The 240,000-nt window shown below is 45.7% G+C and overlaps 15 protein-coding genes across 17 annotated transcripts; 6 read left to right on the plus strand and 9 right to left on the minus strand.

Moving 5' to 3' along the window:
• Positions 1 to 20,178: 20,178 nt before the first annotated feature.
• Positions 20,179 to 30,763, minus strand: ppef2a (protein phosphatase with EF-hand domain 2a; the record flags this gene model as incomplete). Its single annotated transcript, XM_080003774.1, has 15 exons — positions 30,638 to 30,763; positions 30,487 to 30,541; positions 30,189 to 30,364; positions 29,356 to 29,470; positions 28,938 to 28,984; positions 28,666 to 28,832; positions 28,509 to 28,545; positions 27,740 to 27,889; positions 27,097 to 27,444; positions 25,029 to 25,214; positions 24,472 to 24,614; positions 23,433 to 23,539; positions 22,978 to 23,144; positions 22,372 to 22,459; positions 20,179 to 20,432 (listed from the first exon to the last, which is right to left on the minus strand). The coding sequence occupies exons 1-15, from the start codon at positions 30,704 to 30,706 to the stop codon at positions 20,179 to 20,181; spliced, it is 2,109 nt and encodes a 702-aa protein (XP_079859900.1). The 5' UTR covers positions 30,707 to 30,763.
• A 2,903-nt stretch (positions 30,764 to 33,666) lies between these two features.
• Positions 33,667 to 41,374, plus strand: LOC307233162 (flavin reductase (NADPH)-like). The gene is made up of 5 exons (XM_080004384.1): positions 33,667 to 33,891; positions 36,422 to 36,565; positions 36,904 to 37,105; positions 39,862 to 40,026; positions 40,982 to 41,374. Exons 1-5 carry the CDS (start codon positions 33,853 to 33,855, stop codon positions 41,137 to 41,139), a joined length of 708 nt encoding a protein of 235 aa, XP_079860510.1. The 5' UTR covers positions 33,667 to 33,852; the 3' UTR covers positions 41,140 to 41,374.
• Positions 41,375 to 44,694: 3,320 nt separating this feature from the next.
• On the minus strand, positions 44,695 to 55,288 carry LOC307232916 (long-chain-fatty-acid--CoA ligase ACSBG2-like; the record flags this gene model as incomplete). Its single annotated transcript, XM_080004125.1, has 12 exons — positions 44,695 to 44,837; positions 45,560 to 45,803; positions 45,882 to 46,021; positions 46,709 to 46,926; positions 47,494 to 47,727; positions 48,116 to 48,297; positions 48,971 to 49,138; positions 49,933 to 50,082; positions 50,204 to 50,284; positions 52,648 to 52,768; positions 54,214 to 54,302; positions 54,974 to 55,288. The coding sequence occupies 12 exons, from the start codon at positions 55,286 to 55,288 to the stop codon at positions 44,728 to 44,730; spliced, it is 2,052 nt and encodes a 683-aa protein (XP_079860251.1). The 3' UTR covers positions 44,695 to 44,727.
• Positions 55,289 to 62,632: 7,344 nt separating this feature from the next.
• LOC307232312 (putative HIT-like protein) lies at positions 62,633 to 66,177 on the minus strand. Its single transcript, XM_080003271.1, has 5 exons — positions 66,042 to 66,177; positions 65,022 to 65,159; positions 64,745 to 64,849; positions 63,121 to 63,193; positions 62,633 to 62,986 (listed from the first exon to the last, which is right to left on the minus strand). The coding sequence occupies exons 1-5, from the start codon at positions 66,126 to 66,128 to the stop codon at positions 62,895 to 62,897; spliced, it is 495 nt and encodes a 164-aa protein (XP_079859397.1). The 5' UTR covers positions 66,129 to 66,177; the 3' UTR covers positions 62,633 to 62,894.
• A 1,076-nt stretch (positions 66,178 to 67,253) lies between these two features.
• Positions 67,254 to 69,487, plus strand: mrps30 (mitochondrial ribosomal protein S30). Its single transcript, XM_080003391.1, has 5 exons — positions 67,254 to 67,979; positions 68,142 to 68,287; positions 68,386 to 68,491; positions 68,597 to 68,773; positions 68,955 to 69,487. Exons 1-5 carry the CDS (start codon positions 67,280 to 67,282, stop codon positions 69,212 to 69,214), a joined length of 1,389 nt encoding a protein of 462 aa, XP_079859517.1. The 5' UTR covers positions 67,254 to 67,279; the 3' UTR covers positions 69,215 to 69,487.
• Positions 69,488 to 71,002: 1,515 nt separating this feature from the next.
• emb (embigin) lies at positions 71,003 to 75,629 on the minus strand (the record flags this gene model as incomplete). Its single annotated transcript, XM_080003775.1, has 5 exons — positions 71,003 to 71,320; positions 71,936 to 72,072; positions 72,235 to 72,317; positions 72,628 to 72,808; positions 75,557 to 75,629. The coding sequence occupies 5 exons, from the start codon at positions 75,627 to 75,629 to the stop codon at positions 71,003 to 71,005; spliced, it is 792 nt and encodes a 263-aa protein (XP_079859901.1).
• Positions 75,630 to 76,851: 1,222 nt separating this feature from the next.
• Positions 76,852 to 78,928, plus strand: cplx4b (complexin 4b; the record flags this gene model as incomplete). The annotated part of the gene is made up of 3 exons (XM_080003984.1): positions 76,852 to 76,916; positions 77,579 to 77,666; positions 78,701 to 78,928. 3 exons carry the CDS (start codon positions 76,852 to 76,854, stop codon positions 78,926 to 78,928), a joined length of 381 nt encoding a protein of 126 aa, XP_079860110.1.
• A 638-nt stretch (positions 78,929 to 79,566) lies between these two features.
• malt1 (MALT paracaspase 1) lies at positions 79,567 to 93,859 on the minus strand. Of its 2 annotated transcripts, XM_080004652.1 has the most exons (17): positions 93,403 to 93,859; positions 92,257 to 92,423; positions 91,596 to 91,717; positions 88,710 to 88,857; positions 87,328 to 87,506; positions 86,670 to 86,766; positions 86,473 to 86,520; positions 86,019 to 86,042; positions 85,886 to 85,930; positions 84,902 to 85,105; positions 84,232 to 84,409; positions 83,631 to 83,702; positions 83,358 to 83,485; positions 82,615 to 82,764; positions 82,352 to 82,509; positions 81,984 to 82,109; positions 79,567 to 81,358 (listed from the first exon to the last, which is right to left on the minus strand). In XM_080004652.1, exons 1-17 carry the CDS (start codon positions 93,549 to 93,551, stop codon positions 80,852 to 80,854), a joined length of 2,502 nt encoding a protein of 833 aa, XP_079860778.1. In that variant the 5' UTR covers positions 93,552 to 93,859; the 3' UTR covers positions 79,567 to 80,851. The 2 variants fall into 2 exon arrangements, with proteins under 2 accessions (XP_079860778.1, XP_079860779.1); XM_080004653.1 differs by lacking the exon at positions 86,473 to 86,520.
• A 1,944-nt stretch (positions 93,860 to 95,803) lies between these two features.
• prlrb (prolactin receptor b) lies at positions 95,804 to 106,504 on the plus strand (the record flags this gene model as incomplete). The annotated part of the gene is made up of 8 exons (XM_080003777.1): positions 95,804 to 95,987; positions 96,093 to 96,225; positions 96,911 to 97,080; positions 103,695 to 103,861; positions 105,347 to 105,488; positions 105,574 to 105,670; positions 105,750 to 105,819; positions 105,911 to 106,504. The coding sequence occupies exons 1-8, from the start codon at positions 95,912 to 95,914 to the stop codon at positions 106,502 to 106,504; spliced, it is 1,449 nt and encodes a 482-aa protein (XP_079859903.1). The 5' UTR covers positions 95,804 to 95,911.
• Positions 106,505 to 107,454: 950 nt separating this feature from the next.
• Positions 107,455 to 118,001, minus strand: LOC307232580 (selenocysteine insertion sequence-binding protein 2-like). Its single transcript, XM_080003665.1, has 18 exons — positions 117,868 to 118,001; positions 115,099 to 115,223; positions 114,796 to 114,976; positions 114,154 to 114,229; positions 113,785 to 113,960; positions 113,605 to 113,695; positions 113,028 to 113,152; positions 112,777 to 112,890; positions 112,502 to 112,591; positions 112,217 to 112,306; positions 111,789 to 111,921; positions 111,352 to 111,518; positions 110,648 to 110,765; positions 110,308 to 110,536; positions 109,600 to 109,820; positions 109,329 to 109,483; positions 108,880 to 109,072; positions 107,455 to 108,791 (listed from the first exon to the last, which is right to left on the minus strand). The coding sequence occupies exons 1-18, from the start codon at positions 117,874 to 117,876 to the stop codon at positions 108,664 to 108,666; spliced, it is 2,421 nt and encodes an 806-aa protein (XP_079859791.1). The 5' UTR covers positions 117,877 to 118,001; the 3' UTR covers positions 107,455 to 108,663.
• Positions 118,002 to 118,224: 223 nt separating this feature from the next.
• On the minus strand, positions 118,225 to 129,136 carry LOC307232936 (major facilitator superfamily domain-containing protein 10-like). The gene is made up of 13 exons (XM_080004150.1): positions 129,055 to 129,136; positions 127,978 to 128,157; positions 126,429 to 126,525; positions 124,882 to 124,985; positions 123,749 to 123,907; positions 122,714 to 122,902; positions 122,040 to 122,139; positions 120,913 to 121,024; positions 120,219 to 120,327; positions 120,036 to 120,126; positions 119,460 to 119,507; positions 119,237 to 119,326; positions 118,225 to 119,022 (listed from the first exon to the last, which is right to left on the minus strand). The coding sequence occupies exons 2-13, from the start codon at positions 128,128 to 128,130 to the stop codon at positions 118,919 to 118,921; spliced, it is 1,356 nt and encodes a 451-aa protein (XP_079860276.1). The 5' UTR covers positions 128,131 to 128,157; positions 129,055 to 129,136; the 3' UTR covers positions 118,225 to 118,918.
• A 1,074-nt stretch (positions 129,137 to 130,210) lies between these two features.
• On the minus strand, positions 130,211 to 142,674 carry LOC307232678 (zinc finger protein 462-like; the record flags this gene model as incomplete). Its single annotated transcript, XM_080003778.1, has 12 exons — positions 130,211 to 130,470; positions 131,102 to 132,116; positions 133,644 to 133,867; positions 134,567 to 134,709; positions 135,273 to 135,540; positions 135,868 to 136,056; positions 136,416 to 136,534; positions 136,859 to 137,139; positions 137,668 to 139,531; positions 140,999 to 141,144; positions 141,688 to 142,211; positions 142,665 to 142,674. The coding sequence occupies 12 exons, from the start codon at positions 142,672 to 142,674 to the stop codon at positions 130,364 to 130,366; spliced, it is 4,890 nt and encodes a 1,629-aa protein (XP_079859904.1). The 3' UTR covers positions 130,211 to 130,363.
• Positions 142,675 to 145,355: 2,681 nt separating this feature from the next.
• On the plus strand, positions 145,356 to 151,933 carry coq2 (coenzyme Q2 4-hydroxybenzoate polyprenyltransferase). Its single transcript, XM_080004370.1, has 8 exons — positions 145,356 to 145,443; positions 145,754 to 146,085; positions 146,555 to 146,721; positions 146,882 to 147,003; positions 147,191 to 147,276; positions 147,870 to 148,003; positions 148,345 to 148,533; positions 148,733 to 151,933. Exons 2-8 carry the CDS (start codon positions 145,800 to 145,802, stop codon positions 148,892 to 148,894), a joined length of 1,146 nt encoding a protein of 381 aa, XP_079860496.1. The 5' UTR covers positions 145,356 to 145,443; positions 145,754 to 145,799; the 3' UTR covers positions 148,895 to 151,933.
• Positions 151,934 to 153,759: 1,826 nt separating this feature from the next.
• Positions 153,760 to 174,098, plus strand: gldc (glycine dehydrogenase (decarboxylating)). The gene is made up of 25 exons (XM_080003458.1): positions 153,760 to 154,138; positions 154,524 to 154,602; positions 157,123 to 157,258; positions 157,770 to 157,934; positions 159,324 to 159,401; positions 159,485 to 159,632; positions 160,678 to 160,874; positions 161,093 to 161,189; positions 162,114 to 162,219; positions 162,508 to 162,647; positions 163,363 to 163,443; positions 163,913 to 164,010; positions 164,977 to 165,061; positions 165,319 to 165,360; positions 165,506 to 165,648; positions 166,701 to 166,776; positions 168,555 to 168,680; positions 168,825 to 168,974; positions 169,607 to 169,719; positions 170,417 to 170,558; positions 171,043 to 171,154; positions 171,249 to 171,344; positions 171,962 to 172,134; positions 172,582 to 172,662; positions 173,516 to 174,098. Exons 1-25 carry the CDS (start codon positions 153,869 to 153,871, stop codon positions 173,654 to 173,656), a joined length of 3,075 nt encoding a protein of 1,024 aa, XP_079859584.1. The 5' UTR covers positions 153,760 to 153,868; the 3' UTR covers positions 173,657 to 174,098.
• A 3,216-nt stretch (positions 174,099 to 177,314) lies between these two features.
• Positions 177,315 to 212,129, minus strand: jak2b (Janus kinase 2b). Of its 2 annotated transcripts, none has more exons than XM_080003591.1 (24): positions 211,957 to 212,129; positions 207,176 to 207,382; positions 205,900 to 206,023; positions 205,046 to 205,163; positions 203,210 to 203,355; positions 202,440 to 202,731; positions 198,873 to 198,989; positions 198,551 to 198,708; positions 195,469 to 195,580; positions 194,555 to 194,741; positions 192,240 to 192,364; positions 191,987 to 192,121; positions 187,387 to 187,474; positions 185,400 to 185,527; positions 185,030 to 185,156; positions 184,452 to 184,603; positions 184,116 to 184,266; positions 182,807 to 182,943; positions 182,202 to 182,391; positions 181,983 to 182,107; positions 180,460 to 180,632; positions 179,802 to 179,919; positions 178,891 to 179,004; positions 177,315 to 178,000 (listed from the first exon to the last, which is right to left on the minus strand). In XM_080003591.1, the coding sequence occupies exons 2-24, from the start codon at positions 207,378 to 207,380 to the stop codon at positions 177,893 to 177,895; spliced, it is 3,330 nt and encodes a 1,109-aa protein (XP_079859717.1). In that variant the 5' UTR covers positions 207,381 to 207,382; positions 211,957 to 212,129; the 3' UTR covers positions 177,315 to 177,892. The 2 variants fall into 2 exon arrangements, with proteins under 2 accessions (XP_079859717.1, XP_079859716.1); XM_080003590.1 differs by having other exon boundaries at positions 207,176 to 207,412.
• Positions 212,130 to 240,000: the final 27,871 nt, after the last annotated feature.

The following is a 240,000-nucleotide window of genomic DNA, read 5'->3' on the forward strand; positions in this document are numbered from 1 at the left end:
TTTTTTCCAGAACACTAGACAAGTAGATGTTAAACAACGCCAGTGACTACATTTCAAAGTCCTTCACTCTGGGTGGAACCATTTCTTCTGGGTCCGTCCCCGTGTTCTTGACAGCTTTCAAACGTCAAACATTCAAAACGGTTTTTTGGGGGGTGGTGGGGGGGTGGTAAAAAAGAATAAAAAATTTAAAATTTCAAAAAATCCAACGCACGCCTACAAAACTTACAAGGGAGACTTGAACCCACTTTCTGCCTTAAGTTTCAGTGTGTTGTTTTATGTTGCGACACTGTTTGAATAAGCTGGACCTGTGTACATAATGTCAAAGGGGAAGCGTCCGGCTTCCTCCGACCAAATCCAGTCCGTAGTCCTCCTGGCTGCACCGGCCGCCACAGAACCTGGGACGGGTGCCGACCACTTGTGCGGATCCACACCTTCACTTAAGAGAAAGCACAATTTGGTTCAAGGGAACATTTACGGTCCTTAAACCAGGTTTTTTTTTTGTTTTTTTTTTGTTGTTTTTTTCCTGTAAACTCATCCCGAGCACCAGGCCACCGCCGTGCATGCCGGGCCCCAGCGGCTCCAGGTCCAGTCCCTTCCGCTGCGGACGTCCATGCCAAGTGCGGCGCTTGAATCGCTCGCGTTGTCTCGTGGTGTTGGATCTTGTGTCTTTGTGTTTGTTTGTTTTTTTTGTTTGTTTTTTTTAAGTTTCTTCCTCGTCACATGTCAAAGAGAAGCCTTTGGCAGTTTTCTATGGAATTGGAATTAAGACCGTGATACTGTCGACTTGGAAAAATTGTGATCCCGATGCACTTTTTTCTCGGAAACTGTGCCCTTGTTGTTGTTGTCGTCCCTCCGGTCATTTCAATGCGGATGGTCCTCGCGTCTATTTCACTGTTTTGTTTTGTTTTTCTTTTTTTTGGTTTGTTTTTTGTTTTCTCCCAGCGCGAAGTTCAGGCTCCGCTGGGCGGCGTTGGACAACTACGCCTTCTTGTTACTTGCGTTATTTTTGTTTTCGTCTCTTTGGACAGTTTTGTATTCCTTATTGCTGCTAATAATTGCCATAACCTCATGGACTTGTATTTTGACCATGGATATTATATACCGTAACGTGCTCCTTTTCAGATGGAGGTTGCTCCACAGGAGGATTAGAGTTTTGCTTTCTGTGGCGCTGGCCCTTGACACCTGGGGAAATTTGAGCACGCGATACAAAACCCAAAGCTTGCTGCCATTTACCGGTATTAGCAGTTAACAATAGCTATTGCGCCACCTCATGTTATTCCCGATTGTCACGCTTAATCATCACGCACTCGCCGAAGATAATCCGATTCATAATTGGTTGCTGTGGCTTATACCATGAGAAGTCAACCGGTCAGTTGGCTCCGAGCTCTGATGGGGGATTAAAAACGAAAAAGAAAAATGAGCCACTATAGCATTTTTTTGTTGTTGTTGTTGTTGTTGTTGTTGTTCGCCATTTAGGATTGGTGCCAGAGGTCAATCAGTCAGGCAAAGGATTCTGGGTAGTTTTTCTGACCCCCCCCCCCCGACCCAATTCACAGCAGGCCTTCTATCTGTAACACCTTTTCACCCGAGCAATCATGGCCTTGTGCAAATTGTGCTGTACTTGTGTAATCACAGTTTATCATTAACCATCCTTATTGACTTGAATTTGAGAAGACCTTAATCCCTGTGTGTGTGTGTGTGTGTGTGTGTGTGTGTGCGTGCGTGTGTGTGTGTGTGCGTGCGTGTGCGCGCGCGCTTGCCCAAGTCGTGTCTGTTTAAACACACACACCTGAGCCGTTGCTCATTTTGTCTGACTCCTACTTCACTGACCTTTGTGTCCAATCATCCAAGCCTCCGCCCCCCTCTGGCTCGACCAAAGATAAAGCCCCCGTCGGCCATGTTGCCGCCGCACCTGTGTGTGCGTGCGTGTGCGTGCAATTTTTCAATGGGGCGACCGAGGTCTGGCAACTGGGTGTGACATCACAAACTATTATCATTTTTTCGTGCTGCGAGAACGTGGAGGGGGGAGGGGGAAAAAAAGAGAATATTGAACAGCGGCTCTTCACGGGCAAAAGATCTCAGTGTTATGTATTGACAAAGCAATACAAAGTTGTGTAAAATACATTTCAAAAGAAAATGTGGATGTTTTGTAATCAGCCACGGTATTTATGTTTTTGTTTTTTTTCTGGGGGGGGGGGGGATCCTTTTTCTCAATTTGTATTTTTGTTTCGTGGTCCTGTATCATTTCCCTGTTGGTACATTTTTAAGTCATTTTGTCATGTTCAACCGGGTTCCAAGAACATTTCAGTTTGTTTCATCTTATTGCCCCCCACCTCCGCCCCATTTTTTTGTATAAAGGTGCAAAGTTAAAATGACGGGACCAGTATCTCAAAAAGTACCAGAGTCTCGGCCCCTTCACATGTCTGCGAGAGAGTTTAAGGTCGGGGCAGCGATGTATTTGTATGTGACGGCCGTGTGTGTGTGCGCGGTTGCGGGCGTGACCGCCGACGCGCCGTTCGCGACAAAACTGGAGCTATTTGTTGGACGGCTGATTATCTTTGCAGAAGCCTTGTCACGGTGTAAGACGATTCAACGTGCTAACCCCTCTAGATGAATGAAGCCCTCCTTCAGGGACGAGTGCTAGTGCCATGCCACCCTTTCTTTTTTTGCTTTTGTCCCTAAACTGGCTCTCCAGTCTGTTCTGGCGGCGTAGACACAAACACTCTTATAAGTCGCCAACTAACCCGACTTTACTCTTTGAGATACTAATTTTTTTTTTTTTCTTTTTTTTTTGCTGCTGGAAATGATGGTGCAAAATTATTTCAAAGTAATATCCATTTTTAGTTTTGATAATTTACACTGCACAGATGTTTCTAAAGTGCTTTTGTAAACATTTTTAGTGTATTTGCAAAAAAAAATGTTGCAATAAATGCAAAGTCTACACACCCTCGTCTCTTGTGTTCCGTCAATAATTTGGAATGTGCAATATGTGCTCGAATGGTAGTGATCAGATACAGCCTGTCACTTAATCCATTGATACGGTTTTAAGTGTTTTGTTATTATCCATTAAAATGTGGGTTTTTTTTTTTTTTTTTTTTTTTTTTTTTTTTTTTAAACGCTTCAACATGCAAGCAACACAGATGTACACACCGATCAGCCACAACATTGAAAGCAGTGACAGGTGAAGTGAATAACACTGATCATCTGGTTCCAGTGGCACCTGTCAAGATGTGGGATATATGAGGCAGCAAGTGAACAGTCAGTTGTTGAAGTTGAAGCAGGAAAAATGGTCAAGCGTAAGGATCTGAGCCACTTTGACAAGGAGCACATTGTGATGCTGGACGACTGGGTCAGAGCATCTTCAAAAACACAGGTTTGGTCGGGTGTTTCAACTATGCAGTGGTTACTACCTACCAAAAGTGGTCCAGGGAAGGACAACTGGTGAACTGGCGACAGGGTCATGGGCACCCATGTGCTCATTGATACACGTAGGGAGGGAAGTCTAGCCCGTCTGGTTCGATCCCACAGAAGAGCTACTGTTGCACAAATTGTTGATAAAGTTAATGCTGCTATGATAGAAAGGTGTCAGAACACACAGTGCATCACAGCTTGCTGCGTATGGGAGCGGTCACAGTGTCCATGCTGACCCCTGTCCACCCCTGAAAGCTCCTACAATGGACACGTCAGCGTCATAACTGGACCATGGAGCAATGGAAGAAGGTGGCCTGGTCTGATGAATCACGTTTTTTTTCTTCTACATCATGTGGATGGGTGGGGTTAGGGTTCAATCCGATGGAGCATCTGTAGGATGTGCTGGAACAACAAGCCCGATCCATGGGGGCCCCACCACACGACTTCCAGGACTTAAAAGGATCTGCTGCTAACGTCTTGGTGCCAGATGCCACAGGACACCTTCACCTCCACCTTCAGAGGTCCATGCCTACACGGGTCAGAGCTGTTTTGGTGGCACAAGGGGGAGCTACACAATATTAGTGGTTATAAGTGATGTTTTTAATGTTGTGGCTGATTGGTGTACTTCACTTGTAAAGCATGTGATGGACAAATTAGTAAATAACTCCTCAATTACTATCATTTAATGGATATTGAATTTGGAAAGTTTTATTCAACACCCGACGTCATGCAGATTTATGAGGAGAGAATCAAAGCTTTAAAGGATTATAAGTCAAATATGTGCTACATCGCCATCATCAAGAACTGGAAGAATATACCTTTAAATATTGTTTATTTTCCTCCAGATTTTCCATCATCTTTAAATGTTCACGCTGTAGCACAACCTCGCTGGAAACTTCACTGCTGAGAAACTCACCACTCTGCTGCAGCCTCCCTCTGCTGAAATGCAGCCCCATCACCTTCGTCGCCGAGTTCGAGCACAAAGGACGAGGAATTTGTCTCGGTGTTAAGTGCATGGCAATAGTAGGAGATAATAAGGAAGTAAAACGCAAGAAACATGAAAGTAAAACAGAACAATAAGAAAACAATATGTGAAATATCTGAGAATATGTCAAACGCGGCTGTTTTTAAAAATAAAGGCTGCACATTTTGCAGGAATGTGTAAGTGTTCGCAGTACGAAGTGTAACAATATGCACGGATGAGCGTCCAGAAGGATGCAGAATGATGACAATGTGACGCATTGACGGGCGTGGGGGGTGGGGGGAGGGAGGGGTGTTTGTGTCAATGTAATGTGCAGTGTCTCGAGGGGGGGGGCGGTTGAGAGCCCGTGTCGGGGGGCAGCTGCTGACGGGTAGAAACAAAACGGTTCCCATGGCCTGAGGTTTTCGGTGCTGACGGAGCGCAGCCTGAGCGAGGGGAGTGACTCCAAAAGCTCGGGGGAACCGGATGCCAACGGAGGAGGTGAGGATGGGCTCAGTGGCGGCGGCGGAGAAGTGCACCATCAACTTCCCTCTGGCAGTCTACGGCCGGGCATGTTGTTTTGGTTGAGGGAGCGCCCTCACCCAAGGCGTTTGGCGTTTGCCGTTTGTTTGGGGTCTCGAACAAATGTCAAATCACGTCACAACGGAAATTCAAATTACAGACAGAGGTGTCCGAGCGTAAGTATGTATTTATTTTATTTTTTACCATTGCGAAAAAAGTGGTTTTAACGCACGTTCAAGGCATTCAACGTTTGCCCCGTCCGACCGCATCAAAGCACAGTGAGAGGTTGCCGCAGAGGGGTAAGTGACACGGCGGACCCGCCCTTCAACCCGCGTCGGGCTGCGAGGTCTCGTGCGAAACAAGGCGCCGGGCGTTTTCGGCCGCCCCGCTCCAACCGCCCACTCCAGCCGCGTCCGCGGGCCCGGGCCGCGCGTCGAGACGTTTTCTTCCACTCGACTGACAACCCTCCAGTCGACAAAGCCCCTAATGAGGGCCGGGCCCCAGCAGCTCCAGCCGGCCGACCCCCTGTCGATCCGGGAACAAAGGAAGTAGGTCTCACCGCCGCCCCGCCCCCCCGTGTCTTTGTTGACGGGTGAGGGGGGTTCGGGGGCATTACCCTGGCTAAATTGGGTAAACACCCCCCCCCCCCATGTTCTGCACGGGGGGGGGTGCCGCAAAGTGGAGCAGGGGATTCCTACCAAACTGCACAACGCGACTTTTTGACTTTCAGAACGGACCGTGTCAGCGATTCGACTTGGACACTGTGGACAGACGCGCTGTTGCCGGTGGTTGACGTCAACTTCCAGTGCAAGGTTTACCGCTTAGTCCACACGAGGGCCTGATGACGTGCCACTGGTTTTGGAACCTACCATGCTCTTAATTGACAGTTTGCCAGAACTTCGCCCTCAAAACACGATGACAACATAGGCCCTTACAGTATGGAATTTGAAATTCGGTCGGTTTTAGAGTTTAATTTATGTTGAATTGATGGTTGGATGGCTGGATGGATGGATGGTTGGATGGATGGATGGATGGGTGGATGGTTGGATATATGGATGGTTGGTTGGTTGGTTGGATGGATTGCTGGTTGGATGTATGGCTGGATGTATGGATGGTTGGATGTTTGGATGGTTGGTTGGTTGGGTGGATGGATGGTTGGAGGGGTTGTTGGTTGGTCTGATGGATGTTTGGATGGTTGGTTGGATGGATGGTTGGATGTATGGATGGTTGGTTGGCTGGATGGATTGCTGGTTTGATGTATGGTTGGATGTATGGATTTATGGATGTACAGTATGGAATTTGAAATTCGGTCGATTTTAGAGTTCAAGTTATGTTGAATTGATGGATGGATGGTTGGATGGATGGGTGGATGGTTGGATATATGGATGGTTGGTTGGTCGGATGGATTGCTGGTTGGATGTAGGGCTGGATGTATGGATGTTTGGATGGTTGGTTGGATGGATGGATGGATGGTTGGAGGGGTTGCTGGTTGGTCTGATGGATGGTTGGATGGATGGTTGGATGTGTAGATGGTTGGTTGGTTGGATGGATTGCTGGCTGGATGGATGGATGGTTGGAGGGGTGGTTGGTTGGTTGGATGGAAGGCTGGATGGTTGGATGGACAGATGGTTGGATGGATGGCTGGATGGACAGATGGTTGGATTTATAGGTGGATGGTTGGATGGATATTATATGGTTGGATGGATGGATGGATGGATGTAGGGCTGGATGTATGGATGTTTGGATGTTTGGATGGTTGGTTGGATGGATGGATGGATGGTTGGAGGGGTTGCTGGTTGGTCTGATGGATGGTTGGATGGTTGGTTGGATGGTTGGTTGGATGTGTAGATGGTTGGTTGGCTGGATGGATTGCTGGTTTGATGTATGGTTGGATGTATGGATTTATGGATGTACAGTATGGAATTTGAAATTCGGTCGATTTTAGAGTTCAAGTTATGTTGAATTGATGGATGGATGGTTGGATGGATGGGTGGATGGTTGGATATATGGATGGTTGGTTGGTCGGATGGATTGCTGGTTGGATGTAGGGCTGGATGTATGGATGTTTGGATGGTTGGTTGGATGGATGGATGGATGGTTGGAGGGGTTGCTGGTTGGTCTGATGGATGGTTGGATGGATGGTTGGATGTGTAGATGGTTGGTTGGTTGGATGGATTGCTGGCTGGATGGATGGATGGTTGGAGGGGTGGTTGGTTGGTTGGATGGAAGGCTGGATGGTTGGATGGACAGATGGTTGGATGGATGGCTGGATGGACAGATGGTTGGATTTATAGGTGGATGGTTGGATGGATATTATATGGTTGGATGGATGGATGGATGGATGTAGGGCTGGATGTATGGATGTTTGGATGTTTGGATGGTTGGTTGGATGGATGGATGGATGGTTGGAGGGGTTGCTGGTTGGTCTGATGGATGGTTGGATGGTTGGTTGGATGGTTGGTTGGATGTGTAGATGGTTGGTTGGCTGGATGGATTGCTGGTTTGACGTATGGTTGGATGTATGGATGTTTGGTTGGTTGGATGGATTGCTGGCTGGATGGATGGTTGGAGGGGTGGTTGGATGGACAGGTGGTTGGATGGATGGCTGGATGGACAGATGGTTGGATTTATGGGTGGATGGTTGGATGGATATTATATGGTTGGATGGATGGATGGGTGGATGGATGGATGTAGGGCTGGATGTATGGATGTTTGGATGGTTGGTTGGATGGATGGATGGTTGGAGGGGTTGCTGGTTGGTCTGATGGATGGTTGGATGGTTGGATGGATGGATGGTTGGATGTGTAGATGGTTGGTTGGCTGGATGGATTGCTGGTTTGACGTATGGTTGGATGTATGGATGTTTGGTTGGTTGGATGGATTGCTGGCTGATGGATGGTTGGAGGGGTGGTTGGTTGGTTGGTTGGATGGAAGGCTGGATGGTTGGATGGACAGATGGTTGGATTTATGGGTGGATGGTTGGATGGATATTATATGGTTGGATGGATGGATGGGTGGATGGATGGATAGTTGGATGGATGGTTGGATGATTGGATGGATGGTTGGATATATGGTTGGATGGATGGATGGATGGATGGTTGGTTGGTTTGATGAATGGTTGGATGGATGGTTGGACACTCATTCAGGCATTATGTTTTCGGGTTGTCCGTCCGTCCGTCCCACCCTCGTAAGCGTGCTATCTCAGGAACGCCTTGGGGGCAACTTCACTGCATCCGGCCCAAACGTTCACCTGGACGCGAGGATGAGCCGGTCAGCGCTGGGGGGTCAAAGGTCAAGCTCCCCGTGGCCATTACTCAAGAATTCATACGGTAACCAGGACAACATTTCGCACAAACGTGTAGCAGGATAAAGTGACGAAGCGCGGTTGGCGTTTTTTTTTTTGTTTTTTTCAAAAGGTCAAAGGTCGACTTCACTTTGACATCATGATGTTCCTCAAAAAAAACAAAAAAAAAACACACTTTTCCGGGGCATTATTCGATAACCGTGGACATTTTCGTGGGAGACCGATGATTGGTGATGCCAGTCTTGGGCGCCCACCGCGAAACCTTGAAGGTGTCCATGTTTTACCACCTGGAGCTTGGTCTCCACCGTGAGAGGGCCCGGTGGCTGGGCGAGCCGACCGGCGTCCGTCGCTGTCGGTCCTCTGTGCTGCTCGGTGAAAACAGTCTCTCGGTGAAGACGGCGTGTTTGATACCTGGTGAGGACTTCCATCTCGCCAAAGAATCCACGTTATTGCTTTTTTTTTTTTAAACTAAAATTCCTTTAAAGTCTTCACCACCTACTGCGTGTTACATGAGTCTGGACGGACACGGACGCAAACTTGCAACCCCACTGTTCGGGGGCGGAGGCGTACAACCGCGACGCCGTAATTCCAGCACGTATATACAGATACGGGGGGCGGTAGCTCAGGAGATGTAAGCGGTAGGTTATCGGTTCGATCCCCGGCTCCTCCCTGTTGCGTGCCGATGTGTCCTTGAGCAAGACACTTAACGCCCTAACTGCGCCTCTGTATGGCAGCCCACTGCTCCTAGATATGTCGGCTGCTAAGATTGGTAAATGCAGAGGGATCGCGAATTTGCGCTGTTGTGGGGCCGATGAGGGTCTCTAAAAAAATTCAGAGAAAACTCCAAAAAGTTTGTTCTTTTTTTTTTTTTTTTTTTTTTACGTCCACTTATTTACGCTTCTAACCGTGGAATGTCCCGCCGCCCGAATTCCCTACGTCGCAAATTGCCGGAGGTCGGACGTCGAGCACCCCTGACCCCCCCCCCTCACCCCGGAATTAGGGGGCACGTCCTCGCAGGACGGAGGCTCAGAGCCGCCTCCCAAAAAAAAAAAAAAAAAATGGCTTTAATGGCCTTGTTTGTGCATTAGTGAGTCACGCACAAGCCCGGAGGTGCCGGGAGGGGAGAGCAGAAATAACAAGCGGTGTTGTTACATTCGGAATGTTTGTTTTGTTTGTGTGTTCTGTGGCAAACACTTAAGTTAAAGTTTAACACGTTGCATCGGAAAGTATAACCGTCGAGGGATAAAGGTCGCGTTTAATCAGCGTTTATGATATATAAAATGCGGCGTCATTTGCATTTAAAGTCTTCGGAAGTGGAAGATTGTGACCGAGCTGGTGTCATGAAGATGTCGGAAACAAACAAAAAAGTTCCCGTTCGGACAGTTTGCCCGCGTCTTCACGGTAAAATCTGTTTATTTTAGGTACCGCTCCCATTACCGCCGAAACGTGCTCTTTTAGTTAAAAAAATAAAAAATAAGTTTAAAAAAGAGTAAATACAATAATTCTTTTAAAATGGATCAATCTGTGAGTTTAATCAGAGCTTTCCATCAGATTATTTTTCGCACAATATTTGCATTTCTTTTGTTTTTGTTTTTTTGAGGATTATCTAACGACAGAGGCTCTGCACAGACAGTCAATAGACACTGGATGAGAATTAAAGGAGGGAGACTTGTGACCAGGGCTTTGACAATCACACAGACAGTCCCTGAATGGTCAAAGCCCCGTCGCCCTACATTCTCGTCAGCGGAACGTTGCCAACTAGGGCACTTGTAGCCTAGTTTAACAAAATTAAACATAATAAAAAAATAAAATAAAAAAAAGGAACAAATAAACAGGAGGGGGGGTTATGTCAATGAGGGGACAGCGTCTAAGGTTCAAAATCCAAAAAGTCCACCCGTCAGGCCCCTGACATGCAAGCGGCGGCGTCGCTGTATTTCCTTTTTTTTTTTTTATACGGGGGGAAGTTATAAAACGGGGGCGACGATGCAACTTGAATAACTAAAATAAAATAAAATAAATAAAAACAACCGTGATAATCATTCGCATCTGAGAAAGAGAGTGCCCACGGCCGCGCCGCTCTATTTCCAGTACAGGGTATATTATTCCGGGACATCCACACACCATCAAATCACTTTGTTTTTCACGCTGCGCTTCACTTCAGATAAGGGCGCGGGAATCTACCGCTCACCTTCCTGAAACTCAAAGGAACTGCAGTTGAGTTCTGAGGGTGTGTGTCCGCCACACTGCCCCTTCTCCCCCTGTCAAATATGGAATATGAAACCGTGAATGGTGAACAAGGTGTTTCTGCCGTAAAGTTACTTTTTGTTTATTTTGGTTTTCTCCCTGTGGCTGATCTGGCTGAGAACCAGGAGAAAACCAATTACTAGAATATATGTATATATGTACACATATATACATAATACCATACAGATGGATGGATGAAAGATTGATAAATAGATAGACAGACAGATAGATAGACAGATAGATAGACAGACAGATAGACAGACAGATAGATAGACAGATAGATAGACAGATAGATAGACAGATAGATAGACGGATAGACAGATAGATAGACAGATAGATAGACAGATAGATAGATAGACAGATAGATAGATAGATAGATAGATAGATAGACAGATAGATAGACAGACAGACAGACAGACAGACAGATAGATAGACAGACAGATAGACAGACAGACAGACAGACAGACAGACATAGATAGATAGATAGATAGACAGACAGATAGATAGATAGATACGTTTCGAAACGCCTCTAGCAGGTAATTGACAGGTGTGGGGGCGGGATGGAATCCGCAACGAACCAATCAGAAGCATTCATGTATTAAAAAAACAACCCAAAAACTACAACAATGATCTTTTTGAAAAACAAAGTCTGTTATGAACCATTGAGTGTGAATTATCTAATGATTCACTTGTCGTTACTGGTTTTCTATCTAGCAATGTTGAGATAGAGAATTGAATGTCTGGATGCGGTTCATTTCCTGGGTCTGTCTCATCAAAACACAGAAAAAGTTACTAAGTTACTATTTTCATTATAGTTTGACTCGAATGTCTCTATTGTTTGTCATTAAACTGCCCTGGGTGTTTTAATATGAATTGTTAATAAATAACGACATAAATTATCAATGAATAAACAATAATAATAATATTAATAATAGTAATAATAAATATAGCTCCAGGCAGCAACACACAGGGTCCAGCCCATTTCTTTTTAGGTAAGTATTACAGTTTTCTTTGTTTTATGTGAAATGCATCAAAATATACTAAACGTACAAACATCAAACATTGTGTTGTTACGTCCATAGAATTTTTTTTTTTTTTAATTTTGTGACTGATCTTCAGACTGACATGGACATGTTAATATGATGTAGTTACGGCCATGTAATTTCAGGAATCTAACCGTCATGGCATTACATATGAAGCATTTCCATTTCGACCTGACGTCAGACATTGATTTGAAGTTATTATTTTGTATGAGATCAGGTGAGGTCAGTTCTAAATAATTGCTCTAAATAGCTGAGCTACAGTTTTAATATTGTTTGTAAGTTCCAATGTACATAAATTACTAAACTAGGACAAGATGCCGAATATTTTTTGGCATCTATAACAATAATTGAAACACATTTTGTAATTCCACTTGAAAGAAACATCTCCTGGATGCACTGGGACGCATCTTCAGTGATGTATCCTGCGATCATTGGGTGTTTTGGGTCTCGCAACATCAGACACCCTCTCCCAGGTGACCCAGCCGGGGTTGATCATGCCCCAGCTTGCGTCCCAGTAGCAACCCACGGATCTGCCCTTTTGAGCCACAGCCACCTCGTGGCTTTCTCTGCGGCTTCGCTTACGGATTTAATGGCCCTCTTCTTGGCCGCCCCTGTCATGCCCAAACGGCCTAGGACTTTGCAGAGAGAGCGTCCTCCAAAGCCTCTGCAGCCAATTTCTATTGGCTCGTAGAATGTCCTCCAGCCCCTGCCCCTGCACTCCTCTACCAGTTCCTGATATTTGGCACGTTTCCTTTCGTTGGCTTCCTCAATGCGCTCTTCCCAGGGCACTGTAAGTTCCAGCATGATCAGGTGTTTTGAAGCCTCAGAGGTGATGATCATGTCTGGCCGGAGAGATGTTGATGCAATGTGCTGGGGGAACCTCAGCTGTTTTCCCAGGTCAACATGCAACTGCCAATCAGGGGCTGTGTGGAGGAGTCCTGTTGTTGTCTGTGGACATGCCCGGGGTCTCTCTCCAGCTTTGAGGAAGGGGGCTGCCTTCTTCGGAGCATGATGGTGTTTGCTGATGCTGATGGCCGAGGCTATGCTCTCAGCAACTGCTTTCAGAACCTGGTCATGGCGCCAACGGTACCGACCATCAGCCAGGGACTTTGGGCAGCTGCTGAGGAGATGTTCCAAGGAGCCTCTTCCGGAGCACAGGGGACAGGAAGGTGTCTCGCTCTTCCCCCACACATGGAGGTTCGCTGGACTCGGAAGGGCATCATAGACTGCCTGCACAAGGAACCGGACGCAGTGGAAGTCTGCCTGCATGATGTTTGACCAAGTGACTTTGCGCTGCAACGCGCTCTCCCATCTTGTCCATGCCCCCTGCTGCCGGAGTCCCTCTGCCCTACTCACTCGCTCCTCCTCCACACCTGCTCGAACCTCTTCCTGGAGTAGATGGTGTCTCTCCTTTCCCCAAGCCTGACTCGCTTGGGTCTTTGGGAAATAGCCCAGGCCTGCTCTCCCTGTCGCCAAGACCCCTACCAGTGCTTTTTGCCTTAGGCGTGACTCTGCCACCTCCACTGCCTTCTCAGCCTTCCACTTCCTTCCTGTCCTCACTTCAATCCCAGCTGATGACACCTTGCTGTCCCTGGAATCCCTGTACTGTAGGGCTTCTCTTGTACGTGCCACCTTGAATTCTTCAGTGAGCCCACTGAAGGGTAGCTGGAGGGTGTTACTTGTCCCGTACAGGGCAGCGCTGTTAAGGCTGCAGGGAAGGCCCAGCCACTTCCGACAAAAGCCACTGCTCTTCCTTTCGAGGGATTCCACAGTTGTTACAGGGACTGCTTTGACGAGGAGAGGCCACAAGACTCTGTGCAGAATGGAGTGCTGGTAGATCCAGGCTTTAAATCTACCAGGCAGGCCGGACTTGTCCACCTTGGTGAGCCACGCTCCTAGTTGTACACCAAACTCCTGGATGGCAGCAGAGTCTTTCAGGCTTGAGTCAAAGAGCTTACCCAAGCTCTTGACTGGTTGCTCCGTGATGGATGGGATTGCAGTTCCAGAGATCGAAAACCGGAACTTGTCCATCGCCTTCCCCCTCTTCGGTACCATGGACCTCGACTTGGAGGGCTTGAAACTCATCCTAGCCCATGTGATGAGTCTCTCCAATCCCTGCAAGAGCCACATGCTCCCTGGGACCGATGTTGTTGTGATGGTAAGGTCGTCCATGTAGGCTCTTATAGGGGGCTGGTGAACACCTGATCTGGATAGGGGCCCTCTGCATTCCACCTCTGCAGCCTTGACCACCACGTTCATCGCCAACGCGAAAAGGGTAACGGAGATTGTACAACCTGTTATTATTCCTTTCCCTAGGCGATGCCAGTCTGATGTTACTGACCCAGAAGTGAACCTGAGCCTGAAGTTGGCATAATAATCCAGGATCAGGTGCTTGATCTTGCTGGGAACATGGTGGAGGTGTAGCGCAAGCTCAACCAGTTTGTGTGGGATGGACCCGTAGGCGTTAGTCAGGTCCAACCACAACACAGCAAGGTCACCTCTGTTCTCATGGGCCTCTCTGATGAGCTGTGTCTACACCAGTGTGCTCTAGGCAGCCGGGAGCTCCAGGAATCCCACCCTTCTATACCGACGTGTCGATGTAGTTGTTCTTGAGGAGAAACTCGGTCAGTCTTCGGGAGACGATGCTGAAGAACACCTTCCCTTCCACACTCAGTAGTGAAATTGTCCGAAACTGGTTGATGTTTTTCGAGTCCTCCTCCTTGGGAATCCAAACTCCCTCTGCGCACCTCCACTGGTCGGCCACTCTCCCCCTTCGCCAGATCACCTTCAGGGTCTTCCACAGGTGCCGGAGAAGCTCTGGGCAGCGCTTGTAGACGAGGTAGGGTACATCACTGGGGCCTGGGGAAGATGCTGAGCGGGCTGCCTTGATGACCTCTTCAACCTCCTTCAGGCTAGGCCATCAACTTGAACTCTGCTGTTGGTGGGGCAGGTGATGAGAGCTTTGTTGGGACCTGGATCTTGTTCCCTCAGTGGGTCGCTCATAGTGTTCTGGAGGAAGTGGTTCACTTCTTCTCTTGAGCACTCAAGCCGGCCACTGCGTTTATCCCCAAGCAGCTGTTTAGCAAAACGGAAGGGATTGGCAATGAAGGCCGCTCGCTTCCTGGCTCTCTCTCTTCCCCGCCTCCTGTGCCACTCTGCTCTCTGGAGGGTTATTAGCTTCTTCCGCAAGATGTTATGCAGTTCAGCCAATGGTTGCTTCTCCTCCTTAGTAGCTCCCTTGAACTGTTTCTTGAGGGTTCGAAGCTCCTGGCGCAGTTGGTGTATCTTAGTGGCCCTGCGGTTCATGGTGTAGGAGGTGGTCTTGGTGTTGCCCTTCTCAGTCCAACCAAATGTTTCTGAGCCATAGCTGACGATGATGATGGTCATCGCTTGGAGTCTGCTGTCAACGTCTCCTTTGGCTGTGGCTCGAATGATGTTGGACACGTCCTCGTCAAACTGCAGCCACTCGCTCTGTCTGCTTGCTGGGGGCCATTTAATCCGCTGCTGTGGAACTACTCTGCTGGGGTTGGGAGACTCTGGTACGTGGAGGGACTGGGATCTGTTTGTTGCCTCCTGTCCGGGCTCCTCCTGCGTCTCACCAGGTCCAGGACCTGTGCGTTGTACCTCGCTCTCCCGCTCCAAACATTTCATTCTGACCTGATGGATTTTTTGGCCACGTTTGTTTTTGCATAGCTTGCCGCAGATACTGCATGTCATACTCGTGGTCGGTTCGTTTGCGGGGGTCATTAACCTTTGGTCCGTCCGATTGGAGATCTCATCCTCCCCCCCTCTCGGGATCTCCTGGGGTATTTCTCTTTAGGGCTTCCCGGAGCTTGTTGGGGTTCTTTCTCACGAAAGATACAGGCTGGGGTGCTAACCCATACTGTCCCGGGTGCCGTCTTTCCGGGCTGTCAACTGTCTCTCCAGTAGTCGACCAAACTGTTCTTGGTTGCCACCTAGTCTCTTCCTAGGAGTCACTGGCTTTGCCAGCTTGTAACTTGAAAGAAACATCTCCTGGATGCACTGGGACGCATCTTCAGTGATGTATCCTGCGATCATTGGGTGTTTTGGGTCTCGCAACATCAGACACCCTCCCCCAGGTGACCCAGCCGGGGTTGATCATGCCCCAGCTTGCGTCCCAGTAGCAACCCACGGATCTGCCCTTTTGAGCCACAGCCACCTTGTTGCTTTCTCTGCGGCTTCGCTTGCGGATTTAACATAACACACATAACATAACAATAAATATATTTCATTTAAAAAATATATAAATACCTTAGTTGTAATTACTACTTTGTTGTAATTTTTCTGTTAATAACAAACAATTGTTAAATTCAGTTTAATAGATTACTTATTAATTTATGTAACTTTAATATAAATTTGTCATCAGAATTATTATGGAATAATTTGTCAATATCACAAACACTTTCTGCCTTTTCATGTACATTTGTTCAGTTTAGGTGTAGAAAATGTTCACTGTGGTGCGCGCCAATCTCACCTTTTGGCCGACACAAAGCTTTGGTACCATCAGGGCCGACTCGCGCCATCTTGCCACTCTAGGCGAATTGTCGACGGGCACGGTTTCCTTCCATAACGCTCCATGCATCGTCCCCAGCCCCATTTTTATCTAGTTTCATTTTTGCATTTATAGATATTATTCATGTGATTTGCACGCTAAATAGGTCCACCCAACCAGCGGACAACACATTCAACCCGCGGCAACACTTCAAAAGTTGCCCAGCTCCGTGGGTAAACGTGGACCGGGCAACACTGGGTCTGAGCGTGATCCAGGGCTGAATCCGTGATTGTTTTTATCGCCGTAAATTTTCAAAATTGAACTTTGAGTTGAAATGAGTTGAGTTGAAGTTGAAGAAAATCAGCCCCTTGTGTGTTTTCTCTAATGTCAATCATAGTGACGTTTACGTGTGAAACGAGGATTGTGCATTTAATTTATCGAGTTCCACGCACAAAGGAATTAGGGTTAACCGGATTAACTACCTGAAACATGGTGTGCTTCGGGCGACGGCGCATGAACACGGCGAGGCTGGTCATCTTGACTCGTACACCTCAACCTACGTGCGTTCTAACAAGTCAAAACCTTGTTCTCGCCTCGCACCAGATGCAAATATTGAAAGTGCCGTGAGGAATCTGGAGAAGAAGAAGCACTTTGGAAAACGCCGGAATCCCGCATTCTTTTCCCAGGGTGTCAGGCGTGTCGCGGCAAGAAGTTCCTCTGATGTTTGGCCGTCTGCCCCGTGGACTGGTGCGGTGGTTCACGACGTGGGGTCCGGGGAGCCCCCGGAGGTCCTTCAGGAGGGGGATCCCAGGCCAAATGATGAACAGCGAAACGTCACTGTTATTTCATTTGGAAGACGTTAACACCGTTGGGGGATGTACGATAATGACGGATATGATCCTAGTGTCGCTGTTGTCTCCCTAACCAGGGGAAAGTAACGGGACGGTTCTTCCCGGAGTCGGGGCTCCCAGAGGCTCTCAGTCTTTGTGGCCGCTCAAATGGGGTAAGTGGCCCCAGCGTGCATCAAGGGGCCTTGAGGGTCCTTGGTACGAAGACGTTTGAGAGTAACTGCACCAACGGGGTCCGCTGAGCCTGTAGCGAGGCCGAGAGCCTTTTAGGAACAGATGCAGAGGGACTCCAGTCGGCATCTTTGTGTGAAAGTAACAGCAAACCAGCTCATGTCGCAATTACAAGATGAACAAATACAAGTTGAGTGAGTGCAGTGTTTTCTCCCTACGGGCCGTTTACCTTGATTTAGTGTAATATGTTACTTGGCTTAAATTAAATTCTTCAAAGTCATGAGGAAATACCTCCAGGGGACATGCCTAACATACAGCACTCTGGATGTTCTTGTTTAACTTTGTTCTGGTAAAAAAAAAAAAAAGGGAATGATCGACTTGGAAAGAGACACCATGTTCTTGCTTGGGACAGAAAGGAAAGTTAACAATACTTTGAGGGATTTAACCCTTGTGTTAGGTTTCTGTTAACCAATGAATACTCAAAATACCTCAAAATATTCAGATGCGCATATTTAACCTCCTTAAAAAAGTCATGATTTCAAATGATCATAATGTCACCGGCCATCATTACAAAGTTGACCGGATGTTTTCATGTTTTTTTTGTCCACCGGTTTCCCTTGATATCACGCCACAAAACTTCATAACAAAGCACACAATGTGCACTAATATGCACAATGCACAATACGCACTAAGTATTCGTTAAACTCGCCATGATGGTCATAATGTGCATGTATTTTTTTTTTTATTCGCTGCCGTGTTTTTAGTGTCTCACACATGTGATGTGTTGTCAAACACAAACACATGTTTGTCCTGCATTTGACGGCAGGGCAGGTTCGGCACGAAAACATTCATTATATTCAACGTAACCCACATCAAAACTGTCATATGAATAATTGAATTTTAATTATTATTTTTTTAATAACAAGACAGCACATTTTAATGAATACATAAAGCACCATAAAGCACCGGGTTTGTTTTTGTACGGAATAATCCCCTCCACTGACGGTGCAAACAGTTCAAAGGCAGATTTGATGTGGCGAGCCGGTGTGGCTGCAGATCCGGTGCAGCGTGGGGCCCCCGGGGCCCCTCGGATGTTTCCACCTGACGGTCTCCCCTGAGGCGTCGCGACCACGCCGTGTTTCCATTCCTCAATCTCACCCCCGTGCATTTTTCTTCTTCCTCATCGGTGGGTGGTTCATTGCTTCGCTCTGAATCGCGTTCACCAGCGTCCTCGGCTCGCTTGCTTCAGTTGCAGTTTTTTCAGACACTTCCTCCTCTGTCGCTGTCGCCGTCACCGTCTACGGCTCGGAGCGGGGGCCCCGTCCACGGAGAACCTTCCGCTCGTCTTCCTCCTTCTGACGACCGCTTCTGAGTGACTGTGACCTTTTTTTTTTATTGTGACACGGCTGCAGAGCCCATTCCCACGACGTAGATCTGCACCCGTCTCACGTCTACGAGGCATCGAGCTTTTCGAATACATACAGTCCTACCGTTGGTTCAGATAAAAGGGGATGCATGGTGTTTATGTTTGCCGTGAGATCAGTGTGTGTGCTTGTCTGCGTGTGTGTGTGTGTGTGTGTGTGTGTGAGAGAGAGACTCTTATACAAGCTGCTAGTTCACAGAGGCCTCTTCTCCTTTGTGACCAAAACTGGCCGAAAGCATCAGCAGGGGGTGCAAAGGGCGTATGGACACAGACAGAAACATCAAGATGTCAATATCGCCCAAGATTGGGCAAAAGTCACCCAGCCTCAGGCTGAAACAAGTACGTGAACCAGCCCGTCGGTGATGATAAACACTTTGAAATCTGTCCAACATGGTACGAAGGTTAAATGAGGGCGAACAAATGAACAAACTACTAGATCCACACAGGAGCAGGGAGTAACACTAATGAAGGGGGGCTAAAGAGAACCACGGACGCCATCTACTGGACAAACTAAAAACTACACTGGGCCCAGCAGAGCGTGTGTGTGTTTGTGTGTGTGTTTTGTGTGTGTGTGTGTGTGTGTGTGTGTGTGTGTGTGTGTGTGTGTGTGTGTGTGTGTGTGTGTGTGTGTGTGCGCGTGCGTGCGTGCGTGCGTGCGTGCTTAAAAACTACTACAACATCACTCAGTATTCCTCACATGCTAACTCTAATGTTCTTTTCATACCCATGGGCCTTATTGGTTGACACTGTTCTCGGTACGGTGCGTTCTCAAGCCGCCCCTCTGCGTTCAAATCATTCACGAGGAAACGTACGCACGAGTCTGACATAGAATACCCGCGGCGCGGAGGCAGTAACACGTCTTCGAAGGTGGGCCCTTCCATTTGAAATGCACCTCTCAATGCGCTGCCGCACCTGGCGCTGACGCAAAACGTGATCAGTTCAGCTCCCTAAGGCACCGGTATATTTCCGTTTGACGAGGTATAATTTTAACCACAATGCGGCTCTCACCGTTATGACGTTACTGTGTATAGGAGTTAACTCCGGTAACAGCCTAACAAACCCGTTTGATCTATGTGAGAATGAGTAGAATTCAATTTTTAATTATTATTTTTTTTTATTCAAAAATTTTTTTTTTTAATTCTCTCTGACCTCCGTGTTTAAACTGGGAATTGAAAGCCCGCCCCGCCCCCCCGCGTCGAAAAGCGGAAACAAACGCTCCCCGCGCCCCGTTCCCTCTCACTAACCCGTGACCTGCCCCAATCCACTTACTCAGCGAGCCGCTGCGTCGCGACATGCGTCACCCAAAGCAGCTTGACTCGGTGACGATCCCTCGCCATCACCAAGGCACGCACGCACACACACACACACACACCCCTTCCCTCCGAGGCTACTATCAGTCATCGACATCCACGGCAGCAGAGAGAGGAAGGTCTTCTCCCTCCGCGCCCCGGGTGAGTCAGGGCAACGCGCAGTGCAAGTTCCTCGAAAGCCTCGCACCCCTGACTCACCACGCCCGAGTTCCGCTAAACCACTAAAGCAGTGGCCCCTCTGTCAACCTTCTGTCTTAACAGGTAGTTAACCGAACCCCCCCCCCCCCCCCCCCCCCCCCGGTGTCCCACCCCCGAATCAGTCCTCGACTTCACGGCTAGAGGGGAGAAACCGGCGGCGGTCCGCTCCCGATCCCCCCTGCCCCCGTCGTGGTCGTCCGCGCCCCGGCCTCCTCCGCCCTCCTCCGCCCTCATATGCCGGGGTCCCCCTCCAGCTTGGTGAGGTCGGTGGCGGTGCCCATGAACATGCTGCGGCCGCGCTCCAGGCGGCTCTTCTTGTCGGTGAGGCGGAAGGCCTCCATGAACTCGTCGATGTCGATGCTGCCGTCGTGGTTGCTGTCGATGGTCACCGCCAGGTCGGAGATGGCGTCGTCCGTGATCTCCATCTTCAGGTAGACGCTCAGCAGCTTCCACGTCTGCCTGAAGTCCTCCATGGTGATGACGCCTGCGGGGCGGGCGTGGACACGTAGGGTGCGGCGGTGCGTGGGTACGGGGGGAGAGAGAGAGAGAGAGAGAGAGAGAGAGAGAGAGAGAGAGAGAGAGAAATGTATACCTTAATTGATCAATTTTAAATTAAACGGATTTGGCGCTATTATTCTAAGTTCACCCTGTGACTCATTTTCTTTCGGTGGTTTTACGGTCGGAGGAGCGAGGGGGCGGTGACCGGAAGGAGGGGAGGCGGAGGAAAGAAATGAGGAACCGAGCAAATTGTGTTTGGGGAAATAAGGGGGGGGGGGGTGTATGAGGGGGGAGAGGGGAGCAGGGGTGGGGGCACGAGGTCAGAAGGAAACAAATGCCAGGGGAGAGGAGCTGCGGGTGGGGGTTGGAGGAGAGGATGGAGGAGGGACAGGAGTAGGGTGCTGGCGGTGGACACAGGGATGGATTGTAAAGAGCAGGGTTTACCTGGATGGAGGTGGGTGGAGGCGGAGAGGGGAAGGCAGTGGATCATTGGGTTAATCCCTATTTTAGCTGGTGGGAGGCAGCCGGCCGCCACCTGCTGAAGGCTCTGGGGCCGGGATTAACCGAGGCGGGTTGTAAATAGACATATGGCCACAGATCCCCGGCGCAGGTCTGCTCGTCTGGACCGCCGCAATACCGGCCCAACGCTGGCCACACGTGCCGGCTTAAAAAAAAAAAAAAAAAAAAAAAATCAAATCCGAAAAAGTATAGGAATCGGAAATTGCTCGCGAGGCGTCGTGAGCGGCCGGTCGGCCCAGAGATGGGAAGATTATTACTCAGACGGTCCCGCGATAACGTCCCACGCGCCGTCGAGACGGCGAAGCCACTCGCGGGAAAAACACACTGAGAAAAACCGGATTTGAAGTCACTCTGGTGTCATTGGCGGCCTTGAAGCGGCCTCCGTCGCTCTCCTGGGCTCGTCGCCGGCCTCCCACCTCTGGAGCGGCCGGACACCAATACAGTCACAAGATTCACGGTTCCAAATTCCCGGCACCGCCACGGCGGAACAAGCCCTCCGTTGCTATGGCTCTATTCACCGTGGGAGCGGCTCCACAATCACAGCCCACCTTTCGCAGGAGACCCCCCCCCCCCGTCTCCAGGTCACAGCTGGACTCCCCCTGACCGCACTGACCGCTCCACCGGGGACGGATCTTAAACTCCTTTCTTGAGTTTGCCGTGCCCCTGCCCCGCACCTCGACCCCCGTTTTAATCCCCCTCCGGCTTGTTACTGGGAGTCAAAAACTTCCCTGCGACGGCATTAATTAATTTTTTTTTTCCGGCGACTGCCATCAAATGTAATTAGAGTAAGTGGCTTTGGATGAAAGCGTCCACTTAACGACGTAATGTGGAGTCATATAAAAGCCTCGTAAATTGAACACAGCGGACCGCCCGGGTCTATCCGTTTTATTGGTCAGTGGCCCGTTGGTGGCTGCGTTTACCCAATAACAACTTCTCGGAGCCAAACAGCCGACCCTGCCTCCACGGACCAGCCCGACGGTTATGAGGTAGATCCGTCAAACAGATGGTGTTTGATACTATATATACCACACTGTACCAAAGTGTTTTTGTATGGATGGTTTTAAGTCTTGGAGTCGATGCTCTGTTTATGACAAACAGGTCCGTCCCTGTCTAAAACAGGGCGGGTTACCTTGACAAGACACAGCACCGACCACCACAACCAAAACCCATCATCTCTTCTGCCAGTAATTCCTCTGCAAACTATTCCAGTACTTCTACTCCCACTAAACCTTGTGATGTAACGCTGCAGAGGCAGGAGAGTGTTTGCTTAACCCACATTCAACATCCAAGTCTTTGTCAAACAGTGCGTGTTGCCGTAGAGACAGGGCTTCCCGGTGGACCTCAAGGAATGTGAACCTGAGGAATGTGGCTTTGTTTGATTGTTGCGCATCGACTGCCCCTCGCACCTGAGTTGTCCGTGTCCACGATCCTGAAGATGGTCTCCACGGTGGAGCGATGGCGGTACAGGGTCTCCAGTAAACTCTGTTCAATGTGCTGAGCGGGAGGCAAAAGGAAAACAAAAAAAGTGATGAACGTTGCTGGGCATGAATATTTCTGTATTGTGTGTTTATGTGTATTGTGTATATTATGGACTTTATAATAATTTCACACGGCTGAGTGGTCACACGGCTCTGTGGATGCAGTTATGTGCAATTACGATCGGTCGATAGTGCCCATCAGCGGTCAGTTATTTCTGAATAATGACCGCTGTCTGTAAATAATAATGGTTACATGGGCAACCACGTCACTGCACCACTTGAATGCGGATTTTTCAAATTTTCACATTAATTACAGTACATACTTAAGTCGTATGGAGGGCAGAGGGTTTTTTTTTTTTGTGAGTTCGCTACGTTGTTAAAATCTGTTGTGCTTTTGTTTCGTAAGCAGCCGTGCAATAAGCAGGATGAAGTAGAGCCAGCCGGTCGTTATCGCAAAATAACCCCCCCTTCTTCTATCCGCTGTACTTCTTTCAGATTGCTTTTTTTTTTTCCCTCGCAATGCCGTTTCCTTACGTCCATATTGGGCTCCTTGATGGCCAGCTCCTTGAACCACTCCTGGTAGTCCACCGTGGTCTTGTCGGGTTTGCACGACACCAGCTGGAAGTGCAGCATCCTCCAGGGGAGGCCGAGGTGCATCACGCCCTCCACAGCGCTGGCCCAGTCGCACAGAGACACCAGGCCTTCGGCCGGGACGGGGGAGGGAACGGGAAAAAAAAAAAAAACACACTTCATTGGCCGGTACGTTGGCTTGACGACGGCTGGGTCTGAATTATTTTTTTCTCTCCCACCCGCTCAATGTGGGAACACCGTAGAACGCATAGGGCGGGAGATCACGTGACGCCGTGTGTGTGTGCGTGTTTTGAAGGAGGCTGCGGTGTGTTTTGAGGCCCTGTTGTGCTTCGCCGACACGGAACCCGTCCGAGGCGGAGCGGGGGGCGGAGCGGCGGGGGGGACGGCGGACGACGCACCTGTGTTTTCTTTGTCCAGCTCGTGGAAGGCACAGATGAGGTCCGACTTGTGCGCGAACAGCTGCTCCCGCAGGACCCTGAGGGCCGAGTGCTCGGTCCTCCCGACGCTGGGGAACAGCGGGGGGGGGGGGGACAGCGTCAAACACACACCAGCCCCCCCCCCCCCCCCCCGGCCCGCAAGCGGGTTTTTTAGGATCATCACCCGAGGGCCTTTCCCTTTTATTTGAAACCCAAGCCCTCGAACGGTGTAACTTTCCAAAGCCTTCTTTTTTTGGGGGGTTTTTAATTGAGTGGCCGGGTTTCTGCCGCGCCAACCGAACGGGCAGAGGAGGTTCCCTGGGCAGGGGTTTCATAAGAGTGAGATTTCCAGCTTCCTAGCGGCTCAGCCCGCTGCTCCGTGCTGCTGTCTTTGGTTTGTTTTTGAGAAGCTGAATTTGAGATTTGTATCTTATTTCGTTGCGATACAACCCAATGCCCAGGACTCCTATATTTAACTTGTCAACGTCTTAAAGGGTTAAAAAACACGAGGTTTGTGTGCAAAGCTTCACACTTGCATATTAGACATTACAGACATTTGGCTCAAAATCCAAGGAAGCTAACGCTCTCTTTAACAACGGCATCCATATGCTTAGATTAATGTCAATCAGATGAATTACAAATGACCAATAGAGCAAAGGGCTGGAAAACCAATCCCTACAAAAGTTAAATAAATGATGAATAAATACTATCGCTGGTTCAGACATCAAAGCCAGCACTGACACAGATGTACTATAGACAGAATATTGACCCCAGCATTGTATCTCTAAAAAAGTACTATTATTATTATTATTATTATTATTATTATTATGATTATTATGATGATAATCATTATTATGATGATGATGATGATGATGATGATTATTATTATTATTATTATTATTATTATTATTGTTATTATTATTATTATTATTATCATTATTATTATTATCATTATTATCATTATTATCATCATTATTATTATTATTATTATTATTATTATTATTATTATTATTATTATTACCTTTGTCTCACAGTCAGCTCCCTGGTCATGCTCGTGGCCTGGTACTGAACCACGTAAGGCACAAGGTCTGGTCCCAGTTTGACGTACGCCCCCCTGTTGCTGCCCACGTCGTAGTAGTTGGAGGCCGAAAACAGAGTCAGCACCTAAATGAGAGACAGCAGGAGCAAATAAACATTTAGAGTCAAATTTGTCCTAAAATATCTGGGTGACTTTGTCGTAAAATACCTTTCTGTCCTAAGAAACCATGACGTACTGGATTCCCAACTTGCCAGCCCCAGATGAGTCGTAGAGATTATTGTTTATGTTTATTTAAGGATTATTTATTATTGTTTAGTATTACTTCTTGGGCTTATTTTCTTGTTTATTGTGAGGTTTCTTTTTATTGTTATTTTTTTGTTCATTTTAACAATTGTATAGTGCCAAGTCATTTATTTATTGATGTTATTGTATGAATCTAGTTTAAAAAGGGCCTAAGGAGGCCTTTTTCTTTCTTTTCTTTTTTTTTTACCACCCGCTGTTCCCCGGCTCATTAAAAACTTTCTGCTTTCCGTGCTCACTTTGCGGTTGTGGCAGAACTCGTATCCGTCCTGTTTGCACTCGTGGGAGCGGATGATGAGCTGGAGGTTGTGTTTGCCCAGGAAGTCCTCTGTGACGTCCGGGCCCCAGTAGCAGCCCCCGCCCCGCACCTCGTTGGGCACGCAGCCCTCCTGGGTCATGGGGTCGCTCCACAGCAGGTCCAGGATCTGCACAACCACAGAGATTTGGGGATTAGCAAACCCTCCCACCCCAGAATTGCATGGGTGTTGAAACTCTGGTCAAGGGGAGTTTATTTGTTTAACACATTTCATAGAGGAGATCTATTCAAAGTGCATACTGTATATTGATGTATATAATGTAATATATTTAAAGAATGGCTTTAAATATTTGGAAGGGATCCACATCTTAAGCTCCAAGAAGGAGATACTGTAAGTGGCACTAAAGGGTCCAAATCCCAAATGTGACACAAATTCCAAAGGGCCTACTTCCAGTTTGAAATGTTTTTCAAGATATGACCACCATGACCTGATTTTCTATTATTTATTATATTATTTGAAAAATATATACTTATTCTTTCTACTCTGTATAAACTGTGACAATAATTGGTTTAATATGGTAAATACCAATATTACGGAAATAACTATATTTCTGTTGCATAAGTGTAGAACGCCTCGACTTGTGGTTTGTTAGCAGCCAGTTTGGAGACCAGATTAAGATGAAGCTAACAGGATTAGTGGTGGTGGTGGTGGTGGGGGTGAGAAAACACCTATAAACACCTACCACAGGGTGACTTCTGCACCCTGGAGCGGTGCCTGTATTTTCGGGGATGGATGTGGAACCATATGTTCACATATTAGGTTCTTCATTATCGTTGTCAATTAAACACAATGTTATGAGCATGCAATCTGCATTGAAAGTCACACTCATATTATGAGATGGCGCATGGGCAAATGGTTGAAATAAATGCCATCTTCATATGCGTTAAGAAATATGATTTATAATATATTTGCAAATTATTGCTGACTATATCAATTGTTTATCATTTTAATATACTGTGAAACCATACATTTTACAAACAATACACATTATTCAGTCATATATTTTAAATATTTCTATAGCGATTACAGCAAACAAGGTTGTGTTCAGTCAGTATATTTTGTAATATATTGCTAAAGAAAAGCAACAATATAATACCAGGTATAGCAAAACCTCCACATGTGTAACAAGGGCAACTCCGACTAGTCAAAAAAAAACGTATTTCCTGCTTGTAATGTATTCAACTTGAAGGAAGGGGACTCTTTTTTAATTTTTTTTATCTTTCCATTTCATGCAATAAAACTACCCATAGGAAAGTAGTACCCCCCCCCCCCCCCCCTTCCGCTGTTCCAATAAAGAGTGGGTGTGGGCCGGGTCTAGATATCTCACTGATCCTTTAAATAGAAAGGACAGTCGTTTCTGGGTAAAACACAGGAAATGTGCATGAGATACATCAGTACTATTGCGCAATTAACTGACAGTCACCAAGCAATTCAGCGCAGGTCAGCAAAGTGAAGGCCGTTATACCACATTTTCACACGTTCCCCCTGTATATCGCCACACAGGAAATGACAGCGTGATAAACAACCAAAACCTCCGCGATTAAAATCTAGCAGTAATCAGACAGGGAAACACAGGATGCCGGGAAGATACAGATCAGCCATTGTCTGCCTTAAAACATGCCGACACATATCAAGGTAAAACTAGTGGGGTTGAAACAGCTCCACCTGCCGGCCCGTGAAGGGAAGGGAACCGTGAAGCCCCTTTAGGGTCCTGATGATGGCGGCTCCGCCACGTGACCGGTGTGGGGAAGGGAACCCCTTTAAGCCGTCATGTCACGTATGGGATCAGAACCGCTTATCTTTTGATTTAAGGGAAACTCGGCTTTTAGCTCAGCTCTGGCCGCGTGGGTGCTGCGTAAGATCGCCGCGGAGACCGGAAATCCCCCACAGCGACGCTCTCGCCGGTGTGTTTAATTCGCTGAGCTAACCAGAGGCCAACGGGCCACAGCTGTCAAAGTCGAGTTGGAGTCGCGCGTTTGGCCCCGATCACCTGTCTCCACTCCTCGTCGGGGTTGTCGGCGGCCTCGGCGAGCTCCTGGGACGATTTCGGGGAGGCGGGCGGTTTGAACTGCTTTTGCGACTGGCTGAAGCCCAGGCTCTGGATTCCCGCCTGCCGCCGGCGAACCTCCCGCTCCTCCTCCAGGCTCAGCTTGACCCGCTCCGAGAAGTCCTGCAGCGAGCGGTTCTGGAAGCCTTCGCGGGCCAGGGGTTTGGGGAAGGCGAGCGACGCCCGCCGCCGGCCGTAGTGGTTCGCGGACCAGACGTCGTCGTCCATGTCGACGGACGTGCTGACCGTGCTCGGGTGTCTCTTTTTGGGCGGCCTCAGGGCCGACACGTACTGGAAGAGGAGAGAGGGGTGGAGCGTTTACAGATCTTTGCGACTCAACATCTGCTTGATGAAAGCCCTGCACAGTACAAGGAATTGGTCTCATAACAGAATATAAATTTTTATCGTCTGACCTCGTTTTTGTTTTTGCGTCTGTGCTATCAAAATTCTTCATCGTGCAGGTGTTAACATTTTCCATATCCCATAGCATCGCATACCAATCCAACTTCTAATCCAATTTACCACATGGCAATAGTCTGAATGATCCTTGGTCTACGCTTCCAGGACGTGGTGAGGTTTCACACACCTTGCGCCTGTCCACTCTGGCCAGGATGCCGAGGTCGGTGGTGTCCGAGATGCCCCCGTGAAGAACCAGCACCTTCTGGTCGATTACCGTCGCCAAGGGCAACCAGCTGAAGATCTTCTGCAGCAGCTTCAGGATCCGCTTGCCGTGCATCTGGGGGAGACACGTCAACGGGAAGTGGCCTCGCAGCCTCGCCTTGTCGTGTACATGGTTGCGCGCATTGCTTAGGTTTTTACCCTGTGGGACGTAGAACTAAAGGTGCACCCTTCAAAATCGTTGTTCCCCGAAAGGGTCGACTGATGGATGTTTAGGCTGAATCAGAAAAGATCTAAGCCATCGAACAACCAAGGCGCTGGGCCCGAATGGGGCTGCGCTGACATCGACCCCTTCTCTAATGGACGGACGCAGACTTCCTGTGTGGGCTCCCGGACCACCGTGATCTTTCTGAATGACTGAAAAGCTAAGTGGGTCAGATGTCCCGAAAGTCTCCTCTCCCGGCGGCTGTAAATCCTCTTAGCGGCGAGGAACGATTGCACGGGGAAATGGCCCATTGAGATGACCGAGCGGAATCCTTAAGGCCTTAAGCCCTAGCTGCCGACGTGTGGGTGATGTTGATCGAGGCAGCTTACAGCGAGGGCAGGGACGGTAGAAAACAGTTTCGCTGCGAGCACCGCTTTCATAACCAGGATAAGGGGATATTCATTAAGGGTAAATTAAGTAAAGTTAAAAAAAGAAACAAGGTTTTCCTAATCAAGGCACTGGGTGAACCTACCTTGTATTTTGTCAACACCTCCTTCGTAAAACCGTACCTACGGTGAAATAAAAAGACATCTTAGGCACTGACGCCTTGCACAGTGCGCTCTGTTGTGTTGTTGTTTTTGGGGGGGGGGGGGGGGCTTTTTTTGTTGTTGTTTTTTTTCACCGCTCACCTCAGGTTGACGATGTGATCCTCGTGGTTGCCTCGGTTGAGGTGAACGTCGCTGGGGTAGAGCAACAGGAAGGAGAACAGGATGAGCAGGATCTCGATGGAGTCTTTGCCTCGGTCCACAAAGTCGCCGTTGAACACGTAGGGCTTCTCCAAGGAGGGCATGCCGTTCTGCAGGGCCGCCAGAGGGAGGGAGCGGGGGGGGAGCGAAATAATTGAATTGAACCGCCTGCGTGTTTCAGAATTATTTGATGGTCAACGTGGCAAGAAATGCACCTTGTAAAATATCAGCAGGAGGTCCTCCAGCTGTCCGTGCAAATCACCTGGAGGAGACATAAGCATAGGGGTGCTCCAACACGGTTTTGCGACGCAACAGCACTACGCAGAGGCGGTGTCTCCTGTTGTGCTCCCGGCATGTCTGCAAACGCCAACACTCTTCCTGGTGCAATTTCACTCTGCGGCATGAGAGGGCTGCGGCCTCCCGTAGACACAACAGGATCGCCGTGGCTGATTCTGATCCTAAGTGTAGATCCCCTCCGCGTCCCATCTTAATCCAGCATCTAACGGCACAGGATGTGTATGGCCATCGCTTTTCTTTCTTTTTTTTTTTGTTTTTAATTGCCAAGGTTTTGATCCATTCCTCCGCTTCCCGCATTAAGTATTATCGCCCACCGACCGCCGGTTTCATTCTCACCGCAGATGGTTATTTCCTTGCTCTGGCAGGTGGAGATCCGGCTGATGTTTGGCATCTTCCGCAGCTGCTTCCAGGCGCCAAGCAGAAGCTGGAGCACGTAGCGTGAATGCAGCTGCTACTGAGAGAAAGACTTAGTTCAGGATGACAGGTTTTACAGGGCCACAGACGTTTTTACCGATCGGGTCATTTAATGGTGCGACATGCCGCTGAATTCTCCCATTTCCGTCTTGATGCTTCGGAAAGCGTCAAGTTCGTTTCAGTGTACCTCAATGGTCAAAGGTCACATGTTGGTCGGCGTGTGTAAAATTCAGTTTTTAGACGATCTTATCGAAAGGCCTATCGATAAGATCGTCTAAAAAGTGAATTTGGGTTACAACTGTGTTTATAATCTTAGATAATAATCTCTATTTTTTTTTTAAATAATCTCTATAATCTCTATAAATTTTTATTTATTTGTATTTTTTACCTGTGCTGTCCAAACACAGGGTATTTGTATGCAATTGCAGCCAAGACAGTCATAGATGTTTTAAATGCAGCCACATTCTGAATTATTTTCCATTTCCCACACGCTGGATGCAGAGCTTAGTCCATCCAAATAAAGCTGACTGAGCTGGCAACCCTGCATCACCTACCAACAATAGGAAGGTGTATTTCCCTCATTTCACTGGAGCTAGGCTAGTTGATCCCCTCTGCAGCCATGCATTGCGCTAACGCAGTTAGCAACGCAGCCCGCCTACTGTATATCTGGGCTCTGGACACACTGGAACGGATCTTCTCGTCCGAATCTGGCTACGACAGACAATGATGGGGTTGTGGAACTGAGCAGCACGCACTCTCTTGTTCCTGAAGGCGTCCACCAGGCCGGCCACCTGCTCCACAGTGAGTGGGAAGGTGAGGTGAGGTCCCGAGTAGATCTCCGGAATGTTGATGCTCTTGTAGCAGAAGAACCTCTCCCACTCGGCGTCCCGGCACACCTCGTTCTCCCTGAAGATGTGGGAGATCAGGTTCCCTGCGAGGGCCCAAAGCCAAGAGGCTGGATCAGCACAGGAAGCTGGCAAAAATCAAAGACGAAACAAGGCACCCCGCCACAACGAGGATACCCCGCCACGGCGGCTGTGGCGCCGGTCTTACGTTCATTGCTGGACGGTGTGAAATTGTCCATGAGGTAGCCCAGGAAGTTGTACAGCTGCATTGGGGAGAGTGGGATGATGCGTGGGGTTATTTGTTTTTTATTTTTATTTTTTTATTTGAGTTTTTGTTGATGTTGTCGTGGGTTTCTCACCTTTATCTGAGCCTGCTCGCCCGAGTACTCGATGGACTGGAAGATGTGCCAGGTGTACCTGCGCCTCATCTCCGTGCGGGCGACGTACTGACGGTACCAGCGCTGGATCAGCACGGCGGCCTTTATGGCTGGGGAGCGGAGAAGGCAGGGCAGACCTTCACTTTCTCATGTCGACGTTTATCAATGCACTTCATTTATTTATTTATTTATTTTCTATCAACCAGTCTACGTTCAATAATTTGTAGCGGTGGTTCTCAACGCGAGGTCCGGGGACCGCCGGGGGGGTCCTCGGAGTGGTTCCAGGGGGTCCGCGGCAAAAAGATTAATCGTTGAAAATGCAGGACGTTTAGAGACCGTTAGTGGGACTCAAATGGAGGTGGTGGAGAAACACTGCTCTATCACTACGTCTGCGTTGATGCGCACAGTATGCGATGATGACATGGACAAGCAGCTTCAACTACCACCAGACGGGGCACAAGACAAGTGAGGGACGGCGGTCGGAGGGGGACTTACTTGTGACAGCTACGCGCGGTAAAAGAAAAAAGACAAGGTGATAAATGTCGTTGTTAAAAAGTCCTTCATCAGTGTGTTGGGAAAAAGTTTTTGCTGTCACAAAATACGGTCCAATGACGCCACGGGGAAAGCAGGGAAGCGTTCACCTGGGACTACATTGGCTTTTGAAGCACATTTCAGGGGAAGGTGGAAAATAAACATCGCGGCTCAAGACTACGCAGGCGAGAAAGCCGTCGTCTTCAGATAGACGAGCACAAATCTTTGTCGCCACGTGGTCTAACAGCCGATATCTATAAAGCGATCAGCGTAATACAGGGGTGGGAATCCTGGTTTACCTCTTCCTTGTTTTTGGAACTGGTTGGATTTTGAACTGGAGACGCCACATCCCATGACTATTCCTGAGCAAAAGCACACAAACACACACGACATCAGTTGGCCACCGAGGCCACTTTTAGGGTTTTTCCATGAAACGTTTAAGATAGAGTGCACTTAAAACACACGCTCACAGCGCCATGTTAAAAAATAAAAATAAATACAAGCCATATCTGGGGAAATAGTTTCATTTCATATACTTCACGTAATGTAAAAATCCAGATTTGAGAACAACTGGATTATATTTTAAAAAAAGGCTTTTTATCAATGAATGAAACTTTTTCACATGTAGCTCATAGGTCCTGGCAGGACGCCGGGCAGGGAGGAGCCGCAGCGATGACCCCCGCGCTGTCGTAATCCTGTCAACCTCCCTGATTGTTCTCAATCCTGTAGTTTCCTCAGCATTTCCAAGAAAGCCTTCAGCTTTGTCGAGCTCCGTGAAATGGATTACGAGGAAACATTTCCACTTCCGCTTTCACAATCGATGGGCCATGACCTCTCGGAAACAAACCATGAGAAACAGACCACCAGACGCAAACAGACGCCATCGGCGTCGCAGGCGGTTCTGTTGTCTCGACCGAGTCGATTGCGGTTTATCGCCGTGAAAATTAAATGTTTCCATGAGCGGAGACGGCGCCTTGAGGTTCCAAAGCAAAACAGTTGATAAGCGTCACGAGATGTGGGCCTAAGTGCATTATTCATTGAAACGGTTAAATCATAGAATGTTTATTTTTGTTATTTATCTCAGCCACCCACCCGCCCACCCGTCCACTCCTTTGATCATAGTCACTTTCTCGTCATCATGGTTTGGGAAACCTCTGAGGCGTCATCCTACTTACGTGGTCACTTTTTCGATCCAGTCAACAAGTTCCCCAGTGGCTCGGTTCTGTCTCAGTGAGTATTTGACTCGCATTGGCTCCGTCGCATCCCTCCGCCCGTCCTAAAGTCCCCCGCCGTCAGGTCAGGATCGGTAGATCGCAGGTGGGATGACTCATTCTGAATGGGTGGACGACGAAAAAAAACACCTGATGGAGTCACCCGCCCGGGCTCGAGCGCCGCTGCTCCTCCGTTGCTCCGTGCTGGGGATTGTTTAGCCTTTTGGTACCTAAGTGCCGTGGAATAATCGAGGCGCCGTGCCTCAAGTGGATTAGTTGGACACTAATGACTTGATGCGGTTAGACCGGCCTTTATATAGGATGATGGCACAGTCATGGTATAAACACGACGCTATGGGGACATGCTTTTGATTACAGTTTCTAGTTTTGGAAAGTCTGCTGGCCGTGTGTGTGTGTGTGTGTGTGTGTGTGTGTGTGTGTTCGTGTGTTTTCGACTTGTCTTTTTGACATCTGTTTTGGACCTGGACTACAGGACTTCTTAACGTCAGATTATGGATCACGCTGGCACCGTACCCCCTCGTATCAGCTGCTGTGTATAACCAACCCCTCCCACGAATGATGTCCAAGCTCAAATTGGCCTGTGCAACTGTTTTGGTTTGGATTCTTGTAAATATAAAATGATATGATGAAAACCCTTTAGATTTTATTTGATGTCAAAAAATGTTCCACAGAGGGATTTTGTTTTTTAAAATAGTGCAGTATATGCCCCCCCCCCCACACACACGCACACGCACACACACACACACACACACACACACACACAAACATAATAAAATAAACACAAATATTGAAATAGACCTGGGTTATCTATACCTATCGTGTATTTTTATATTTGTTATTGCTGATTTTAAAGGTTGAATTAGTCAAATGACTAACCTCCCTTATTGTCGATGATGGAAAACCAATTTAGCTTGAATTTGTTTTTAATTTTGTGAAATGCGATTTTTTGTATGATAATTATTATTTATTCTGAAACAGACAGTTTGACAAGGATTCACGATCTGTTGCATCAGGCGTATACTTCCATTTGTACACTCGAATAAACAAGCCCAGTACTTTTATCAATATCGCTTGTGTGTGTAACTTTCTTTTAGATGGTATTGTTGTTATTATTATTATTATTATTATTATTATTATTATTATTTTTGTGTTTTTCTCCACATTTTAAAACATTCTAAACAGCTCGCAGCAAAACTGAGCACGCCGCTTCCGGTGGGCGGACCCGGAAGTAGAAGCTGAGCAGCAAAATAAAATGGCGGCCCAGTGCTGCCGCCGCCGTGTTGTTCGTGGACAGATGGGAACTTTGTCGTCCACCCGCTACGGAAATTTCCCTTGGTTCTGCCATGATTGTGTAAACTGTCATTGAATGCACACAACGTTAAAGCCGCAAACAAGCCATACAGTACATCCGGCACAGGGTGAGGCCAAGCCCGAATGGAAAGCACGACCCCAAGCCAGACAGACGCTCAGGAGGTAAGTCCTCAGGACACGAGAGGCCTATCGTGGAAACCAACGACTACAAAAAAAAATAAAATGAAGTGGACTCCGTCAACGGGTGCGTTCACATCTTTACGGGCATTGCAACGAATCTGGGGTGTGCAGATCACAACTGTGAATATGAACGAATGCAAGACACACTGGGACTCTGATCCCCAGAAGATCAGGGAGATATATATATACACACACACACACACCGCCATTTATTTCTGGCACTTTAGGGGAAGACACAATAAAAATGAAGACGAACATATCGTTTTTCGTATTTTCACTGCAGGTGGCGCAAGAGGACAAGGAAGAGCAAGTGGTGGTTTTAATGAAAGCAGGAGAAACGCCCTCTAGTCAGTGCCGGGCGGTTTGAATCTTTTTCTCGATTCGTTGCTTTTCAGTCATAGTCAGTTGAGCTGATCATGTGACACTTATCACACACTTATCTTACCGACTCCTCCTTATCTGTTAACACGGGGACCGTTCAATCATGCAAGGTGGTTTCGTTTTACTTTTTTTTACTATATTCAGTGCACTTGTGTATTCTATATGGTGAGAGTAGCAGACAGAAATTGTAAATAACTGGTAAAAAGATTTTTACAAAGTGTATTTGGTATTTGGCCTAATTAGAATCCTGACTAACAACCAAGCTGAAAATTGCAGCGGTGTTCCAGTTCCAGTCTCAAGCGTTGGGTAGGCGGCCACTGCCATGTTGAATCAAGTCTTTTTTATTTTGAGTCAATAGTACATCAGTATGCGTGTTTCTGCAAATACGTGTTTATTACAGTACATTCATTACGTACTAACTTGTTGGGAAGAGCTTTTGAGAGACTTTGGAGGCTGAGGTTTGTGTTAGATTCTTAAATGTGAATTCCACGCTAATGTTCCCATTGGGGGTACGAGCCCTATACACTTTAAACCCATCCATTAATGAAAGAATCACCAAGAATCACTTCGTATGCAGAACAATACATACATGCGTGTTAAAAAATATACATTGCAGTGCATGGGAACATCAAGGAAACCAATCAGTAAGTCAAGGCAAAATCAGCTGTTTTTGCCAAGGGTTGTTTTGAATTACATCTCTGTTCTCCCGGTGGTGAAGGACCAAACATGCAGAATTATACAGCAACAATTAGAAGCTGGGACAACCCGTACTAACTAAATGTCAAGAGAACATAGACGATAAAAGTGTGTGGTCAACTTTTCTCTTTCTCAGAAGCCTTTGGACTCGTACAAGTCTTGGTCTAGTTTCTTCACTGAGCATCTGACCACTTCCCTTTGAGCTGCAGGGAAGTGTCTGGATCTACAACAAAGAGAGGCTGTGTTGTTTGAACAATGCCTAATAAATGAAGAATTTGTTTCTTCTACTGGGTCCTTTTGATCACCAGCAATCATGAGAATCGGTTGTTGAGGAAATGATTGGCCCAATAATGTCAGATGCAGTTGAAATTATGTGATAAACGTACAAGGAAGGTACAATGGCTGCATTAATGAATTTCCTTCAAAAGTTGACATGTATAAAAGAAAATCAACATTGCGCAGTTTGAGTTTGAAAGTATATTAAAAATAACCATAGAATATTAGCCATAACATTAAAACCACCCCCTCGTGCCGCCAAAACAGCTGTGACCCGTGGAGGCATGCACTCCACCAGACCTCTGAAGGTGTCCTGTGGTATCTGGCACCAAGACGTTAGCAGCAGATCCTCTAAGTCCTGGAAGTTAAGAGGTGGTGCCCGCATGGATCGGGCTTGTTGTTCCAGCAAATCCCACAGATGCTCCATCGGGTCGGACCCTAACCCCACCCATCCACATGATGTAGAAGAAAAAGTGATTCATCAGACCAGGCCACCTTCTTCAATTGCTCCATGGTCCAGTTCTGACGTTCACATTTCCATTGCTGGCACCTTCGTGGTGGACATGGGTCAACATGGACACTGTGACTGGTCTGCAGCTACACAGCCCCATACAGAGCAAGCTGTGATGCACTGTGTGTTCTGACACCTTTCTATCATAGAGCAACGAGATGAGCAATGTTATTCACTTCACCTGTCAGTGGTTTTAATGTTGTGGCTAATCTGTGTATAATGGTGAATACTGATAACTGTTCCTAAATGAAATCACACATTTGTTCTGATAGTTTTATTGGTTATAATAAATAACAAATATATGTGGTCTCACCCAGAGGCATGACTCTGCCTACGGGTTCTTTTAGCATGAACAATTTATTTCACACTATTCTAAATTTGGTAAATTCGTCTAAATGTGTTCATAGCAACAGCTGATCTCTGCTGTGCTGAACAGAATGGGTTAAGTGGAGAGTCTCAAGTCAAAATAGAAAGAAAGGCCTTTCTTTATTGCACCATCATAAATTTTATTTTCACACTTGTCCTTTGGGAAACAGGGTGGGAGCTGCTTCACATTTTGTGAAAGCAAACACATTTATTAGACTCGCGCTGCCGGCCCGACCGGAATCTCCGACTGGAATCCTGACCATTATTTTGATTTATTTTCAGAGTCTGAAGATGAAGATCGTGGTGCTGGGAGCCACGGGGCAGACGGGACAGTACTTGGTCAGCCAGGCTCTGGAGCACGGACACACGGTCACCGCCATCGTCAGAAACCCCGGGAAAATCACCATCAGAAACGACAAACTGAAGGTACAGCGCTGCGTGCGGAGGGACGTGAGTCAGCTGAGTTGAGTGTGCAGAGATTACAGCTGTCTCTCATCTGCTAACATCCAATAATATTTAAAAGTTAGCAAACAGGATTGTTAATAATTACTATATTTTTTCACAACGATGAGATGATTGTGACACAGAAAACGTGATTGTGGCCAATTTGAATTCCTTCCAACGTGGTTTTGCTGACAAAACAATCTGGACTTTGGCACAAGGGCTCGTGTACTGCACCTGAACGGGTACCATGAGGGGCCTCGGCCAGAGAACTTTGAGCGTTGTAATATACGCCGTCCTTCTCCCTCTCTGCCGTCTGTCAGGTGGTGGAGGCTGACATTTTCGCGGCGGACAGTTTGAAGGTCCACTTCAAGGGTCAGGACGTGATCGTGTCCTGTCTGGGCTTTCCCGCCTCCTTCATATCAGGGGTGACGGGCTACACCACGTCCATGAGTGCAGTGGTCAGCGCCATGCGGGAGGTCAGGGTCAACCGGGTGATCACCATGACCTCCTGGTACACTGAGCGTAAGTCCAGGGTGAAAGGTGAAGGTGCATATTTAAGCATGTTAGAATAGAAAGCCGTTGTCATTGTATAGAACACAGTGAAATTAGGAGCACTACTCCTGATCATTGCATTAAAAGACAGAGAAACAAAACATAACAGAGCAAAACAACCTCAACACAGGTTCTAAAATAGTAAGTGGATTACAATATAATATAATTTAATTTTGCACTGAAATAAATGTGCTTGTTGCACGAGAATAAATGTAATTATCTCACGAATATGCATGTAATTATTAAAAATAAACATAATGTTTACACTAATATGAATCTAATAATTACATTTGAATATATGTAATTATTGCATTAGATCCAGTACAGAAGGTTTGCCTTAGAAGGACAGACATCATATTACATGTGGAGGGGTCATTCAATGATGGACCTGTAGCACCTGCCAGAGGGCAACAGGTCCAACAGGTGGTGTCCAGGATGAGAAGACTCCTTTAAAACGTTTTCGGCTCTGCCGAGGCAGTGGGAGCTAGAGATAATTTTCTGTGCATTGTTGATGACCCTCTGAAGGGCTCTCCTGTCTGCTGCTGAGAAGCCGCCGTACCACACTGAGATACAGCACGGCAGTAGGCTCTCGATGGAGGAGCAGTACGGGCCACCTGCCGCTTTTCTCCTGGCCTGTTTTTCCCCGAGCCCTCTCAGGAAGTGTAGCCGCTGCTGTGCCTTCTTGACGACCTGGTGTTTGCAGACCAGGAAAGGTCCCCAGAGATGTGCCCCCCCCAGTAATTTGAAGGTGGGAACCCTTCCCGCACAGTCCCACATTGATGTAAATTGCGGCAGGGTCCACTCTGTGCTCGGTCCTTTGCTTTTGTGGTGTTCGGTGTCAGGCTGTTTGCTGAGCACCACACTGTCAATTTCTTACTATAATAGTGTCATCCGTGAATTTGATGATGGTGTTGATGGGGTGCCCTCGTAGGTGTATAGAACATAAGAGTAATGGACTCAGCACACAGCCTCGTGGAGAGCCGGTGCTGAGTGTGAGGATGGAGGAGAGGTGGAAGTCCTTTATCCAGGTGCAGGCAGGGAGGGGGGGTGTCTTGAGTCGGACGGTTTGCCGACTAGTATGTCCTGAATGATTGTATTGAATGCTGAGCTGAGCTATGGCGATAGCGCCTTCTGGGCCCATTTGCTCTGTAGGCAAACTGATGTGGGTCGAAGGCGGGAGGGAGGCTTTGACGTGCTGGGAGACCAGTCTCTCAAAACACTTCATGACTACTCGGCCTGTAGTCGGGAAGACTGTCGATGGCTGGCTTTTCGGGATGATGATGATGGCTGACTTGACGCAGGGTGGGACGACGGCTTGTGTGAGGGGAAGGTTAAAGATCTTCGTGAATACCTCTGAGAGCTGATCAGCACACGCTTGAAGTACTTTCCTGGGTACTCCGTCAGGATCAGCAGCCTTCCTCGGGTTCACTGACCTGAGCGCACGTCTCTCAGAATACTTAGAATTCCTGCAGAGTGAGTACCTGGGTCCCCGAGGCTGGTGGAGGCGCTGAGACGGGTCCTAGATTTTTCTGTGATTGGGGTCCTTGGTATCTTTGACGCCTGCTCCACGGGTGGGCTCCAGCAGTGCTGTATGGGGCCCCATCGCCTGACCCGAAGGCAGCGTGTCGGTCTCTTAGAAGAGTCTGGACTGTGCTTGTCATCCAGGGTTTCCGATCCTTCTGTCAACAGTGACATCGTCAGTGCGGTCCTTGATGTAGAACAGCGCAGTTTCTGTGTATTTAATTCCTGTTGTTGGAAGACATTCCATTCGGTTTGTTTAAAGCGGTCCTGGAGCTGAGAGAGTGCTCCGCAGGCCAGGTTTTTATGGCGTTTGTGTTTGGCTTTGTTTTCCTCCTGAAGGGAGCATATGCTGGTATAAGGAGCGATGAGAGGTGGTCTGACCGGCCTCGGCGTGGGAGAGGTGCGGATCTCTACGCATATTTAACGTTGGAACACACATGGCCGAGTGTACTTTTTTGTCCTAGTAGAACAAATCGGGGAGCCACGAGCCGCTGCGACGGTGCTCGCTGCAATGTTGATGTTGATCACAATAAAATGTCTTCCTAAATTTGAAAGGATAGGTTAACTATTTTTCAACCCAGGCCTTGTTAAAATGTTGGCTCCCATTGTGTATAACAGTTCATAGCAACAACGTCTCTGCTTTACTATTGTGAAATTTACCACTCTGCTGCAGCTTCTCACTGTGCTTAAATGCAGTCCAGTGGGGCAAACGTTTAAAGCCTTCATTTAAACCTTAAAGGGTAAATGTTGAGTCTCCTTTTCTTAGTTTATATTTGATCATATTTTGAATAACGATGCTGTCACATTTTATTTAGAACTACCTTTTTGCAATTGGCGCAGTACATCCAAAGCATTTGTCACTCTGGGAGGCAAAAAAAATGAAGCGGCACAACTTACCATTTCTAGTGTTTTACGAGTCAAGTCCAGGAGGGTTAATAAAACCCAGAAAAACTTAATGAGATACACGGTTAGTGACAAATTTCTCAAAGGACTGGCTGACTCAATTGGGAGCTTCCCGCTTTCAAAAATTAGATTTGTGATGAGGTGAGTTTTTTAAGGTTGAAAGTTTTGCCCCAATTGTTGGTTTCACTGTGTTGTGAGGAAGAAGGCGTTCACTTTCTCTTTTCCTTAAAGAGTCTTTGAGTCTGTGTATGTCTCAGTGCCGATGGAGTCCGATGGGTTACGCCGCGCTTTTACTTTCTCAGCTGATTCAGGAACTCAGGCGTCGTACCTCATCCGCTTCCTCCTGCTGCCAATGATCAGGAGCGTTCTCTCCAACATGTACGAGATGGAGACCTTCCTGAAGAACAACAATGACATCAGCTGGACCGTGGTTCGTCCACCCGGCCTCAAGAACCAGCCAGCCTCAGGTAAAACAAGAGCTAACCCGAACCCAGAGGAGATGGAGAGGGTTCCAGTACATGTGCAGATTAGGACTAGCTCACATATGTCATACAGATGCCTGGATGGTTTTTGGCATTGGTTGCTAAACAAAACTTGTTTTCTTTTGTGAGTAATATGATGTGATTGCAAAATAAAACCTCTGCCTAGCTTTCAAACTAATCCCATTTATTAAACAGTAAAAGAATGTTGACCCATTGACACTGGGTTGTAGAAACTTTATACAACTTTCAAGGTTTTGAAGTTTGGCATCTAATGTATCAGAATATTAATACCCATGATATTATTTAATTGTGTTATATTTTCTAATAATGTAAACGGTAAATAGACTTCATATGATACAGGGACACAAAGGCTCCTTTACAATTTCCGCCTCATATCGGGAGCAGTTAGGGGGCTCGGTGTCTTGCTCGAGGACGCTTTGACATCCTCCCATTACGACCCACCTCTGTCCCCGAGTGTCGAAGCAATTCTCTCGAAACCAAAACAGTCGTGAGTTTTGTTGGCCGGCCCTGCCGCACGTGCTCTGTACGGCTGCTGCAGAACGGGTCGCCCCGGGGAGCCGTTTTGTCACAGTGAAGCCGAACACACCCACGTCCTTTCACTTGTGTTGACGTTTCCACCAGTGAAAGGGTTCTTCTCGTGCTCGGGGACAAGCCGGGCTTTTTCCTTTTTAGTCTTGGAACATACCAGTTGGTTCCAGTGTTGCCTCCTGTAAACCAACAAATCTGCCGGCACCAGGACAGGCAGGAACATAAAAAGGTTCCTGAGCGGCCGTCGCGCCTGCAAGGATGAATCGGGTTCATCTGATCTAAGACGAAAAATAGTTTTGTCTCGCTAGAGGAGCTGAAAACGAAATGATAATATTTGAAGCCAATTTATAATTTTTTTTTTTCCCCCCTTTGTCTCCGTGTCCCCCCACAGCGAAGGAGTTCCTGACACACAGGGGCTACTTTGTGTCCGACTCCAGCGGGAACCCGACCGGCAGCACCATGGGCCGGGGCGACGTGGCGCGCTTCATGCTCACTCTCCTCAACAGCAACACTTGGGTCAAGAAAGGCGTCGCCATAACGACCATATAGACAGCCGCCTCCAAGGTTGCCATGGTGCGCCGGCCATCGCGATGTGCCAACGGTTTAATCGGGCCGATACGACTTGTTTTTTTTACACCTTGCTAAATGTGACTCTGACGGCCCAAGTGATTGTGCAAAGTGACTTTTCTACCACCAGAGGGCGGTGTTCCATTGTCATTGTCTCATCCTGTGTCCCCAAAAAAAAAAAAAAAACTGCAATTCGTGAAGTAAAATAAAGTATGAACTTTGAGCTGCGTGAAGTAAGTCGTATATTGTTGATGTACACAATATAAACTCGTTAAATAGATGTCCATATTATAAGCTCTGCTTCAAAGCGTCTTAGAAATGCTGGACTTTTCCGCACTTTTAGAATTCCTGCCCGTTAACCGTTTTATCCACGGTGTCCGTGACCAATTATCTCCACCAGATGGGTGTTAAAACGTCCCCCAGCCCCAGGCCATGTCACGCAGTCAAATCCCACCCAGTTCAATGCATGAGAGGGCAGGGGTGGCCCCGTGAAACCGCTCAGACGTAGTAGCAGATTGACCGGTTGAGTGCTCCACTTGGAAACCGATGCCACAAAAATGCGGTGGAGCCGGTTGGATCTGATCGGTGGGTGTTGACGATAGCTCCATCCCATCAGACGAGAGGACGCTGCGGTCTGGTCTCAGATGCCGACGGGTTGACAAGCCAGGTACGTAGTTGATAAGATCAATCTGCTTCCCTACCTTATAGGGCAGGGCCAGATCAGACACCCGTCGCAGGGAATGCGTGAACTTTCCCGATCTAGAGATTGCAGAGCGACCTCTGTTGGAGCTCAGTGTGATGCCTGTCATCTTACCATGTCGTTTACGGGCTCTTTGCTCCCGTCACAATGCGTTGCCGCCCGCATCCCGAAAACGTCAGATAAGTCCAACACGCCCCTGTCATGTCAACGAGAGCAATCAGGAGTCGGAGGCCGGCGTTGTACAGGTCTTTTGAGACTGATAAGGAGGATCATATGCTTCTATTGTGCTACGATCTTTTTGCTCTTTTGGGATGGAACATAAGAAACAGCCATCCAATGTACTTTCATCGTGCACGTGCGTCCCGATGTGCCGTTTCCGTTGTTGGTGGCGGGGTACTTTCCTGGCCAGAACACACTGATCATGGCATGAGGAAGAAGTGAAAGGCAGCTGGGGTGAATTCCTTTCATGACACCTGTCTGCTGATAGTGCACTCCTCAGACAGGATCTTATCTTGTCTTGTATAGTGAATGACGCAAGACACGTACATTAAACTGCCCATTACTGTTTTACAACCACAATACAACCACATCTTTCTGCTTTATTAAATGAATCGTGTCCTGCGGTCGCAATGTTATTTAATTGTTTCTCCCCCCTGTCCCATTTCACAACTCTCTTTGATGTGTTTTTCGTGCAGCCTAAAGCACATGAACTCTCCAATCCATGTCGGCCAATATAAACCTTGTCGTAGAACACGTATGACATGTCTTGGTGCTCACACGTCTTTGCTGGACAGTTGTTGATCTCCCGGCCTATAGCCTGGCTTCCAGAATAAATTAAATCGAAAGTCTTTATAGAGATCAGCGGTAAGCAGTAGAATGATCACATAATTCAAATGGCTGTGTGTGGTATAGATTCATGGGGACTGTTTGGAGGCTACATGCTTCTTGCCTAAAAGGGTTAAGCTGAAGGCCAAAAGAGAACGCTGCAGCGATACACCGATCAGCCTCAACATTAAAACCACCACTTATTACCACCAATATTGTGTAGGTCCCCTACATGGAGGCAGACTCCACCTCTGAAGGTGTCCTGTGGTATCTGGCACCAAGACGTGAGCAGCAGATCCTTTAGGTCCTGGAAGTTGTGAGGTGGGGCCCCCATGGATCAGGCTTGTTGTTACAGCACATCCTACAGATGCTACATCGGATCGGACCCTAACCCCACCCATCCACATGATGTAGAAGAAAAAGTGATTCATCAGACCAGGCCACCTTCTTCCATTGCTCCATGGTCCAGTTCTGATGCTCACGTGTCCATTGTAGGAGCTTTCAGTGGTGGACATGGGTCAGCATGGGCACTCTTGACAGCTCTGCAGCTACACAGCCCTATACGCAGCAAGCTGTGATGTTCTGTGTGTTCTGACACCTTTCTATCATTGCACCATTAACTTTTTCACCAATTTGTGCAACAGTAGCTCTTCTGTGGGATCGAACCAGACGGGCTAGACTTCACTCACCACGTGCATCAATGAGCACATGGGCGCCCATGAGCCCTTCGCCGGTTCACCAGTTGTCCTACCTCGGACCACTTTTGGTAGGTAGTAACCACTGCTTAGCAGGAACACCCCACAAGACCTGTGTTTTTGGAGATGCTCTGACCCAGTCGTCCAGCATCACAATGTGCTCCTTGTCAAAGTGGCTCAGATTCTTACGCTTGACCATTTTTCCTGCTGCCAACTCATCAACTTCAAGAACTGACTGTTCACTTGCTGCCTCATATATCCCACCCCTTGACAGGTGCCACTGGAACCAGATGATCAGTGTTATTCACTTCACCTGTCACTGCTTTCAATGTTGTGACTGACCGGTGAAAGTCATGGAGTAAAAAGTGAAACGACCTGTAATACTTGCTCCAACGCTTCCTCTCCAGGAACACAAAACTACTTCAAATAGACTGACGTCTGTGACGCACACTTTAACAAACAGGCTTTGGCTTCTTTTCTGCTTAATCATTTCACTTTTATTGACCTTACATCGACAGTTCATTTATCTTGAAATAACATGCCAACATTTTTTTTTCAGTGTACATAGAGGTAATAAATGAAAATGTCACCTTACGTCTCGCCAATGCTCTTATCAAATGATTGCTCAACGTATTATTTTATTTTGAATATAACTTCTTGTCTTTAGAAGCAACATAATTAAGCATCATCTGAATTTGGTTGGTACTCGATGTTTGCTTCAAAACTGGCTCCTCACAGAGGGATATTATTTTCAATGCGAAGTCTTCAAAAACCAACCCTAAGCTCATTGAACCAGAAAAAAAAGACTTGTTGGATCTTGACCAACGGCTACCTTTTTATTTATTATTAATAATAATGAAATTATAATAATTTGAAAAACAAAAAAACGGAACTAAAACATTGGACTAGCTTCCAACCAGACTAGTGAAGTAGACAAAGCAGCAGTTTAGCACCAACAAATTATCTGCAGGCATGAGAGATCAGGAATGCTTATGATCTGGTGTTTTATTTTCAAAAAGTGCATTGTTGCTGAGAATTCCTATGTACAGCTTAAATAGAGTTTCGGAGCAAATACCAAAATGACTTCCTCTCCATTTCCTGGTTAAAAATGAACACATTTAAATCACATTATAAAATACAAAGCTGTTCAAAAGCCCTGGGGTGTTTTCCTTGATCGGAAGGCCTCAATAATTATATATCTGTTTTTGTTGACTTTCGCGGGAAAATCTTAAAACATTTAATAATAGTTTGTGCAAGTTTTAGACACGTGGACGTTCAAAATGCGACAAACTTAAACCGGAGTTTCCTGCGCTCCCATTTCCTTATTTGCTCCGTCTCCTTTAGATGTATTTATCCTTGCGGGGTTCCTTCCGCTGCCGTCTGAGCCACCGCGTACAGCTGGTTGATTTTCTCCTGGTACATCTTCACCACAACGGCCCTCCTCAGCTTCATGGTGGGTCCTGCCGAAAACAACAACAACAACAATCCAATTCATATTGGCGCATTCAAAACACATTTCATCGACAAACCGAAACTGGAAGGGCACACAAAAAAAAAAACCTGTTAAATAACGAGACTAAAAATACATCAGTTAGGACTATTTGATTTAAATGAACATAAGTGCTAGAAATTATATTTATGTTGGTGTTACAGACTATAATGTGCTGAAATTAGATAAATGCCATATGGGATATAGGAGTGAGCAGGGTACATGCAATAGAAATATTGCACATTTATCCACAGAAAGCACAACTACTAGACACGCTTTTAAGAAAATATGAGTGTATAATTGGAGACTAGTATAACACTGCGTACCTATAAAATATTCATAAATCCCAGTGCAATGTGTTGGATCAGGGTGACTTTTACAGACTAGATGCCAGCCCACAGTGCACGTGATGTGCATCATGTAAAGCAAAAAGTCAATGGTGTCATTTTTCCAGATTGATGAAAACCACCAAGTAGTGAATGCTTGACCGACAAATGATCAATAGAACACACGCAGGAGAGATTTAATCAGCGAGGTCAAAGCAACGACTTTAACATGAGACGTAAACGGCGCGCGAGCGTCCCCGGCCAGATTAAACATATCGAAGGTGCATGATTTGCAGCACGGCGGTTTGTTTCCTTGTCCAACTCCCTTCCCTCTCGCTCGCCCCACGCATTTCACCCGACGACTCACCCAGCTCTCCGCCCGACACGGAGAAGTCCCGCTCCAGGATCACCCACTTCTGGATCTTCTGGGCGTTGGACGTGGCCCTGGCGTTGACCCGCTCCACGCCCTCCTGGATGGCCTTGTAGATCGCCGGCTCCTTGTTGGCCACCACCTGGGAGACGGTGGTTGCCGTGACGCCCAGCCGCTGGCAGTAGGCCAGCGCCTCGGGGCTCAGCTCGTCTGTCGGCTCGCCGTTGTCGTCGGCGGCGCACTGCGGAAGGGGAGAAGGTGTCGTTTCCCGGGGGCCCGAGCCTCCTGACTTATTCAGCAGCTGCCGCCCCTTACTTACCTTGAGCGTGAGAAGCATGGAGAGGAACTTGAGCTTGTCGCCGATCAGCATGGCGTTGCTGATGACGGGCGCCTCCGCCTTGACGGCGTCCTCGATGGGGACCGGGGGGATGTTCTCCCCGCCGGCCGTGATGATCAGCTCTGTGAGGGGAGGAGACGGAACTCTCAAAACCCGGCGCTCAAGCTGTCCCATCGATAGACTCTGGGAAGCGGTGTTGATGCGAGGCGTCCGAATCTAAACTCCGTTGGGAACCAAACACTAAACTGATCTTTTTTTTGGGCTTGAATTCATCCCTGGGTGAAGGGTCAATTATGTATAGATTCGCCGGGATCCCCGCCCCCAGGGATTAATCATGTGTGATCTCATCTTACACCATTTTTCCCCCCCACCATAGACTTAATGTCACATTACTGATAGACAAACAAAATTAAAAAAAGAATTAAAAAATATTATAATAAAATAAAAGAGCATTTTCAGCTGAACTACAAGTGCCGTCACTTACAGCTCAATTCATTCTACTGATGCATTTGTTTGTCATTCGTCAGTTAAACCTTTACTATCAAGAAAAATCTAAAAACCTCACTGTTCAACATCGGAATCTTTCCATTCTACCGAAGAAGGTTTTTTTCCCCAACCTCAATCCATAGACTTCAGTGGGGGGTGGTCAATTCCGGTTCAGAGGGTAAAAGTCCTGCCACGTTTCTGCCCTAGCCGAGCATCAAACCGGTGGAGTTCCTGCATAAACTGGTCCTATGCATTGAGTTTAACTGAACCCACTTGGTTCAGTCGAAGCTGGAAGTCCCCGTCCGTGATCCCTCAACCCCCACCTTTGATCCTTCCGGTGATGAAGAGGAAGTCCCTGTCGTCGTGCTTGCCCAGGTCCCCGGAGTGCAGCCAGCCGTCCTGGTCCAGGGCCTCGTCCGTCTTGTCGGGCATGTTGAGGTAGCCCATGAAGACGTGGCGCCCCCAGAAGCAGATCTCTCCGTTCCCGTCCGCGTCCGGCTTGTCCAGCTTGGTCTTGCAGCCGGGCATCTCCTTCCCACAGCTGGACGGAGGCAGAAGACGGAGGCGATGCGTTCCATCACGGGGTTTACATGCGGGGGGCGTCGACGTGGGTCGGGTGGTGTTTTTTGAGCGTGTGGAAAAACATGTTTATCCCAATATCTGTGTGTGAATTCAACGTCCCGTTTTACGTAAAATAAGGTGTCAAATAAAAAAAAAAAAAAAGGACCAAACTGTTCAGGCATTAAATTCAGTTTTAGCCCTTATAACTAATTAAAGTACCACACACACGCATTTTACATGACCTGACGATAGCTCCGATTTTAAAATAGTCTAATTTTGTCAAAGTAACTTAATTTCCCCCCCATTTTGTAATTGCCAATTCTCTTTAAAAAGGTAGAAGCGCCATAGGTCTAACATGGGAAATTTATGATTTTACAGAGATATGGTCCTTCCACAATACAACATGTCAATGTAAAAATACCAAATAAAAAATTCCAAATAAAAACTACAAAATATTCACATTATGACACATTTGAGGTCACATCTGTTTAGAAAAAAAAAAAAAACAATTATGACTACACCGTCTCTAGAATCCCTTGTGGCTGACCTCATGATGCGGAAGTTGTTGGTGAAGGAGATGGTGTGCGGGCCCGTGCTCTCGCTCATGCCGTACAGCTCGTACAGCGGGATGTTGAGGCTCATGAAGTACTCCAGCGTCTCCTTGGTGATGGGGGCGGCGCCCGTTAAGCACAACCTGCAGCGGTCCAGACCCAGCGCCAGACGAACCTTCTTGAACACCAGGTTGTTGGCCAGCATGAAGCCCCAGGGCACCTGGTGCTCCCTGGAGCCCAAAAGAACAAACAAAAAAAACAAAAACCAATCTAGTAAGACGAGGGGACCGGAGGGGCCACATTTTTACAGATTATGGGGATAAGATGCAATCAGCTGAAGGTCAAAACTGAATACCACCAAGTCGCAACGGCGCCACCGTTGATAAGCGACTGTCTCGCTCTGATGAACAGCGAGACAGTCGCTGAGGAATTCCACTCCGGGGATGAACACTCACCAGTGTCCTAATTACTATATTTTGACAAATTGGCTCACGGTGGCAGTTCAGGTGACAACTGAAGACGGCGGATGGAGTAATGGGTAATCTATACACACCGTCCTTAAAACACAGAATGGTTATAATTAATAAATGATGGGCCCCCGTCCCCAGCGGAACTCACCCGTTCATGGCGCTGTAGTTGTACTGCAGGCCGATGGCCTTGGCCCAGTCCGCCACCCTCTTCCTGAGCGGCGATGCCTTGGCGCCGATGGCCTTCATCTTCTCGTGCATCTTCTCCCAGACGCGGGGAACGCCGAGGAACGACGTGGGCCGCACCTCCTTCAGGGTGGTGCCCAGTGAACCCTGGGAAATGAGTGACGCACCAAGTTAGTCAAAAGGTGACATGAGAGATTGACTTGTGTACTGTATTACAGAAAATGTAAATATAACAGTAAGCCATTCCCCAAACAATGACCAAGGCAAAACCTTGTGTGAGCGCCTGCATTCATGTTATTTCATTTTTATATTTTTGCTTTCAATACACAACTGTTCGATACCTTGTATTTTGATTTTCTTGACTCTGCAGTGCTCCTGTTCAGCTTGTCCCCCCCGTCCCCCCTTTTTATTTTGATCATTTTTTACCCCTTGTATGTGCACTCAACTTTGATTTTAGTGTCTTCTTGAACACAGTTATTCACACAAAAACTTTGTTTTATTTTTGTGGTTAAAATACATATTTTTTCCTCCTCCTGACAAATACACACAGAGCCCTCGTACACCAGCAAAACTGTCCAATAAACTAGAGCAAAATTAAGAGACATGATCTACCACCATATGAGCATTACAATGTACACATTCTGTAGAACAATAAACTGCCATTATTTGTTGCCAAGTCAAAGTCTGTGTGATCTTATTGTTCATCTCTCAATAATCAAAAATTAAGTGCATATTTATTTTTAACCCAGTATTATATGGATTGAGCCCCTAACCCCTTGACCGTTTTGAAACATTATGCAACGGTTCCAGCCGCTCCCACCTTGAGTGCGTCTGGATCTGCGAAGTACGTCGCCCCTGCGTACTTCATGCAGATCCACATGTCGTATCCCTGGGCGGCGATGTGGCTGAGGGGCAGGTAGCTGACCACCACCTCCTCCCCGTACGCCAGCTTTACCGTCACGCCGGCTGTGGTCATGGTCCAAGTGATCTGAAGCGCAGGGGAGGAGGAGGAGAAGTCACGCAACTGAAGTAAAGGTCATTGCGGTCAGACGTTGACGACTCTGATTTGCTGTTCAGCTCCTTGTTCTCCGCTGTTGCAAGTCCTGACTTAACACTATGCCAACTCTTTAAAGTGGTAACCCCTAAGATTATTTTGTTTATTTATCCGATATTGTATACCTTATTTAGCTGGTGCTTAATAACAAACAGACATTCAATGCATTTGCATTATGTATATGCTCCTCTGTATGCCGTTTCCATTGGAAACGGCATACGCATTTTTAATGCTTCACATAACGAACGGTTTCAATTTCCTTCTCACTCGCACAAAATCAAAGCAGGATGCTGCTTCCGCTTGTTCTCTGAATGGTCTTTTAAATTAAAGTTTTGCGTGAATATGGAAATATATGGTCATACTCACAGTATGAATTTCATTCATAACAATTTAACTGGATACACTGTAAATATCAGTGTTTGCGTGCCTGTGTACCCATCAGCCAGTGCGGTAAACATTTCCATAGATTTCCACTTTAAAGAAAGGGAAGGAAGTCATGGTGGTGTGGTCCAATTGGACCGGAGTGGTCCTGATTTTACACTTTGTCTTTATTGTAGTGATTCTCTCCGGCCCGCTGCTCATTGTAGAGAAAAACAAACGTCTGGTTGAATACGTGTTTCTTTTATAAACCCAAATAAATTTATGTCAAGTCGCATGACATTACAGAACTAACCCCTCGCTGCTCCACTGACTTGCTTGCGCTAGAGGAAGCATTGAGGGGAACTCACGTTGTCGTGGCTCAGCATGACTCCCTTGGGGTTCCCTGTGGTTCCCGAGGTGTAGATGAGGGTGCAGCACTCGTTGGCCCTCTGGGCGTCGATCACAGCGTCCAGCTGCTCGTCGGGAACCTCCTCCCCCAGTTTCATGAACTGGGCCCACTGACGAGGAGCCACACAGAGGTCAAAGGTGACTATGGCACAGTTCCCATCACAGGTGCTAGGTTCCGTTCCCTTCATCGGTTTCATCGTCACATATTTGCCTTTCACGCTGCAAACTCACAGTGTAGACGTCCGGAAGCCTCTGCTGGAGCTCGTCCTTGTACTGGACGATGGCTTTTAGATGAGGGAGCTGGTCCTTTATCTGGGGGAGCAGCAAGGAAAGTTTGATTATACGGGGATCATCATCACCACCACCACCACCACCACCACCACCAGGGGAGGCCGTTGATTTCTCTGTGAAATGTGGGCTCGTGAAGCCCTCGGAGACTGTATCGTGATTAAGGGATATATAAATGAATTTGACTCGGCGTGGTCTTCGGATGGGAGCGGGGCGGGAGGAGGGTTGTCAGGGAACAGACCTTTCTTTCAGCGGAATCGTGTCACTATGAAATTAAGATACGACGTCATCTCATGACGCACAATCGAATGACGATGGGGAGAGGAGAGCAAAACATTCCTCAATGACATCAGTTGCAGAGGAAGATTGTGCACTTCATGGAATTGCGTGAAATTAATTATCATGTTATAAGAACAAAAATGACGCTGTTTGAGGAAATGTTTTTCTTGACACAATTTTCAGACGCTTCATTGCGATAAATTGAAGTACATTTTTAGGGGAAACCAGATATTAAGAAGTTTCTTGCAAGGATATACTTCAGTCTGATATCATACCGTCATTAAATTACCGCAGCTCAATGTAATGAACAGCATTTGGATTATTTCACATAAATTCAGCAATTTAAATTCATGATTAGCAATCAACCAATCATACTGATTTCAAGCGTAAATTTCCCCATGATAAATCATTCCATATGGCCAAGCCGCAGGAGCAAGTTAGTATTTAGTTGGCGGGCATCGAAACAGACATGAAAATTGCTCAAGCTGTTCCTTTTTGGCAGATCTGTGCAAATGCCGCAACTCGCTTTTACCAGTAATGCTGCACTGGTACAAACGTCTGCTTTGGGCTGTGAATTCATTTACTGTACAGTCACACAATGTGTCCCGTGACGTGTGAACACTGCGTGCGACGCGTGGACACGGCGTGCGACGCCTGAACATGGCGTCTAACTGTGATAGGGCCACGGAACCAGGTCAAAATCCAGCAGATTTACCAATGTTACTGATTCTGGATTTGAGTAATGTGTCCTTGGCATCGGTGGAAAGTGCTTTATAACCAAATATTGTACTTGGCAGTATATGTCCTTAACTTGAGTTGAGAATTACACGGGGACTTGATACTTAATCATTCCAGAGCAGATATCTTACACTTGTTACTACATTTATATACAAAGACTACTAGGTTTTTTTAATATACAAGTAATGCAATCACTTGGCCCAAATTTGACAGAAAGGAATACACACACAGCACTTTATTAGGTACACCTACTGTACTTATTCATGCATTTATCTAATCAGCCAATCGTGTGGCAGCAGTGCAATCCATAATATCCTGCAGATATGGATCAGCAGCTTCAGTTAATGTTCACATCAACCATGGGAATGGCGAAAAAATGTGATCTCAGAGTTTGACCGTGACATGATTGTTGGTGCCAGACGGGCTGGTTTGAGTATTTCTGTAACTGCTGATCTCCTGGGATTTTCACGCACAACAGTCTTCAGAGGTTGCTCAGAATGGTGCGAAAAACAAAATACATCCAGTGAGCGGCAGTTCTGCGGACGGAAACGACTTGTTGCTGAGCGAGGTCAACGGAGAACGGCCGGAGCGGTTGGAGCCGAAAGAAAGGCTACGGTCACTCAGATAACCACGCCGTGCAATAGAGGTGAGCAGAACAACATCCCAGAATGCACAACACGTGGAACCTTGAGGCGGATGGGCTACAACAGCAGAAGACCACGTCGGGTTCCACTTCTGTCAGCCAAGAACAGAAAGCTGAGGCCGCAGTGGGCACAGGCTCACCAGAACTGGACAGTTGAAGACCGGACAAAAACGTGGCCTGGTCCGATGAATCTGCATTTCCACTGAGGCACACAGACGTAGGGTCAGAATTTGGCACCAACAGCATGAATCCATGGACCCAACCTGCCTTGAGTCAACAGTCCAGGCTGGTGGTGGCGGCGGTGGTGTAATTGTTTGGGGAATTTTCTTAGCACACTTTGGGCCGTTAATACCAATCAATCATGGCTTGAATGCCACAGACTATTTGAATATTGTTACAGACCATGTGCATCCCTTCATGGCCACAATTTACCATCTTCTAACGACTTCTTCCAGCCTGATAATGCACCGTGTCACATAGCAAAAGCCGTCTCAAACTGGTTTCATGAACATGACAAAGAGTCGAATGTTCTTCAACGGCCTCTCCCGTCACGGGATGTGGTGGAACGGAAGCATGCATGAATGTGCAGCTGACAAATCTGCAGGAATCGTGTGATGCAATCATGTCAACATGGAGCACAATCTCAAAGGAATGTTACACACTTACAAAATGTTCTACAAAAGGGATTATTATAATTTTTTTTTAAATAGTGCACACACACACACACCTGTAGGATTTTGACGAGCTGCTTGTGGTTTTCTACGACCAGGACGTTGGCCTCGCAGTTGGCAGCGACGTACTGACAGGCTTCTGCAGAGTTTGTGGTGTAGATGCCTGCTGCCAGCCCCCTGCCATCAACGCCAAAAAATTTAAATCAGCTGGAAAATTCGGGCTTCCGTACCAAATCTGTAAAATTGTCAACACACTACACCAGGAAGAAAAAAAAAAAAAAAGTTAATATGAAACTGACCCGTAAATTATTCTACAATTAGCTGACATGTCTCTCCCTCATAACAATAAGGTGTGTGGGCTCCTGCTATTACATTACATTATCCTACTTATGTGAAGGACCACTGATTGAAATACTGCAATGACAGATTTTTAACATACATGTCTGCCATTCATGTGTATTAGACGTACTAGAAGGGAGCGCGCAAAGCTGGAAACACTGAGCATATGAAATTTGTAGTCTAGCCACGATCCAAGTGTTTTAAGACATCTTAATGAAAATGAATACATAACGCAGGCCAAACAAGAGGTCTGGAAAGAGACAAAAAACAAACAAAAAAAAAACAATCCTCGCAATTCCTTCAAATCAATAAAAATGTATACTTGTGTGGAAGGGACACACACACACACACACACACACACACACACACACACACACACACACACACACACACACACACACACACACACACACACACACACACACACACACACACACACACACACACACACACACACACACACACACACCTCAAAAGCCCTCTCGTTCCTGACATTGTTTCTGTGTGTTGCTTTAATTGAAAATGCTGCCGCTCCCCACGCCGGATCTGTTTGTATGTAAACTTTCACTGGTTTCACCTCACCAGTCCACCAGGATCTCTTTCTGTACAAATGTGAGGCGAGAAAAATATGCAGTCCAGTTGCTGAATCTTCACTTATAATAGATCTACACAGCCTCATTTAACAGTTTTAAAGACTAAAGGCTGTGCGGTGAACTGCATACACCTTTATTATTATTATTTTTTTTTTAAAGGAAAAAAAAAAAAAGTTTTTTCACACAATTTTTAAAATACTTTATATAGTACTAGTACTTATATTTTATTTTTTATTTTAATCCCTCCTCTTCAGTTTTAAGTTGGTATTAATTCCTCTTTCTTAAGCCAACAGATCAGTTCCTGTGTTATTTCTCTAGCCACGGGTGGAGTTACTCGGATGGGGTGCGGTTCTAATTCTACTGAGGCCACATGTGACATAGGAAGGGGGTCGCAAATCTGAACGACTTGTTGAATCACATGTTTTCTGAAATAGGGACCCCACAAAAAACTGACAAACTGAGTTTGTCTTATTTCACAGTTTGTGTGTCAGTAGTTCCATCAGAGACCCAAATGTATGTGAACGAGCCCTGAAAGTGAGTAAAAAAATAAATAAATAAAAAATAGAATGTAATTGGTTTCTCAAAATATCGTAAAAAGTTCAACCAGATCAAATGTAAAAAATATCCCACGACATTCCGGCCTCACGGCCCAGCCCTAATGGTTCAGTGTGAAAGGGTCTGTAATCTTACCCGGCCAAAATGCCGCCAACATTGGAGATGAACCACTCGGGGGAGTTGAATCCCAGGATGCCGACACCATGGTAACGCTCCAGTCCCACCTAAAAAGGAAAGGGGAAAATGACGACAAATATTATCAACTCCGAACTGGTATCCTCATTGTTTTGGAATATGCATCTCTCATGAAACCCTAACCTCATTTACTTTTGACCTACATGTTTGGAAAGCTACCCCGGCCTCGCAGTGAAAGAAGAGAAGTAACACAAGCCCTGAATCTCACACACACACACACACACACACACATACTATGTAAACAGTTTAGACCAGGGGTTGTATATATATATATATTCTATATAATATTATATGAAGACCCACTTGGGAGACCAAGACCTGGCTCAGGACCCCGTTCCCTCCCCCTCAAAAAAATAGAAAGTTGTACACACTTTATTTGCTCTAATATACTGCTGTGCAGTTTGCGTGGAGTGCAAAATTAGGCTACACAAACATACCACCTATAACAAATAACATGTAAATTAAACCACGCCCTTAACAAAGGCAGGTATTTATACTAAAATATATATCAAAGAAAAAAATAATAATAATCCTGCTGCGGACCCCAGTTTAGCAACCCCCGGTTTACACCGCTCCTCACACACTATGAATTACACCCATGTGGGTGGTAAAATTACTCTAATGAATTAAATAATATAAAACAAACCCCGCAATTCTCACACACACACACACACACACACACACACACACACACACACACCTTGAGGAAGCTCTTGGCAGCCGCCCTGCACTGCTGGTAGTATTGCCTCCAGGTCACGGTATGCCACTGGCCCTCCTGCTTGTAACCCAGGGCCACATGGTCCCCGAAGCCCTCCACCGTCTCCATGAACAACTGGTGTACGGTGATGGGGGTCTCGGACCCGGGCCCGGAGCTCTCCATCCGCAGTTGGACGGCCTCGTCCCTGGCGGTGGTCCACAGGTGCCTGGCCGGTGTCAGCACGGTGGCCGTGGGCAGCGCGACTGGCTTGGGCTCTGGGGCGTGGGGACAACAGGGGCAGTTGTATTTACCCGCCATTACTACTACCTACACCGGCTCAGATCCCGCGAGCGAGGAGACGAGACCCAGGCGACGGAGAGACGGTTCCACAGAGGGAGAGAGACGGCGTCAGGCGTGCAGGCTGTATGAACCAATGTGGATGAGTCCCCCCCCCGCGGTGGGTCGGTGTTTGTGTGTGCTTCTCTGCGCCACGCTGTGCAGGATCTTTACATAAGGAGGAGGGCTGAGGCTGGGAGGGCGGGTCGGACCTGCAGGATGGAATTACCTGAGACTGCTGAATGGGACGCAGCGGAATGTCTCTGCATACCCACCAATCAGGTTTGGTCAGGTACACCGTCTCTCTCTCTCTCTCTCTCTCTCTCTCTCTCTCTCTCTCTCTTCTCTCTCACACACACACACACAGGAGGAAAGGGGTGGGGTCTAATCACCACGGCAGCACCTGAGCCAAATCAAGTATCATGCAAGCCATGCGTTTAAAATGCATTCGACGGGTCAAACGTGAATTCAGATTGCGTTCCCTGGAAGGAATCACACCTGCTTGTCGTCTTCAAAACTGGATTTCATATGATTTTGTTCTGCAGTCTGCAGGTTTTTATGCACCAAAATGATGATTCCCCTGGTTTTTTGTTATCTTAGGAACTGAATCAACAGTTAAACCGAAATAAAAAATAAAAACAAAGAAATCAACCAAAATAATTGAAGAAATGGGTTCTATATATGGTGACTGGGTTTTAGATATAAATAAGGCGCTGGATGGAGAGAGATTAATTAATTCCATCACACTCTGTCTGACATGTGATCTAATCACCCTAATTAGATCTACAATATGTGTATATATATATTTATTAACATGGAAAATGTTTACTTTTAAGCAGTCTAAACTGATTTACTTATTATTTACTCTTTATTTGTTCTGCCAAACCTAAAAGCAACTAGTTTTAGTTGTTTTCTATTTGTCGGGCACGTGATCCAATCAAAGAGAAGAAGAGAGGACGATGAGGAAGGATAAACTACAGAACCTCGAAAAAGGCCTTTTATTATTATCCAACCCCCAAAGGCCCCTGTTGTTTTTGTTCATAAAAAATGTCAGTGGGGTACGGATCTCACGGAACCGACGAACCCACGGGCACGATGACTAAAATTTGTATTCGGCGCAGTTCCGACATGCTGTTGTCCAAGTTTGATCCAGATCGGTCCATTTTTGTGGAATAAGTTGGTGATATCACTGTGCGCATGTGTAAGATGGCAGCGTGCACAGGCGGCTAGCACTGCAGTCTACTGATTGGTCATAGACAGGGCGACCTCCGCAAGATGGCGGCGCGTACAGATGCAGCAACTCCGCTGGCTCGATATTAGACCTGGCATTTGTAAGTACCTCAGATGTTCAATCCACCCAATGGATTATTTGATTGGAAATCAACTAAAGGAATATAAGACAAACTCTGACAGACTGTTCATACACAGATGTGCAGCGATAACAGCCGTTAAACACGAGGTAGGTGTTACATTTGCAACGTAACATGCAACATATTTTTTCTTTATTAATTTATTACCAAATTACACAGTGATTTACACAGTATTACTTTATTACTATTATCCTTTATCATGTTTAAAAATAATTATAAGGGATAACCTGAAGAACAATTGGGCTAAACAAAAGGCAGTGCAATAAACATCATAAACATATCCACTTCTGAGACGCACCGTGGTAAGGTCTAAAGAAACTAAAGAGCCAATAACGTCACAGTCAGAATTTATAGACATTCCAGAGATATCAATGTATAAAATCTTCCCGAATTGTAGTTAGTTGTAACGATAACCAAAAGCAATCACACAGTGCTAGGAACATTTATTTGTTGTGTCTGTGTTATGAAATAATTAAATTATTTTGGTATTTGTTTTAGGTTCCAGAGCCTCAAAGAAGCTGAAATTCCAAGGCAGCAAAGAAGCGGTCGGCAGAACGTGCTGCTTTACAGGTCAGCTACTCTGAACCTGCAGATACCCCCACACATCTCGGTGTTAAGAGGCTCATTTCATATTTGATACAGTAATAACAAAAAATGTGTATTCCATTACAGACAATTTGTTTGCTTGTATGTCATCTTGAATTGTCGTTAGTTATAACATTAAACTAGAAAAAATCGGCAGCCTTGCAAATAGGCCTTGAACATCATGGTGTCACAGACATCAAACCAGCTAACCTTGTGTATTTCTGCCTGGAGCTAGAGCTATTATTATTATTATGCGTTTCATTTTTAAAGCACTTTTCATACATGTAATGTATCTCTAAAAATTGACAGTTTTATACTTATTATTATGTATATTTATTAATGCATGTACATAGTAATCAATTTTGTCACTAAGCTCTTAATGCATATATTATAATTGAATTCATACACAATCTAATAATGAAATGTCATGTTTTAATAATTGTATTAATTCAGTTTTGAATCTAAATAAAACCCAATAATGAAAGAGGACAATTCCTCTTTTATTACATTCGACGTTTAACCCCTTACCTCCTGCAACTCCGGCAGACGTCTCCGCCCGGTCAGGGGACCTGGTGTTCATTGCGGGTGGTTCACTGGTCTCACTGGATGTGACTGAGATCACGGCTGCCTCTGCAGGGTTCTGCTCCTGGGTCTCTGAAGATGACCCTGCGCCGGGCCCACGGCTGCTTCTGGCCTCTGCGGTTCTGGTCCCTGTGGAGCAGGGCGCTGCGGTGCTGGTCGGCGGACCTGTGCTTTCTGTGGTTCTGGTCAGTGGAGCTTCAGACTCTGTTCTGTCAGGTTCAGGGTCTGAGACTTTGAGACTTTTATTGACAAGAGGATAGGAGACAGAATCGGTCTGTGGCTGGTCCAGCTCCAGGGCCGTCTGTGTCTTTAGAGGACGGCTGCTGTAGAGGATTGAGAATAAATTATTATTGTCATCATCATCATTATTATTATTATTCTTCTTATTATTATTATTATATTTATAAAACAAAGTTACAAAATCCTTCCCTGCCAAAAGAGACCAAAGGAAACACAAATAAGTAAGGCAGAAACCAACAGTTGAGTAAATTCTAGGTCATATGAAAATTAAGTTACCAGCGGTGAAGTTTGACTTCATTTTTAAGGGAAAATTGGACAAAAAGAAAAGCTGTTGACGCTGCAGACGTGTAGAGCTGCGTCGTTCCCGCACGCAGCCAGAATATTTTGATTGTATATTATTTCCTCTAATAGTGTGTTCATTCTATCGGACAAAACATGAATTAACTCCCTCTCTCTCCCTCTCATCTCACTTACCTCTCAGTATCGTCCTCCATGATAGAGATCCCGTTGCTGATTACCGCCTCCACTTGATCAGACATGTTGGATGTGCTTGAACGAGAGGAAGCAAATTAAACGGGTGCACAGTGGAGTGGATTTGTGGGCTTTCTGCACTGAAACACGGAGGGAGCCCATCGGTCCCTTTATACAAGGCAGACATTCACAAAGGTCACTGCAACGACATGCACAATTGTGTTCTGGATGTCGAAACCATCTGGATGTGATGCCACAGCCAGTGGGCATTTTGCCATCTGAAGGGACTTAAAACCAGTTGCCTCACAACGTCAGAGAAGCACTGAAATAACTTGCTGAGCTAATTTAACTTATTTTATGACTTGTGCAAACAGGAACGTGTTGATATTGTACATATTGCCTGAATTAAATATGGACTTTAATCTTCATATAACTATGAACTGTAGCTTCTGCCTGTGTTTAAAGTAGTCAAATCATGCCATCTAGTGGGAAATGCTCCAACTGTGACATCACTAGTGGCCTTAGAGGGTGCTCCCAAATTGAGCATTTAAAGGTGGAGCGTGTAGAATTCGGTGGCATCTAGTGGTGATGTTGCAGATCGCAACCAACTGAATACCCCTCCCTTCGGCGGTGCAACATGGAGGCCTCCAAGGAAGAGACGGCGGCCGCCAAATTCGCGGAAAATGCAAAAGTCTTCTCAAGCAGTGTTTTATTTGTCTGTTCTGGGCCGCTGTAGAAGAAACATGGCGGCCTCCATTAAGCGTACCCGCTCCCTATGTAGATAAAAACGGCTCATTCTAAGGTAACGAAAACACAACGATTTTTATGTTCATGGGATTCTACACAAATGAAAACATACTTTATGGAATATTATATTCCATTTCTGCCAAGTCCGCTCCATAAATTCTACACACTGCACCTTTAAACTAAATACATGCAATGAATTTTAAAGAAATGCTGTATTTTTATATTTATATATATATAAATATATATATCTATTTTTTTGTTGTTGTAACTATCTAATAATACTATTTGGAAGACATAACTATGCAGTTTTTAAAAAAATAACATTTTTTAAATGAAACAATTGAAATAATGTCGTTTTTAAATAGATCAACCACCGAGTTAGAACTCCAGAGATAATCAGACCAGATATATCTAATCTCTGGTGAATAAGATAACTTTGGTCAAGATTTCTCTCTCAGGCAAAGGTCACATTTATTACAAAACTACACTGAGTGGAGCAATATAGAGCGACAGTCAGTATTTCCTAAGCGTTATGCAAACATATTTGTAAGCACCTTCCCAATTACGTTCAATAAAACAAAAAAAAAAATGCATTTGATCCCAAATCATAATTGTGATTGGTCCAGAGGCAGAGAGCACTGAGCACCAAATATTCCATCATGTAGAGTCAAGATGGGAAGCTCCATTTCCCATGGGGGGGGTTTGTGGCTTCCAGATGACAGTCAAGGAGCCTGTTGCATGTGCTTGAGCTTTTTCGGTGGATCTCTAACCTCCTGAATAGGGTGGTGTGGGTGGGGTGTCTGAGGAACGGAGACTCTGTTGACCAAACAGTAAAACACTGGAAAACCTACTCACATCAAACAAGGGCAGGAGTCCTATCTGCAGATCTCTTTATTTTGCCGCCTTTGTTTCAGATGTATTGACATTTGAACGGCCCCTCCGTTTAGCTCAGATGATTCACACCATCCCATCGTTTCGAGTGAGCTTCCGTCTCTTGGATTTGGAAATGGTCCGCCCGGGGTGGGAAAGCTAAAGCGTGTGAACAGACGTGTACATACGGCCCTCGGTGTGTCCACGGTGACATGGGAACGTGCACGTGTGAGTGAGACAAGGACGCATGCAGCAGCTGAAGAAGTAACTCCTTCCCTCCCTTTCAATCAAAGGTTCAATACCCTGACAATAAATGACTCCAGTAACAGAACCACATGGACATTCCTCGTGAAGTAAAAGTGCACAAGTACTTTCTCTTAAATTTTGCTTAAAAGTATTAAAAGTAAAAGTACTTGTCATATCCAGTGCCTTGATATAGAAGCGCTTATAATGCAACATATAATGCAGCATATACTGCCTACTGTACCTTTTTTTCTGCGGATAAGGGCCCAAAATAAATAAATGGATAATAGTATTGATGTCCTCAAAGAAAGTCCAAATATACAGTATTGATACACAAATATATGTGATCTAAATATATGCACAAAATTAATTTAGTGTGTTAGAAATGTAGTGGAATAAAAGCTAAAATCGTGAGTATGAGTATAGAGTTTAAGTATAAGTAAGTAAAGATACTTGAAAAAAGTACTTAAGTACAGTAGCCAAGTACTTGTAGTTACTTTCCACCACTGCATCTCAACCCATTCCTGTTAAGGAAACAGATTGTTGTTTTTATTTTGTTTTTGTGAACAAGCAGTATTTAATGAGGGCAAAACATCACCTTCAAAAAACCAAAAAACCAAAACAGAGAGAGAACTCACCTTGTTTCAGCCACAGAGCGCAAGCAGCTTGACAAGAGCAGTCAAGTGCAGAGGAGAGTGGAGCGCCAAGCCGCCGGGGGACCTGTGTGGGTCGAGAACATTAAACCTCCACCCTCCTCCTCCACCCTCCTCCACCCGGCTGTGGAAATTTACATAATCCTACATACACCTCGTGAGCGGTCGAGCCCACCGGTTAACTATCCGATACCAAAGGTTAACCCTCCAAGGTGCAAGGCACCGGCAGCTGCTGCAGACAAGTCTTTGAATATCTGAAGTAAAGACATGTATTTTGTGAGTGGACAGAAAATACCTCCATCGCTCTCTACCTTGTTCCTTGTTTACCTTTCCTTAGTGAGCTATTAACTCATTTAACCCTGCACGTCACAGCTGTTAAAATAGCTGTGGAAGTGTGTGTGTGGTTTTTTTTTTTACTCCGACCAAACATGTGTTTTCACAAACCTTTCCAAAAAGTTTAATTATTTATTTATTTATTTTTACGGCAAAGGCATTCGGTTTGTGTGACGGGGCTGTCCAGGAAGTGACATTCACGGGATTAAATGGGTTCGTTGTGAGTTATTTCAGTGGTTTACTAACTACGGCGCGGTCAGGGGTTGAAGTGGACGGAACTGGCTTCTCTAAAATACTTTTTTCAAACTTATTTCTCACAAATAGTCCAAACGAACTCTCGTCCCGCTCTTATCCTCACTTCTCTAAAGCCGCACAACAACAACAGCAGAGATAGCCGTTGATTGGTGTCACGACCAATTCCAATAAAAAAAACAAGATAAAAGAGAGATAAGTGCTTCAGTCCTGGGAGGGAAGAGGGAACTTTGAGCCATAAAGTGATTTATTTATTTATTTTTATCAACTGGAAGAATATTTAGCAACCTCCGCCTCCAAGAGGTGTCATCCTCGGGCGAAGGGCCGTCGCCTCTTTCCGTTGTTTTTAAACGCGGTTCTCTCTCTCTCTCTCTCTCTCTCTCTCTCTCTCTCTCTCTCTCCCCCCCCCCGTTGGGCGGGTTTATTCGCCGCGGCCAGATCTGATGGCGTCTGCGTGAGGGCCGAGGTGGTGAACATTGTGTTTTAAGTAAATACAGGTGAGAGTTCAGCCCGGGTCTCGGATGACACGGGGTGACCCAGAGCAGCGGCACCAAGGTCGTTTGGTCGCACCACCGCTCCCGTGCTCAGCTCTGGAACGCCGCCGAGGCTGCTGATAAATAATTAACCACAATTAATACTAATCTGAGAAGAGAAAAAAAAAAACCCCACCGGCGACTTCCAAAGTTTAAACACAAATACACAACGCTGTATTCATAAACAAGCACACAATACGACCTCGTTAAAGTGAATGAAACAACTGTGTCTCCGTGGCGGCTGATTTTCTTTTCCACTTCAATTCGTTACATCTACATGCAGCGCCGCCTTTCTAGACCCAAATACGTGACGTAGCTACCAGGTGTCGTGGTGGAGGGCTGTGGGGCTGATTGGTGGAGGCTTCCACGGGTGTCTCCACCCTGTTCACCGTCACTTAAAATAAAAGTGCAAAAGAGGAGTAAAAAAAGAACGCCGTCTGATTCATTGTTGAAAATAACTGTTTATTTACAGTTACGTGAGGCATTGAGCACATCTACGCATCTGACAATATTTCATCTCATACATATTATTTACACAAAGGTGTCATTCCAATTCCAATCAGGGCTTCGTCCTTTAATTTTTTAAGATTTTCGGAAAGAATTTCAGTCGTCATATCCTGAAAGTCATCACTCCGCCATCATTTAGGTAGTGATAGGAGAATGAACACACACACACACACACACACACACACACACACACACACACACTCTATCCTGGAGGCCATGTCATCTGTCTTCCTCCCATGACGTGGAGGTGAAGGTGGTACACAGACTGAGCTCCATGCTTCCCGTCATTGATCACTGCAGATCATGTCAAAAAAATAATCAATAAATAGAAAAAAAACAACCCAAAAAAAAAACAGCTTGTGAATTAATTTTCCGCTCATCGATCCAGGTCAATAACCATTAACCAGCGATCACACAGAGACACTCACCCACTCGGTAACCCTCGTCTAGATTTTCTTTCCTTGCCACGTTTTTGGCGACGACCAGGAGATGTCCCAGGAGCTTCGCAGTGGGAGGTGGAATAGAAAAGTAAATAAAAACAGGAGTTTAACACGCACTGCGCGTCACATTTCCCCCACATCGCTTTGGTCGCTGCTCATTTCAAATCGAGCCTCCGCCTCCTCCTTCTCCTTCCTCCTCTTCCTCCTCCCCTATCTGGGTCGAGTTGTGTTTTGTGCCTTGTTTCACAACGAGCCCCATCCGTCCGTCTGCCACTTCCTCCCGTCAACGTTTGTTTCCGACGCCCTTCTTTTAAAGGGAGCGGCGAGTAGCGAAGGTCACTTTCGACGCATCATCGGCCTGACAATGAAATCAAATACATAGCACCCACACGCCTCCCAAAACACAGGTTTCTACCGACGGAGTGGAAATGGGAATTTCCAGGGACCTTCCAATGTCATAAACACTGACCACTCCATTCATTCATTCATTCTGAATGAATGAATGAATGGAATGTCTATTGAGATTCTTTTCGCATTGTGATTTTCTTTTTCCCAACAATGCAGTTCAATATTACAATGTCCGTAAATTTTCACAGATCTCTAAAAGCTTGAACAAGCTCATGTACCTCATGTTTTCCCGATTGCTGATTTCCGGGTGATGATGCGTCAAAGCAGAAAATTCCCAACAGCACCATTTTAAATCCCTGGTGCCCCTGGTTATAAACCTTCTCAAACAAGTCTTTAATCCAATGATAAACAGAATTAAAGCTGCGAGCAGCGATGAGCGGGTCCTCGACGGGCAAGCGTTGGCGGGACGCAAGTTTGAAGCCGATCGGACCGATGGGCGAGGAGGAGCCCACTCAGGAGTACGGAGCGTGAGAACAGCCAAAAAAGGGACAAAAAAACAAAACAAAAACAAAACAAAAAACTCACGTAAACACCGACTTTTTTCGAACATGAAATCCAACGCTTTGTCACGCCCACACCGTGCGACGAAAACTCAATCTTTTCACAACTTTCAATCGTGAAGGTGTCTTGTAGACGCTCCCCGAGTTGGAAGCCGATCCGATAAATCCGCTAGCAGGAGTTTGCGACAGTACGGAGCATGAAAACGACCAAAAGGTGACTCAAGTGGCACCTTTCATTAAATATGGCCGACTTCCTGTTGGGCTCATGTCGTAGCGGCAATATGATTTTTTTTTTTTTAAGTCTAGTGATGTTACATTTGTGCACCGAATTTTGTGCGTTTTCGTGGGGAAAAAAGCGAGTAGGTATTAAGTTTTAAAATCTTTTAAATAGCGAGCCATTCTGCCACGCCCACGCATGTGTGCAAAGTGGGCAAAGCTTTGCGAGGTTGAGTATCTTGAGGCCCCCAAAAAAAAGCCGATTCAAAAAGGCGGAAAAGGAAGAAGAAGAATAAACAGAGCAATAACAACAGGCTCCTCATGCTACATTCTGTAGATGAGGAGCCTGATTACGGGGGCTCGGACCCTAACAACCTGGTGGAGACGCTTTAAAACCGTAGTTTCATGACAGACGAGCGACAGTGGCGCCCGACTCCCGGCTTCGCGGAGTATTCCGGCGCCAAAGAGACACGAGGCGAGCGACCGACCTCTGCGTCTTCATCGGCGGCCGCGCTGATCCTTGGGACGGGGACCTTCGGTATCACCAGGAAGTGGACGGGGGCCTGCGGGGCCACATCTCTGAAAGCCAAACACTGATAAACAAGACGAACAAACAAACAAACACGTCAGGCATGGAGCTTGTACGGTGAATTGGTGATTTCAATCTCCGGCATCGTGGTCGTGAAGTTTGATCCGACCGCCCGGGGGGCCCCGCGTGGGATAAACAACCGGTGGGGGCGGGGGGGGACGCGCCGGCGTGTTTACCCTCTCGTCCTCGTAGATGATGTCGGCGGGGAGGCTTTTATCGATCACCCTGGAGAAGACGGTCGGGGCCGGGGGCCCGCGCCCCTCGCTCGCCTCCCCCGCCAGGCGCACCTCGTCGCGCTTCGTGCACAGGCGCCTCTGGGAATCGAAACAACACAGCCGGGTCAGAAGAGTGTCCGGCTGCCGTCCGCCGGCGGAGGCCGCCATGACAGTGGCCGGTTGAAATTTCGGACACGCGAACACGGACCAGGAAGCTTGTTAAAGAGACGGTACACTGTTACTGTGGCTCATCTATGGTATGAACAATAATTTGGCGTCGACTCATTCCTGAAGTTTCAACTCAAAGGATTAGACGACCTACACTGGTAAACAGAGACATAAATAGTTGTATGCAGACATAAACAGATACATAACTAAATAAAGGTAAATAAACAACTGAATAGTCCTCTGACATAGACTTGGCTCCAACAGCTGTGAGCAAAACACTGATTACACTGTCAACAGGATGAAGATTAATTGTTCCAGTATGAAACATTCCCGCATGAAATCAAGTCCCCAAAACATAGTTGAAGTGGTAATCCTTAACGATTCCATTCAATTCAAAACGACAAAGTTGGCCTTCTTCCGATCATTGATGGGATCTTCTTTTAAATTCTTGTTTACTTGAGGTGGAGGGGATACTGTTGTGTCTTTTTGTGAACGCATAATTCATATTGAGTTTGCTGACAACAGATTTTGCCGCATCATCAAATCCACTGCGACCACCCTTCAGTCCTTTGCACATGCTGTACCCAATCAGCGAAAGGCGGACCCCGCCACCAAGACTGGGAACCAACACACTGAGGAGCAAATGTGAATGTGAGATTTAAAAACTTTATATAACGACTCGATAATCGTACGGATTACCACTTTAATGTCCGTGAGGCAGTATTGAACCAGACCCCTGGGTCAAAGGGCTCCGCGGCAGTCCCCGAAGACAAGGGGCTTTATGAAGATAACAGCCACACAAAAACAAGATACCTCTAAACAAAATGCCGATGGAAACGGGTCTGAACGACGAGCGAGCGCCGAGGAGAAACATCTGCGCAAAACCTGACGGGACAACATGTCCGAACGCGGAGACCTCCCGACGAGAGCGCTCCAGCCGGGCTTACGGTCGGGGTCACAGTTAACACTTGGTTTGTCGCACGGAGCGCACCGTCGCGGCGGGGCCCCACACAAGCTCCGACCGTTACGCTTAGCGTTGCCATAGGCCCCGCCCGTCAAATAACCTGAGGGGATACGCTGACGAGCGCTCCCCGAGTGAACCGGAAACGCGCGGCAGCCTCAAGAGCGGATGCGCCGTGAAGTCATCTTCACGGCGCGAATTATCCCGCTTTGCAAAACATCAATTTACATTTTGAACTTACAATGTCGTTTGTTATAATATGTCATCTGAAATTTAAACGCGGCGGTTACATTTTTTTTTTTTAAATATTGGTTACGTTTTTTTTGATTCATAAACGTCCCCTCCTAAATTGTGGATATTGGGCGATTGATTTCCTTGTTAAATCCTTAAAAACCTTTTGAAGTTTAATTATTGGATGATTATGAAACAAACTTGACTGGTATTTATATTTATATTTATATATATATAAATAAAATATGTAGTTATTAATGGTGTTTCAAATCAAATCAATATATATACACAAATTATATTTATTTGAATATATATACAGTGTGGGTGTGTGTGTGTATATACATACACATATGTATTATATATATTGTATATATATATATATATTTATTTAATATGTATATAATATAATATAAAACATGTGTATAATATAATATATAATAGGTGTTTCAAGTCAAATACATTTTTGTTATCTTTAGCTAGGCGCTGTCATGAAGGATCATATATATATATATAATTATTTTTATATAAGATGTATATAAAATAATAATATTTATTATAATAATATATAATATGATAATATAATATGTTACTATCCATTTTTTTTAATCTTTCGCTAGGGGGGGGGGCGCTGTTGTGAGGAATCTAATATTTATATTAATATAAATGTATATTTTAAAAGAATAATCATATGATATAATATAATAAATAATATGTATATATTATAACATACGCCGTGAATGTACAGTATGTACAGCGATAGGCGCTTGAACCGCATGTGTTCGTAAGCTCCGCTTGGCGGCGCCGTCGGGGAGGAACCAGCAGAGCGACGCCGGGAAGAAGACGCGTCACGTCACTCAACATGGCGGCCCGCGCACCGCTGCCCTTGCGGCGCCTCCTCCACAGAAGCGCGTCTCTGCTCCGCAGCGGGAGGGCCGTTCACACCGGGGCGGCGGCGGCGGCGGTGGCGGTGGTCCGAGAGCCGCGGTACCCTCCGGTGGTCCCTTCCCTCACCGCCAAAAGCAAATCCGCGCGCCGCCGCCAGGTCGAGGAGTATCACGGGAGAGTCCGCGCCGCCGACGCGGAGGAGAAGCTGCGGCTGTTGACCAAGATCCAGCGGCGGAAGTACGTGCTGCACCCGCAGACCTCCGCTCGCAACGCGGACCGGTGGTACCAGAGCTTCACCAAGACGGCCTACGTCCCGGGGCTGCCCGGCAAGTTCACGCAACCCTGCGTGGCCCGGTCCGTCCCGGCGGGGGAGCAGGGGGAGTCGCCGCTCGCAGCAGCAGCAGCAGCAGCAGCCCGGGATGCAGCGCCCGCCGCCGGGGAGCAGCGGGCTGCGGAGGCGGCGGCGGCGGCGGCGGAGGAGGAGGAGGCCCTGGCCGAGGTCCGCTCCTTGGCGGTCCAGGCGACTCTGCAGGAGCACTGGTTCATGAGGAAGCGCAAAGCCTTCCTGTACAGGGAGCAGGAGCACCTGATGGCCCCCTTCCTGAGGAACCTGGTGGCGGGCGTCACCCAGGGTGTGGTCAGACACAACCCACTGCTGCTGCGCTCCAGCCTCGGTAGGACGGCACGTTAGCCACAGCTGTCACGGTCGTTACGTAATTGCGTAATCTGTGAGTTATTAGAATACAATCAGGAAGCTTTGGCATTGTGCAGTAAACCTGGGAAAAAAAAAACGAAGGGATTTGTCCATTTTGTTGATTGCTGACCACTCTCCCCAGATGTCAGCCCCCAGGTGTGTTTTTACTGGGCGAGAGGCTCCAGGACCATCCCACGTGGGCACCGCAGTGGTCGGAAGGAGCCGATCAGGTTCCAGATTGATGACAAGCCCCACAGTCAAATTAGGATCCCTCAGCAACTGCCACAGGTAAAAAAACAACAACAACGCACCGTGCTTGAGATAAGCGAGAGTCAGCGATGAGTGTCTCACCTCCGCCCCATTTCCACCGCCCCGTCTCCTCACAGTTCGCCCCCATGGAGTCGTCGTACGCAGCCGAAATTCCCGAGGTGAAAGAATCCCCGGACATGATGCCCCTGTTTAAAAGGCAGTATGAAAACAACGTATTCACAGGTAACACGGCGCCCCGCCCCGGTCTCCATGTCAGAAATGCGCCCCGTCGGCGAGGAGGCTTGAACCCCAAAATCGGTTTCTTTCTCTCCCTCTGTCGCGTCTCAGGCGCCAAGCTGCCCGACCCGGCCTGCTACGGCCACACCCAGTTCCACCTGGTCCCGGACTTCTCCCGCCGGGACCGGATGGCCAAGCGGCAGGCGGAGGATCACGTGGAGGTCTTCCTCCGGGCCAACGCCGTCGGCAGCCTCTTCTGCTGGACAGCGGCGCAGGCCATGTACCAAGGTAGCGCTGGAGCGCCCGGCGCCTTCCGTTTTTAGTGTTGTCCTCAAATGCAAATGTCGTCCCGGTTCCCCTGCTTAGGCGTTTGAAAGCGCGGCCTCAATGTCTTGTTGCCGACGGCAGAGCTTGGGTTCCGCACCGAAATGTTTTTGTTGTTGTTTTTTTTCCCCCCGCTGCCTCCCAGGCTTCTGGAGCGGCGAGGACGTGACGAGGCCGTTTGCGTCGCAGGCGGTGATCACAGACGGACAGTTCTTCTCCTTCTTCTGCTACCAGCTCAACACCCTGGCGCTGTCGGCCGACGCCGACGCCGACAACCCCAGGAAGAACGTCCTGTGGGGCACGGAGAGCCTGCGCCTGTACGAGGGGGTCCGCGACGGGGAGGTGGTGGGCCTGGACGACGGCGTCCTCAGGCTCCTGTTCCGGTTCCTCATGAACCGGCCCTAGATGTCGGGAGCGTCCGGGCTCTTCTCTCCTGTTCCATCGCTGCTTCCTTCCCTCCCTCCCTCCCTCTTTTAAACACAAATGTGTTTGTTTATTTCAAAGAGGGAAGTGATCAGCAAAGACATTTAACGTGGAGTCGCTGTTCTCCGGTCATGACACGACAGTTGGTTGTCTGAGGGTAAAACTGAAAGGACACTGCACTGTATGCAGTGTTTATCCTTGAAATGATCATGCAGATTGTATTTAAGCTGATATAAAGCAACGCTTTTCAAATGATCGTTTTGTATCTCGCTGATTAATTGGCTGACTATGACAACGGAAATATAAATATATATCATGTTTATTCAGGGTTTAGATGTAGGTGATAGAGATGTGTAGGATTTTACACTCAGCAAATATTTACACCCTCTCTCCACTAGAGGGCGCACAGTCAATATAATGTTGCTGTAGTTTTGGTCTCAAAAGTAGAAAAAAGAGAGAGACAGTGGTTTGTGCATTTTTAATTGACATATACCTCAACAAAGTGAACATTTCAAATGGAAGGGTCAAAGCTGGAGGGAAGAAAATGAAAGACAAGGCTGTATGGCTGCCTACACAGGCATACTCATAAAATACTGAAGATTCAGGTGACGCTTGATAACTTGAAATGTATTATTTAAAGCACAAGTTGCATAATATGGCAGGATCATTTCTGGATGCAGAATGTGAGTAGAGCATGGACAGTGAGTTGGTTCCTTTCGGACAGTTAACGGCACTGCACATAAGTCATGACGTAACACATATTTGAATGTGTAAAAAAAAAAAGACTGAACCCAACAGAAAGAATGTGATTTGGCAATGAAACAGGAAGATTTCCTGGTACAGAAATTACAAAAAAAAGTGGAGTGTATTTCAAGAACTTTAGTTGTATGATGGATGCTACTGTTAAAAAAAAAAAAAAAAAAAAAAGCAGTAGCTGTTATTAGGCATTTCTGGAAGAAAAGGAGGCAATGCATAGGACATTTAATTTGCTCAAGAGCCCGACAACCCATCAGCTGCATTCTGTTGCTCGGGCAGTTTTTCACACACGAAGAAACATGTTGTGATGGTGGTAGACGGGTACAAATTCAATATTCTAGATATATATTGCTGTTTCTGAATAATTTAAATGGCAGACAGTTCACAATGTTCCCCAGACAGTGTGTTCTAGTTACCCTGCTGCCTCTCGGTCAGACCTTCCGCTGTCTCACCGCAGACCTGCCCTCCATTCCCCCGCTTCCCCCGTTCTCCTCTTGAGTCCTGGACAGAGAGATGGAGGCACAGTCTCATGGCACGGGTTCCCAAATTTCTTCTCTTTATTTATTTTTTAAATTTTTTTGTAAGGCCTCGGTGGCAGACCAAGCTCCTACCAAGGGTCCATTTCCACCCATATACACAACGAAAAGCAAAAAAAAAAGATTCACGCTTGATCTGCCTATATGAAAACTACGGCTTCATGCAAAATTTGCCTATTTTACTTCAACCTTTCATTCAAAAAGTGCAAACATCCCAACAAAAACTGAAAAACTGATCCGTCAAGTTTTGTATATATACAGTTAGTGTCAATACAAAATGCTCTAGACTCTTTTGGGGCGACCTGATCTAAGACACCTGAAGACGGATTATGAAGCCAGTATCTGCGTTCATAAGACAGAGAAAAATAAATGGAGACCCATACTCACAATGTATTTGTTTGGTCACTACTTGGTGGATTGCCTGAGAACAAGGTAGACCCAAGTTACACAACACAAAAATTAAATATATAAAGTTACGTTATGCCTCTATCTGCTGAGCCGTCTGTTTTTCTCCACCTGTGTCCGAGCCTGTCCGGGACCTCCGCCTCTCGTAGAGCAGTATGGCGGCCACCAACACCACCACCTCGGCCACGATGGCCAGGAAGGGCTTGAGCGGCTCCATGAAGGTGATGACCCGCAGCTCCACGGGGCCCAGGCTGGTGCTGATGTTGTACACGGCGCCGCAAAAGTAGGAGCCCGAGTCGGCCTCCGTCAGGTTCCGCACCGTCAGCTTGGTCTCCCCCCCGGCGTTCCGGATTCGGTACCGCCGGGGCTCCTGGTCGGCGTCGATGGGCACCTGGAGGGGACGGACGGACGGAGAGAGAGGGGTGGAAAAGCCTTTCTCGTCAGGTGAGCTGATGATTAAACGTGCATCTTGATACGGGAGAGATTCATATCAGAAAAACGTTTTTACATTGTACCCCATGAATACAAACACGTTTTGGTCAATCTCCAAGCTCCGTAAATGACTGTGGAACTCCCAGAATTCCTCACTAGGGCTTTTCTCCCCTCACACGTTACGCTTTCGGCGGCCTGTTTGAAAGCTGTCATCGTTGGAGTCGGAGGGTTGAGACCGGGGGAGGCCGTCGGTTTCTCTGTGAAATGTGGGTCTGCGAAGCCCTTCCAGACTGTATTGTGATTATGGGACGTATACGTCAATAAACTTGACCAGAGTTGTACCCAGATTGGAACGCCGTTATTTTAACGTCGTCATTTATTATTTCACTCCTCACGCAGTTTTGTTCCGTTTCTGCCCTTTTGAAAAAGAAAGGGGGTTGAAAAAAAAAGGGTAGAAACGGTTTAAAGAGCCCTCCACAGTTCGCCCTCCTCCCATTCGTCCACGCGCCCTCCCCGCACAAAATGGGGGGGGAAACCGCGGAGCCAGGGGCGCCCCCCCCCCCTCCCCACGCACCTTCTCCGTCCCGTTGGCCCTGTACCAGTTCCACGCGCCGGGCTTGGCCTCGGACTCCCCCGCCTTACATTCCAGGACCACCGAGTCTCCCACGTAGCTCACGATGGGCTTGTCCCTCAGCCCGCTCAGCTCCGGGACTGAAAGCGGAGGAGACGGGTTGTAGCAGCAGCAGCAGCAACAACGGTATACACATTATGCCGTGGAGAGCTATTGTTTAGGATTTACATATTTTGCCCCTTTTTCCCGGTGGGAAAGGCGTAAATAGGACATTGGTGCAGGGAGGGAGGGGGGAACGGTACCTGCCAGGATGAAGTCTGCCTGCGCCTGATCCCCGAACACACAGGAGTAATTTCCGAGGCCTTCCTCGCCGACGATGCCGAACCTGCGGAAAACAACGAAAGAGACTCCACGCTCAACACAGACGTCTATGCTTTACATAGCAACAAAAAAAACAAAACAGTCTATTTGACTATTAAAAAGATTAAAGTGCTAGGAATCAAACGAGTAGGTTTATAAGAAGTGTCACCGTATAGAAGTGTTGGAAACAACGTTCATTTTACAACTCAAAGTCAAAATCCTGTCGTGGATCGTTCTGGGCGTACCCGAGACAGAGACGCACGGTATATCGGCAGTGAGTGTTGCGGGGCACAGGTCCAGTTGTTCCCGACGGAACAACGAACACGCACACTCACACTCTCCTGAGATGGTACTGCTCGTTGTCCGGCTGCAGCGGGGCGTGGCTGTTTTCGATCTCGTACCCGTCTTTCCTCCAGTGGCCGCTCAGGTTGGCCGGTTTGTTGTCGGCGCCCCAGGTGCACTGCAGCTCCAAACTGACGGGTTTCAACACCGCAACCTTCTCAACGTGGCTCTGACCTGCGTCGGGAACCGTGGAGGGATTTCAAACACAGACACGAGCTGCAGTCAGACGGATGATGAAGATGATGATGATGATGATGGGGATGATGATGATGGGGATGATGATGATGATGGGGATGATCCCAGGTAAACAATAATCTGTTTGTGTGTGGTGGAAAACTGACAATTAAACTCACCATCATAATATAAATTAAAAAAAAAAATAATAATAATATATATATATATATATATATATATATATATATATATATATGTATATGTACAGTGGGGCAAAAAAGTATTTAGTCAGCCACCAATTGTGCAAGTTCTCCCACTTAAAAAGATGAGAGAGGCCTGTAATTTTCATCATAGGTACACTTCGACTATGAGAGACAGAATGGGGGGAAAGAATCCAGGAAATCACATTGTAGGATTTTTAATGAATTAATTGGTAAATTCCTCGGTAAAATAAGTATTTGGTCACCTACAAACAAGCAAGATTTCTGGCTTTCACAGACCTGTAACTTTTTCTTTAAGAGGCTGCTCTGTCCTCCACTCGTTGCCCGTATTAATGCACCTGTTTGAACTCGTTATCAGTATAAAAGACATCTGTCCACAACCTCAAACAGTCACACTCCAAACTCCACTATGGCCAAGACCAAAGAGCTGTCAAAGGACACCAGAAACAAAATTGTAGACCTGCACCAGGCTGGGGAGACTGAATCTGCAATAGGTCAGCAGCTTGTTGTGAAGAAATCAACGGTGGGAGCAATTATTAGAAAATGGAAGACATACAAGACCACTGATAATCTCCCTCCATCTGGGGCTCCACGCAAGATCTCACCCCCTGGGGTCAAAATGATCACAAAAAGGCTGAGCAAACATCCCAGAACCACACGGGGGGGACCTAGTGAATGACCTGCAGAGAGCTGGGACCAAAGTAACAAAGGCTACCATCAGTAACACACTACGCCGCCAGGGACTCAAATCCTGCAGTGCCAGACGTGTCCCCCTGCTTAAGCCAGTACATGTCCAGGCCCGTCTGAAGTTTGCTGGAGAGCATTTGGATGATCCAGAAGAAGATTGGGAGAATGTCATATGGTCAGATGAAACCAAAATATAACTTTTTGGTAAAAACTCAACTTGTCGGGTTTGGAGGAGAAAGAAAGCTGAGTTGCATCCAAACAACACCATACCTACTGTGAAGCATGGGGGTGGAAACATCATGCTTTGGGGCTGTTTTTCTGCAAAGGGACCAGGACGACTGATCCGTGTAAAGGAAAGAATGATTGGGGCCATGTATCGTGAGATTTTGAGTGAAAACCTCCTTCCATCAGCAAGGGCATTGAAGATGAAACGTGGCTGGGTCTTTCAGCATGACAATGATCCCAAACACCGCCCAGGCAACGAAGGAGTGGCTTCGTAAGAAGCATTTCAAGGTCCTGGAGTGGCCTAGCCGGTCTCCAGATTTCAACCCCATAGAAAATCTTTGGAGGGAGTTGAAAGTCCGTGTTGCCCAGCGACAGCCCCAAAACATCACTGCTCTAGAGGAGATATGCATGGAGGAATGGGCCAAAATACCAGCAACAGTGTGACCTCTGTCATTGCAAACAAAGGGTATATAACAAAGTATTGAGATGAACTTTTGTTATTGACCAAATACTTATTTTCCACCATAATTTGCAAATAAATTCTTTAAAAATCAGACAATGTGATTTTCTGGATTTTTTTTCTCATTTTGTCTCTCATAGTTGAGGTTTACCTATGATGAATATATAATAAATAAATACCAAATATAAATAAATAACAGGCCTCTCTCATCTTTTTAAGTGGGAGAACTTGCACAATTGGTGGCTGACTAAATACTTTTCTTCCCCACTGTATATATATATAAATAATTATATAATCTCACCTTTGAAGATCACTCTTTTTACATCTGGTTGTAGGGGCTGGATAGAAACTGACGGAGGTGGTGTGGAGCCAGGTTCCTCTGCTTTGCAGAAAACAAAAAGAGGAACGCTAGTTAGATATACAGTAAACATTGTTACACGAATGTTGTTGTTACACTTTTCTCTGTCGCAATGTAGCTTGAATGTTATTCTCCCTTGTAAGTCGCTTTGGATAAAAGCGTCTGCTAAATGACTAAATGTAAATGTAAATGTAAACAGTAGGGACCCCAGTACAGACGCGTGTGGGACGCCTTTAGGGATCTTTTTTTGGGGTTGATTTAATGCTGTTTGCGAAAATGCTTTTTCACAGGAACAAGTTGAAATAAGTTACGAACATTTTAACTAAACGGTACAAGCAACGTTGTCAAACACGTAGACAAAATACATCATGTGAGGGGCGCGGCGACACCAGAAGGCATCGCTCCAAAGTGTCTTCCCCTGCAACACGTCTCATGCTCAGCACTATCAATGCATTATCATCCTGAGTGCTGTATCATCTTGACAGATACATCAGGATGCCTAAAACGTTCATCATAAAAATATACGACACTACGAATGGTTGTGTAGCAGCGAACGGCAACGCTCACTCACTGCATCCCCCCAAAAGCATAACATCACCTGATACTGTTTCCACACACATACACACACACACACACACACACACTACTCCGATTACCCAGCACAGTACATTCATACACTGATGCAGCACGGAAACTGTGACCTTCACTCCAGACAAGGTCAAACATCCCTCTAGAACCACAGAGAGAGAGAAATAGAGTGAGAGAGAGAGAGAGAGAGAACCCAAACAGCCATTTACTTGCATGGACGTCTCTGCGGGAGGTGTAAAGCAGGAGCATCTGACAGGAGAGCAGTGTCCAGGAAACTGACATGATGTCTTTTTGTCTCAGTCCGTCAGACTGCCCGCCCGCCTGCCTGCCTGCCTGCCTGCCTGCCTGCCTGCCTGCCTGCCTGCCTGCCTGCCTGCCTGTCTGTCTGCCCTTACTCCTCCTCAGAGTTAGTGTGAAGGTGGCTCTCTACCCTCCCTGCCCCTCTCTCTCTGGGTTGGGAGGCAGCTCTGTCATTGGTCTGCTGTTGCATTGTGGGCTACGTGCCGCACATCCCTCCTGCTCTGCACCTCCAACGCAGCAGCAGCAGCAGCTGCAGCGGTGACGTAGTCCAGCTCTCTGCTTTCCGGTCGCACCTTACGCAGCTGCAACTATTCATTATTCAGAGAGACCTGCACGCAGTTCGTGTGCGGCTGCAGTGTTGTTTTCTCGGGAGATGAGACTCAGGCGCCGTATTATCATCGCGCGCGTTGAAACCACCCGGCGCTCTGAGCGCGGCAAGGTGCACTCATGCAAACCGTTATGTCAGAGGTCATCTGAGCCGAGGGTCATGTTGAAAGCGGCTAATAATATAAAGAGTAAGGACTTAAAAACATGATGCATATCATATATCGCGTCAAAGCACAATCTAGGAAATCTAACTGATGAGTCATCTTAAGTGACTCGATCTCGTGAGAATTAAGTTTGGTCCGCCGTGATTCACCCTGCACGCCGCGGATACAATGATGGCTGTCTGGGACATTCCACCGGCGCGCTCAAAACCCTCCCTTATGTAAGGGGATTAATGCCAAATTCTCACATGCCAGAATTGTAAAGAGGTGCGTGTGGCGTCGTCGCCTCGCAGTGAGGGCTGTGCTCACCGGCCCGCGGCAAATTACCCGGGCCACGTGGGACCCTCCGCTCCGGCAGCATTAGTCAAATTGTGCCGAGTAGCGCCGGCTTACGGCAGATTAAGACGCGCGGCTCAAACTGCTTTGGTTTAGGGATGAAAATCTTCATCGCAGAGCGCCGACGCGCCACGCCACACCTCCCCTCCCGCCTGACGCCGCCGCGACTCCTCCCGACCTCCGGGGCCAATGACAAAGCAGCAGCATCAACTGGTGCGGGGCGAGAGGAGGGATGATTAAAAAAAAATAATAATAAATAAATAATAACAAAAAAAAAGTTCCGCAAATCCCGCGGTGCTGTAGGACGGAGACCGGGTGGAGGTTGGGACAGTTTTCCCCCGGGAGCAGAGGGAAGAGGAACGACCAGCGCCGCCGAGACCATGGCAACCGAGGGCATGTCGCAAGAGGATGCCGAGGAGTACCAGAAGCAGCTGGTGGAGGAGAAGTGAGTCCTGACGACCGGATGGGGGTCACATCCACCCAGCACCGTGTGGGTGGAGCGTCAGTTTGAGGGAGAAAAACTTATTTATGTCATCATGTATCATAATACATGATGAGGAGCTGTACATCATATGATGCGTAGTTTTGTAGTATTTATGACCAAATATGCTATTACATATTTACGGTGATATTATTTGAAAAGCAGTTTTTGTTTGATAACAATTTGAACGTGAAATATTTATCACAACACTAAAATGAGGGTTGTGATAAATGTGCCGACTTCCACCTGAGACGTGCGACGGTACTCCCCGGCGGCGACACGTTTTTTTTTCTTTTCTTTGTGTCGTGGCCGAGGAGGAAGCGCTCCCGTTGATAATCTAGTTAGATAACCTCGCATACACATTAATGTGGGACGATCGTGAGGCATTGAACCCTAACCGTAATCCAAAGGAATTTGGAAACAGCGGAGTCGGATGACAGGGACCTCTGACAAATGCTCGAAATCCCAATGTCAGTGATTTGCATTGTTGAAAATGATGAGAGGTTCCCCGCGCTCTTACGACAGACTGTGACCAGATCAAAACATTTCCCGAGTGGTTTGACATTTTGACGGATGATTTCTTGCCGTGTTGACGACGGTGTTTCTTTGCGGTCGCCCGCATCCAGGATGGAGAGGGACGGAGAGTTCCTGGTGAAAAAGGCTGAACGGGCGACGCTGCGATCGTGTTTGAGGGATAAATACAGATTACCCAAGGTGAGGTCACCTCTCTCCCAGCGGTCGATCAGAAAGTCAACCACAACCTGTTAGTCCTTTCATCAAAATGCCCCCCCCCCCCAAAAAAAGAGACGAGAAAAAAAAAAAACCAAAAAAACAACAACCCATCGACAAACTGTTTTTCTGTCTTTACGTGATTTCCCCGGGAGCACAAATGCAGCAGCGGGAGTGAAGTGATGCAACCCAGTCTGACCCCCCCACTGTGTGTGTGTGTGGTGGTTTTGTGTCCGCCTGTCTGTCTGTCTGAGCCCACGCTGTGTGTGCGCGTGTGTGTGTGTGTGTGTGTGTCTGCCCTGAGATTTGCATGGTCACCCGCCAGCTAAAGAGTAAAGCCACTGAATTACAGCGTCCTGAAAAAGACTTAGTGTCCCTGCGTGTTCTCGTGGCCTTCTGCTGGCTTCTTTTTGGGCTGCGTCTTTTGTTTGTTCCCCCCCCCCCCTCATTTTTCCTTTTTTTTTTTTTTTTTTTTTATTGTGACGGGTGTCCAGACAAACGGATTGAGAAATATATATGAAAAAGAAAGAAATATATATCTCACTTTAGTCGAAAGTAGCTGGTGTGATAATGCACTTTAAATTCTAACTCTAATTGACTAATATGCATACAGAGTATGTAAAAGGCATGAGCTTGAAATACCATCCCCACCCTGCAAACATTATCTAGAGTTACTATTTGGGTCAAGGTGGAATATTTCAGTGACATTTCATGATCCTATCGTTATATATTAGGTCGATTATATAGATTATGAAAAAAAAAAAAAAAAAAAGGTGTAAAAAGTAGTGCAGTGGCCGTCCTGCATAACTGCAGCACTCAGTCTGAAACGTCGACAACTACAGATAAAACAACTTGTCATGCAAATAGCATTGCAGTTGACAATATTGACAACAAATCGATCAATTTCATTTTGTGTCTTTACGTCAGTATGTCCTCGGTTTAGTGTGCAAATTGCAAATTATAGTTTTCGGGAAAAAAAAAAAAATCACAATGAACGTTCCTTCCCCCGCCCCCCACAGAGCGAGCGGGACGAGAGCATGATCGAGATGGCGGGCGACGACGTTGATGTCCCCGAGGAGCTGCTCAAGATGGTGGACGAGGACACGACGGAGGAGGAGCAGAAGGACTCCCTCCTGGGACAGATGCAGAACCTGCAGAACATGGACATGGACCAGATCAAGGAGAAGGCGTCAGCCACCATGACCGAGCTCAAGTCCAAGGCCGGGGAGAAGTGCTCCGTCATGTGAGGGGAACGACGGCCCGCGGCCGCCGAGCGGAAAGCTTTGTCCTGTTCGAGTCAAAAAGGGATTTCTAGATGATTCATAGACAATAGTCACTTTATACGAGTCGCAACAGCCAATTTTAGGGCGTGGTCCATGGATTTTCTATTTCGGGACTTAACAACTCCAAATAGATCAAGGCACCCTGCTTCCACCTCGTGCACATTTCAAAGTATTTCAGTCGATAGGATACAAAGCAGAGGTGTTGTCAGTACGTCTAAACATGCAAAATGTCCCCTTCAGTTCATAATATATTTTTAGAGCCAAAGCCGGTCTTTCTCAGAAAGCTTAATAATAATAATAATAGTAATAATAATAATAATAATAATAATAGTTGGAGAGTCAGGACAAGTGAAGTTATGGGATTTTGTTCAATTTCAGTGCATTCAAGTGTCTGTGTATTGAGTGCAGATAATGGTCAGAGGTTGCAGTGAGTGTTCCTGGGCCTTGGAAAAGGGGCCGAATACAACTGGATATTGTACCTGTGCCTGTTATTTTTTGTGATGACTTCACTCAACCTTTCTTACCCCGATATTAAACTCTTTCATCGTAATACGCAAACGTCTCATTGTGATGAAGAAATGGTTATTTATTGAAATGCACGGTTGACTACAGCTGTAGCAGAAGTACAAAAATACATTAAAAGAGCAAAAAAACATTACCTTCAATTTGACTCATAATATAAAAGACAATAATATTTACCAAAACATTTTCATCACGTTTTTTATAAGGCTATGTATGAGGGGTGTCACGATTCTCCCCAAATCCGGGATTTGATTTGACTTTTGATTTGAAGGTCACGATTCAATTGGATTTGAACATATATTTTTCAGCACTGAGGGCTATGCCGCTGTTAGACAATCGAGTCTTGATTTGTAAAGAATAAAAAAACCACTTGTTTCTCAATAAGTAACTTTTATTTTAATATTAAAAATTCTAATACAAAAAATATGAAAATATTTATAAAAACATGTCTCAACAGTTAAGAGCTTTAGCAAAACTAGACTTTAGAATAAACAATAAGTTACTTCCTACACTACTTTTAAGTTACTCTCAAAATAAGCTCAGAAAGACAGATGCAATTTTTGTCAGAGTGGAACGCTGGTAGTAAAAGGCAAATTACTACCTGCAGCTCCGCTGCTCCGTTTGAGATCTTTCCTCCAAACAAAGAAAATAAAAACTCTACATGAATTAAATGCGGCTCCGCATGGTTCGCGAGCCGGTTGCGTCAGTGATGGTTGGGTTTATTTCCCGCTTTCATCGCCACATCTGTGGAATTACTGGACATTCAGGTCAGAGGCTCAGCACTCTCCCCTGTACACACAGTGAAACGCAGGAGGAGAGGGAGGGGCCGCCGACGCCGACTTGGCACCGTTACCGGGAATATTTCTCTCTAATGTGTGTTCGCTGTGCAACAAACTGGATGAACTTATATTGAACTTTATTGTTATTTTATTTGTATTATTCAAATTCTATTCAAATGTATTTCCTTCAGCCCTAGTGCCTGGTGGGCGGGTGCAGTGTGCGTTGAGGGATGCGGCGCAGCGGATCCCTCCGGAGCCGACCGCAGCTCTCCAAACTCCAAGTGGGTTCGGGGTCGGGAGCCGCAGTCGACTCCGCAGAGGGCCCCCCTCCCCCCAGCGCACGCCGCATTTGTTTCCCCGTGGATCTTGACCGCCCAAATATGGCGACCATGTCGGACAATATTACTCACAAAAATACTGGGAGAATCATAAACCCGATCGTAATTTTGAAGTTCAATATCGATTGAGTTAATTTTGATTGATTTTCGATTTCGATTCGGAATCGCGACACCCCTACTATGTATATACACCAGTGATATTCCACATAAGGACGCATCGCCAACCCTGTCCTGGCAAACCTCCAACGTCAGGGTTGCTGAAGCTGCAGACTGTTAATAAACACTGCCTGCAGTTCATCAATGTCGTCAGAGGTTTCTATGGGGATGCTCGGCCTGGCTGGAGAACCAGGAGGCCCGGCGGCAGAATCACAGCGGGGGTTCTGGTCCCAAGGTTCCACGTTGTCGTAATAGGAGTCCACCTGGCCCCCGGCGGCCCCCCGCGGGGGCTCGTAGGCGTCCCAGTAGGGGCTGAGGCAGTGGGGGGACAGGCGGCCGTGGCTCCGGTCCTGGTGCCCCTGGTAGAGGTGGAGGTGGCGCTTGGCCCCGGGGCTATGGGACGGGCTGTGGGTGGGGCTGTGGGACGGGCTGTGGGGCATGGAGCAGGTCTGGAGGCAGCTGTTCCTCCTCATGGCCCGGTGCAGGTCCAGCCGGGCGATCAGCGGCTTGCCGATGTTGACGCTCTTGGCCCAGTGGACGGGATCATCGCCCAGACCGGAGAAGGTGCCTTGAAGACACACGGTGAAGACCAGCTCCTCCTGCATTACGGAGAGCACAGGGACATTTAACTTCTATATTACGTCCGCCATTCTTTGTAAATTCATGTATTATTTTATGTTTATTAGTGTTTTTCCATTTAATCCACGGCCAACTGATTCAAATTCCTTGCAAGTGCACATGTATTTTGTAAATAACATTGATTCTAATGCACATTTAAAGCAACTTATATCGCTAGAAAAATTAAAGTCCCTAATCGATTGATTACATCCACTGATCTCAAATGAAATGGGATTGTCCAATTATTGTTTGGTACCAACGGCTGTTAGAAGAAGACGCGCCACCACAGGATGGCGGCAGAGAGCAGCGGTCAAGCAAAGTGAAACCAAAACACAGTCCCTCCAGGAGTGGAAATTAATTATAAATATATAGACTCATCCTCTGCGATGGGGAGTTATACATTTTCTTTAATTGCATTACTCTGTAAAAATCAATGGTAGATAACTGCCACAGCTAAAGATTAAAAAATAAATAAATAAAGCAATGCATTTTTGCTACTAGTAGAATTTTTGTGCAAAATAACACAGAAAAAATCTTCATATAATAATAAATAAAAACCGGTGAGTTGGTCTGGAGGAACTGCTTAGGTTAGTAATCAGATTTTACCTGGAGCTTCTGCAGAGAGCTGAGTCTGGTGTAGAGACAGTGCTGTGGCAGACTGTGGGACACCAGGTAGATCCCAGTCTCCTCGGGAGTCTCTCGGTTCATCTCTTTAGGATCAACATCCAGCTCCTGGACCAAAGCAAAGGACACAGCTGTGATCTCTGCTTACGACACGCTCATGAGCAAGGCAGTGAACTAACTGTCAGTGCGCTGCAGTGGTGTTAAAACTCAAGTAGTGCACGTGTGGACACCTGGAAATCGGCATTGCTTACGAAAAAGGCAAAATGTTAAAATGAATAATCGTCAAAAGTAATAAATGTACAAACATAAGTGGACACTGAAAACATAAAAAAATTAATTAAACAGAAAACCTGGGAGAAGTTGGTGACGTGCGCCTGGCAGAAGGACATGTCGCTCGGCTTTTTAACGATGTGCGTGTAAATAACGAGCACGTTGGAGAACTCGGCAGCGAATCCCATCTTGATCTGAGCTCCGCAGTCAAAATCCAGACACATGCTCTCTGGAAGCTCTGCGGGGAGGAACAAGAAATAATCTCATTTGAAGATCAGTGAAAAAAAAAAAACCCTAAAAATCTTTCGGACCTTTAATTTTTTAATCACTGCGGAGGCCTCACCATGAGCCTTGGCCCACTGCCGGTTTTGTGCCAGGGCCAGGTCAGCGCTGTCGCCGGGCAGAATGGAGTCGGTGAGGGCCCTCCTCTCCGATAGGCTACTGCGGATCTCCAACGCCTGCTTCCCTCTGGTGGCATCAAACTGCCCCATGTCTGTGCATCCCATAATTCAAAAATGCGAAACAATTCTACTATACAGTCAAAAACAAAACCGCATCATTTATTTGCATTATTAGGGGTTATTACACAGCTCTCTGAAATACTCCATTCTGATTGGTCAATAGCGGCAGACAACGGTCAGCTATTTCTGAATAATGACCGCTGAACTGTCAAAAACGACCGTTGCCGCGGGAACCAGCTTCTCACGTTTCCCCTGCCTACAACGCTCTCGCTGGTGGCGCCACCCTGTGACGTAATGAAGAAACTACGATGGAAGACCCCCAGAGATGAAAGCCGATGACGTCAGTATCAAAGTCCGCAATGTTCGGCGTCTCAATGCAAACGTCCAATTCAACATCAGAAACAGCTGATAGGTTCATCTGTTTCAACTGGATATACTCGTTATAAAACTATTTCAAATCAATATTCAATGACAATCCATTTATTTATAGCGGCGCGATAAGCAGATAACGTGCGCCAGAAATCCCGCTCGGAGTGACGCAAGAGGCCTCGGCCGCAGACCAACCCCTAAAAAAATGATTTGGCTTGATGATGTTTAGTATCTATACGTTTATTTGATGTTTTACCCTCGGCCACCCTGTCCAGCACCACCGTTATCTTCTCGTCGTCGAGGAGACGCTTCTTCAGAAACTTGATGAACACGCCGTTGGTGAACCCGCTGGAGTTGAGCTCGAAGGCCTCGGCGTCTTGGCACCTTCACAAGATCCGGGGGGGGGGGGGGGCGCACGGGGGGCGCAGAATTCAAATTTGGAATCGGGGGGGGGGGGGGAATTTGAATATAAATAAAAGGAACCGAGAATTTGAGAAACTCTGAGCGACGGTCGGGCGCCCGGACTCACGTGGCGTAACCAAAGACGATGTTGGCGGTGACTCTCAGCACGATGTTTGGAGTGGTGTCGTCGTGGATGTTCCTGACATTTAAGAGGAGGGCAAAGCAAAACCGTGTCAAAGACGTTCATTGAAACATTAAGAACAGTTAAAAAGTGAAACGTTTCCGTTCAGTCGCTGCATGAGAGGGTCGCCCCCGTCTTTGGGGGTTCTCCTGCTTTTGCCGTCTGAGGAACCGTGCCCACCTTGTCTGACAAGCAAATGTTAAGGAATTCTCCATTTTTTGGGGGGGAATTTGCTTTGTGTCACTATTACACATGTTCATCAGGTTTTTTAGGGTTTTTTTTCTACTGTATTACTGCAATAACTCGAGCTTTTGACCCTGCCGGAAGGTGTATGTTCCTAATTTCACGGGAGCTAGGCTAGTTGATCCCCCCCTGCAGCCATGCATCGTGCTGACACAGTTAGCATGCGGCCCGTCGCTGCGTCTGCGCTGGACACGGGCGTGAAACTGCACTTCTCGTCCGGCTCCGGGCAAGAGGGACGAGAAGCTCATTTCCCACCGGGAACCAGGTCAACGCTCTCAAGCCAGAAATCACGTGTCATCTGGACCTTTTTCTGCACATGTCCAGCAGGAAGACGTTGAGGCCCGTCTGCTTCTCCTGCATAAGCTTGAGGACGCTCTGCACGCACAGGCAGTTTGCCGAGTGGTACGGGTTGGGGGCGTCGACCGGAACCATGAAGCTGTTGCCGTAGTTTTCGTAGCCGTGGCCGGCGTAGTACAGCAGACCTGGCGGCGGAGGAGAGGGCAAATTGGGTATTCATTTTTTGAGGAGTTGGGAAACGGAAGGAGCTTGGGAAAAGTCTCAGAGTGAGAGCGTCAGCTTTTTGGAAACGGGACCAAGACACTCCCCCTTTTCAAGAGAAATATAACGACTTTCTGGTTGTCAGGTGGGAGAAAACCTAGGGCTGGGCATTGTTAAAAAAAATGTTGAAGGCCATACAGATGACTTGATACTGGTTCATTTTTCCAATACCAATGACCTTTTCTTGTACGTCTCGAGAGTGTTTTGGAAAATGAAAATGTTTCTGACTAGATAAAAAAATTAAAATAAATACAAGACACATTCACTCCTCTTCACCGCTACAAAACCTTTTGTTTGACTTTTCACAGATTGACGCTGACTTGTTGAACACTGAAATTTTCCACCGAAAATTTTTCCTGAAATGTCCCGAGGGCCCGGATGAAACGGGCTCGGGGTGGATGGCCCCCACCACGCACCGTAGACTCCCTTGTGCAGCAGCAGCAGGAACTCGTCTACGGCGTTCCTCATCTCCGACTCCGTCAGGTCCAGCAGCGACACCACCTTGAAGTTGAGCTGCCGCAGCAGGTTGGTCAGGTCGTAGACGTCCACCATGGGGGCTTTGAGCGGCGGGTGGTTGAGGTACGACAGGTTCCCGATCAGCAGGGCCACCTTGTCCGTCGCTGGGACGCGGGGAGGAAGGCGGAGGATGGGAAGGGGGGAAACGGCAGAGAAGAGACAACCGACGGGGCCGCGGGCGCTGAGCGACGCCCCGGGAGGAGGTAACGCGCCTCAGGCGCGTAGATCTATGCGTCTCGCGAACGGATTTGGCGGGTTTTAAAAATAGCAACGGTCGCAGAGGGTGTGGTCGATGTTTGCAAATAAATATACAACACAACTTGCGAGAACAAGCGAGGAGCAGCGTGTAAAGTTGTCTTTGCCGGCCTTTTTGGACCGACAAAAACACAATCTATCATGAAGAGCGATTATATGAGTATAACCTCAGATACAATTTAAAAATGTACATCCCTGTCTACCTTATACCTAGAACTGCTTGTTTACAACTTCCGATTACACACATACGGTATATTTACATCTACAGATCGCTATTAATATTTGCACATCGCCACGTGCTTCTGCAAAACAAGGCCTGAACGTGAAAGGTTTCGGTTTCCGCCGCCTCCGTACACCCGCGCCCTTTATGAGGGAAGTAAAAATAAATAAATAAATAAATAGAATCTCTTAGAAACCCGACGAGAACGGGGAGAGCAGTTTCACATCGTCGCTGTGGTTCGTTCTCACGCTGCACGACGAGGCGCCGCTCGCTGCGCGGAGAGGAAGCTGAAATAACCGCTAAGAACGCCACGCAGGCACAGGGTTTAACCCTTTTAACCCTTGCCCGTGATTTGACTGCACTCAGAATAAAATTTGAAATACATATATATATATTTTTTTTAACTTACCGTAGAGTTCTTCCGCGCCCTCGTTCGTGTCGATTTCACCGGCACCTGAGATGAGAACGGCGATCAACCAACGCAAGATGCCGCCCGCGGGATTTTTAATCCGTTTAACAAACAGGAGATAAATCTCGCTTACCTGCTCCGATGCCGTAAAAGTCATCTAGAAAGACCAAGACAACGACATATCAGCCTACCTAGTGAGAGGTTTTTTTGTGTGTGTCACGTCTCAACTAAACGACTGGACGGGTGAAAACACCGGGGGTCCCCCGCGCAGGTCACCTCGTCCTCAAAGCGACTATCATTCCACATTCAGTAGGTTAACGGACAGAACCAGGGGAGAATTAGAGAAACCGGACTAGTAACACGCAAACACCCAAAGATTTCGGAGCTGGTTAGTCGTGATTTGATCTTCCGGCTGAATCCCACAAGCAGCTCCGCGGCTAAATTAGTGTGCGTTACGTTGAGCGAGGTTAAAAACACTCCCGTTAACCTTTGCATGCCGGCGGATTTGAGACGCGCTCTTTCATCCGAGCCCCCTGAGAATTTGTGCCAGGCATCAGGCCTTTTCTTTTTTTTTTTTTGAACTCTACCTTCAGAGCACTCCATAGCCTCTGAAAACTCGACCGATATCCTTGGTCCTTTCAGTTGAGAACAGAGTCGGTTAACCACACAAACATGATTTCTCAATTAAAAAAATAAAAAAATAAAAAAATAAATATTAATAACAAATCTGTGCAACTTTTACCGGAGCCGGCATTCATCACAACAGAGTGGCATCATGACGCACCTATCCCCACGTCCACCTCGTTGGTCCAGGTCCTCTCGCTGCTGCTGCTGATCTCACAGCGATATTTCCCGCATTGGTCCTGCATGACGTGGGAGATCTGTGGAGGGAGGAGAAGAGCTCAGGCCGACGGCGGCGGCAAGCGCTTACGCCGGGGCTGGTTAGGTGCGTTTGCGGTGGCGTGGAAGGGCCCGCGTCTTCCTGCTTTTCTGTCTTATTGCGGGGGATAATTAGTTCTTTGACGCTGAAGACTAGAGGGTTTGGAAAAACGACTAATTTCTTCCCAGCGACTCGCGAGGCCAATTTGTCAGGCTACTTGCTGCGATGCGGTCATAAGTCACGTCAATGCCCAATGGTGTCTGAGTGGTTTGAAAGGATGGAACTATATTTCCATCAACTCGGCCTGGTGGTCTTATCATTAAGGGTTTTTCGTACTGTTGTTCTGTAAACATCCTGGAGAAGTCATGGATTTGTCTAAATTGGATTCCAGGAGTCTTTTGCACCGTTTGACTGCATTACTTTATTCCACTTAGTGTCGTGATTTTACTGTAAGTTAGAGTAATCACTGTTTTTAAAGGTGATATACAGTATTTGCCTCATCTATATATAATAATAGAATTTTATTATCGAAATGATAATTTTCCACTCCCCCCCCCCTTACCGTGAGTCTCCTCTGGGAGGCGTTGGGGAGCGGGACGCCGTTGCGGTGCCACTGGTAGCGAGGGATGGGCCGGCCCACGGCGCCGCACTCCAGCTGCAGGGTGTCCCCCACCAGCAGCCGCTGAGCCTGGGGCTGGAGCACCAACCTCAGCCTCCCCTCCAGAGAAAGGAAGCTCTGTCCTGGAGCAGAGAGGGGATTCGGTTTCACAGTATCTGATCTGGAACTCACCGGCGCGGCAGAGGGTTACACGGAAGTACGCCGTCCTCTCTCTCTGGGGGTTTACCAGCCTTGTTTCGGGAGCGGCACTGACCGGGGCGTTCCCTTAATAAAAATAAAAATGTACTGTGGCGGTGACAGCCGCGGCACTTTGATCTCAGGTGGGGAGGTTCTCCAGACCCAGATTTAACAATCGGTGAGATTTCTGATATCATGGAATCCTTTTTCTGCGACACGAGTGAAAAGGATGACCAGGGAATATTTGCAATGGAGCAAAAACCTCATCGTCGTGGGGCTTGTAAAGCTTATTTTCATCGTATTTAAAATATTTAATCGTCTTCTTCTAGGCTTCTTCCAGAATTTCTTAACTTTAAGTCAAGTCAAGTCATTTTATTTATAGAGCGCATTTCATACCAGGGCAACACAATGCGCTTTACAAAGAAATACTTAAAGGAAAGACAAAAAAGAAAGAGAGAACATAGTTGTCAGCCGGTCATTACAAAAGAAGGCCCCTGAAACAACAGCAACAACAAAGACAACAAAAACAGCAATAAAAGCGACTCCAGCCACAGTAGCAGCAACAGCAACAGAAAACAACAACAGCGGCAACAACAGCCACAGAAACAACAACAACGGCAGCAGCAACATCGACACCACCAGCAGCAGCAACAACAGCAGCAACGCACACGCAAGGACGTCACCGGAACCGGAAGTGGAAGCTCTCACCGGAACCGGAAAGGTCACTCGGGTTAGAGATGGTTAAGTCGAGGTATAAGGTTACGTTAAGTTGGGGTATAAGGGAAGCGAGAGTTAAGTTTAGGTATAAGGTTAGCAGCGGCAACGACAACACCAGCAGCAGCAGCAGCAACGACAACACCAGCAGCGGCAGCAGCAACGACAACACCAGTAGTGTCAATTTTAAGGAAAATGAAGGAATAGACGGCGAGGGGGAAAGAGATCCTCATTGGGTGGACATGTCAGTACAAGTAGTGTGTAGGTGCAGTCTGAAGAGATGAGTCTTCAGTCTGTCATTTTATACAATGGGTCTGAACAGGAGTAGCATCCACACTCTCCCTTGCTCATCACACAATTGCCAACGGTTAAAGAGAAAATAAAAAAAAAAAAGAAAGAAAAACAAGAAGGACAAGGAGGAGACGGCGTCCCACCATAAGATTTTCCGACGTCCAGGACGTCCACCTGAGCCCACTGGCTGAACTCGAAGGCCTCTCCACTGTTGACCCTGCAGATGTAGAAGCCGGCGTCCTTCAGACAGACGGGACTAATCACCAGGTCCGGCAAGGAGCCGTTTGGCACCTTGGGGGTTCACACAAAACAATAAACCGCTGAACACAACAACGGAGTGCTTTTGCTTGTTTTGATAGTCAGACTCAAGTCGGCACAGCTGCGTCACCTTCAAGGCATTTTTATAAGAAACACTAAACATCATCTTCGACGCACTCAATCATATCCCCTCCTCATTGCTTCTTATAATACATACTCTAATCATGGATTGATATGGATATGGGTTGCTGAACGAACGCCGTTATCATTCTCTTTGGTGGCCAAGCCAACAAGCCATCGCTGTTGTCTCTTTGGAGAATACCTCGATCCGCACTGTGCCACTGTGGGGCCCGCAAGGTGTTACACGTTTCCATATTCAAAGCGAATTTGGTAATCTCGTCAATTTGAGTGTAAATAACGTTCTCACTAATTATATTCAAGTTATTGGGACCACTTTTATATTTGCAAAAGTCATAAAATCCCTTAAAAAAAAAAAAAAAAAGAATCACTAACATACCCTCTACGATGATCACCCAAGGTCATATCAAACATGTCAGATATTAACACACACACAAGCCCACTAGAAGGCTCTAATGGGAATATGCAGATACAAGAGATAATATTAACACCAACAAGTGCTGTAATCAAGAATATATATCGAACTATCAACATAATGTAAATATACAGGAGGGTACAGTAAGCTCAATTGAAGTAATCCAACCCCCTGATGAGTAGTATCTCACAGGTTCAGACGCTTGCATGATTATTCTATTCTGCTTCTAATAGCTGCAAAGGGCACCAGGACTAGTGTGTGTGTGTGTGTGTGTGTGTGTGTGTGTGTTTCGAGTAGTGGTGGTGATGGTGGTGGTTTATTGTGTCCTGTTAATGAAGACGTAATCACTTCATTATTATTATGAACCCATCTATTAATCAATAATGGAAGCCGCGGAGGTGCAGAAGCGGAGGTGATTTCAAGTCCTGACCTGTGTGTGTGTGTGTGTGTGTGTGTGTGTGTGTGTGTGTGTGTGTCTGTGTGTGTGTGTGACTGCAGCGCGTGAGTCACTGGGCGGGGAATTCCCAGGACTCACGGCGCTACAAAGACCTGGTGTTATCCAAGCCGCTCGTCGAGGGCCATTATCTAGCGTACTTTTTGCTCGGGTTCACGTCGGAGGATTTTCCAAATTAGATAACTGATTTGCAAACAAAATAAACTCGAATGCCATCGGATGGTTAGGAATACAGTAGGCATGGCTACAAAACCAACCTCACCTCATGGTACACACAAAGATACCGCTAATCACACATAGTGCCGGGCGATGCATCCGAATAAAATCAATATCGTGATATGGGGGTGCATACCGTCCGGGACTTTGCTTGTGGTAATCTTCTTGTCTTCACAGCTGTATTACAGTAAAGTATCTTCAGTAAAATATCTTCAAATTATTAATAACCTTGAGGTATTCGATCAGGAGATATTGTGATATTTGATTTTGTTTATATCTCCCAGCCCGAACCACTAGGGATGCAACGGTACAGTGGGCTCACGGTTCATGTATGTATCCATAGTAATGGTACGTTATCTTCACATTTAAGAAAAAATAATCAACATCTATCTATCTATCTATCTATATTTTCTTTAAGTTAAAAGGTGTAAAAAATGTTTTTATTGTATTCTGCATAAATAACTAGTGTAACGCTGTGTGTATGACTGTGGGGGGGTTCAACTTCTTTGGTGGGTTTTAAAATGTGACAAAAAAAAAGAAAACAACGGCTCATCAGCGAGACTCGGTTCCCTTTGTTCCAGGGCTTGATCATTCGTGAACGACCCAACACGAGTGTGAGTGGAAGCGAGAGAGAGAGAGAGAGAGAGAGAGAGAGAGAAAGAACGAGAGAGGGAGAGAGAGAGAGAGAGAGCGAGAACGAGAGCGAGAACGAGAGCGAGAACGAGAGAGAGCGAGAGAGAGCGAGAGAGCGAGAGAGAGTGTCTGAAGAGAAGTTCGTAATAAAAGGGGACACGGCCATCCCAGGGGGTTGTTTTCAGACTGGACACCTCAGCCCCGGGGTCGTTGTAATACATGTTTGTTTTCTGTATTTATAACGGGTCTTGATCAACAAGCGAATCCGACCGCAGCTCTTGGTCTCTGGTACAACGTAGACTCACATAAAACATATTTAAACTGATTGCACTCTTTACAAACCCCTTCCTATGTAGTTTTATCTCACGTTTCTGTTGAAAAGGCTCACATGGCCGTGCGCAGTTGAAAATAAATAAAAAAATAAAAAAATAAATAGACCTCTGGCGCAAACGTAGAGAAATGCTGCGGGGATCCTGAGGCCAGTGGAGCTGCAACAGCGGATTCAATAGGAATCGTGCGCCGGGCCGCGCCCGTACGGTGCAGTGTTATTATTTATTGTAAAACCGCGGTTCACGTGTGCGTATTGAACCGGTGGGGACGTACCGAGCCGCTCGATAGCATACCGTCTACCGTTGCATCCCTAGTAAACACACACTAAATAAGGCACCAGTAATAACTTTTTAAATAAGACTACGCAGTGAAAACAATATGTGAACTAAAGGAACTAATCATTATGAATACACCTCTTACTGGGTATACTAACAGTGTTCATGTTCGCTGGTGGTTCTTTTTCATAAAGCTCTTCTTATTGTGTTTGTATATACGCATGCTTTCCTGAAACTGTGTGTGTGTGTGTGTGTGTGTGTGTGTGTGTGTGTGTGTGTGTGTGTGTGTGTGTGTGTGTGTGTCTTTTACCTCTTCGCTACGCTTGAACCACTGGTACTGCACCGGGGACTTGCCCACAGCGTAGCAGCTGAGACGCAGGTTGTGACCAGAAACAACAGACACCGACTGGGGCTGAATGAGAATCTGAAGGCCTGGAGGAGGACAAGGCTGTCGTCACTCCTCGTTGCCGTTTCAAAAGGTCAAACAGCCAAACGGTTTGTGGTCCGGCGGACGACCTCCTCAGACGGTCATCCGAAAACATGAATTATAGTATTTGCAAACACCGCCGTGAAGAGGGTACCTGCGCTGTTCCCCGGTGTTAGAATTTGAAAAGCGGCAGTTGACAGTCAACAAAGCGTCCAGTTGTCAAACCCCGGCCCCCCCCGGAGCCAACGCCCCCCACACCCCAGAGCGGTTTGATTCCCACCTGGATCAAATCCTCAAACACGATATCTGCTCATTCACGACACACGGCCGCGTTCTCTGGACCCGAGCCTTGCGTCCTCATTCGCCCCTCGAAATGTGGGCCATCGCGAAACACATTCTGCCGCCACACACTCATCTCGAGCAGCTCTGGACTCCCATAAAATCATAACACACCAAGCGACCCGTCCCTCCCAAAGCCCCTGACATCACATCCTATCATATGTATACACAGTATGGAATGGATGGGAGGAGGTCCGGGTCTGACCTGGTTGTTTCAGGCACTGCACGGCCTCCGAGTTCCCCATGGCTTGCAGGTAGTCGTGGAGGTGGCCCATGGTGCAGCCCCGCTCTCCCATGATGCCGAGCAGCATGCGGCTGGGGCTCCCCTCCAGCTTCAGCACCCTCAGAGAGCACAGCTCCATCTCGTCTGAACTGGAAGACGCCAGAGAGAGAGAGAGAGAGAGAGAGAGAGAGGGCTCATTTGATGCCATTAAGCCACAGGTAAAACCGTAACATTGCGGTTGCCTCAAAAACGGTGATCATCTGTGTTGTGGTGGATCACACTACAAGTCCCAGAATTGCATTTGAATCTGCAACGTATTATTATTTTTTTTTATTTTTCTTCGACATCCGGGTTTGCCCTCATCATTTTTTTTGGGGGGGGGGGGGGGGGGGGGGGGGGGTCCACTTTCACTTTCACTTTGCACTTACTACATTATCACCAGATCGATTATTTGAGCGATCAATTTCCATAACTGTTCAATTCCACAATTGATGCGTTTCCATCCCGGTGTCGTGCAAGTTTTAAGCCAGTGTCAGACGTGACGACAAACATAACAAAAAAATAAAGCAAGACAGGTGTGTCCACACACACCCCCCCCCCCCCCCCCCCCCGATGGGAACGTGGATGCCACTTGCGACCCTGGTTCTCCTGATTCAGCCGCGGCTGCTTTTCACTCCCTTGGGTGCGCCCGATCTGTGCATTCGTACCGGGAAAGTCGGACCCCGCCACCGACAATAAAAGCAGCGTGGGCGAGCACATGCATAACGCACAAATAAAACGAAATTATTATTAATAATAATAATAATAATAATAATAATAATAATAATAATAATAATAATGTCTGTTTCTTAAAAACATACCAGGCGAAACCCGAAATATGGAATAATTGTCTTTTACGGATGACCACTTTAAATGTGCTCACTTCTGCGTCTCGTAGTTGTGGGGAACTAAGAATAGAACCGAAGTTGAGTAAAACCGCAAAGCTGCCGGACGCACTCCGTGCGGGTAACACGGCGCTTTGCGAAGCTACTCGCCGACGGATTCATCCCCGCTTCCCACGTCCGTTTGCGGCGGCGGTGGCCGGGGTGGCGGTGTCGAACAGCGGGGGCAGGTTCACAGCCGCCCTACCTGACTTTGAAGCGCCTGTCGCCGGAGACCATCTCCCCCAGTCTGCGCCAGCCCCGGCTGCTGGTCCTGTCCAGCAGCTCGCAGAGCCTCTTCAGGGCGGGCTCCTTCAGCGCGCCGATGTTGGCGGACCGCTCCAGGGACTCGGACATGTCGCGCCTTCGACGCCTCGCGGACGCGCTCTCCTCCGCCTGCGGGGGCCGGTTCGGCGCACACCGCTACGCGCGGCCGGCGACGCGGGACCCGCGGACGACTCGTCCGCGGCGGAATCGCACTCGGAACGAGTCGGGAGTCGGTCCGTCTTCGGCTCGACGCGCTGGAGGAAAAAAAAAACAGGGCAATAGCGCCATATTTGAAGGCGACCGACTTACACTTTCCACGCAGACGCGTCGTTTTGATTGGAGTGAAATTGTTGTCGCGTTTCACACTCTGAAGGATTTTTCCGGGATCCACACTTTCCGTTATTTCGCCGCTTCTCGCCCCTACAACAATGCACGGTGAGCGAGGTAGCACTGCGGGGGGCCCCGCAGTGCTACCTCGCTCACCGTGCATTGTTGTACCAACGGAATGAAAGCGTCGAAGAGTTATTATTTATTTATTTATTTATTTATTTATTTTTCCTTTTTACCGAATAAGTCGCGAGGAACCGAATCCTAAAAACGCGTCGAAGCGTTCGTCGCTTTGGTCGCGTCGAGGCTCCGCCACCACTTCCTGGAACGGGACGCCCACGGCGCCGCCGCCTGGGCGCGGAGGCCACGGTCCAACAGAAAGCAGCAAGACGGCCACTTATTTATTATATTCGTATATTTAGCAAATCGTTAAATTAGGCGATAAAAACGAAAGACTGTAGTTTTTTTTTATTTTTTATTTTTATCTATTTAAATGTTTCTATTGCCGCGTGAAAAGTGCCGCTCAAATACCATTGCGCAAGCTCTACTCCAGCTTTGCGTTCGGTGGCCACACAAGTGAAACCACGGAGTGAATGAATGGCGTTGGTGTCAATTAAAAAGAAAAAAATGAAATAATAATAATAAAGTGAAAGGTACGTTCCGATGACATGTGCGCCCCGCAGGTCCGGACCCCTCCCTCCCTCCTCCCCTGCGGGCGGGTCGCGCTGCGCTGGGTCTGCAGCGGCTCAGGCTCTTTTGGGCTCGTTTCTCTCCTCCCTCCCCGCGTCCAGCATCGCCCCCCAGGTTCCAGGGAGGTGACGTTCCGCCGAGGCACACGGCGGCTTGTTGGCCCGAGTCTGTCGTGGCTCTAACGTGGTTTTTCCGATCGGCGTAATTTGGGAAAGAAACTTTCCACTTTTGAGGATTTCACTCCGGTGAGTACACCTGAAGACCTGAATGTAGGATGTCCACGTACAGGTTCTAAACATCTTCGCAGCAATTTTGTGTGTGTGTGTAAATATGCAAACATACATATATATATATAAACATACATACATACACACACACACACACACACACTCACATATATTTGTGTGTGTGTATATATATATATATATATATATATATATATATATATATACACACATATAAATCTATGGATGACCTGAACATGGCCCAATATCTTCATAGGATAAAGCACACATAAGTAACTTAAATAGGGTATTTGATGCATATACACACACACACACACACATATATATATATATATATATATATATATATATATATATATATATTTTTTTTTTCCATTTATAATTTTTTAAGGTATTGTTTAGTAAGTCACAGTAGAGCCTACCATTTGTGCTGACAGGCTGTAACCAGGTGCAGCCTCCAGCAGTTTGACTTCCAGCTGGATTCATTGGATTTGTTGGGTTCTGCGGAAGAAGTCTTCAGATCCTTTGAAGGAAGACTGCAGTGAAGAGTCCAAATACCCTGACAAGAAAGGACTGTAGTCAAAGTCAGCGTACCAAAATGACATTTCTCCTTCTGTAAAACCACATCAGCACTTTTCTATTGAATGTTCCTAAAGTATTACTGTAAAAGTAATAGTTGCTACTTGTCTTGTCCACTGCCCTGGTACAACAATATAAGATCCTGATTACAATTTACAAAAAAAACGAATATATATATATATATATATATATATATATATATATATATATATTTATATATATATTTATATACTTTATAAGTACAAATACTTGAGGAATGTACTTTGCCCTTTTCAGTCTGAACCAAATCAAAACACAATGTGTGTTGTATTTACATTTTCTTCCTCAGTTCATCAGCCTTGAAGGCAAAATCTAACTCCAGCACCTTTGATCTGCATCTGCAAATGTAACTTTTTAGGTCATTCCTATGTGTAGATTCGTTTTTTAGTAAATACTCGTGTGTGTGTGTGTGTGTGTGTGTGTGTGTGTTTCCTTATTGTGTACCATGTGTTTGGTATTTGCACTTGGGAAAAAAAAAAAAAAAAGAGAATTAGTCTTTATGTCGGGTTGTTTTCCCTCCATACCTGTTGTTTCAGGTAAAAACACGCTGAGCGCAGGGCCTGAGGAGAGATGAGAGGAGACCAGGGCCTGGCGCTGACCCTGGCGCTGACCCTGGCCCTGCTCCCTGCGGCGCTGAAATGTCAGCGTGAGTTAAATTACCACCCTGAAGGTTCTCGCGTTGTTATGAATTGGGTGCCGCCTTGGAGAGGTGATGAGCCGTGTGTTTATCTTTTATTGGACCGGTTGCCAGGCGCATCTGTGCCAGGAAAACCAGTCCTTGTGAAGTGCAGATCCCCGGAGAAGGAAACGTTTACCTGCCGCTGGGAGCCGGGATCGGACGGTGGATTACCCACAATGCACCGCCTCTACTACCAGAAAGACAAGTCAGTACGCTTCTTTCAAATGAGAATGAAACACACACACACTCCCACACACACACACACACACACACACACACACACACACACACACACACACACACACACACACACACACACACACACACACACACACACACACACACACACACAACCATTTTACCTAAAAAGAAACCACTCGATTCAATCAGATATCGATGAGGTGGCTCACGATACAATTCTATATAGATATTTTGACATTTCCTACATAATGAGAATTGCTGCCAACTTTTATTCAATATATCATCTGATGCACATTGCAAAAATATTTCACCGACCAACACATTCAGTACGATACAGATATTAAATATTTCTATTCATTTGCGACGATGGTGGTATCTCATTTCGGTGGAAAATGGTAAAAGTATCGATAGCACTATTCCAATGTTCAAACGGATTAAGAAATTGAAATAATAGAATTGAATCAGAGTATTTATATTATTTTAACCTTGTGGACACTGCCATCCATGCAAGCTGCTCCTCCAATGTATCGGGTGTTTACTTGTGTAAGCACTCATATCTCAGCCCTGACGGTTTCACCAAACCGATGTGTCTCCTGCGTACGCAGCCAGCATCCTTCAAGGGTCGTCAGCGTCAGCGCCCGTATTGGAGGCCGTCAAAGCTCTTGTTTTGTTTTGTCTGCTTGGTGCAGCTCGGACGGAACGCTGGAGTGCCCCGACTACCGCTCAGCCGGGCCAAACGCCTGCTTCTTCGACCGGAGACACGCGTCCATCTGGGTGAACTACATCCTGGTGGTGGTGGCCTCCAACGCCCTGGGGAACACCACGTCCGAGCCGCTGGAGGTCGACGTCATGGATATCGGTAAGATGCGGTGAAGGAAGCAGGGTATATATGACACTAATCAAAGATGGAGGAAGTTTTCCCTTTCCTGCTCTGTATGTCGAAAATAAGTTAATACAGATGAGTTACAGTGTTTGCTGAACAAAATGAGGCAATGTACAACGACCAGCCACAACATTAAAAGCAGTGACAGGTGAAGTGAATAACACTGATCATCTGGTTCCAGTGGCACCTGTCAAGGGGTGGGATATATGAGGCGGCAAGTGAACAGTCAGTTATTGAGGTTGATGTGTTGGAAGCATAAGCAGAAGGATCTGAGCCACTTTGACAAGGAGCACATTGTGATGCTCGACGACTGGGTCAGGGCATCTCCAAAACCACAGCTCCTGTGGGGTGTTCCTGGTAAGCAGTGGTTCGTGCGTCGTTCACCTGCTGCTTAAACCACACAACCCGCACTCCACGTACCCCCAACACCAAACTGAGCCAGCAGAGAGGGAAAAAATGCCGGAATCTGAAACAGGGTTCCCCCTACATGAAACTACAGACTCTGACACAGACTTCCTGTACCTTAACATCATGAAACAGTGGACTCTGAAACAGGGTTCCCATGCCTTAAACAAACAAAAATGTCCAACAAAACAGAACTGGTTCCCCAGCACGGTCCACAGGCGACCTCCCTTCAGGAGCGTGGGGCCTTGGGTTGCTGTGCTGGCTGGTGGAGGTGTAGCCGGGCTTGGCTGTTGCGGGGGCTGCTTGGAAGGGGGGTGGCCTGGCTGCCGGGTGGAGCAGCTGAGGCTGCTTCTCCCCCGGTCCTCCGCTGGACATCCTGGGTGTGGCTGCTGCCAGTCGGGAGAGGGCTGGCCGTTTTCAGGGCACTCCGACACAGGCCATGGGGTTAGAAAGTACCAGTTTTATTGTAGAGAGTGGGCAAGGTGGAACAAGCCCGGAGCAGATTGTAAACGTGTCGTGACACGCGCTCCTCTCCTGTGTGTGTGTGTGTGTAGATGGGGGTTTTACCTGTTGCTTATCGATACCTTAACATGCAACAGGTGTACAGCCACCCCGATCCTGGGCCCAATTACCTAGACCCAAAACAGGCGTGGCTGCTCAAACCACACCACCCCCACACCACAGTCATTTATTGTGATTTACACTATAAATGACTGACTTTTAATGTCTGTTTGTTGGCTGTAAATCATGGTGTGTTATTGGTATAACTCTCCGTGATGCTTGCGGTAATACAACTCTACTCTCAGAGGCTGATATATGACGTCTCCGCGCCAGTTATTCAGAATGTGATACGAGGTCTGTCTGGGACTCTGATGGTGATCCACCCTGTTCGCCCCTCGCTGTGGGCCTGCCGCCGCCCTGGGCGATGGTACTTGCTCAGGTCGCACACGGGTCGGGTCGTGTATTGGCAGCTATTACAATTTGTCGAGGTTCTGTAAAACACATGTTTTTCTAATGACACAAACGACTATATTCCCAATTCTTCAATTTTAAATATCAGACCAGTAGAACATAGGTATATAAGTAAAATGTGTTTTATTTTGCGAATAGATTGGTAAGTTTGAAGAAATGATGACAAGACAGGTCAGAAAATTATTCTATTAATTCAGACAATTCAGTTCGGTAGATGTGTGAATCTCCTGTTACCGCCACCTCATAACACTCTGAATTGTAGCCGACATACTATAAGGACAATATAAACAAAAACAAAGTATGATGTATTATTTGCAGCATCCAAGTCTTCATGCTTGTTCTTCAATGGGATTTTGTTTTTTAATAATTCACTTCAATGAGATTTATCATTCTGCAATTTATTATTAAGTCCCTGTCCCTGCTTGATAACTTAACATGTATTGTCAGAAATAGTTAAACATGCATCATTTATATTTAACAGTGATTTATGAACTGCTCTATCAATTGGCATGGCTATATTATACAACACAGAGTCATAGTGATCTACACCAATGCAGCCAGTTAACGGCTCAGCCTACAGTACATTATTTGGAATGTTGTATTAAATTCTGTTATTGCAATATCTCTTCCTGGAACATTGTCTTTTATTTGACCACAATTCTTCATCTCCCGATAAGGATAAGTTCCTTGCATCAAAACATCGTCTAGGTCATTTGGTGTCCATGTGCCAACATTCTCAATCTTGCTTTTAAGTACTGCTGTTAAACTGATAGCTGCACGCACACGCCCACCCACCCACCCACACACATGCGCACGCACGCACGCACACACACACACACACACACACACACACACACACACACACACACACACACACACACACACACACACTCTGCTTGTTCCTGGAGTCTTCAAACTGTGAATCACCCTGATGAACAGTGATATTTAAAGGCTTCTCATCTACATGAGCTTTTATCATATAGTTTAAATATTTCTTTTTTTAGCGGTTATTTCCGGTGCTTTTTAAACTTCTGTTTCATAATTTGTTTGAATTCCGCTTAGTGTCTTCTTTTAGAACAGTGCGACCTCTATGGCTGGATGTTTCGGCAATTGCTTCTTTGTTGCCTGAGACGTTCGGCATCTGGAAGACGAATATACACAAACTTTGCAATTTTATACACCACAAACATAATAAATACTTGGTGGCAGTTTTTCCTACCACACGCCACCCAATTGGCTTTTTCAGGGCCCTCTGGCACAGACACACAGAAGACAGAGGTTGTAAACACCAGTTTATTGTAGAGCGTTGACCAGTTGGAATTAGCCTGGGAGCAGATAGACATGTGTCATGACAGGGCTTCTATCCTGGGTGTGTGTGGGGATGGGTTTTACCTGCTGCTTGTTAGACCAGCCCACGAGCAACAGGTATGCAGCCACTCTGATCCCAATCACCTCAATCCAGGTCAGGTGTGGCTGCTCAAACCACACCATCAACACACCACATACCCCGACACCAAACTGAAGCCAGGGAGAATTCCTCGACAAAGCCTTCCCACCCCAACACCAGCACCAGCACCACCACCCCGCAGAGAACAAAAAATTGAAAAAAATCTCAAATCAGACTCTGAAACAGGGTTGGAATGCCTAAAACGACAGACTCTGATGCAGGGTTCCTATACTCTATATAATCAAACACCGGATTCTTCAACAGGGTTCCCATAAAAAAAAATTGTCCAAAGAAAATGAACAGTTCCCCTTCGAGAGGACCTGGTTCCCCGGAGCAGCGCGGTCGACCGGCCTCCTTCCCCCAGGGCGACGACAGAGTGCCCTCTCCTTCCTTCTGGAGCGCGGGGCCTCGGGCTGCTGTGCTGGCTGGTGAAGGCGTGGCCGGACTTGTGTTAACAACCTACAATTCAACAACTCAGTTAAATAGATGAATTGCCTGTCATGTAACACGGACAAAATTTAATGGACATTAACGTTCATTCGGAATTTGACTTATTCTGGAAGGACTCATCTCTATTTAACGCCTTTTCCTTTTTTTAATTGAAGCCCTCTATGTTCAGCTGCAGGAAGCTGCGTGGAGATGAAATGTCTTTTAAACAACCGTCCATGTTTGCCTGTAAGCCAGAACTTCTCATTGTTAGTGCTCACCGTGCTGTCTGTGGAAATAGAGCTGCCCTCTCGGTGAGGGACGGGCGACTGTTTGGCGCCGTGTCCGGGAATAGTGACGTAATTGGTGACGACTTCCTGTGGGTCATTTATAGTTTTCCGTGTTAAAAGTTTTCTGATGGATTACGATTCTATGAAATGCACCATGGACTTCCACAGTTTGAATGTTAGGACTTCCTTGAATCCCGCAAAGTAAGGAGGGGAAACAACGCCGCAACTAACACAGTGTTAGATGCCAATAGAATGCCTCCATTTACAAAAAGAGCAAAAGAGATAAAATATCAATTGAAAAGCCGCGTCAACATCAAACAGGTAAGACAATACACACACACACACACACACACACACACGCCATCCACAAACTCATCTCGCTCCACCACCCGACGCAAAGTTTTAGAATCTTGGCGTGAGGGCGACTGGCTGGCTACTTCCAGTCAAACTTTGGGATTTTCACTAATTCCTGCTCCGAATGACGATTGATATGGATGCAACTTGAACCGCGAGATGTCTGTGACGTCCTGGTTCTAACGACACCTCAACCTTGGGTCCGTGGGTCCAGCTGTTGTCGTGTTCCAGACACTTTTAACCCCGAAAAACCCCAAGGAGCATAACAATGATAAAAATCTGAACATCCCCGCGAACTGGACCCCTAATAATTACAGTACCTGCAGGCAGCAATACAAGGTCCAGTTAAGTCATGTTAGGGCAACGTACCTAACATGACTAAACTGTAGCTTGTGCATTACACGTTTCCGTCAAACAAATCTCTTTATCAGCACCAATTCCAAATTTCCCAATTCTTCAATTTGCGATTTTCCAATTTAACATATTTGAATCAAACATGTTTTTTCTTTGCAAAATAGAGCAGCGTGGTCATTTTGAAGGAATGATGTCATGTATTGCAAGGTTGGCCAAAACACCTGGACAAACCAACAAAACAAAATATCCCAGTATTTATAAAGATCACAGGATATATTTTTGTCAACAAGACAACAACAAGGCAATCTGCAGAAAAAACAGAAAAACTATTTACAACCCAAATTAAGTTGTTGAATTTAACAATATTCATAAAGATCGCCTGATATGTAATCGTTTTTGGTACAAAAACAAGGCCATCTTCAGGAAGATCATTTTTTAATAAGACTGTTACATTTGTTCTCTTTACATGACAGAAAAAGGGCCAACTTCAGAATTGATTCACCATTTTTTCAGGCTCATGTGTTCCACCAGTCGCCGTGCACTTCTCACCGTGCTTACGTCACTGAACGTTGCTCTTGTGTCATTTCGTTTAAATATCCCTCGAGAACGTCGTTTCAACAATTAAGATCGTTCCTGGATCATGCATTGCGGACACAAAAGCGTTGGTTCCTCCAAAGGTTCGTAGAACTCTCTGCGGTGCGAAAACGCCTTCCGTGACCAATTATAGTTTTCGGGGGTTTTGTGAAATGTAGTGTGAATTACAGTTTTCTGAGCTTCCATTAAATGCAGCGTCGGCTCGGGTTGCCTGTGAACGCTACGCAGTGCACAGGGCGCAGGTTGCTGGATGCCTTGGACTCATGTACTGTATATACACAGTATATAACTTCAGATGATGATGTCACAAAGCGCCCCAACTCCTCCAACTCATCAAATCGCGCCAACGTTCTTCTACTTCCGGTAAATTTACAGTTTTTCCACTAATCCCTGCTCCAAGTGTAGATCGACATCGATCAAACTCCGACACCAAGACGTCTGAAACGTCCCGGTTCTAACGAGGCCTCACCCAATGTCTGCGTGTACGGGGGTTGCCATGTTTGGTATACTTTTAAACAGGAAAACGCCACGGACATTAACAATAATATAAATCAGAGCAATAACGGTAGGGGTGGAACATTGTAAATAATAATAATAATAATAATAGTGATCAGAAATAAAATTTGAAATTGGACCATATTTCTGCAAAGAAAATGTTTTCCACAAAAAAGTAGTATTGCAGCTGACGTTTCAGGCCATGCACAGTGGCAACTTAAGACATGAGATAAGAGCAGGAAACCTGTTCATTATGACTGCGTTACGGACTGTACTGTATGTGAGAAAGAGAGAGAGAGAGAGAGAGAGAGGTTCCTTTATTTGCACTAAGTCATGTCACAGCAGCAGCAACTTGATCGCAAAGGAACCAAAAAAACATGACAAAAAAACAAATCGGTTGAGAGAGCGAGACTTTGACAATACCACCCCTTATGTAATCATTAACTGTCATGATCTGAACACCGTTCTGTCTCCGGAACCTTCGAAGGAGTCCACCGCCTGCCTTCGTTTCTGCCGCATGCAGCCGCCGGGGTCGAGCACGGGCTGGAAAAGTACCGGGCGGGCGGAGGGGGATATGGGCGGAGATGGTGGATACGGGCTGGAAGGATTTAGAGGAACTGGTTTGCGTTTTGGTCTAAAGTCGTCAGTCTCAAGTCTCAAGTTTCACAACATACTCAGCTACGGCCGGATCACATGACACGTAACCGCAGCACGCCCTATGCCGTAAATCTGCAGGACAGCAGTTCTCAATGCCAGGTCCGGTGACCCCTCAGGGTTCCTTCTAGGGGTTCCCGGGGGGTCCCCGATTTAAAATTATTTTAAGTTAAATTTCACCATTAGCGCCATTACAGAATGTACAATAATAACTGTTTTGATCCCGGTGTCACTGTTATCTACCAAACTACAGTAGAGACAGGTGTGGACGTTTGGACTAAGTCATATGGAACAAGATCGGCATTTTCAGATTGGGATCCCAGAGACAAGATCTAATCAAATGAGGTGTGTGGCGTAATGCGATTAAAATTGAGGGTCCTCCATAAGAAAAAGGTTGAGAATCCCTCGAAAATATCTTTCCCATCATCTTCGCCAATCGTGAAACAAGTGATATTGGGATTTGTCGTTGAAAGATCATTTTTGTTGCCAGCCAAGGGGGTGATAATATTTTGCCGTTATGGCGTTTTTTGTTTTTTTTTAAACAGAAATTTACAATCCTATTGCTCCATGGAACCTTTTTTTCCTCCCCGTGCACACAGTGCAGCCCAACGTTCCGGAGAATGTGACGGTGCTCGTTGAAAAGTGGGAGGAGAAGCCCTACCTGCTGGTGAAGTGGGAGCCGCCCGCCGACACGGACCCCCACTCCGGCTGGGTGACCCTCACCTACCAGCTCCGGATCAAACGGCAAAGTGACAAACAGTGGGAGGTATGATCTGAGCTGGTGCGCCTTCACACGATCACAGAGCTACCAGAACCCAACCCGAGTTGGGCCGTGGATCAAAAGTTCCAGATAAAAAGCTCTGTGAATAGACTATAAATCTAATGGGTTGTACCATTAAGAGTACATCATTTGTCTTTCATAATTAATTTCTTGTTCAAATATTTTTAGAATGGTAGACAGACTATTTTGAAGTACTATATGACCATTAAATCTACATTTCCAGCATAAAGAAACTGGTATTGAAGTTGATGTATTGGTGCCAGTATAAACTTAAACTTACCAAGGTCTGAACTGGAGTTATGCAAGTCGTGGAAATAATTTTTTTATTGCTTTGTCTTAAGTATATTTGAAATAAAAAAAACATGACCGTGTTAGTGGGGAGTGGTTTTTGGCGCCATCTCCATGCCTCAACATCGGGCCCTACTGTAACGAGCGATGGACCGGGAGGCAGGTGGGCAACAACAAGCGGCCTTTAATGGGTGCGGGTCTTTATCGACACAAATCAGCAGTCTTCTCAGGACCACTGAGTCAAAGTAAAAGAAGTTTCCAAAACACAAAGTAAAAGATCATTCCAGCACCTCACCCGGGACGGGAGTGGGATCCGGCCTCGGCGTCAGGAGAGCGAGGTGAAATCACCGCATCTTATCAATACGGATCCTCACCACCTCGATCTCCTGCAGCCGCGCCCCCTTCCGGTCGCCAGTGCTGGCTCTCCCCGCCTGCAGGTGGCGACAAAAAAACACTCCCCACTACCACAGAAACACTGTCGTGGACGATTCGGGGTAAAAAAAAAAAAAGAAAAAGCTCAAGTTCAAGAGATTATTTGTCACATACATATACATACGGTCATACATATATGCAGTGATATGTCATGACACCCGCTGATTACGCACAATAAGCTCTATAAGCTCTAAAAATACAAAAAAATACCAAAATGTGCGTAATCGACACAAGGTGCTCGCGCAGGCAGCCGCAAGGGGAGGCGCCACAATCGCGATTCTGGGTTCTATCATTATATCATGGAATTAATTGACTGTGTTGTATTAAATATACATTTAAATCCTCCTTAATGAAACTAACCCGAACTTACGTACCTCCAGCACTTACCTCACAGAGTAGAAGTCCTGGCTATTAAAATTGCCAACCTTTGCAAACAACATATATACACACATCATATCATAGCTTAAATTATATTGTTTATCATATCCTATCATATAACCTGTATATCATTTAACAGTGACTGTGCATTGCATTTTGCACCGATAGGCCTACAGGGGCATAGCACATCGCCTACATGCATTCTGCAACTGTACTTGTGTAACACTGTCGTGGATGATTCGGGGTAAAAAAAAAAAAAAAAAAAAAAAGCATCTCTCCTGTGTGCATATGTAAACCCAAGCGAGGTGGAGTGAGGGCAGGGAAGCTCGAAAGACAAATCACAAGAGAGCTGGATGTGTTGCTTTCCTGTAGGAGTACACATCAGGGAAACAGACCCATTTCAGCATCCACAGCCTCCACCCGGGGGCGGTGTACCTGGTGCAGGTCGCCTGCAAACTGGACCACGGCCACTGGAGCGAGTGGAGCAACGCCACCTACAGCAAGGTCCCAAACTGTAAGTCAGCGGGGGGTCTCCGCGATGGCTGTACACAATTATTAAAAGTCTCCACAGTTTATTTTTGTTTTTTTCTTCGGCGCAGACACTCTGCAGGAACGACCGTTTTGGAAGTTGGCTTCCACCCTCTCCGTCCTGGCGCTCATGGCGGTGATGTGCGTCTTACTCTTAAAGAGGAAAAAGTATGTCTCCACTCGAGAACAGTTTTCATCCTACCAACGCTCCTACGTGGAGATTAGATAACAGCCGTCTTTGTTTTAGTGTGAAGCGCTGGCTGCTGCCCCCGATTCCTGGACCGAGGATAAGAGGATTTGACGCCCGGCTTCTCAAGGTAACGACCCCCACGTCCTTGTCACAACAAAAAAACAACCGCATTCCTTTGTCCCAATAACAACGGTGAGGTCATTCTGTACTTCTCCCAGAGTGGGCACCCGGAGCACGTCCTCAGCTCTCTGTTCCACCACGGATTTCCCCCTACGGCGGCCCACAGGGATCAGATGGACAGGTACCTGGTGGTGTCCGACTGCGACGGCGGCCCGGCGCCAGAAAGCCAGAAGAGAAAGAAAAGCTTGATCCTGGCCAACGTCTTCCACCCGCACCCCGAGGTCCACGGCAAAGGGCCGACCGTCTGCCAGGACGAGAGCGAGGAGGCTGAGCGGCACGGAGGAATCTCCGGCGGAAACCGTACGGGCGAAAGCGCGGCGAAACGTGAGCAGACGGCGGAGGGCCAGGTCGGTGTCCCTATGGGCGGTGGCTACGTGGAAGTCGGAAGGGTGGAGGAGGACGGGCAGGAGGACTACAGCAGGGTCGGCGGGGTGGACGGCGACAACGGGATTCTCCTGCAAAAGGAAAAGGTCTCCCTCGAGCCGTCCCGCAAGGGGACCCAACACCGCCCGCACTGCACCAACCGGCGGCCGAGCAAGCATCACGTGACTGTCGACGGCAAAGAGGGAGTGTGTGTGGGACTCTTAGATATGGGATATGTGGACGCTATCCCACCTTCGCCTACAATCTGATTCACCTCGTGTTTGGAAATCGCCATTTGACTTTTCCAAGCCAAGACAAATGGAAGCGCGGCGCTGCTCTACTTTCGGAGACCACAGCATGTACGGGCGATTCCCATGACCGTCGCCTCCGGGTATTCACTACTTCAAATGCGAATACCAAACGTCTCTAAAAGTCACGGTCTCCAAAACCTCAGGTGCTTCAGCGAGTTTTAAGGACTTGATTTTATTATATATTTTTTTTATTAGTTTGTTGGTTCGCAGTTCTTGTTTCTGGAGAGAATTGGGGAACGCTACAAAATGTACTTGAATGCAACTCATATTGGCCAAAGAATGTAGTCACTGACAGTTTGTACGAGTCAGTTGACAAAGACCTCATGGTGAGTTTTGCACCGTTCTGCAGAGCGGATCGTTGAAATACCCGTTCCCCAGGAATTGTTGTTTTGTGAGTAAAGGATTGTGGTCATTTTACAGAGCTGATCTCAGGGAACATGAATGTGCAACATGCCTTCTCTTACACGATACAAGTCTTACTTCAGAAGCATTTTCTGCTTGAAATGCTCTTTTAAGGTCCACACTCAATGTCTCCAATTAAGGATTTCAGGAAGTGGTTTTCCCTTTGGGATGAGGGGATCCTAAAATCCAAAATGATACTAAAAACATTTATATTTGGGAATGCGTTCAAGGGCTTCATTATTTTAATTTGGTGATGGCGTTCATGGAATTTGAATAAATTGGCTATTCCGGGTTAAATGGTAACCTTCACGGTTAAAACCACTATATTGAAATGGAGCTTCAGTATATATTTGTATTCCTGAAGAACGCTGCAAATTGTACTGTGCTGGGAGCCACAATAAATAAACTATTCAAATTAATTCCAAACACACCATAAGCTTGTTTATCACATTTTACTGATTTGATGAATTAACAAATATAAATCCTGAAGAGGAATGAATCAACATTTTGTCAAAGGGTTGGTCACATGATTGGAATTTAATACCATGATTTAAAAACAACACGATGCCCATAATGAATTGCTGTGAAAATAAAAATGTAAATCAAACAAAACTGGAACTGGAATCCAAATATTAAACCACAAATCAAAACAACGCTCGGCTCCGTCGTACACTACGATCAGCGTGTCTGTAGTCGCCAGGCAAGACAAAACGCAATATGTCGATTTCAGTGCTCACACGAGTGCATGTCGATTAGCCTCAGTGTTGGCCTCGTCTAAAAACACAAAATTTAATTTGACAGGTGATCGATTTAAGAAAATAAAATTAAAAAAAAGAACGTGAAAGGGGGACAGACAGGTGAAAACGTGGTATCTGTGCGGAGGTTCCTTTACCGCCCGTGTTGCCGTTCCTCGTCCGGAGTCCGCACAAAAATCAATCTCTTAAAAGTTCAAAAGGCCACCGTTATCGCTCAGTCTCTTGAATAATCACATATAGTATATTATCTGTAAATGCCATAAATTATTTTGATGAATTTTAGGCACATTCGGTGCATCAACGTCCACAATTCATCTACATGAGGGTTGGATCGCGTTGAAGGATGAATTAAGCGTTTTTTTATTTTTTTTTTATTTTTATTGTTTTGGTCCCAGCAGCAGCAGTGTTTCTCCACCTCCACTGATCCTCATGACCCTCGATTCAATGAACAGTTTTTTTTGCCGTTTATTTTGCTTCAGAACTGACACAGAAAGGAGAAAAAAAACAAAAAAACAAAAAAAAAAAAAACAAAAAAAAAAAAAATAAAAAGGTATTCATCACATGATTAGTCATTACCCAGTGAGAAATTTTCCTCATTTTTCACATTTGTTTTTCCACATTCCTCCGATTTCACAACACGGGTTGGGTCGCCGAGATCCTCCCGAGGCTCCTCCGCCCGCATCCTAGTTTGGCGGCGCGGCTCTTCGCCCGTAGTAAGTGTGTGGAGACGGCTCTTTTTCGTGACGGCGAGCTTTGTTTTTCGTCTGCCGTACGCGACAAACAGAGACGGAAGCGGGACCACCGGTGAACATCTCTCTCCCTCTGGGTGTGCTCACCGTCCAGCAAATTCATTCATCCACACGGTGAAGTTTAGCTGCGGCCGCGCCCTCCTTCTCAAATCAGCCGCTGCAGAGTTCTTGCCGGCGGCGTCCAGCGGGCGGGGGAGGGGCTCCGTCACTGTCAACTCTGCTTGTCTCCGCCGCTCTGTTCCGTACGCTCCGAGTCCAGGCGCAGGGAGCCCAGATGCTCCTCCAGGTTGAAGAACTTGTGGTTGCAGTCCTTCTCCAGCATCTTCTTCCAGAGTTTAACTAGAAGGACACAACATGTTGTTTTTCCCCTCCGTGGTGCCTGTGCCGTTTGCTTACGTTGGTGAAAGACACCGCAGCGTCGCCTTACTGTATTCCGGCTCGTCCGGCGGCGCGGCGTCAGGGCCGGGGGGCTGCTTTGAGGGGGTCCCCTCCTCCCCCTCCCGCTCCTCCGACTCCTCGGCGGCGACCTCCGTCTGCTCCCCCAGCTCCAGGTTCTCCATCATCACCTCGTAGGCCCTCCTGGCCTCTGACGACAGCTCGATCATCTTGTGGTAGAAGTCCTGCAAATGTGTGGTAACGTGGGTTCAACTTTTTAATAACAAGTAACCTTCATTTAAGATGAGAGAGATTCAAGATTTCTATTGTTAGATTTATTCGAAACTCCCACACCTCTCTACACTCTTGGTAGGCAGAAAATAGTGAAACTATGATCAAGTGTCCATTGCACGCTCTCCAGTGGCGCCAAGGACCCCTGGGGGGGGCCTCCGTCAAACTGAGCTTCACACGTTTTAAGAAACGAGGGGGTGCATGGCTGACCTGCGCGCCGTCGTAATTGAAGATGCCCACCAGGCTGACCGGCACCGCCTTGCTGACGCAGCGCCCCAAGGCCTTCCGAGAGAGGGCGAAGACGAAGGGCACGCCCTGCTCCCGACACGTGTCGATGATGGTGTGGAGGGCCTCGTCCAGTCCGCCTGGGAGGAGGGTAACTGGTGTGAGTAACAACAGTGACTGGTACAGGGGTCGGTTTTGGTTCAAAGTGGCTGAGGGTGAAGGTGAACACGCTTTTTGGGGGGTGGGCGGTCGGCACCTTTGGACTGGATGCGCTCGCAGTTGGGCGAGATGACCACGCACTTGACCTTCCTGAGCCGGAGGTGCTTGAGGACCTCGCGGAGGCCCATCACCAGCCGCCTCTTCATGCGGGCCCTCATGGGGTCCTTCTGGTACAGCCGGTCCTGGAAGCGGACCAGCTCCCTCAGCAGGGTGCTCACGCACTCGTCCACGTCTTTACTCAGGACTTGGCTGCAGTAGCTGGCGGGTTCAAAGAAAGAAATCCAAATCAAAAGCAGAGACACTTGGGACAATACGATTTCATTCTAGTGTGTTTCTGAATCCAGTTTAAAAGTGTAACATCCATACTTTGTTCAGAAGTTATGCGACCATTTTCCATTTAACTTTAATACCACCATAGACACAAATGAATTGAAATATTTAATTTCTATGTTCGACTGAATTTGTTCCATTAATTATTTTTGTAATGCAAATCAAACGATATACAGAGAAGCTGGTAGCAGTTATTATTATGGATGAAATGTCAATATATTGATATAGAATAAGTATCATGAGCCATTTCATTAATATTGGATTAAATCAATATAGAATGGTATTGTGATCCTTTGTGTAGAAATCAAAATCAAACAGAACGATTCTGCCGACACCCAGCCCCAGTATAACATCCCCTGTGGGAACTGGGCCAGCAGACCCTCCTACTACTATCACATGTGCAGCTTTGTCTTACTCCCTGAACTTCCGGCTGTGGATTTTGGGTCGGTTGGGGGCCGGTTGGAGCACCGCCGGCGGTGGCTGCAGCTCTACAGACTCCGACTCCTCCTCCTCCTCCTCCTCCTCCTCCTCCTCCAACCCCTCCTCTCTTTCTCCATCTCCTTCTGGCTCCGTCAGGCTCGTCTCATTCGTCTCATCTTCCTCCGAATGCTCCTCTGTTCTCGGTGCGGGGGGGCTGGCGCTACCTTTAGGCAGACGGCGGAAGACACTCAATCAGAAGATACGACCTGAATGCCGGTTGTCCTCGTTCCCCGGCTGGGAGCCGAGACGCGGCGTGAGAAGAAAACGGCTCCGACCTGTGAGGCTGATCTCACTTTGCTCCTCGGCGGCAGGTTTGGCCTCCTGTCCTGGGATCAGCCCTCGCTCCTCCAGCAGACGGTTCTGTTTCCTCTCCTCCCTCTCTTTCAGAATCACCTGCAGGTTTAGGAAAAGCAGAAAGAGAAAAACAAAAACCAGTGATATAAAGACTCAACCTGGAGAGGGCGACTGGGTATATCACCCACTCCAATCTCCATCTCTTTCCTGGTTAAAACAAGCTTAGGTATCAAAAATAGTAGCATGATGGGATAACTTTTACAAACAATCTGTAAATCCATTTAACAGTTAAATTGGAAAAAAATGGAACAACCTACGTTACATGGTCAATTTACAATAAAATACACATTTAAGTTCATCAGACTTACAAAACACTTCTTTTCATTTATTTATTTATTTAGGCTTATTTTTATTTACTTTGCCAAGGTGCATCATGTGCAAAGTACTTTGAACACTTTTACCATATCACAATATGTTGAACCGATATCGACAGTTTGGGAATGACTCACGATACGTTCATATGATATTTACACGCAGTCCACAAAGTTATTCTGATCCAGATAATTAAATATCATATTATTGACACACAGTCCACACTATATCGCAATCATGACACAACATCTCCATCACTGCTTGCGGATCCATCCCGGCGCCTCCCGTCACACTGAAGGCAGAGCGGACTCACCCTCTTCAGTGGCGTGGGCTTCTTGGCTTTGGGCACCTCTCTCTGCTTCCCCTTCTTCACCATGGGGCTGGTGGAGTCCAGAGGGTTGTGGGCAACCTTGTCCTGTTGCCAGGGCAGCTTCTTCTGCACGGACGGCTGCTTAAGGTTCACCGGCAACGCTCCGCCAACTGCAAGGAGGCAAGATACAGGAACTCATTATGGGACGATGTTTAAAGATGCAATAGTCATGTTGTGCCACTGGAGGGAACTCTACTTGTAAAAAAAAAAACAACAAAAAAAAAAAAACAGATCAAAACAAACTTTTTTTTTTTTTTTTTTTACTAAATTATCAAGGCCCGCTCGAAAAATTGCCAACAGCCGATGACGTAACGATAGTGACCGCTCAATTAGAAAGTTTCTTCTGGGGCAGGAGAAGAAGAGACCTCCTCCCCTCTTACCGGAGAGGATGACTGGCTTGGCGTCCTGCTTGGCTTTCTGCGACTGCTGCTTCTTCTCCAGGACCTCCAGCATGGTGCCGATGTCCAGCTGGACAGGAGCTTTGCTCTTCTTCCCGGAGACCTTCTCGGCTTTCTGGAGAGCGGAGACGGGGCGACATTCACGTGGCGATGTCGAGGCGTCGCCATAGCGTGATTGGTCATTCACAAATGTTGTCAAAACTAATGGCGTCAGAAGAGATCACCTGAGACTTCACACAATGAAATCTGGAATATTTGGGGTTTAGTTTGTGAAACACCGTTACAGTCTGATACCATGCTTTACATTTCGGCGAAATTCCATCAGATAAGCCTCAATAGGACCCATATACAAATGAAACGTGTTGTTCTCATATGAGGACATGTTGGTATTAGAGGAGAAGAACACGCACCTGTCCTTTCTTTGTTATCTGAGTGGACGGAGGTTTTCCCGCCGGCACTTCAGCATCTGACTGGGACACGACGCCTTCTCTTTGGATTCCCTGAGTATGGTGCAACACAGGCATCAGCACTGATTTGTTCTGCAGTTACGTGGCGTCATTTAAAAAAATAAATAAAAAAGGCTTTCGCAACATTGAAGTGACAACCGGCCCATATTGGCGCTGCCAACAAATCTCCGTTTTGTGTCGTAGTTTTCCTACGTGCGACACGGACGAGAGGCGAGGGCGGATCCGTACCTCCTTGCATAGTTTTGCTGTGTTGCTGCTGGACGTCAACTTGGCGGCTCCAAAGAAAGCACGACCCAAATCTGGAAACTCCCCTTTATCCTGAAACAACAGTCGAATCAAATGAAAGATGATAACATTTCTTTAACTATTCCGAATCCAAATGATAAAACCTTTATCTCACCGGAGGTGTGTTGAACCCCTCATCAACAACAGTTTACAGTCTCAGGCTATGAAATGTCGATCTACAACACGGATGTCATTCAATATACCGACATTGTATTCACCTCAAATTTTGGAGGCTCTGGGGGAACCTCCGGTTCCGCCGTCTCCTCCCCGGGACCGTTGGGCTTTTTCCTCTTCTTCTTTCGTTTTTTCTTGTCGGAAGGTCCTTCCTCCTGCTACGCAGAGACGGAACATTCTGAATACGGAACATTACTCAGCAGAACTGAATGTAACAGGACGGTGCCGAGTCCAATCTACCGGACGTGGAACAAAACACCAGGAACGAAAAACCCACATTAGGTAATGTAACAACCTGCGTGCTGGTGACGGTGTTCTGTTTTGGGGCGGGCTTCTTTGGAGGCTGAGATGCGATGTTGGCCCAGGAAGCGGCGACAGAAGCAGGTGCCTCTGTCTGTGTTGGCGCCACAACTGCTTGACCTGTTAACACCATATTCATTAAACTATCTGAATAATCACAACTTTGATTTCCATGTATTTATCCATATTATATTATATTTTATTATATTATACTATATATCTGTATATTATTATTGAAGAGAGAGCAAGGTTTTTAGGCCATATAATACAATATGATTTTGTTACAATTCATATTTGAACTATTTGAACATTATTTGGATTTTTTTTAACCAATATTTGAATTTTGAGAAAAAAGTCAAAGATAAAAATATTAAAGATATTACTGAAATTGAGTAAATTTATCAGTGATGGTAGGAAATATTGGTTCCTCGATTTCGTCCTGTTTTACAGCAATCTTCAACTTCAGTGTCAAAGCTGTTAAGGCCTTTGAATAAAGACTATTGATTTGTATTATAAATAGTCTTATGTCTCCTGTATTAAGGATACGGGGATAAAAAGTACTTTCATCCTACCTGATAAATTGGGAGAAGACTCGGGTTCTAGACCATCGGGATGCTGCTGAGGCTGAGGCTTTACCAGGGCTGGTTTTTCTACAGGTGATGTCTGCAAAATTTAAGTTAAGTTATGTTAAACAAGTTGATGAGGGAAACTCCTCACAGCGCACGAACACACAGGCATCCTGACCGCCCCACCTTGTTGGCAGACGCCGGCTCCTGGGACGGGGGCCCCCAGCACACTCTGGTCTGCACGGGGGCGGCTGGTGATTTCATCGCCAATTCTGGGAAGTCTGCCATTTTGACTTGGAAGGCGGCCTGGTCGGCCGGAGGTGCTCGGGGTCTCCCTGCTGAGTTAGGGGCCGATCTGGGGCCTTTCAAAAATGAATGAGATGAGAGACAAACGCAGACCGTACCACAGTTTAGACACCACCGGCTTTGTGACCACTGATTCATGGTTATAATGTTGGAAGAAGGTGTCTGTTTAAATAATTTCTCATTCTGTTTTTCATTCAGTTGACTGATGCTGTTCATAGCTGATGTGTCAACAATAAATCATTTGTTTACCTCTTTTGAGGCCATCCGGTGATTTCTTTCCTATGATCCTCTCCTTAGAACCAGGGTCAGTAATGCGCTTTGACGTCTGTGGAAGTTAAAGTGGCAATATGTAAGACAATCTTATTTTAAAACTGCCACATGCAATACTTTATTAAGCTGAAAGGTGTGGTCTGAACTCTCTCCAGCGGTGGAGAGAGTACAGAAAGAAATCTGCTCAAGTAGAAGTACTCACACATTCATGAAATTGTACTAAGTACTCTAAACACAACAAAGAAAAATACTTCTTTGCGAGTAAAAGAACAAAGTATTCTCCTCCATAAACTGCTGAGAGTATTTGTTATTTTTTCATCGTTGGTGTCATCAATAGAAGCGGGAGACAACAAAGCACAATATATATATGATGAGGGTCTCTTTCCCCATCACTGTCTAACATACTTTCCTTATAAAAAAAAAAAAAAAGAAGAAAAACCCAAAATACCAACCTCTCTCTCTAACTCTATTTTTTGATACTATGACAAAATGTGCATAATATTGGAAGTCGCTTTGGACAAAAGCTTAATTATGTCATTATAAGCAATGAAGCCGGGACACCTTAAGAAACAGCCAGATGCAGGTGATGACACAGGACTTGTATAAAAATAAAAAAACAACCTTTGTCTGTGGATCCCATTTGGCCCGGCTTCTGTTTGGCTGACGGCTACCGTCGGTGGTCCCTCGGTTGCCACGGTTGCTGCCGAAGCCATTTTTGAACGGCTTGTCTCTTCCTCCTCCTGGGCCTGCATCTCCATCAGCAGTCGCCGGCCTCCGCCTCGGGCTCAGGAAGCCCTGGTTCCTAATAAAGGTTTTCACAAAAGGACCCTTCAATATTAAACTAGGGACACTCAGTTACCACAATTACAATAATTTGAGCTTAAAGTGTCGTGGTCCGAGCCGTAAAGGATTATTTCGTCCTACCTCCTCCAGTCAGGGGCGTAGGTGTTGGGCAGCATCGGAGACGAGGCTCCGCCCACAGCTTCCATCCCATCTCTCCGGTGGAGTTTAGGGACGAAGGGCTGGACGTCTGGACACAGATCACTTTCCTGAGGAGCAGAGCACAGAGGGGGCGTAAATAACCAACTGCAACCACTCACACTACTGGAATCAAGTGGTTTTTGTGTACTCGTAGTTTTATGAGTCAATTTTCAAGTCCGGGATTATACTCTCACTTAAGTATTCATTACACAATGTAAATCCACATCACAACTTTTACAACCATCAATGGCTCTTAGAGTAGAATGTGTGAGTTTATATCAAGTACATGTGGATTGAACGCTACTATTGATAACGTGTTAAACACCAACCACAAAACATAAAGAATACTATGTAGTTTATGAAGAGAATACTTTGTACTTTTACTAGCAAACAAGTTTTTTCTTTGTGGTTTTTAAAGTACTTTTTACAATTTCATTAATGTGTGAGTACTTGTACTTGAGTCGATTTTTTTTGCTGTACTCTCTCCACCACCGGATGCCCCCTGGCCTATTTAATTATACATTTCAATAATTATTAAAGAAAAAACACCTATTTAATGAATGTTCCCAAAACTGATGCGTTTAAGTTTTGTAATGACTTGAACTTTGAATGTTTACAACTGGCTGGACTCTGAGCAAACCACTTGGATTGCAGATTGTACTCAGCAAAGAAGCAGAAGAGAAACAGAACGGTGCATGCCAACAGAGAGAGAAAACATGAAATTAAATCAAAATCAAAATAAAATCTATATGTAGACAGGGAGTAGCACTAGGAGGTTCATGCAGGTGTATACAAATAGTATATGCAGGGTTCGTTCTGGCATCGCAAAATCAAATAAAAGGGATTTCAAGTACTTTTTTAAAAAATTTATTTACATTTTTTTCCACTTCCAAGGGCAGAAAAAATAAAAAAATAAATTTATTATATATATATATATATATATATATATATATATATATATATATATATATATATATATATATATATATATATATAAATAAATCAATTTTCAATGTGATCTTTATTCATTACAATATAACATAATCTTAGTTTGTCTATTATTCATATTATATTATTTATATTATCCATGTATTATTAATATAATTGTCATCTACTATGTGGTACTAAGTGTTTTTTTACAACCATGCTGGATTAAATACCATTTCCCCGGGGTAATCTGTGCCATTTGTAAAAGTTTCGTAAAAGTTTTATTACATTGCGATTTGAATACTACGGAGCCCCCCGCGGCCATGAATACGATGTATAAACCAGACCCACTGATGACTAAACCGTGCCCGTGCACAACCCAACTATTATATTTCAATAGATAAATTTCAATGAAACAAAAACCTCATTGAATATTGAGACCGGCGCCGAGAGCTGCCGCCCGTCCGTGAGGCAGCCGCTCATTCCGGGGGCCGCGATCGGCCGCTCTCCCTCGAGAGTTCCGGACGAACGTTCGTTATAACGCGACCCATAAACATAAGTGTGTTCCCTTCTATTTTGTAGCCCCACTTTGTACTATCTTTTTGGGGTCTTATTTAATTCGTGTTATATTATTATTCCGTTCACTAACCGCATCACGTTGTAGGAATCAGTTAGTTGCTAGGTAGGAATGAGCTTGGCCATGACGTTGGGCGTCCTAACTATTGTGCGTCATCTCTTGGTGCGGATGAACGTGCGTGTACGTGAACGAACCAACCTCTCGCATCTGGAATAGACTCGGCATCTGTTTGCCCCGTCACGGCCCAACAACACCCGGCACCGAGGACACGAACGAGACATGAAACGTCCCAAGTCACGACGACACAGCATAACGCGGACCCATCGCCGACGCCGTGAATGCGCGAAAATCGGGGCTGCAAATCCACGCTCACGGATTAGTAAAGCGTGGCTACGGTTTAGTAACCCGTGGGTACGGTTTAGTAACCCGTGGGTACGGTTTAGTAACCCGTGGGTACGGTTTAGTAACCCGTGGCTACGGTTTAGTAACCCGTGGGTACGGTTTAGTAACCCGTGGGTACGGTTTAGTAACCCGTGGGTACGGTTTAGTAATCCGTGGGCGCGGTTTATAACCCCTGGGTACGGTTTACTAACGCATGGGTACGATTTAGTAATCCGTGGGTACGGTTTAGTAACCCGTGGGTACGGTTTAGTAACCCGTGGACCGGTTTAGTAACGCGTGGGTACGGTGTAGTAATCCGTGGGTACGGTTTAGTAACGCGTGTGTATGGTTTAGTAACGGGTGGGTACGGTTGAGTACTACGTGGGTACGGTTCATAATCCGTGGGTACGGTTTAGTAACGCGTGAGGACGGTGTAGTAATCCGTGGGTATGGTTTAGTGACGCGTGGGGACGGTGTAGTAATCCGTGGGTATGGTTTAGTAACGCGTGCGTACGGTTGAGTACTCCAGGGGTACGGTTCATAATGCGTGGGTAGGGTTTAGTAACGCGTGGGTACGCTTTAGTAATGCGCGGGTACGGTTCCCGAGCTCACGGTTCCCAAGCCCCGTGAATAACACAACCAGGCGGAACCTCGTCGCGCCTTCTCAAACACAAGAACCGGTGCAGCAGCAGTCCTGCGCGGGCAACACGTCGCGCCGGTCGACGTAAAACTCACAACACCTCATTATCTGACAGCTAGCTGACAGCTAGCCGACGGTTAGCATGCTGTTACGGGGCGCTAAGCAGGTAAATATGTTGTTACGGTACCTTGTCCATACTCGACTTCTCTTTTACACCGTCGACTTCCCGTTATTTTCCCCTCCGTCGCTCGAGTTGTCGCGCATTGTCAGGTGTGCGGGGCCAGCGTCGCGTCTCCGCTCCGGTGCGGGAACGGCTCTCGCGGGTTGGCTCGGGTTAGCTTAGTTTAGCTTAGCTTAGCTTAGCTTCCTGGGAGGTTCGAGCGCTGCTACTACGAACAGCTGATGTTTACAGTCCGTCACAGTCACGGGCGGCGGGAAACGGGACAGCGCCCCTTGCGGCCTGGCAGCGTCATTGTTCACGCAGGTCATTTCTCAATGAACGGGGCAGACAAAGAAAAAGCAAATATTTTCCTTTATTGCAGTTTGATAAATATGTATTTACAGACACTCATTACCCCAACCAGATTGGAATAAAAAAATAGGTATTCATTCCCAGTGATAAAGAATGCATAGTGGATTTGTGTAAACATAATGTACCTTTATGAGAATAACGTTTTAACGTTTATAACCAATATTTTTGTTGCGTTACAGTGGTAATCCGCAAGATTGTTTACTTTAAAATAGTTTGGGCAAACCCAGATGTCAAACAAATATCAAAACGTTGCCGTTTTGAATGGAACTATGGCACTTGTGCTGTGTAATCCACCCAACGCAGATGATTTTATGGATTACCACTTTAAGAAATTAAAACTTTTTTAAAATACAAAATCTAAAATTTGAAAACCCAAGTGACAGTGATGACAAGTGAAAGACACACGGTGATATGAACGAATCCCAACTGCATTTCCACGGCGATAATGTCGATGAGGAGCAGACTACATAATAAAAAAGTACACAGGTTCATAAGGCGTATAAAAAAAAAACAAGGAGGGAAGGAACATCTGTCCCATTTTTGATCAACGTCAGCACAACATTTCAGCCCTTGCTTCCCCAAGCAGATGTAAACATTACAACTTTAAGAAAAAAAAAAAAAAAAACATTTAAAAAAGATAAAAACTAAAGTGTCTTCTTCCAACAATGCCGGGGTTTTGCAGCTTTCCACGTTTTTGTCCGTTCGCTCACGCCTCCTTTAGCCGGGCGGCGGAGCTGAGCAGCAACAAGGGAACGACGAAAACGCCGGAACTGAGGAGGAAACACGTCTCCGCTCCGGCGATCCAGTAAACTGCGAACGCACAACAACAACAACAACAACAACAACACCGTGAACATTGAGAAATAGAACTCCTTACTTTCTGACACAGAACAATTATAGCAGCAATAGCAACCAAAACACAACGACTTACAAAATAATTTTGCACGGACACACACACACACACACACACACACACACAGACACACAGACACACACACACACACACACACACACACACACACACCAGATGATGCCACGATGGGTCCCAGTGCTCTGGCGAGAGCTCCCAAACTTCGCAAAATTCCCATAACCGTGCCTTTCTGATTTGCTGAACCTGGAGGAGGAGGAGTTCCAAGATTCATAACAAATTCATAACCAGTTATGACAATGATATAAAAAAAATAAATACAAAAAAAATCCTTCCCACTTGACTAAATGTTCACAACATGAATTTATAAGGTGCTCACCGTGATCAGCAACAAGTGTCGACAGACAAGGAACTACAATTGCTGCAGCTGTAAGAAAGAAGAGAAAAAAATGAATTCAATACACAATCAATCCATCTGTGCATTTAAGGATCAATTTGATGTCGCTGGGAAGACGACCCTTTGCTTCACATGGTCCCCTTGGTGTTATGTGTCAGAAAGTCAAAAATAAAAGGATTGATTTTTCATGAGCAGAAAAGAATAAAAAAAAAAAAAAGAAAACCTCTATGTTTTTATTCTGCAAAACAAAAATATAGCGAACCTGACTTGTTCTGTGGTTTGGTAGTGTAATTACGGTATTATGAGTGAAAAGTGCCATAATCAAGAAAAGCTGCGGGCGTTTGCTTCGATAATTCATTTTTATCTATATTGTATCTCAGACTATGTAACATACTGTTATTTATCAACATTTAAAATAAATAAATGAAAAACAACACACACACACACACACACACAAACAAACACATACACACAAAATATATCATATAGAATATTTAATATCCTATCCAACAATCCAAGGTTTTATGTACCCAATCTATTACTTAAAAAGTAACTTACCAAAAGAGTATAACACCAAGCCTAGGTAAAGCATCTTCAAATTCCATGCAAGCCCAATGAGAATGAACGCTGGAATCAGTGCTATGATGGCCTAGACGAGAACAAAAAGAAACTCTAATCAACACTATCGATCAATACTGCATTCAATTATTTTATTGTATTTAAAATAGAAGGTACACGTACCGTCCGGACGGCCTTGATGTGCTGCCCGGGTTGGATCTTACGAGTGTATCCGCCTTGAATCGACGCCATGATGACGCCTATGAAGAAGAACATCTTCCCCTGCTGCATACTGTGAAGAAAACAAAAACAAATATCATATGTAAAAATCATTGATGTTCAAAAAGACAGTTATATCAGGAAGAGGGAAAACGATTAAAGCGCACATGGACCCACCTGATCCTTGCACGGACACTTAAATACACTTAAATAAAGCCTGAATACCTCCAAAAAATACACAGCTTATCCCTACATGCTACATTGCGTTTTCATCTTATATTTATATTTTATTTAAAATGTACTTAGTATATATTTTTCTTTTTCTATTCTGTGTTATTACTTATTTTTATTTTGTATTCATATTGATAAACCCATCATATATTGTACATGTGGTTACATTCTGTACTGTGTCATGATTGCTTAGTGAGCTGCTGTAACCCCTGATTCTTATCTTATTTCAGTAAGCAGGATGTTGTGAAATGTCGACAGGCATCCTTGACCGTCGACTGATGCAAAAACAAACAAAAGAAACAAAATCCCAAAACATCCACGTTTTTTCAGCGGTCTCATCCGAGAGCGACAGTAATTTGTCAGAAGCTTAAAGGTCAGTGTCGATTATCTGAGAAGGAGTCCGGAAGACGGGAGATGAACCTGCCACCTTGTAAACTGGAAGCGCTGGTGAGTGAGGAAGCTGAGCGTGAACTCCAGGCCAGAGAACAGGAAGAGGTAAGTGAAGTAGACCAGGCCCAAAACCTTCAGCTTCTTCATTCCTGCCGGCGGGAACAAAGATAATCTCACTTTTATTTGTCCCACCTGTGGAAAATGTTTTTCTTGTGTGTGCAAAGTAAAAGTACAAACAACAACAACAACAACAACACAGTACACACACACAGTGGTAGCAACAACACAGTACACACACAGTGGTAGGAAATAATAAAACAATACATTTATACGAAGTCCAAATATACTATACTACTATACACCACAATAAAACAAAAAAAAACAAAACATGGTGGAGCGGTGAAGGACGATCAATAAGCAATAAATACTGTGAAAAATTAGCAAGTTAATAGAAGTAAGGAGGAATTAATTATGACGTTATTACATCATTACCGTCATCGCACCTCCCACACTCCCAATCGATACTATGCATTGATTAGATCTGTTGCAGCAGTAATCGATCAAACCAAATTGTGTGTGTGTGTGTGTGTGTGTTATTTTACGTTTATATTCATTTTGATTATTCCACCTGAGGACATTTAGGATCTCTCTCATCTTCCCTGACAGGTAACTGCTAAAAGGTTTACACCATATTAATATATTTATACGGGTGAGGGAATAAGAAGAAAGCATCCTTATTGCGCCCCCTTCCATTAATACTTTGTAATCGCTTTAAATTTTCCAACAATAAAAAAAAGAAAGAAAAAAGGACAAAACAAATCTCTACAAGCGGTCTGTCGGCCCTTGTGAATCATACAGAATTTAAAGATTAACAAAGCATCTGATGTCGCCTATTGACGTGCTGTCGCAGAGGCCAAAGCTGATTGGCTTGACCAGGAAGTGGCTTTGAAGCTAAATGGAACGGGCATAATTGACCCAAAACAAAATCGAATTTCCCCAGAGAGAGCCCCCCGGCGCTCAATTTTGTGGCAGGGAACATATCCCAGAATGCAATTACGTGGCAGTAAAATGTTAAAAGCCAGGGGCAGCCACCACAGCCGATAGGTCGGCGGTGACCAACGGCAAACCGCTCGTGTTCCGGGGATAAAAGTGCGCTTTGCTCACGTTGCTTCGACGGGGGGTCTGAGGTCCTGGTCACGGCTGAGAAATGGAACAAGGCCACTGGGTTCAGGAGGTCGCTGGAGTCCTGCTGCGCCGAGAAATCCTGCAGGAAAAGCGGTCAAAGCCACAATTTTAACCACCGGGTTATTTCATCAATTGTAATTTCTCACTGCTATCCCAGCAGGATGTGCAGCTGAGGGAATAACGGTGTCTGTTTGTCTGTGGGGGTCTGAGTGTATTGTTTACTTTTAGGTTTCTTTTTCTGGTTTATTGCTTATTGTGAAGTATATTTTTAGTTAGTTAGTTAGTTTTAGGATAGTTGCATATAACCTATATGTATGTATAATAATAATAATAATAATAATAATAATAATAATAATAATAATAATAATAATAATAATAATAATAATTATTATTATTATTATTATTATTATGCCTAATTGTATATTATTTATATTATGTATTTTCTCGTATTACTTTCAAACATGAATATAACATCAGTTAAAACAGTTTGAAACCATCATCTGAGAATGGAAGTGTCGACATTATAACCCAGTGACATAAGAGTCAGGGGCCGATTTCCAAACAGGCGCCCAGCTCAACGGCAGGAGGGCAGGTTGTGTAAGTTCCCGTCTCTTGGTTCATCTTGGCGACCCCGTCACCGCAGAGCCCCTCACCTTACAGTCCTTGGCGAGCGTCTCCGGCAGCAGGAACCAGATGAAGAGCAGGTCGGCACCGCTGAAGGCCAGGGCGAGCAGAGCCGGGGTCCGGTGGAGCACGTCGCCTCCACTGGCATTGGCGGCGAAATAGGCCCCCATCAGGGGTCCCACGGTAAACCCCAGGGAGAAGGCAATGCCGATCATGGCCTGGAAAACGTTCGCAAATGTTGACGAATCAAAGAGAGTGTGACGCACATGCGGATAGACAGAAGGATTTATCCATCGCCGCGGAGGGAAAACGGGCCGGTCGCCAGCATGAAAGACAGAGTAAACACACACAGGGAGGATCAGTGTGACTCCAGGACATAAATACTGCTCAATAACAATCCACACAATAAAATATCCAATATAATACAATAACATATACACAAAATGCTTAGGAAATACTAAGGACTAAAATCCAAAGTGTATAAAAAGCAAACCGGTTAAGTTGTTTTACATACTAAAATATTCATGTCAGACTAAGAATTAATGTTGTATGTTTGGTATTGTAAGTGGTATGAAAGTATGAAATGTAATGTTATGTAAAGACAGAATTCAGGTACAAAGGTGATAAACAAGGGCCATCTGACATGCTCACCTTTGAAAAACAATTAAAAAAGTAAAGAAATAAGAATTGGTCTTAATATATTGCATTTTCTTTTCGTAATAAAATCTATTTACAGCTCAAGACATTCACCCTCATTTCACCAGAGGGGCCAGTAGAGGGCATACATCTGTACCTCAACCAAAATGCACTTTCTTCAAGGGAACCCGTCAGGTTTAGGGCTGTCGGCCTTTGGACTTGTTTACTGGTCAAAGTCGAATACGAGGAAAGACAAGATGTTTCAAAAAGAAAGTCAACCGCGTGTTATCTTGATTTTGTGGCGACTATCTTGTAATCCCTCGCCTGTCCTTGCTGGTTGGGCTTGCTGAACTGTTTTTTTATTTTTATTTTTTATTTATTTTTTAAACATACTAACATGTCTGTGCAGGGGTGCCAGCATCACTCACCATGCCACGGTTCCTGGCTTTCGGGCACGGCAGGTCAGCCACCATGGCGGTGCAGAGGCTGACATTGCCCTTGGAGACGCCCCCGATGACCCGGAACAGGAGGAACATGGTGAAGCTGCGGGAGGCGGCCCACACCGCGTAGGAGGAAATCAGCCCCAACTGGAAGAAGGAAAATTAATTGGAACAGTCTATGAAGTTCAGGAAACGGCATGACTTTACTGTAATGCAGCCTTTCAAGACAACATAAAACTCCCATATAACACAACATGAGGATAAACAAAATCTAACACGATATCTTGTCTCATATATGGCACATCTCTACTTAAAGCAGCACTATGTAACTTGGGTTTGGCGCTGCTACAGTTCCTGGTTGCAATTGCACTTTTACACCACTGTCGTAAAACTCGGTCCGGTGTCCGAAATTTTATTTTATTTTTTTACCGGACAAATTTAAACCTTATCGATGACTTTTTTCGATAACAGTCTATGTTACAAACGCAAACATAATGTCCACTGAGGTTACAGAGCCCGGACGACGGCGCTTCAGCGAGCACTCAGTCCGCGGCTGCCCCGGAGCTGGGGATAGAGGGGCCACGGGGACGGGCCCCCTGCTTCCGGTGCAGGTACCAGATGTGCTCGGCCTGGCAGATCGGCTCGCACGCAGGGTGGCGCAAAGAAAGTGGAGACCGACACGCGCCTTCGGGGAGGCGGAGCGGCTGCGTTTTGTATGAGCATCATTACCGGACATTTTGACAGGCAGGTTTATAATTCAGCGGGTTTTTTTTGGTATCAATTTTAACAGCCAAAAAAATAAACGGGTATTACCGGAGCCAAACATCATCAAGGAATTGACATAGTGCCGTAAAGCACACTTTTCCCACTGTTTTGTACCCGAACACGCCCGGTGGGTGGGGTGGAAAGAGGTTCTCCATATTACAGGTCAGTGTACCATCAAAGTTATCCTGAAGCTGTTGTTTTAAGGCAAGTTACCTAGTGTTGCTTTAACAGAAACGTATTATTCGTTATTTGCTTTCATCACCATCACGAGCACATAACACCGAGTGCATTTCGCTGTTGCCGTGGCGATGCAGAAAGTCATTCCATCGCGGCCGACCCTCACGCTCAACACTCACTGTGGTGAGAATGAGCAGTGGCCGTCTGCCGTGCCGGTCGGACGCCGCCCCGGTCAAAGGGGACGACAGGAACTGCAGCAGAGAGAAGAGCGATCCGATCAGACCTGAAGAGGAGATTGACGACAGTGCAGAAATCAAAATGGAGGGGTTGACACGGTTCCTCGTTCCAGGCAATTCTTACAGTTCCATCTGCGATTAAAGTTGCAATCCGTAAGATTATTTTGTATTGATGATCCCATATCCCATAGTTATGTAGCTGGCACTTCATAGGAAACAGCTATTCATTCTATTTACTGTGCACAGACCTACCAATATCTAGAGTACCACGGCAGAGTAACAGGAAGTCTCTGTGGAGTTTGAGTTACTGCAGCTAAATGACTCCATCAGTTATTCACACCGTAGCTGACTCTTAATGAGGATAATCACATCGTATGCGGGATACTGCGGCTAAATATATACAGTATACAACTATATAGACTATATACAGTATACAACTATATACACTATACACAGTATACACATTCAGATCATTAGGATATACCCTTTGAAATGCATCATTTCGTAAAGCTACTCAACATGTTAACCAACTAGAGATGCACCGATGGCAATTTTCTTGGCCGGCTCAGATTCCGACGTCTGACCTGTCGATTCAGATTTTCATTCATTTGTATGTTCATAATTAAACATTGACCATTAAATATCTTTGACGTTGTCGTCCCATGATTTTGATTTTACAACCGCGATTGGAGAAATCAAGTTTTCTTAGCATTCGGTCTCACTGGGTATATCCACTGTATGTCATTGACAAATATATCGTGTGATCTTATCAGGCTCACGTGACAGGACGGCTGCACAAGGACTAGACTGTAATCTGCAGTTACCACAACAGTGAGATTGCTGATTCTGACGCTCTGTGTTTATTATTGTTCATTATTCACTATGAAACAATAATAACACGAAATGGTCACTGAGTTGCAGTAAGATAGAAAATGGAACTGTCACCAAGTTGCAGTATAATTCAATTCAGTTCAGTTCCAGTTCAAGAGATTATTTGTCACATACAGATACATACGGTCAAATTCAACCTGTAACTCTCACTGAGTTTTAGTAGAACACAACATGGAAATGTCCAGTTCAAACTTCAAATTAAAGTCTCTTATACTTGTTAGTGCAAATATACCTTTCTATCATATTAATATGGTACTTGCCGGTTGGCAGGTCTGTGTATGTACCGATGAGACCCAGTTTCCCTGGTGCCCTCTTTGGGATGAGAAAGTGACCGGTTCATTGAAGAACGAGCAACAGCACCATTTAGTAAACGTGTCAGAATGACAAACTCCCCGCTTCTTTGACCCCGAGCTACGCCATCTATAACTCCAAAAGTCGAGCTGTTCTGACGTTTAACTGATATGACACAGATTACAGATGAGTCCACATCTATATCAGCGCCTGGCTGTTCCTTTATTCATCACCACAGCGCTGATATGGTATTTCGCGCTGGATGAACGTGGAACCTAATCTAGTGCAATCTGAAATATCGCACCGACCTCCGAACAGGACACTGTTGTACTTTCTGTCCATCGGAATTCCGACGGCTTCTCGGAACCAGTCGACAACGCTCTGCAGGGACTGGTACACGCCGTCCTGTCCGGCGAGGAGAAAACACACACACACACACACACACACACACACACACACACACACACACACACACACACACACACGGATGAGGGCAGAATCTAAACGCATCGGTGATTATTTGAATAATTGGTCAGAAGATTTATGGAACCATCAAGTGGGCCATGTCGACCCACTTGATTGTTGTTGATTGTTGTTGTTATATTCTGTGGCTGTGGGTCAAAGTGTGAGGCCAGGTGTGTCATGGTATCGCTGGATGGATCACTTTTGTAGCGAAAAACTAATAATAATAATAATAATAATACCTAAACTACATAATAATAACTACACAATAATAATATATATAATAATAATACCTAAATATGCTATGCTCTATTTATTTGCACTTGCATTAGGTCCAGGAATGTATATCAAAAAGCAAAGTAAAATGATGAATATACAACGAGTGTAAAATCTATATGTAATTTTTGCTTATTTGAGTAAAATATATTTGGCGGGTGTCCGGGCACTTAACAGTTGGTAACTTTATGTGTGGTTCCTGGCAAGAAAAAGTTCAAACAATGTCATCCCAAAAAGATGAATCTGTCCTAAATATAACCCTTGGCACGCAGCATGAACCTGAAGGCCCTTGAAAGCCCTTGAAGGCCCTTGAAAGCCCTTGAAGGCCCTTGAAGGCCCTTGAAGGCCCTTGACATGAGTTGGCATGAAGAATCCCAGGCAGCTGACCTAGTCACCACATTTACTTTAGTTTTGGTATTTCCCACACAAAGCCTCCTTGTAAGAGTCAGGCGCTTCAAATTCTGGACAAGCTTCCCAACTCGAAACAACTTTGAAAGCGACGACATCTGTTCAAATTTTAAGAATAAATTAAACATATTCACTGCAGAACTTAGTGAGGCTCGCAGCAACCGTAAACCACTGACATAAAGATATGGGAACTACTCATATGTCACTTGCAAGGATAGGTTACATATTATTATATATTATTACACATGTTTTCATATTGTTTATTATAGGATAATGTGTTTTGTTTTTAGATAGTTATTAAGTTACATTTTTTATAATTATTTTAAAATAGTTTTTACAGATTTATTAAGTTATATTTTTTATAATTATTTTAAAATTATACTTCTTTTAAAATTAAGCTATACAAAATGATACATCAATTATATAACATAAAATATTTTGTATTATACCATAGACCTTTTTCTCTTTGCAATAGTAAGGGACGCTTTCTTAAGATGAACCGTTTGAGATTGAGAACCGAAATTCAGGATTGCTGCACAAATACACATTCCAAAAGTAGAGTAACTTCTCATGGGGGGGGTTACGTCAGCTAAATAAAAACACTGCCATGTTGTTTGTACTCAGTAACCGAGCGCAAGTCGAAGTAATCCGACCCGCCTGGCTGTCTTCCCAACACCGTGGCCCGGAGGCCTGGTCAGAACGGAGTCCCACCTCCGTCCGCCCGTAGTGGTCCAGGATGGAGGGAAGCAGAGGGAGGATGAGGGTGAAGCCCAGCAGGTCCAGCAGGAGACTCACAAACACTATCTTGATGACCCCCGAGGAGAAGGCGCCCTGGGCCTCCTGAGACCCCTTTTCACCTGACATGGCTCCCGACTGATGCTGCCGGCCCGTCTAAAAAGAATAAAAACAAATGTGAATGAAGGCACATCGCAAGATTATGGCTGATTTTGGACTGGATCCACAAACTTATGGGGATTGAATGACATAACACGGATCACTGCGTTTCTTTTTTTTTTTTTACAGTATTAATAAGATAGATAGATGACAGACAGACAGACAGATAGATACATATAGATAAAGTGATAGATAGACAGACAGAGAGACAGACAGACAGATAGATAGATAGATAGACAGACAGACACATAGTGATAGATAGATAGATAGATAGATAGATAGATAGATAGATAGATAGATAGATAGACAGACAGACAGATACATAGATAGAGTGACAGACAGACAGATACGTAGATAGATAGATACATAGATAGATACAGACAGACAGATACATAGATAGAGTGACTGACTGACTGACTGACAGACAGACAGACAGACCACTGATAACATAACAAACATCACACTTTCAACCCTGCGCTCCAGCTTCCACGCCTCCACCATAAAGCACTAAGTTCTCACTCGGGGAAGCAGAGAAAATCAAGGAAGAAGGAAACGTTTCCAGTAAACGATGCACTTCTGAGCCAGTGTTTAACACGGCGACTCAAGGGCCTTGCTCCAGCGCAGTGAGAGCGTTTTCATTAAGATACGACGATTTACTCCAAACCTAAGAGAGATAAACGATGAAGCTACGACACAACAGAAACACATCCAGCATCGTAAAATGAATCGAACGAATGACACCACGTTGAACTTTAAGGCACGAAGCGCATCGCTGAGGGGGGGGGGGGCGCAGGAAACTTCTTAGGGGGGCGCCGGACCGCAGGTTGAGACACCACGTCGCTCAAAAAAGCAGAAGGTGAGAGCGGACGCGTTCGCCGTGTCGCGCTTACTCACTTGGCGCTCAGTCGGGGGAGGGATCCGGGATCCGTGTTGGGAACGCGGAGACGAACTACTTCGCGGGTCCCGCGCTCATCCCGCCGCCCCGACCAGGAAGCCGCGTCCGGGAAGTTATAATGAGGGTGACGTCACGATGACGTCGAAGGTGACGGAGGTAAGCGCCGTGGCGGCGGCGGCGGCGGCGTGTGTCGGCGGTTCTCAAACACTCAAGTGGTCCGTCTACCTCCGACTTCACTGGCATTGGTAGGGAAAACAAAACAAAGATAAATGATGTAGCGTATGCGCGTCGTGTGTGTGTTTAAACACATTTATTAGCACGTTTTTTGAGCGTCCTTGTACCCCCCGCAGGACCCCCCTTTGAAACGCCTCTGTATGGTAAACACCGCCGTACAGTGTGGCAGTGCTCACAGCTTCAAACTTAGGCTAAAGAACAAACACCCACTCACAAAACCACTCCAGTGAAAGTGGAAGTACCATATTAATATATCTACTCCTAAAAGTACTAACGTGTAAAAACACTGGTATAACAGACTATTGCGGCTGTCAGTCTGCGGGGTCCATACGTTGCGGATCACAATTCAATACCACTCTTCTCATTCACACATTCTACACGTTAAGGCTTTTGTAATAAAAGCCAAAAATCAAGACTCCAAGACAATGAGGCTGAAAGGGGATGAAATACTTCCAACAATGGACAAGGGAGGCGTTCCAGAGATCCCTGTCAAACCTCCCCTCCTCCGGACACTGTCGCATATTAACAGAGGAACCAAACATTGACAGAAATCCTGATGCCAGAAATGTATGAGCTAAAAAAATAAATAATAATAATTAAAAGATATATTATTTAATGTATTGGAGTAAAACCCTCTTTACTTGACAGACATACTTAGTTTTCACTGCTGCTGGAAAGTTGTGTTTTCCTCTCTCCTGTGAATCCTATTTATTTTCCAGTAAACCGACGAGACTTGATGTCAAAACATTCATGTCAGACACAAAAAAACAAAACAAAGACAAAATAAAAACCTGAATTCATGTAAAAAAGTAAAGCACAAATTATACAACCTCTTCCATTTAAGACAACGGGCAATTTATTCAACGGAAACATTTTCAAACAGTTTATTAGAAATAAAATCATATAGAAGTATATCCCATCCTGTGAATGAACGGGAGAATATTGTAAAAACATCGGGAGGACCTTGTCCATCCAACGATCATAAAACAACATAATACAAGATGCATTATTTTATTTGCTCCCTCCCTATTTTGAGTCGCGCTGGAGCCATCAGACACGACAGAGCCAGACGAGCTACAATCCGTGTCGCTTGATGTGGCGCTCCAGTTGAAGGCCGTCGGTGAAGCTTCGACCGCAGAGCGCGCACGCCAGCGCTCGGTCGTCCGTGGAAGTGGACGCTCCTGACACAGGACACAGGGACAGAAAAGACGCATTCAGTTGGATTGAATTCCACTTTTAAAGCCCTTTTGTCACAGCACTTTCTTTTGGAAGACTTTGTGCAGATGCTTCCTTTAAAAATGATATTGAATTGATCCGTAAGTAATTGGAGTAAAACTTTTTATATTTTGTGCTTATTTTTCCAGGTCCCATTTCCCCCCCCACAATAATTTTTATTTTTTATTTTCGCCAACCACATAGAATTTTTTAAATCTTTAAATAACTCTAAACGTTGAACATCTGATTTTTAATACAATGAAATGCCTCGGTTTTAGCCAAATAGATTTAATTGGACGCATTTAGGTTTATTTTATGTTTCCCAGGACAAAAATAATTTGAATGACTTATCAATGTAGCACCAACACTAGTAATGAATGCACTGCTCCTATGCACATGTTTTTAGGTTTTTATTTTTATTCTTCATGAAAGACGCAACATGTATCCGTTAGATTCCTTTTCAGATGCTGGAAGACATTTATATAATTTAAAGGGAGAATGAGGATGGAATTGGTATTAACCTTCTCCTTCCAATCTGTGTAAGACGGACAAACCCCCCCCCCCCCCCCCATATCCCTTAAAAATTTTGATCCTTACCCTCGGATGGAGGTGTCTTTCCAGCTTCTTCTCCACCTTCTGCTGCTCCGGCCCGCGCGTCCGAGCTTTCCCCCTCAAGGTTCCCTTTCTGGTTCCCCTGCTGGTGTTCTGCGCCGTCCTCCAGGGGGCGGTTCAAATCCACCTCCGTCCGCCACGCTTGGCTTTGCCCTTTTCCATTGAGAAACTCGTTCTCTAGCACGGGCATCTCCCTGTACCCGTCCCTGGGCTTGTCGTTGTTTTTCCGCACGTCCGCTCGCCCTTCCTCGCAGCTCGCAGGCAAGTCCCCCCCGCTCCCCTCCGACTCCTTGCACCAGTTGCTCTTCGCCAACTCGCTGTTCCGCCGTTTTGGGTCTCCCGGTGGCACCGTGTTGACTTTGTGCCGGTCCCTGCTATCTCCATCCAGCTCCAAAATCTCACGTAGAATGTCGTCCTCCATCCTGCCCTCGTGGTTTTGGGCGCTCAGCCCCGAGGCGTTCTCAAAATCCGTGCCCAGAGACGCCCGGTCGGATTCTGAGGAGGCCGGTTGTGCTTCGATCGTCTCGGAGCGACACGCAGGGACCTCCATGTCTTGCGGCCCCTGCTCGGACTCATCCCCCGGGTCGCCTCCTTCGCCGCCGAGCTTTCCCGTCTCTGCCTTTTCACCCGGATCATTTGGAGAAAAAAAGAGACGCTGGGAGTCTTCAACCAGCTCTTGGTGCTGAACACCCACGTCGGCGACCCGTGCGACGCCGTCGAGACTCTCTTCGCACGGCTCCTCTTTGATCCGCACCGGCATCTCGCACCGCTCCCCCTCCCCGGAGCTCTCCTCGCAGGTCGGCTCGGCCTCATTATCCAACTTTATTTCCCGCACGGCGCTCCCGAGGTCAGTTTCCATGTCCTCGTCCTCGTTGTTTCCTTCCCCCGTGTTGGAACTACCATCGTCGTCGTCGTCTTCGTCTTCCTTGGGCCTTCGACTGACCCCCGCCTCCATCTGATCGAGGTTGACCTGGCCCACCAGCTCATGGTTCCTCACGACCTTCACAAGAGAATAAAAGAAAAGAGAATTCAAGCTTGACAAGGCTTCGATAAACACCAACGGCTTCTCACCAATTCATTTTTTAAATCTTTAAGAGGCCAGAAACCCTCATTTCCAAATATTTTTTTAGCCTAGTCAACAGTCATCCAATTTGCCACTCACATTAACCAACAAGACAACTATTAAAATGAAAAATAAAAAAACATTTTATTTTCGTTAGGGATGTTATTAATTAACCATGTAATCGTTACGCTCACGCAGCCCCCTGCCAGGCGAGCTCCTTTTTTGTTTATAATAGAGAAAAGTAGTCACTCCGCTGTTTGGTATCATCGTGTGCACCACACTGAGCATGGACCAGAGAAAGCAAAGCAGAGAGTTGTCTGAGGAGATCAGAAAGAAAATGATAGACAAGCATGTTAAAGGTAAAGGCTATCATCTCCAAGCAGCTTGACCATCTCCAAGCCAGACTGGAATTTGCTAAAATGCATATTGACAAGCCACAATGCTTCTGGGAGAATGTCTTTGGACAGATGAGTCAAAACTGGAGCTTTATGTTCACAGACAAAAAATGAAGCTTTCAAAGAAAAGAACACCACACCTACTATGAAACATAGCGGAGGCTCGGTTATGTTATGGGTGTTGGTGCCTTGAATCTGTGCAGGGCACAATGAAATCTCAACACAATCAAAGCATTCTCACAGTCGCATTTTTGTCCATGCCATTTTCATTTGTTTTATTAGGTAAAATATTCTTTTGAATCAAAAATCAAAAAGCAAAGTCTGATTTCTATTAAATATGGAATGAACAATGTTGGAGGCCAATGACTTTTGAGTCTCAAGTTATTTCAGAGAAAATTGTAGGTTCTTCTTTTTTCGTCCAAGTTTACCAACATTGTCGAAGGGTACCAACAAATCTGTCCAGGCCATTGAATAAAATTCATCCCTTTAGTAATCATTGATCTTTTTTCATGGGTTCTTTGCTTTACTCTATGACATACCAAAGGCATGCAGGTATGCACGAGAAAATTACTTTTAATTTCATCACTTTTCAGGAGGAATGAAGCATTGTTTCAATGAACTGGAAGGGTACCAACAAATTTGTCCACATCTGTATATTACTTAGAGTAATGGGATCGTTTCCGTAACATAATTCTGTGCACCTTCGAGTAAAAATGTGATTACTCTATGTTAAACGAATACTGACGTCGAAGTCGAGTACTCATCTCCATCCCTTATGTCGTCAACAAGTCTGAATATTGCCATTATCGTTCATTCATTCTAAATACCACATTTTAATCTTGTCTGATAACGGTTAATGAGGGTCGGCTATTTGTCTGAATTTTTTTTTCTTCCAAATCAGCATCCCTAATTTTAATACCAATGAATTCTTGACCTCTCATAACCAATACTTGTATCTACTGTGTTTCCAACTGTCTCTCCTGTCCATGAGCTTGATCATTGCTGGTCTCCACTTCCGCTGTGTTAACAAAGCGTCCCTGTGGCCGCATGGTGCGTTCCAGGTCCTCACCTGATGCTTATCACACAGGTGCGCCTCAAGTTCGCTCAGCCCTCCACAGTCGAAGTAGCACAGGCGGCACTTGTAAGGCTTGATGCCGTCATGCTTCACGGTGTGGCGCCGCAGGTTCTCTGCGCTGGCGCTGCTGAAGGTGCACTTGTGGCAGCGGAAGACGAGGCCCTGCAGGTAGCGAGACAGCTTGGGCCGACGCACCTCGATGGGGACCACTCGCTCCTCTGGCGAAGAGAAAACAAATTTAAAAAAAAAACAAAAAACCTCAAAAGGAATCAGACAGAGCCGTAGCGTCGGTGACGCAGATTTTACAACACCACGGCCGCATGCGAAATTAACTGTCGTTGGGGCAAGAATTTGAGTTGATTTGAGTTGAATGAACTCGTCGAAACTGAACCGGTTTGAGGCTATGAAGAGCTTTGGTCGCAGGGATTGATTGGCGATCAACAGGTCTGGCGGGTGAGGCGCATTTTTTCCGAAACAGTCAGGAACTGGACTGACCTGCCCCATTTACGATCTTGAAATCTCAGCAGCGACCAAGGAAACAGCGGACTGGCTGGCATTGCGCTACAACATCTGCAAGCCCACACTGATATATCAAGGCCAATTAACACAAAGAGTGGATAAAAATATTATTCACTGCGCCTTTAATAATCAAATAATTAAAATAAGTCCTACAATCCAATAGTCCAGCGGAATCATTATTTCTGAGGGCCAGTTGTTCGGGATTAGTGGCGTCGCATAAAAACGCACTTCAGATAAAATTGGGATGTTGTGAATTTCATCCTCGCCCTCCCTGCGAGTGTGTGACTTTCAGCTGTTTGGCACAGGAGCCTTCTGGCATTGCCAAGGAATGTAATTCAGGATTTAAATTTGGACACGCATGCCAAAAGCCACGCGTTCCTGTTCGCATGTGAAGATACCGCGGTGCAGGACGATGTGGTCGATCATGTTGTTCTTGTTCTTGGTCATGTACAGGCACAGCGGGCAGCGCAGGTTCTTGGCGTGCGTCGGCTGCGACTGGAAGTTCGAGTGACCGGACTCTTCGTGCAGCATCATGGTTTTCCTGGTGGCGGCACGGGGGTGGACAAGACAAACCAATCAACACTTTGTTAACAAACAGACGAGGCGCGGGCGGATCGCGGTCAGCGCACATTTTGACTGTGTGTTAATGTGGCACTGGAGACACGAGCAGCGGTGAGTTGCACCGTCCCAACGATAGACGCATCGGCTAGTGTACAAATATCTTATGGATATGGATTAATTCAGATATTGATGAGATGGCTTACGCTGTGATTCAATATCTTCAATTGTTATTTCATACATATTGAGAATTACTACCAACTTAAGTACACCATCTGACGTGCATTACAATAACGTCATTTCAATTCATTTGGGACTGTGGCGGTTATTTCATTTGCTTGCATAGCTTCCAAACAAATATTGAATTTTAATTTTTAAATGGAAACTGAAACAACAAATGAGTCGTGTCGGTGTATAAATAATTTTTGCCTAGCCCTAGTCAACTAAAATGTCACAATCCTGACAACCTGACCTATAACTGCGCCTGTGTTGGATTGAGTTTGTGCGTCCAGAATCCAATAAAGTTATGGTACGATGAGAAATCACCTCGCCCCAGAGAAGAAGTTGCAATCTTTGCAGCGGAGCAGCTTCCTGCCGTGGCGGTTGGTGTAATGTCTCCGCACGCTGGAGATGTGTTCGGAAGTGAAGTCGCAGAGCTCGCAGGTGAGAAGCTTGTCGTCCGGCGGCCATGCCGCCCGGGGAGGCAGCGGCGGCGGAGCGGGCGCCGGGGCCGTCGCCGGCGCGTCGGCCCGCGCCATCGAGCTGTAGTGGCTCAGCTGCCGCTGCACGTCCGCCGGCTCAAGGTACGCCGTGTCTGTCACAGGCACGACGGCTCGTTATAAACCAAAGAGGACTTCCTCTTCGGGAGAACAACACATTTAATCTGCCTTCCTAACCGTCTCTATGTTTCCCACTTTACTTTTTACTTTCTCTTAGATTGTCAGCCGACAGCCAACTTTATATTAGCCCCGTCAGTGTGCCTGGCGGGACTCACACGCACACAGGACATGATTAAAGTGGCGGATCCAGGTCTCTACAATGCTGAGCTGTTTATTTCTGAAGTTTAACGGCAGGATGTGACGTTCCGAGATAGACGCGCACAGAACAGAACAAGCAGAAGACTATATTCAATATAAAGTACTTGCTTTGGATGACGTCAGCTTCGTCGGGTACGGACGAGCAGCTGTTCTCCTGGAGGTCGGGCGGCGTGGGGGGGCCCTTCTCGGCGCTCGCCGAGCTGCCGTCGTCCCGGTCGGCGGCCCCGGGAGAGCCAGCGTTGACGGCGGCTGCGGGGCGGGGGTTTGCGTTAGCACTTCCGAATGAATAAACACTGAACCCGGGTTCAGACACAAAACAGGAGATCCAAATCAGATGCCACCACCTCGTGTAACATAGATTTTTTGTTCAGGTATTCTTGGACGTCCCTCTGCAGGTGAATATGAAGGTTCTTAGGCAAAAGAACATCACTAATTCTGACAAAAAGAAATAAGTGTGTATGTATAAATAAAATTTGATTCAATGTTAAGGCTAAAATTGATGACCACATCAATCAAATATAAGAGTTTGATGGTCTATTATTTCAACTGCACACACTGAGTAGATAATGATTATTAGTGAATGGCAAAGCATTAGTGAATGGAAATTTTTCCACACAGACAACACACAATTTTAAAAAGACATTTTGCTCACCTCTATGCTTTTTGATTAAGTGACACCTCAGAAGGCCCAGAAAGTTGGAGCGATAAGAGCAGAGGCTACAACGGAAAGCCTTCTGAGTCCCAGGGCGATAGCTGATGAAGTCGCTTAAACTGTCAGGACAAAGAACTTCAAATCAACTTAAATCAGGCTTAAATGACCTACTGAAAATGGAAACCCCCCCCCCCCCCAAAAAAAATAAAAATAAAAATAATAGAGACACCATTTCTTTGGAACTGTTTTATGTGAATTGTATTTGATTGTGTTAGACCGAAAGAGTTCTGTCTCATTTTTTTGCAATGCACAACATTTGGTACACCGAAAGGTTGACATAAGAGATATCTGATATATGAGATCCTGCCCAACACCCTAACCCTAATGCCCGACAAGGCTTTTTTTTATTTTTTTTATTTGAATGGAAGTTCTATTTCACTTACTTGTCTTTGGACGGGGGGGTGGACCCCATCTCCCGCTGCAGCAGCACGGTCACGAGGGCGTGGCCGCGCTCGTGTACGCGCAGGCCCATGAGGGAGGTGAACGCGCGCCCGCACTGCTTGCAGGTGAAGCCGGCGGTCTCCGGGGGCTCGGGCTCCACCTCGTCGTCGTCGTCGTCTTCGTCTTCACCTTCTTCTTCTTCTGGCGACTCCTCCGCTTCCCCATTCCACCGAGCCGAGTCCCGCACCAACTGCCGCTCCGGCGGTTTGGCTTCACTGTGCGGCTGGAGGTGAAAATTCTCAGTTAAGAGTCTGAATCGGATTGGCTAACGTTTCCCTACCGGCTGCTGTACGTGGGTTGGTTTCCAGCCACGGCAGACACAACACGCTAAACAACTCTTAAATGACGTCCTGGTGTGTATTAGAAACTTCACGGCTCCCCGTTATGTGCCGACAGGACTCCTACGCACACAGGCTACAGATAAAGTTGTTGTTACAGAAGTATTATCAGATGTTAAAGAGCTTGGCTGTTCGGTTAGGGTTATTATTTTACTTTCCATTTATAGACTTATTATAAACTCATTTATGCAGCAAATTTCACATCACACGTTTTGTTTCTGGCAAATTTTCGCCAACTAAACATTTAAGCCTCCCCGACTGCCGTCATTCCCTCGGCGTCGGGATAGTTGACGTTCGACTGTGTCACAAAACCAGAAAGCCGATAACTTGCTTTGGATCGTTTCGGTTCCACCAGGCAGAGGCAAGCGGCTGCAGTTTACCTCGGAAGCTGGGTAACTCAGCGGGGGACTTACTTTGACGGGCGCCGCCTCTGGCGATCGCCGAACGGCACCGCACGCCTTCAACTTCTCGGCGACCGCCTTCTTCTTGCTCACCTCTCGGTGGTAGTCCAGGTGGCAACACAGCTCCACCACGCTCTTGAGCTTAACACTGCAGTGGCCGCACTTGAAGCCGGCCTTCAGCCCCTTCTGGGCGCTGCCCAGGCTCCCGGTGAAGTCCAGTTTGAACTCCGCCCTGTGGACGCCGGTGTAATGGACGCTTAAAAGCTCGGGGGAGCTCAAGGGTAAGTTGCATATCTTGCACAGACCCGGCTGACGTTTTTCGGGCTCCCCCTCGGTCAGCTTGGAGGGCCCTTTTACCTTGTGCTGATGCAATGACGACTGGCGCGAGCCGCAGGGGGCGTCAAAGTGTTGGAGGAGAGCTGCAACGCCGTGCCTCTTCTTGTAGTGAGACACAATGTACCTCCTGGTCTCAGAGGAGTACGAGCAGAGTCTGCACTTGTAGTCGCGCTCCTGGCTGTCTTCTGCAGCCGTGCCGGACAGAGGCGCCCCCGGAGGCTTTTCCGGAGGCGGAGACGCGGGGCCGCCCGGCGTTGCCGGTTTCGCCTGGCCCCTCACCTTGTGCACCAGAGCGTAGTGAGCGTTGAAGGCTTCCCACCCGTGCCTCCGTTTGTAATGCCTCGCGAGGTATCTCTTCTCTAAGGTGAAATAACCGCAAAGGGAGCACTTGAATTCGCGATTGTTGTACTTGGCCGAGCTGTTTTTGAAGGCACTCTGCGACAGTGAGCCCTGAGTGATGTGGTACTTGGACAGCAGCTGTTTTTTAATGGCGTCGGGGGGTTTCGCCGCCGGCAGCTTGCGCAGCCCGTTGTGCTCCTGCTGGTCGTGGACTTTCAATTTCGACAAGGAGCCGCGTATGACAGGGCAGATTTTACACATGTACCCTCCAAATTTGACCTCGCCCAGCGCGTCTTTGTGCTGCAGACGCTTGTCCTTCGTTCTAACTTGCGCTTCCGACCTGTGAAGTTTTCCCACCGAGACCTTCAGTGTGGAATGCATCATTTGGCAGTGAGTCAGCATCCCGTGTTCCTTAGTGTTAACGTACCTGCAGCGCGGACACGTGTAGAGGAGCACGGGCGTGGTGGCGTCGCCCTTGGATGTGACAGCCGCGTCGCGATCCAACGATTTACCGAGGAATTTGCCGAAATGCCTGATCCCGTAGTGAATTTTGAGCCCGTGGAGGGTGTTGAAGTTGATGGAGCAGAAATGGCACCTGAACAACTGCAACGAGACGGTCGCTTGCTGGGGCGTCGGCTCGAGCTCCAGCGGCTCCTGGTAGCTGTCGAAGGTTTCGGACGCGTCGCCTCGCCCGTCGCTTTCTTCCGAGTGCCTGCTCTCGCTCAGACACCGACTACCGACGACGTCCAACACCGAGCCGTCTTCCTTCACGGACCAGGGATGAACGGTGAGGTAGTGGCTCATGAGGCGCTGCAGCGAGCCGCCGCTGAAGGAGCAGGCCTGGCAAGGATACTTCCCGGCTTGGTCCTTTCCGGACCCCTGAGACGGAGAAGCCGTCGGACGGTCGTCGGCGTTCACGGTGGAATCCGCTTCAAGTTCGCTTCTCTCTTTCTTTTTCTTCTTTTTCTTCTTCAAGGCCGCGACCACGGGACCCGCGTGCATTTGGTCGATGATGTGCGCGAGGCTTATTTGATTGCCCGGGTGGTTCTGTTTACAATGCAGGTGGAGCCTCGCCGCCTTTCTGTGCATAAACACGCAGTACGGGCAGTGGTAGCCTGCCTGGAGATCGCCTTTGTCGAACGCCTTTTTTAAAACCTCCGCCGCGGTTTTAATGATCTTGTGTTTTGTACGCAAATGCCTCCTGAAAAGATACACTTGCGAGGTCGCGTACGCACATTTGTGGCACTTAAAAGCCGGGATTTTCGAATCGATTTGTGTCGCCGGTGGAGGAACTGGGTTTTCGGGAGGGAGCGCTTCTACCGTTTCAATCGGGCTCTCCGGCGTTGGCGTGGGTGAGGCTGGTTGATTCTCTGTTTTCAGCTGCACCTTCCTTGTTTGCTTGTGAGCTAGAGAAGAATATGCCTCGATTAACTGAGCGGGATCCTTCGCGACGAGCTTGGGATGCGTTTTCTTTTGATGGGACAAAACGCTAGGCAAGGCGGTGTGACTGAAGTTGCACAGCTGGCAGAACAGCGTTTGCTCACTTAGTGCATCCAGTCGAGGCAGAGGAAGACCAGATTGCGATTTTCTCATCTCCGCGCGAATCTGTACAGTGTATTTGAAAATATCGACGGCCTTCATTTTATCCTTCGGGTGCCTTCGGCTCTGGTGACGCAATACGCCGGTTATAGAGTTCCCCGCAAAGTTGCATATTTCGCAGAAGAAGTGATTTTCCGGAGGATCAATGGGCACCGGGTCCTTTGCCGCTTTTTCTTTTTTGTCTTGGACGGTCTCTTCAGCTGCAGATTGTTCGCAATTGTCCGAGTGAGAATTTGCTGAGGAATCCCTTCTCCGCTCCTCGGCGTGCCTGATGATACCTTCCTTTGACGCACGCCGACGAGCATGCTTTATGATTTGATGACTTAAAACCCCGTTCAAGGTTGGATTACAATAGTTGCAATACTGGCAGAAAAATTGGTCTTTTCTTGGCGAGGAGACGGAAGCTTTTTGAGCACTGGTGGATAATTTGTCATTAATTGCGCCTGACGAATTGGAGGAACTGTTGGGAGATTTGACTTCCGTGGAAAGCACGTTGAGCTTTTGCAGAGAAACCTCAGGGCCGCCCTTTCCACTGGAACTCCCGGTGGTCTGTGACAAATTCGGGGGGGTGGTCAATGTTGAAATGTTCTTTGATTTCTTTGTAGAATTCAAGACACTTTCTTCCAAGGGGGACCGAGATTTGTCTATCGGTGTATCCGTTTTGACACTCTTTGATGTCTTTTCAGGCGACACCGGGGATTTCCCGTCAGGCACAACAGATGCCACTTGTCTGATTTGATCAATGGTCATTCCTAAGCCGGGATGGTGTTTTTGGTAGTGGACCTGCATCGCAACAACAGACTTGTGGCAAAATGTGCAGGAATTACATTTGTAAACATCAGCGTTCGGTCCTTTCGATGCGGGACTTTGGTGTATTGACAGAGTTTCAGTTTCCTTTTTAGAAGCGGCGTTCATTTTCGCGGAAAGCTGCGGCGGTTTGCGACGCCCACTGTTTGCAGAATATTTGCAGTACATGAGAGAATTGCTCACTTTGTATGGTGGATGCTCTTTGCGGTAATGCTTTTTCAAGACTTCGAGCGTAGAAGTCGTAAATGTACAGACAAAGCACTTGAAGAGGAGCTTGTGCGGCGGCTTATCAAACACATCAGGGGCATCCGGGTGCTCATTCTTGTAGTGGTCCTGGAGAGTGTCGGCGGCACAAAACTCCACTGGGCATTCCAAGCAGCGGAACATGACCTTCCAGTCGCCTGGATCCTTAATGTCAGAGGTGTACCTTATGTAAGGGTGGACACCCTGATAGTGGGCATGGAGCCTCGGGATGTCCGCGGTGCTGAAAGAGCAGCAATTACAACAGAAAGTCTTTGAGCTGTCGGAGCCCTCCCCATTTAACAGATCCTCTGTTCCCTCCGCAGAAACCTTCCTCTCTTCCTCCCTCTCCTCATCGCTGAATTCCAAAATTAATTGAGAACCGTTGTTATGATTTGATGATATTGCCTTGCTTTTCGGTGATTCCGCCTCTTTCTGATTTCCCTTATGTTTTTTTGCAGGGGAGACTGAGCATTCATCCGGGAGCCTTTTCCGATGAGCTGCTGAAAAGGGGACCTCTGGATCAGTGACACGGTCATATTTAACAAACAAGGGGCGGCTCAATTCTTCATCCATCAAGAAAGATTCCCGACTATTTGCGGGGAGATTGTTCTGGGAAGTTGCCGTGCCTTTAAACACACTGTCCTTCTTTGAGGTCGCGTCAGGTTTCCGCAAGACTATAGTTTTTTTGGCCATATTTGTTGGCCGCACCTGGTGAGGTGGATTCAGGGGCGGAGATGTTACATCTGATACAGATGAAGCTTTGAAGTACTGGGTGATCTTGCCAGACGTTTTCTTGTACATTTTCATGCCAGTTGACAGGTTAGTAACCAGTTTTATTTTGGTCTGAGACGAAATGGCTTTCACCTCCACAGCTGGCTCGTTCTGCAGAGGAAGCATTGCTTTCACACTGTTTGGTTTTGCCTCATTTGACTTGCCCGCTGCTACTACACTTGAGTCTTTTCCCTGCGCTTGCAATGCTGGCACAGAACTGTCCCCTGGGTTGTCTCTGGGGCTGTTCGGGTTGACGTCTGATGCCGTGTCAGCGCCCATACGCGTTGAGGTGGCACCTTTCAGCAAAGCATCTACGTCCAGGCCATGTGTCTTGCCCAGATGCTCCCAAAGCACGATCTTGGATTTGAAGATGAGGACACAGTGACTGCACTGGTATGACTGGACAGGAGAATGGGGACGCGTGGTCTTATTGCCGGTCGGGTTGCCAGGCTTCCTCGAGTCTAAAGGGTTGGAGGTGGGACAAAGAGTCACATGTGCAAAATTATATATGAGGTGATTAAACTTCAATTTTTTTTTTGTTGCAATTTCAATTGCAAAAAGTAGTTGTTGCATGAAGTCACACAAGCACGGTACAGCAAAATTGAAAGGGCAAACTAAAAGGACTGCACAGAGCAAAGTAGGAAGCAAAAAATAAAGCAGCCTAAATCAGAAATAAATACATAAAAGAAAAGCAAATAACTATAAGAAAAGGAATACATAGACAAAAGATACAAGCATACAGCCAGCAATGATTATATATATATATATATATATATATATATATATATATATATATATATATATATAGTTTAAGTTTTAGTTAGGTTAAAGGTTGATGACGTCTAAACATGTGTTGAATGGTTTATTATTCTAAAACCAATGTGGGGGGGGGGGGGAAACCATTCAGGTGATACCTTGTTGCATCTTGTTTGTTGCTTAAGGTCCCAATGTTGACACCTGAGAAAACGGATGGAGCGCACGGCAGTTACAAGGGTCATTTCCAAGCGCGCACGGTCGAACGCGACAACAGCGAACCACGCTTTGCTACTTTACAGATCGGGGTGGGGGTGGGGGGGGGGGGGTCGTTATCTGTGGTCGAAGAGCGGCTCGTCCGGGGAGGTCCTCGGGTCGAGGCTAAGACGGGAGGAACGAGGAGTCTCGGGGCGAGCTCCGCCGCGGGCTGCGCCGGCGGAGGGTGGTGCGCCGCACAATAGTGCACTTCGACGGGTGGAGGGCGCCCTGGCCCTTTTACTACACCCCCGCGCGACAAACGACACGGCAGAACAGATCGAGCCGCCCCATCGCAGCGTGTCTACTCACAGGTCGGGGGCCACTAATAGACAGATACCGCGCTCCTAGACAACGTCCCGGGTGCTCGCTCTTAATCGGCCGGACTCCGTGGGCTCCGCCATTTTTTCCCGCGATTACTACTTTCACAACGTGATCCGACACATCCGCTATAAACAAGGTTCCTTCCGGTAGGTTTACGCTGCGTTCCCCCCGAGGTCGGAGCTCGTAAAAACCCGGCCTCCCGCCTGCCGTCGTCGGACAAGCGCAAAGGAACGACCGGAATTCAGACTTGGACGTCAGAATTTGGGGGCACGCCGCTCGGGTCCGGGTTGTGTTTGTTTTGTTTTTTTCGAACCGACGGATTAGCACACGCCTCTAAGGTAGACAAGCATGTGTTGTCGTGTGGTGTGTTGCGTGACAAATAGAGACTGTTTCTTCTTCTTCTTCTTCTCCTTTCTTAAAGACGATCAAAAAAAAAATACACCCCGCATGGGTTTGCCTTCGAATGCTCGTCAGACTTGGGTTCAATACACCTGCGTTTTCGCGTTATTTTAACACGCGTCTCCAATGCGTCCACGGTTGTCACGGACACGCGGAATGGCGCGGTGGACCCGCTCGAGCTCTGGAGCCGGAGAGCGCCACTCGGACTCACCGATTTCCCGACGGTCGGTTGAACGCAGCATTAACGCGAGGCTCGGTCGTCCGCCGCCTCGTCAGAGTCAATAATATGAACTTGTATCGTTCGTTCATTCACGAAGTCGTTCAGGTTTTCATTTATTCGTCATTTAAAAAACAACAACATATAGATTCGACTCTAGCGGTCTTCTACTCGGTACTTGGATATTGGAGCGATTCACGTCACTTATTACGCACTTCACTCGAAATAAGCTCAAATAAATAACCTATCGACAGACGTCGCTCAATTTGTGATTCAAGATTTTTATTCGTCACATACATATACATACTGTCATACATATATGCAGTGAAATGTAATAGAAAGAAGAATAGAATGTGAAACAAGAAGAAGAAGAAGAAGAAGAAGAAAATATAAAAAAAACACAACAAAACAATTTTGAACGGGGTGATATACATGTGTATAGATGTTTATTTGCTACGAAATCAAAATCACCATCTCCAAATGGAAAGATGAAATACTTATCGATAGATAGACAGACAGACAGACAGACAGACAGATAGATAGATAGATAGATAGATAGATAGATGAATAGATAGATAGATAGATAGATAGATAGATAGATAGATAGATAGATAGATAGATAGATAGATAGATAGACAGACAGACAGACAGACAGGTGGATAGATGGATAGACAGATAGATAGATAGACAGATGAATAGACAGATAGATAGATGGATAGACAGACAGACAGACAGACAGATAGATAGATAGATCAGACAGATAGATAGATAGATAGACAGACAGACAGACAGATAGATAGATAGATAGATAGATAGATAGATAGATAGATAGATATTAGATATACATGTGTATAGATGTTTATTTGCTACGAAATCAAAATCACCATCTCCAAATGGAAAGATGAAATACTTATCGACAGACAGACAGACAGATAGATAGATAGATAGATAGATAGATAGATGAATAGATAGATAGATAGATAGATAGATAGACAGATAGATAGATAGATAGATAGATAGATAGATAGATAGATAGATAGATAGACAGACAGACAGACAGGTGGATAGATGGATAGACAGATAGATAGATAGACAGATGAATAGACAGATAGATAGATGGATAGACAGACAGACAGACAGACAGATAGATAGATAGATCAGACAGATAGATAGATAGACAGACAGACAGACAGATAGATAGATAGATAGATAGATAGATAGATAGATAGATAGATAGATAGATAGATAGATAGATAGATCAGACAGACAGACAGACAGACAGACAGATAGATGAATAGATAGATAGATCAGACAGATAGATAGATAGACAGACAGACAGATAGATAGATAGTTTTCAAAAATAGAAAACTGCAAGTTTGCATAAATATACATGAAATAAAATCTGGATATATTCCGTGTGCGCCAGGGTACACGACCGAAAAAAATTAAAAATCTTTACAATAAAAATGATTTCGAAAATCGCGTGTCATTAATTGTTCTCGACGTTGTAACATTTATTATTTTACAGCAAACTTAAATGCTAATTTGGACCTTTTCCGCCACCGAGTGGGTTACCGTTATACAGCAGGCTTCAACCCCGCCGCCCACATAGCGTTCCTAGTGTTGTTTCCCCCGGAAGAATAAACCAGACGGACCACTTCACCGGAAGCTGCGGGGATCTAACGACAACACTGGAGTTCTCTTTTTTCCTTCATTAATTTGCTGTAACTTATTTTTCTTTTACCGTGAGTCTTACGCACCAAGCTCACTCTATCAAATGGCAATACACGAAAACAACCTTTTAATTAAATTATTTCGAGATGGAACGTTTTTTATTTTAAATAGCTTCACGACCTCGCACGTACTACACTCCTCGTACGCCCATTCACGATGACACACACACACACGCACACACACACACACACACACACACACACACACACACACACACTCAAAAGAAAGCCCATTGTAAGCAAAGCTATTGTTTGTGGAGTAGCTTTTGTTTCACTCTTCGTTGTGTTTAAAAATGTTCCACCTTTTTTGTTTTCCTCTCAGATCTGAATGGTCGTGACAGAATGTTCACCCCCATCCGCGTGGCACCATGTTCGCTGCCAAATTCACCAGTCTTCTGACGCTTAATACCCTGAGGAGAGTCCACGGTGGGACCTGCTTACCCCACATCTCTCCACTTTCCCACTGCCCACCCTGCAAGGGCCGAAAGAGTGGGGCTTTTCCCGACAGCAGGAAAACCTTCCACCTGTCCACCGGACTTCAGAAGGAAGAGGGATGGAGAAGACCGTTTGCTTTGCCCGCTACAAACATTGTGAATTCTGCACCAGCGGCTCTCCAGCCTTACCTCAGGTTAATGAGGCTGGATAAACCAATTGGTAATTTGCTAAATAAAGATGACTGTCAGCGCTAATGTTCTGTAAACACAGTTTCAAGGTTCTGGTGTGTCAAAATGAAAGCTATTTATTCTGAGTTACAGTTGTGGCTGTTGCAGAACTGTTATTCACAAATAACGGTGTGGATGGTGTATTAATTCATTAGAATATATATTCTGTATATCTTCTTAATATCTGTGTCTACTGCTCTTCCACCTTGCTGCAACCTGTTTTTGTTTGCCCTGCTGTCATACACACTGCATTTCCGCTCACTGATGTTATCGTAATCTGTCTTCAGAAGTTAATTTAGCATATACCGATCAGCAAACATCCTTTGTCACATTTGGCCATTTCCAAACATTATCCTTAGTGGAGCATAGTGCTACAACAGTGTCCATGCTGCTAACAACGTCTGTGTTTACTGGGCGCTTTGGATTGATTTGAATTGACAAGGGTTTTTTTGTGGTTGCAGGAACATGGCTGCTTTACCTCCCGTGTACCTGGAGCATTGGTCTGGCTGCAGACCCAGGGTGCCTGCCCGATTTGGGGCTGCTCACCCTGTTTGGTACGGGGGCTCTGCTCATGAGGGGGGCAGGCTGCACCATCAATGACATGTGGGACAAGGACTTTGACAAAAAGGTAGTAGTAGTAAAGAAAATGTTAATAGTTTTCTACTTAACTGATCAGCTTTACACGATGGGCAATGCTGCAAATGATGGCCAAACATCATGCTCATTATCACAACAAATACCCACTGTTACTTTTAGTATGGACTATGATTGGGATGGTGTTTTTGCAGGTGGCCAGGACCGCCAGTCGTCCTATTGCTTCAGGGGAGGTTTCCCAGACGCAGGCGCTCTTCTTCTTGGCAGGACAGCTCTCTCTGGCCTTGGGGGTTCTGCTCTGTCTCAACTATTATAGGTAGCCAGTAAGCCAGGACATTGCTTTTATCATTCCAACAGTTGCTCATTAGACTCAAGAAAAAACTTTTATATTTGTTTTTATATACAAATAAGCCACCATTAATGACAAAATGTCCAAAACCAGATGTGAACATCTCCAACCTCCGCACAGCGGTCTCAACTCCTTGTCATTTGTTCCTTTGCAGTATAGCTCTCGGTGCCGCTTCGTTGTCTCTCGTTGTCACCTACCCGCTGATGAAGAGGATCACCTATTGGCCTCAGCTTGTCTTGGGTACGTAACTACAAAAGTTTGGGAAAAGTGACAATTACGTTCCTGATGCCGTTTAGAAGGGAACTTCCCAGTCTAAATAATGATGAAGGAGGAGGTTCAGAGTCTGTTGCGGTCTCATACATTTGCTGTTTTATATTAAAGAAATTACATTATATTAAGAAATGGCAAAGTTTCAGAAACCATATGAAAGAAATTAGAAAGATGAGAGAAAAATATAAGATGTTAATGAAGTCTTGTGTTACATGACTCAATGGTGATGTATAAGGAATGATTAAGAGTACTGTAAAATAAGAGTTGAGATAATAAGTCTGCTATGCAATTTCACCACATTTCAAGAGGTAATGTTTAAATGTCAAGTAACCTACTCCTTAAAAAGGGTGTCTGATATGCTAAGGTCTGTGACAATTCTCATGAGTACCCTGTAATCAGCCAGCAAGCAGCCAGCTGGTATTTATATATATTTTTTGTTTTTCCTGCTTTTGATGTGGAACTCAGAAGTCATTGTGAAAAAATGAAAGCGTGTTTGGAGATGCAACCACAACCAAGTGTCATCACTCAACGTGTTCTCTCTGTGTTACTGTGAATTTGTTCAGGCCTCACCTTTAACTGGGGGGCGCTGCTGGGATGGTCTGCTGTCGCGGGATCTTGCGACTGGTCCGTGTGCCTTCCTCTGTACTTCTCCGGAGTGATGTGGACTCTGATATATGACACTATCTACGCACATCAGGTGAAGGCAGGCGCTTACAAAATCATCTTTTCTGACTCTCTTCATCGATCACAGGATTCTCGTAAGGGCATTTTAAGATAAGATGACATTTTATCAATCTCCGGGGCATATTCAGGGGTCTACTTTTCGAGGTCGAACACTCTAAAACAGCAAAAACTAAACTCCTTTAACAACCAAATTCAGGTGAAATCCTGTGTTTGCAAACGTACTAATAAAGTTCACTCTTGGTTTAATTCTAAATGTAGACAAAATCAGGAAACCGTTTCTGTTCACAAATTAACTGTGTGTTATGTGTCTGCACTTGTTGACACCCCCCCCAACACACACACACCCTTACACAGGACAAAGATGATGATGTCAAGATCGGGGTGAAGTCTACAGCTCTGAGGTTCGGGGATCAAACCAAGCCGTGGCTGAGTGGCTTCATGGTGGCCATGATGTCAGGGCTGGTCACGGCTGGAGTCAATGCCGGACAGACTCTGCCGTACTACACGGTGCTCTCTGCCGTGGCCGTTCACCTGACGCACCAGGTAGGACCGTTGGTGCATCGTGAGCGGCAGCATTATCCCAATATTGATATTTACTGGTACCTGGTTAAAGATAACAATGAGGAGTTTTAATGACCACATTGGCATCTGTCATTTAAAACAGTAGCACCATCTTACTGTCATAATGAATGGTTTGCTGTCTTTGCTAATTGTGAGATATTTTCCCTCTGTGGCTTAACAGATTTACACATTGGACATTGACAAACCGGAGGAATGCTGGAAGAAGTTTGTGTCAAACAAAAACCTTGGACTGCTCTTGTTTCTGGGTATTGTTGCCGGCAACTTATGGAAAGAGAGAAGAGAGACTCTGCTGCAAAATGAGGAGCTGGAAGCACACAGATAAGCAAGATGATTTCTTGTACAATACATATTTTATTCATTACAACTTGCGGCAAATGCCTTGTTATTTTAAAGTGTCACCCCGGCGGTTGACCCAAATTCAAAAAAATTTGAAAAAATATTGAGCGAGAGAGAGAGAGAGACGGACAGAAATTCTGTAGGCCGCCAGTTTTCCGACTCTAGTTTGAACTCATTGAACTCTGAGTTGAATGAGTTTTGGATCGGGGCTGTCCAGCTGTGCGTGCCTGCAGACCGTTCAGTTAACAGGGTGCTTCATTCTACATCCCATAACAAACCAATAGGATAGTACATTTGGTCTTTCGAGGTGATGAACAAATCCAAACCATTTTAAAAGCAGATCAAATTCTAAATGAATCCTTTCTCAAACACAATTTGGGTTGTATCAGATGAAACCTCGGATGCCGGATTGAATAAAACTGTCTCTCTTTTACAAGTTTTTAAAGCGAAGATCCAGGTTGTCACAATTCTACACACAAAGAACACCCTCTAGGCACTGCTCTTACTAAATAAATGTCACATTGGTATGATAGGAACTGCTTGTTTTTCCTGTTCTTTACTAACATTTCCAAAACAAATAGGCCGGACAAGATTAAGTGTAAAACAACAAGCATTCTATTATGGCAACCTGTGTCTTCCTTTTATTTAGCCCAAAGGGTTTGATCAGAAACTTTTCATACACAGTGTTGTGGTGTGGCGTGTGTGGATAGGATGATTTGAGCAGCCACACCTGACCAAACCATCCCATCCACACAACGCACCACAGGTGTTTTCTGTACTGAACCAAAGAATCCACAAGCTTGAAAATTGTAATTAGTCACTACACCTTAACCCTGAGCTATTCTATTCTATCTATTTAACACGAAAGCAAAACAGCAGAAGGGTATTAAAAAGGGGAACCAGGCCTACATTGAAACCAAAAGCCTTAAAGAGGACAAATCTTGCAGTTCAACCAGAAGCACGACACATGTGCTGGTCATCTGCGTGTCTGTCCAGCTGAGGCAGGCGTGCCACGCCCTCCTCCTGGTCCAGCTCAGCTTAGGGCCCCAGCACCTGTGTAAGCCGTAGCCAACCGGGTAAGGAACACCCAGAATCCATCCGACAAGCAGGCCGGGCCACCGCCCAGAGAAGGCAAAGGTCGCAAACATCCGAAAGGTTTTGCGCCTGCGGAACCCCGAGGCCGCGAAGCCACCTAGCCGCAGTGGCGTTTCATCGCCTGGCGTACCCGGAGACCCTGCTGGACACCTCGCTGGTCCAAGGTTCTCCACTGGAGAGAACGGTCGAGCTCTGAGGCCACCCACCCGACGGCAACCGACGTCGATACAGCAAAAATAAATGCTCCTGCAGCAATCCATCTGGGTCGCCTCAAAGTCACTGGGTTAGTTGGAGATCGACTGTCCCTCAAACCCGGGAGCGTTGATCATTCCACCTGCGCTCAACGTGAAAATAATACCTTTTTGTTTGGCGGCCATTTTTTGTGTGTCCATATTTCTGCCACCGTAGTAACCACTTCTAACGCCATTGTTTTCTCCATTTGCCGAGTAGAAAATACAATATTAACAGAAGAAGAATCTTTTATTGTCACACGACACGCCTCTACAACACATGTATATACACACACACACGTGCCGGTGGTGGCCGGTGAAATGTGGCCTCTGCATTTAACCCATCCTGGCTTGTCCTTACTCCGGGTGGAGCAGCCAGGAGCAGTGGGCAGCATTCAACGACGCATCCGGGGACCTGGTTCCAAATGTCTATCGCTGGTCAGACAATGATGTGTGCATGTTTTTGGTTGGGGTCCTTACGGATGTTACATGGAGGAAACCCCATGTGAGCATGGGGAAACCGTGCAAACTCCACACAGAAAGGCTCCTAATTAGGAGATTACCCACCGGAGCACGGTGCCAACAGCGCCCCTGGCGGGAATCGAACCCCGGACCTTCTTGCTGTGAGGCAGCAGTGCAAACAACAGGAAGTTGTTTACCATTATGTAACCTGCGGTGCCGTATTTGATAAAAGAACAGGTTTTCTCTCCAGAATATTTGTTCAGCTTTGCAACACTTTGGGAATAAAGAACTCTTTAACTGCGCATAATCGAGGACAGGCGCATATCAAACCAAACAGATTGTACCTGTGTGTTTCAAGGCTCACATTAAAGTATAAAGCTTGCAGTAACACAACCATCTCACATGATCCAGTTTTTAACAGCAAAATGAATACTGATTGTATGCATAAATAAACAGAAGGGACAATGGTACAAGAAGGGAAATATAATAATACACAGAAAAAAACGAATCCTTAGCCTGTTTCACTTCGACCCCTCTGCCTTCCTTTAAACTGAACCCTGTGCTTCCCGCGAGCAACTCTGACGGTCTGAAAATGGACCTACATTTTGTGAAATACTTATAAGATATCAACTAGGTGGTGACCTTGTGTAACTCTGTCCTCTAGGATCAAAGGTCAGCTCATTATCAATGGGTGTCATATCAGTAGAGCGCCCACCGATTAATACTTACAGGTGTGTGTGTGTGTGTGTGTGTGTGTGTGTGTGTGTGTGTGTGTGCGTGCGTGCGTGCACGTCTTGGGTCAGTCGATTATAATCTCAAATAAAGGTTTCAGAAATTAACAAAAATAAAATAATAAATACACACACTTAAGATGCAGAGTCAAGAATCTCAGCACTTTCTTGCTCCAGTCCAACTCCTCTTAGGTATTTGCTCATTATGGTGGAAAACCTGGAATAGCTTAAAAAAACAAAAAAAACCATGCAAAGCCGTGACCCATGTTAATGTGCTAAAATTAAATGTTATAATAAGTCACTTTTAAATTTTTTTTCATTAAATGCATTTTGAGAGCCGCCCCCTGAGATGGAAAATGTCAGAAGGTCAAAGGTCAGCCTTGTTGGACAGTGTGCCAGCAAGCGTCAAGCTTCTGTATCGCGTTCCCACTCGGCCCTCACACAACTGATTCGTTCAGCTCTTTTACAAAAGATGTTCTGACTCAATTAATTAAAAACATGACTATATTGGAACCTGAATATTGTTTTGTTGTTTTTTTTTTTTTTTTTTGGATGCTTTTTGTTTTTTTCTTCGCCTTCACGTGCAAAGTCGTGTCAAAAATCCTCGAGTACATCCGTCTCAAACCGCCCTATAGCGTCTTCACCGTTTTCCCCAAATATGATGTGAGCGACCCTCTTCCCTCAGTGCCATGAAAAAAACCTTCATAAATACGACTCTTGTGAAGGGGGAGGTCAGGCAAAACAGGGTGGGAAAGATATGAAGTAATACTTTTATTTCACTGTTTTCAGGTTGAGGACGCTGACTCATAAGAGTGACGTTTGAGTCGTTTCATGTTCTTTTGATCTCGTTTCACCGCTTTTACTATAGTTTCTGCTCATAAATCATTGCTTTCACCGGCCTGAAATACTCAGGCATGTACAGTATGACAGGTAGTATTGTCGTTAGTCCGATCAGTCACATTCGGGGCGCGCACACACACACACAAAAAATACTAAAATGTGCGTAATTGACACAAGGTGCTCGCGCAGGCGGCCGCAACGGTCGGCGCCACAAAAGCGATTCCCGGGTGTCATGACCTTTCACTGCATATATGTATGACCATATGTGTATGTATGTGACAAATAATCTCTTGAACTTGAAAACACACACACACACACATACCTTCCCGATGGACTTTGTGAGGGATTACATTTTGTTTTAAATTGTCATTTTCTACTACAGTGGTAGCTCAAACTTTTTTTCTTTTTAGTAGTGTTACCCCTGACGATATTTTTTCAGCTGAGTACCCCCTTCACTGGCATTGGGAGGAAAAAAAAGAAAATTAACATAAATGATGTAGTGTATGTGTATGTACTGTAGCTGTATTTGTCAAATGTGTTTTTTTTTTACATTATATATAACCAATATTTTTTAAACACTTTTAATTTTTGGAGTCCCTCCTGCAGTACCCCAAAGCACCCCTAGGGGTACGATTACCCCCAAAAACACTGGTCTATTCTACAGTATTTTGTAAAACTAGAAACAAGCCTTGCACAGAATACAAATATTCGCTATATTCGTAAAAAAAAACAACCCACTAACAAATTAAACGTTTAAAAAAATAAGAATATTGTATCTTATATAGACATTATGGATTTAAGACACGAGGAATACAAATTGCTCTTGACTGAATTGACTTATTTGAAGAATATGTTGTACATAATACAACATAATATGTTGTAATGTATAAACAGTGAAAATCTTCACATAATCACAAAACCAATAATAGTGAACCTCGTGCAGGTGAGAAAGCAATTTATTTGTACTTTTACTTGTTTTATTTTATTGAAAATGTATTTTTGTTTATTGTAAGAATGTACAAACTATCAGTCACACCACTTGAAACAGAAACAAAATATAAACAAAGTAAAAATCATAATTAGGATGAATACAAAAAAATAAAAATAAAAAATCGAACAAAAAATAATGTGTGTGTATATATATATATATATATATATATATATATATATATATATATATATATATATATATATATATATATATATATATATATATATAAAAAATAAAAGATTCTAATTTGTGACAGCAACTTAAAACGAGAGAGACGGACAGACAGACAGGCAGACAGGCAGACAGGCAGACAGACAGACAGACAGACAGACAGGCGGACTGTCACTAATAAAGCTGAGAAAGTTATACCGGGGAGTCGTGGGCTCGTCGTTACGTCATCGCCATCCTTTGCTCCGATTGGCCCTCCGCCCTGAAGCCCGGCGGGGGGCGTGCCCTGCAGGCACTTTGAAGTGGTGGTCGCCGCTCGGCGCAGTGTCCGCGGAGGGAGACGCGGGTCGAGCTGCGGCCGGAGGCGACGGAGCAGCGGAGAGAGACGCGGGCAGAGGCTACAGAGACGCGGCTCTACTCGGTTCCCCTCCACATCTGTAGCGATGCAGAGCTGCGCCAGGTCCTGGGGGAGCCTGCTCCTCGGCAGGTCGGTCCACCCCCACGCCGCCGCCGCCGCCGCCGCTGCCGCCGCCGCCAGGGGGGCTCCCCGGCCGGGCGGGCTCCCGTGCGGGCTCCGCGGGGTCCGGTGCTCCGCAGCCCTGACCTCCCGGAAGATCCAGAGCATCCTGCCCCGACACGACGACTTCGCCGAGCGACACATCGGGCCAGGTGAGAGGGAGAAGAGGGAGATGCTGGACGCTCTGGGCGTGGAGGTAAGACTTTGTTTGTTTATCCTGGAGTTCGGGCAGATGTTAATGATGCGAAATTATATAATATATATATAGAAAATACAGATTTAATTCAGTCATTGGATCAATTGAACACATTGCTCGGATGAAAACAAGAAAAAAAGCTTTATTTCTTCGGCCAATACAACTTTGGATTGGGAAATTAATATGCGCCGAATTTCAAGTTGAAAATCAATCATTCAACAGATCAACCAAAGTTGTTTCCAAAGCCTATATCGTTGTTGTTGTTATTATTGTCATGGTTTATTTATTCCCAGCGTAGCGCACAGTGCGCAGCGTGAAGTTCCGCGCGTCGATCCGCGTTTCCCTCTGCGCGCTTTGTTGACATAACGCGCTCCATTGTTTCCAGTCGATCTCCCAGTTGATCCAGAGCACCATCCCAGCCTCCATCCGCATGCAGAGAAGTATGAAGATGGATGACCCCGTCTGTGAGTGACCGCTCTATGTGACTGTGCGCGGAAAACAGCGTTTAACGAGCCGTGCGTGCGTGCGTGTGTGTGTGTGTGTGTGTGTGTGTGTGTGTGCGTGTGTGTTTGTGCGTGCGTGTGAACCGGTGGGGGGCGGCTGGCGTGCACTTCCATTGTGCGCCGTGCGCCGCGCAGCGCTCCCTGCAGCGAGTCTTCCTTTGCACATATTTGGAGTTGTTTTTGCCAAACTCAACTCAACCAAGCACCAATCTCCTGTTGGGAAGCCGACGCTCATAGGGCGGCAAGTGGAGTGTAAAGTTCAGCCTTCAGCTCCTGTCCCAAGTCCAGTTCAATCTGGTTGCAGCCCTCCCATTACATCACAGTCGAAAGATATTCCTAATAAGGTGAAATCTGAGCGTCTGCCTTTTCACTCGGCAACAACCCCCCCCCCCCCTCAAAAAAAAATAAGCATCGAATCACAACGAAATGCGTTTAGAATGTCACTGTGAACAACGTGGAAGACACTTTCACTTGCATTATTATTATAATTTTTTTGGTATGAAGAGTTCCACACATTTAAAGCCTATGTTAATCATGCGGCACTGCTTTTATTGTTGCTTCTATTTCACCTAAAGCCCTGAGTCGCATGTGTGGATGAAACATGCTATACAATTAGAGGCTGTGGCTGTTATTCTTATAATTAATATTGTTATTATCATCACAAACAAGCGTTCATTAAGTCTTGATATCCTCGACACTCTTATGGCGTTGCAGCCGTTGATGGTTATTGCACGAGGCGGCTTGTTTTAACACAGTTGCATCAGAGAAACACGTGCGCTCTTATCAATCGTAAGACATTTACCCCGTCCGGCCGGACACATTGAAGCCTGAGTTAAAGGGAAACCATGTCAAGTCATTAATTGCAGCCCTATTTTTAAACACGGCTGACAATTCAAACACGTTTTAATCTCGTTTTATTCCCCTGAGTCAAAACTGAGTAATTTATGCATGCTTGACTCAATGAAAACGGAATCTTTTGATTTGCATATATACAAAGGGATGGCCTCGAGGCTTATCCAGGAGCTGGAGCTGCTGTGAAATAATGGTGTTTTTGTGCCGAAAGCAGATGTGCATATGCGAAGGAATAGGCAAGTCTTAAAATAACATTGGGAGAGGAGGCACGTCTCTGTTGCTGGAGGCATCCACCGGAAATACACCAGCTTTGGGCAGATTAAGTTGTCAGAAAATGAGGTGGCTGATATGCGTACGGCAGGTCTTTATCAAAACCACCTCGCCTTCTCTTTGCCTCCCTCAACCCTCCTCCGTGTCTGTGAGGCTTCATGAAGCTGTGAGCCATGGAAACAAACTCGAGGTCGTGTTTTGGTTTTTGCTTGTTCAGCGCTGGAGGGCTTCCCTTGCAAAGCCGGCGAGGGATTCTCTGCTCAACAATAGATGTGCTGGATGGTTCTGAATCAGGCTTTTTTTTTTTTTTTTTCTTCTTGTAAAGAACTCTGGGACCATGGGAAAACGGTCCTCTCTGTTGTGGAACTCCGATACACACACACACACACACACACACACACACACACACACATACACACACACAGACACAGACACACACACACACACAATCCCCCGAATTTGATTTTAGTTTTATTTTTTTTGATAGCACCCTCAATCGAAATGTTTCTTTATAAAATATTTGATTCAGTTTAAGTAAACCATGCCCCAATTAAACCGTAAACCATTTATTAACCGCAGAGAGGACTAGGACGGGGAGGCGGGGTGCTCCCCAATGCATAAAGCTGAAGCCGTGGCCCACTCAGAGCGTATTGGCAAATACTCTGATTTGGGAACAGGAGTAGTTCATATTGTCCATTCCTGGGAGTTGCTAGGCAGGCTGTGGAGGCCAGAGGAATCCGTGTACGGGTGTGCACTGGCAGAGCGGCTTCACAGCAACACCCACTGAAGCCGTGCGTGCGTGCGTGTGTGTGTGTGTGTGTGTGTGTGTGTGTGTGAAATGTGCTGCATCATGTAGGAGTGTTTGAAACGGACACAATGCACTACACAGATTTCAGCAAGCTGATCCGTGATTTGAAATGTTTTCCGCGTATTTGACATTTATCATTTTTGGGACTCGCTGTCGTTATCAGTGTGGGATGGGACCGTGTGCGTTTCTTTTGATCGCATTCAAAATGCAGGGTCCTGATTCGTCCCATCTCAAAAGTGTGGAGTCACCGATTTAAATGGGGCTTATTCATTTGCTGCATTCGTTTGGCAACACTATATTACATTCTCAATTACGACCACCTTGTGACCATGCACCTTCATATAATGCATACGGAGATCATTGTGGGTTTTTTTTTTTTTTTTTTTTTGGGTTGTTTTTTTAAGTAAAATGCATTATATGTCAGTCATTCTGTTCCATCTACCTTCACACTAAATACTGGCTTACATCCCTATTCAGAATCCATATTTGGGGGGGGGGGGGATGGCGTCAGTGCATCTCTGTCCTCATCCCTCCCTGCGGTTAATTTTCAGGTGAGAATGAGATCCTGGAGTCTCTGCAGAAGATCGCGTCCAAAAACAAGCTGTGGAGGTCGTACATTGGCACAGGCTACTACAACTGCTCCGTGCCGCCTCCCATTCAGCGCAATCTCCTGGAGAATTCCGGCTGGTGAGTGTGCCCCTTCAACCCCCGCCCGGAGGTCAGCGGAGGTATTTGTCCCGGGGGGTCTTTGTCGTGCGCAGATATCCACGGCTTAAATGACCATTTGCAAACCCCCCCACCAGTTAGCATACCGATCACATAATGGGAATCAAACCCCATTCTTGCTTTCTTCATGGCCCTAGAATTGTGTTTTGAGCATGCCCAGTCAAACAGCAGTTTGAGTATCTGGAGCAAATTACTATCAAACCTAATTGCTGAGTAACGTGCCTTTTTTTAATAAGAAGTCGTGCGTCTAGGCTTGAGCGCCCAGTTTGTATCTGAAATGAGTTATGCGTCTTCTCTAACGTAATATCTGGTCACAAGCTACCCGCAGCGCTCCACTCGCTGCTAAGTGAGGTCCCAGTTTGACCGACTGGAAACCAACCGACCAACCAGCCAGCCCCGATGCTGTTGTCCTTCTTACCCCGTCTCCGATCTCACCGCCTTGTGTGGCCGCGTCCCGTTGCTCCCACCTCAGGGTGACCCAGTACACGCCCTACCAGCCGGAGGTCTCTCAGGGCCGCCTGGAGTCCCTGCTCAACTACCAGACCATGATCTGCGACATCACGGGCATGGCGGTGGCCAACGCCTCCCTGCTGGACGAGGGCACCGCTGCGGCCGAGGCCATGCAGCTCTGCCACAGGTAGCCGCCGCCGCGCCGTCGCTCAACGACTCAGTGCTTGGGAAAACAACCGCCCTTTCTCCTCCCAGTCTTATCAAATATTTCAGTACTGCAACATTGTAGGTACAGGACACTGAAGGTTTTTCATAAGCCCAGAGTCTAAAGTAGGCGCTGAGATGTATGGGACAAGTTTTTACTGTAGTACTGTAGAAATCAAACTCACTGCCTGACATAGTTATCTCACATTTCCTTTGCGTAGCGCACAATGTATTCCTCATGTTTTACATCAAATATATTAAGAAAAAAGACATTAAATCAGATTCCAGGCTGTTTGGGTTGGAACTCTTCAAATTATTTATTCTGTAGTTTCTATCATATAGGAATTACTTTCTGTGTAAATTGACTTTATTTTCAGTTTAGTTTTATGACCAGTTATTGACCATTTATGTTTTAGTTTGGACCTTTCCTGTCTTAACTCATCTAGTTTAATGTTAATATGAAACCTTTTTTAGTTTTGACGCAAATTTCCAAAACAAAAGAGAAATCGAAAACTTAAATCAATGTCAAACAACCACTGTTGCATTCTCTAAAAGTTGGTTGAACAGGTTGTACTGCCATCTATTGGCTTTAAATCCATGCTGTTGGACACTAATTATTTTCCACACATCTCCTAATCATGCTTATGTTTCAGTCAAAAATGTCAGGGTTTTTCATCATTTTTGAGTTTACAATTATTTTTTTTTTACTTTATTAGTTAAGCTGCTTTAACAAATGCACTGCAACCCTGAAATGATCCGGACATTACCTGGAGGAGCTGTCTGTGTGAACGAGAATGTGTGAATCATATGACCCAGACATTACCTTGACTTAGCCCAGCCAGCACCCAAGTACAAAGTCAGTGTAATGTCCTGTTGGTATGTGTGAGCAGAGCAGGTAATTGTCCAGAGCATTTACAGCGAGCGAGTGGGCGTGTTGCGTGCTGTCTCTATCACGAAGCAGCTATTTATCTGTGTGCACGGAGCGTAGCTGCAACAACACCAAAAAAAGATACGTCTGTAGCCTTGTCCTCCATCTTGGGTGTGCTAAAACTCAGCAGCGTCATTGCGTCACAGGTTCCGCCACTCTTCCAAACCAAACCGATTATTTCCAGGTCTGACGCACCTGACAGGGACAATCTCCTGTTTTGTGCTGCATGTATGAAAGGGCAACTCCGGACAATGTCCTGACCTAATTATCCAGATATTGTCTGGAATTCATGTGTGAAAGCAGCTTGCAGTATGTTTCAGTTTGACACTGAAACCTCACTGAGGTATTGTAATATTTGGTGTTTTTGTTTTTTTTTGTTTTTTTTTTAAACTTTCACCGATTAATAACTGACCGAACAGTATCTTCATCTACCCTCTCCAACAGACAGAACAAAAGAAGGACCTTTTACATCGATCCACGCTGCCATCCCCAGACCATCGCTGTGGTGCAGACCAGAGCTAAGTACGTAGTACATAAAACAAACAAAATATGAATTTCTTTGTAAAATATGGACTGAACTGGATGAACTCCCTGTCCTGTCACAGCTACATTGGGGTGAAGACCGTCCTGAAGCTGCCCCACGAGATGGACTTCAGCGGGAAGGACGTGAGCGGCGTTCTGTTCCAGTACCCTGACACCGACGGCAGGGTGGAGGACTTCACCGCTCTGGTGGACCGCGCACACAAAGGAGGGGTAGGACAGCGCAACAAAAGACTGACGGGTCTATTCAGTTTTGGGACACGCTCTGTGAATCCCGCTGATGGTTAATTTTAATATGGACTGGAGGGCTGGACTGAGGAGACAAAGATGGTGATTAGATGGTTATTTATTAAGTGCTGGTACAAAGTTTTAAGAGCACTCACCAGGGGTCTGTTCCAAAAAAGAGGGAAAGAAGAGAGGAAAAGAAAGGGCTCTTTTCCACAACAGAGAGAGAGAGAGAGAGAGTGATGAGAGATGGGGGGAGAGAGAGAGAGAGAACTAAAGAGAGCAATCTCTGGGGGCCGGCTGGTTGTATAGTCTTTATGGTGACCTCCACCGACAGATGTCACAAATGGTGTAAAAGCTGAACATTGCTTTGTGACACAAGTTTAACGTTTCAATAAAGATACTATAAGAGTAAATAACATGATGAATATGGTTACATGGAAAGTGAAAAGAAATGGGTAAGCGTGATGACCCATCATTATTACCAAAAAATCGCATAATTCTTCCTCTTATTTATTTTATTTTTTTACTTGACTAGAAAAAGAGGGGACTGGGCCGGCGTAGCGGGGTCAGGGTTCAAGAGAAGCTCCGGAGGCATGGCTCTGGAGGTGCTGCGTTCCAGGCTCTTGCTGTCCCCATAAGACTCTCCAGTCAAACGCAGTGTTCTTAAATGCTCCCTGATGACCGCACCTCCCCTCATTCGTTCAATAAGCGGCAGTGTGTGCGTGATTGTTAATGCCAGCAATGAGTTTGCACGTGTGTCTCAAATTGATAAATGAAAAAACGTGGGTTACTGCCATGATCTAATTTTAATACAGCATTTGCATGCCACCCATTTGGAGAAGGGCCTCCTTATTGTGAAACTAGAACAGTTGCACACAATGCTCGGAACTCATCCCCCGGATCCTTCAATTCCATGATGTTGTTTTGATATAGCAGCGGTGAGCTCCCCAATGGGGGACCTTTTTTTTTTTTAAATCCTTATAGCATTTGATCTTGTTTTCAATTAACCAGTTCTCCGTCATCCTCCCAGGCCCTGGCCTGCTGTGCCACAGACCTCCTGGCCCTGTGTGTGCTGCGCCCCCCCGGGGAGTTTGGGGTGGACATCGCCCTGGGCAGCTCCCAGAGGTTCGGTGTTCCTCTGTGCTACGGCGGACCCCACGCCGCCTTCTTCTCCGTCAGGGAGAACCTGGTCCGCATGATGCCCGGCAGGATGGTGGGAGTGACCCGGTGAGAGGAATAGGAATTCCGACGGTAGCTTTGCTCTGTGCCTCTGAAATATCGTTTGTTTAAGGGATCCTTCTTGGTTCTAGTTCTGGTGTTGAGACCCTAAGGTACTTTTTGCCCCCGCCCCCCCTTGTAACTTTTGAGCTGTATTCAATGTTGTCTGGTCCAGTGGAATGGTGTGATTAGTGTCTGACTGCTAGTTGTGGTCCCACATCTTTCAGAGATGCAGCTGGGAAGGAGGTGTATCGTCTGGCTCTGCAGACCCGAGAGCAGCACATCCGCAGAGACAAGGCGACCAGCAACATCTGCACCGCCCAGGTAGGATCTGCTCCACTACAAGTGTTTTATTTATTTATTTATGTATATTTATTTAAAAACAAAAATTTAAATGCATTTGTTTTTTGGAGGGCACAAAAGAATGTGAAATCTTTCCAGTTTGTCATTTTGGTAGATAAATCATGAAGAAATCAGCAGAAATCCTCAAGACGAGTGAATCAGATTTGTTCCCAGGTGTAACAAATTCATAGGATCGCAGCCAATCATCTTTGAGCCATTATTTGCATAAACCCGCCCCTAGAGTGCATTTGCCCGAATGACTCTTAAGGCTGCTTTACAGTTCTGCGTCGAATAGCGGCCGTGGGTCTCTAACGTCACTGGCGTAGCCCATAGAAGCCGCCGCTGTAGCTTTCGTGCTCCTCCCCAGAAATGTGACTTCCCGTTGGGGCGGTGCAGGACCGCAAGAAGTGTTCCGTTTTCTATTACGTCCGTGCTAAAATAGACTCACGCAGACCAACACAGAACCACGGACGCAAGCACCGGCGCAGAGACCCACGGCGCACCTTCGGCGGCCATTCGACGCAGGACTATAAAGCAGCCTTTAGTAGTGATGAATGCAGCTGTGACTGACAGAATTAACTTGGCCAAAGAGAAGCCAGATACTTATTTAGAAGTGCGATGGTTCCCCTCTTTTCTTTTGGTTGTTAATTAGGAGACTATCCCCAATTCAAAAATCCAACTCCAAGAACTGTATCAAAAAATGGCAGATATGAAAGAAAAGCATGTTGATTGTCTGTTTATTTATTTTATATATATTTTTTTGTAGCATGCATCGTATCTCAAATAGAGAAAAAGATTGCATATTTATTTTTTTATTATCCATTATTTTTATCATCTGATAAACCATGTGCAAGACAAAAGTATTTTCGCCGCGTCTCATTTGTTTCTCGGCGCTGACCCCTGCAGGCCTTGCTCGCCAACATGGCGGCGATGTACGCGCTGTACCACGGTCCGCAGGGACTGAAACACATCGCCGAGAGGACCCACGGTGCTGCTCTGATCCTGGCTGAAGGTAAGAGCTGGTCTGCTTTTAAATAAACAATTACACGGGCGTCGTCTCTCCGATCACTGACTCTATGAACACGCTGACTCGGCTTATATTACATGAATATTTCTCAATGAACTCCCACAACATTGACTCTCTTGGCTTTCTGTTGGGGTTGTATTCCACAAACCATCTCCGCTCCCGACCGGACGACGGCTAGAGGATGAGCTGTGTTGGTGGGAGGTGGGGGGTAAAATAAAAAATCCGCTCCCAGTGACCCTCCTGACCCTGCCCCCCTCTCTCCGTGCGTCTCAGGGCTGAAGCGGGCCGGCCACCGGCTGCACAGCGACATGTTCTTTGACACCCTGAAGGTGAACTGCAGCGTGGCGGCCAAAGACATCCTGGAGAGAGCCGACCAGAGAGAGATCAACCTGCGGATCTACACCGAGGGAGTGGTGAGGATGACCACACCACTCACCTTTTTAGAATAATAAATACAGAGCCTGACAATTGTTATTATTTATTTATTTATTTATTAATGTAATTAATTAATCTATTAATCAATTTATTTATTTATTTATTTATTTATTATTATTATTATTATTATTATTTATTTATTTATTTTAAGCAACTTTTTTTGCTTTGACTTGTATCTTGTAAATCATGGAATAAAAATGGTTGAGTGTTTAACCTAATCTATCTTACCATCTGGTAAAATGACTCAGTGCTGTAAGTTTAGTAAGTCTCTTATAGAATAACCCCCCTTTCCTCTTTTAATGTTCAAGCAATGAGTCAACTCACAATCTTTTTTTTTTTTTTAACACACTTATTAAAAATGTTGCTCTGTACATTGTGAATGAGATCTAGATGAATTTATTTATTTATTTATTTATTTATTTATTTATTTATTTATTTTGGTCCCAAGCGGCTGAATCCCAGTTGTTGTTTTCCCAATACGACTTAATTTAGCTCACAGGGAATCAGTTACTTCAATTACAGATAATCTTTTGGACAATCAAATTGGAAAGCTCACTAACTACCGCTGCTGGGATGGTTGACTGTCTGTGGAAGAACATGAAATTCAATTTCACCGTTTGTCTAAAGTTGAGCTGTTGTTTGAATTTCCTAACCGTCTGTCTGATGGTCTGTCTGTCTACCTGCGCCGTGCAGTTGGGAGTGTCTCTGGATGAGACGGTGACCGAGCGCGACTTGGACGACCTGCTCTGGGTCTTCGGATGCGAATCTTCAGCTGTAAGTCGCCTGTCGCGTGCCTGATGTAAAGTCAACTGAAACACACACACACACACACACACAAACTCCTACTCATTTTTGCGCCCACTTTCAGCTATAATTTCATTGAATCACTACATTAGTCACTGTTCCTTATTTATATTTTTACTGTAATCTATTAATCCGGTTCGCCTGATTTTGAATTGGTTTATCCAATCAAATTCACCAGCGCTTTTGTAGCTAAGTGTCTATTTTTTATCAATTTGTTAAATAAAATTGATGGATTTTTATCAATCAGTTTGTTGATCAATTTGTTTTGGACTGGTTACTTCGGTAGGCCATCATAACTGTACAAACGACACGATTTTCTGTGTGCTTCTAGTTTTCGATTTCGACCTTTCCACTGTTTTGCCAGTCGGTTTTATAACCAGCCACACCTTCCTTTGAGCCCTGACTTGATTGGCCGCGGCTCCAATATCTCCGTCCGCAGGAGCTGATCGCAGAGAAAATGGGCGAGCGAGTGAGAGGCATCATGGCCGGTCCCTTCAAGAGGACCAGCAAGTTCCTCAGCCACGCCATCTTCAACAGGTCGGTGCGTCGCGAGCGCGGCGTGCGGCGTTGGACGTGACGGCCGGCACAGTGGTGATAGGCTTATCGGTCAACCGTGACATCCGTCGCTATAAATACGAGTCTCGGTATCTTTCACGAAAAACGCCGAGCCCGGCAGCACTCTGCGGAGAGCGCCGCTGGTTTTTAAGGCTGACGTTGGAGAGACATGATACTGTATGTGATTCCCATGTTGACTGTTTTATGGCTGCTGCCTTTATCTGGTTTGTCGGCGAGGAACGTGTTGGAGCAGATTGCCTGGGACAAGGTACAACCAGTATCATGAGTGCTGTCACCTCAGTTGGGTTCAGAACGCAGTCTCTCTGTTGTGCGTTATCTGACGCTAAAACCCCAGAGGGCCGCATACCTTTGGGGGTTCATTGGTCGGCGGCCTGACCCAGATGGGTAGATGCCGTTCTGAGAAAACTCCGATTTTACTGCCCTGGAGCGACTCTGAACGCTGAGCAAGGCATTAGTTTAATAATTACAGGACATGAGCCTAGAAGTCATAAAGCACGCATGGAGTACATGACACGTATTGGCTGTACAATAAATGTGTGTATTCACAGTAGAGCTTGTTGAAAGACAAATTTTCTCACCAACGCCATTTTGGATAATTTGTGCGTGCGGGCAGCTGGGGGGGGGGGAAAAAAGGAAATTCAGTACTACAAAGAATTGATTGGGTGAACAGCATGATTAGAACGGTAAATGACCCCTGTGGACGAGCGGAAACCATTTAATTTACGGAATTATACATCTGAATTGTCTAGTTCATCATATCAGAAAAAGGCTGGTACTGGGGGTTGTGAGTAGATTGTGAAATGAGCGACTACACAAAAAGAATAATGTCAGTGTTTTTCCAGCATCTTCTGTGCATCTTCTATTGTTTGCACACGTGGAAACCGTCTATATAATAAGTATTTTGGGCCTTTTTTTGTTTTTTTGCAGCTTTCACTCTGAGACCAACATTGTGCGCTACATGAAGCGTCTGGAAAACAAGGACATCTCACTGGTGCACAGCATGATCCCACTGGTACGTCTGCCATTCATGAAGCAACCAAACCATTGAATTTATTTTGCCGTTCCATGCCTTTTCCATGTTTTATTTTTCCAAGTGTTTTTTTCTAAGACTCAGTTCTGTTTAGTTTCATCAAGAGAGACTTGAAGCACGTATTCCTAATGTGCATTAAAACATTTTTTTATAAAAATTATTTAAATTCTTCCCTGAAAGCAAAAGTCCAAAAGCACGTTGTGAACTGCAGATATGACATTTATACATTTCTCCGTCAGGGCTCCTGCACCATGAAACTCAACAGTTCATCGGAGCTGATGGTGAGTCCGTCAGAGATGTGGCACAAAGCACACTCAGCCAAGCCGGTGTTCTGAGAAGGACTTACAAAGGGACAAAAAAAACGTCTTTTAGTTGATCATGAACCCCCTGTTTGCTCTCCTCTCCGCCGCCCCCTTGTTCTTCCAGCCGATCACCTGGAAGGAGTTCGCCAACATCCACCCCTTCGTGCCTCTGGAGCAGTCTCAGGGCTACCAGCAGCTCTTCAGGCAGCTGGAGAAGGACCTGTGCGAAATTACGGGCTACGACAAGATCTCCTTCCAGCCCAACAGGCAAGGCCAACACACACACACACACACACACACACACACACACACACACACACACACACACACACACACACACACACACACACACACATATATATACAGTACATACATATGAATACATACATACATACATACATACATACATACATACACACACACACACACACACACACACATACATATGAACACACACATACGTATGAACACAGAGTCAGTCTGCCCCCACGTCGTGGCACCAATGGGGCAAAGAATGTGCTCAGGGTCTGTGACTTTCAAGGCAAAATGATGTGATTCTTTCATTAAACGTTATGGTTCTGTAAATTGTTTGCTCTATGTGTAAATTCATATGACAGAAGACACTCACCCAAGTTTAGGTTACTTTTTTAGGGTACTGCAATTTCCATTGCATTACCGCCTCGAAACATGCATCGCTGCACTTCCGCGTCTGAGACCCTCTTGCCTTGGGAACAGAGTGTGAGGCGGCGTCGGGTCATCCCGTGTTGAGACGGCAGATCATCCATTTTTACAAGCCACACTCGATAAAAGCAGTGCGAGCCGGTGTCCTAATCTGTCCGTTCCACAAACGAATCACATACATGAATGGAGTGTTTCATGAATTACCTCTCTGGACTTGGCTGACTGAAGCGAAACTACTACCCCCCCACCCCCAGGTTTTATCAGCCTGCGTCTTATCAGCACCTGTAGCTTTATGAGCGCCAGCGCCCTCCAGATACCACTCAGTCCATCACTCAGACAATAGCTCTCTCTGTGTTCCTCCTCCGGAGCTGTGTGAGTGTGTGTACCCTGCTCTTTGAACTCTAGAGTGTGTGTGTGTGTGTGTGTGTGTGTGTGTGTGTGTGTGTGTGTGTGTGTGTGTGTGTGTGTGTGTGTGTGTGTGTGTGTGTGTGTGTGTGTGTGTGTGTGTGTGTGTGTGTGTGTGTGTGTGTGTGTGTGTGTGTGTGTGGCTCTTTGAACTCTACTCAGCTGTAGAGTGTGTGTGTGTGTGCACGTGCGTCAGAGAGGTGAAACGCTGCGTTGTGTCTGGTGTTTTTCAGCGGCGCTCAGGGGGAGTACGCTGGCCTGGCGGCCATCAAAGCCTTCCTGAACTCCAAGGGGGAGACGCAGAGAACCGTGAGTGCGGCAGACTCTCTGAACACAGGGCCCCAGGGTTTTTTGTGACCACCCACCCCAAAAAAAAACCCCAAAAAAACAATGGAACAAAATAAAACAAACAAACCACTTACGGCTACAGCTGACTTACAGCTGACTCGATGGACCCATTTGCTTGTGGACCTGAGGTCCTCCGCTCACGTGCAGGGGGGTTCAAATGCACAAAACTCCTCCATAACTGTCAGTTTAGAACTATCCAAAGGATCGATTCTGACAGTCCCGACAGTCGCTTCCTCCTCAGGCGTTTCGCAGCGAAAAAACCCGAACCCAACTCGCCGTCGAAGAGCCCCGGGAACCCCGGGCGCCGGTCTGCAGGTTTTCTCCCGCCGGCGTCTCGGTTGTGGTGACGATATCTCAGCTCACGTGTGACGGCGTCGACGGAATGAAATGGAAAAGCACGAACCGCTTGGTCTCAGCCCCGGCGATTAGCCCCGGCGCTGGGTTTTATTGGTCCTCCGGCTGGAAGGCCTCACGTTGCAGATGAATGCGCTTCAAGAAAAGTGAGACGGCACACAAAACACCTTGTTCTGTCTGGTCCCCGCAGACAAATCTCCGTGTTTTGTGTCCCGCGTTTGTTTCTATTTCATTTTTTATTTTATTTTGCATTGTTAGTTTTCTTCTGTTGTGGCGGGGTCTTTTTGCTTTTCCGGCGGCCTCCTTTACGAGCTCGGTCCCATATAGTGGCCTGATCGGCGTCTAACGGTCAAGGTCCGTCCCCGCCGCTCTCTCGTAACCCCGAGAGGGAGGGGCAGAGGTAATGCAATTCAAGGTTCCATATTTGGAGGCTCAGGGGCCGCGTGGAATACGCTGAGCGCGGCGTTCGCCGTCGGTAAACGTTACGTCATCGTCCATGGGTCCGGGCGCCCCGGTCGTCCTCGTGTGACCAGGGGTGCTTCATGCCCCGGGAGGTCAACGAACAAGGGATGGAAATCAACTGTAAATAATAAATCGGCAGCGGGCGGAAACACTTTATACCTCGTAGGTTATTTCAAATGAGGTCAAATGGGGGGGGACTCGATACGCAAAGAAAAACTAATTAAAGCGAAGTACTTGAATGAACCAAAAATAATGCTCAGGGGGGTGAAAATATTTGTCTCCGTGCAATTACCGAAAGCAGCGCTGCGTCGGAGGCAGTGAGTGAATAACACTTCATTTACATTTTGTTGATTTCTTAATTCATCTTCCCTTTCGTGTGTTTTTTTTTTACTAAAACCCGAAACGCAAGTGTTCCATTTGTAGACGTTGAAAAATGATTTTCCGTCAGAAAAACGGATAAAACAAAAAAGATCATTCAAAGGGATGAAGATAAATAAGGAGAGGCGTGTTACGGTTATCCTGACGCGTCGCTCACTCTCGCCAAAGTAAATTTAGACTGATTGGATCTGGCGTCGTTCATCGATGAGATAAACGAGCACGAGGAGAGAACACTGCAGCGTTCCTTTTAAAGCAAGGAGAAAAAAAAAAAAAAGATTCAATAGGACTAGTAAATATAATGCACACTTCAAGGTGGAAAAAGTTTACACGGTCCCCCCTTGAACAACATATAATTAACGGATCAACAAATTATTTACAGAAACGTAAATGAGCTTGTAATTAACACATGGGTGACATTGATGGTGATTTTTATTTATTTATTTATTTAGTTTTAGTGGCTTCCTTGTAATCCAGGGTTGAACCCTTCGTAGCGCTGGTTTTACAATTTACAGCAACACGGCCGCTCTCTCACTCCCCGCCTCCAGGTTTGCCTCATCCCCAAGTCGGCGCACGGCACCAACCCGGCCAGCGCTCAGATGGCCGGCATGAAGGTCCAGGTGGTGGAGGTGGACAAGGACGGGAACATCGACCTGGCGCACCTCAAGGCCCTGGTGAGAGCCCTGGGGCGTGGCTCTGGAGAGGGGGCGGAGGAGCCACGAAAACTGGATCAAAGATGACGGAGCGGTCTAAAATGATGCCCTGCGTGCGGGTGACGCTTTCGGTTTTAAATAAAAATAAAAACATTTTCCCGGCAGGTGGACAAGCACAAGGCCAGCCTGGCGGCCATGATGATCACGTACCCGTCCACCTTCGGCGTGTTTGAGGAGAACATCAGCGACGTGTGCGAGCTCATCCACCAGCACGGCGGACAGGTGTACCTGGACGGCGCTAACATGAACGCCCAGGTGAGGCCCCCGTCTCTATGGTAACCGCAAGTACCCCTTGTCAGGGGCGGTAACTCGCTGTGGCCCCTCTGGTGGCGGCAGAATAATTACAAACGGACCCTTTTTTTACATGCAAGTCCAAGGAGCCGGAGACAAACTTTTAATTACAAACGCTCCTTTTTTTTTTTAAAGCATATTATACAAAAATATGATTGCGTCTCCCTGTTGTGCTTTTATTTTCCCTCAAACCCTCTTTTGAAAAGATGTTAGATTAAAAATGCTTTATTCTTTAAACTCCGGAGGCTGTGCATGACAAATAGGAATAATAATAATAACAAATATATATGTGTGTTTGATCTAAATCAAATAGTTCAACAGTACAACACCCTACTCAGAAGAAGATTTTTTTTTTTTTTTTTTTAACAATGCTCCTAAGTTCTGCAACACTCTATTCGCTTAAAAAACGTAGTCTCTTAGCTTTTTAAATGTATATTTTAATGTTTTCTTTTGTTATGAAAAGGCTAAACACGATGACGAGCGGCTGCGCCGGCTCTGGGCTCATTATGAGTTTTGACTTTTTCTTCCTGGCGCGACGAGGCCTTGGACCTGACGCTCGGTGCGTTTATTTTCCCGTTGCTTTTTCCGTCCTTCAGGTGGGTCTGTGTCGTCCCGGAGACTATGGCTCGGACGTGTCTCATCTCAACCTTCACAAAACCTTCTGCATCCCTCACGGCGGAGGAGGCCCCGGCATGGGGCCCATCGGGGTGTAAGTCTCTCTCTCGCTATGAAAGCTGCGCTTGTCTTGGGACATAATCCCCGCCCCTGACCACAGGAATGGGGGATCTATCAGCAGCATCCAGTGCTGATAGTACTGGTAATAAGCTGGAGTACAGGTGGTGGTGAGCTTTTGTGACTTGTGATTACATTTTTCTTTTTTTTCCCATTAAATACTTTTTTTTTTCTGTACTTAAAGTCATCTCTACCATTTGGTTCAGATGGACTATAAAGGGTTAAAGACCCATGAAGTTCCAATTCTGCATCATGTCAGTTTTATATACAAGACTGAACTGAATTGAATCAGTGTATTATAATCTTTATTCAAATAGATTTTTGGAAGTAATTCTTGGAATTGGTTAAAAACCTCCCCCCTTGTACTACAGTACGGTTCAGTCATTGAAAAGGTGTTTTCAAGGTGCGTCACATGCAGCTCAAGTGTCTTTTCTGAACTGGAAAGAAACTTGAACTTAGGTTTGCTCATTCCATCCGGAATGGATGGTGCATAGTTCAAATTTCCAATATTTTTAAGGACGCTTGTTTTAACGGCTTGGTGTCATGTGACGTTCATTCTGAAAAGGAACTGAATTCTATTGTTTGTGTTAAGTTGTCTGGATCCATCTGAGGCTGGGACTTGATGATGATGATAATGATAATGATGATAATGTCTTCATGTTCCCATGGTCCAGGAAGTCCCACCTGGCTCCCTTCCTGCCCACCCACCCTGTGGTGCCCATGCAGTCCGTCAACGCCTCCAGCTCACTGGGCACCATCAGTGCCGCTCCCTGGGGCTCCAGCGCCATCCTGCCTATCTCCTGGGCCTACATCAAGGTCAGCAGGGCGTCAAAGTGTGTATGTCTATGTGTGTGTCTGGTTTAATTAAGTCATTGAAAGGAATTATTTTCTGAACACTGGTTGTCAAAGTGCTTTACATTATTTTAATGGAATTAAAATGCTAATAATGAAAAATCAGCCAAGCAAAATGCAATGCATAAAAAATAAATAAAGTTAAAATTGTATAAAAAGATGCAAATCAAAAGGCACGGATGCATTTCTAGTACAAATAAATTATAAAAAAAAAATGTATTGGGTTTGTTTTTATTTAATTTCTTTTAACTGTAATGATTCAGTGGCTGTTTGGAGATGACTCATCGTTTAACAGCACTATCTGACCATTCATCCCTGTGAGGAAATTCAGGAATAATAAAGTGTTATCTCATTTATGGCAGCAATGCCTTCCCCATGGAAAACACTGGATGTTTTGATATTAACTGTGTGTGTGTGTGTGTGTGTGTGTGTGTGTGTGTGTGTGTAGATGATGGGTTCCAAGGGCCTGGCTCACGCCACAGAGATCGCCATCCTCAATGCCAACTACATGGCCAAGCGCATGGAGGGACACTACAAGGTCCTTTTCAGGGGGAGGGAAGGTGAGACTCTGTCGTCACGACAACGTCCAACTGTCTTGTCTGCTTGCTCGTGAAATTCAAATAAAACTCTTCTCTGTTTCCCGGGTCTGTGCAGGTTTTGTGGCGCACGAGTTCATCCTGGACGTCAGGCCGTTCAAGAAGACGGCCAACATCGAAGCCGTGGACGTGGCCAAGAGGCTGCAGGACTACGGTGAGAATGTCAACCTGCATTTGATTTGTTTGTTTATTTTCAAACACGTTGTTCAGTGGATCCTGGCAGGCCTTCAACACGCATAATAAGCAAATAATACTGTTGTATTGGCTTTAAACACAAATAGGATGGATATGCACACATTACACCAACATCACTTCCTGATGAAGAGTTCAACTCAATGTATTTCAAATGTATTTAAGGCTTTATTTTATTTATTTATTTGTACTTTTTGGGGAATGCTATAACTTTCCCCTGTGATTGTTTATAAAAAATTAAAAAAAAAAAGGCAACAAAGGTTCAAGGAGTTCTTCCGTCAAAAAGTCTGTTAAAAAAACAAACGAACGAAATGCAAATTCATGGCGGAATTGTTGTTGCCAATACGTTTAACAACTCCTCCATGAATTATCCATCTTAATAAATGCATTTTACATTATTGAGAAGAAGATTGCCTTTTGGACGTTAAACATGTTTTTTTTACATTTTATTAACCACCAATGAGCTGTTCATCACCCCAAATGCTCGAACCAGAGTGCGTTGCCTTTTAAACCGTCAGAAGGTGTCTATCCTCATTTCCACCTCCGGACAGTAAGGTTGTATTGCGTGTTGCGGTGCAGGGTTCCACGCCCCCACCATGTCGTGGCCCGTGGCCGGCACGCTGATGATCGAACCCACCGAGTCGGAGGACAAAGCCGAGATGGATCGTTTCTGCGACGCTCTGCTGGGAATCAGGCAGGAGATCGCAGACATCGAGGAGGGGAGGATGGACCCTCGCGTCAACCCTCTCAAGGTGTGTGTGTGTGTGTGTGTGTGTGCGTGCATGTGTGTGCGTGTGTGTGTGTGCGTGTGCGTGTGTGCGTGCTGTTTTTTGGGGATGGGTGCTTTCATAACATTTCTGGGCGGCTCTTTGATTGTTTCAATACTGTAACTTGTACTTACTGACACTTGCCCATATTGGGCTCACTATTTAGCATAGCCCTACTTCATATAGACTGTGTACATGTGTTTCTCTTTCTTGACTGCACTGTTTTTGGCTGCTATAACGCCTGAATCTCCCTCCAGGTAAATGTTAAGAGTTTTATCTTATTGACCCAGAAGAGAATTTTAAACGAGAACAGTCTGACGTTTATAAAGTTGCATAACTTTAATGTAATGCAACTTTGAAGTCGACGTTTATCTATTGCGCAATATTAGGATAAGGAAATGTACAAGCGCTAAAATGTACATTTCCCTGCAGATGGCCCCTCACTCCCTGGCCTGCATCACGTCCTCCACCTGGGACAGGCCCTACTCCAGGGAGATGGCCGCTTTCCCCCTGGTGAGTCTCTCCCCTCGGCCCCCACAACCACGCCCACACCGTCAGGGTGTCTGCGGGTCCTAAAAAGATTGAAATGACACAAATATTAGGTCCAAGTCACTCGTCTCGCATTTCTGATGTTTCATTTCGACGTAACGTACACTGTCTGAGTCGTACATTAATTATTGTTCTCAAAATGAATCACTGACTCTGGACAGAGAACTCAATGTACTTACATGTCTAAAATACTGGTTTGACTTATTCCAGTTCCTCATCACTTACTTTGCTTTCTGTCCTAAAGAAAAATGTTCTAATAACGTTGTATAGAATGATGTAGTTCATAACCTGCCCTGTTCCGATCTAAGTACTAGTTATAGTATTTACCTCTACTAGTAGAGCTTATATGTCCTAACATGACACTTGAAGTTCATTAAACTTTGCCCCTAAAAGGGTCTTGGAGTATTGCAAGTACGTACTGTACATCTGGTATAGGGCAAAGGTACCTTTACCAAATACAGTATATAGTACCTACCTGCAATACTTTATTGAAGAATCAAGATGAATTGTCAAAAAATCAAAGTTCACGTTTCAGTCTTCATTCAATGCCTCTGGTATAAGTTTCTATTCAAATTTATTGGCATTGAACAAATTTTCCTCAACCCAACTGACGAACTCTGCATTCCATCCATTGCAGCATTTCCCAGATTTGCGCCAAACTACCCTTGAATTTGGATAGAAACACAATTGTAGAATCTTCACGATCCACTGGCTCAAATAATTGCGATTTATACAACGACTAACAAGAAAGTGGAGTGATAAGTGCGACCGACTCAACCCGACTCGCCCTGTTTCCCGTCCCCTTTCTCGCCCGCAGCCGTTCATCAGGCCCGAGACCAAATTCTGGCCGAGCATCTCCCGGATCGACGACATCTACGGCGACCAGCACCTGGTGTGCACCTGCCCGCCCATGGAGGCGTACGAGTCTCCGTACGAGGAGAAGAGGGCCTCCTCGTAGGCGCCGTCCCCCATCCCCTCGAACTATTCCACCTGGTGCAAAAGCTGCGGGGGTCCGGGGGCTCTGCCGGGGGGGGGGCTGGGGGGCCCACCTCACCACGCAGGTCTCCGCGTTTCCAAATCCTCCGTCAGAATCCCCGCAGAGAGGCGTTGGCCCAACCAGTCACTCCCGTGTCGATACGAGCCCACATTTTTATTATCTTGCATAAAATAGCTGCCTAGTCTCTCGCTCTCTCTCATATACTGGACCAGACGGACGTAACCTAGTTTGACCTGTAGGCTTTTGTTAATATTTGCATCCGGATGTTTAATAAATGTGCGTTGTGATATGTCATATTAAATAGGACTAAATGTTAATTTTTATCAACACTGTTTTCTAATCTCAAAGTTGTTTTGAGTTATGGCCAAGACGATTGCAGCATTAAATCTTGTCTCTTTAAGGACCTGCTCGGTGTGTTTTAAGTTATTAAGTCAAGCTGCTGCAGGGACGGCTACGTCAACCTTACAGCGCCACCGGGTGGCGGCGGCGGCAGCTGGAACGCTTTCTCCACAACATGTCAAGAGGTGAAACGTTTCTGGGATTAACGTTCCCGCGACGACGTCGTGTCTCGCGTCCCAGTCTGATTTTCTCTTTGAAGCAGGGTTTTGGATTTAGGGGTCTAACCCCATCAGGGAAATCCCAAAACCAGATCAGACACTTAAACCACAAGTCCAGTAATCGCACTATCAAAAATATTTGATATCTACCTGGTGAGGGGTTTGGGACCCAACCTGCACCAAATAAACTAGTTATGTTCAGCCATATCTTCTAAGTCATTGATTTCATTTTATTTATTTATTTTTTTAAATGTTTTTGTTGCAAATGGCTCCAGATACTCAGCATTTACTTTCGTTTAATTGCTCAAAAGTCCATTATTCTCCCCCCCCCATCCCTGCAAAATGACGTTTTACACGTTTTGTGTAAACGATTTTGTGTCGTCATTTTATACGAACAATTAGTGATCCTGACCTCAGGATGAGGATATTTTTATTGTCATGCCAGAACATGTTATTCATGAAAGGGAAAGTAAGGTACTCAGGTCCCGCTGCAGGTAAAAGTGATAAAACCACAAAAGAAGCACACAATAAAAACACCCAATAAAATGTACAAACAATGTTAGTAAATAAACATAATAGGATACAAATGTGGGGTCTAAAATATAAACAAGGTGAAGTGAGCCAAGGTGCAGCAAAGCCCTGAAATGAACACCATAATAATAATAATAGCAGCAGCAACTGTTCAGTGAGATGCAGAATTTATCAGTCTCACAGCATCAGGGGGAAAAAGCTGTCCCTTAGCCTGCCTGATGGGATGGAAGTGGTCCATTTGCAGGGTGGGTGGAGTCCCTCATGATGCAGGAGGCCTTTTCTCTCACACACACACACACACACACACACAGACGTAGAAAGAAGTGAGGACCGATGTGCCATGACGGGCAGGTACACCCTCCTCAGAAAGGAAGGAGGCGTTGGCGAGCCTTCTTCACTGCGCCGGCTGTGTCCATGCTCCAGGTGAGGTGATGTGCGACGTGCATCCTCAGGTATTTAAATCAGGATGTATAGAGGGAGGGGACATTTTAAATTCTGAAATGGAAGCCTAGTTCACATCCATCCGCAGCCTCAGTGTTCTCTTCCGTGCCCTCACTCATCTCGCCTCCGCCGCCAATGCCATGATTTAGAGCAGTGGTTCTCAACATGAGGTCCAGGGGTCCCCCCAAGAGGATTCAGGGGGTCCCCAACAAAAATATTTCTAGTTAAACGCCACAATTATTTAATTTCCAGGATTTTAGCACCAATAGTGTGTGTAATGTACAGTAATTACATTTTTGATACTAGTTTGGTATATTAACACCAAATATCTAAAAAATATATATCTCTGGGATCCCAGAGATAAAATCTTAAATGGGTTCTGTGGCCTAATGCGTATCAAATTGAGGATCCTTAATACAAAAAAAAATTAAGAATCTAAAATGTAGCAGATTAGATGTGTTGATGTATGTATGTTTAAATCAACCAAGAGTTGAAGCTACCTGATATACAGTATATACAGTAAACATACCTGAATATATTTCTTAATTAAATCCTGACCTCATATTCCTATTCCCATATTTAACTTCCTCACTAGCGGCAGGCAGACCCACGAGGCCCCAGTGGACCGGAAGAGCATAAAGAGCCCCAAGCCGTTATCGAACTGCTCCAGGCCCACCATGGTGGTGACCTGGACCTGACCTGGTCGCCGAGCAGCCGAACATGAAGGTGTGAGGCGGCTAGAGGAGCAGCACGTCCCAGCCTGTGACGCGTGGCCGACGGGCTGCAGGAGCAGCGCCCCCGCCCAGCAGGACGGCCAACGTGGTCAGCAACTGCAGGTTCCCCCACAGCTGGAGGCCCGCCAAGAAGCCACACAGCTGCCTCCTGGCCGGGTCGCTCACGGACGCTACGGAGAGGAGGGAGGCCGCCCGCTACCGATCCATCCCCTGGCTACGGGCGAAGGGCACCCGGGAAGATGAACGGGGTTGGAGCTGCCTCACCTCAGCAGGGACCAGTGGAAGATCACTTTGGCCTCCGGTGTGACCTTGACGCCGCGGTTGTCGAAAAGTCCTTCCTCTGAATCATAGACACGTTTGCATTGACAGGCTCGCCGTACGTTCACTGGATGGGCTCGTTTCTTGGCCCGTCAATGCAGTGAACACAAGCCAGACGGGAGAATGTCCGCCTGTGGGGGGGATCTTTTTCCATGCACAACTCTGCTGCTACTTGGAGGGACGGTTGTGAGATTGTTTTAAAGGAAGAGATCAACATGTAAGCTGGCATTGATGACCAAATATTATTGAGCTGGAAAGGTAATACTACAAATAGTAAACACATAGAAGTTCCAGCAGAAAGCGCAATGGGGGAACAAAGGCACCGAGCGCAGATCAAAGACGCAGGCATCAGCAGGTCACCAATATACGGATGGACTTTGATTTTCATTCAACGGACGATATTGTGCCTATCCGAGAACGCTTTCCTAAAAATGACGCCTCTTCCGAGCGGCGCACAATCAATCCATTTCGACCAAGTGAGATATTTAGAGATCTTGGGAGAAAACCGTCCCTATCCTGGTAATAGGTTCTTCATTTTCATCGCTTGCAGGAACCCAAGGCTGAGGCACGGGAAGGGGAGGCCCCGGGGTGGCCGGCAGAACCACGGGGACTGCTCCGTGGGAGAGCTGCAGGCTCTGGCCACTGGAGCTGAGGGAGAGGAGGGTGTGAGGCGCTAAAGCATCCTGACATGAATAATAATTCACTCTTTTACTTGCCTTGGTGTAGTGCGGCCGTCGTGGTGGAGGTGATGTAGGACGTGGTGCCTTTGGATCTCCAGGAAGAAGAGGCTGCTTCTTTCTTGGTCTGTGCTGCCAATTTTACTTCCTGTTAACCTGCTTTTCCCCCCGTTCACCTAATTCAATTAACCTAAAACACACAATTATGAGCAATAACATTATGAGCAGAGCATTTATTGTAAATGTTCAAGTTTTTGACCTGCGGCGTGTACGTCTTTCTACCATTGCACTGTTTTCTATTCAGCTATTTTTTCTTATTGTGCTCAACATCGACACACGAGCAGAAAAAACTTGAGTCAAGTTTGATAAAAACTCTTTTAATTCTCACACCACTTGCTTCACAATGAAAACAAAAGAAAAACAACAATATTCTGGATTTTTAAATCACCTCTGTATGAACGTCATTTACACAGTCTGTCCATCAGCAGATCAAATATAGTTCTATACTATACTTTTGTTTTTAAAAAAATATATATAAAATTGTATTTGTACACAAAAAATACGTATTTACACACATAAGAAACCATTCAGCGCTGATATTCTTTGGACAGGGGACGAGGTTAAAGCTAGCCCTGCTAGCCACACACACACACACACACACACACACACACACACACACACACACACACACACACACACACACACTAAGCGGCTCCACTAGAGCACATGGGGGTGGCGTGCCTTGCTCCAAGGCACCTCGGCAGTCGTTTCAGAGCTGATCCAGGACGTGAACCAGCAACCTCCTGTTGAAAAGCAGCTTCTTCTCTGGCCCGAGGCTGGCGCCCCCCCGTGGCTGGGCAGCAGTGACCTCAGGATGCGTCTCACCGCCCGAGAGCAGAGGGCACATGAGGTACGTTTTTAACAGAAAGGTCTTTTTGTCTAGAAGTCCTTGGTGTCCCTGAACAGGTCGACCCGCAGCGTCAGCTCGTTGAAGCACGGACGCAGGCCGGGGTCGCTGTCCCAGCACTCCTGCATGATGTCGTGCATCTGGGGGGCACAGGACAGGGGGCGGGGCGTGGGGTTTTAGGATGGAGAAACACAACACCGCATGATGGTCAAAAAACAAATTGACATGACCTTTTGTTTATTTATTTATTTTTCAAGTATTCATTTAATGTTGGTCTAAAATGATATACATCTTAATCTACATTCCTGCCCTGTTTTAAGTTTCATTGCATTAAATTCTTGAAACGTTGAAATGATTATTAAAGTAAACATGAATCTTTATCTTTGGCAAATGAACGGCAGACAGGCAGTAAAGTGGGCGTTCTTGATCAAGTACAACGGCGAGGACAAGTCTGTCTTGGCAGGTGTCACAGAAGAGCGATACAACCGCTTTTCTTCCAGTTACCCAACATTCTATCATCTTTGTTTAGACAAAGAGGATTTGGTTATTATCATCATCATCATCTGAACCATCCATCTGTCCATTAAATATACAGGAGATAGGTCACACATGTTGATACAACACCTACATCGTCATCTGGTCTCATCCATTTGAAGTATTATTACTGTAACCCCGGACAGCGTTGGTGTTGTAACCCAGCTTTCCCGGGGAACATTTCTATTGATATCAACTCATAAACTCTGGTTCATTGCGTTCCAGGACATAGTCCAATGCACAGGTAGTTCCAGGCAAATGGCCCCAAAATATAATAAAAAAAAAAAAAAAGATAATCATGAAAAATGGTAATATATTCATCTTTGGCAACTGGCAGTTGCAGAACACTTTTACATATCCTGTAAAGCCAGTTTGAGAACGATCTAATTTAATGCCACTGATTACAAACTGCATGACATCGCACATAACGCTCCGAAAATGTCCTTTTGTGGCTGGATCACTGAAAAGAGGAACGTGGGTGGAGCTGGCGTCCTACCTCGGTGGGGCAGCCGAGGGGCTGGGGCAGCCGGCTGCCTGATTTCAGGAGCTCCGTCAGATGGTAGACGATCAGCTGACCCTGCTTGTCGTTCCCTATCATGGCCATGAACATCTGAGTGACCGGGAGAGAATAAAATAATAAAAATAAAAAAGGCAGGTGATGCGTCCCCCTCCACATTGAGAACGCGTGCATTTGTCTCCTCCAATAAAAACAGTTTTGTGTTTCCTCTACATAAATAAAGATATTTCCCCTGTAAATCGATGAAGAAAAGGCTCAAATTGGTGCATTTAAAAAAAATCACCAGAAAGCAGGAAATTAAATGTTTGACGCTCGAAATTTCTCGGGGTGGAGGGGCCCCGGACCCCCCGGGTGACCCCACCGATGTTCGAATGAAACCTACGTCACTGAGCGAGGTGGAGGAGGGGCCTCAAATAGGTATTGCCCGAGGCCTCCAAACCACTAAGTCCGCCCCTGCACACCAAGCACAGACACACTTCTACAAGGGAGCCGTTATTATAATAGAGGAGACATTGTTATGAAATTGGTTATTTTAATGTTTAAATATTTTAAATAAAATGTTCACTCTTTTATAAATGTCTATTCACGTTACTTTAACTGTATTGTTTTCAGAAAGCTTAAAGCTCCAGCAGACGCTGAGCCACACTCAAGACGATTATATACTGCGTGCACACACACACCTTATTTATTGTGATTATTATGAGATAATAAATTATAATAAATGTCCAAATTCCTTTTTTTTTTTTTTTTTTTTAAATAGACCTAGATTTTCAATTTGGCAATGGGCCAAGTAAAACACCTCACGCTACAAAGCTTGTCGTGGATAAACAAAGAGGCCGTTCCAAATAAACAAAGCTATCTTGGAGAAACGGAACAAAGAGAAGGCTCACGGCAGGGGGGCTGCAGTTCTTGTCGCTGTGTGTGAACAGCTCGTACAGCACGACTCCGAAGCTCCAGATGTCCGAGGCCACGGAGAACTTGTTCTCAGTGAGCGACTCCGGAGAATACCTGCACGCGCACACGCACGCACACGCACGCACACGCACACAGTTCAAAGACAGACTTTAAGACCCGTTCAACGTGGGTTTGACAGAATAAAAAAAAACAGACCAATTCAGTCACTGAAAAGCCTGTTGAATATTTACAAGACGCAATATAGTAAGTATATGTATATATCCTGTGTATATATATATACTGCACTACATGCCATGAGCAAAATTACATTCAGATTTAAATTATGTTCCTAATCCTCAATTAGGAATCCTATTTTGGGATAGCACCAAACAAGACTTTAAGTCAAAAATAACGAAATACTAAAATAATGCTTCAATACTTCTGTCAAAATGGCCTCCAGACTACGGCATGGAGAAAGCCAACGTAGACTTGATTGACGTACTGGCTTTTCAGATGGTTGAAACTTAAGATAAGACAAGCACTTAGGATCCTTCCTGTAGCGAGACCCCTCAGCACACCACCAAAAAGCCATAGACAATCGGGCTGTTCTGCTGCACGCCGGGTGGTTTGGGCCTTTTTTCGGGAGGCTCTCACCAGAAGATGGGGCTCTCTCCCGGCTCCCGCACCATGTAGTACTCTTTATCCTGAGGTAGAACCTTGGTGAGGCCGAAGTCGCCGATCTTCACCCTCTGCTCGCTCTCCACCAGGATGTTCCTGGTGGCCAGGTCCCTGTGGATGTACCTCTTGAGGGACAGGTACTCCATTCCCTGCAGCACAGTGGCGTTATTGCGTTATTGCAATTCAAGTATCCCCTTGTTTCGGCTGAATGCCACTATCATAGTATGAGCCTCAAATAGTGTAATACACATACTAGGGCTGCATATATTCTTCTATATTCACACTCAAATCTGTGTGCTTTATTATTTTTAATATTCAAATGTATTCAAATTTTGAGTGCGCAAATTTCGTGCGTTTTCTCCAAACCAAGCAAATAAAAACTCCAGATGTATTTAAATTACTCAGTTTACTACGTCTCGCAGATCGCAGATTACCCCTGAAACATATCCCTCCCTCGTTCTCACGGCCCGGTGGCAAATGCCGGTGGTTGGGAACCTCTGCACCAGACGACATTGCGTCAGTGATGGTTGGGTTCACTTCCCGCTTTCAACGCCACATCTGTGGAATTACTGGACATTCAGGTCAGAGGCTCAGCACTCTCCCCTGAACACACAGTGAAACGCAGGAGGAGAGGGAGGGGCCGCCGACGCCGACTTGGCACCGTTACCGGGAATATTTCTCTCTAATGTGTGTTCGCTGTGCAACAAACTGGATGAACTTATATTGAACTTTATTGCTCATCGCATGTGAATTGATTTGCTATTGTTCTGTTCGCCAAAACATTTATAATCAATTATTTATTTATATATATATATATTAAAAAAAAATACACAATCAAACGTCAACTTCAGCATTTGAATAGTGATTTTTTTATATTCAAATTCTAGTCGAGTTTAGAATTTCGTTTGTATTGTATCGTCATTCGTTTGTATTGTGTGGTGCGCTTTAAAGCAACAGTAAGTAACTTTTTTAACCTTAAAATAACAGCTTCATAACTGCAATTAAGCTTTTTTTTTTTTTTTTTCTCAAATGACCATGTGAGGTCTTGCATCGTCTTAAAACTAGATCTCAAAGATTTATCTAGATTTTTTTATTTTCATGTCTCTGAAATGGTTTGTTTACCTATTCAAGCTTCAATACCAGAAATAGTAGTGGACATTTTGTTTCAGAAATGTGCATTCACATATAGATGAGGCCAATTATTAATTGGGTCACGTCATGTTTTTGCTAAAAGATGTTTGGAAAAACACTGAAGAGTAAAGCTGAACTGGGAAACAGTTTGTTCCAGCTTAATAAATCATTTGAGCATGTTTCATCTGCAGCCGTCAGCCTGTACATCCTTGAAGCGCACATCAAGCATGTAACCTCAGCTCTAGTCTAGCTAAACAAAGCGTACAACAAAGAATATTGCGAAAAGGAGAGGAACCTGATCCTAAGCTTTCAATGGAGCTATATACTGTAGATCCGTTCCCTTCAAACAATCTGCGCTGGTCCCGTACCTTGCAGATCTGCGAGGCGTAGTGCACCAGCTTGTGGTGGTCGATCCTCTCCTTGTTCTTGATCAGGTAATCTCGCAGGCTTCCGAACGGCAGGTACTCCATGATGAGACGCAGATTCCGACGGCCTGAGGGGGGAACGCGCGGGAGGTGAAGGAAACGGAAACGGCCACGACGCGTTTCGTGCTTCCTAATGAATGGCTTTCCGCCGTCACGCCGTACCTGCGCTGTAGCACACGCCTTTGTACTTGACGATGTTCTCGTGCTGCAGGGACTTGAGGATCTCAATTTCCCGCTCAAAGTCGCGGATGTGCTCGGCGGTGCTGTGCTGCAGCTTCTTCACCGCCACCACCTCCCCCGTGTTGTCCTGCAGCGGGTCGTACCGGCACATCTCCACACTGCCAAAGTTCCCCTGGCGGGAAAGACCACGAAAAACAATGTGGGGAGGGTGCAGCGTAAAATGGGTTTACTAACGGGGTCATTGGAAAGAACTGAAAAAAACTAATTGTGTGCAACCGACAGTCTTTTCATAGCAAAGATAAACATCTGTACCGAAAATGAAAGATATAACGAGTCCACTGCACCACTGTGTCTGTAAATACACAGAATCTGTGTGTAGGCGAGTGCAGAACAAATGTGATTTAAAAACCAAGCATCCAAGGAGTGGTGCTGAAATGTATTTAAAAATTTTATTTATTAAATATTAAACAAGAAAGAGTGAACAACGTGTTAGGGATGCCAGCTCTTTGTCAGCCCTTTCTGACTGGCCTCCTTTTGATGGAGGGTACATTAGGGGCACTTTACACCGAAGACAACGTACGCGTTACCTTGCCGAGCAGCTGCAGGAAGATGAGGTGTCGCTCTTCGAACTGGGCGGGCTCTTGGCTCTCGAAGCCCCCGGTCACCCCCCCAGGGCCGGGCGTTCTGTTTGGCAGGATGTCGTTCTCCATGATCAACTCATAGTCTGTGGACACCAAGGACAAGACGGTGTGTTGCCTCTGAAGGAGCCCTCGGTTTTTCTCCCAACGGGAGATGGGGACACGTTGAGTAATCAGCCAAGTTACAAACACCAAGTCGACCGGTGAGGAACAAAGAAGATTCTCCCCCACACGAGGCTACTAGCCAGTGTTAATGACAGAGGGAGTGAAAGTCAAAGAGGGACCGCTCAAACAGTTTGCCTGTTGCCATCCAAGGTTCGCAGTCGGTCGAGGAAAGGCTGCGTGAGGTCATCTTTGAAGTTATCGGGCTAAAAGTTGTAGAAAATACCAGTGAGGTGTTCTGCAGCTTTAAAGCGTATGCGTTTCTTCTCCACCTCTGTCTTAAAAACATGAACTGATTCGGGACCCGAAGAGACAAACAGACACTGTGACAAATGGAAGGGACCCCAGGGGAGGTGGGGATGCTGGAGGATGGGGCATGCTGTGACATTTCACAAGAGATATTTGAGATTCAGGTCCAGCACGACCTAGATCCTCTCTGGCAGCAGCTCTGGTGGGCTGACGGCTGCACAACCCTTCATCAGCTGGCTCTTCGCCTGTTACTAGTAATTACTAATACTATTACATTTTAATTAAAATAATTCATTATACAATTTTATATATATATATATATATATATATATATATATATATATATATATATACACACACAAACACACACAAACTACTGGAATTGCAAATATTTATTCAAATAAAATCGAACTATGTCATATTATATCCGATAATATATAATATCTGAGGCGTTCATGCCGATCAGTGGACATCGCACACAAAGCTCCAGATACATTTTACTTTCCACAGTCAGTAAACTGCAGACAGACAGGCTGGTTAGAAGACTACTAGTGTAAAAACCCAAATGGGGCACTGTCCTTCTATTGTGGCTCAAAACAGGGACCAAAGGAGAACAATGAGGGTGGAGAGGAAAATTACATTCTGAGTTGTTTTACGCATCATTTATTTTGAGGAGGTCAACATGAGACTAATATTTTCTTATGCAGTAGGCACCACTTGGAACCACTGGTCAAGCTAGTGGCTATTTGTCCGTTTGACTGGCTGATTATCTGGCTGGCTGGCGGGAGGCTGGCTGGCTGTTTAGCTAGCTAGCTGGCTGGGTGGATAAGAGGCACGGTGCACTCACCAGGGGTGAACAGACCATGCAGATCCCTGACGATTGCACGGAACGTGGGCCTGAACGTGGGCTCGTAGTCCATGCAGCTGGAGATCAGGTTGGCCAGCTCCGTCCACTTGGGGGTGGGAAGCTGGTGGCGGTCGTCGTAGAACAAAGTTTTCTGTGACACACAACCGAAGAGAGTTGGCGCGAAGCTGCGGCGGGGCAATGCCACACAACAAGGGTCCAAATGGTCTAACGTGCAATTCATAAAATAGGATCAAATCAGATTCAGGTTTGAAACTAGTCCGGCTGTTTTTTTAAGGTACAGCGCCAAACCAATGCACGTCTCCCCCCTCCGGTCACCTGAGCGTTGTCCAGAGCTGCCAGGGGTTTCTCGCCGCCGCTGCAGATCTCCCACAGTGTGGTACCGAAGCTCCACTTGTCCCCCGCCAGGCTCAGATTGCCAGGGTCCTCAATGCACTCCGGGGGCACCCAAGGTATCCGCTCAATTAGGACTGGAACGAATAATAAAAGAATAAAAAATTTTAAAAAATGACTGAAAGGGTGGCTGCAGTGTTTTTTGTGCCATTTTCAGATTCGGTGATTGAAGTGGAGTTTAAGTAGCTCTCTCTCCTACTCCCACATTCTGGCTTCTACTACGGTACAGAACCATACTTAAAAACTGCTGCCATGCAGACCTGTGTGACTCTCGATGCCTCCGAATGTGTTTGAAATTCAGTACAATTGATCGTTAAAAAGTTTATCTGTGACCTCCAACTCCAAAACCTTCTGATTTATATTTCTCAAAATGACCACTATAAAACTGGACAAACAACTGAAGTTTTGAGTTGACTTCCACGGCATCGTCTCAGGGTCGACCGTCTCCCCCTGCTGGAGGAAAAGGGCCATAGCACCAACATGGATCCGCCGCAGGTTCTCACCGTCTTTGGGCAGGACGGTGATGCTGATTCCGGGGTCTCCCAGTTTGATGAAGGGGGGGCTTCCCGCCTCCCGGATGAGCAGGACGTTCTTGGCGCAGACGTTTCCGTGGGCAAGGTTTTTCTCTTCCTGCAGTCAGACACAGAGAGGCCGCCTTTTACAACGGAAACAGATCCGGAACCAACAGGGCCGTATTGGACTAAGCCGTGCGCGGCCCTTCATGACACGGTTCTGGGCAATGGAGATGAGCTGTATATCCACAACCTTGTCATTTGGGTTTGTATTTTGGTGTTAACTTGGCATTCAACGGTTTTTATACAATATGGTTTGGGTTAGGGTTAGCTTTTTCAAACTGAATGCAGGGGGCTTTACCAGGAAGTGCATGGCCCAGGCGAGCTGCTTTGCCACCTCCAGCTTCCACAGGATGTTCACCGTGTTCTTGTTCTTTTTCAGGTAGGTGTCAAGCGAACCGTACTTCACATACTCCTGCACCATGATGTCTGGAAGAAATCACAAGGAACAAGTGATGTTAAAACGTGGAGCCTGTGAGGCTCGGGCTCGGTGCTCAAACCTCAAGTCAAACGACTCCTTTGTCAATATCGAAGGAGTGTTACAACAAATGTCCTTTAAAGATCAACATGAACAGCGATAGCCGCTCCCGGTTGCCTGGGGGCTCCGTGCAAAAAGTTTGGGCAACACGGAGCATCCATCAAATCAGCTTTAAGAATCGTAACTGGCATTGATATAATTAGAGCGGCGCTTGTTTTGCCCAATTTAATTTTTTACACCGACTCCACGACTAATCATTACTACATTCCTATAGACAACTAGTAGTTTTCTTAATCGAGTTGCTGTTGTTGTGGCTAATTCCATGCAGCTCTTTGCAAACCTTAAAATAAATGAATAAACACACGTTTTGCTCCTTTTTCCTCTCGGGGGTTTGGGGTTTTAGGGTGCTGTCAAACTGTTACTGAGATGTGGTTTGTAAAGCCCTTTGAGACCTTAACTGCTATAAAGTGAGTTTGACTATTAAGAGCAAACTCCGGCATTTTCTTATTTATTTATTAAACCCAAACCTTATTTTGGGACAATCGCGACCACACCTACCTCATTGTACTATGTAGCAGCTCGGTGAGCAGCAGTCGGCTGAAGCTAATCCCTTAATAGTGGATAAATAAAAAATGTTCTGATGCCAATCACTCGGGTGTCTCGCAATGATCTAAAAACAAGATTTAGGTTAAAAACACTGCCGTGTACCTTCCAGTCCAAAGAACTATTAACTTCATTAACTATTCAGACGCTTCAAAATACATTTCGGATCACTTGGCCTTAAAGCAGCACGATGTAAGTTTTGGGATTTGGGGCCCCTACCGTTTCTGAGTGCAATTGCACTTTTACACCACTGTCGAAAAAAATATATTTTACCGGACAAATTTGAACCTTATCCGTGACATTTCAATAACAGCCTAAGTTTGAAACGCAAATATAATGTCCACCTAGGTTATAGCAGACACTCGACGCTTCAGCGAACAGTCCACGGCTCCCCACCGGAGTCTCAACCATAGGGAGACAGGGCCCAGGGATCGGCCCCCTGCTACCGGTGCAGGTACCAGATGTGCTCGGCCTGGCACGAGTCAGAGGGTGAGACAAACCCTGTGGCACAATGAAAGCGGGGCCAACGTGTGCCGGCGGCCCTGGCGCTATTGTATGAGCACTCATCGTATGAGCTTTATTACCGGACATTTTGACCGCCAAGTTTATAATTTATCGTCTTTTCTTTTTGTTTCATTTTTTTAAATACATTTTTCCAGGCAAAAAAAAACGGTAATTACCACAAAATCCATGCCAAACATCAAAGAAATTACGTAGTGGTGTAAAGCACAACGCACTTATCCCTTGATTTCGTACCCAAACACAAAACGTACATAGTGCAAGAACAGGCGTTCGAGGGGGGGGAGTGAAAGAGGTGCCATTCTTCATATTACAATGATGATGATTATGATTTTGAAGCTGTTATTTTAAGGAAGAAAAATGACAGTGTTGCTTTAAACAATCAACGTCACTGGATTATGGCTTGCTGGCAAAAACACGATTAACTTCACATACTTTTACACCATAAACATCTTCGATCAGTCAAACGAATTCTTAATCAAAATCCACAATGCGGGGGCAGGAATTTTGACACAGATGCCTGGAATCAAATTATGCAATCACATTGTGTTTGCCAATAAAGCTTTGTGAATTGAAATTGAGAGACCGAAAGGAATAGAGGGACAGAGACAAAGAGAGAGAGATAGAGTGCCAAGGAGACTTAAGTATGGCGAGAAAAAGAGAAAAGAAAGAGCGAGACGCTACTTACTCTCTTCCCCGCAGACACACACTCCATAGTTAAGGACAAGGTGCTTGTGAGACAACTGGCTCATCATGCTGGCGGCTTCAAAGAAAGACTGTTGAAAGAGCGAGGGGGCACATCACTCCACTTCTCATGATTATAGAAGAAAAACATGTCATTATTGAACTGGATGACTTTGCTAGATGACATTCTTTTCTGTGCCATGATATCCAATATCCGAGGCAAATTAATCATCCAAACAAAGAGTACACAAGAAAGAGGGATGGTGTTTGATCTGAATGAAGGATATCGAGTCAGTTTTTACAAACATCACAGTTCCTCTGTCCTGCTTTACATTTAATAAACCAACCCCCACCCCAAGCCTTAATTTATATATTGCTTCTTTGACACCAAATGCATTACTACATATTATTATGCTAAGAACGGCTGGACTGTCTGCGGATCACAAGAAACTTCAACCTCAACTGATTCCCATTTACACAATTTAATGGAACAAGTCATGTGTACATGTTCTCTGCAATATCCAGAGAAGTGACGGACCCTCTCTGTAATTTTTAAACACACTTTTTTTAATTCAGATGGGGAGACAATACTACACTTATGGTTTAAATTGTCCAGTAGATGTATTACGCTCCATTAATGGAGCTGCAGCTCCACAGAACAGGGACTGCGACTCGGCTGTTACACAATCAGCCACAGTTATGAAACAAAATAGGAAAATTAGATGATTGTGCACACAGAGCCACGGTTTTGACGTTGAATAAAAAAAAAAGAAACGAAAAACCACTGGTTATCCCATTTAAGATTCAAGTAAGGAGTATTCAGATGACCCAGAATTGAACAACTCCTGTATGTCTAAGGCTGGTGTCGAACCTGTACGGCCCAAATTTATACAAGAATGCAGAGAACAGGGATCAATAACTGCAACTTGATTTCTTCTTCTATGCTGCTTTGAAAAGGGAGAATTGATGCCTGAAGTAAACGGAGGAGGACAAGCATGGCAAAATTTCCTAAAATAAAATGATTGAATGATGAATATGAAAATATTGGCACCTCATTTTTAAAATTAATTAATGACTTAAATAAAAAAAATGAAACTATAAAAAGTAATAAATAGACCAGAAGGAAAAATCTGGAGAAAAGAAAGTGAACTTGGAGGAAAGATGAGGGTAAACTGGGATGTTGAAAAAAGGTTAGTTTAGAATGGAATTCTGGGGCTTGTAGTGCAATCCAAACAGTCAATCCTATGGTTTTTAAAATCAGATTCAGTCAAATTCAATCACTTGTAACGGCCGCCGGGATCAAAGGGTGCGCGTTTCCTTTCATTTGAGGGCCGTGACGCCAACGGGAACACTAAGGCTACGTTCAGACTGCAGGCCCAAGTGGCCCAATGTGACTCAGATCAGTTTTATTTTTTTATGATAGTGCAAACAGCACAAATCACATGGAATCTGATATTTACAATTCGGAATTGGGCCACTTTCATGTGGTTTCTAAATAGGACATTGGTCTGTGCATGTGGGTCAGGTCAGGACAGCGACCTGTTCACACTGGAAACTGATATTGGCCCCATTCAAAAAAAAAAAAAAAAATGTGAACAGCCAAACACAAGAAAATTTAAATAAAAAAAAATCTGCTCTGATCAATAAATCAGAATTGAGCACGAAGGCTTGCCGTGTGAACATAGCCTAAGACAACCGTCAAAAGAGATTAAAGACAATTACCAGATGGCGGCGAGAGGGGGTAACAACAGACATATTCAAATCCTCCTTTGTCCCCACTCACCACTCCCAGACACCCACTGGGGCTAGTAGGGAACCTGCCAAAGGGCCCTGCTCGTTGACTGCAGATTATTTTACAAGGACATTTGCATTCTGCAGCTCTGTGTTTCCCAAAGAGCAAGATTGGCCTGAACTAATGTCTTAATCAATGTGTAATCACCATGCTGTTCCTTGGGTGGTTTTGTGAAGAACGATACTATTCTCAACTTTAGGGGATGAGAAATGTCCAAATTAGAAATGTGATCATTAAATGTGATTAAGTTGTTGTTCCTTGTGTTGAGCTTGGACTCCCCCAGGCGTCCACAGACAGGAAGTGACTAACCTGTGGAGTCTTGTGTTTAATGCCCCAAACCCCTGATTATATCATGTGTCACCCATTTTTGTTTAGGAGCACCCTGAATGTTACACCCACATATCTGTTTCACTCCAGTAAGAGTAACCCACACGTTATCAAACTCCTCTGCTGTCTGACCAATTGCGCCAATATGAAATGAATGCTGTTGGCACTTAAGCACTAAATAAATCCCGAAACAAGCAAGATAAAGTAAATTACCACATGATATTGACTTTATCTTGCTTGGTTCGGGATGTATTTCCGTGTGTGGTTCTCTTTTTTTATTCCAAGCCGAGATTTATTTGGCAAACACAATTTTAATATCCCAAATGATTGAATGAGATGGATTGCAAAATTCTAATTAGTAGTAGGAGAGTATGAGAAACAAGTGAGACGCAATCGTCTCCAGCTCCCTTGCGCCGACATCCCCACTCACCTTTACTTTCTTTAATGCGTTTCCACGAAACCTTTTTCTCTTTGTCCCTTTTTTCTGAAACCACATTTCCCGTGCCACGACTCTGCCAGGTCGTCAAGATTCTCAGAGACACTCTTATGTATTTTCAAACCTTCCGTTTAAACACCGCCCCCCCTGTAGAGCCTTGCTGATAAAACCCTAGGTTTATTAAAATATTTTTCTGCCGTTGTGCGACGATTGTCATCAGGTTATTATTGGACGAGCCACCAACTCCTTGGTTCCAATGAGTGCAACCGATGCTTCGAATCTGCCGACTCCAACCTACAATGTAGCCGAGCCCCGGAGATCCCTGCCAAGCCCCATTGCCGCATTTCGGTGTTTCGGGCCGAATAATACATGGGGATCCGCGGTGTTATACGCGGTACTATCAAGGACGAGACTCCAACCATCTGGAACCGATCCTTTGTTGTCCCAGGAAACCAGCGAAACCAGTAAGCCCGGGATTTCGGGAAGCTCAAGCTCATGGCAGCTGATGGTTGGGCACTGTGATCTTTGTTTTATTATTTAGCTTAGAGAGTTAAAGAGTTAGATGTGTCCTGCAATTCAATCTATAGTCATACTGCATTTCCACCAGAATATCTTCTATCTATCTATCTATAATTGTTTAACTTGTATTAACTCACATTAGGCGTTTTTGCACTGCAGGAACTTTTTCATGGTTCTAAGAACTTTTGGAGGAACAGTCCCACTTTTTTGTGTCTGCACTGCAGGAACTAGGAACGATCGTAGTTCTTGCAACACTGTTTGGAGGGACTTCTCCAGGGCAAGGACTAACTGGCACAAGAGGAAACTTCAGTGACGTAAGTGCACGGGGATCGGTCCCGACCCAAGTACGCGGTCCCTCGCTGGTCCCTCAGACTGAGGACAGTCTGCCCTGTTCAAGTCGCATCGCTCTGGGCGGGGACCAGCCCACATACAGTCGGCGGTAATAAAAAAACAAACAAACAAAAAAAACAATAAAAATATTAAACAATGAAAATAGTATTTTTATTGTAGATCTATTTATTTGATTTTCCAACGTTAATTTAATGAAACAAAAAATCTGCGTGCAGTGTCCCGATGTGTGCCCTTGCCTTATGAAGGTCGGAGGTAACTTTTAAATTGGGCCTCTAGATCTAATATGAGTGAAGATTCATCGACTGGATTGCTTATTTCTCGCCTCAAATTTGTTCAGAGGCAGATTTTGGTGGACTCATAAGGTGAAATAAGTGAAAGTTACAGAGTAAATACAACACCGAACGAAATCCCATTGGCTCACGTCACTTAAGAGTTCCTATTGGTGGTGTGAATGCAAGCAGAAAAAAAGCCCTTGAAGGTAGATCTCTAGTTCTCGGGGGACCCCAGTTCCTAGTTCCCACCAGGGAGTCCCCAGAATTGTTTTGTCCGGAAAACGCCTTCTTATTACGTAGACCTTTTACCAGATTATTGAACCCCTTTATAATAAATTTTAAAAAGCAGTTGTGTATTTCTCTGATATCCTGTTTGAGACTTTCTGAATGGAGAGTACGGACTGATTAAATTAACTTTTAACTTTCAATTTTTTTTATCATAAAATTTGTGGCGCCAACTAAATGATACATATTACTTATCATTTACATTTACATTTAGTCATTTAGCAGACGCTTTTATCCAAAGCGACTTACAATTGTTCAAACACCGACGGACGCAGCCATCAGGAGCAATTAGGGGTTAAGTGTCTTGCTCAAGGACACTACAGCATGCTAGCAGGAGGAGCCTGGGATCGAACCAGCAACCTTTAGATTACTAGACCACCAGCTCTACCGCCTGAGCTACCATCCCCATACTTATGGGTCTTTATCACGTGACACACTTGTTTAATTCTATTTTTAGGGCCTAAAACCATTGGTTGTGGATGGAGTCTGTTGTTTATACACTTTTTAATTTAAATTGGTAAGGTGCGATGTCTTAAAAAAAGTTGCTAAGTGCCGTTTTGTAACATCACTAAACTGCAAATCTTTACAGCAACTGTGTCTGATCCATGTGCAAGCTACAGACCTCAGAGTAATTTCTGTGGGTGTGGTCGAGGACTTTCATGACGACATCTGTTTGGTGCATGAGCCCGTAGTCTCCCAGCTCTTTTCGAACCCCCTTGAAGATCTTGGTGAACGTCCCCTGGCCGAGGCTCTCCATCTGAAAGGAGGACGGACAGTTGGCAGTGGTTTGCTGAGAACGGCTCCGGAGGAAACTAAATGTTCTCCAGTCTCTGAGCAAAGGGAACTATGAGTAGAAGAAAAACTCCAGGGCTTACAAACTCCAGATCCTCTTTCTTGATCTTATGGAACACCATCTGGCTGATGTTGTGATGCTGTAGTGATGGCGAGGGTGGCACATCTAAACCTTTGTTGCTCCTGCATACCAGGAGACACGACTTCTCTGTCAGAGGAAGAAGAAAAAACAAAACAAAGAAAACAGCCAGTGATTATTACAGGTATACATGAATGGACACCATTTCCACATCTTGGATTAGAATGACAGTGAGACCATTTCATGTATGTCCACCCTGTATGTCCATCTTTTTCAATAAATGTAATGCTTGTAAGAATTTTTGGTCACATCTTTCTCAAGTATTCCACACAAGTAGTACGGTGGCTTGAGGAAGTATTCAGACCCCTTCAAATTTTGCACACTTTGTGCTGTATATGTAATTTTAAATGGATAAAACTGCAATTTTTTGCCCATCAATCTACACCCAATAACCCATAATGACAAGGTGAAAACATGTTTTTAGAATTTTTTGCAAATGTATAAAAAATAAAAAACTGAAATGTCATTTACATAAGTATTCTGGCTCTTTGCTGTGGCACTCCAAAGTGTGGTCGGTGCATCCTGTTTACTTTAATTATCCTTAAGCTGTGTCTAGAACTTGATTGGTGTCCACCCGTGGCAAATTGAATTGATTGGACATTGAATACACTTTAGAAAGGCACACACCTGTGTATATACACAGTAAGCCATGGAGCTTAAGGAACTCTCTGTAGACCTCCACGATAAAATTGTGGTGATGGCCAACTCTTCCTAGAGTCGGCTGCCCGGCCAAACTGAGTAACCAGGCAAGAAGAGCCTTGGTCAGGGAGTTGGCCAAGAACTAAATGGGCACTCTTAGTGAGCTTTGGAAGTCCTCTGCAGAGATGGGAGTACCTGCCGAAAGGACAACCAGCTCCGCAGCACCTTTATGTTAGAGTGGCTAGACGGAAGCCACTCTTGAATAAAAGGGAGAAGAGGAAAAAGACTCTCTGGTCTTATGAGACAAAAATGTAATTCTTTGGGCAGCACTCCAAGCACTTTGTCTGGCGAACAACAGGCACTGCTCATCACCTGGCTAATACGATCCTTACATTGGAGCATGGTGGTGGCAACATCATGGTATGGGGGTGCTTCTCACCAGCAGGGACAGGGAGACTGGTCAGAACTGAGGGAAGGATAATTGCAGCCAAATACAGAGAAGTCCTTGAAGAAAACCTGCCTTAGAGCGTACGCAACCTCGGACTGAAGTGATGGTTCACATTTCAGCATGACAATGACCCGAAGAATACAGCCCGGACAAGGATGGGAGTGGCTTTCGGGACAAGTCTATGACTGTCCTTGACTGGCCCAGCCAAAGCCCAGACTTAAACCCTGTAGACAATCTTTGGAGAGACCTGAAGATGGCAGTTCACAGACGCTCCCCACCCCATCTGACGGAGCTTGAGAGGATCTGCCATAACGAAAGGGATAAACTTCACAAACCCTGGTGTGCAAAGCTTTAAGAGACTAACCCATCAAGAACACTCTAAGCTGTAATTGCTACCACAGAGGCTTCTACAAAGTAGTGAATTAAGGGTCTGAATACAAATATGTAAATGACAGATTTCAGTCTTTGATCTAATACTTGTTTATTTATTTTATACATTTTCAAAACTTTCTAAAAACATTTTTTCCCTTTGTCATTAGTGGCTATTGAGTGTAAATTGATGGGGCAAAAATGGCCATGTGATCCATTTAAAATTACTATCTACTATTTAAAATTATCTACAACACAATGTCTGCAAAAAGCAGAGGGGTCTAAATACTTTCTGAAGCCACTGTATATATTTGGTATGAAGGTAAATATTATATTCGGGCTTTCATACTTTGGAAATGTTGACTGACACCGAAGAACAATTTCAACAAAACCAAAATATGGATCAGATAAGACAAAATGTTTATGCTGAACATAAGACCTCAGAAATTCATATTTAACACTATTTAATAACTGCTAAGGTCTAATATTTGTAAAACTGAATTTAAGACATTTTAAGACTTAAAATGTTGGCCAGGACTATATCTTTTTAAGATCATGAATGGACTATATTTCATATAGTTCCCTTTCCCACAAAACTGCTCATCGTTAGCAGTTAGGGACACCAGTATACCAGTATCTTGCGCAACAACACTTCAACAGGCCACCGGGAGCAGTCACGGATCGAACAGCAACCCTCTGACTACAAGACGACTCGCTCTCGGCAATATTTGCAAAAAGGGAACCAAATAAATTGCTCAGCATTATTCTCTTAAGGCCTTGGCTCAGCCCTGTTAAGTGCCTACCTTTGGATTTGGGCGGGCAACACTTGCTGAACTGGAAGATGACGCCGTCGGAGCGCACCGTCTCCTTCTGGTAGCAGGCCAGCAGCTCCTGCAGGCTGCTGAAGTTCCTCTTGGTTCCACTGAGATTGAACTCCCCGTGGTCCGACCTGGTGATCTGACAGTGCTTGTATTCTACGGTGTCGTACACCTGCCAGACAGACAGACTTGAATTTTAATTTAAGTGAAATTATTAAGTTAATAATTTAAAGCTGATTTTGTTAAAACTTTTTCTCCCTTCGGGATTTTGTAGTATTTTTGTGATTGGTGTGACAAAAAATGCTTGACTTTGCTTTTCTCAAAATTGTGTTGCAATTTGCAACCTTGGAACATGGACTTTTCTTTTTTAATACCAGTGAAGAAATGGTCATACTTCCTATAACACATTCTGCATATCACAGAAACAACTGTACATTTTCAGCACTGACTCTTTTTTTATCTTCAAAACATAAATAACCATTGGCTCAAAGTGACGAAAAAAGAAAAAACTGTGCTTTTGCTTGGGCGTTCAATCCAACACGCCGTATGCACCAAGTAAAATCAGTACTGTACAATGGCTGCAGTGGTTTTGCTAAATATTCAAGCTCGCAAATATTGTGTAAATTGATATAACTTGCATTAATTATTGTCAACACAAATTAAATTTCAACCAGACACGCTGCATATGACACCAGCTCAGTGGTAGTACAAATGAAAAACAATTAACTATGAACGTTTACTGAGTTAAATACGCAAACGTTAAGACAGATCAACGGATCACAAATTGAGATTGGTTGTATCCGTTGTCAATCTGTTTTTTTTTCCTCCTCTTTCATTTTAGGTGATGGCTTCCTTTCATATACTTCATTCTCTCTTTATTCTATCAATACATCACATACCACAACAGGAAAGGTGAGATAATACTTGTTGAAGTCCTTAGGGCTGCATCGCAAAATGTACAATCCCCGCTTGTTTCCAGACTTCTGAAGCTTGTTGATGGCAAACTCCATTCTGATAGGAACAAAGACATAATGCTGTATTACAGGCAATATTATAACATGACCTTGAATCACTTTGGACACCGGTTAACAGGATAACTGACAACAGGATTAAAAAAAGAATACCTGACTACGACGGAAGAATGACAGACAGTAAGACAAAAGTAACAGCAAAAGAGACGGAAAAAGAGAGAAAGACAAGGATTGCTGGCGTTCTTATGGAACATAAAAAAGCTGTGCTCTTGTGATCCCACAGGTTGTCCACAGGACAGAGTTATTGCATGCATTTTAACTCTGTCCTAGATGCAATGGCATACAAATAATCGGTGTATGCCAAGCAAACTGACGGCAGAGGGTAAAAAAAAAAAAGTAACAGCATAATTGTATATCGCCATATACAGTAGCCAACATTACAGGTCATAAATTAACTGAAGCTTTATTTAGTCCGAAATATTTTATCTAAGGCTTTGGTTTTCTTTTTACTGTATGCTACTTACTAATCATACTGTGATCTACTTCAGCGTACCTGTCACCTGCCCATATTTGGCTCACTAGTTAACATAGTCAGCTGTACAAGCGCTACTCCCAGTCAACTTGTTTTTAGATGTGTACATATATTTTTAGGGCTGCCCCCAAATAGTCAAACAAACGTTAGTCAACAAGAACTGTCTTATCGACCAAGTTTATCATTGGTCGGTGGGTCGCCGGAAAAAAACAAAAAAAATAAAATAAAATAAAAAATACAAATATTTGAATAATAACAAATCGGGAGTTACGCCTCGTCAAATGAACCTTAAAACCTGTATGGATGGACCAGTGAATGAAACGCTATAGTGCTTTTGATTGGAAACACATTTTTAACAAAAATAAGTGTTCAGTCTCCTTGCTGGTTGTTCTGACACATTCAGAATAATTAGAGCACTCGATGAGCGGCTTCATGCGTGCGCGCTGCATGAAATCGACAAGTCTGAATCCTCTTCACAAACTAGCGCTGGCTCCGGGCTGGTGCTAGCACCGATTCGCAGTTGGTTCAACTTGGGAACGGGTTTGATTTTCAACGGGAAAAACGGGCCCCAGAGCCACGTCACTGCACGTACGTCGCTATCCACTGCCATGCACGCCCACATGTATGCGCGAATGCACGCAACATATGCGTTTTTCAAATTATTATTAAAGTCGCTTATTTCTGGCATCTTAATATGATCTTTTAGGTCAGCATTTCCGGCGCGCACGACCAAACTGGTATTTCTTTTCTTGGGTTAGTTAATGAGAAGGACAGAACATGAAAAACATCTATGTAAACACTGAGAAGTAGTGTAACATTATTATTATTATTGCAATTGTGGTGAAAACCGGAAAAATTGGGTAGGAAATGTTGAAAACCGGGAAGGGGAGACAGAGCCGGTGAGCCCCGTAGCCTTGCGCATTCAAATTATGTAAAGAAAAAGTGCGCTCCAACGCAATAAAATCCCTAACAAGGGGACGCCGACACCGAGAAAACTATCGTCTGCACGCCCTATTTCAGTGCAAATTATGTCAATATGTAATTTAGATGTGTACAATAATAAAATAATGATAGGGCCTAATAAGTTTATCGGATGTAATGTTTAACCAGTATAATCAACAGGCAGCTCACTTCATGCCAGCGCACCGTGCAGCGCTTGTAAGTTAAATTTATATTTTAAAGTGGACAGATTACCTAGCTCGGAGATCCCCCACAACATGGTTTTATAGTTTTTTTGCTGAAAATAACACTGATGTGATGCATTCGAGCCATTCTTACATGGGTCCAATCCACCCTGTCTGAAAACGGGCTGTTTCAATGGGAGGAACCAACCTCCCGAGGCCCCTTGTTCTGTGAGCCGATGGGATTTGAGAACAAGTTCCGGGTTCTGTGAGTCAATGGCTTGGCTTCCGGGTTTTGTTTAATTTACTCCGTTAAATTTCACTGATTACACCTTATCAGTCCACCAAAATCTGTTTCTGAACTAACGTGAGGCGAGAAACAATCCAGTTGCTGAATCTTCACTCATATTAGATCTACAAGGCCTCAACTAAAAGTCTGTTCCGTCGCCCACCACAGTGTCGGGACCAGCGCAGAGCTTGGAGCAGCGCGGGATATGGCGGGGCTCGGGGGCAATTACCGAAATGTCGGCAAATAAATCAGCTCAATATATCTACGGCTGTGTTTGGAGAAACACAGAGCCGATTGCGTGCCGCAGCTTATAATAACCCAACGTGGGGACACACACACACACACACACACACACACACACACACACACACACACACACACACACACACACACACACACACACACACACACACACACACACACACACACACACACACACACACTATTTCCATCGTCTGCAGTTTAGTCACAGACATTTGGTATTAATTCCTCTTTCTTTTAAAAAGTTTTGTGGTGGTCTCTGCAGCCAACAACAGAGCACTTGAATGAATTGAACTCCCATGAATAGCTCCTAGCTTCGATGCTTCGATCCAGCGGATCCGGTGGCGCTTCAGCCGTCTCAATGCTACGTAGTTGTAAGGCACCAAGTTGAACGGCTCGTTTTAGGACATATTTCCTGAAAATGACAGCTAACAAACCACTGACCCGGTCTTATTTCACAATTTGTGTTTTAGTAGGCCCATAAGAGGCCGAAATGTATGTGCACAAGCACTGAAAAGGTGGGGTTTGCATAATAGGTCCCCTTTAAAGGCCGGTTATTAGGTTTTGTATTATCTGTAATGTGGCACAGTGTTAGTTCTGACATTCTTTCTCAGCCATGGAACTCAAACCATTTTCTGATGCCCCAAAAACATGCATTTAAATAATTAAATAAATATCGTAAACGGGCGACTAGTCGACTAATGGCTTGAACTGACGACTAATAGTCGTGGGACAGCCCTATATTTTAGTTTTATCTCTTTTTTGACCCGCATTAAACCCCACATGATTATTCCACACTACACTTACGAGATGGGGCCGTGGCAGTGCGAGCCGATGGCTTCCAAAAGCCTGGGGGGCGCCACCTCCTTGCAGAGGTAATGGTGGGCGTCCGCAGTCAACCGGTAGTAGCCGTCGATGAGGGACACGAAGGACAGCGCCTCCGCCAGGTTGGGAAACTCGAGCTCCTGAGACAGGAAGTGACAGGATCCATCATCAATAGTGTACAGCACACAACTGATGGACCGTCAACCTACTCGCCAAAACCTCTAGCAGGTGCAACAGTGTGCGCAAGGGCTTCCATTTTGTTCTAACTGGTCCATCTTGCCCTGCAGTGTACAGGCAGTATTACCTTCTTGCCGCTGTGCATGTTGATGGTGACCACCCGGCTCTCAGCTGCACCTTCCTTGTTGGCCTGCTTGACACTGATGTGGGTAACAGCTGGGAAGTCGCACAACGTCTGTATCTCCTTGCGGTAAAATAAAAAAGACTGACAGTTAAGAGTGCATGACATGACCGTTATAATTGTTCAAGAGTCCGTTCTTCAACAAGTGAAAATGAAAAAAAATAAATCTTCCAGAGGTTCAGGTGGAATATGGGTCCTGTCCTGGGCCCCTCTCCTCTCTGGGCTTGAGGCCTGCCAACGGAAATTGGAGCAAGCCGAAGACTGCCTCCAAATTTTACCAATCTGAGTTTTTGTGTGATAAATAAATTTGTATGTAAAGATTGTAATTATTATTTAATTAAAAAATAATTACTATGATCATCACGTCACATCACATCATGGACTGGGAGTTCCACACAACTTTTAATACATACAATGCAATCTCTGAAAATCAAATTGAATTCAGGGTTTACATATATTTTGAACATTTTGAGTACATTCCCCCAATAAAAAAAACAAGCGGAGCTCTGTGGCAGATTTGAAAGGATAGCAGCTGGCATTACAGTTTCAGTATGTTTTCCCGTTATTCTGCAGCCCTGGTGAAGAGCCCATTAATGTTGCTGTGATAATGAGCATTATCCCTCAGATCGTGGAGCATGGCGTCCTGGCGAACAGTGTGCTTTTGGGAAAATGGTCCATTCACAAACAATGAAGATTAATGGTTATTAAATTCATCTCAGTCCCTGCTATTTTAATGACTCAAGTGACTCATTAGTCATAGGAATGGCTTCTAACACATTTTCACGCATCATTTCCCTATGTGTCTTTGCAGATCAGAGCTGATTCGCCGGGGTAGGGATGGGGAGGGGAAACAGCAGAAATGGCTCTCGGGAGATGCCAGTCGTATGCAAGTCGGGGACCTCAATCATATGTAAGTTGTTCAAGGGGAGGTGACCTGAACCAGGGCTGCACGATTCTAGCTAAAATGTGAAATGACGATTTTTCTCCCCAAGAACTGAGAACACGATTCTCACACGATTATTTTTTCAATAAAAACATTTATTGTTCTCTTTCTTAAACAGAAAACATAACATAAAGTATGTGCTTGACTTGAACTTAAACATGACCAAGTGACTTAAACTTAAAAGTCTCTTGTAACTAGGCTTGGGTGGTCGTGCAAAACTCCAATCGCCGATGTGCAGGATTTATTATTTACAAGTAAAGTATTTACACAAAAACATCCAGTTTTTACAAAATTAAGTCCCATAGTAAAGGAAAGCATCGGGGAGACGTGCAGTGGAGACGGACAGATTTTATGGAACAGTAAGTTGTCGGTTGTGTTTAAAAATGTGGTTTCATACGTGTAGGAAACAAACAAAAAATAATAGATCTAAAATAAAAAGACGTGGCGCAGACGGCTGTCTGGAGGAGAAACAAAACAAACTGTAAAAACGTCTTCAATTATTTGCTGTTATTTATTCACCCCTTTGTGCCAGTTAAAATATTTTTATTTATATTATAAATAAAATAAATTTATATACACATGTATATTTATTAGAAATAATAAACATTTTTTTTGCCATCCTCTCAATGGAAGTTGGAGCTGACTCTACTGCGCATGTCTGCGGAAGTTGTGAAGAGAGTGAAGGAGCATGTGTAGATGCCGTTTTCTCTGGAATACCGAGCGTAAATGGCTTAAATTAAAACTGTGGATTGATATAAAAGTAGTTTATTAAATTATTATTTATTTATTTTTATTTTTTTTAAATTGCATGGAGGCTGTTTGGTGCAGCTTGTAGCGTGGAAGCCAATGGAGGACCTGGACATGGTGGTATCGCGTCCGGTGGCAGGCTTGGTAGTTATTGAAGTTGAGGCTCCAGTTTATTACTCGTATAAATTCATATAACTGACACAAAATAATTTTGTTTAATATATTTGATTGATATCGCAACTAGTATTTTTCCGAGAAGAAGTCAACACGTGAACGCAGCGTGACGTGAATGCATAGGGGAGTAGGAGCGACTGTTGCTACTGAATTGACGCAAATGCAGATAAATCAGAAATCGTCATCGTCATTTAGAAATGAGATCGCATTAATCGTGCAGCACTAATCTAAGCACAGTCAGGGTTATTGGTCCATTCCAGACATCCTCTTTCAGTAAACCATAGATCCAAAAGGATGCAGTGAAGAGTGTGGATATATTAAAAAAAAAAAAAAAGTACTGTTAAAAGAAATACTATCTATCCATCCATCTATCCAAGACAGTTATATATCCACCCATCCATCCAGATAACTAAATATACACCGATCAGCCACAACACTGCCTAATATTGTGTAGCTTCCTGTCTGCTGCCAAAACAGCTCTGAACCGTGGAGGCATTGACTCCACAAGACCTCTGAAGGTGTCCTGTGGTATCTGGCATCAGGACGTTAGCAGCAGATTCTTTAAGTTGTGGAAGTTGCGAGGTGGGGCCCCCATGGAACGGGCTTGTTGTTGCACATCCCACAGATGCTCCATCGGATTGATATCTGGGGAATTTGGAGGCCAAGTCAACACCTTGAACACTTTGTCATGTACCCCCAAACCATTCCTAAACTATTTTTGCAGTGTGGCAGGGGTCATTATCCTGTTGAAAGAGGCCACTGCCAGCAGGGAATACCGTTGCCATTAAGGGCTGTACTTGGTCTTCACAATGTTTAGAAAGGTGCTACGTGTCAAAGTAGCATCCACATGAATGCCAGGACCCAAGGTTTCCCAGCAGAACATTGCCCAGAGCATTACACTGCCTCCACCGGGGCTTGTCTTCTTCCCATAGTACACCCTGGTGCCATCTCTTCCCCAGGTAGGCGTCACACACGCATCCACCCATCCACATGATGTAAAATAAAATGTGATTCATCAGACCAGGCCACCTTCTTTCATGACTCCATGGTCCAGTTCTGATGCTCATGTGCCCAATGTAGGTGCTCTCAGTGGTGGACATGGGTCAGCATGGACACTCTGACTGGTCTGCGGCTACACAGCCCCATACGCAGCAAGCTGTGATGCACTGTGTGTTCTGACACCTTTCTATCATAGCACCATTAACTTTATCAACAATTTGTTCTACAGTAGCTCTTCTGTGGGATCAGACCAGACAGGCTGGCCTTGGCTCCCCACGTGCATTAATGAGCCGTGGCCGCCCATGACCACGTCGACAGTTCCCCTTGCTTGGAAGCTATCTCTAGCTATCACAATTTGGCCCTTGTCAAAGTCACTCAGATCCTTTTCAGATTTCCTGCTTCCAACACATCAAATTCAAGAACTCACTGTTCACTTGCTACCAGATATATCGCCAATCAATGTTATTCACTTCACCTGTCAGTGGTTTCAATGTTGTGGCCGATCGCCGTACTTGTGGGTTCCGAGAGGCAACTCTAAATCTGCAAGACTGCATTTAGTTATAGCACTCCAGTTGTACCAGAAAACACCTGCACATGAAACAAAGGAAGCACTGCTATGGCAAGTGCCCACCAGCTCAGCAAGTACCCACCGGCTCAACGTCCTTGAGACTGTCGCGACACCACTGGATTCCGCTGTCTGCTGCCACCACAACGGTGAGATGCCCGCCGGAAGGCTCCTTGACTCGGAAAGTCTCGGAGTAGAAGGCCCCCTCCAAGGACTCCAGGCTGATGAGGTACTTGAGCTTGAGGTCACGGGCTGTTGCCCTGCATTGGCTGAACTGCTGGATGAAGCGCTTGAACCGGAAGCGAATCCGTTTTCGCGTCAAGAAGTTACAGTCCTGGATTTGTGCCCTTGTGTCCTTGGGCAGGAAGGACTTGTAGCTGGATTGGGATGCAGCCGGGGGAGGGGGGGGGGGGGGGTCACAGGAAATAAACAAGAATGAGTGTCACTATAAACAAGAATGAAAATAATAACCACAGCTTAATCACCGAAAATGAACTCATTACTAACTTATTTCAAGACTGGAACCACTTGCATGCGGAAAGTACATTAAAGAGGCTTAAGTCCTTGTGGTACTTGAGAAAATGTTACGTATCTGAATTCTCAACGCAGTATCACCTGCCCCCAACACATCTGACTGCGCACTAAATGGCGACGGAGAAGAAAATAACTCATAACTCAACTCATTGCGTTTGTCCGACACTGGCAGCGAATGCGAAAACAATACATTTTAGCTCGAAGAATAACTACAATGCTTTCTCAAGTCTTCAGTGAAAAGTTTGAGAAAATATATACCACTTCCTGTTGTAAATGAGATTCTGACGGTCCGTCTGCAATGCGACTGTGCTTCATGAGTACCTTACGGTGTGGTAGATGTCCAGTGGAGACATCTCCCTCTCTTTGGCCGTCTTCATCATGTCAAGCACTGCCATGCCCAGACACTCCTCCTGAGCCTCGTGCGAGCAGGGAACCTTCACCAGCCCGCTGACAAAGTCGCTTCTCCACTAAAGAAAAAAAAAAAGACAAGGTCGGGGATATTATAGTCATAGTTTCCTCAAAATATTGAATTTACAGGGAAACAAATGTTTTTTTTGTTTCTTCACAAAGTTGCCTCTGTGTTATCTAGGTTAGGGAAATAGGCACTATTATTTTTTGTAACAGATAACTTTTTAATCGCAATCCCAGATGAGTGTAGTGCTCATAACAATTCTATTTGGTGGGTCTTAGGCACTTTGGTAAATGTGTCCCAGCATAAAATATATTGGAGATACTGAAATAAAAACAGAGTGTAAAGTGTGATTTATTAATAGATAGAAACAATAAATAAAACATAGCAACTAACAAAAAAAATTATACGTTTTTGTTATTGCCATTGATTTGTACCAACTACACAAAATAACAGCACAGGATTTTGAGAAAATTGTGAAAGAGAGTGAAAGAATTCTGTTAAAGAGCCAGATGAGGAAGTGACACACTGACTAACCCGTGCCCAAAAATGTTCCACCACAATTACAAAACAAAGGAAACAGCGAGATAGCCAATCTTAACTACTAACAAACTGAAGAGCACGGCCGCTGACAAAAAATACAAGTGTAAGTGTAAAAATTTAACTGCTCCAAAAAGAGCAATTTTTTGACTTTTTTTGACTACTACCAAATGCATATTACAGTGCACGCCCCCCCCCCCCCCCCCCGAACATTGAGAACCATTGGCTCAGGGTTACAATAAATAACACCCTGAGTAATGGAATAATATAGTGGAATAGTGGAATAATAAGTAAATCTTCAATTCAACATATAGTAAGCACCAATTAAAATAAGTATGTATGACGATACACTGATGGTGACAGGGCGACACGTTTAAGCGGCCTGGTGATTTGGACATATTTAATGATTTTGCAAATCTGCAAGCTATTCCAAAAATTCAAGAGATTTGTTTAATTTGCATTAATTATTGTGATCGCAAAACCGCTATTTCCTGGGGGGGGTCTATTCAATGGCAGCAGACAAAGCCCTCGAGCGCCTCCAAAACAGATCCTTAAGCAAGCAGAACGCAGTGGGCTACGACTGGGACTGTATGTACACGAGGGCTTAGCACTCCAAAATTGTCTGAATAAATCAAATGAAATTAAATTGTATAATTAGCCGCAAGAAACCAAAACAACTAAATGTTCTGCTGCTACACGCCCCCTGAAAATCACACCAAAATGATCAAGTTGATAAAGGAAATTCAATTAATTTGACAATAAACTCATTATACATATTTTACATATGAACACTCAAGACACTTTTGGATAAAAGAAAAAAGCTTGGTTTTGACAGCACAGGGCGTCGAACAAAAAGTTAAATATATATAACGCTTTCCATGTGCTTGGTTTATTATCAGGCTGGCTTCTCCAAATAGGGGGCCCTTATCGATGCTCGTGGGTGGCGGGGTCCTCTCGCTGATGCAGAACCCCGATTCAGTCGTCCAAATGACATTCTGGCAAACTGATGCCACCACACTTGGCAAGGAGCCGCAGGGCACATTTTCTGATTAGCGATCTACGGCACTACGCTGAAAGGCCAGGCACAAACAAACTACTTCGAACAGCCCCCAGCCACCACGGTTTGCAGCGAGCATCTTTAAAAGGGTAAATATTATCTCTCAGCACCAAGTGTTTAGAGTAAAGCATCTGAAAGCTGCACCGATTACCTGTGAGAAGAGGTAGGCCATGACGGAGTCATCAAGGACAGGGCTTTCCGACCCCTTGGTGACTCCGTAGCGGTACACCCGGGATGCCCCCCCGCTGTACCAGCAGGGGAAGTAGAACCTGATGAGGTCGTAGAGAGACTTAATATGATTGGGATCTTTAGGATAGTTCGACATATAGATCATTTGTTAGGATAGTTATTACACCAGCTACACTAAAGTAAACATACAGGGAAAAAAAAACATTAACAAGTGTAGGTCGCTGCTATTCAGAGACTAAATGTGGCCCGTGCATGATTCTAGATTGGCCCTTGACAAGATATAAGTTTAGCAAAAAATTTATAAAAATGACAAAATGTTCTCCAATAAAAACAGAAAGTTTCCCACGCTGTACTGCCATCACTCATCGCACTTTCAAACTACTGTATATTTTTAGTCTGGCATATTACATCTAACGCACGTGTTATGGGGCATGTAAACTCAGGACCAACTGAGAAAACATTTATTTATCAGTTGACCAAGTTACAAAAGGTTTCTTGCTCATAGTTAGAAGTTCTGTAAGTAATTGGAAAAAATACCTACAGAGTGGAAGTAATTAAAATACAACGCCAAACATGTGGCTATGGAGACGCAGCATAAAACAAATGAGCAAATAATACAGAAAAAATACATTGTTATTAGATTTGACATTTTCTGTGTTTGTGCATTTTCTTTTACATTGTCTTAAGTGTACACTTTTACAACAAAAACATTGATTTGTAGGAAGCCAAAGCTAGTAACAGGTTCATAATCTTGCCCCCAACCTAATGTAGTTTAATAGCCCCGGTGCATGCAGTAGCATTGATAGTTCAGCGTACCTTATTCGAAAAAATACGTCTTCTGAAGCCGTTTCATCCAGCTGGAAGATGTGGTTTGGCGAGAACCACACACCGTCCCGCTCTCGGAAAAGACCAAAAACACTGCAGTACAGAGGGGAAACACCTAAAGGCAAAAAGTCTATTTTTAGTTTTGCCAGCGAGTAGAACCTAAACTTTCCTCAAACAGTAATAACAATAATATTGATTATGGAAGGAATATTACAGATACTTATATTAGTTCACATACTGTGCTCATGTGCTCTTGTACTCTCGAAAATTGCTCCGCAACCTAAAGACAACTTAACATGTTGTACTTCCCGCTCCAAGAGTGTAATTGTTCCAGTTTTAAAACTTTGTGTTTCATCATATCTGATGTTGTTTAAAATATAAAACAAATTACTGAACCTGATAAACACACAGGTCTTTAACTTTGATGATAACTGAATATTTCAGTTATGATCCCAAAATTGTGTTAATACTACTACCAATAACAAATTTATTTTCATTTTCTTTCTAGCACACTTTTCAGTACAACAAAACATTTGCAGGAAAACAAAGGGAAATAGATATAACAGCAGAATAAGGCAACGACTATATTCAACACAGACTGGGTGTGATCATTTTAAATGTGTAGTTTCATGCCCTCTGAAAAACATTTCAAAGCAAACTCCGCACAATGAGAGCAATGCACATTGAGAGCAGATCGGTGTGAAGGGAAGTTGGAGTTACCCTTACAAGCGCTTTAGCAAGGCTTAAAACCACAGTTCAGTCCACGTTCCAAGTATACATTCTAATTTATCTTCTACTTTTCCTTGTCAGCTAGGAGGAGTGAAATAGACCTCGCCTGAAGACACACCTTCCGAAGCTACTTGTTTCTGGTCTTAATAGAGGTGAACAAAAGGTCAATAAAGTGTGGACAGAATGTAAATTGTACTTTGTTTATCATTAAACACCTACAGCCAATTATGAGATGCAGGCGAGTCCACTTTCTCCCTTCTCTTTTGGAATAGTAGCATTTATGGTGTTATTGACTATAGATGTGTGCCTCTGGCAAAGACTCCATTGTAAACAAAGCCATCGCTTTTTGCTTATGCCTAGCAAGAGTAAACAAGGTAGACTGACTGGAAATAAAGCGTGGTGTTTGGTTAGCCTTGGCGATAAACGTCCAACTTCCCTCCAGAGAGGTTTTCCTGTGGCTGCCTGATAACCTTATCTCTGGAAGCAAGGTTTCCATCGCATCACTGGATGAATGGCAACCACCACCGCAGATACTCACCACACGCCTTGGCTGCTTCTATGCAGAGGTCCTCGGCGATGTATTCCCCCGGTGGGTGGCTGAGGGTGCTGCCGTCGCTGCCCCCCTGGCCGACGTGGTACAGGTGAAGCCTGAGGACTGGGGCGGCCGACCTGGCCTGCTCAGCATCCCGATGGGCTGAACCATTCTGGTGCACGGGGGGGCAGGTGGACGTCGCCGTGTCCATAGCTGGGATACAGGACATCAGCAAAATGGCACCTTTGAGTGAAGTCAAGACAAGTATGTTGATGATGAAAATAATAATAATAATAATAATAATAATAATAAGGGCTGTCACGATCATAACATTCTGATACACCACATTGTGGTTAACAATTTAATTGTTTTCCTTTGTCCATCTTGTGCTATAATGATGGCATAAAATAAAACTTGTCAACCTAACGCAGAAGAACCATTCATTGGCATTTAAGACTGGAACATAAAAATTGAAATCTAAAATCCATCCAATTTTTCTCAACTCAACTGATGTGTAATATAGATATATAGAGCTGTGAGAATCAAAACTTGCTTTGACTTGAACTCAGATAATGGCGCATTGTAGTGACTCGTCGTGTGTCTGTGAGACTAGTACTGCGATCAGCTGTTAGGGTACTTGAACACAGCAATGTCACACTAAACGGTTATCTAAACGAGCATTGCATAAAGGAGCAAGAACAGAGGGCAACATTGTCTGCGCACAAGCTATAAAATCTGCATAATCGAATTCAAGAATTAGGCTACTCTCAATAAGAGTTATATATTCAGCCGACTCTGGGAGCATCTGCCAGTTTCCACTGACAGCTTTTGTAAATTTAGAGCTGCTGGGAATGAGTGCTACAAAGCACCGGAAGGCAGAGATTTGGGGCACTCTCTAAAGAATCATTAATTTCAACAATTTGAAAAACAATTGAAAATCAAACACTAAAGTGGTATTGTGTGTGGTATAGGGATGTAACGTTATACCGTTTAAGGCTAAACTGAGGCATCAAGCAACCACGGTAATTTGTGTTGCAAAATTGAAGATGTAACCTTTAATTCACCTCACCCTATGTTGTTTTATTATTATATTAAACTTGCTCCCATACGCGGTCAAGTTACGTAAAGCACCGCATCGCAAACTACTGGTGTAAAGCAGTTCTGGCGCTGATCCTTCCCACGAATAAACAGAAAATGAAGGGGGGGAATTAATACTGTAAAACGAACCCATACCGTTACATCCCCAGTCTGGCGTGGTGCACAATACCACTTTTTCAATACAGATTGTGTCTCTGAATCCTAAACCAACTGACATTGAATAGCTAGCAGATTATCAGAGATCAGTTTGAGGTCCAAAAACCTCAGGCCAACATCCTGGAATTCATTTTTCATGCTTTTGTTTGCAGAACAGGCAGAGAATCAAGTTTGTGTCTTTAATATCTGATATTGGTGCTAGAGTTTTGTTTTGGGGATATGCCAGTGCCCTACTTGAGCCTCATAGTGGTTCCATATCTGATACCAGTATTGGCACCAGTCCAAATGTGTCTCGGACAGAAGTTAAAGACATTGATGGGAATGTCAATGGAAGAACCTCCCATCAGAAGAGCACACTGGCATCCACTGGCTTCTAACAAAACAAGTCAAAGGGGAGTTCTTACAGCTGTAAAATGTGCCTTAAAGCTAGAATAGTGAAGCAGGCTCAGTGACTCAACCATTTTCCCACGCCGGAAAAAACTGTCAGCGAAATTTGAGTGTCGCTGACAGAAACGGAACTATAGGCACGTTGCATATTTTCACTCAAAACAAAATAGTCATAGCCTTATCGGTAATCTGAGTATTTATGTGCATGCAACAATGTGCTAACGGTCCACACCCTCAAGCAGACCGGCTCGCCTCGCAAAGATGGACGCCAGCCTTGAGTGGGTGTAACAGAGTAACTGTGGAAGTGATACTCCATCATTTGCAGATTGAGAAGAGAAGTGAAATCGGATCTCACGTCCTCAGTAGATACATGTAGATAGTAGGTGTTGCTGCAATGCAGTCTTATCTACTTATGTACAAACAATCTGGATTTCCGGATATGTCTTGATTAAGACGCCAGATCTGAAGGGGGTTTGGTCAGTATTTTACGTTCCACGGAATTCGGAACCCGGTAATTCCAAGCCGGTATTCCCCACTTCCGAGCTAAATGTATTCTATTGGCAGTTCAACAAAACATGGACGTCTACGGAGAGTTTCTAGTATTGAACACCCAATGTAGTAGGTACATAACCATGTGCACATCGTTTTTTGCAGTATACACAAGGTTTAAAGGATAGTGAGTTAAAGCTTGGGATGAACAATAAATATTTTTTATATGCGCTCACATTGCAATTTCAAGGAGTGCAATTTTATAGCAAAAGTCAACCTGCGTTGCTCATGCAGTCTGCACAAACTGTCGCATCAAGTTTGAACATGTGAGACTTACAGTGAAACTCGGTGCTCGGAAACAGGGGAAAACTCCAGCCACCCGGTGAACAGAGTTATATAAACAAACTTTCCCTCTGAGGATTCTGACCAATTAGAAGCTTCCCAACGAGACGCTCCACTGATAAGAGCTGCCAACAATCTTCCTCTTTCATTACCTAATGTCAGGGAAATTGTTTACACAGAAAGAAAATGTGAACTTAACATGACACTCCTGTTCCTTTGTGTCTTCATTTTTACTGCGCCATCTGAATATTCCAATGGGCTGCTATTAAAACATCTCATGAATTCTGTTTGGTTCCTTTCCAAGTTATATGATATTCATGTTCCACTTTAGACTGTACGGTAATAACATTTCAGATATTTGTGACACTGAAATTAAATAAGCAAATGACGGCAGGCATTGCATAGAATTGTATTATTGGGATATGAATAAATACTAGATTTATAGAAGATTTGCTGTGGATCTCGGTCTGTGCACAGATCACTTATTTTTCAGTTTTAGTCTGAGAACTCTGGCATGCAGAGTCAGTGCGATACACAGTTAGAGAAAGAAAAAAAACAAACACATCCCATTATAGATATGACAAATTCAACTACAAGCATGAAGATCAATTTTCCACTCTTGTCATCTTTCATCACGGCATATATCGAATCACTTATCAGAATAAAAAATGCAGAGGCGTCAGCCAAATTACTTGACAAGTAAGTGAATTGAAGACCGTTAATTAAAGGGAAATTATCGTGATACTTCAAGGCCTGAATTGATGATCTAAAACTGAAATTGAGTATAATATTTACTTATTTTTATTAAATGCATTCAGCTTTTCCCCCAAAATGTTTTATTATTACTATTTGTTTGGAGTTTTATAAATGTAATGCACATTGTGTATGAAAGGTGCCACAAAAATAAATGTTATTATTAAAGTGTGTATTGGGGGAGAACCTCCAAATGCCGATTTATTTGATCTTAAACCGGGAATCTAAATGACTTAACCAGCTTGTGCACAAAATGCATCTAACCTTATCTTAACGGCAAACAAACACAAATTAACAGAGCGTCACGATCAGCCCACAGCAACATGAGCTGCAAGTCAAACATCAGGACCAGACAGAGGACTTTCCAAACCCTTGATCTGGGTCAAACGTTTCACAACCAAAACTTCTCCCGACTCCCTCCAGCAAAAGCCACCCTGTTGCTTGATTTTGTTGAAGTCCTACCAAGTGGATAACAAAAATGTGTGTATTCATAAACGACAGAATTGTGAGAAGTGTCATCACAGCGGTCTCACGTAACAGGAAGCCTTCTAAGCATGATGCCCTCCCACCGCTGCAGAATCGGAAGTGCTTTATTGGGCAAAGTATATTTCCATGTACAAGGAAATGACCCCGTCAATAGTTGTTGTAGATGCATTGTCGCATTAAAAATATATATCCGACAACCACGATGCTCCAACGTCAAGGCTATACTCCTAACTCCTCTTTTGGCTGCTTGGGCTGCCACCCGAGTCAGAAAGGGGGATGTAAGATTTTTTCCAACACTTTATATATATATATATATATATATATTTGTCTGTTTTTGTCTATGTTTTCCACCCAGGTACATAACATTTAGGCACATTTTATTTGTTATATTCATGCAAGCCTGCATAATCTCCTACCTTTGTCAGAATGTGAATTGTGGACAAATAGGTTCGTTGGTATTTTTTTATTTAATAGATTTAATGTTATTTCTTACCTGGGGGTTGACTGACGCATCGATGTGTCTAACAGTCTAAATATACAGAATACACAAACTATGATTCTATACACAGGGTCAAGTAAAAGGAAATAACAGGGGCTCCGGCAGTGTGGTTCCTGGTATTGACTGTGGGTATATTTATAAATGGACATTCTGGACAGGGTGATGTCAAATAACACCAACATGCACAGTTTGACTTTTCTGTGCTGTTTTGTCGGCGTATAGCAGCCGCTGTTAACCATCACAAATGTGTATTTATTCAAACCCTTGATAAAATCAGCGATCCTCGTGGAAAAAAACATAATAAAAAAAAAATCACTGAGTGCGATAAATCATGGCCCGGATCTAGCCACCTAGCTAACGTTAGCGGTAGCTCTGCTGTACGCTGCGCTGCGTGCAGAGGAGTTGTCACTTCTCAAATGTTGCGCGTATTGTCAATCAAACGCTCACGCAACATTTTGAGGAATAACGTCGCGATGAAACCGACCAACTTCGTGTCGGTTCGCTCGTTGCCAGCTTCGCGCTGCCGGGTCCCAGCCGCCCGTCGCTACCTCGCGAGGCTAGCCGGGCTAGCGCTTACCCCGACGCCGCGGCCGGGACGCGACCAGCGCCGCTGCGGGGCTTCGGCGGCTTCGGCCGGGGCGACGCGGCGCGGCGCTCCGATTCTCCGCGACCAGCAGGACACAGCTATGGAACCGCGGCCGGCGGAAAGTCACATCCCTCCGCGGCACAGTCCCCACGACGCCGCGGTGGCTCGCTTCTCCCAACTCGCTCAACTTACGGCAGCGGACCTCCAGCTGGGCTGCGACCCGACGGCGCTGCGTTCGAGTCACGTGGGAGAGTTGGGAGAACGACGAGCGCCGCGACTGACGATTACTGAAAGTGAAATTATTTAAATAAAAACAGGATGAAACGACATTAAGTGAATTAAATGGAGAATTGTATTTATAATTAATGCCTGAAAAACCACACACACACATATATATATATATATATATATATATATATATATATATATATATATATATATATATATATATATATATATATATTTTTTTTTTTATTCAGAAGCCATTTCCACAATACGGTGCTGCATTTAATTATTTATTAATTAATAATTAACTTTTCCATTTCTGCGTTTTAAATTTGGTCTATTTCTATGTACTTAAATATAAACACTAAGATATTCGCCGGACTTCTCCCCGGGGATTCGTGAGCTGCTTCTATGACGTGACCGTAACGCAAACGAAGACAGCCCTCGTTAAACTGCATCGCCCGCGTGGTCGCTCAACACCGTTTGGTCGTTTGCTTTATTGCTGCAGCGGCTTCACGGCGGGTTGACCCCGCCCGACCCCGCCCGACCCCGCCGCTTTGCGGGGGCTTCTCGCGCGGTCACGTTGAATTTGTTGAAGATTAAAAAAAAACAAAAAAACCGCGGAGTGAAAACGCGACTTTAGTTGAAATGAATGTTGTTTCCGTCTCCTGAGCCGCGTGGCTCCGTCACGTTGTCGCTATTAACAGCCACTGCCTGGTCCCTGGCAACTTTTACATCCATCCCAGTGAATCGCGCTGAGGGTCCAGCAAGGTACAATTAATAGGATTATTTCAATAATTATTTACCATCCGTGACAAACTCTGTGTCCGTCGCTTCTGCCGATGCGTCCGCGGAACGGCACGACGGAACGTAATCTAATAAGAATGGAGCAGTTGAAGTAAATGGACGGACAGGCAGACCTCCCGGAGCTGTGAGGTTTGGCGAAGGTGGCGGCTCCTGATCATTTACAAAATGAAGAGCTCATGCACATGGGTTAGGGTTAGGGTTAGGGGATAGGGTTTTTGTGGTTTTTGTGGTCACCTTTTGACACTGGGCCAAACTGGAAGAGAGGAACGAAGAGTATGAGTCGATCTGCGACGGCCGGTCCAAGGCAAACAATGTCACACTGACACACACACACACACACACACACACACTGACACATATACCCATGCACACACACACACACACACACACACACACACACACACACACACAAACACAAACACACACAGAAGCACCAGGAGGCCGCAAGTCTGCTCCACTCCAACGCGGTGAATCTCCAGCCGGATCCCCCTCAGCAGAGAGAGAGCGAGAGAGAGAGAGAGAGAGCAAGAGGGTTGAAAACAGCAATGGACTACATGTCAATAACTATGTTTTACAGTAATGACCCCAAAAGATTCGTCCATACGGTTTATAAATAAAAGTAAAGCATCACCTTGAGCACAAACAAAACGTTATGTGTGCGCTGAAGTGCTTTTCAGCCAAATTAAATTGGTATCATTCCCCCTGGGACTCGCGGTTGATAGCCTTCCTTCTACTGCTGTTGTGTTCTGGTGTTTTTTAGCCCGGAATCCAGATCTGGATTGGGTGTTGACTTGTTGTTTCAAAACGCTGTCGTCGCCCTTTTTTTTTTTTTTCAAATCTTGTTTGTTCATTTTGTGTTGTCGTTGTGGTGTTTTTCTAAATTCTGAAGGAATTGACTCACAAATCAATATTTTCCACTCCATTTTCATAAAGATTCATCATCTGTATTGTTTTAAGCGCTGCCCTTTTATCAGTGTGCAAATGAACCGAACGGGACAATGCAATGAAGTAATGCAACCAGATGGAGCTGCTCCCACTGTCCAGTCAGTCCAGTTTGCATGCACCGGTCCAGTTAATCCTCAGAAAACGCTCAGTTAGACAATCTGAGTCTGACAATGTATCTCTTCAACAAGACAAACGTCGACAGTCTGCATATTGTTGACGTTTGGCGTAGTCCTGTAATATAGGCTGAATTTAAGAGTGGCTAATGACATTGACATTTATTATGTTATTTTTAGATTTTATTTAGATTTTTACATTTATTTATTTAGTTCTAAATGTATACAGTATATATATATACACACACATCATATACAGTATATATACTGTATATATTCTGTATATACTGTGTGTATATATTTATATATATATACATATACAGTATATATATACTGTATATATATATGTATGTATATATATATATATACTGTATATATATATGTATGTATATATATATATATATATATATATATATATATATATATACACACAGTCCTGTGTATATATCTCTCTCAGGACTGCAGGTACAGTGTATATATACGACAAGTAGGGGCTCATTAGAATGACACCACCCCCTGTTCTGAGTATCTCCACCCACGGCCTAAGAACTGCCTTTGTGAAGGTGTGCCATTTTTTTCTCCCAAGTATTTGTGTGTGTGTGTGTGTGTGTGTCTGTGTGTGTGTGTGTGTGTGTTCTCTATGCTGTGAGATTTGTTTATTCTGCACCGACTGTCCGTATGGTTGCACAAACATTTGACATATTTTCTTTGATTGTATTTCTCTGTAAAGCGCATTGTGTTGCCCTGGTGTCAAATGCGCTTTATAAATAAAGTGTGACTCCACTTGACTTGACTTGACGTCGGCCCCCGGCCTCAGAGGACAGAAGAGCGGAGGCGATGAAGTTAATTCGATGGCAACGTTCCAAACCGTGACAAAACTGCAGACGAGGGAAATAAGTCAGTATTTAAAATATAATTGTGCCGTTTGTTTCGTTTGACGTTAAGCACCAAACCAACGCTAATAGCTGAGGTAATATAATAGATGTAATTTTCTAGAAAGTTACTTGCTGCAGGATCCACAATAGAGTTTAGGGTATTAGTATGTGAGTTGAATGTCTGGAAGATGAACTCCATCTTATCAATGCTCTTAAAAAACGGGAGCGTAAAATGACAGAACGGGTGGTGTCGCGGCGATGTCTCCAGAGTGTTTCTTGCTGCCGATTTTATAGAGATTCACACAAAGTTTACTGACTCGTCGTGAATGACGGAGGTCATTTCACCGCCGGGGGTGTGGGCTCAGCAGCTCATTTGCACTTAAAGCTACAGACGCAGAGAAACAACCCATCGGAAAAATGACTGAAACAGAGGGGTGTAGAGGCACGCTAGAATGGCTGGAATGCATAATCTGAGAGGTATTTTCTGCAAAAAAAAAAAACTTCAAAAAGATGTTTTGGGGACCTCTCAGGCCTATATTAGCTCGCTTAAAATGAGTATAAATGGTGACCTCTAAGGTTTCCTCATAACGATAATTGTCCTGCAAATCTGAGCGTACGCGCACGACACAGCTGTTATGCAACACATTGGCCACTAGGTGGAGCTACTTGTACATCAGTTGCATAAAAAACTCAAACAGAGCCAGAGGTGAAGGAAAACAGAGAAGAAGTGAGAAGTGAGGGTGGAAAAACAAGGCGAGGAGAGAGAAAAAGGGGAGGAAACGTCAGCGTGAGCAGCAACGAAGACGTTCTTCCCTTGGTCCCTGGTGGTCTGATCGGCGTCCCCCCCCCCCCCCACCCCGGGGCCTTTCACGCCCCCCCTTCCACCACCTGAACCCACGTGCACGCACACGCGCGAGCACGCACGCACACCCACACACGGAGGCATCAGTCTCAGTGTTGAAGAAGTACGTCGAGATTCGAACACTGCAACCTTGAGTGTAAAATCATTATTTTTACTCTCAAACTACACACCGCCGTACTACTAATGCAGGTGCTGAAATAAATGACTAGGATGTAAATTAAATGTAGATTACTATTATGTAAATTGCCAGGACACCTTCATCACTATTCTTTGTCAATATGTAACAAACATTCTGCATAAAGAAAGGCAGAGCAGTACTTTATAAAGTATTACAGGCTGTGTTGCAGTATGTCAGGGCATTGGATTTGTTAGTACTTTATGGAAGCACTTTTGCTTTTAATACTTTAAGTACGTTTTAACTTAAGTGCAAATGTCAATCTGGTACTTTCCTTTCCAACCACAGTGATTTTGTGTCAGGGCGCGACAGGGTTCACGCCCTGTAAAGTAAAAGGTCTCGGTACTTCTTCCACCACTGCTAGAATTCTAGAGCGTGATCGTCCCGGAGCTTTTTTCTCATCCGGGTGTTATGGCTCCACCTTTCCTCTGCGCCCGGAGTCACCCGGCTGCAGGTGCCCGCTCCCGTCACGTAATGAGGGTCCATCTATTTTCTTCACCTGCTTTTTCGCCGACGCCGAAAGCCCTTCCACACGGTAACATGTTGAGGGCGTTCAGAATGACAACTCTCGATTTGGTGCTTGTCCTGCGCTGTCGCTCTGGATAACGTCATTGAAATGTGGCCGCGGGCGCTGTCCGTGGTGCTTAAGAAGCAGCAGTTCAGCTGGAAGCTACGCCGGCTGTCCAGGGTGCTGACCCCTCCAAGAGGGGGCTCACCCACGTCGTGTGAAATGAGTCGAGAGAGAGAGAGAGAGAGAGAGAGAGAGAGAGAGAGAGAGAGGGAGAGAAATTCAGGCGACAATCAGACGACAAGTAACTGAGCCGCCACTGCAGTGCGCTGTTACTACTAGACGTCCGTCTTACTGTCGTTTCGCATGATATTCTCATACGCTTTATTTACGGGGCATTTTCAGCTAAATTTGACGGCTAAATTATTATACACCGGAGTTCAAGGAGAACCGGTGCCGTTCTCCGCTGGATGCTTTCCTTTAAGTATATAGTAAATCAAACACAAATTTCAGGCATTTGACCAATCAGAAAGGTTGACTGAGACTCTTGAGAGGGGCCGAAAATACAGGCCCGCTTTAGTCAACGCGGTTGTTATGGAGGCAAACAAAAGCAAACTCACGCTTCCTTCAAGTGCTTTCATGTTATTTTACATCAAATAAAAAAAATAAAAAATAAATCATAACCGTATAATAAGCGCACTGTGAATAACCAAAGTAGCTCCTGCGGTTGGCCTCCGCTCTCAGTCAAACAAGCAAATAAACATATTTCGTCTCAAACTCAACCTCCCCGCAGACGTCTCCGCTACTCCTCCCGTTGGGACTCGGAGGGCCTAAATACACAGTTTAATCCGGAGTAAATAAAGCACAGGTGAGCCTGTGTCGAGCAGCTGGACCACTCCTGGCGCCGTTTGCCTTCCAGGCGGCACGTTCCGGCGCCTGCCTCAGCTGCCACAACAACGGCTCCTGTCTCTCCAAGAGGAACACTTCTTGGGGGTGATTCACAGAGTGATATTAGACGGTCGGCCGTTTGGAATTACATAACAGTCGCCGGCCGCCGACTGTGGAGCGTGCAGGAGTATTCGGTGTTTTACAGAGGCAGAATGGGTATGAAGCGAAACATTAAAAATAAATAATTTCGAGGGGCACGCCAGGGTGGATAATCCGCTGTGGTCCGTTTGAATTTTCTCTAACAGGTCAAATCCCTTCTCCAAATTGTTCCTATAAACTTCTGCACATTTGGCGCCGGGCTGTTATGTAAATCAAACTGAGCATAACCGGATGCCAGATTATTCATGCTTCGTAGTATAACCCTCTGGCCTGTTCCGAGACGCCGTATATTCTTCTTTAGGAAAGCAACTGCAACCAACCGTGCCTTTCTTTTAATATCACAATATTTTTAAAATATTAAACGCACTGGTGTTCTTTTTGTTTCGGCTGAAGCCCCTTCTATCCTAAAGCACACTGACACGTCGTCCTCAGTCTGTACCATTACAGCCATATTGATGTAGAAGAGGGTAAATGATATTGTTTTATTTTAAAATACAAATAGTATGGATTCTAACTTTCAAACCCCCAAAGAAAAAATTTTAGTTTAAAGCCGAGAGTAGCTGTGTTTTAACGTATTTGAATGCAGCGGGCACATTTTGGGTGAATGCTATGCAAATGTACTTTATCAATAAAAATCGACTCCTCTTCCTCTGATGTACCTTTTACCTTCTACTTCAAAATCCAATTCATGTTCTCTATTCTATAGAGCCCTGTATCCATTCAGTGAGTAAGCTGCCTGTTACCTGGTAGAACCATGGACCCTCACAAAGCTGAAGTTACGACGACACCCCACGGCGTGGCGATAGAGAGGGGGAGGAGAGAGAGAGGGAGAGACAATTGGACAGCGAGGGCTGAAGTGAGACGGGGTCGAAAGTGTCAATAAAATGAAAGAGACTGCAACACGCCGGAGTCAGTAAACACATAGCAGCGCACAAGGTAAATAGATGCACATTTAAGCAAACACACGCACCCAACAACCACTCGGGCATTCCCTCGGGAATGCTCTCGCACGCGCACATGCACACGCACACCCCCACACACACACACACACACACACACACACACACACACACACACACACCCTCTCTTTCTCTCTCTCAGGACAATAGCACATGCGTGAAAACAAAGTGCAGGTACATAATGCACACACGCAGAGATGCACAGTTTGCAGAAACTAACATTCTCAAGTGTCCCACTGGCAGGAGTGTCACAGTGAAGCTGGGTTTAATTTAGCTGTAAGCGCGAGGGAAGGCGAGGCCCGTTCTCGGTCCGGAACGGAACAATTGCATTAGAAGCAATGGGAGATAACTGTTTTGCTGTCTTTTATTTCTGACACGTCGGCCAAAATTGATCCGCGCCACTAGTCAGACGTGAAATTCAATGTCTACCGATTACTTTTTCACACAGGGACCAAATGGCACGCAAACGGCCCACTTAGGTACGGTGATTATATTTCTTATGTTCTTGTGAAGTTTACAAATAAAAGGTCATATTTTTATGGGTATTTATGTGCAGTTTCGTTTTCGAGAGTCTTGCAAAGACTCACATTGTCCGCGCCATGAAAGTATAATGCTCTTAACACTTCTATGACATCACAGATTAAACCTCTTCATAATCTATATATCTATATATCTCTATAAATGTTTCCCTCGCGCAAATGAGCGTGCATGTCCAGCCCACACGCCCATGCACACACCTACATGTGACCCCACCACCCTGAATCTAGTCTCCCAGGGCTGGCTGGCAGACATAATTATGATTGGTTGGCTTCTTGACCCTCTATCTGCCAACCAATCAAATTGAGGGATGATTATCATATGTTTGAAAAGTGCCTGTGAGCGCTTTCACAGAAATGCTGCTCCACTGTTTTTGGTGTCACTCTTCTTTTCTTTCTTTCCTAGGGGGGAGAACAATCCCTCCCCCTGGCTTTTCTCATCAATGTAATTAACTTTCACGCATGCACGTGGGCGGGCACGCGCGCACACACACACACACACACACGCACGTACGCACACGCACACACACACACACACACACACACACACACACACACACACACACACACACAGTTCCTCTATCTGCATTCATACAGTTTATGTCTTTCTGTAACTTTACAAGAATCTGGCTTTACTCAGAAATTAGCGATGTGCACAGAGGATTTTAGGGGCGGGGGCGAAAACCAGAAATCGGGCACTTTTCAGCGTCGTATGCGCGGAGGTCACTTTACACCTTACACTGTTTTCTGTACCATGGGGACACCTAGAGAACACTTTTGCAGCCTTTTTTTTTTTTCGACCTCAGGGGCATCAGGGGCGTGGTAGGCATCCTCTCGGAGAAGCTGTAACCCAGCAGCAGGACTATGGTGTGACGGGATCAGACACTGCAGTCCAGCGCTTCACAGGTTCAGATCCTGATTTCCTTTTCGTCACTTAACGTTGGGTAAGATGCTTGCATCGGATTACGCCTGGCCAGCGCATCCCGAGGCAGCCCCGCATTAGTAATGTGCTTTTCTCCATTCGATTAGCCTTTCAACGAAGCAAAGAGCAAAGACGGTCTGGGAGAGCAAGCCAAAGAACAGAGTGTGCACACCAAATGGGAGATTTCTGCCAATCGGAATGGTGCGTGTGATGTGACACTAAACACTATCAAAAGACGGGGATGGAAAGTGATACAGGGGGAAAGGTCCGTGTGAGTGTGTGTACGTCACGTGATTTTGATGCTGAACGCCACCATTCTTGTGCATCGTGGTTGCATCTTCAGGGACGTTTGTGCAGTGTAAGTGTGTGTGTGTGATGTGTGCTTCTAGGGATGTTTGTTTATGTGAGTGTTTCTAGACCTCTGTGAAAATTAATGAGTCTGTATGTTGTCATGAGCCTGTTTGAGCATGCCGTGAGTGTGTGTGTGTGTGTGTGTGTGTGTGTGTGTGTGTGTGCGTGCGTGCGTGGTGTATGGTGGTTTAAGATTACTGGGCACTGAATCCCAGACTGCATGTGAGGCAGCTTGTGCGTCTGTTCCTACTGCCTGTCTGTATCTGAGCACATCTTAGGTTCTCTTTGTGTGAGAATGTTGATTCGGTGTTTGTGTGAGTGCCCGTTTGTACTCCAGGGGGCGCACTCCCTGTCAGGTCGAACCCGCTGGCCTATAAAACAAATACGGAGAGCCGACCCAGAGCATTCTGATTACAGTGCGGAGCAGCTTTTCTCAAGGTAACGTTTTACTGGCACACAGCTGCATGCTGCCGAGACGCTCTGCCCTAATCTATAAATCTCCGGCTCCGCCCTGCTACAGCAAGGTGGTGGCAAGCGTGAACCCAAACCCGAGGCTTCAAATCTTCCCTCCCGGAACAGGGGATGCCAAAATCACTGTGTCCATTTGATATGCCTGTCTGTGCTTTGGGCCTACTTGTACGGCTATAACTATGTAACTATGTGAATGAATGAGTGTGACAGTGTACTGTGTGCGTATGGTGCTGAGATACTGTACGTTTGTCTAAAAAGTAGTGTTACCACGTAGGAGAGCACGACTACATGTGTGAGAGGTGCTTCTGTGCACGTGCCCGTGTTTCCATGCGTGTCAGCCTCCTGCAAACTCTCTCCTCTTTTTTTTTTTTTTTTTTTCGTACGGACTAACAGAGATGGGGGAATGAACTCAGGACTAGTTGGCTGGTTATTCCTGTCCATACGCCTGTCACTTGCATGTTCGCACCTTCACTCCACACCCCCACGTGTCTGTTCTCAGGGTCTGTGTGGGCCCCGTTCTGTGTCTGTATGCCATTAGTCGTTTTTTTTTTATTTTTTTTTTTTTTTATGTGCTTGTGCGTGAGTGTCTGGCTTGTTTGGCTAATTCTGTCTGGCAGAGAATGTCCCGAGGCAAGAATTTGGAGAGGAGAGTGTCGGCTACTCCGCCGATATGTGACACCGTGCCAACACGGGCGTGCAGCCACTTGTGATTAGAACGGTCCAACGCTCCCCTATCATAGCCTCCTCACTGCCAGAAACAGATCCAGAGTGCTGCAAAGGAGAACGCTACACCTCCAAAAACCATAAAAAAAAAAAACACAACAGGACGGGAATGTCGCAAACAAAATACGGGAACCCATCGGCAAAAACGGCGGTGGAACGCGACGTACAAGCAATATCGTTCACACGTTTTCTCTCAAAGTAAGGCGCGGCGTCGGTTGCGGAGGAGGATCTTCCGGTGCCTTTCTCCTCAAAGCGCTCGCCAACAAGCGTCGGCTGCCAAATTGTACAGCAAAGCATGTATGTCAGCCTCAGTGGGAAGTTCAGTGCTCCCACCGCGCGCCAAATGCCGGAGCCATGTCCCCTATTAAGGTCCATATTGACAGTGGCTGCCATGTTGTTTCAAGGCGCTGTCGCTTTCTCTAGTGTGCAAATCACGCTCGTCTCATGTGTCGCGGGCGCCGCCTTCCCCGCCGATCTGTCGGCTCCTGTCTCCATTACTCTCTCCCTCTCTCTCTCTCTCTCTCTTTCTCTCTCTCTCTCCCTATGTCCCTCTCGCTCTCTCGTTCAATCGTAGTGTCTCGTCTCCTCGGGGTCGGCGTTCACGCGCAATAAAAGAAGACATCCTTCTATTTCTCCTTTTCCCGTCTCTGATCTCTCTCCCTCCACCTCTTATTTCCTCTTATTGAACTCTCTCCCCCTCTATTTATCTCTCCGTCTCTCTCTCTCTCTCTCTCTCTCTCTCTCTCCCCTTTCTCCACACTCTGCTTCCTCCACCTGCTCCCCCTCCCCACCTCCACCCCCTTCTCTTTCCTTTTTCTCCATCTCTTTCGCTCTCCGTCAATCCCCCCCCGAACTTCCGGAAAACCCCCCCCCGCGGTTGAGCCAGTGCGAGCGGGGACAAACCTGATCCTGCGACGCGAGGAGGCCCCTGCTGCAAAGCCTAATGAACAAGACGATGAGACAACCTGTCCCCGAAACACGGGTCAACACCGGTGCAGCATTGTCGAAAGGCGGCGGCCAGAGCTCGGTACTTTCCCAAACTTCCATACCGATGCTGGCGAGGGTAGCGCGGCATCAGCCACGCAAGCCACGACCGTGGCTGGAGAGAACGTTTGTTGTCGATGCTGCAACCACATCGCCGATTGGTAAACATTTTAAACCGCTTCCCAGCCCCTCGGCCCATATTACGCCGGCGGGCCACCCTGACGGCGACGGGGCTTCTGTGCCCCCGGGCGTTTGTGGGCGTGTCGGCTCAATACTCTGGCACGGTGGGGGAGAGAGAAATGCTTACGATCATTTATTTTGAATGAGGACAAAGGCCTCTACCTCCAGTGGGGGAGTTTTTTAAAACGTTGTCTCTGTTTTCCTAGGAACCCCCCAACTTTATGTAAGGAGGAATGTTCTTTCTCTATACAATGTCAATTCTAACATGGAAGAACCAGGTCAGATTTCGTCCTGTTTACCTTGTAAGGAGATGAAGAATAACCACAGGGAGCCTGGAGGTGCATTGTAAGGGATTGTAATCCATGTCTGCCAGGTCATTTACAAGTGCCTGTGAATTTACTGTTTGAGGTTGGCATCCAGGGAGACAGTTGAGGGACACAGACTTGTAAATGACTTCTGACCCAAGCCACCCCCTCTGTTGTTTTATAAAGCCCTCTTGATCAGAAATAAGATCAGACTGGGTTGAACACTGCTTTGGGGCACTACTGAACCTTATTCTTTATTCTGCAGAATAAATAATCTTGAATATTCTCAGTTGTTGTTTTCTTGTAGCGGGCAGGTTCACCTCACTGATCATTGCAGAAGAATTTCTTCCACTGCACTGCTGCCTCACAGCAAGAAGGCCCTGGGTTCGATTCCCACCTGGGGAGCTGTTGGCACCGTGCTCTGGCGGGTCATCTCCCAATTAGGAACCTTTCTGTGTGGAGTTTGCATGTTCTCCCCGTGCTCACATGGGGTTTCCTCCACCTAACGTCAGTAAGGACCCCCACCAAAAACATGCACACATCATCGTCTGACCAGCGATGGACATTTGGAACCAGGTCCCCGGGCGCGTCGTCAAATGCTGCCCACTGCTCCTGGCTGGCCCCCCGGAGGAAGGACATGCCAGGAGGGGTCAAATGCAGAGGCCACATTTCACCATCCAAAGCATATGCAAGTGTTGTAGTGTGGCGTGTCGTGTGATCAGTCATCACAATCAAGATTCTTATCCTTCTAATATCAACTGGCTACTGTGAGCGTGGAAAACATTTCCGACCTCACTCCTTTTCCATATTTAATATACATTATATAGATAGAAGGTGCCGTGCCTACTTATTTTTTTTATTAAAATGGTGTAGTTTGTTTACTCGGCAAAACAAATAACCTCTTGAAAAAAATTACGTAAATCATCTTGCCATCCGTCCCTTAAAATTAAGAATTGTCCTGGCTGAAGAAAGATAAAATGATGTGTTCCTTGTTTTATCGATAATTTAAGTGACATTTTTAGTTTCAAATAATAGGAACAATGCAGTGGTCCGAACCTCCATTTTCCAAGGACCAGCGCCGTTGACAGCGTATCTTCCTTCCTATTGGCCGTCGTCTGTGCTGCTCATTTGCATAAAGTTTCAACCTGCTCATCTTTCCTTGTCGGTGTGAAGCCGTCAGTTTGTCGCCGGTCGTCGCTCTGCCCCCCTGCAGGTGGATGAAGCCGCGCTCCGTCTGAAATGCATCGCAGCCTGTCGACGGCGGTGTGACCCGAACATTACAGTACATTATCATTTTGCTTTACCGGACTTTCATTTAGTTTAGCAGTTCATATTGTCTGTCAATTACAGCAGGGGTTCCAAGACTGGGGTCCTCGATGGATTTGCAGGAAAAATGATACATACAGTATATAACAGTGTTTCTCAAATGGGGGTACCCGTACCCCTAGGGTACAATAAAAATATTGTAGTTATATAGTTATATAACGTTAAAAAAAAACCACATACGACACACATACAATACATAATTTATGTTAATTTTATTTATTTTCCTCCCAATGCCAGTGATCGGGATACTAAGCTCAAAAAACAACCAGTGTGTGGTGTGGGGATGGTGTGGTCGGAGCAGCCTCACCTGTCCTGGGTCTAGGTAATTGGAGTCCAGGATCAGTGTGGCTTAACACCTGTTGCTCGTCGGTTGGTCTTGCGAGCAACAGGTAAAACCCCCATCCCCACACACACTCAGGAGAGGAGCCCTTGTCATGACATGCTGCCCATCTGCTCCGGGGCTTGTTCCACCGAGCCCGCTCTCTACAACAAACTTGTGTGTCTGAAACCCCGTCGTCCGTGTCTCTGTGCCGGAGGGCCCATAAAACGCCACTTGGCTGGCTTGTGGCAGGCGGAACTCCTACACTGGCGCCTGAACAGGGGCTCTCCGGCACGGGGGAGTGTAGAGAGTGGACGAGGTGGAACAAGCCCCGGAGCAGATGGACAGATGGATTTCATGACGAGGGCTCCTCTCCTGAGTGTGTGTGGGGAAGGGGGTTTTACCTGTTGCCCATTGGGCCAACAACAGGTATACGGCCACACTGACCCTGGGCACCAATTACCTAGGCTGCTCAAACAACACCATCCATTTTTTCCATATTTATTTCAATGTCAACCCCGCGCATGATGGAGATCTTGATTTTGAGGTTTTTCTCCAAGTTTGTTTCCCTCCAATCAGAGTTAAGACGTCCAAAGGTGGCCTTGCCTTGAAGAGGTTTGGGATGCGGGGGAGTTTGAGTTTGAGGACGGTAGCTCACAGGGATGGGTGACGGGTGACCGCAGAGAGGGATGGGTTCAGTTTGGGGTCGTGCAGGAGGAGACACATTTTCCTATAAACTTGTATTTCCTATTTCTTCCTCTGGCGCTGTTTTTTTTTTTTTTTTTACTGATTGCTCCTTTAAAGCTTGGTTAACGAGTCCCCCCTCCCGCTCTCCCATTCACCCCAACCCCACCCGGCTCGCTCCCTCATCCAGCTGCCGCCGTCTCCCATCTCCAGCGCTCCCTAATCACACGTGTGCAGCATTCATCCATGGCTGTCACTCATGCAGAAATGTTAGCTCTGTCACTTCCTCTCTGCCCCCCCCCCCATCCTTAGCTTTTCAATTTGTCATTTCTACCCCCCCACTCTCCCCTGCTCCTCCTCCTCCTCCGCACTCTCATCTCCCTCATCCGTTCATCTCTTGCTTTCTCCCCTTCCTCCGCTTCCACCCAAAGGGAAACAGGAGAAAGGACGAACAAAACAAGAGAAACGAAACAAGTGAGATCCAACAGTATGTATGAAGGTTTATTAAATACCACACTATCTATCTATCTATCTATCATCTATCTATCTATCTATCTATCTATCTATCTATCTATCTATCTATCTATCTATCTATCTATCTATCTATCTATCTATCTATCTATCTATCTATCTATCTATCTATCTATCTATCTATCTATCTAGAATGTCATTATGATACATATACATACGTAATATGATATGGATTATAAGTTAATTCTCAAGGGAAAACTAATATATGAGTATATTTGTTCATCTAAACAGAGATATAGAGAGAATAGTGTTAGTTACACACACACACACACGCACGCACACACGCACGCACACACACACACACACACACACACACACACACACACACACACACACACACACACAGGGGAAAGACATGCATTACCTGCATTTCTTTTCTGTTCATTTTCATGTGCGACAAGACACACTGTGAAACATTCGACAACCGTGTGTATCCGCGGCGACGATAAACCCAAACTCCAGTTATTCCAATTTGGAAGTTTTTATTTGTTATCCGGGCGAAGAATGAACCCAATTCAGAGATCCCGAAACGCACCCCGTGAGATGGAGAGGAATTCGCACGGAAAGTTACGCAGGGAAATCATTTGGGAGCGGAAATGATTAAAGACGCTAAAATGCGACATGGGTGGAGGGTGGGGTGTGGTTCGGGGGGTAGCGGCACGAGGAGCTAATGGCCGACGTTCCCACTCATCCGACGCCGACAAATCTAAATAAAAAGGCAAGCCAGGGGGAGGCCGTGGCAGCACCGAGAGGCGGAGAAGCACGACTTGCTGGTGGAAAGTGACAGCTCAACATTTTAATGAAATTACGATGTTTTCCATACGGCGCGGTGGGAAGATAGAGCTGCGGGGAAAAAAAAATGAAAGCGTTGTTGTTCAGGGAGCGCCTGAGTGCTGTAAACCGTCACAGCCAAGTCCCACTGCAGATCATCTAATCCTAACTCCCAAATAACTTTTTCATGCTTGCTGTCATTCGGCGGATTCGGGCTGGCTTTTAATTGGTTCATCCGTCTGGTAAATGGCTAAACCCAGAGAACTGCGTGAGGTAATAATGCTCTCTCTCCCTCTCTCTCTCTCTCTCAGTCGCTCTCGCTCTCACTCTCACTCTCTCTTTCTCTCTCTCTCTCCCTCTCTCACTGTTTCTCTCTCTCTCTCTCTCTCTCTCTCTCTCTCTCCCTCTCTATCTCTCTCTCTCTCGCTCTCTGTGAGTGTGCTGCTAATCAGAGGGACTGTAGACGGGTATCCAAGCGCAATCACAGACTTATACTCCTTGCTGTGTGTGTGTGTGTGTGTGTGTGTTTATGTGTGTGTGTTTATGTGTGTGCGCGCATTTCATTAGTTGGTGACTGACTGATTAGCTCTCAACTCCCGTGCTCTCAGAATGCCACTCACACAGACAACAAACAAAACACAGCACCCTCCTGTGTGTAACTATCTCCCCCCACCGCGCCTCACACACACACACACACACACACACACACACACACACACACACACACACACACACACACACACACACACACACACACACACACACACACAGACATACCACACACACGCGCAGAATAATTGTCCTTAACTTGTGCATATATTTCCTGGGCCATGATTTAATATGATAAACAGACACTAACGCAAACTCCCCAACTTATTTGCAATGGATTTAAACCTCATATGCAAACACCTTTCAACCCATCTATCTATCTATCTATCTATCTATCTATCTATCTATCTATCTATCTATCTATCTATCTATCTATCTATCTATCTATCTATCTATCTATCTATCTATCTATCCATTCATCCATCTATCTATCTATCTATCTATCAATCCATTCATCCATCTATCTATCTATATATATACTGTATTTCATTAGGATAGATTCACACATAAATATTGAATATACATATTATTATGTGATGGATTATAGTTTTTTTTTCAAGGGAAAACAAATATACGAGTATATTAGTTCATCTAAACAGAGATATAGACAACAGTCTTAGTCACATACACACACACACACACACACACACACACACACACACACAGACACACTCACTCACACACACGCACGCACACGCACACACACACACAGTTACTCTATCTGCATTCATATAGTTTATGGTTACGCACGCGTGCACACACACACACACACACACACATGTGCACACACGTGCACACACACACACACACACACGGCCACACACGTGCACGTACGCACACATGCACGCATACACATGCACACATGCACACACACACACACACGCACGCACACATGCACACATGCACACACACACACGCACACGCACGCGCGCGCGCACACACACAAACACACACACACACACACACACCCGCACACACTCCCACATCCCTGTCTCAGTAGCCTTTGGCAGTCGTGTACAGGCTCAATTTGTCTTCCTTTTGTTTTCTGGAGACAAAGACCACGAGCCTCTATCCGCAGGCACAGCTGCAGTCTTCTGTCTCGGCTGCGTCGCGCCTCATCGGCCGAGTTCAGAAAAGGAGAGGCTCCATCTGGTCAGTCCGCAGGACGACGGATCAACTGGATCTACTGCTATGACTCTATGTTAAGCAGAGAGAGATGCAAACTGTCAATGACGAGAACGAACAATTATTTAATCAGGCATTAACTTTGATCAGTTAATGCGACAGTATTTTCATGGCCCCCGACACTGATGGGGGTGAGGTGAAACCACGCTAAAATGCACTGAAACGACGACGCCGGGGAGCCATTGGCGGTAGTTTACAGACAGATCGAAACCGAGATCGACATGCCTGTTGTGTACGATGTGGAAACCAGACCAAAAGAACCCCGATGTGTGGCGCGTTGAACGCACACACACCCTCAGACACGCCCATGCTTTCCAACCGGAGCCACCGCTACACCCACGCCTCCGTTCCTTCTGGGAGAGAAAGCGCCTCTCGCCCCACGAAAACAAGTCGCCTCCTCTGCTCGTGAGCCCACTCTAGATTGAAGTCCCTCGGAGATTTGGGGGGTTTCGTTCGGGAGCGATGAGAGTCATTCCGTGAAAGATGCTGCTGTTTCATCGATCTTCATTTCATTTGCAGCGAGTCACATTACATCATGTGCTTAAACCTGCGCGCAGGGGGGCGAACGAAGCAAAGGAGCGTCGACATCAGTGGATCCAAGAATCCACGCAAAACAAAGACACCGAAGAAATGACGCTATTCGCCCGTAATGTAATTCAGTGATGAGAGGAAGCTCCGCAGTCATCCTAGTTCAATCAAAAAAAACCCCAAAAAAAACAAAAAACACAAAAGACAATTTGGGAGTTAATTGGGAAAGTCTCGAGGGAGGGGTTCTCGTATTGTAATTTACTAACCACTGGGTCGTATGTGCTTTGCGCCCCAAATCTCTTTTCTCGGCGGGAGCTGTGTTAGTCTCATCAGATTCCCAAATTGTCACCACGCTCTGTTCTTGTGGTGCTTAATAACTTTCCCGTCACGTTCAGAATGGTATCTCTCTCTCTCTCTCTCACACACGCACGCACGCACACGCACACACACACAAAATCTTCACTTCACAACAAATTTGTGAATGTTTTCACGTTCACGTTACAGACTTGAAGCCGGAATAACTTTTGAAATAGCATGTCAACAACGCGCTCCTTATATGTTTTGCTGCCGACGTTTGATACGAATGGGACCTGGTCAGCAATAGAGAACAGATGCGACTTATACCAGGGGCGGCTGCGGGTGGTCATGATACGGAAAAATCCAAGGAGCTTAAAATTTGCACCTTCAATTCCGACAGGCACATTATTTCGCTTATAAATCACCATTACGTCTCATCCAAGAGATCAAATATCTTATCAAATGGTCCATAGCAGGTGTCCTTTCCTCGTACTGCCAGAGTGGAGTCGCTTTCAAACAGCGGACATCTTGGAACTCTTGTGTTTCCAAAATGGTACACGTGTAGAACATTGGGATAATGAGTTTTTGTCATTGAGCAGCTGTTGAGAGTAATGAGCATTTAATCTTCGAGAGGGAGAGTGCCGTGAATATTCAAGCTTTGATCAACGCGAGGAGCCTTTCCCGTCCTGTCCTCCTCTCCTCTCCCTTCATCCTCAGCTTCCTTCATTTCTAGCTCTCCTCCTCCTCACCTCCGCCTCCTCTTCCTCCACCCACTTCTCTCTCAGCGCCTCCTGGACTTGTAAGCACTCCCACGGGACCGGGAGAGATTTGCATTGAACAAATATTGTCGAAATTAAAAACCATTTAAAGAAGATAACTTAGATATTAGGAACGTTTTGCGAGAAGTTTCTACTTTTTCCATTGACTTCCACTCAGTCTGGGGTTTTCTGAAACGACATCGAGTAGCCATAAGGCTGACCTGCTATGTTAAGCACTTCGGCATTGTGGTGTGGGGAGAATGTGGTTTGAGCAGCCACACCTGTCCTGGGGCCAAGGTAATTGGGGACCCAGGATCAGATTGGCTGTACGCCTGTTGCTCGTTGGCTGGTCTAACGAGCAAACGGTAAAGCCTCCATCCCCACGCACACTCAGGAGAGGAGCCCTTGCCATGACACGGGTCCATCTGCTCCTGGACTAATTCCACCGAGCCCACTCTCTACAATAAACTGTGTGTCTACAACCCCGTGTTCTGTGTCTTTGTGCCGGAGGTCCCTGAATTTTCAATCTTCATTTTTTCATCAAATTCATAATTAAATAACAGTAACCATGACCTCATGAATATAGGATTGGAAATATCATGAACACTGTGCTATTGCATAAGATTTTGCAATATGTCTGTTTCCTGGCTTGATCCTGTGATCATGACACGGCTCTCACACAAAATTCATATTCAATTATGGCGAAAACAATAAGGGAAAAGTGATTTGGCTTAATGTGTTTTCTTTTCGTGTGAGGAATCGAGAATATGCCATATTTCAGACAGCCAGTCAAATAAACAGACAGACACAGTTCAAGAGAGAGAATATTACCCCAGGACATTGAATATTTTAAAACCAGAGCCCATGAAGTAGTGATGTTGTGAGGCCAATCAGTAAGCGCATGGGCGGCGATCCAAATGCAATCATAGACAATTATACTCCTCACTGTGGCAATACACGTACGTGTGTGAGAATGCAAGTTATAAGTCACTGTCTTGCTGATTAGTCATCAACCTTCATGGTTGAAGACTCTCAGACAAACAACAAACATGAAACACCAGAGACTAGTGAGTGTGAATGTGTTCACTTGTCTGTGAGGGTGTTCACCAATCAGCCACAACATTAAAACCCCCTGCCTAACATTGTGTAGCTTCCCCTCGTGCCGCCAAAACAGCTGTGACCCGTGGAGTTATGGACTCCACAAGACCTCTGAAGGTGTCCTGTGGTATCTGGCACCCGGACGTTAGCAGCAGATCCTCTAAGTCCTGCAAGTTGTGAGTTGAGCTGGTTGTTCCAGGCACATCCCAGCGGAACATTTCCCAGAGCACCACGCTGCCTGCACCGGCTTGCCTTCTTCCCCTAGTACATCCTGGTGCCGTCTCTTCTCCGGGTAAACGACTCACACGCACCCGCCCATCCGCATGATGTAAAGGAAAACGTGATTCGTCAGACCAGTCACCTTCTTTCATTGCTTCCTGGTCCAGTTCTACGCTCACGTGTCCATTGTAGGCGCTTTTGGTGGTGGACAGGGGTCAGCATGGACACCCTGACGATCTGCAGCTACGCCGCCCCATACGCAGCAAGCTGTGAAGCACTGTGTGCTCTGACACCTTTTTCACCAATTTCTGCTACAGTAGCTCTTCTGTGGGATCGGACCAGATGGGCTAGACTTTGCGATCAATGAGCCCATGGGCGCCCATGACCCTGTCGCCGGTTCACCGGTTTTCCTTCCTTGGACCACTTTTGGTAGGTACTAGCCACTGCATACCAGGAACACCCCACAAGGTTGGGGTTTTGGAGATGCTGTGACCCAGTCGTCCAGCATCACAATGTGCTCCTTGTCAAAGTGGCTCAGATCCTTACGCCCATTCTTCCTGCTTCCAACACATCAACTTCAAGAACTGACTGTTCACTTGCTGCCTCATATATCCCGCCCCTTGACAGGTGCCACTGGAACCAGATGATCAGTGTTATTCACTTCACCTGTCACTGGTTTTAATGTTGTGGCTGATTGGTTTGTATAAATAGTATATCCAAGAACAACAACAAAAGAGCATAGACAGCAGATGAGGGAATTAAAGTCAGATCAGATCAAAACGAGATCAACAATAAAAAATAAATGACTGGATGAATTCATGAATTAGGACTCAAAGAGAATATCTTCCCCACAAATTGAACGCCACCCCAATTATCCACTACTGTAGCCGTGGTGCCTTCAGTTGGTTTCGGAACGTTCTCTTCTTCAGTGTTTCGCTCTTCTCCGCTCACTCACTCCTTGCATTCCACTTCTCCTCCCTCAAGCGAGCTGGTTATTGAAGGGACGCTGTCTGAGGTCCTGATCCCTAACCTCTGCGTAAAGTCTTGGTGACATATGGGCTCCACAACATCTACAAGCGCAATTGAGCGTGAGTGTGTCATTGTATGTAGAAGACATTGATCTGTTTAGAACTCTACGTTTTAATACTCAGTATCAATATTCCTGCACCAACCTTTGTCTCAACTTATCGTTGCCGTCTGAGGGTCACCACTTCTTTTTCCTCTTCTCAGCTGTGGTTGGTCGACAACTCCTCCCAGATACTAAATTACACTGGTCCCAAACCTCTGCTTAATCATCGCGAACGGAATATCTAAATATAACCATCATGCTGGCGGGCAAGTGAAGCGCTTGTGCCTGATGTCCCCGCACTGCACCCCTAAATGTAAAAGACAAGTCTACTGTCTCTGAGTGGCATTTTTAGGAAGATAGAAATAATAACATTTGAGAACGTAAAGTCCCTCTGTCTCCGTAGAGACTGGACCTGTTTCTGTTTCTCGTCTTTGCAGCCGAGGGCCACGGTTGGGAACGGAGGCGTCATTTTTCCGAATGTTTTTTTTCTTATCGAAAACAGATGTCTTCCGAAAAATATTCGTAAAAACCCAATATTTGTGCTTTATTTGGATTCCGCCCCACCCCGACTTTACACCAATGTTACTGCTTCCATGCACAATTCAGAAATTTACGGAACGACTCTGATGGAACATCGAGACCGGCTCCTTTTCCTTTTCCTTAACTATCTATGCCTTCACACAACCATCTGGAACACAATTCCTAAAAATAACTATTTCTAACCTCATACCTAGACACAAACACATCTAACTCTGAACTTACAACTAACCATACACTCAAAAATCAAAATTTTTGGGTTATCCCAAGTTAAAATTGAGAAGCAATCGATTTCAAACTGAGAAAACCTAACAATCTCATTAACATAAACGTTATACCTAAACATATCTATTTGTCTGCACGGTGGACGGGAACGGCATAACGGCACTTTCTGAAGGGCACGGGGTGAGCGAGGGGGAGGAGCCACGGCAAAACGGAACGAGCGCCACGATGTGTTGCAATGGTGATGTACAAAGACTGCAACAAAATATATTCAACTAAAATATTTTATGTCTGTTATTATATATCAGAATTTTTGTAACACATGTAGCCATAAAAATGCAGCTTACAATTAATATTTTATTGGAAAATTAAATGAATGTGAAATTTGTTCCAAAATGTATTTTGTCACTCATAGTTGGTTAACTTCAGACAAGCCGCTATAAAGCATCATATTCATCTCCAAGCAGGTTTGACAATGGATGACTTTGCATTGTGGATATATTTATGGATATTGAGAGATATTGAGAGTTGTTGATTGTTTCCTGGTTATGAGCAATGATTTGTTAACTGAGTGATCAATGACTGATCACCTGGTTTCCACTGGCAATATAAGCCCTTCTTTTATTATTAATTACTCATATTAATTATATTATGATACAAAAAATAACCCTGAGCTGCAACTTCACCCCCTGACCTCTAGCATGACTTCCGAATCTCAGCATCAATTCTAACCTCATAACTGAAATGAACAGAGGAGATAATAGAGACAGAATGGACAGCAGATTGCAGGTCAGACATACGGGGCAGACATGTTGCTCGGAGCAGACGAGCCAGGGAGCGGAACCCCAGACCTGCAGAGAGACATACGGTCGGCAGCAAAAAAAAAAAGGCCAAAAACACCGAACGACAGACGGGCAGATTAACGCAGAGGCCTTGCGCCGGATTCATTTCTTTAAATCACAAAGAACGTGACAGCTTCGCTCCTCTCCTCCTCGGGTGATCAGAGCTTCATTTGACCTCCTGAGAACATGCGGAGATTCATTTTAAAAAATACAAAGAAAACACACGCGAAGAATAGTCTGTCAAACCCACCGGCGAGAAAGAGAGAGCGAGAGAGGAAGGTGAGGGGAGCGTGACTTTAGGGGCAATGATCATTATCATCCCTGGACTGGACTGCGTAGTGGAATGGAACCGTGTCACTGCCGACTGATAATTACCCACGATGCTTTGCAGGTCGGCGGGGGTGTGGCAGCTTAGTGTGCGGCGCGAAATGAGCCGCGAGCCACGTCCCCTCCACGTATCTGGGGGACTGGAGGTTCTTACCGTTCATCTTACGGACGCCACTCCATCCATCTCCTCATCTGCCGTAAGTCAAAGAGTCATTCATCACATTAAGTGTTTTTAATTGATTAGTTCTCATTGAATTTCTCGGGGAATGATGCAGTGGGACTGAATGGCAATCTAGCATGTTATTAAGTACGGAAAATGAGTGTACACTACAGTAGCACCCATAACCAATGCCAGATAAGTATGAACTTCCCATTACGTCAATATCAAATATTGACTTCATCCGACCTCCTACAGGTAATCTTCCAACAAAAATGAACTGTTATTTATCCAGTACTTGTAAAATTGTAAAGAATTGTGAGATTAATGGTAAAAAAAACTGTAAAAATTAAGTAATCTCCCTTGAAATAAGCGACAGTATTTTGGATGAAATATCTATTCTACAAATTGTTCCAGTAGTCATTGTTTTTTCTCAAAAAAATAATTGCGTAGGTTTCCACATTGGAATGAGGCGTTGTGTTGAGTTTCTCTGTGCTATGGAAAGAGTTGTGTTTTAAAAGTTTCTCTCATATAAAAATATGTATATATATATATTTATATATATATACATTTCATATATAAATATATATATATATATATGAGAGAAACTTTTGAAATACAACTCTTTCAACAACTCTATATATATATATATATATATATACACTGTATATCAAAGGTATATTTGTGTTCAGCAAAGCCTAGCGTGATGAGAGGAACACAAACAACACAAACAAGGTGGAATAATCACCAAAACAAAACAATAAAACCCAAAGCAACAATCAACAGAAGCTGCCGGCGCTGCGCCGCCTGACAAGCCGCGCCGCGAACACGCCGACATTTATTCTCCCTCTTGTTTTCCTTTCGCCTCACTCCCTCGTTCCTACCTCCCGCGCCCTCGCTTTCCCGCTGTCCTCTCCCGCCCCGCCTTCCTCTCCTCTTTTATGTCTTCCCTCTCCTTCCTCCTCTCGTTTCGACCCCGCACGGGGCTCCTTCTCCTCCCCTCCTCCTCTCCTCCTCTCCTCCCTCTCCGCTCTTTTCCGCCCTTCTCTCCTCTTCTTCTTTCGTCTCCTCCGCTTTCATCCTCTCCCCCTCAAAACATTCTACAAGGTTCCTACTTGTGTATTTCTATGGTTTTTGGGACATTTCCTACAGGACTGTCAATAGAATTAGCATTTTTATATTTTCTATAGGGTCCTATAGGAAGGATGTTCTAAAACACTATAGAAATCTAATAGGAATCCAACAGTATAGGATTTCTCAGAATTTCTATTGAAATCAGATAATAATATTTTGCTGTTGTATTTTATAATATACTGTATATATATAAACACATTTTATTTATCCTCCATTCTCTTCTTTTCCCTCCTCCATCCTATCATCTTATCCTCTCCTCTGCTCTTTCTCTCTTCCCCTCTCCCATCATATTCCCTCTTTTTCTTATCCTCTTCTCTCCCCTCATGTCATTGCGTCTCCACTCCTCTCCCCCACGTTTCAGTTATCCTCAACACTTAACATTTCTCTCTCTCTCTCTCTCTCTCTCTCTCTCTCTCTCTCTCTCTTCCCTCTGTTTCTGCGATTGTATTTTTTTTCCATTTCACACAATCCCCTCTTTCAATCCCACGATGCAGGCAGAGGTAGAGTCAGTCATGCGAGGTCTCTGTCAGAGGGAACACAAACAAGCCCGCGCTCACACACACACACTCACACACACACACACACACACACACACATGCCCGCACACACACACACACACACACACACACACACACACACACACACACACACACACGCAAATAAGCTTCCTTGCGCTCTCCTCGCTCTGATTGTCAATGAAGGTGGGACGTGATGGTACATATTTCACTGTTCTCAGAGGCTACATGAGCCGCCTCCATCGCCCGCTTCAGGTTTGCCTCATGCAGCAAACTCCGCCCTGATAAAACTGTACGGCGGATTTACAGTCAATAAACTAAGCATTAGAACGGCCAGCTCAGGATCCCTTTCATTTGCTGTTAAATCCGCCTCACTTAAGCATGGTTTTTTCCATCGAGACGTGGACACATGAAGCGCTGCGGGCCTGGATGTTGAACCCGGTCCAGAATTGGGCTCAACCATCCTGACACCGCCGAAATTAAATATATTCCGAATGGAAAAAAGGCAAAAAGAAAGAATCTATTGTACTATATTCCCGCTGAGTGTTGATGGGTGTCAGGAAATGAGATCCTTACGTGAGGAACTCAGAAGTGGAAGGAAAGTTGCATCGACAACAAACACCACATGCAATGCATGTTTAGGGATTTAAAGGAAAATTCTAGTATATTTTAACCGAAGCCCGATTTTTCGTTCATTGGTCCCCCATTTACACCTGGCATTAAACTGCGATTTGTATCCAGATACGTTATCTGGGTCAGGAGATACACATGTTAAAGCGAGGTTGGAAATGCACCCAGAACGCATCACGATGGGAACGCTACGGCGGCTGCCAGAGCACTTCTGGAGGTGGTCTGGCAGACATTGGGATCGGATCTCAGCCAGGTGGAGGTGCAATCCGTACAGCTTGGCCCCATCGGGTAGGAGAGAATCCGTCTCCGCCTCTTCCCGCTCTCCCACCAATCATCAGTCCTTTGGCGCATCCACAGAGAACGATCGGATGTAGTGGCATCCACTGTGGCTGCAATTGCAGCAAGAAATATTTGTCTTATTGCAGAAAAATTTTAATTTTAAATCAAAATGAAAAGTAGCATCGCTTCCTGTGACAGTGTGATGGGCACCAGAATATTTTAAAATTATTCAGAATTGAGAGAGTAACTTAAGCCACCTGCAATGCAATAAAATGCAATGGGGCAATGGATTCCATTCAATGTAGTATTTCTGTGTATTTTCTGACTACATACACCGATTGGCCACAATTTTCCCTAATATGGTGTAGCTCCCCCACGTGCCGCCAAAACATATCTGACCGGTCGAGGCATGGACTCCACCTCTGAAGCTGTCCTGTGGTATCTTGCACAAGGACGTTAGCAGCAGATTCCTTAAGTCGTGGAAGTTGCGAGGTGGGGCCCCCATGGATCAGGCTTGTTGTCCCAGCACATCCCACAGATGCTCCATCGATCTGATATCTGGGGAGTTTGGAGGCCAAGTCAACACCTTGAACTCTTTGCCATGTTCCTCAAACCATTCCTGAACAATGTTTGCAGTGTGGCAGGGGTCATTATCCTGCTGAAAGAGGCCACTGCCATCAGGGAATACCGTTGCCATGAAGGGGTGTAGTTGGTCTCCAACAATGTTTAGGAAGGTGCTACGTGTCAAAGTAGCATCCACATGAATGCCAGGACCCAAGGTTTCCCAGCAGAACATTGCCCAGAGCATCACACTGCCTCCGTCGCTTGTCTTCTTACCATAGTACATCCTGGTGCCATCTCTTCCCCAGGTAAACGACGCACACGCATCCACCCATCCACATGATGTAGAAGAGCCACCTTTTTCCATTGCTCCATTGTCCAGTTCTGATGCTCACCTGTCCATTGTAGGAGCTTTCAGTGGTGGACAGGGGTCAGCATGGACACTCTGACCGGTCTGCAGCTACACAGCCCCATACGCAGCAAGCTGTGATGCTCTGTGTGTTCCGACACCTTTCTATCATAGCAGCATTAACTTTTTCACCAATTTGTGCAACAGTAGCTCTTCTGTGGGATCGAACCAGACGGGCTAGACTTCGCTCTCTATGCGTGCCAATGAGCACATGGGCGCCCTTGACCCTGTGGCCGGTTCACCGGTCGTCCTTCCTTGGTCCACTTTTGGTAGGTAGTAACCGCTGCATACCAGGAACACCCCACAGGACCTGTGGTTTTGGAGATGCTCTGACCCAGTCGTCCAGCATCACAATGTGCTCCATGTCAAAGTGCCTCAGATCCTTCTGCTTATGCTTCCAACACATCAACCTCAAGAACTGACTGTTCACTTGCTGCCTCATATATCCCACCCCTTGACAGGTGCCACTGGAACCAGATGATCAATGTTATTCACTTCACCTGTCACTGCTTTCAATGTTGTGGCTGATCGGTGTGTACGTATATTGACTTTGCGATGGCTCAACGGCTTTAAAATGTTCCTCGCTGCAAATGACCTCTGCTGTAAGCAAAACACCTGAGCACACACACATATAACACACACCTGAGTTAATACGGAAAACAGGCCTTAGGAGCGGGACGAGATTCAAACATACGCACGCACGCACGCAAGCACGCACACACACACACACACACACACACACACACACACACACACACACACACACACACACACACATACACAAACACACACACCATCGGATTCTTCTGGATGAACTCCTCCATACAGCCCCACACACACATACACACACGCACACACAGACACACGTACACGCACACGCACGCACGCACGCACACACACACACACACACACACACACACACACACACACACACACACACACACACACACACACACACACACACACACACACACACACACACAGCCCCTAAGCAGAGTTGTGTTTTGCCAGTGGATGCCAACCAACCGTAGCTCGCCAAAGCTCCTGCAAACAACAGTTGGAGGGTATTTTAGACAAAGCTCTCTTTCCTCTTCTTTCCTCTTGAATCAACTCACGTTTGCTCTCCACCATTTCCACCTCTCTGCCTCTCATACGTTTCCGGAAATCCTCCAACCCGACGGAAGTCGAGGGAAAAAGGCGGAAAACTTCTCTTAGCTGTTGAGACTCTGGTGTCGTGAGTGTGGTGGTTGTGACGTCCAAGTCATTGTTCCATGAGGAGGACGTTGAGGTTTAAGGACGCTTAGGACCAAACAATAAAAGCCATCGTAGATCTTCTTAACTGCAGTGGATGGCTCCCTAGTCTCACACACACACACACACACACACGCGCACGCACACACACACACACACACACACACACACACCACTCAGTCCAGGTGGTTAATGTGGACCGAACGCTTTGGTCATTTCAATTAAAACTCATAAATCTCTCAATGTGTGCACACTGTAAGAGACTCTTTGTCCATTACTGCACCTTGTACTGAGGCTCACGGTTCACACTGGCGTTTCCCTCTCTCTCTCTCTCTCATTTTTTCAGCTAATTTCACTCTCCATGCATCACGTACGGCCTCCCGTTTCCCTCTCCCCTTACCTCCTCTTTCATCACCCCTCCTCTACCTTCTATCAAACACTCTCCTCTCTTTTCCTTGTTCCACACTCCGCTCTTCCCCCTCTCTCCAACCCTGTTACATTGGGGGTCAACGTGTTGGAAAGAAAAGCTGATAACCGCAGCAGTATGAAACCACATGGGGAATCAGGGGGGGGGGGACGCACCGGGGGTGTTAGGCTGGATCCAGGTGTAATGCCTGACTACCGAGCCTGCAGGCTTTTTCTCAAGAACCCCCACAACAAATAAGGGTGCGCACACACACGCAGACACGCGCACACACACACACACACACACACACACACACACACACACACACACACACACACACACACACACACACACACACACACACACACACACACACACACACA

The sequence above is a fragment of the Zeus faber genome (assembly GCF_960531495.2).
Source record: "Zeus faber genome assembly, chromosome: 7".
Taxonomy (NCBI): domain Eukaryota; kingdom Metazoa; phylum Chordata; class Actinopteri; order Zeiformes; family Zeidae; genus Zeus; species Zeus faber.

What these genes read in the sequence shown, in the direction of transcription:
- malt1 (XM_080004652.1), bottom strand. Translation starts at nt 93,551, where the DNA reads ATGTCCGAGTCCCTGGAGCGGTCCGCCAACATCGGCGCGCTGAAGGAG. An exon ending in CTGGACATGTGCAGAAAAAG is followed by an intron (nt 83,703 to 84,231) that starts GTCCAGATGACA and finishes CTTAAATGTCAG; the next exon opens with GAACATCCACGACGACACCA. An exon ending in GCTCTCTGCAGAAGCTCCAG is followed by an intron (nt 81,359 to 81,983) that starts GTAAAATCTGAT and finishes TCCGTAATGCAG; the next exon opens with GAGGAGCTGGTCTTCACCGT.
- LOC307232936 (XM_080004150.1), bottom strand. Translation starts at nt 128,130, where the DNA reads ATGTCAGGTGAAAAGGGGTCTCAGGAGGCCCAGGGCGCCTTCTCCTCG. An exon ending in CAACAGTGTCCTGTTCGGAG is followed by an intron (nt 124,986 to 126,428) that starts GTCGGTGCGATA and finishes TCTCCTCTTCAG; the next exon opens with GTCTGATCGGATCGCTCTTC. An exon ending in CTTGGTGTTATACTCTTTTG is followed by an intron (nt 119,508 to 120,035) that starts GTAAGTTACTTT and finishes TCTTTCTTACAG; the next exon opens with CTGCAGCAATTGTAGTTCCT.
- jak2b (XM_080003590.1), bottom strand. Translation starts at nt 207,398, where the DNA reads ATGTCCTGTATCCCAGCTATGGACACGGCGACGTCCACCTGCCCCCCC. An exon ending in ATCTCACCTTTCCTGTTGTG is followed by an intron (nt 194,742 to 195,468) that starts GTATGTGATGTA and finishes TCTGTCTGGCAG; the next exon opens with GTGTACGACACCGTAGAATA. An exon ending in AGAACTGCAGCCCCCCTGCC is followed by an intron (nt 179,005 to 179,801) that starts GTGAGCCTTCTC and finishes CCGGTCACTCAG; the next exon opens with ATGTTCATGGCCATGATAGG.
- gldc (XM_080003458.1), top strand. Translation starts at nt 153,869, where the DNA reads ATGCAGAGCTGCGCCAGGTCCTGGGGGAGCCTGCTCCTCGGCAGGTCG. An exon ending in TGCACAGCATGATCCCACTG is followed by an intron (nt 165,062 to 165,318) that starts GTACGTCTGCCA and finishes TTTCTCCGTCAG; the next exon opens with GGCTCCTGCACCATGAAACT. An exon ending in CTCGCGTCAACCCTCTCAAG is followed by an intron (nt 172,135 to 172,581) that starts GTGTGTGTGTGT and finishes ATTTCCCTGCAG; the next exon opens with ATGGCCCCTCACTCCCTGGC.
- mrps30 (XM_080003391.1), top strand. Translation starts at nt 67,280, where the DNA reads ATGGCGGCCCGCGCACCGCTGCCCTTGCGGCGCCTCCTCCACAGAAGC. An exon ending in TCCCTCAGCAACTGCCACAG is followed by an intron (nt 68,288 to 68,385) that starts GTAAAAAAACAA and finishes GTCTCCTCACAG; the next exon opens with TTCGCCCCCATGGAGTCGTC. An exon ending in TGAAAACAACGTATTCACAG is followed by an intron (nt 68,492 to 68,596) that starts GTAACACGGCGC and finishes GTCGCGTCTCAG; the next exon opens with GCGCCAAGCTGCCCGACCCG.
- LOC307232312 (XM_080003271.1), bottom strand. Translation starts at nt 66,128, where the DNA reads ATGTTGTCCCGTCAGGTTTTGCGCAGATGTTTCTCCTCGGCGCTCGCT. An exon ending in TCATCTACGAGGACGAGAGG is followed by an intron (nt 64,850 to 65,021) that starts GTAAACACGCCG and finishes CTTGTTTATCAG; the next exon opens with TGTTTGGCTTTCAGAGATGT. An exon ending in CCGCCGATGAAGACGCAGAG is followed by an intron (nt 63,194 to 64,744) that starts GTCGGTCGCTCG and finishes CCCACTGCGAAG; the next exon opens with CTCCTGGGACATCTCCTGGT.
- LOC307233162 (XM_080004384.1), top strand. Translation starts at nt 33,853, where the DNA reads ATGGAAAGCACGACCCCAAGCCAGACAGACGCTCAGGAG. An exon ending in GCCAGACAGACGCTCAGGAG is followed by an intron (nt 33,892 to 36,421) that starts GTAAGTCCTCAG and finishes ATTTATTTTCAG; the next exon opens with AGTCTGAAGATGAAGATCGT. An exon ending in GACCTCCTGGTACACTGAGC is followed by an intron (nt 37,106 to 39,861) that starts GTAAGTCCAGGG and finishes TTACTTTCTCAG; the next exon opens with CTGATTCAGGAACTCAGGCG.
- coq2 (XM_080004370.1), top strand. Translation starts at nt 145,800, where the DNA reads ATGTTCGCTGCCAAATTCACCAGTCTTCTGACGCTTAATACCCTGAGG. An exon ending in CTCTGTCTCAACTATTATAG is followed by an intron (nt 147,004 to 147,190) that starts GTAGCCAGTAAG and finishes GTTCCTTTGCAG; the next exon opens with TATAGCTCTCGGTGCCGCTT. An exon ending in TTGGCCTCAGCTTGTCTTGG is followed by an intron (nt 147,277 to 147,869) that starts GTACGTAACTAC and finishes GAATTTGTTCAG; the next exon opens with GCCTCACCTTTAACTGGGGG.
- LOC307232580 (XM_080003665.1), bottom strand. An exon ending in GTCTTCTCCCAATTTATCAG is followed by an intron (nt 113,153 to 113,604) that starts GTAGGATGAAAG and finishes TGGTGTTAACAG; the next exon opens with GTCAAGCAGTTGTGGCGCCA. An exon ending in TCAATTACGACGGCGCGCAG is followed by an intron (nt 109,073 to 109,328) that starts GTCAGCCATGCA and finishes ACACATTTGCAG; the next exon opens with GACTTCTACCACAAGATGAT.